At 35.5% G+C, this 288,358-nt stretch overlaps 3 protein-coding genes across 3 annotated transcripts; 1 reads left to right on the forward strand and 2 right to left on the reverse strand.

Annotated features, from left to right (window-relative positions):
• Positions 1–15,365: 15,365 nt before the first annotated feature.
• On the reverse strand, positions 15,366–36,961 carry LOC149776693 (uncharacterized). The gene is made up of 6 exons (XM_089941229.1): positions 36,279–36,961; positions 24,846–25,036; positions 23,779–23,973; positions 19,159–19,272; positions 18,239–18,377; positions 15,366–15,747 (listed from the first exon to the last, which is right to left on the reverse strand). Exons 1-6 carry the CDS (start codon positions 36,764–36,766, stop codon positions 15,564–15,566), a joined length of 1,311 nt encoding a protein of 436 aa, XP_089797355.1. The 5' UTR covers positions 36,767–36,961; the 3' UTR covers positions 15,366–15,563.
• Positions 36,962–51,930: 14,969 nt separating this feature from the next.
• On the forward strand, positions 51,931–183,475 carry LOC149776694 (ankyrin and armadillo repeat-containing protein-like). The gene is made up of 20 exons (XM_089941331.1): positions 51,931–52,531; positions 53,911–54,345; positions 73,222–73,326; positions 75,293–75,464; positions 79,168–79,351; positions 83,502–83,721; positions 84,641–84,700; positions 87,447–87,506; positions 111,495–111,696; positions 116,952–117,160; positions 123,647–123,751; positions 141,213–141,626; positions 145,507–145,600; positions 150,245–150,392; positions 154,522–154,675; positions 156,824–156,985; positions 162,486–162,754; positions 166,323–166,481; positions 168,056–168,530; positions 170,857–183,475. Exons 1-20 carry the CDS (start codon positions 51,931–51,933, stop codon positions 171,126–171,128), a joined length of 4,500 nt encoding a protein of 1,499 aa, XP_089797457.1. The 3' UTR covers positions 171,129–183,475.
• A 5,934-nt stretch (positions 183,476–189,409) lies between these two features.
• On the reverse strand, positions 189,410–244,768 carry LOC149776695 (solute carrier family 40 member 1-like). Its single transcript, XM_089941230.1, has 9 exons — positions 244,677–244,768; positions 229,517–229,632; positions 228,002–228,072; positions 224,762–224,921; positions 215,855–216,100; positions 213,310–213,528; positions 208,130–208,513; positions 206,073–206,549; positions 189,410–200,219 (listed from the first exon to the last, which is right to left on the reverse strand). Exons 2-9 carry the CDS (start codon positions 229,518–229,520, stop codon positions 199,897–199,899), a joined length of 1,884 nt encoding a protein of 627 aa, XP_089797356.1. The 5' UTR covers positions 229,521–229,632; positions 244,677–244,768; the 3' UTR covers positions 189,410–199,896.
• Between the last annotated feature and the right edge of the window lie 43,590 nt (positions 244,769–288,358).

The following is a 288,358-nucleotide window of genomic DNA, read 5'->3' on the forward strand; positions in this document are numbered from 1 at the left end:
GCTGACATCGAGCATGCTTACCATCATATCTAATTTGAATATTTTGTTATTGCTGAAGAATGTCAGAGATGGTCTCAACACTCAACAATTAAAAGGAAGAAATTGTCTTATCTTGAATTCTTGGAAGTTCTTTTTGTCCAGTAGAGCAACAGCCCATTCAAGAGATTATTGATGTAAATGACAACTGGAGTCCACTTAGCTGTTAGAACAGTGTAATATACAGTAGAATCTTCTTTCCTTGAACATGTGACTTCATTACCTGAGATCATTCAAACTTAGATTATTATTTAAGATCTATGAGAATGGCTTTAATTGCCATGTTTAACAAAATGTACACTGATGCCTTAACGAAGTACACCCCCCAACCTTTTTGTGGAAAAAAATTCCCTTAATGAGTATATTTCTCAATCTTGATATGCTTTTTCTTTAGGGGTGGTTAGTGATGCTTAAAGACCATGTTTTCATGGAAGATGCTGTTATCCATGTCGTTAACTATATAAGTTTTAAAAAAATTAATCGTATGCACTATTCAGGGCTACTGTATCAGGAGAGACCGTGCACCTCCACATTGGATAACTGCCAACAGAAACATAAGAAGTTAACTCTTCTCTAATGTACATACAAGTGATTGGGAAATTTGGTCACTGGTGGCCTTCCAAGCCTGTCTTCACTGCAGTTTACTATACATAGTGTATGTTAAACATCACTGACTGGGATTGCCAGATCTTTCATCTAATATACTTGGTCAAATTGAGGTGAGAAATATGGAGAATCTACTGTATGTTATTCATGGCTTCAGATAATGCTTTCACATGTAACAACAGCAATATATACCATTTGTCTACCATAGAACTAACTCTGTCTTGCGTGTTAAAAGAATAGCAAGCATTGTTTTCAGATTCTGAGTGCTTTCTTCTGGATTTTATAGAGACTCATTCCAAAACTGGAGCTTGGAGTTCATATAATTTATTACTTTTGTTACTTATATGTTTGTCCCGTATCTAAATACAGTTCCACCCATCATGTACTATACAAAATTTGTATAGTTCGGTATTAGAAGTTTAGGTTTAGAATTTCCATGTAGTGTCATTGATGAACTTCTTAACACAGGTTTTCCATGATAATTTTATTTTACCTTAGTTGAAAATATTTCACTCTCATGCTCCAGATTTGAAATGTTCCTATTCTGTTTTCAGCATTTCGAGTAGACATTTCTCTGAATCCAAATTTGTGTGAATAGTAGAAGTGAAGAAATTTATTTTTGTATAGGTTGAAAGCATATATTTCTGTACAAAATACTCGTGCTCTCAGTAATGGGTATATTTTTTTAAATAGGCAAACATCGACACCAGTAAATGTGCCAGTACTTGTAATCATATTAAGGCTGGCTCACCACTGTTATTTTCCATCTAAAAACTGTATAAAACTTGGCGATAATTAAGACAATACTTAAAATTAAATATTGAAAGCAAATGAATACAATGAACCCTGTCTATAAAGGACACTCAAGGGACTACCCATTATGGATATTTTCATATTTATAGAGATTAAAACTTTCATAAATATAAGAGAAAGGACCTTAAGTACTATCGGTTAGGAGTAAATATCCTTTACATGGAGGGTTCTGATAAAGCAGGTTTCATTGTAATTCTTTTTCTAAAACTCTTTTAAAAAGTATTGCACATAGTCCTTGCAAATGTGCTTTTGTAAGCAAATAATAAAAATGGTTCTCATTAACAGATACCCAAGTAAGATCACCAATCAGACTGGGGGAAAAGTGTTCTCAACTGTGGGGTGGTCTAATTTGAGAGGATCGTGTTTGCAATGTTACATAGTAAATTAGACTGACCAAACATGTTTGATATTTGGGGTTGCCTTATGTTGAGTGTTGTCACAATAGAAAGTTAACTGTTTATTTGCAAATGAGCTTCTATCTTTATATGATTACCATGTAACCCACTCACAGGTACACTTAACTGTATGAGGGAAGTTCACATTAAATAAACTCTCTTACTCTAATTAAATTTCATTGGCTTGCTCAAACTTTTTGCTGTCTGTTTTATAACCTTTGTATCTTGAACATGATCGTTTTGTTTTCAGTGTTCATGGAAAATTTTCTTGGGTAATTGGAAATAGAACCTGGGTCCATTAGTTTGGAAAAATTGGCTATGTTTGGCAAACATCTAGGTCAAGGGGGGCCAATCAGTTTGGCAAACAACCAGGCCAAAGGGAACAAAATGGTACTAGGACCCACTAATTGGAAGAAACTCAGCCAAATGGGAACAAAATGGAAACTGGGCCCGTCAGTTTGGGAACAAAATCTAGGCGAGTGGCAAACAAAATGGAAACTGGGCCCATCAGTTTGGCAACAAAATCTAGGACAAGCGGGAACAAAATGTTAAAGAATAAATTGCTATAATCGAGAACTCGGCAAGATTTTGAAACATTTCTTATTGTGCCCATTATCTGCCACCAGGAATCAGTATACTTGAGTCAGATATGCACTCCAGTAGCAGTACTGCTAATCATCACAATAAGAATTTCTCAAAGCCACACACACCCTTGCAGGCTCAAGGATGTAGAATAGGCCAAATACATCTCCTGTACGTTATAAGAGGCAACTAATGGAGACATTTTTGTCCCAAAAATTCAGCCCATGATAATGTTCCAGGTTCAGATTCTTAGGACTTTTTTTAAATGGGGTGGTTGGTACGGACTTTGTATTACCAATATTTCACTCTTTTTTTTTCCTTTCTTTTGATTTGCATGTCTTTTTTTCAAATCTAAACTTATTTGGTAATATATACCTAGGATTGTGCTGATGGGCTGTTAAATCATATATATATATATATATATATATATATATATATATATATATATATATATATATATATATATATATATATATATATATAAACACACATATACACACTTGAGAGACATAACATGGAGAAAACATTCCAAGAGAGGGAACAACTATATAATGAAATCTAACAGTTTAGGTTTTTAATGTGTAGGATTATGGTTGCAAATTCTTGAAATTTTCCTCATACAGTTGACTCGGCTGTCATTATGGTTGTGATTTTGTAGTGACTTGCTTTACTTTTTCTACATGCAGTTTATAATACAATATGGGGCATTGATTGATAAAAGTAACAGTCAGAATAATGTCTCATTGTGAAAAGTTGTGATTTGACCTTGCACTTTTTTATAAGCAAGAGGAGTATTAAATGTGGTTTGCAGTTAACGTGTCAACTTAGATCAGTTGCACAAATTTATGGCAAAAGAGCAGTTTGAAAATAGTATCTAGTTTACTTTTAATATGACTGCCGTTTATCTGCCTTGTAATAACAGCCTTTAACTTTTTAATGCAATTGTGCAACATATGATGGTGTATGTAAGTAATAGACAAAGATCTAATGTCTATGTGTTACATATGTATCTATATGAACCATGTTATCTTTAATCCTAGAAATACTGACCTTCAAATTTGATTGCAGAGAAAAATATATATGCAGTTAATTTTAGTAAATAGATTTAGGTATTTAAAACAAATAACTTGTTTCAAAGTACATTAATCAAGTTGTATCAACCTTGATCTAATCCCACCGTAAATTTTAGTATGGTTTTGTAAGCAATGATAGATGAATGTTTTTTACTCAAGTATAATTGGAAGTACAGCGGGATATTCCGTCCTTATGACATTTAACAACCCACTCTTCATTGTAGAACAGTCTTTGCCCATTTTACATTGGATCCTCTCCACTTTAAATTTTTTTATACTTGCATGAAAAATTAGATTTAAAAAGAGGATGGACTTGAGAGTCCTTTTTTTAGAGTCCTGCATACATCTACATTTTCTCCTTCCTTCTACAGAAGTGGTTTATTTTATTCTAAAATTGTAAATGTTTGTGTGCAAAGCAATCATATGCTATGTTGATACTTCAGGCAGAAAATGAATATTTGTTGACGTTTTCTTCATTTGAAATCTGTGGTGCTTATCCTAAAATTTAAAACCTTTTTTGTATGTATATGTCTTTCATGTAAACAAAATAACCTTGGATGTAAGATCAGTATAATTTTCTTAAAGAGTTTACATTTCCAAATTTAAAATTTCGTTTCACAGGACAGCAGTATATTTAACTATAAAGGAGTTGACTGAATAAAGTGTGCATGAAGACTGTTCTAATTTTTCACGATTAAAATTTTCGATAATCTCGTTTTCCTCTGTCTCGACATGATCAAATGTTCAAGACTTTTCTTTAATCAATTCCATGTTTGATGGGCACTCGCCATAATTGTTTTGAAATAATTATCTTTGTGTGTTGACTATTTTTTACATTCATGTTGACATTTTTCAGTATTTTTTATTATTCTTGTTAAGGCGTTTCCTATTTCTGGACCAGTCTTTGTGTATATGTTATTGTTCAAAGAAGGATATGAAATAATCATGAATATATTTCTAGTTTGTTTGTACTCTTCATACTTTTCCAAGTGGTTTGTCCAATATTTGGACTGGTATCATATCCAATATATTTTATACAGACCAGTCTCACTTATATTTCATAATGCACAGCCTGACATAAATAAAAGATATTTTATAGATGTGCATTTCTACACATGTGCATGACTTGATAACATTTTCAAATTTTGCAGATATTTTTTAAGGGAGATTTGGCCTTAGTTTAATCAGTTTTTTTTATTTCTAAACAGACACAAAATATTGCTGTAAACTGGTTCCAGTTTTTTTAATACAACTCATGTTAAACTTTGGTCCATTTTCATTTTGTGCTAAAATTTAATAATTTTAGAATTATCTTTACATGAAATTTGAGTGGCTGTTTTTAAAGACAGGTTATATTTGTTCTTAAAATTAAAAAATACAGGGAAGAATATTGCTAATGGCAAAGAGATACTATGATATACTTGTCAAGTAATTCAGATCTTCATTGGTAAATATTTAAAAAATGTAAAGATAGACTTCAGAATGGGGAAATGTGTTTCAACTTCATCCCTCCGTTACTAATATCATTTTTAAATTTACATTTTCACAAGTTTTTTTTAAATATTGACCTTATGTACTTTAGTCCACACTCATTCACACAAAAAAATGTTTTTATATGGAATAGTTTAAATCGTTTAATAAAATTGGCTCTTCAAGTGATTTTTGGACTGCAGTGGGGATTTTTGCTAATTAATCACTATCACATCTTTCATGGCATTTGTTCATGAGTTTCATACAGGTCTCCATTAATATTTGAATTACATTCCTTTATTTTAGGATCTCAATTTCATGTCACTTAAGATTTCAACATTAACTATAGATCTGAAGCAAAGAAAATGAAATGACTAGTCTCATGAGCTTTGTGTATGTCCTTTCTATTAAGATCTTATCATTGCCTTTATTTTATGTTCTTAGCTAATTCATTTCTTTTCATTAGCTGTAAAATTATTTTGCCTATAAAAAATTCTACATTTGTGTATCCAGTCATGCTGAACTACCCTGATTACTGAAAAAACTTATGTGCTCAAAATTTTCAATTGATTGTGTTATAACTAATGAGTGAACTTTTTCAAGACTAACTTAATACAGTGTAGGATAGTATGAATGGAGGAAATAAGACTAATTTGCCATTTATCAGTATTAAGTATCAACAATTGTACAGGTCTAATGGAGAGGCCCCGAGTGGCTGAGTGGTCTAAAGCGCTCGCCGTTACGGATCACTGCCATCTCACCTCTGTCTCTGTGGGTTCGAGTCTCAGCCTCGGCTAACATTGGTACATGAGAAAGCCTGCCAGTAGCTTCTCGTGGGTCGGTGGTTCTTCCCGGGGTTTTCGAAGGTTCTTCCTCCACCAATTATACTGGCCACCATGTATAGCCTATCTTGTGCTGAAAAATGGCGTTAAACCCTACAACAACAACAGGTCTAATGGAACTGGCTTAAAATACAGCAACAAAACTATGTTTGACTTGATTTTATTGACCTCTTACCTGGGCAGAGATTAATGTTTGACTTGATTTAATTAACCTCTTACCTTGGCAGAGATCATGCATATTCATCAGATAAGCAGTCCTATAAAATAAAAGTAATTTATTCTGACAGTTACCCAATATATAAGATTACCATATATACTTTGTGTAAGTAAAATCCAAACAACACAGAATCTGGTCTGGTAATGCACTGGCAGATCAGGATCTATGTTGTTTGTTCTACTTATTATTCCTAACTGATAGGCTCAGATCTACCAGCGCATTAAGTTACAACATATCTGGGTCTGTGCTGTCTGCTGGTGGATGCAACTTGTTTGCATGTATGTATGATAGTATTAATTTAGAGTATTTACTGAAAATTTTATAAAAAAATGGTTCCGAAATGTTGTAATTATGACTATTTGGATTTGTTTATTATATATAATGACATTCAACAGGCAATGGACATGAATGTATACGATGGTAGTAAGCTTTCATCGTGATTATGACCATGTAATACCTCGTATCTTTGTCAGGAATGCTGTTGGTTAGCAGTTCATTGATATGAGGTAATGGTAGAGTTTGACTAACAGATCATTATAAGTAGCTAAATTACAACATTTAAGTAAACATAGTGAATGAAACTTTAAAACATGATGACATCACAGTTCAGCTTCAAAATTTGAAATGTGTTAAACTCAATGCTTGTGTCTTTATTTTTTGCTGACATTTAAGGACTAGATAAACAAACTCCAAACCAGTTTTAAAATGAATGCAACAATAAGAATCAAACATTCCAAATGATCTAGGCATATACTTTTAAATGTCTTAAGACCTCTTATCCAAAATCCATGTAAGAATATTGTATTGGAAAGGGGTGGGGTGCAATTATCATTTGCCGTTTTTCTCCAAGATGAAATATATATATATATATATATATATATATATATATATATATATATATATATATATATATATATATATATATATGTCATTTTCAAAGTCAAACTGTCTGTAAAATACTACTGTTGTCAGTTTTCCATAGATCTGGGGCATCACTAGTTATCTTACCTCAAAAAAAGGTTCTGTATAGCTTGATGAATCCCCCACAAAACTTATATGAATGTTATTTTTTACTCAAACTTTATTTCATAAACATTAAGATTTCTTTACATCCTTGGATGTTTACAGTCTATATTTACCTTGTGACGTTGTAAGCATACAAATATAGGACTTTTAAACAAAAGGACAGTATGAGCATTGTCAAACCCAAGCCGTCCTGTTTCCTTGCAGATGGATGTCCCTTACATCAGTATTTGTGCTTATACATTTATGCCCTTTTCTTGTTCTTTTATTTTCCTTGAATAATTATGTGATATTTTTTCTTGAGTTTCTCTAGTAATCTGTTCATAGTAACATAATACAATTATCTTGTTTATTGAAATAGTGTGTATGTTTTCTTCTGCTTACTTTTCATAAATCAGTAGCACGACTCAGTAATGGGAATAAGATATTCATTGTATTAGGTGTTCAAGATTTGGGTTTAGTTTATCATGGATGGCACAAATATTTATTTATTTATTTATTTATTTATTTATTTATAGGTATGTACATCTTTGTCATTTTCAGTCCTGTATTTACACACATTCAGATAGAATATTTTTGAAAAGCCGTGGATTCTTTTCATACAGATTCATCTTTCTCTCTCTCTCTCTCTCTCTCTCTCTCTCTCTCTCTTTCTCTCTGTTAATGTTCATTTGGGTGGGTGGGGCAATAATTGCTGTTAAACATGCCATATATACCATGCAAAGGTTACATTTTCCATTATGTTGTAGTGTCAGTTTCATGACCAGGCAATTATCATTTTCAGTAACATCTTTTACTGTCGATGCCTGTTTATGGAAACATTTTATTTTCCTTTCTAAAAATTCTTTTCAGACATTTGATGTTATCGTTTGTTTTGAAGGATAGATATTACTGATATATAATGAGAGATAATCTACATTTTGTCCCGCTTGCAACGAACTTTAATTGATCATTATTATCAGTGAACAACATTCATTTGATCACTTTCTATCCACATTCATGTCACATCAAAGTTCATTGTTTTGAATTGTGAAAATCTGTACGAGGTTTTTAGTTTTACCATAGATACTCCCATTTAAGTTGAGTCCAACTGCAAGCAACATGGATCCTAATCTGCCATCTCATAATGTATCAGAAGATCAGGGTGTATGTTATTTGTTCTCCTGATTACTATTGACAGACTGCATAGACCCAGATCTACCAGCACAGTATGCAGTGGTATTTCTGGGTCATGTTGGTTGCAGTTTGATCGAACTTATACAAGTATGTATGGTAATTTAGATGTCTATTAAAGAAACCAAACTCTAGGATCTATGAAATGTACATTCAAACTTTAAATTTAATGGTTTTTACAGCATGATTATCTATTTTGTTGTTTGAATGCTTTTTCACATTGAAAGTTGTTAATGCTATTTTTCTACAAGTTTCCCACATCAGTTACATTGCAGTTATGGAGGCTTGAAAATGATGCTATATTTTGTTGATAACTTCTTTTTGTTAGACGTAACACAAGTTCAGTGTGTTGAAGATAAGTGTCTATTTAGATTAAATAGATCGAAATAATTTAAAAAATGTCTATGTTGTAAATTCTGTTCTGCAATGCACTGATTTCTTTTTATAATTGAAGACTACATTAATAGGTCATGTAGGAAACTTTTTGGATGCGCTGTTTGTGTGCAGTATAGGTATTGTTACTAATACCAGTGTTCTACTAATATATTTTCAAATTATGTTTGTGTTTTTAGATTCTTAGTGTCAGTGCTGTGAAGGAGAATCAGATGGGAACAAAAATATACTTGAAACAGAACACAGCCATAATTCTCATCAGTTGTGTCACAGATGACCTGTCAGAAAAAACCTTATTGCTTTGTTTACTTATGGTGTATATGCACTAGAATCTGTCTTGAAGAGCCTTCCTTTCTGCCAAAAAAAGCATGATCTGTCAAGACAGGTGGTCTCTCAAGACAGGTTGTTGCTAATAGGAATAGTATTTCAGGATGGGTTTCACTGTATTTCCTTAATGATTGAAACAAGACGGTATGTTTTACAAATTTAATTTGAATTAAATACAAAAATCCAAAATATGTTGCAGTTATTAAGAGTTGAATTTGTGTAATGTAATTTCCAATTCTTGGATAGTTGGTCAATCTGACCCCCCTTCTCCAGCCCAGTTATGTTTATGTTCACACCTAACTGCTGATAGTTGATTGACCAAGGGGTCATTTGCAATCAGCTGATTTGAATCTTTTGTGTGTCATAGATGATTAATAAAGGGTTCAGTTACCATTGACCAGGCTGGATTGGCCACCACTAGGCAAGGCATTCTACTCAAGACTGATTTGGCCTGATATAGCCTTTCAGGTGTCGTGCTAAACTCTAAACAACAATTGGGTATACTTGAATTTTGTTCACACCAGACTGGGTCAGTCACCATGTCTCCCTGGGCAAGGTATTTGACTGCAATCACTATGGTTTAATATTACCACAGCTCTTAACCAGAAGGGTTTATGTCTGAATCCTATTGATACCAGGTTGAGTCAGCCACCAAGATGTGTCCTCAGGGCAAGGCATTTGACTACAGTTGCTACTGTACAGTACAACTTTTCATGCATTGATATAACAATAAACACCAAGCAAACTTGCAATGCCTTGAGTTTCTAAGTGCAGATTTGTTTGATAGTGAAAATAATTCAGTGCAAATACATGCACAATCACAAAGCCAGCAAATATGTTTATTAATGAAGAGAAGATTTTGGTGAATTTGTGTGAAGTGGAACAGCATTCAGTAGTATGCTGATTAGTCACAAAGACTCGTTTAGTACAATATGCTGCCTGGTCACAAAGACTCATTTAGTACAATATGCTGCCTGGTCACAAAGACTTGTTTAGTACAGTATGCTGACTGGTTACAAGGACTCATTTAATACAGTCTACTGATTGGTAACAAAGACTGATTTAGTACAATCTTCTGACCAGTCACAAAAGCTGATTTAGTAAGTGTGCTGAATGGTCATAAAGACTGCAAAAAGCAGCATTTTAACAAGATGGTCTCTTAAAATGTCATCCATTTTAATTTCTGATCCAATTATTGCCCCAATTGCATTTTATGTTCAGAGGATACAAGTTTTGAATTTTTTTTTTTTTGTTTTTTTACAGACATTTTTAATTATTTTTATCAATAGTACAGTGGCCACACACTACAAGGCCTATTCTCACTTAAACTTAAGTTAACCTGAAAACAGCATAGACACTAATCTGCTATCCCATAATGTGCTGGCAGATCAGGTTCAATGTTGCTTGTCCTACTCATTAATTCTAGCAAACTGCAGAAACCCAGATCCCATGGCACATTGTGTGATGACGGATCTGGGTCTGTGCAGTCTGCAATTGGATTCAACTTATAAGCACATATATATGGCAAATGCTACTGATGGATTAAAGCTCCTGTTAATGTCTTTACAAATAGATCATTGTTTACTCAGCCTTAAAATGCACATGCCTTGGTGCAACCACAGATTTGACAAAAAGTGCTATTCCATAAATAAAACTGCAGTCACAGTACTTGGGGTGCAGACATTTAGATTTTGTCTTGTGCAAGCTAATGAGCAGAACGTAAAACTTAGTGTGTGGGGTGTGAACATGAATAGAGAAGATATTTCCTGCATTTTTACAGAAATATTAACTTTGTATAACTGTAAATATATCATATCTTCATTTGAATATTTGCACTGTTCATTTGAATTGCAACAGCAGTGCCATTTAAAGTTTCTCATACCAAAAGAAAATCTCACTGGCGCTGAAAGTTTTATTAGCTTTAAATTTTTCATGAGAGAGTTATGGTAATTCATTTGGTTGAGCATTGGACTTGTAATCCAGTGGTCACAGGTTTATATCTGCCCAGACCAGCTGGGTCAGCTGCTTCAGTGTGTTTTTAGGAAATGCATTTATCTCCCATTCTTTTGCATGATATAGCCAATATTGTGTTCAATGTGCCATTAAAAACCAAACAGCCATTTCATTTTTCACCAAATTTATGATGTGTCAGGTGCCATCAGCAAAACCTTAATGCTGATACTTGAGATATTCCCTTTCATCTTTGAAGATATTCACAGTATCATTTTTCATGTCATTACAACAGAAACGTGATAAGTCTCATTTATCTTAAAAGTTGTGTTTTTTTGTATACATTTCTTCTTTATTACATTCATCAGTTTTATCAATTTCTTTTAAATTCATTTTTGACATACTGCGAGAGATGCTTGTAGTACCTCCAGATCATCAGTAGTCATTGGTATTCCACTATCTTTACTTGTCATTTTAATAAAAACCCTATGTAGGGAATTAAGGTGACATACCACCCTTAAATCTGATTTTTACAACTGTAATTACTTTTTTATGGGTTTTTTCTTCTTGTTTTTGTTATTTCGTTTTATCTTTCATTCATCCTTGTGTGTATATTTACTTTAGTTAAATCTCTCCCCCCATCCAATACTTGGAAGAGATTTATTGCATATTTTAAAATGACTATTTTTGGTTTGTAATAGTTTGACAGGATGATCAAAACCTTTCTTAGAAATCTTTATAATCACTAAATTTATTGTAAGATTTACTTCACCAAAATAAATGAAAGAGATAAAATTAAGTGTGGAATTATGTTTTCCATCAGAGCTAAAGTTATGATGATGTAAATTTAGGTAGCAACTTGTTTAGCCTAGATGGTAGCCTTTGTGACAAAGCATCCTTAATTTAAATATTTATTTTCATTTTGTCCTGCATCATTAATAAAGGTCTTCAGTCTTCATTAGATTGTAAATATTAATTATTATAATTTCTACATTGCCTTTGTAATAGAATAAATTGTTATTTTATATGATAATTTGTCTTATTTTTTATTGTGACCCTTTAATTGTCAGTGAGTGCATGTCAGAGGTTAATTATTTTATGTAACAGGTCATATGTCAGTGTTAATAATTATGAACCAATAGATATCAATAGTAAAACAGCCACACACTACAAAATCAATTGATATCAATAGTATAGTGACCACCCACTACAAAGCCTATATATATATATATATATATATATATATATATATATATATATATATATATATATATATATATATATATCACCACACACTACAAAGCTTATAGATTTCAATAGTACAGCAGCCACACACTACAAAGCCTATCTATATATCAATAGTACAGTGGCCACACACTGCAAGGTCTATAGATATCAATAGTACAGTGGCCACACACTACAAGGCCTATATATATCAATAGTACAGTGGCCACACACTACAAGGCTTATAGATATCAACAGTACAGTAGCCACACTACAAAGCCTATAGATATCAATAGTACAGCAACCACACACTTCAAAGTCAATTGATATCAATAATACAGTGACCACCAACTACAAAGCCTATATATATATATATATATATATATATATATATATGGGAGGTCACAAGTTCGAAGCCGGGCCAAGTCATACCAAAGACTTCTGAAGATGGTACTAACAATTGCCTCACTTGGTGCTCAGCATTAAGAGGTTAGTTTTAGGACTGGTTGGCCTGGTGTTAGGATAAGTGACTGGATGGGACATCATGCTACATGTATGCGGCATGATGCCCAAGTGTCTGACATCGCTATAAACTGCCACAATGCAGACTTCATAGTGATATGACTGAAAATTTCTTAAAGCTGCATTAAAAATCCAAATCACACACACACTCATCTACACATGAAAATTGCTATGTGGATGCTGCTTAGGGAGGTTAACTTATCATACCAAAAGTAGGTTACACATGTGATGGACTTGTTTCCTTTAGCTATTAATTTATTACACCCTCACTATCTTTGACCATGTTTGACCTAAACTCCTGAAAACTGGTACATATATGTAGATACATCATAATGGTTACTCTATCAAACCAAAAGTCATTCACTGTGACCCTAGGTATCTTGGATCCTGTTTCAGGTACCATGTGAAACGTATTTGTGGATGCATCTCAAGGTGAGTAACTCCACTTCATAAAACCTAGGTTGCTGTGACCAAATTTTAACACTTGAGTAACGTTTATATCTTCAGCCATTCTTTTTAAACATCCTCTGTATCTTTATTTATATCTTTGCTAATTAAACCCGGTTTTAACACTACACTGGTACAAGTTCATATGTTGATGCATCTTAATCAGTACTATACAGAAGTAATATTTCCTTCAACATTGTGGCTGAGTAGTTTGCCAAAACTTGTAACCAATAGGTAGCAGGGTCCTGGCATATCTCAATGCAATGGATTTGACTCCCATAGCTGTCATGGCATAACTCAATGCAATGGATTTGACTCCCATAGCTGTCAGGGAATATCTCAGTGCAATGGATCTGACTCCCATAGCTGTCCTGGCATATCTCAATGCAATGGATTTGACTCCCATAGCTGTCATGGAATATCTCAGTGCAATGGATTTGACTCCCATAGCTGTCAGGGAATATCTCAGTGCAATGGATTTGACTCCCGTAGCTGTCAGGGAATATCTCAGTACAATGGATTTGACTCCCATAGCTGTCATGGAATATCTCAGTGCAATGGATTTGACTCCCATAGCTGTCATGGAATATCTCAGTGCCATGGATTTGACTCCCATAGCTGTCAGGGAATATCTCAGTGCCATGGATTTGACTCCCATAGCTGTCATGGAATATCTCAGTGCCATGGATTTGACTCCCATAGCTGTCATGGAATATCTATATGCTAGACACTTCCATAACTACATATTAGGCCATGGTTCTGATGAGACTTGCAATTTACAATTTTCTGTTTCAACATTTTTAAAATGTTTTTGTCCATTGTGTATATGTTCGTTTTCTACATTTTTCTTTTTATGGCAAAACTCCCAAAGTTATGAAACTTGTTCTATAATTCTATGAAATTTGGTACACATTCGATAAGTGTTGATGTGCCATTTGATATTCATAAGTCCTAAGTTATTTTACATTTTTCTTTTTTTCTTTTTTGGTTTATTCATCTATTCATTCATCATTGATTCTTTCATTTCTGGAGCGTATTTCTAAAACAATTCAAGATATCTCTTTGAAGCTAGGTACACATTATTGGCCCAGTTGGTCTTTTATTACAAACAATTCATTTATTTCAATATTGTTTTTCCATCCATTAAACTATCTATTCATAATTCAAACTTCCATTTCTGGAGAATATATCATAATGTGTAGCACTTCCCTGTATACTAATTAACTTACTATATATGTATATGCAACCTTAAACATATATTCTGTCCCCTAACCAAAGTTTGGTTTGGTGGAGAATACAGATGGCTCTGTGTTATTTCACTTAGTGCATCATTTATGAGCTCCAATTATAATGTACCATAGTTCCACTTAACAAAATGCCCTACTTCTTTATAAAAAAGCTTTGTATGTGGTGGTCACACATCATATATTTGTGATTGTATGTACAACAAACCCCATTATAACATCTCTTTTAAGTGGCTGCATATCATAAAATACCCTACTTCTCTGGTTTTGTGTTCAGCAAACCCCATTATAACACCTCAGTATAAGCATTTCAACATTCTAAAATACCATGTTTCTGCAGATCTGTGTTCAACAAACCCCATTTTACCGTACATCAGTATGATCTATTAACATTCTCAGGTAATGAGGTGGTTCCACATCATAAAATGCACTGCATCTGTGGTTTTATGTTCAGTTATAATATACCTTAGTATAAGCTGGTTTAACATCATACACTACCCTCATTTTCTGCATGCTCAGGCATTAGGTTGCCTCGCTCACAATTTGGTACACACAGCAGTAGCTCGGTGGATAGAGTATCGGACTGATAATCCAAGGGACGGGGACTCAGTACCTTCCGATTGCAGCCCAGGCCAGTTTTCTTTGGTGTGTTCAAGAAAAATGTACTTCGCTCGCGTTTCCTTGGTATGATACACAACCAAATAATGTACCAACCAACTTGTACAGCTTTCATGAACGGCATTATAATAACGGATTACCAAATTGTACAGTTTTCATGAACGGTATTGTAATAAAGGATTACCAACAACTTGTACAGCTTTTATGAATGGTAATGTAAAAAAGGATTGCCAACTTGTATAGCTTTCATGAACGGTATTGTAATGAAGGATTACCAACTTGTACAGCTTTCATGAACGGTAATGTAATAAAGGATTACCAACGTTTATAGCTATCGTATTATAATAAAAGAACACCGTCTCTGATTGGTAGAAACACCGCCTCCATGGTTACATAGATAAGAAAAATAGAGATATTATGTGTGTTTATTTGGGCATAATTATTTCACAGTACTTGGCTATAACTAGTTTTTCATCAGGACAGTTTTCATTTATCACGAATAAATGGTAAATAAAATATTATATGCGCTGTACAATCCTGTTACAAAAATGTGCAATACTAAATTCAGTTTCCTTTCATATACAAGCAATTTCACGGATAATTATATTTTAAACTAATGTCAACTTTTGTCTTTGGTACTCTATCAAATGGTCGTAATTCCATTCATCATACCATCTGCAGCTGCCATGATCATATTCATCGCATGACACCCGGGACTGTCCTGGTTCTCGGACAGGCAGCTCAGGCTCTAGGGGCCGCTTTCCCAGTGAGTAGAAACTCTTGTAGTAGTACCTGTCAAAAACACACGCAAAGAAAACAATATTGTCTATATTTCTAATGTTATTTATCTATTTATTTAGCAATCGAAAAATCAGTCTTCATTCAGTCTTACATCATACTCTTCTGTCTTACCATCTATCCATCAGCTTTATAATATCAAACAATAATGTTGCCAACCACAGTCATACAGAGATCATATCTACATTCTAATATTGTACCTAACAAATAAAAATAAATATTTAGAGAATACGTCCCTCATTTCTTGCAAAACACATGTCCTTCATTTTCATCCTGTTTGAAATTATTGCTATTACTATTATTATTATTATTATTATTATTATTATTATCATAGGCACTCTGTAAGGCAGAGTATATAATGTTATGGTGATATTCAGATATGTCCATTAACAAACTGGTTTCATTACAATAACATAGTCTGCTGTACGTATTTTCAACGAAATGTGCATGTGTGTCGCCCTTTAGGACACACGGTACTAATTACACGGAAGAACTGTGAACCAGTCTAGAAATGGGTGAACAAATAATAGAGTATATATGGTTTTGGTGGTCCATAATTGATAAATAATGAAAAGTAACATTTTAGTAAAAATATCTTTTGAGAGCTTATCCTGATTGTAATTTAAAAAAATATAGACAGAATTATATTGATGCAATTTTAGTATTTTTACAGGCTTGACTTAGGAGTACTCAATAATGAAAGTAGCACCTGATTCATTTGGTGCAGAAATAATAACGTGTTTCATGCACATGTAGATAAACAAAATGCCGCGGCTCATATGGTGTTCTCCACACATAAGCTTGCACCAAGGTTAGTTGTGCACGGTGAATTATAGGTCTCATCATCAGCACCCAGAAATTTTAAGTTATTGAATTTTAAATAAGATAGTGTTTCCATATGTTTACCATTGGAGTTGAATTAGTACCGTGAGCCCTTTAGGAGCTGTAGAACCGTACATTTATTTATTGGTGAAATGTTAAAAGACAAAGGTGACTGTGACCAGTGCCACAGTATCAATGGCAGCTACATTTGATGTTAGATCGAAACCATTTTTTTTTTCACGACCATTATAAACGGTCCTTTGGTGAAAACCCCATGTCGATATAGCCATGGGACGAAAGGTCATTGCATATGTTCTTCCGGTCTTTTACCAGCAGAGCTAAAAGTTTATATGATTAAGCAACCACATATGAATAATAATTTATTTTACAATGTCATAGTTTAATTCTCAATGTCGGAAGAACATGTCAGATGACAACACAATCGACGCATATACAATACACTTGACATTCATCTTGGCATTTGCAGGCACATAACCCAATTTTTCAGTGCTTCACTTGTTTAAAATTGCATTTTTTAAAATAGATCTTTTTTCCAGGGTAACAACATTATTTTATGTACTAGTCCTCAAATTGAAGTACTAGCGACATGTGAATATTGCAAATGAGATACTAGTCCTCAAACTGAAATACAAGTGACATGTGAATATTGCAAATGAGATACTAGTCCTCAAACTGAAATACAAGTGACATGTGAATATTGCAAATGAGATACTAGTCCTCAAAATGAAATACAAGTGACATGTGAATATTGCAAATGAGATACTAGTCCTCAAACTGAAATACAAGTGACATGTGAATATTGTACATGATGTATAATGAAATACTTGGGCTAAGCGAATCTTCTACACGAGGTACTATTTCTCAAATCGAAGTACTTGTAATATGTGATATGGGAATCTTGTACATGAGGTATTAGTCCTCAAAATGAAATACTAGTGATATGTGAATATTGTACATGATGTACTTAATCCTCATATCGAAATACTAGTGATATGTGAATAGTGTACATGAGGTACTACTCCTCAAACTGAAATACTAGTAATATGCGAATCTTGTACACGATGGACTATTTCTAAAACTGAAGTACTAGCACCTTCGTTAGCCAAGGTTCCGATGTATTAAAAATATGATCTTTTTCATGGATATCATAACCCCATACGATTGAAGTGTAACCGTGCAACTTTCAGTAATAAGTAACCATGAATACGTAAGCATGGTCATTCCCAAGTATATATATTTAGTGTTTTGAGCACACCGATGGATAATAAAAGTGTTGAAATCTTCACAAGTCCTTCGGGCCTGTAAAGGACTTGGGACAGGACTTATTATGGAAGATGGCCCGGTAGACTGACATGATGTTATATGTTATTTAAACATATTAATTATTAGTATAAAAAGTAATAGTATTGTTCTTCTTGTTAGCACCTGTGTTGTTGTTGTTGTTGTTTATGTGTGTGTGTGTGTGTGTGTGTGTGTGTGTGTGTAATCCAATTAAAATCGAGATACACATATAATCTGATAAATAATAAACACACAGTAATAAGTACATCTGACAGGTGCCGATTAGGTTCGTGCATTGAATGTTCGGTCCACTTAGTTTCAGTAAGGTACCAGATAAAGCATTGCATTGATATATTCGTACCATCTTTGAAGAATGTACTTATGGCCTGTCACCACCTTGCTGGCATTATGTATAGACATCGGCTCACATTTTCCATTTTCATTCATGTTATTCCACAGCAGTGCTCGTCCCTTTTTAGGTTTCACCCAGATTCCGAGTTCTAAAAATGTAGCACATGGTAAATTGAGTGTGTATGTGTATCTGTATGCAATTAAATGTAGCGCAAAATAGTAGATGATAGTGTAGACCTGGGACTAATAGACATGTATATGTTGGTCACAGTGTAAATACATATGAATAAATTATTTACCTGTTTGTAATCATTCCCATTATCCAATAGTGATATCATATTATTAAACTTTGATTACATTTAATGTCTTGCTACTTAGCTAAGGCTTTTCAAAGGTGGAGAGGAACAAAAATTGTTTTTGTTCTTTTTTGGAACACAAGCTGCATGCAAGAACGTTGAGCACTTACATTGTATCTCAGACATTTCCACGAAGAAAAATATTCCAACCGTTTTCAGGAAACGAAGCACAAAGATCATCAATATTTCAAATCGTAAGGTAGACTCTTGGCAAAAGACGTGGAAGCGTGAACAATTGCATCTCAGCCCAATTCCCTTATTTTCTTCTAAACGGAAACCTTAATAGGTGTGTGTGTTTATGTGTGTGTGCGAGATAAAGAGAGAGAGAGTGGATGAAGAAGCAATGTTAATACAATCGAGATCTTAAAATAGGTCGGAGATCTATAAAATTTAAATTAAAGAAGAATAAAAAAGACAAATTAATAGAAGCCATTCAGATGAAATGAAAAATTTAAAATGTTAAAAAAATAAGAAATTAATGGAGACAGCTATACCAATGAAATTTGAAAGAAAATATATAGTCAGAACATATGGTGACCGAAATATTCATGGTAGTCTGGAAACACTGAAGTACCAGGGAACTCTGTTTTTCCTCCTTCTTGTACGTCCTGAAGATAGACTAGAACTGTAGCCACTCTGTCCCTCTGATCCTGACCATCAATAATACAGTCTGTATGAGTCTTGTACCCTTGACAAGAAAACCAAAGTATAAAAGACATGTAGGCCTACTGCACTTCAAGAAACGTAGCGAATGATGTCGCACCCAATGCTAACGTTTAATTTTTATTTTAGTTTCTAATGCACTGTTGCTGTCCAAAAAGGGCATTATTTACAAGATCCAATAGGGCATTATTTTTAGGATCCAAAAAGTCATTATTTATAAGACCGAATAGACCGCGAACATTCATGTATGTCCGATTCTTCCGTCAATAAGGGGTCGTCCATATATGATGTCACGCAATTTTTGCCCTTTTTTTTACCCCCCTCGTCACACTTCGTCACAAAAACCAAGACCCCCTCTATGTGACGTCATCAATCTCTTACCCACCCCTTCCCCCCCATTTTCTGTAATACTGAAAACTAAATGTAATGTAAATCAATTAACTATATTGACAACACAACAATCTTTTATGTAGGATAGTGTTTAATTAATCAGGCTTTTGGAAGGATTGCTTGGCTAGTTAAAAGTTTATAAAATTATTTTTTTGATAATCATTTCGCGTTGTCTACAGTCAGCTGTGACCATATTTCGACTAAAGTTATTCCGGCAAATTCAGATTTTTTCTTCTCTAGCTCATGGTCAGTTATCCTACATCGTTCGTCTAAACGGCTGCCATAGTTGTCATGAATTAATATTAATCCACTCAATTACCTGCTCAGCGGCGCCATCTTATTCTTTACTCTGTTACAAGCACTTCGTCCCGGAGCATTTGTTGCAACGAAGACAGAGTCAAGATAATGTTTCAAGAAATGGTGGATGGCACATTAATGACATTTTGATACCGTGGGTTTTCATCCGGTCCACCATCAATAGTAAACACGAAATTCGGCTTGACCAATTTATCAATACCAGTCCTGGTTATGGTATCGAACTCTGCCAGACACAACAACTTTTCAGTGTCAAATCCATGGCTGAGTGTTGTTGATCCGGAGTGTTTTCCAGATCGGATAGCTATAAACGTTGGGCCAGGAAAGCCAACAGCGTCTCTGTTTCCAAGACCTTTGCAATGGATCTCAATGCCGGCATACACTGAGGGTACAAGCGTGTGCCAGGCAACGACTGCCCAGTCATTGTCAGGAAGGCTTATTTTATATTCAACGTGTATTAGCAGTGGACTCTGCTTATTGGCACCGACCATTTGCGACGAGACATTTATCGTCCTGGCTGATAAAACAAACATTATCCGGTCCAAGCATGGAAGACAGTTCTTCCAAATGTCTTATTGTAGCTGTGCAAAACTGGCCATCAATAAATTTAGTGTGATAATCATTTTGCTCTCTAATTGACTTTACTCGGACAGTGGTTACATGGCGCTTACCTTCTGATGACGAAATACGATTAGGAAGTATAGTCCACTTCGACCTATATTGAAGCTATCTTGTTTAAATGCTCTGTTATTTGATCTGAGATTTTGATACTTTTGTAGACTTTGAACTGTCTTTTTCGTGACAAGCTGAAGCATGCATTGCGATATCTAGTATAGTTTGCAAAAGCAATGGTTGTTCCTCTTCGCTATTTGGTTGACCACATCTGGCCCTGATATTGTTTTATACGCAGTTCAGGATTATCTTCCAATAAAGCATTCAGTTTTGATTTTCTTCAAGTACCTTGCTTTCTGGGATCTAATTTGATTATCAATCTTCCTCTTTAGTTTCTTTTCTAACTCAGTTTTGTTTGTTTGTTTATCTTTTAACTCTTAAGTTCTGCTCATTTGAAAGCAGTCTTTGTTTCTGCCGATTATACAAACCCACGAGGTCAGAATTTATGACATAAATTTTGTACTTCAAATGTAATTAAACAGTAGCATTTCTCGGAGTAGCCAAACGGCTCGTGGAAGGCAATGTTTCAGAAGTAATGATATTCAAGACATCAGTGGGTTGTTCATTGGACTCTAAATTATCCTGAGTAGAAACATTTTTTTTTATATAAAACTGATGGTGCTTGTTTTGTCCAAAAGTTAAGAAGTGATCCTTTTTTGTAACGGAGATCGCCTTGAGCTCTTGCAACATATTGTTTCAGCAAAATCTGTGTCAGTCTTGATACTATTCCACTTTATAATAAGTTCATCTTGGCGCAACCTTTTGGTTTTTGTAGGATATGCCAGCACATAAACGATAAATAAAGACTGATACAATTTATTTTAATCCATTGCTATGGTCTGCCAAAAAGTCATGAAAATTAAAACTAATGTAACACTGGACACCTTACCTTGTATGGTTTCAAACTAGTGCCGCAGGCTGGCTAAATCCTCAGATGTCTTCTTTCCCCTCATCCTATCTTTTTTAGACTGTTTTGTTTAATGTCATCAAGCTTCAAAGACTCTCTGTACTAGTAGGACCGTTTATAATCTAGTACTTCAGTGGTATCAACAAAACGTTTCAATAAAAAAGCTAACATTTGATATATTTATTCCCCTTAATGTGCTGCGTCCCAGCGCGACACATGGCACGACCTTTTCGCTACTCAACTAATTATAATTGTTGGTTTTTCTCATAAAAAGTATTAAAATATTAAACGTTCACTGAATACCGTCTTTCAACTTGCTAAACTCGTGTCTTTGATCTCGTCGGACTGTTGTCCGGATGGTAATAACTTGTTAGCCTCTTGTTTTACTTGTCTAAAATCAAAGTTTAATTACCAGTAGGCCTGCAGTTTATTTAGTCTACATTTTGTTTTTAAAGTGTGCATTATATAATATTAAAAAAGAATGAAATGATTATTGAAAAATCCAACAGTTTAAACCAGTTAAAGGCTATAATAATTACCGAATATTTCATCTAAGATAATAATATTAATATAACTCGTCCACAAGAGAGTTGTTATCTGTTGCGAATAAAAATAGACTGAGGATGCAAGTCACAAAATCTTTTTTGTTCTGACATTATTTTTAAAAGAAGCGTTCGACATTCATATTTATTGTGACGTCACTTTTCTTCAATTCCCCCCTCGTCACACTTCGTCACAAACTTTTTACCCCCTCCCCCCTCACTGCGTGACGTAATATGCGAACGACCCTAAGTTGATATACGGCTTCTAATAACTCTTTAACCTAAGTAATTTCTCTACTTTAACAAAGGTTTAAGTCGTAAAAGTTAACACAGACGTAGGTTAAATTCTGAAACCTGATATTTGATCATTCATAAATCGACCATCTTCGCTAGCTAAGGTTTCGATATGTTAGCCCTATCTACACTTTGCGGATCGAGCATACATGTATGTACTTCGGTTTTGTGAATTTTATTGGATGTAGCGGCAAGCTACTGCATCTAATCAAAATTAAGTTGTCCAGATTTGAACACTGTTCCTATATAATCAAGACCCGGGGAGCACACAACTTGAATGGACTCATAAATAAGCTATTTTCCACTGCCGTGTTTGTACAAATACCATTTACTCAAACACATATGTAATGGCTTCTCTCTGGTACGTAGTCATACTTTCGACGTTAAACTTACAAAGTATCCTTTAAGTAAATTTTCTCCACAATTATCGGCATAGTGACTAAAATCAGATCTCCGCTGTTATACATAAAATTCTGACAGCGACCGATTAGGGGTCATGTTCTGGTAACTTATGTTATTACCATAATCGCTAATTTTACCAACCAATCAGACGAAGTCTAATATTTTCGCGTTTAGAGACAGAGCACGGTGGATGAAGAACATGAATGTGTACCGAACGATTTTATTCACTTTCAGATTTTTTAAAGCTGCATTTCCATTTGTTAATTCAAAGGTCACCAGACCACGACCCTTAAGCGGTCGTCGTCAGATCTTCACGTAGGACAGCGGAGATCTGATTTTAATCAGAATTCCATTTTCGGCCGATGTACAATTCACCGCTGTTACACGCTATTGTTTGGTTGGCATTACATGCTAAGGAAGGCAACTCGTGAAATCCTATAGATGTCGCTAGGTCAAAGCACAAAACTATCTGTTCGATCCGCTAAGGTGTTGATACTGTTAATATATCGGAACCTTGGCTAGTGAAGATGTAGATCTACGAATTAAGGAACTTTATAAATGGCTTATTATTACTATTCGCAGTAGTTTCTATTGTTTGCCGAATAGTACCAGTAAAACGACCACAGACGAAGAAAGACTGACAGCTGACACTGTGCCTTCAAGTTCTTGTCTTCTACGGCCAAAATATAGTTACAAAGTAGTAAAATAGTGTATCGCGAGAGTTCATAGAACTCCGGTATGAAAAAGAAGCTGTTCGGTTATTCATTTTGTTTCTAATAAATGTAAACAATGTTCACATACACATATTAAGTATAATTAAAACTGCATGATCCAAGAGAAAGGTTTTGGCTTTAAATACTATAAGGTTTGTAAAATCTGACAAGATATTTACATTTTCTCTTTCTCCCCACTAGTATGAGCTGATTTTCAAATTTTCCGCCGTTTATGGCTGTTGGAGAGATTTAAGGTTTAGAATTTTTACCAAACTGAATACAGCAATAGTTCTCACCTACTCCTTGTTGATATGCAGTGATCTGAAATTTGCCGCCGTTGCTCTCGATTAGGCCCATGGCTTGCTGCACACGGTGGGCGAACACCGCAGAGAAACGGTTTTCCCCTGGATAAAATGCCGTGCTGTAACTCCAGTTCTGGTGGAACCATGCCTTCAACTGTCGGGAAAAGGACGCATTCACACAGGTTGTCCCTGTCATGAAAAATCAAGATCGTTTGATTATTAATGGGTTTCTTCAGATTTAGTTACAAGCGTATAATCTGTTGCCTAAAATGTCACATGCATTGATTTTTATAGAGGGATTAAGATTTTAGCGTACTTGTTCGTGTATCGTTTCATTCTCCAATTGTCCTGTCAGATTTCTGACTAGTTTTACGATCGCCACTCCGGTGCATATCAATCAATACCGTTTTTGTGCCTTTAGTGTACTGTCCCAGCCAATATCAAATACTCTGGTAGGAAAGGTTAGTGGCGACGCACGTGGTCACGTCGGGACAAAAATAACAGGAGACAGTCAATGACCGTGCGTGCTTGACAACAATCTCCGCCTTTTTTTTTATTAAACCAGAAGTCGAAAGCAGGAAATTATACGTGAACAAAGCAATTATCATCGCAGAGAATGGAAACTTGTCTTCTTTGATACCAAGACAAAAGACTTAACTACAGACGGGATTTTTTTTCATGATTATATCGTTAATGTTGATAGCTATGCCTAATACCGACCTTTCAATTTATATTGTTATTAATACTGTCGTTTATGTTATCGTTGATAGCTGTACATCATCCCGATCTTTCAATTTAGATGTTATTAATAATGTCGTTTATGTTATCGCAGATAAGCTATTAGTTCTAGCTGCTATGCTAAATTAACGTTCATTCTATTCATGTTGTAAAGGAAGAACAGAGCTGACAGTCGCAAAGCACAATGAGGAAATAATCTAATATTTTCTAGGCTCATATACTGAATGTAGGTGATTGCTTTTAGAACAGTAATGAACACCATACACAAAACTGATTATACATCAGCTTATATTAAAGGCTACAAAAGAAGCACATCATAGCACCTGTTGTAAAATCTCGGGGTGTGACCTTGATCTGTTGTTTTCCCACCTCCTTGAGATGTTTTCTGAGAGTGGATATGCTATCAAAGCAGAGTATTGGGTCAACGTTGGAGGCATCATGTACGTGTTTGTTGTGAGCGTTCATCAATCCATCGCACTCCGCCTCCGACAGAAACTCCTCAAACAAGAATATTCTGAGCAAAAGAAGAAGAAAAAAAAAATCAAAATTTTCTTTAAGCTTACTTTCATCAATGAGTATTTTGTTACGATCTCTAGGGCGTTAAACAACGTAACAGGAAAGAGCGATGAATTTCAATACTTCCATGTAACCCGAATACGTTCCAAACCTATTCCAATTGATAAAGGTGATGTACTGAAGTACCAACAATACCGGAGAATAACTATGTTACGAATTCGATCGTCTTAAAATGAATTCACAGTAATTCCAATAGAGCTATAAATCAAAATGGTCTTTAAAGTAATGTTACAGCACTGCAATTCCAATGAATGATTATATACATTAATTGAATCTATCCACTTATTATATCTCTTCCAAAATCAGTAGTAATATCAAGAATACATGTTTGCGCACAATAATGCGCATATATAGTAAACTAACACTCAGTAACTACAATGGAAGACAAAGCTTTTGAATGAATCATATGTTGTTTCAAAATACTCACTGCAGTTAACAAGGGTCACGTTTGTTTCTTTTTCTAGCTAATCAGGAACAAGGCCAGTCAGTACCAATGTCCATGTTGAATCAAGTGATGTTTGCCAGAATTGTTACAGTACATAGACTTTGGAATTTTATGAATTAAATCGTACTACGCACTATACACGACTCATCATTACAGCACACACCATTTCAACAATTGCGTCAATATCTGCCAAAAATACATTGAAAAATGTACGCTTATTTGTTTAAATGATTACCACAATGTCTGCCACAAAAACGTTAAAAAGTTTGCTTGCTTTTTGGGGAATGGGTGGGTTTGCGGTCTAGCTTCGCAGTGTGGCGGTGTACGCATACTTGCTTTGGTACATGCCCAAATATTTTGTATTGAATCTTTGTTGTAAGGTTTTTACTAATTAATTCCCTATTACCACCTGACAAAGTGTTGGGAGCTATGCATAATTGTGTAATTATTGAGAAGCCCTGGCTGTTCGTGTACACAGTCTATATTAATTGATATAAATACAAATAAATGTATTAGACAAACGCATCTTTCTCTCTCTCTCTCTCTCCACACACACACACACACACACACACACACACACACACACACAGATTCAGATACAAAAGAAGACTATAAACGAGTCTTAATACGCATAAAAATAGGGTATTATTGGAAACTAATACATAAAATGATACACTCAGTAGTAGATAATTGCATATCCAATGTTTTCTATAAACTGCTGAAGGTTTGAAAATGGTACGCATTTTACTATACCGTTTTGCTAAATATTATCCCATATCTTATGTAGTATTAAACATTACTTTAATAACTTGTAAATTTGTCTCATTTTGATGTACGTCATGATCAATAAATTTCTATATTTTAGAATCATAATGCAAAATAGTTAGATGACCAATTACAATTTTAAGAAATAGTTATGGAAATATTATTACTGGTATGTAATTCCAAATCCATGGAAAAATTATTATTGGTATGTAATTCCAAATCCATGGAAATATTATTATTGGTATCAAATTCCAAATCCATGCTAGAAAGGATTTCCAAAAGTCTTAAATAACTTGATAATTATTTAAAAACATGTTCAAAATTTTCGACTTCCGGTTCACATAAGTACGCTCATCATCGTCAATAAATATTGTCCTTTTTGGAAATTGATCTGTAACTAAAATTCGTTTTTGAATGCAAACTAAAAGACAAATAAATTGGTATCTTTGATGCACTTCTTAACTAAAAGTAGAACTTGTTTCTAGATTTGATCGCTTATCTAGCACCTTAATTGCCTCAAACAAGTCTCGTGCTTTCCATAATATTTATTGTATTCTTTTCCAAATCTTTATGTACATATTTTACATTCTTTCTGCTAATATCAATGTTTAAAAATGAATTTTCGTTCATAAGAGTGTTTTCTTTATCGATATAATTTTTAATCTTTGTTTTTCAGTGGCTAGATACATTTAAAATAATCGAGAAATATTAAATAAAACTCTTAGTTTCGGCCTTTGGACGCAGTGTTCCAGTGTTGTTAATAATGATCCTTGTCTCTCAAAGAGATAATATGATGCATGTTATCCCATTTGACCGCCATATTTTTTATAGGAATGGAAGTGATTAATATCAAAAAAAGTTAGAATATCCTGTAAAAAGTATTTTCTTTCTGACAATGGTTCCTTTTCTGCGTGGCTATATATATATATATATATATATATATATATATATATATATATATATATATATATATATATATATATATTAATGTTGTCTCACCTAATTTTAATACTTGGGTGTCTATTCTGCCCAAGTCTTTCTTTATTTGCAATAACGCGTTTAAACAAAGTGACCACCATGTACTAAGTACGTGAATGAACATGAACCACATCTAGATATAACCATATCTCTTTTTATATTTTCGGTTTTGCCACTTTAATAAAATTATCTCTTTTATTTTATCCAATGTCTATGCAAAACGGAGGATTATGCACTGCTGACATAAATGAATACAGTTTTGCAAATATTAATGATTTCACAAACTTTTTTTACAATGAGGGAAACATTTCACTTCATTGTTCGACCTAGAAGTTTATTTCTGAGCTGCTTTAAACTTCTTCAAACACCGTCAGCAGCCTCTATTCCTAGTAAGACTGCAGCGTTCTTGTTGACCCCGTCCCACACTCCCTAACGAGAATAACTTAAAGTTTGGGTTAAAAAGATGAAATCCACTCCTCCTTCGACAGAAGTCAAAATGATAGAAGGGAAACGTGACGTGAAAAAAAGAAAAGAAGACCAAAGCCATCACAATGCCACCACCACCACTACCATAGACTTCTACTCCTGTGGCACTTTGGACACGTAAAGCAGTTACCAAACAACCATTTCGGCCCATACAAAGTAGCGTCAGCGGCGAGTGGGTGACTTATTAACAAAAATAGAGGTGTTAGCAAGCATTTACTACAATCCAGCCCATCCTGCAGGTTACTGAGGAGTTCAGAAATTGTATCGTGCTGCCAAGATCCGTCTGAAAATTATCCGTTTACCTCAAGTTCAACGATGGTTACAAGAACAAGCCACTTACACTTTGCACAAACCCATTCGACGAAAATATTCTAGAAGTCGCACCTGAGTGGAAGGTATCGATCATCAATGACAAGCCGATTTAGCCGATGTCTCTCCTTTGTCCATCTACACTCGTGGCTAAAAATATTTGTTTTGTGTCATCAACGTCTTGTCCTAATTTGCCTGGACCGTACCATTGACTTCCAAATCAAGCACTGAGTTAGTGGGAGCTCTCAAACTGGCGTTGAAACGAAAGTGGTCGTCACCCTCTTCGATGGTAAACCGACAAATGCACCGAATTTCTGAACAGAGCCTTCCAAAAATGAATTAAAGAAACGAGACATTCATTTTTTCACCGCAAATAATCCCAAAACCAAAGCCAGCATTGTGGAACATTTTCAATGCACCTTGACAGTACGCATCTGGAAATATTTTTACGCATCAACACACTCTTAAGTACAACGGATTCTCACCCCACCTAGTCCAAGCATACAACCAATCTTACCAATGGAGCATCAGATATGCCCTCCAAGAAGTGACTCTCAACAATGATGTGACCTTTTTTGAGCGCCTGTTTGTTACGTTCCGACAGTGATTGTCTCCAAGAAAGGTAGAGTGTTGGCAGCAGGAGATTGGGATTGGGTGCGCATTGGCAAACCAAACGCACTTTCGACGAAGGTTACTTACCTAACTGGACCACGGAATTGTTTCCTATCACTGGATGAGTGCGTGGCCGTCATCCTACCGTCTATAAATTGGAAGACATGAACGGGGAAGTGTAAAAAGAAACGTTTTACTTGCCTGAGTTACCGTTCGTGGATAGTATATTTGTGGTTTGTATGCGTTCGCGTACGTTGCGTGGATAGTATATATTGTGTTTTGTTTCCTCTTCCCTTTGTGTGAATAGTATATTTGGGGTATGTTTTTTCTTCTTTCCTCTGGTGTGTGTGTGTGTGTGTGTGTGTGTGTGTGAGTTCGCGTACGTTGTGTGGGTAGTATATTTGGGTTTGGATTTTCTTCTTTCCATGCGTGGATAGTATATTTGTGGTTTGTATGCGTTCACGGATGGTGTATTGATAGTATATTTGGATTTTGCATGCTTTCCCGTACGTATGTGTGGATAGTAGAGTGTGTGTTTGTATGCGTTGGCTTACGTTTGTGCGGATAATAGAGTGTGTGTTTTGTATGCGATCGCGTACGTTTGTGTGGATAGTAGATATTGTGGTGGATGTTTGTCTCTCTCTTCCCTCTGTGTGAATATTATGCTTTGGATTTGTTTTTTCTTCTTCCCTCTTTCTTGTGTAAGTGTGTGAATTTGGGTTTGCATGCGTTCGCGTACGTTGTGTTGATATTATATATTTTTTCTTGTTCCCGTACGTGGATAGTATATTTGGTGTTTGTATGCGTTCACGTACGTTGTGTGGATAGTATATCTGGTGTGTGTTGTTTTCTCCTTCCCGTACGTGGATAGTATATTTGGGGTTTGTATGAAAATAGAAGAAACCCAAAGGCCCGTTTTACGGACTACTCATATCTCGAAAAGATTTGCTTTCTTGCCTAAATTATTTTAGTCGGTCGTATAGTTAGTTGTTTGTGTGAGGGATTGTTCATCAGTCTATGTCGATGTGTTATATATGTCTATGCATCTACTGTATTTGTCTATACCTAGGGTAGCGCGTATTCAGGTCAGCCACTTGTAACATTGTTGCCAGTGTTCCGCCCAATTGAGGTCAGCCCCTAGCTACATTGTTACCAATCTCCAGTACCGTGACGTCACCTCACCTGTTCCATTCCTTTCCCTTGTCGCTATACAGACCCAATATTCCCCATGTTACATTTCCCTTATCACTAGACGTGCCCAGTGTGTCCGTTAAAACCTTGTCGCCAGACGTGCCCGCGACCTTTTTGACTCGAATTTCCATTGTCGCTAGGATGACCCACTTAACTACTCATATTTTTTGTGCCACTCGACTTAGAGTAGTAGTATATTGAAACTTACTTTTTTGCTACCCGAATGCTGCGCCATCGAAGCATTGTGGTGTGTAAGATGTTACAAGAAACACCAACCGGAACAAGCCAGTATAAACAATGAAGGCAAACGTTTTGCTCTTCAATGATGTAGCAAAGAACGTCGAGGTTGCGCGTGACACTGATAATTTCTACAACTCTTTTATCAACAACGTGTCCGTGACGATGGAGGGCATTTCAAACCAGATAAATTTTTCATGGGAATTAAAAAGTGTTCATTTACTTTTTGGACTATAGTATTACATTGGAATTATTGTGAATTCATTCAAAAGACATTCTGAATTATATCACATTGACACATCAATACTCTTCAGTACACTATCGCCTTCAGTACTGTTGGTACATCAATACATTCAATATTGCAACTCATTGGAACATCCTAAACCTTGAACTTTTGATACAACCTTTAGATTAATTGAGATTTGATTCAAACACTCTAAGCTGCTCTTAAATTTTCACTTTTTAACTTAGAGAAAACTTGTTGGTTTCGCTTTTTCTGTTAATTAATTTCAGACCATATAGTTTTAACAGAGGGAGTCTATGAAGGACACGAAGTTGCTTTCGACTGAGTTTTTGGTTTTGTAGTGGGTAACGATATTTTCTGTACATGATATGCAATAAAAGGCGGACATTAGATTTGGTAAAGGAACAATCAAGGAAGAACCACCAACCCACATGAATCTACTCACAAAATTTCTCATTTGCCCATGTTGGTCAAGTCATGGCTCGAACTCACCCGGTAAACACAGTCTTCATTTCTGCATCTGTATCTGGAATCATTTACCGTTGTCTTCAGATATAATTTGAGAGAAATCGTTTATTTCAATTTCCATTGGAATTACATAGTGTTCATTGACATTTTGGACTAAAGCACTACTTTGGGATTATTGTTTTGTTCATGCAGAGACATTCTGGCTTATATCATTGTGATACATCAACTCTATCGGTACATTATCTCATTCAATGCTCTTGGTACATTAGAACATTTGGTATTAGAATTCTTTGGAACATTCTAAACTTTGAACTTGTGATAAAACATTTGAGTAATAATTGTGACTTAATTCACAATACTGTAAATTGCTCTTAAATGTTTAAGAAATAAAGCATATGTTAATATTTCTAAATTTGTTTGTTTCGCTTTTCTTCTGATACTTAGTTTACGATCATCCAATCACGACAGCGGGAACCTATTAAGGACACGAATTTGCAAGCGACTGAGTCTTGGGTTTGCAGTATTGAACGCCATTTTCAGCACATTATAGGCTATGCAACGACAGCGGGAACCTATTAAGGACACGAATTTGCAAGCGACTGAGTTTTGGGTTTGCAGTATTGAACGCCATTTTCAGCACATTTTAGGCTATGCATGGCGGCCATCATATTTGGTGGAGCAACCCCCCAGGAAGAACTACCGACCCACTAGAACCTACTCACAAACTTTCTCCCATGCCTTCGTTGGTCGAATTATGTCTCAAAACGCGGACAGAAGTGAGATGTGTGGGTGATCTGCAAAGGCGAACGCCTTACACCACAAGGTCACACGGAGGGCGGCGTCCAGCTGTTAAAATCATGTTGGCGCTTTTTACCCAAACCAGCTTGTACTTTGTCATCGATATGAAGACCACAGGTTCCTCGAGTCCGAAATACGCATCAGAAACTGCAGCGACGGTATATCGGTGCAAATTTAAAAGCTCCGACGGCAGGTGTGTTAAATATCTACTCATCCTCATCATGTACGCACAGCTCAACATAAACAATAGCCCATTCGTGACAGCCGTCTACTAGTCTGCCGTTCCGGCAATTGATCTTTGATAATTTACAGTCACACTGACAGTCGGTCGCAGTGATTTCAGCAATGGCGCGTTTGCATGCGAACTAATCGAATCGACATTTAATGAATACTTTGATTATCTTCCCAACCATATGCCAAACATTGCGTATGATATGCCGCGAGTCAGCGGAGAAACGGATGAGGCAGCGTTCTGGTCACTCTTAAGGACTATGATCTGGATAATATGTTTTGTTTACTCCCTAAATAGTTCTATGAAACCACCCGACTTTTTCTACTCGACGATTGCGTCGATCCGGCAAATGAGCGTCCCTTAATGTGCTCATCTATGCCAACATTATCATATGTGTCATAATAAAAAGTGCAACGCCGATGTCCGTGGATTTCGGGATAGCCCTTTTCGACTACAATGATTTATTTACGGATATGCTAAGAGAAAACAACATCTCTGAAATGAAAGGAGAAGAGGCTTGTTAGTTTCTCAGACAGGACACTTGGTAGGCAACGTCTGCGCCTACATCCACCAGATTCCTACCAGTTGTGTTCACGGTCCATCTCCGCGCATGCGCTAGCTTCCTAAAGCTGGTGTAATGTGATGGTTTCAGATGTTGTAGGCCACCAGCCAATTTATAATAACTGGAACCTAAACACAGTTTCTCTATTATCTACCTAAACCTAAACGCTTAAGTAAGTATAGCAGAACTTGATAAGAACCAGAACGGCTGATGTAAGTGAGATGGATGTTGGTAAGGTACTATATAGCTCATGAGCAACTCACAAAAGAAACCGAACAAGAAGAAAAAACGAGGAAAAAAAAAACCCCGGTCAAACCGTCAAAAGCGTAATGACGCCAACTCAAGCCGCGGTTCCCGTATCCGAAGAATCAATACTTTCACAACAGTGTGACCACCTGTCTGAGCTGGTGGTTTCTGAATCAGCAAAAACATACATAGGCCGACCTCTTACAATCGTTGACTTTATCTAACGAAGAAGAGGCAGCAAATATCTATCTCATTATCAAAACTGAGCTAGGGTCCAGGATGACTCATTCGCTGGGGCCATCTCAGCGTGGACTATACAGATCAGCTGTTTTAAGCTACCATGTGCCCACTGATAACCGGGAACGTATTACTAACAATTAAAATTAAATTATCCAATCATTCAGACCTCGTAAAAATTGCAGCTTGAATGACTGTATTTAAACATTTCAATTTTGAATAATAAAAATGACACAAAACTTACAAGCACACGTGACAATGGATATATCAGCACAACCGACAAAGTATGCTTAAGTAAAGCCTGATGTCATTGAAGAGCAATCTCAAGAAGTTACATAATTCATTAAGGTTATACACCCAAGTATTGTTTTTGATGAAAAAATACTTGTCGCTATGATGAAATAACTCCGGGGTGAAAAACCGTATATTGCCGACATGCATGCTCATTTAATAGCGACATGTACAATGCCGGCTCAAGAATAAAAGCAGGCCATCTTGTCTTTAGTTCTCTGGGGGCGGTCTAGTTTCAGTAGCTGACATTCTTTACACCTCGGAACGACCGCGAAAATCAACGCCTGGTGAACGGTAAAAACTCAATGTACCAGTAGGATCTTTTAGGCAAACACCTGACCCATTTCATATAAAAAGTAGTCCGTGTTTTACTCATGGTTGAAACAAAATAACACAAACTAGGTGATACTGGGGAGCATGTGTATGATGTCTACATCACCTTACGCCAAGGGCCCCGGAAATTTCATATACCATGGAACAGTATCCGGTCGAGTGTTCGATAATTGCGAAGAACTTATTACATTAAAACCGGCCGACCATGCTCAAGCTACATGTAAGTATTTTTATACAGGTATTCAAAATTCCTCTTTTTAAACAAAATGTTATGCATGAGAGAAAGAGGGGAGGGGGTAACTAGTACAACAGCACACCAAGTGTTATATTGTGTTCAGTAGCGTTTACTGAATTGTGTTGCTCAAAAGGTAACACTTCTGTGTCTAACGGACCTTGTATGAGCAGGATTCGAACGCAGACAATATATTCGACATGATAACGACTGTGTTGCAGCGACTAAAGATGCCCTTTTACAAGTGACGTAAAATAAAGAGTTTAAACATTTGCACAAAATCTGATAATAAAAATAAGGACTAAAACAAGATGATGAAGTAGAGAGATGAAGAAGAAAGATGATGACAAGAATATGAACAACGTGGAGAAAGAAGAGAATGAGAATACCGAAGAAGAACGAAGACGAAAAAGCAACTAGAAAAGAAGATGAAACTAAGTAGACTCAAGGACACTGTTCACCGCAGCTGTGGCAGGCGATGCAAAGACTCATGTCCCAAATAAAGCGGAGGATTTTACTGTTATGGTTCCGTTTGGGTTGTGGCGCTTTTGCATTTCTCAAAAATCTCAGCAGAGAGCCAATCATACTTATTATTAATGAATACGAATAATGATCCCTTACAGATAATCATCTATTCAAAGCTTATGTAATTTAACGTAGTTTGAACAACTGTATTGGAAGGGTACATTGATTTCAGTTAATCATGTAAAATTGAATATAATTTATAGACGTAAGAAGTTTCAGTCAGTTGGAGTTTGAAAAGACAAACAAAACATATCAATAGTTTGGTAATAGGCAAACCTAAATAAAATTTTGAAAGGATTCACAATTTAACAAATAGAAAAAAACATTCAACGGTTAAAGAATCCGTACTTAAATGTGAAACTGATGATTCTTTGGGGTTTTCAACCAATGCTACGCTGATCGATTGAGCTTTAGGAAAACCACGATTTTGTTGTTGCCATAATTAATTAATATATAATTTGCAGCTTTCATTTCACGTTGATTAAATAAATGTATAATCAAATTCTATGTATTTTCAGTGGTTGATGTTTTTGTAGAGGAGGTTCACGATGAAACTTATTAATATAAGATGGATATCACAAATCCTTACACGTTCCAGAACCAGGGATCAACCCCAGGAACACCGTGGTGAGAAACAAGCGCATCACTGTTTGAAAACGGAGACAAGCAGGAAATCTCCTCTTGCTAATTGGAGCAATGTCTAGAGTTTTGACGGACGCTTACATAATACAATTACTTAATTACATTTTGACTCTCCAAAGGTTCCGAAAAAAATAAAAACAACTATGTTTCAGTAAAATATATTAGTTTACTCTGTTTGGTGAGTTAGAATATTTGATAATTATCAACACCGTGTATTTGTTTTATTATTTTAAGTCTGTTACTATATCTACCAGGAGAACAAGACAAATGTAGATGTCACACCTGGGCTGTTTTAAAGATCTAGACTTTGAGGCAAAACAAAAATCGTTTCGTGAGATTTAAGCAAATAGTGTCAGATCATTCTGATTTTCCCTGGCGTCATCCATGTGCATCGATACAGCACGTAACTATAATTTAGATGCACCTTGAAGTTAATATGATTGCGATTGTGTGGAATATGTACACGGTTATGACTCACGTGATCCGTACCTAACTAAACATGAGCTATGAACGGATTGACTTGCAAGATAACCACCAAGGCAAAAACAAAAATCTTAGCATAAGATATATACAAGTATTATTATGTGAAGAAAAAGAAATGAATTCCAGTGAGCGACATCGTGAAATGGTCCAAAATTATATGATATTTTTTTTTCTTTCTAATACTGCGAGAGATATCACTAAACGACGTTAACTATAGAAATGGACTACTATTGTCTTTATTAACTTTAGAAATGGAATAATCTTGAATAACGGTAATCAGCAGATGGATTGGAATTTTTTTGGTGGAGTCTGGAACATTTTGACAACAGAACACAAACACACAAAATAATGCAATATATACGTACTAGGAGAAAAAGGTTTCCGTTTTAATGAATTCTTTACAAGCTAAGACCTCATAACAGAGTAGCCATGAATGGCATGGTGTGTGTGTGTGTGTGTGTGTGTGTGTGTGTGTTTATACAGAAAATCAAAACATGATATTATAATGTGCAGAGACAGATAAAGTGTCTGCACGTGAACACAACAGGACTGCCGATCCTGGCTGACTGATCCGATGGTAGGATTGAAAAGGTACCATTTTGACTGCGATTCATTAAGTCGGTTCAGCTACATCGTGTGTATTCGATCTAAATGTATTTCAAAATGATGTCTTGTTGCAATGCATTACAAAATTGTGTGTTATTGCAACGAATAGCAAAATTACGTGTTATTGCAATGTATTACAAAATGATGTGCTATTTCAGTGAATAAGCTTACAACGCATTGTATTTTATAAAAGGAAGCAATACTTATTATCAAGACTGTATGGGTGTGTGAAGTGTCGACAATTCAAAATGATCTTACTTTACGCTGCTGTTGTTTGGTTTTTGAGGAAGAAGTTCGACTGGTGGTATCCGCCGACCATCAACAAAAATTTTCTTCGGTGTAATTTTTGTCAAGAACGTTGCATTAAAATCCAAAAGTTCTTTTGAAATCTCCTTGTTTTTCTCGTCAGTAGTTTCATTGCCTCTCTTCGAAACCGCTATTTCGTCCTCGCTGAAATTTTGCTCTGCTTTTGGAATTTCCGATTGGACGCTTATCTGGTTATTTTCACTACTGTTATTTTTAAAAACATTTATAAAGTTCTGAATTTGGGGCATCAATAGACCCATTACTACCGCTCCTATCAAGAAAATTAACGCGTTCTTGGCAATGCTGCTTCCATTAAACACGTCTTTCGATGGAACAGGATTTGTTTGTCCGATGGTACTCGCAGTCATGACTCCGTTTTGATTTGTTTTACTGCGGTGGACCGTTGGCGGTATATGGCGCTTCTTTTTCTGTCCTCCCATCTTCTCGAACACAATGTCGAAATTCTCCTTTACCAAAGCTTCGGGTACTTTTCTTTTTGAATTGTGATATTGAATTCCAATCTATGAACTGTGTACTAAATGCTGCTTCACATCGCCATTTCATACCAGTTTGTTTCGAGTCAAGATGATTCGTAATCTATAGAGATAAATGACTGTTGTTTGTATCTAGGACACACACTTTAAAGATGCTGTACACAGTGTTTATCATATGTGTAGTCTTGTGATAGGGCTAGAAGTACTTAATTCTCGAGAATGGAGTCATAATGTAGGACTCATTTATAATGAAATTGCGCTCCCACCTCCCCCCCCCCCAAAGGAAAATGGCGTGCTGGTACAAACACCAAATCTTCTGGGCTTCCCATAAAAATGATGTGCAATATAACGAGAAATGACTTCAGGATAGTAGTAAATCTGATCTTTCATTATGATAATTTGTAGTATATCTATTTGAAGAGAGTGCACCATGTTGACTGTTATCACATCTCCAGGGCAACGGCTTCGTGACCTGCTGCCCTCAGACGTGTGCGCAGGGACATTCTTGAACTACATACTAACAAGTATCGACTAGACCTGACATACTTATTTTGTAAAGATTCGTTGACTACAAATTCTTGAAGCCGCACAAAGCCGTTCAATTTTAGTTCATGGTCTTCCTTCTAATTTAGACATGGACCCTGCTACACGAGATTAGTTATCATTAAACGATAGTGTGTATGATGATCCCATCATTGTTATACTTCGTCTTCATAACAGTCTGGAGGCTATTGCAAAGTATTCATCTAAATGGTGTTAGAAAATTAACGTGTGTGTGTGTATGTATGTATGTATGTGTATATATATATATATATATATATATATATATATATATATATATATATATATATATATATATATATATATATAATGGAATGTACTTCACAGCATCAGCTTCATTCAAGCTAGCCGTCCACTGCGCTATGGTTTTCTGGTCATTTAGTGGCAAAATTCAATCAGCTTGAATGTAGCATAAATAAATATGGTTTACATATCAACATAAAGTCCAAAATCTCGAAATAATGATGACGTATGTGCTGAAACCATGTGTAAGAATCTTCTTTGTGAGAAACCGCATGTTAAGTTATGTATATTTAATTTTATTATGTGTTGACTTTCCTTTATGACTGTTTATTATGTATATTTGTATGTTGTACTTGACCTTGTACAAAATCAAGCTGATAGTGTACCTGACCAGTCATATTTATTGGTATACAACATAATTCATAGCTAATATTTCTCAATGAGTATAGATTACATATTCAGACCATTATTAATGTAAATATGTTTACATGAAATTTAGTTAAAAGATAGGGTCTTGATTCTGTCCTCAGACTCTTCTGGAATGTAAATTCCATTAAGTGACAGCGTATTTTCAGAAAATGGTAATTGGGACCTACGTCAAGTAGTGTGGTATATAATCTTTTTTACCTACGAATTACTCCTTCACGCCTTAACATCTGAAGCAGAGTCATTCTTATCGTTGTGTTCCGTAGTTATATATATATATATATATATATATATATATATATATATATATATATATATATATATATATATATATATATATATATGCGTGTGTGTATTGGTTGATTAATACATTCCAATTAATAGTCACTGGAATTAAAAAGTGCTTAATAAAATTTATGGACTGAAATATTAATCTAGAATTATAGTGTTTTCAGGCAATGACATTTAAGGATTATAGCACAACGCCACACTCCATGCCATAGTCACATTAGCACATTTGAGACTAGTCATATCAACACATTCAATCATCATCATCATCATCATCATTGGCGACTCGGTCTCGAGAGACCATGCGAATAGCGCCCTTGGGGTGTTGTCTGTCTCTGTTGGCATCGTCTGCTGTGGCTGTGCAGGCCTATACGTGAGTGACAGTCCCTACTGCAGTTGGTGCAGACACACTGGGAAGTCTGCGTTACTGTGGTTGCTGTTGCGTTCTTCTTTCTCTTACGTTTCTCTGCCGCCAACTGGCCTCTCCTCGCATCAGCGACTGATATGCCATTGTTTACCATCAGTCTCCAGGTGCCTCGGTCCTCAGCCAGCTCTTCCCAGCCATCGGGTGAAATGTTGCATGCCTTCATGTCCCTCTTGCACACATCTTTGAAACGGAGTGAGGGGCGTCCGACTCTTCTCATGCCAGTGGCCAGCTGTCCATATAAGATGTCCTTTGGCAGCCTTCCATCCTCCATGCGTCGGACGTGACCCAGCCATCGAAGGCGGCGTTTAATTAGCAGGGAGTACATGCTGGGGGTACTTGCACGCTGCAGGATCTCGCTGTGTGGAACACGGTCTTGCCAGCTGATTTTCAGGATGCGTTTTAGGCACCGTATATGGAAGGAGTTGAGCCGGCGTTCTTGCCTCATGTAGGTACTCCACGTCTCACTTCCATATAGAAGGGTGCTGGGAACGCAGGCCTGGTAGACTCGGACCTTGGTGTGCTCTGTCAGCGCGTTGTTTTCCCAAACCCTCTTTGTTAATCGAGCCATGATGGTGTTTGCCTTTCCAAGCCTTCTGTCCAGCTCCATATCAATCGAGAGTGCGTTGCTGATGGTTGACCCTAGGTAGGTAAAGTTGTTGACTGCTTCCAGGGTGACACCGTTGATTTTGATTGAAGGGGCAATGGTGGTATCTTGCACGCTGACATTTGTTTTTTCCAAGCTGATTGTGAGACCAAACTGCGTGCAGGCAACAGCAAAACGGTCTCCCAGTCTTTGGAGGGCTTCCTCGGTGTGGGCCACAAGAGCTGCGTCATCTGCAAAAAGCATCTCCCTGATGAGCACAGCTCTAACTTTGGTCTTTGAGCGCAGTCGTGCCAGGTTGAACAGCCTCCCATCGGACCTGGTGTGTAGATATATGCCATCCGTGGACGTGTTGAAGGCGTAGGACAGGAGCAGGGAGAAGAAGATCCCAAAAAGTGTTGGTGCCAGCACGCAGCCCTGCTTCACACCACTGTTAATTGGGAAGGAAGTTGAGGATGATCCATCATACAGGACTGTTCCCTTCATATCTGCATGGAAAGAGATTATCATGCTGAGGAGTTTTGGGGGCCAACCGATCTTACTGAGAAGTTCAAAAAGGCCCTTCCTGCTGACCAAGTCAAAGGCCTTGGTGAGGTCGATGAACATCATGTAGAGTGGTTGACCTTGCTCTCTGCTCTTCTCTTGGAGTTGTCGTAGGGAGAAGATCATGTCTGTCCTCGACCTGCCTGCTCTGAAGCCGCACTGTGATTCCGGGTACACACGGTCTGCAAGCAACTGCAGCCTGTTGAGTATGATGCGGGCGTACACTTTACCAACAATACTCAAGAGCGAGATCCCTCTGTAATTATTACAGTCACTGCGGTCGCCCTTGTTTTTGTAAAGGGTCACAATTGTGGCATCACGCATGTCTTGGGGGACTACTCCTTCCTCCCAGCAGCGGCAAAGTAGCTCGTGCAGTGGTTTAATCAATGTTGGTTTTCCACGTTTGATAGCTTCGGGCGGGATGCTGTCACTACCTGGTGCTTTGTCGTTTGGAAGGCAGTCGATTGCTTTGCTGAGCTCCTCTAAGGTTGGCACTTTGTCGAGCTCTTCCATGGTGGGCAGATTCTTTATGCTGCTGAGGGCTGCATCAGTGACTGATGTTTCTCGGGAGTATAGTTCTGAGTAGTGCTCCACCCATCTGGCCATCTGTTGCCCACGGTCTGTGATCTTCTCTCCCGTCAGGGATTTCAGGGGAGCGACCCCTTTCACTGTAGGGCCTAGAGCCTTCTTGATGCCACTGTACATGCCTTGGATGTGTCCGGACTCGGCACTGCGCTGGATCCCTTCACACAGTTGTTGCCAGTACTCGTTCGCACACTGTCTAGCAATGCGTTGGGTGTTACTTCGGGCACTTCTGAGAGCAGCAAGCGTCCGTTCATTAGGGCATTTTTTTTAAGCTATGAAGGCTTTTCGTTTCTCCTCGATTTGTGGTTCCATCCTTGATAGGTGTGCATTGAACCAGTCCTGGCTGGGTCGTTCCTTCTTGCCAAACGTTGACATAGCCGTACTGTAGATGGCACCCTTCATGGCATTCCACTTGGCTGTAGCGTCATACTCAGGCAGGTCCTGGAGAGCCTTGTTCAGGGCAGACACATACTCCTCCACCTTGGCAGGGACTGACATCTGTGCAGTGTTTATGCGAGGACGTCCTTTTGGTTTTGAGCGGTGTAGCGCGTGTGGCTGTAGTCGCACTCTGCTGCTCACAAGGGCATGGTCGGAGTCACAGTCTGCACTGTGGTAGGTTCTGGTGGAGAGGACGCTGTTAAGGGCAGAGCGCCTGGTGATGACCAAGTCGAGTTGGTGCCAGTGATGAGATCTGGGGTGTTTCCATGACACTTTGTGTTGTGGCTTACACTTGAAGAAGGTGTTTGTGATGCACAGGCCATGGTAGGTGCATAGCTACAGCAGTCTCTGGCCGTTTTCGTTGGTCTTTCCAGTGCCATGATATCCGAGGCAGGTAGGCCATGACTCGTGGTCCGCACCTACTCTGGCATTAAAGTCGCCGAGGAGGAATAGTGGTTCATTTTTGGGGCATCCTTTGATCTGTTCGTCCAGCTGCCCATAGAACTGATCCTTCACGTCTTCTGATGACGTGAGGGTTGGGGCGTAGACACTGATGATGTTGACAGGACCTGAAGTAGTGGTGAGGCGGATGGACAAGAGACGCTCAGTGCCCCCTGTGGGAGGTTCAACCGAGGCCAGGAGATTGTTTTTGATGGCAAAGCCCACTCCGTGCTGACGGGGCTCCTCAGGTTCTCGACCCTTCCAGAAGAAGGTGTAGTTTTCCTCTCTGAGGGAGCCACTAGAGGCGAGCCTGGTTTCCTGGAGGGCAGCTATGCTGATATTTAGTCTGGTGAGTTCTCTATCGATGATGGCCGTCTTTCTGGTGTCGTCCACTTCTCTGAGGTCGTCGGAGATGCCTGTACACATGGTGCGCACATTCCAGCTTGCAAATCGAAGAGCTGGAGTCTTCTTTGTTGGTTTCTTGTTTCTTTTGTCTGGTGTGGAATTACCGTCTGCTTGTCATGCCGAACAACACACTGAGCTCCAGACACCCACTGGAGCAGACAGACGATGGCGGGTGAACACCTTATTGACCGGGGGCTGCCCGGCCTGAGGCGGGCGATAGTTGGCCAGTGGGACACGATGATACCTCCCACCGTCAAAGCTGACCCGTGGCGCCCCTTCCCTACGCCAATCGGGTGGGACTTATAACCCGTAAACTGTCAGCTTCCGTGTTGTTTCCTTACTCAGTAGCGAGACTGGAGTGTCCTCTCCAGGGCGCAAGCCTGGGCGTGGAGTATGGAGATCCTGGGCTGCCCAGACGTCAGGATCCCCCTCTCGTCCTTGCTGGTGGGGTCCAAAGGAATGCTGAGCATAACATTTGGCACCAGTTTGGATGCAGGAGCTGCCGGAAGGAGGTCGTAGTCGACCCCCAACCGCCTTAGGGGCTCCACTCCTGATTTTCTGTCTGGGTTTACTCCCGTAGCCTTTCCTTCTCCCTCAGATATCCACAAGGCACACAGCAGGCTCTGTTAAAACAGGGGGCACCGCGTGAAGGTGCTGCTGTGGACACAATAGTGTAGGAGAGGCCATATGCAAGTAACCTCCCGCCCCGCAGAGCGAGACAGTGGTCCTGCGGCGATCGCTACACCTGGGAAGGAGAGGCTATGAGAGACGCTTCACTTTCCTTTGGCAAGCGGGACGTCAGGCCCAGGCCACGCACCCCCCAACGTATTTGGAACGTATTTGGAATACCACAGAAATTCAATTTTGCATTTCATACATTTGGACTTGTGATAGAATTTTGGGGATTTAATTCACAATAATTTAAGTTCTTTTTAAACATTCACTTTGTATTCTAATGATGGATCTCTCTCTCTCTCTCTCTGTAGATTAGAAAGTGAATTTACGATTAGAAAGTGAATTTACGTTTCAATATGGCAAGTCAATGATGAAATATTGTTACAAATTGGAAGATGTAAATGAATAAATTTTTATTTGATTGGTAAATATTAATGTTTGACGAAGGTCAACAACAACAAAAACAAGAACAATAATAATGTTATCTTATTACTTATCAATATATGATGTAGCAAACATATAATCACTTTTCTTAGGCATGCACAAAATCATTAGAATCAGAAACAGATTTGTTGTGTCAAGTGTTTTCATGGCTGATATTTAAATACAAACGATTTAAACAATGGAACACTGAAGAGCTACATCTACATCAAAGAAAAAAATGGCATGGAAACGTATTTAACACTAGTAAATAGTCACGACTTCCGCAAAGATATTACATAAGTTACTTATGGAAACTGGTCTGTCGGTCGGAATATAAAAGACAAGAAAATATTGAACAAAAAATCTCGTGAATACTGTGCATTATGACATCTGCTCGTTGTTGTTGTTGTAGGGTTTAACGCCATTTTTCAGCACACGATAGGCTATACATGGCGGTCAGTATTAATGGTGGAGGAAGAACCCGGAAAACCCCCGGAAAGAACCACCGACCCACAAGAAGCTACTGGCACCGGCTAATTACGCAGACTGAGAAATATCTGCTATACTCCGACTCTCCATGGTAAACAAATACAACTTAAAGTCTAACAGATCTTTAAACTGAGATGTACATATAAATATCACTAGGTTTATTACAGTATATTCTGCATTTAGACAACAATGCGTATGCTGTAAGTATGAAAGTCAGAAAATAAATTAGAACTTTGAATAAGATTTACAAATACAAATTTTCCTGGTTATTTGCTTGTGAAAATTAACAAATTCTTTATATATTATATTAATACAATTATTTCCAGCAATGCAAATGAATGAATTACATTTGCATTGATTACTCTGACACTTTGTACATGTCAGACAGCCTTGCAATTTGTCCACAAAATATTTCTCAGCTGAGATGAGACTAATATGATTATGTTTTCATACATTATCATCTTATACAGATTGGTAGCATGACTGTCTATGTCGTACTTGTAAATTCTGTTGCTTCGTGTTTCTAAACTGATCAAACAATTTTCTTGTTCTTGTATCATTATAATTAAAAGGAAACCTGAAATGTTGCCACATACAATTAAATTGTACAGTATGATTTCCAGTAATCGTCATTCATCTCCTGAAGGTGGTTTGTCAAATAACGTATTTTCTTCGGTCCTCAGGCTATAATCAATACATTTCTATGGAATGTTATACCTTCATCAGTCGACCGCTATAAGGATATTTAGTGTATTTTAGATATCTGTAACAAATTATCATCCGACAGCCTGCTGCCCTTCCTTTCGTCATTATTGACAATAGTGTAATACCAATCGAAATGTAATCACTCTACGCTCAAACATCGCTTTGTTGTGCAAATCTCTACACCATGGGCGATTAAGTCTTTTAATCCAGGCTGACAAATTTATACAAAAACCCTTTTATCGAGAGCAAGTGACGCCGAATTTCTTACTTCCAATGCTATTTTACAAATTGGAAAGTGCCACATTCCACATTCAGCCTTCGGTTGTCCTGGTCTGTAGTTTCTAAATATCATGTCATTCACTGCCTGTATCATAAACAATACTAGAGAAAATGGAGATGTTTTGATTTTTTTCTTCTTCTTTTTTTTAATTATATGCAACTACCTGGATTATGTTTAGTCACCGTTTGTGTCATTATATGTGTGGCCATTTGTAAATTTGGACTTGATATGGATAGTGATTTTTGTCTTCTTCCCGTTCTATCTTCTGTACTTCCATGTGTGTTCATTTGTCTGTCATGCTCTCGATCTCTCGATGAACATCAGTCTTTCCTGTTTGCGTGTGTGTGTGTGTGTGTGTGTGTGTGATTTGGATTTTTAACGTAGCTTTAACAATTTTTCAGTCATATCGCTATGATGTCTGCTGTGTGACAGTGTATAGTGATGTCTAGCACTGGGGCATGATGCCGTCGACATGTAGCACGATGTCCCACCCAGCCACATTATCCTGATACCAGGCCGACCAGTCCTAACACTAACCTCTTGATGCTGAGCGCCAAGTGAGGCAGCTTGTTAGTACCATTATTGTAAGCCTTTGGTATGACTCGGCCGGGGATCGAACCCACGACATCTCTCATCAGAGGTGGACATGTGTGTGTGTGTGTGTGTAATGAATAATCGTATTTGTCCTCTTTAACACTGATATAGACAACGCAATGTCGACTTGTCCGTAAACATTTTCATTTCCATTGCATTATTCACGCTGTTCAAAGTATTGCAACCAGACTTCTTATGGAATTCATGCAATCTGCACAGAGATGCCCGTTGGTACCTAGAATTTTCCGCATTAAAGTTTTGTTTGGATTTTACCATGGAAGCATATTTTATATAAAATATGAGTGTTGATACACTCCAGAGTCGTCGTTACTTGTTAGAATATGTCTGTCTTCAATCATTACTTTGGATCAAGGTAAACACTATAAAAAGCAATTCAGTTTTAATTTGTCAATATACTAGAGTACATTCCATTTGATCTAGGAAATTCGTATTATAACACGAATTCATTATTGAATGATCATTTTGTACTCGTGGGTTTGTTTTGTCGGCTGTCAACTTTCTGAGTTGTCAAGTCACAGAGTATTGTAATTGGCGTGAATAAGTAAAACTGTTAGTCACATTATTTATAAAAAAAAAAATCGTGCAAAAGCCTGGGGTACACGTATGTTTATTTACAGTAGGCAATAGCGTTACGCTGGAATTGCTTGATCTCCTTTGTGTACTTCTATTGACGTTTTGAAAGAGATGTAAATATTGAATATACCTTTAATTGAAACGCACCTCATGGGGTACAGCCTATAAAGGAATTGACGGCTATCTCCGATCAAATTATTGCCATATATATTCGTTTGAGAGTACACACCACATTATCATGTACCGTAAAGCCAGCTATTATAGTTACTGATGGAGAAAGTAACGCATTTCTGGATACTCTCTACTAATCAAAGTGGAGAACAGTGTTAATCATTGATTTATGAATGACATGAATCCCAGTGCGTACCATAAACGTAGTTAGAGTAGGTATAGATGGTATACGTTATATTAATGTATATTTGAATAAGTCATTTGTGCTCTTATCAGTTTGATCACGAAAGACCTATGTTAGATCTCTAAAAGTAAAGATCGCATGTCTGACCCATGCGTTATATAAAAGGTATATATCACCGGTGTCCATACGCTTCGTTTCACCAAACTGAAGTGGAATATTTTGCAACGGGAACAAATTGGTCGTACAGGCAAGACCCAGTTCCCTTTTTTGTTACAACGGCGTACGCTCTCTGTACATAAAGAATTCTCACGTAAGTAGATAACACACACACACACACACACACACACACACACGTGTAGTTTCATACACTGTACACATCTTACATCTCATCTTTAAAAATGTTCGAATCGCATATAAACTTCTTACAGATAGTTGATATGTTAACAGTATCTCTATAAGCATACATAATACTTAAGAAAGAAAGAAACCAATTCTAGCGAAATAACGCAAAATATGATACAACCGTTTATGCGACCTCCATGAAAAGTACTTACAATATGAACCTTGAAAATATACTACACATATTAATTTCATACAAAATCATGTCTGTTTGCATATTGTTTTGAAATAAATTCGTGTTTCTAAAAATAAACAGTCTCTATATTAAGTTCGGCCAAGAAACATTTATTTTTTAGATCATTATCTTCTTACAATAGTAGAAGTAAATTTAACAAATTATATAACAACAAGAAAAACAACACATTGCTACTATTCCATGAGATTTTGTTAAGATTTTTTAAATAATAATAATAATAATAATAATAATAATAAGAACAACAACAACAACAACAGCAACAACAACAACAACAACAAGAGCTACAATTTAAAACATCTGTTTTTCAGGGAGAACGGATCTTGTATATGTTATGCCAATTTTAATTATAACATTGAAATCAACACTATTTCATTAATACGGCAATTAGCTATCTGTATAACTTTAGATGAAACAAAGATCTATATATCAGTGACTGGTGTGTGTGTGTGTGTGTGTGTGTGTGATTTGGATTTTTAACGTAGCTTTAACAATGTTTCAGTCATATCGCTACGATGTCTGCAGTGTAGCAGTTTATACTGATGTCTAGCACTGGGGCATCATGCCACAAACATGTAGCATGATGTCCCACCCGGTCACATTATTCTGACACCAGGACGACCAGTCATAACACCTGCCTCTCAGTGCTGAGCGCCAATCGAGGCAGCTGTTAGTACCATTTATGTAAATCTTTGGTATGACTCGGCTGGGGATCTAACCCACGATCTCCCGCATCCGAGACGTTTGCTCTAACCACTAGGCCACCGGAGCGGTCTCTCAGTGACTGGAATAAAATGGATAGACATTTTTTATTACTTGAGCAGGTAGTAGATATATATTAAACTGAGGATAGACTTATCCTAAATATTACATGAAATACGACACCAATTGTCATCGAATCGGATCGTGTTTACAGTGCTTTCTCTTAGTCATAATTTCAGAAACATCATTTTGTCAACGTCGTTGTGACAAAATATAGTACTGTTCCAAAAACTTTAAATCACACAATATTAGGCAGTACTTACATTAATAAACATTTTGGTTTGTCTGTTCAGTTGTGTAATTTGGCATACATAAATAACATAATAACACGTCAGTGCATGTATATTTGGTAGGAATTAAAACCAATATATATGGCAGTACATAGGCAGCATTTTGATAATTAAAGTTAGGTAAGCTCTATTGAATAAAACTGGTACCGTGCCCCTTTTTTGACTCCCTCCTCACAGTCTCTTGTTTGTTAATTTCTAATAGCACTTAAAAATTGATGGAGTCCATGTAGTTTAAATATTTTAGTTTGAAATGATCCCCATACACGTACAAGAAAACGGAAGTTTTACTACAGTCGGATTATATTCATATAGTAATGGTCACTGATTTTAAGGATGATTAGTAACCTCAGCTTTATAACGGCATGGTTCAAAAGTACTATACGACAGTCTTTGACTTGGTAATTTTTTTAAGAGTTAGAATTTTTAAATAATTAGATTGTCTGTTATAATGCAGATAACTTCAATATTTTCCCCCACAAACCGTTAGACTTGATGTGCATTTTTTTTTACCGTGTCACTGGAAATTGAACGTCCAACACGAATTCAAAGTTATCAAGCATGGACATTTGTACACGACTTCCTACTATCATACTACAAGAAGGGTGAGTAAACATATGGTGATTGTAAATACGGTGTGTTTCAATGTGTGATTCGGCTTCGTCCAACCCGGAACAATGCAGTTTTCTGCAACAACCCCTCTCCCCCAACAAGTTTAAAGAAAGAAACGAACAAAAGCAAAATAATTTTACAATCAGTATAGTATTCGCACACCTTCCCGTTTGTTTATACCCGATTTTAAAAATACAAAGTATCAAGGATGTAATAAAATGCACACAACTTAGCATTTAATTTATAAATTTATAATTTCTAAGTAGATGTTTGCCAGGGAGGTCCAAAACACAAGCATTTTGTTGGCATTTCGAACCAAGCCGGAGTTTTTTGAGTGAAACGGTGGCCATATTTGGATTGGCGAGTCTACGCGTTCAAGCAACAGATGTGATGTTCTTTGCCACCTTTGATAATCTGAGTAGCTATATCTGATTGAACATATGTTAAAAAGAGTTCCTCCTTTTTATCTGTTGAATTTAAAAATAAAATAGAAAAATTAAAACTTGACATTGCAAAATTTGGTCGCATGCGACACAGCTTTACTGAAACGAAATGTTCTAGAAACAAGAAACCGACAGTAAACAGTTTGTTTACATCGAGACATTCCGGTTCGTTTGAAAAGCCAGTTAGGTGACAGTGCTCTGGACCCCTTGGCGACGATCATTTTAGAAAGTATAAATTAATGAATGAAATGACTAAGGTTTGTGCATCTTTTAAAAATATCCTTAACGCTTTTGGTTTTTTAAAGTTGGTAGGAGGTTCAAACAAACGGACGGATGTGCGAATACTTATAGAAGGCGATAGTGTATGTCGACGTGGTCATGTTGGCGCATTTACTCATCTTAAATTAAATAGTTATTGTTGTTCAATACTAATATAGTTTAACCCAATTACGTTCAGTCCTGATTATTGAATTCTCTGCTCTTTGACTTTCATCGAGAAATTTCCTAACGAAATTTTTTGATCGCTTTGGACTTTTACAATGATGGCCAGGTCCTAAACTGGGCGAGGAAAAGATCACGTCTGGTCTAATCGTCACGACGTAGAGTATTACGATTATTTTTTTTTTTTTAACATGCGTTGCTGTCATTGTGACATCACAACGCGCGACATTCAGTCTGGGTTTTACTGGTTTTCGGTTGACCGGGGCCAAAATTATTCACGCACTTTAACATTGAGTTTTGCTGCGCGTATTTGTTGGGGCGTGCAAATAATGACCTTTATGGAATATAGATGTAGGGGGATCCAAATAAAGTGAATAACCACCATCTAAAGGTATGAATAATCAAATTCTAAACAACGACACCCGTTACTAAAATAGTCGGAACTGAACGAATACATGAATTAAAGCCACTATAGTATTCTCACACAATAACGTTTTGTTTGCAACCAATATCGATACTTATTTCATTAATTTATTTTATAGTTTCTAACGTGACCGTAGCCAAGGGGTCCCTAACACTGTCGACTTGTTGGCGTTTCAAAGCAAACTAAGTTCTCTATGAAAACAAGCAGACTGCTCGTGTCTTTTTCTGGGTTATTGAACAGCCCATTTCAATAAAATTATCTAACATTTGCAACGAGTAGTTTTAATATTACCAAAAGAAATCGAAAAAGAAAAAAAAAAAAAACATGGGGGGGGGGAAATCTTGTTTGCATGTGTTCATAGAGATGAAACTCCAAAATGTATGGAATTATTTAGATTATAAACGATGGCAAATACATGACATTTGTTGCTTGAAAAAACAGGCTCATCCTTGCAAATATGGCGACCGTGTTACTGAAGAAACTTCTGTTCGTTTCGAAACGTCAACAGGTTGATAGTGCTTGAGACCCCCTGGCGAGAATCAGGTTAGGAATTATACATCAATGAATGAAATTCCTTAGTTTTATGCATTACAAACACTATATTTGATGCCGTTTGTTTTTAAAATCGGTAGGGGGATAGTTTTTTGTTGCTGTTAATTTGATTACACATACCTTTATTTTTGGTCCTCCTACATCCATATTCTTTTGGAGGGTCGTTATTTACACGCCTCGATAAACATCTACGGCAAAATTCGATAGTTAAATACATAAATATATTTGGACGAGGTCAATCAAAAGTGTGATCCAATACTAACTTTAGTGAATATCTCGCGTCGTGATATCACAATGAAAACGACGCATATTGAAAATAAAATGCGTACTACCCTTTTGTGACGATTAGACCCGACATGCACTTTTTGAACCAAGTTTAGTACTTGTAAATAACCATAGCGATCAAAATTTAATCGTTTTGCAAGTTTCTTGATGACAGTTACAGTGCAAAGCATTAATCAGGATTTATTAGACGTTTTTGTTTAAACTTCATTAGTATTACGTTTTAAACAATAATTAATATTTATTAAAGATAGGTAAATGCACCTGATGGAACACATTGACAGTCACTTTAGTTCTTAACTGGAAGAACCCATCCGCCCCCAGAAATGTATTATATGAATGAATTTTTAAGATTTATTCCAAATTATTTGTTTAATCGCACTGTACTGTTCTGGTTGATGTCATCGCGTAGCAGACGATAGTTTCGTGTATTTTCAACCAATGAGAATCCAACGTTTCGTACCTGCGGAACAGAGCAGGTGCGCGCTTAAAGAAGGCAACAGACATCACTGTTGCGTTGTCAATGCCGAAAAAAAATGTTCATTCGGTACTCATAAGCTCCGTGGATAGAACATACAGTAATGTTTAACAGCGTAGAACTGAATGAGAACTATAAATCAACATTTCCTAATTTACCTGTTGGATTAGTAAGTTTTGGTTGGGTTGGATGCGGTTGATATGGACGCTAAGGGACACTTGCACATGCCACAAAATCATGATGCGATTTGTTCTTCTGTTTGTTTACATGTGCATTTTAAACTCAATGCACGAACGCACGCATTTTGTAATGTTCACTAAAGTTACTTAGCATATTATCACTCATTTTCAGCGTTTTGCATTCAGGTTGTTTTAGTGGATGGCACTATGCACGTCCGCTCTCCTTCTCTGCATGTGAAAATAGCGCATCTTTCAGAGGTTCAAGACCAAACTTTTGCATTATGTTTGATTCTTTGTAGTCAGAGTGCTTTCTTTCAGGTATAGTTTTCTTCGAGTGGTGGGAGTGGGGTATTTCTTTTAATATGTAAATCAATCATTGGTAAATATATCCCTCTCACAAGACCAAGCAGTATAATACATCTTATAAGAAAAAAGGGTGTGCTTGAAATTTCTCAGGTGGACACCAAATTTTGCCTTGATAAATATGAAGAATTATCTAATCAACCAGAAGAGGGTTAGAGTGGAATTTTCCACGCAGGATCTGACTGCTATTCACCTTTAGTTATTATCAGTTACCTTGTATTCACTTGTGCAAGTCTTTTCATTCTCTTAATTTTTTATATATCAAATTTTAGGCCAGGCACTTTATTCTACTTGTGTCTTTGCAGTATAATCTTCAATCTAATGTGTCATAAAAATAACTTATCCCCCACCATCACTTCTTTCATTCACTGGTATCATACAGTTTTGAACTTAAAAGAATTAGAATGAAACTGTATCTGCATGACTGTGTCGATTCGGTGGGGGTATAGTGTGGAAGGCTAAATATGCATACTAGTTATTTGGATATGCCAAAAGTTACCCAAGCATCATAGTTTTTTTTTCCCTTCACCTGTTTATATTTCATTTCAGGTTTCCATGATGATGAAATTCTCCACATTGACAAAAACAAAGAGCTAAAGGAAAGGTTTAAACTGATTCCATCATGTCTCACTCTGCCACAACACAGATGGGTGATGTGGCTGCAGTGGCAAACCCTGAAGAAGTGCAAATTGCAGCTCTTCAGAGAAATGCTATGAATTATTTTGAGCGATTTGAGCGTTATGAGAGTCAAGAACTTCTTGGTTATTGTTCAACTCATCATCTTCTCTCAGAAGAATTCAGATTTCCCATTGATGCTCCAATGGGTCTATATTCCAATGTTCTTTCCATGGATTCTTGTGTCATTTTGGTTCCAGAAGAGGATGATCCAGCAAACCAACCATTAGATTATCGAGAACTTCATCAAATTATTAGAGAATTAATGTATGGGATTTATATTTTAAATCAAACTCCCACAATAAGCTTGGAGGCAAATTTTGATCAGGGTACTGTGTGTCAGCTTCCCCCAGCTTACCAAGACACGAGGATTGGACAGATTCTTATAAATGTAGACTATATGATGAAAGCATTGTGGCATGGGAGCTACTTTCCAAAAGAGAAAAGGACAAAGTTCAGTGAGAAGTGGAGATCAAACTTTATGGTGAATCCTAGCTCTGGAAAGCCTGAAACCAAGAAATCTTTCTTGATAGAATTCATGAATTCTGGTAAGATCCTTATTTTATTTTTTTATAGCTGTTTATCTTATGCTGTCTTTCTTGTACTGATTGCAAAATGTATTGATATAATATCACTGTTACACTCCTAAAGCTGGACATGCTCAGAGTGTGTATTTAGTATTATAGGTTTAAAAAGCAAACAGGCCTTAGTACAATAAAGCAGCCTGCAAGGACTTGGCTTATGCATTTCAGTAGAAACCAAAAGAGGAGATTAGGTGTGTCATTGTCTCCATAATGTTGTCATATTAATCTTGACTTGTTGAGCATATTGGATGCTGTGGGATACAAGTAAAATGAGTGGATATGATTTAGCCTAGTCATTAACATTGATAAAGCAGGTCCATGTATAATAAGGAACATGGTACAGTTTAAGAACAAAGTAGCTGTTTTTACCTGTCATTTTAGAGGATTAATAAAGTTCCAAATATCAGTAGTGTTTATCCCACTGTCTCATATTCTTCATGATTTGTATTGGGGATCGATTGCTTGTGTAAATTTTGTGCCCTGCCCTAGAATTATGAAAAGTAGTGCATACATTAGCTAAATTGGGAATTTTCAGAAAAAAGATCAGAAGAAGACTGCATTTATACTAACATGCTAAGCACAGCCATACAACTCTTAGCATTGTCTTCAAGTTGGTTAAATTATTGTAATATAGTTAGTGAGCAATTTCACATAATTCAACATGGCAACATTTTATACTTTCCCATAATATGACCATGATGAATACAGATTTTACATTTGTTTAGTTCTTTCACTTTTTTTGCTTTGAAATACAGGAAGGGAACAAAGATTTGGTTGCTTTACTGTCTGAATCTTCAAACTGACTCTGGACTTTTAAGATTAGTGTGGATAAACTAATTTTGAACCTGTTTGGGAGAATAACCCCTTCCACCAACATGCAAAACATGCTTTCACAAAATAGGTGGTCTCTCATTTAAGAGGTGAGTTCATGACTTGAGTAAACTGTCTCAAGGTGGGTTTGACAGTGTACAGATTTGTGGGACTGGGGATGAAAATGCCTGTTTATGGATTGGGAATGGGGCCTAGAAAAATCATTGTTTATTGATTGCAGAATTGAGGATGGGGCCTTGGAAAATCTGTGTTTATGCAGGCTTTAACTGATTTTTATGACTGTTAGCTAATATTTGGTTATGAGTGAAATACATACATGCCTTGTTATGAAATATCTGTGCAGCAAGCACTTATAATTTGTCTACATATAACTATTAAATACTGCTGCTGGTACACTTGTTGCTACATATCAGTGTAGAAGATATGATGCCCTTATAATTGTAACTTGAAGCACATGATGCAAGGCCCTTTTGTAATGATCTATAGTGTTTGGAAATAATCTTTTTTGTCAGGCTGCCAGGATATCACCAAGGATCCAGAGTATGCAGATGTGTATGACAGTCTTCCAGTTGAAGCTCCTGGTGACAATGAGATGGCAGAAGAACGAAGGTTCTTTATGTCACACGTAGACAACATCTCCATGCAAATTGTATTTTTTCAGCGCAAAGTTCAGCACCACAAAGAACTCTTTTTAATGGACTGTGATTGGCTTGTATCGAGTGTTGTCAAATTATTAGATGATAAACTGAATCACACAGATTACGAGAGGATAAATTCTCGTCTCCAGATGCATGAAAAAATGATTAAAGAGAATCTTGAGAAGAAAGCAGAAATTCGCCGTCAGATGCAGCTGCTGAAGTTTATTAGTTACATGACACCATTTTTGATGGGGATGAGGAAGAGGATGAAGATTCCAGACATTAGCAGACTGCTTCCCAATCTTACAGGTAATCAAAGATCATTGTATTGAAAATGTCTCTATACCAGTCTAGTTGTAGATATGTTGTATAGAGACACCCATTGATATGCTGGTATCTTCTAAACATAATTGATCTTAGTTTACATAGTTTATGCTCTGCTAATAAATACTTTTGAAAGATGGACATATGTAAGGTGAAATAGTGTGCATCTGCAAAAAGCATCATGGAGTGATTGTTTGGATCCCTACTTTCTTAGGCTGTGACTGAAATTTTATTGTATATGGTATGGGGGAAATGAGGCACTGCCTTAAGCAGAGACATTACAGCTGTTTATCATGCCTAAATCAGAGACATTTACAGCCATTTTATCATGCATAAAGAAGAGACATTACAGCATTTTATCTTTATTATCGGCACAGCAGAAGTGATAGGTTGTTACAGCAATGACACTTTGTTGTATGCATTAGAAAGGCATACAATAACAGAGATGTTACAACTAAATACAGAAAACTGCTTGGCTATCATTGTACAACATTGCCAAATACAGTTTGTTAAAAGGCATTTAATAACTATATAACTGATATGAGTACCTCAGTGTTCAGTTGCAGATAGTCACTTAATAAGTGCTTGGTTATGGCAGTTGATCTAGATGTTAAGCACCTACATGATCAGTTTGAATTGTTGTAATATTAATGTATGTTACAGGTTTTGTTATGCTCACACCAAAGCAACTGCATGCAGTTGTCATTGTTATGAGGGGATTCATTGACTGACTCCAAGGCCAGAATCTGCAGACTAAAGCAAATACCTTAATATTTTTATTTGCCAAATGCATTGTTGTTATGAAAATGAATTACCAACTTAAAATATTGCCTTTGGTTATTTTGGTAGTTGCTATCACTAACATAGAAATTCAAGCTTTCAGTATTCTTTGTTCACTGGAAAAATGGGTGTAGCTTTGCATCTTGATACAAATGTAAGCTGTATTCTTTTTAATGTCAGAGGACTTTGGTCAAGCTGTTGTTAATGGCATTGCTTTTACTTATTTGTATTTTTGACCCCATATTGGCCAAGGTGTCACTGTCTAGTCAAACGTTCAGTGAGTCATTATTAATTAAACAATCCAATTTCTGTGTGAAATACTCAAATTTATCGGTATGAATTATTTTAAACTTTTATTCTGTTCTCAAGTGTCGTACCAAAGACTTATAAAAATGATACTAGCAGCTGCCTCTCTAGGCTCTCAGCATTAAGAGGTTAGTGTTGGGACTTTCAGGTCCGCTTGGTGTCAAGATAATGTGACCGGGTGGGAAAAGATGTTACATGTCCATTGCATCATGCGCTAGACATCACTGTTAACTGCCACACTGCAGACATTGTTAAAGCTATGTTCAAAATCTAAATCACACACACATACACACACACACATTTTTGTATTTGGTGGATATCGAGGACTTGCATATGGAACTGCATACCGAGGACATTTGTTCTGATGATGTTAGAATGAAAAGAAATACAGTTTGAGGCAGTAAATTAATAGCAAATGATGATGTGTCAAGGAGGGATCTGTATTATCAGCTGTGAAGAATATGAAATTTAGCAATGCAAGTGAGCATGCACATGTTTACACAAATATTCTGTATAATCCATGCAAACTAAGGACGCACACTATTTGGCAAAATCATGGAGACCATTGACATTGGTACAATATGACCAACGAGGACATGCTTGCATATTTAGTCCAGTCTCAACAATCAATACAACCACTCAGGTGACCTAGTGGTTAGAGCATCCACCTCGGATGAGAGAGGTTACAGGTTGGAACCAAGGCAGAGTCATAACAAAGACATAAAAATGGTACCAACAGCTGCCTCGCTAGGCACTCAGCATTAAGAGGTGAGTGTTAGGACTAGTCAGCCTGGTGTCAGAATAATGTGCTCGACATCACTATAAGCTGCCGTACTGCAGATATTGTAGTGATATGACTGAAAGATTTTTAAAGCTACGTTAAAATCAAATCCACATCACATACTAGTATTAAGAAACTCTAACCTCTATAAGGTTTTTGTCTACAACTGTTCTTTAGGGCAATTACATTATTATTTGAATGTATATCTTGTTGTTATTGACTGACTGATCAATTTATTGATTGACTGATTGTCCTGCAGTTAGACTTTAGTACAACATAACACACTTTGGACTAATCCATTGCTTTGGAGATCATACTGTAATAAATTTGGAGTATGTACATTTGGTTATAGCGTCCCATTTTAAGGAATTCTTAGATTTGTGTGATTGCTTGCTTGATTATTGGAACTTGATTCAATGGAAATATTCCTTAGTCCAAAATAATTCGCCAGTTAGTAGGAGCAAACATCATGGAGTGAAGTGTTAATGAGCTTCCGTGATGTCATGGTTGACTTTAAGTGAATTCAGGTCAAAGCCGCATGGGTGTCCCTGGAGTAATATAGTCCCTATTAAAACCTAATAGTGTACATTGGTGGTGTGACTGCAGTGGCAGTATTTACGGTAGGAGACAGGTAAATTACACAAAGGAATAAACAAGAAGGGACTTGGCAGATACCGTTTATGTTGCCATGGTGGCAAATATGATGCAATTGTACTGGTGAAATGTGCATTGAAACCATGAATTGACTGGCCTAAGGTGGCGCAGTAAAAATAGCTCCCTGTGTTAGGGGAGAGTTGTATAGTTTCTATAGCATGAACTGCTGACAGTATGGAAAGTTGATGAAGATAAACCATGCAGATGTGCGGTTGATAGATATTTGTCAAGTTTTGAGATCTGTGGTCTTGCATTGATTAGTGTAAAATTTATGTATAGAATGGACACTTTGGTCTTTCTAACATACAACTAAAGTTGTATGGAAGTCTTTGGAAATTTAGGGTAAACTTATGACTTCTAGCGGAATCGCACCAGGGTTTGACACCGCTTGGTCAAGCAAATACCCCTGGCTTGTAACAATACTGTTTGGCTGGATTTGAGCTTTTATGGCAGGAAACTCGCCTTATCAACAATGACTATTGGTACAACACTCTCTTGGTTCACTCTCCTAATCACTTAGTTTATACATTTGCTAGTTCAAGGTACCACGTAAAGGTGTTTTGTATCGCTGATTGGAAGTTTTAAACAGTTTTTTTTCTGCGTTGCCTTCTGTATAAAACATGCTGAAAAAGGACTAAATGATTAAGAATATTACAGCCTAATGCAGCTCTAAATAATGTTCTTTTTCGTTATAAACACAAGTTGGTCTGGTAGAACGTTTTGGCTATTGTTAAAAACCTCTTTAAATTTGGGAAAACAATATAGATTGACATCTTGTTTTTACATTTTGTGTGTTGTTTTAAAAAGACTTCATTTACAACATAACTATCAATACAAATATTAAGTCATGATATGTTAAGCAAAGTCATCAAATCACCAACTGAAGCAAGTATACACATTTATAAAAACACTGAATGCATTCAACAGTTTATGATTGCTAGCATGTATAGTTGCAGGTTTTAAGAGGGCAATAATGAAAAATATATTGCTGTAATTAAATGTTTTATTTTGGGACTGATCATCTTGATGATGAATGTTTCACCTCTATATGATACATTTATTTTTATATATATTTACTGAAGTTCGTGTGCATATAACTTCCAAATTCGATTAGTGATAATTAGATCTCACCTTAATATGATTTTTCACTTGATTCACATCTGTTCTCTCCTGTTTGAATACTGAGGAGGCAAATGATGAAATAGGGGTGGATATAGCTCATTTAATAATCGTAAAATAAATTTTGCATATCAAGGATGTCTTTTCTTAATCTTTATGTTTGTAAAATCTCGCCGCAAACAGGATGTTTTAACTTTACAGATGGGTCAGATAATTAGGCAATTTCAGAACAACTCTGCAGTGAATTCATGCACATTTCCAAAAGCATTTTGATGTACCTCTTTTGTTCATGTTGTAGATTTATTTGCATGTATTGGGCATGTATGGTATTAATGTATCATGAGTTTCCCAACACTGTTGTCTCACATGCATGAAATATTAATAAAAAATACAAGGGACTGTTATATGCACCAGCTTATCTTCTTTTAGTTTAGCTTAAAGTAGTTGGTATCTGATGCTTGGATCTAAAGGGAGATAATACATTTTTGCAACGTGTAATTTGATAGTGGAGATCTCTCTACAAGTTTTCCACTGGGCAATCGAGGACATGGTTTCGGGTGTATGTATCACCAGCTTTGGAAGAAAGATACACTCCAAAATCATGAATAAATACCAAGCATGTAAAGTGGGACCTTCCTACAGATCATGATTTTATGTTATTCTAAGCTAAAATAGTTGGGAGAAGCAAGATTTTCCCAAGTGAGGACTTCCTCATTTGGAGGTGTGTCCTGGTATGTTGGTGTGTAATCTCATGAATGTCCTCAGTTTACACCAAATACAAATGCATGCGTGCACGCACACACACACACACACACATGCACACACAAACACACACACACACAGACACACACATACACACACACACACACACACATTTTTTGAATTTAGGTGGTACCTGAAAGTACTATTACCCATGTTTATAATCTCATTCTTTAAATATTTTTTTTAATTTGTAAAAGACAACATTAGACTGTAGAATTATCATGAAAAAGGTCGAAAGGTTACACATGATCTTAATCTGAGCACTGGCTTTGTTTATTTTGGGGGGGAATTTTCAGAGTGTTCTTATTGCCGACTTCACACTTTTATTGTTTTTTTTGTTTTTGTTTTGACAACTCTACTTGCTGTTTCCTCAAGAAATGTCTGAGAGTGTATGGAATGGGTATATTGCATATAGTGAAATGTAGCTCAAGAAAAGTACTTAAAAAATGAGGCATTTTGTAAGTTATGCTATCAATTCATTTGTTTTCAATCAGTTGTTATGGTTGTATGTAAAATGACATTTTTATTCATACTCAGATTCATGGATTTGAGAAATGGACCTATTTTTTTCAAAAGAAGAAACCTTCTTTGTTGGGTCTTTAAATTTCTGATGTGAAATCAATATAAATTTATACCTTGTAAAAAATAATGAAATCAAGCTATTTGAATATTTATGATGTATTTAATTTGAAGGTTTTATGCAGATTTTTATAATATAAATATTAATTAGCTGTACAGAAATATTAATTTAACTCAAAGGGAAAATAATACAGCATAGAACTTTATATTCAGGACAAATGCCCCAGCATGCTGATGAAACACAATCATTGGACTTGTCCAAGACATTGTAAATAAGATGGAGAATTGACAATGTCTTTACTGTAATAATGTCAGATTTAGACATGAAATTTACCACTACAGGCCATTGTAAATACCATTTGTATACTGTAATAATGTCAGATTTAGACATGAAATTTACCACTACAGGCCATTGTAAATACCATTTGTATACTGTAATAATGTCAGATTTAGACATGAAATTTGCCACTACAGGCCATTGTAAATACCATTTGTATACTTTAATAATGTCACACTTAGATATGAAATATGCCACTTCAGGCCATTGTAATTACCATGTATATACAGTAATACCACATTTAGACATAAAGTATGCCACTACAGGCCATTGTAATTACCACATGTATACGGTAATAATGTCGCATTTATATATGAATTATGCCACTACAGGCCATTGTAATTACCACATGTATACTATAATAATGTTACATTTAGGTATGAAATATGCCATTACAGGCCATTGCAATTACCACATGTATACTGTAATAATGTCACATTTAGGTATGAAATATGCCACTACAGGCCATTGTAATTACCACATGTATGCTGTAATAATGTCACATTTAGGTATGAAATATGCCACTACAGGCCATTGTAATTAATTGACAAAGGGAAGGAGAATATGATGTATATGGTGGGAGGAGAGGAGGGAATTATAGTGAAATCTTGACGTTGCTTTTTTTATCATTTCTCAATATACAAATTGCTGTCTTGCATACCATGTAATACTGTGATAAAAACTAAACTCCTCCTGAATCCTTCAGTATTTGTGAAAAAGTTTGTCTGTATTGCTTGTACAAGATATAAAGTCTTAATCCACTATATAAATCAGTGGCACTCAAACTTGTTTGGGTCACTCCCCCCTTAGTTATCCTCAGCACCCCCCATAAAAAGTATTATGCAGCATTAGTGCCCCCCCATAATACCACCACCCACTTTGTGAATCACTGATATAAATCATACAGTAATGTCAACTCCCGTTCCACATATTGGTTGCTTTTATATACTTAATGTACATGTGCATATTTAGTGATTCTGTATTGGAGTATTACCTTATTATTGTGTGGAATTTATAACAGCTTTTAATAGAAAGGCTAATAATGTATTTATGGTAAATAAGTAAATTCATTTTTGGAAAACAGGGTCTATTCTAGTTCACACAATAGCATGATTTGCATTAATTTCTAAGAATCACATAGAAAAATGAACAGATTGACTGACATTTTTGTATTATTTTCCATTTCTGTCTTCTTCAACATATCTTGCCATTCAGAAAATTGCCCCTTTTTACAAATGGAGGGGGAATTTCTCCTTGGTTTTACATTTGTAGAATAGACCCTGGGATAATTAATACATTATTGTGTGCTATGTATTGTGTATTAATTGCGTTTAATTTTACATATCTTTTCTCACATATTATCCAGACAGAAAGAAAAAGAAGAGTAAGACGCTGATTTCCTTTGCAGTTTCACTAAATCCCTCAGTTTATTTGTGAAGATTGACCATATTGCTATAATTTTGTTTTTTATTTTCATTATTTTTGCTCCAATCTAACATTGTTTTAACTGAAATTGTTCCATATTGTAGTTGTGCATTTTATCTACCATTAAGATAATTGGCGTTTTTATTTTTAGTACTTTTCTTTTGTTTATGTTTGCTGATGATAGTGTTGGTCATCAGTCTGAATGATAAAGCCTAAATAAATTCTGTGATATGTTCATATGATTTCCTACTGTATATACTATCATTCAGTTGGGTTGAACTGCAGACTACACAATCCAGTATGTTATTCAACCTTTTGCTAAGATTGTATATACTACCGTCCAGTCAGACTGAACTGCAGACTACACAATCCAAGATGTTATTCAACCTTTTGCTAAGATTGAGACCAGCACCACTCAGCCGTCTAATATTATTTGTGTAGAACTATACTGAATGAAAAAATCATTTCTGTCTTCTGCAATTCAACCGTGGAACATATTACCAATTGAAATAATAAGTAACCCATCCATTTTAAATCTGAAAACTTTGCCTGAATTAGAACACACATAAAATTCCTTCATATTATTTTGTTGGTGGTCAGGTGGATCAAGTTCAGCATATGCGATTGATAACCAGATGCAGTAGCTTAAATGACGATTTATTCCTAAATCACGTTTTTCACAATTTAGTTACTTCACATGCAGACAAGTAGAAACAAGTGGACACTTTCTGTTAGAATGTCAAAGATATGCAACTCTAAGACTTTGTGTTCTCTTCATATTGCCGTAACAACTTAAGACATTATCACATTATTGTAATGACTTAGGATATTATTTTCTAGCAATACTATGTACTCTGATGAAATTAAGAACAAACACAAGCAGTGCAAATATCCATAAAATTGTCAAAAGATTTTTCAAATCAATACACCAGTTACAACCACACATATGTATTCCAGCCTTTCTTACCATTATATGACCTTTGAAATAATTACACTATAATTGATCATGTACATATTAATTTGTATTAATCATCTATCTACTATAAATAAGTAGACAATAATTAATTTCTAAAATTTCTCTGTAGTAGGAGAAACAGTTTTCTACAAGTATGCAGCTTTTTACTGAATCCCCAGATATTGTATTACGAATGATGTGTGATGATATTCTCTTGAATAAATAATTCAGAACAAACTAGTTAGGACTGCCATCACATAATACAGTTTGTTAGGACTGCCATCACATAATACAGTTTGTTAGGACTGCCATCACATAATACAGTTTGTTAGGACTGCCACTGCATAATACAGCTTGTTAGGACTGCCATCACATAATACAGTTTGTTAGGACTGCCACTGCATAATACAGCTTGTTAGGACTGCCATCACATAATACAGTTTGTTAGGACTGCCATCACATAATACAGTTTGTTAGGACTGCCATCACATAATACAGTTTGTTAGGACTGCCATCACATAATACAGTTTGTTAGGACTGCCATCACATAATACAGTTTGTTAGGACTGCCATCGCATAATACAGCTTGTTAGGACTGCCACTGCATAATACAGCTTGTCATGAGTGCCATCACATAATACAGATTGTTAAGACTGCTATCAGATAATACAGTTTGTTAGGACTGCCATTGCATAATAGTTTGTAAGGACTGCCATCACATAATAATTTGTAAGGACTGCCATTGTCTAATTCAGTTTATTAGGACTGTTCAACAGAATGCAGGTTGTTCAGAGTAATTGAAGATTTAACACAGACCCAGTCTGCCAATGCATTATGTGATGGCAAATCAGTTCAATGATTTTTGCAGTTGGACCTAACTTATACTTGAGTATATGCAGTATATACACTAGAACTCTTGAGTATATGCGGTATATACACTAGAACTCTTGAGTATATGCAGTATATTCACTAGAACTCTTGAGTATATGCAGTATATTCACTAGAACTCTTGAGTATATGCAGTATATACACTAGAACTCTTGAGTATATGCAGTATATACACTAGAACTCTTGAGTATATGCAGTATATACACTAGAACTCTTGAGTATATGCAGTATATACACTAGAACTCTTGAGTATATGCAGTATATACACTAGAACTCTTGAAATGCTGAGAGGCCAAATGTTTGCTTGAATTTTGGAAGTACTGAGTTTTCCATTATCACATACAAAATGTTTCACTCCAAGACTGTCATTCAATTTATGGTGAATACTTGAGTGATTATTTGTTATGTGTTTAGGCTCTCATAAACAGTAACAAGAACAGAGTAAAAACAACAAGCTTTGTAAAATTTAACAAATAATTTATTTCTCTAGAAAAGCAAGGTTAAAGCAAGAAAAAAACTTACAGTTTTAAGAATCAAATAAAAATATAATTAAAGAACTAATATTTAGAAGTCCTATTAATGAAATATTCTAATGAATTTGAGTTTTGAGTCCAGACAAAAATCCAAAATCAAAGGCAATGATGTATACTGTAGTCAATATAGTACTGAAGTGTCAATAGTTCTCTGTTGAACCACAGAAAATGATATTCCAGTTTTGAATTCCGAATAAAATTTCAATAAATGTCTTTGTCCAAGAAACATGCATGAGCACTTAATTATTCCCAGGGAAAAGAATTAATAATTCTGTAAAATAGAACTTCAACTCAAACTGGTCACAACAAAACAAACACCTTGACATATAAATGGTTTAAAGCCCAACACAATTATCTCTCAAAACATCACTATTAAATCTGGCTGCTTTGCAAAACAGATGCCCGGATAAAGGTCAACCCTCCATTAAAACCAGAATTAAGAAATAATTGCTATATGTTTAAAGTCATGTACTCCCAGTACAGCCTCAATTTTATTCCATAAATCCCACACTAAGAATGAATAAAAAAAATTAAAAATAGTTGTTTACTTCAACTGTCACTTATTCTAAATAAAGGTCAGGAACTAGGTCAGCATTTGATACAAAGTTCTAATGTTAGGTTTTCGAAAAACTGAACCATATTTCCAGAAAATTTCAAATCCAGTAGTAAATAAAATTACATTAAAATAGCATGAAATGGTATTTTAAAAAATTAAAACTATCAAACAAACAATTAAATTAAATCAAATATAAATCAAATATACATAACATAAAATATGATTTATACAGATGTATTTATGAAGAAAGGAATTATTTAAAAATCATTTAAAAATGTACTTTTCATGTTTGAATTTTCTGTTTGTTCAAGATAATCTAAATGATTTTTATTATTAGATAGGTTTTAATGACAGGGATTTCATGGATACTTTAGCATTTGCTTTATGAACTTGACTGACTTTGGAAAAGTACCTTCAATATCACCACTTAAGCATCATATGAGTTTATAGCAGTACCATGCTGACAAGAAACAGTTATTACCAGTAATCTGTTGAAGTTTGCAATATCAAACTGGAATTGTTTTGAAAATGTGTTTCCTTTTCCTCCAGTATGGTTGAAATGTGTTTTCATCTTCAGTAAGCTGGTTGCAAAAGCACTAGAGTTCAATTTTGTGTGTTTCACTCCATTGATGGCAACATACATGTAAATGCATAGCTCACATGGTCAGTAAAATCTGACTGCATCATGCAAGATTAAAACAAAGGCTTTGAACAGAGAGGTTGAGTATGTTGTATGATGGGAGACATGATAATGGAGAGAGTTTGAGTATGTATGATGGGAGACATGGTAATGCAGAGAGGTTGAGCCTGTTTGTATGATGGAAGACATACTTTTAACAGAGAGGGTGAGTATGTTTATTTGATGGGAGACATGGTAATGGAGAGAGTCGAGTATTTTTGTGTGATGGGCGACATGGTAATGTAGAGAGGTTGAGTATGTTTGCATAATGGGTGACATGATAATCTTGAGAAGCTGAGTAGGTTTGCAAGAAGGGAGACATGGTAATGTAGAGAGGTTGAGTATGTTAAGCTTGCATGATGTGAGATGTGGTAATGCAGAGAGGCTGAGTATGTTTGTATGATGGGAGACATGGTAATGCAGAGAGGCTGAGTATGTTTGCATGATGGGAGACATGGCAATGCAGAGAGGCTGAGTATGTTTGCATGATGGGTGACATGATAACCTTGAGAAGTTGAGTAGGTTTGCAAGAAGGGAGACATGGTAATGTAGAGAGGTTGAGTATGTTAAGCTTGCATGATGTGAGATGTGGTAATGCAGAGAGGCTGAGTATGTTTGCATGATGGGAGACATTGTAATGTAGAGAGGTGGAGTATGTCTATATGATGTGAGTTGTTGTTGTAGGGTTTAACGCCATTTTTCAGCACATGATAGGCTATACATGGCGGCCAGTATTAATGATGGAGGAAGAACCTGGGAAAACCCCGGAAAGAACCACTGACTCTTGAGAAGCTATTGGCAAGTTTTCTTGCATACCCACATTGGCCAAATCCGAGACTCGAACCTACGCAGACAGAGGTGAGATGGCAGTGATCCGTAATGGAGAGTGCTTTAGACCACTCGGCCACTTGGGGCCACATATGATGGAAGACATGGTAATGTAGAGAAGTTGAGTAAGTTTGTATGATGGAAGACATGGTAATGTAGAGAGATTAGTTTGTTTGTATGATGTGAGAGAAGTTGAGTATGTTTATATGATGTGAGACATGGTAATGCAGAGAGGTTGAGTAAGTTTGTATGATGTGAGACATGGTAATGCAGAGAGGTTGAGTAAGTTTGTATGATGTAAGACATGGTAATGCAGAGAGGTTGAGTAAGTTTGTATGATGTAAGACATGGTAATGCAGAGAGGTTGATTAAGTTTGTATGATGGGAGACATGGTAATGCAGAGAGGTTGAGTAAGGTTGTATGATGGGAGACATGGTAATGTAGAGAGGTTGAATAAGTTTGTATGATGGGAGACATGGTAATGTAGAGAGGTTGAGTAAGGTTGTATGATGGGAGACATGGTAATGTAGAGAGGTTGAGTAAGTTTGTATGATAGAAGACATGGTAATACAGAGAGGTTAGTTTGTTTGCATGATGAGAGACATGGTTATGCAGAGAGGTTGAGTATGATTATATGATATGAGACATGGTAATGCAGAGAGGTTGAATATGTTTGTATGATGGGAGACATTGTAATGTAGAGAGGTTGGGTATGTTTATGTGATGGGAGACATGGTAATGTAGAGAGGTTGAACATGTTTGCATGATGGGAGACATGGCAATGCATTTGAGTCAGCACTGGAGTTTTAATCCAAGGATTGGGTTTTAGTTACCCACACAGGTCAACCAACCAACCAACCAACCAGCCAACCAACCTTTATATGACATGTACAACTCACATGATGTCTTTTAAATCACTACATGTACATATCAGTAACATATAGGAGTACCAGTCACCCAGAATGAAAGTGTTTAAGAAGCAAAAATATGGTGGTTGCTTTTTAAAAATATAGACTTGGATTTTTTCCAGAAATAACATTTAATTTTAATTGAAATTATTTTCAGATTAAACAATTACAAGAATTTGCAAATCAGTTTTAGTTACATTTTTAATCATAAAAAGTATTTAAAAAAAAAAACGAGAAGTTAATGTGATTATAATTTATTGAATCAAAGTTTATAATGTCCTTACTACTATACAAATTAAAAAAATGTTATTGATCAAAATTACATGCTGTTATTTATTTAAGATATGCAAGAAATATGTATTGCTTCCTCTGAAATGCAGGTCACAGTCGCTCCCCACTACAGCCTTATCACAGCAGTAAGTTACCCTTTGACATCATGACCAGCATGGATACAAAGTATCTAGCAAGATAGAGCAACTAACTTATGTTTGATAATCCTAGAAAATGGCATGAAGATTTGCATGATAGATGAGAATAACAATACTCTTTATTGGACCTATTGTATGCACTCTTGAAGGAAAATGGAGGCCGTGGAAACACCTGCCCCCTCACTTCATAAAATCCTACTGACCACCATAGTGTTTGAGCTTGGTGAATCTGCAAAATCTACCTACCATCAACTATTAGACACGTGTTGCTTATTCAATAGGAGCCACGATAGTTCAGCTAATAATGCTTTGGACTGATGATTCAGGGGTCATGGACTCAATACTCGCCCTGGCCAGTCCTGGATGGCTGCATTGGTGTGACCTTGGGAAAGGCACTTTTCTTTCATTCCTGAACACAGTATAGCTAATAATGTGTTCAAGTGCCACTAATGCCAAGAAAAACAAAGTAGTTTTTAAAATAGATGAAGGGCAAGGGAAATCATCAATTATTGCCACTGTGTTGCATTGAAATTAGCATTTTGCAGAGCAGTACAGATGATTATTGTCTGCCTGGTAGCTTCAAATCAGAAGTTGTCAGAGCAGCCCATGATGGGGTGGGGTTTGTCAGTTCTTGCTTGTCCAGTGGTTTCATCTTCAAATCAATAGTTTTCAGAGTAGACTGTGGGCATTTGTCAGCTGTTGTCTGTACAGTGGCTTGAAATCAGCAGTTTTTAGAACAGACATGGGGAGGAGGTTCTCTTTTGTTGTTCATCTGGTGGCTTAAAATCAGCGGTTTTCAGAGTACTTGTAGGTTGCTCAATAGCCTGCCTGGTTTGAAATTATCAGTTTTTAGAGCAAACCAGGAGATTACATTAGTTGCTTGCTTGGTGGCTGTGAAATGAGCAGTTTTGTTTAGCAGACTGGTGGGTTTGTCAGTTATTGCCTGCCAGGTGTCTTGAAATTAGTAGTTTTCAGAACAGACCAGAGGAGATTTTCAGCTGTTGCCTGTACAGTGGCTTGAAATCAGCAGTTTATGGAGCAGACCAGGAGTGTGTGTCAGGTATTGCCTGCCAGGTGTCTTGAAATCAGTGGTTTTCAGAGCCAACCAGGATTTTGTTTCATTTGTTGCCTGAACAGTGGATTAACATTAACAGTTTTCAGAGTAGACCAGAGGGGATTTGTCAGCTGTTGCCTGTACAGCAGCTTGCGATCAGTGGTTTACAGAGCAGACCAGGAGTGTGTGTCAATTATTGCCTGCCAGGTGTCTTGAAATTAGGGGTTTACAGAGCAGACCAGGAGTGTGTGAAATTTTTTGCCTGCCAGGTGTCTTGAAATCAGTGGTATTCAGAACAGACCTGGAGTGTGTGTCAATTATTGCCTGCCAGGTGTCTTGAAATTAGTGGCTTTCAGAACAGACCAGGAGTGTGTGTCAATTATTGCCTGCCAGGTGTCTTGAAATTAATGGCTTTCAGAACAAACCAGGAGTGTGTGTCAATTATTGCCTGCCAGGTGTCTTGAAATTAGTGGCTTTCAGCACAGACCAGATATAATTTTTAAGTTTCAGAACCAGAGTTTGTGTCTGAATTTTAAACTTTCTGCCTTTTCATCTAAAGCAGACTAGTCTGCACTGCATTTAGATGAACCTTTAAAAAAAACCTGATAAGTTTGAGATTTGGAGTTAAAAGGAGCCATAATAAAAAAATCATGGATCCAATAAAGAATAAAAACAAGTCATATCTATTGCACATATGCAGGCAAAATAACAAATTCAAAATGATTTTAATACATCTAAGCAAACGGCAAAAAGAAAATCCATTGGAAATGTGTTTGGATGCAATGAGATGTAACCACCGAAACACATTTCCTAACCCCATATCAGATGAAAATAAAATGAATCTCCAGGGAAAATTAGAGTTTATGTTTTAGAATGCAAAATCAAACTTGAATTTTGTCAACTTAAGAAAGTCTTTTACATAAATTGAAACTTTGCCATCATGACCAAGCTTCCTCTTAATGCATTGAAGGTATCACTACACTATTTGAGTGAATCAGTTGTTATTACATCCTGTACATGAGTAAATCAGTTGTTATTACATCCTGCACATGAAGGTATCATTACACTAATTGAGCGAATCAGTTGTTATTACATCTGTACATGAGAAGCTCATTACATTTTCTACTGTTCTTTTTTATGAAAATTTGTCAACCAGTGAAGAATATTACTTGTATTAAACTGAAAGCAGTATCGAAAGTCTAAACAGAAAATAACACCTGCACTAGAGTCCAGTTATTTCATTTAAATTTTTCAGAAAAATGTTGCATAACCTATTTTGATATTTTGAATTTGTTGTGTCCAGTTTATTGCTTAACAATAAATGAGATAGTCTTGGTACATCTGAACTTATAACTAATGTACTGGATTTCTTTACAAATTTGGAATATAAAAGGAACTTAATGCAGTTATGCCTTGAATAGCATAAAAGGAAAAATTCATTGTGAACACATTTGTTCTAATTAAACATCTAGGATGCATTATAGATCATTGTTGTATACATGTAAATAAAATAAATAGATCAAATTTTAATTGGTGCATATTTTTTTGTAAGAATGCAGTGCTTGAAAATATAACGTTTGCCCTCGTCAGGGTAAAGCATAGACTTCCGACAAGTTCTCTTTTCTTGTAATTACACACTCATTTGGACCAAGATTGCATAACTTGGACATTATTTGAAACTTCATCTGAATGCAAAGAAAATTTGATTCTATAGTTCTTCCAATTTGATGTGACCTTTATATTTTTTGGTTCTGGCACCATAACTAGAGCCTGTCTTTGCAATAGTCATAAGTCTTACATTTATTGAAAATTTGATTTGTCTATTTGCAGTGACCTAGTGAGCTATATTACGGTATATTTTGGAACCTGGTCTGCTCACTTGTGAGAAGAATTTACTACATTTTTTGCTCAGAAGGCATCAGATTTTAAAATTCACCATTCCCAATGGTTTAAATATCTTCTGACAATATGAAATCAATATGGGAATGGGTTTGTGACACTCCTTTTCATTCCATAGTATTTATGCCAATGTTAAGTTGTGCCATTGTTAATATATGCTGATTTTAATGTATGCCAGTATTAAGGCAACTAACTTTCAGGTAGTTTTGTATTTATTTAAATGGCTTATGGACCTCAGAATGTCTCATATTTCACATTAGGTGTACATAAATTGTATACTTTCAATTTCTTGAATAAATAGAAGTCCCGTTTTAATGCCTGAGGGACATCTTACTTATAATACAACAACCTTGGTGGAAAGTTTTTAAATTTTAAAAGTTAAATATTTCAGAAACTACTAAAACTGAATATTACTGGTCTTCACAACTATAATATTGATTTCTTTGTAGAAACATGTTCAATCTAGCTTCGACATATCAAGAAAATGAGTCCTTGCGTTTGGATCTTGAAGTTTTCACATATGGTATGGCAAATGAGTCTTTGATTTTGGACCCTATAGTGTTCATACATGGTATGGCAAATGAGTCTTTGATTTTGGACCTTGCAGTTTTCACATATATTATGGCAAATGAGTCCTTGAGTTTGGACCCTGTAGTGTTCATATATGGTATGGCACACGAGTCCTTGAGTTTGGACCTTATAGTTTTTATATATGGTATGGCACACGAGTCCTTGAGTTTGGATTGTACAGTTTTCACATATGGTATGGTAAATGAGTCTTTGAGTTTGGACAATACAGTTTTCACATATGGTATGGCAAGTGAGTTCTTGAGTTTGGACCTTGCAGTTTTCACATATGGTAAGGCAGATGAGTCTTTCATTTTGGACCTTGCAGTTTTCACATATGGTATCTCATGACACTCCCATTAGACCACTGTCTTTTAAGGTAAATTGTGCTTTGGAGCAAACCACACTGGAACAAATATAACCAAATGTCACAGTTTTGTTTAAGTGTTGCTAAAGAGATTGATCATGCTGGGGGTTAGAGCTTCAGCCTTGGATGCAAGAGGTTGTGGTTTTGAACTTTGGCCAAGTTATAAAAAAATTTCTTGCAGCTGCCTTGCTTGCAGACATCATAGCGATATGACTAAAATCGTTAAAGCTATGTTTCAAATCTAAATCACACACACACACACACACACACACACACACACACACACTACAGATTTAGAAAAAGCAAATTTATCAAATAAATACAATGTTTGTCATCTCTTCAAGGTATCACTACACTAATAGCCAATCAACTTTTATTGCATCCTATTGTAATGCCTATGAATATCATTCATATTTTTCCCAGATTTTTCTGCAAGATTCTTTAACTGTTGAAGAGGGGCCCCGATTGGCTGAGTGGTCTAAAGCACTCTCCATTATGGATCACTGCCATCTCACCTGACTACGTTGGTTAGAGTCTCAGATTTGGCCAATGTGGGTATGTGAGAAAGCCTGCCAGTACCTTCTCATGGTTCGGTGGTTGTTTCCGGGGGTTTTCCCGGGTTCTTCCTCCACCATTAATACTGGCCACCATGTATAGCCTATCGTGTGCTGAAAAATGCGTTAAACCCTACATCAACAACAACAAAACTGTTGAAGAATGCTTTTTGTAGTTATAATATAATAGAACATTAAAGCTTAAAGCCTAAACAGAAAATGAAATGTTCATTGTGTTCAGCCATGTGTCGTTGCATAGGATGACAAAGCGAATGGTTATTATTTAGCTCATTCTGGAAAGGTCACTTGCACTTAAAATTCCAGTCATTTCTTTTACATGCAGTTTTTTCCTGAAAATGCTGCATAACCTATGCTGATTTTTTTATATATGTTGTGTCCACTTTAGAACATAAAATAAGTGATATAGTCTTGGTGCATCTGAACTTATAACCAGTGTACTGGATTGCATCATAAATGTAGAAATATGAAGGAAATATATAAGGAAGATAATTAATGTAGTGATGCATCAAAGAGCTTCAAAAGGCTGAGGTCATTTGAGGAAAAAGAGTCTACTATTTGAATTGCGTTTGGTACCTATATGCTAAAATAATGCCAAATTTAGGCATGATTGTATAGTTTATGTCTAGTAAAAAATGAATTCTTTGCATATTTTGGGCATTTATAATTTTTCTGATGCATTTCATTTAATGCTTTATTGAGTACAATGCATTTTTATCCCAGATGACCTTTGACCTATTGCATAACTTGTATGTCCGTTTGGAGAAAGTGCAGATATGTCTATTGGAATCTTTTTTCTGGATGAAGATATTTTTAGCACTTAATCAAGAGTTCTTTAGGATAATTTGGACCAATGTATTGGTGTTTTCCGTTTTATGGAAAAATGCTTTTTAAAAATTGAAAGCTATATTTCTGTTGTGCATATAACAGTTTTCTAGCCAAACTCTATACATACTTATGTCATTATATCCATATAATTGACCTTGGATGTCTATCTCCATATAATTGACCTTGGATGTCTATCTTTGTCCGTTATGATATAGATAGCCATCTTAATTTGACTACAAGAGAAAAGACCAGTATACATTTTTTATAGCTTTTGAGCATAATAAGCGTTAATTAATTTATTGAATACTTATCAGTGACATGAGAAAATTTTATTTCCCAGTTTTTTTGCAGCTTTCTGACAATGCAAGAGTGTTTGGTGTCTTGCCATGAAACTTGTTTGTGTTTTTATTAATGCATGTTTTCTTTATGTTTTAATACATGCATTGCAATAAACCTTGCTTCAGTGCATTTTCATGTGCATTTGTATTTGTGTTACCTTCTCGTTTGATATTTTTTGTTTGTGCATGTTAGTAATGTTCATTTTAAGTAGTTTTAGTACTTTCAGAAGTTCAGAGGCCAATAACTTTATACAAGGAGTTAATATGTACTTTTCATTTGAGCATGGAGCTTGCTGTGTGTGTGTGTATATATATATATATATATATATATATATATATATATATATATATATATATATATATATATATATATATATGGTACAGTTTTTGTTGACATGTAATTTCCTTTGTTTAGCTTTGTTTATTTAAAATCAAAATTAGATTCTTCATTCATTTATACCTTTGATGCATATCAGTATAAATTATATTTAGATCAAAGAATTTTTAAAGGATACTTTTTTCTATGCAATTAAATGTAGCTGTTGCCATGGTGCAAAGGTTTTTATCTCTCTTGCATCCAGAATGCATACATTTAATGAATTTGTATTTTAGACTGGACAAAATACATTCAATTTAATCAGATAAAACAAATGATACATAACAGCGAATGATTTCTAATTTTTTAAAATTTGTTTCAATAATTTTTGTTTAACTTAGCTGATGAATGCAGGACAGAACGAGAGTTGCCTCCCTTGTTTGTTGCACCAGACTTCAAGTGCAAGAACTTCAGCTTCAGGAATGAATATTTCAGTTTACATGGAGGTAATTGCTCTATTCATCTATTGTATGTACATTTAATGTATCTGATAATTAATTTACCTAATTCTGTTATAAAATTAAATTTCACTCTAAATTTCAGTTAGCACATATGTACTTTTGATGAAGGTTTGGGCCAAAGAAATATATGATGACACATTCTTGGCCCTTCCTTGATGAAACGCTGAGATGTAATTTGATGACATTAAGAATTATGTCGGGAAATATTTTTATATTAGGATGACAAAAGGATAAGTAACGACAAATGGATCATCATTTACCTTTTCTGTCACCGTTTTTTTTGTGGGTGAACAACATTTGAGGCAGATGTATTTTTCTTAAACTGTTTCTGAGGTTTTATCCAAGTCGGATTGAAAATGGTAAATGGTGTTCTGATTGATTATGATGATCATGATGATGATATCAAATGCTTGTGTTATTGCTGTCAGTGGTGGTCAATTCTTGTCTAACAGTACCTAATAAGACTGGAGGGTTAATACAGTGGACTGCTGGCAGAACAGTACCTAATAAGACTGGAGGGTTAATACAGTGGACTGCTGGCAGAACAGTACCTAATAAGACTGGAGGGTTAATACAGTGGACTGCTGGCAGAACAGTACCTAATAAGACTGGAAGGTTAATACAGTGGACTGCTGGCAGAACAGTACCTAATAAGACTGGAGGGTTAATACAGTGGACTGCTGGCAGAACAGTACCTAATAAGACTGGAGGGTTAATACAGTGGACTGCTGGCAGAACAGTACCTAATAAGACTGGAGGGTTAATACAGTGGACTGCTAGCAGAACAGTACCTAATAAGACTGGAGGGTTAATACAGTGGACTGCTGGCAGAACTGTGATGAATATTACTTTGATGAAATCCAAAATGTCAAGAATCAATGTAATCAAAGCAGTTCTTGTGCAGACAAAATAAAACAGAATTTTGTGTTTGTAAAATATATTCCCATACTTCATTTTTTAACCCTCATCCTTGAGTGTGAACCAGGTCTTAGGTAAGTCCTCGAGGCAAGGATGAACCTTTGGCCCAGTGTCAGTAGCATGTGTGCATTTACCTTATCTATTGTAAGTTCATACATAGAGAGGTCCCCTTGTTCCTTTTATCATCGCTAGTATTTATCTTATCATCTAGGGTAAATTTGTTCATACAGTGGTCACCATGTTCTTTTCATCATCCATAGTACATTTATCTTATCATCTAGGGTAAGTTTGTACATACAATGGTTCCCTTGTTCCTTTTATCATTGCTTTACATTTATCTTATCATCTATGGTAAATTTGTACATACAGTGGTTCCCTTGTTCCTTTTACCATCCATAGTACACTTATCTTAGCATCTAGGGTAAGTTTGTACAAACAGTGGTCCCCTTGTTCCTTTCATCATCCATAGTTCATTTATCATATCATCTATGGTAAGTTTGTACAAGCAGTGGTCCCCTTGTTCCTTTTATCATTCATAGTACATTTATGTTATCATCTATGGTAAGTTTGTAAAAGCAGTGGTCCCCTTGTCCCTATCATCATCCATAGTACATTTATCTTATAATCTAGAGTAAATTTGTATGCAGTGTTGCACTGTTCCTTTTGAAATCTACAGTAAGTTTGTACATGCAGTGGTCCCTGTATCTTTTATCATCTATAGTATAGTTGATCTTATCATCTTTAGTAAGTTTGTGTATGCAGTGGTTCCCTTGTTCCTGTTATCATCTACTGTACATTTATCTTATCTACAGTAAGTTTGTATACAGAGGCCTCCCTGTTCGTTTTGAAATCTATAGTAAGTTTGTATATACAATGGTCCCTGTACTTTTATCATCTATAGTACATTTATCTTATCATCTATTGTAAGTTTTTACACATGGTGGTTCCCCTTTTCCTATTATCAGTTATTTACATTTATTTTATCATCTACATTAAGTTTGTACACACAGTGATTCCCCTGTTTATTTTTCAGGAATACTGATTGATATCGAGACAGATGTGTTGGAAGAGGCACCCAGCGAGTACCAAGAGAAATATGAGGAGATTATAGCAGACTCGAAGGCATACCTCAACAAAATCCTGGATCCGGATGCTGCCATGATGGAGACCTACAGAATTCCTACCACCACCATTGGTGGAAAAAGGTGAAGTACATGTACAGGCCAGACTGTTGACATGAACACCTGTGTTTGACAGTCTTGTCATAAATGACAGGAAATAATACCTTCCATCAAATTCCTTTCATCATTGTGTTATATCAATGTGATTTAATTATGTAACAAGAAAAGATAAAACCTAACAATTATTTAAGTTTCTCAGATATAATTTTCCCCCCGAAAATATCAAATCAAACAAAGCGGAAGAATTTATAAATAATTTACAGTGTATGAATTCATAGAATGTTATCCTAAATTGTACTTTCAAATTCAGATCAATCTGGAAACTATCGAAAGTATCCCAAATAAATGTTTTAATGTGTCTTTATGCTAACATGCTTGTACCAATGAAAAATCACAGTTCTAAACCAGTAAGTTTTTACTTCAGAGCAATCCTGTCAAGAAGAATATCACTAAAGTGCTTGAAAGTTTTACATAAACAGATTAAATTATTTAAATGTTCAAGTGCTTGAATAATCTCACATAATCCTCACTGTTCTGTCTGTTTTTGACTAAATGTTTTCCACTCTACAAGTCCAACAAACATATTATAAATAAATCATGATTTCCTCTTATGTCTTACAAAACTGGCCTACGAACTGAAGAATCCTAATATGGTTCCTTAATTTTCTTATGTAGTCTCTGTGTGTGCACGAAATCAACAAATTCAGGGTCACTAAAAAGATTCTTGAACATTTAAGTCCTTAAATTATGACATGTTCCGACTTTCTCAACAACTAGAGCGTGCATGATCTCTACAGGATGAATGTACTCCTGTTATCATGCTATTTTGACACGATCTACATTAAAATAATGCATGGTGAACTTTGACCAAAATTGCTGTCGACTTGACCTTGGCAATTGACCTTTATTTAAGAATTGATATGAGCATCAAAGTTTCCTATACCAAATGTTGTCATATTCGTCAAATGTTGGAAAGAACTTGGGGAACCCTTCGTACTAAATGGCATGACTTTGTGTTGGTAAAGTCCATCTGGAGTCACAAATACCGAAATTTCCTTGTACTGGAATTTGCTAGAATCTTTTCAAAACATCAGACTTGTTGAAATAGTTGGCATTTTCAATCCTGTCAATGTAGTCATTGATCTTAGGATTTGGAAATCAATCTGTGTTAGTGATACTGTTTATTTTTCTGTAATCACTACACATACAGAAAGTCTTATCTGTTTTTGGCACTAGAATACAAGGTGAAATCTAGTCACTTTGTTCTTAGTTCAATGATATCATTCTCCAGCAGATGTTGTCTTCAGATAATCTCTTTTGATTGGACTCATATCAAAGCACTGACCCTATTTCAGATCTCCCCTTTAGCATTTGAGCCCAAGAAAGCCCAGGGAAGGAGTTTGTAGGCCTTTCCCCCATCATAAGGACTAGGGTGGATGGCCTCTTCCATTGGATCCCTTAAGTGCCAGGCCAGACCTCTTTTCAGAGGCTTGGTCTGGCATAATGGTAAATAGATGGGTCTTTTCTGTTCCATTAATGTTAGATCCACTATGTTCTTCAACAAGTTGAGTCTGGTGTGAATAACGGAAAAGTGCACTCCATTTCTCAGAAGGGTGCAGTAGAGAGGTCTTTCACCCGCAAGGTCACCAGGTATCCAAATCCCACTTTTTCAGTGATGGGTAAATCTACAATGGAGAGCCAGAGTCCCACAGAGTAGATATGGTGTGGGTCCATAGTGATCAGACTATATCTTCTTACCAACTTAGAGGGGGCCCCAAGTGGTCTAAAGCGTTGTCCGTTATGGATCACTGCCATCTCACCTCTGTCTGTGTGGGTCGAGTCTTAGATTCGACCAATGTTGGTATGAGAGAAAGCTTGCCAGTAGCTTCTCATGGGTCGGTGGTTCTTTCCAGGGTTTTCCCGAGTTCTTCCTCCACCATTAATACTGGCCGCCATGTCTAGCCTATCGTGTGCTGAAAAATGGCGTTAAACCCCACAACAACAACAACGACCAAATTAGAGAAATAGGAGCTTACTCCCTCAGGATATTTCACCTATGTGGAGATGAATTTCCTCAAATACAGGACAGACAGAGCAGGCTATATCCTGATACAATTGGAGGTGCTGATAGCAATGAACATTTTGTTTTCTCTTCATTTTCTCTCTCTCTGCTGGGGACCCTGTATTCCACAACAGACTTGCTCCCTCTCAAGTTTCTTCTTTCGCAAACTGGAAACCTCACAAGCACCCTCTGAATTATCGTTTTTCTAGGTAGGTGTGGATTCACGCTGCATGCCCTGAAATCCACTTCTATATACACACATCAGATTCAGAGTGGGACATCATCCATAGCTGAAATTCTTCAGGGTTCATGCCTGAGAAGAATCTGTCCTTCTCATCAACAATCTCGAAATGAGGGCAATGTTCTTCCATTGGCGTGTCAATTAAGTAAGATCTGGCTGCATGATTTCTCATTCAGTGACACATCAGTGATAGCATATCTCAGTAGGCAAGGAGATACACAAGCCCATTCTTTCTGCTGGGAAGTTTGGAACCTCCTTGCTGGTTGCCTTGGAAGCGATTACCCTCCAAACTAGCTACATTCCTCATAATGAGACCTCTTTGGAGGATAGTATGTCATGGGAAGAGAAGATACTAGTAGTCCTCACAGAATGGTAATGACATCATTCCACTGCTGATTCCCTGTTCCAAGCTTGGGGGACTCCATTGTTGGACTTGTTTGAAGGCAAAACAAAGAGCTCCCCATTCTCCCCATTCTTGTTTCCCCAGTCCCCATCCAGAGGACTTGGACAGTGGTTGCTTTCAACCTGAAGTGGGATTGTTCTGTTAGTCTGGCTGGTGGACCGTTCCAGGACATGACCCCAGAGTACAGAACTTCTGTTGTGTTACTGGGGCTCACTTCCTCACAACAATCTGCAAATTCTGCACCTTTTCACTTTCCTCATCTCAAATGATCTTTCTGCCTGGACCAGTGTTTGAACAAGTTGACAAGTTCATCATTCAGTCCAGGAGTCAATCTTTTTCTAAAGTCTATGATGCCAAGTGGATAATTGTTGGGGATTAGTGCAGTGGGAAACAGGTCAAGCCTAGCTATCCTTCTGTGAGTGCAGTATCATCCTTCTAGTAATTAACAAGGAAGAACTCCACTGCTTAATTGATTGAGACAGCCACAGTTTTGCTCCAGTGATTGTGGTCCAAAGATCATATTGTCCAGCTGGTGGACCATTCCAGGACATGACCCCAAAGCAGGGTATTTTCTACCAGGAAAAGTGACAGCTATGCAATAGCAACAGGTAATTATTACATCATTAAAATTAGTTCCCACCCACCCAAATACATTTTACAAACTTTCCATATAGTAGTAACATTTTATCTCCCTGATTACCATGGTAGGCTCCTTGATTTAAACTCTCAATGGCAGAAAAGTGAGAAAGAGTTGAAATCTCCTTTATGTATATACATGTGTATGTTCTTTATTGTATTTCATTATTTTATATACTGTAGATCTGGGTCTATGCAGTTTGTTTGGACTGATCAGTAGAACAAATAGCATAGACCCTGATTTGCTGGAACCTTTTGCAATGGCAGATCAGGATCTGTGTTGTTTGCGATTTGTCCTGAATTATAAGTCATTATATACAGCATATATTTCTGGAAGAAATAAAATGTATGAATTTACAGTGTCAACTTTAAATTGTTTTTTCAGTTACTACATGGTGATGCTGGAGTTTGAGAGGTTTTACCCACAGGTTCCTCAGAAACCACTGTGGGTTAGGGTGTACAAGAGCGAGATCCAAAAGCTGAGGCCCAAGAAGCTTCCTATCAATGATCAACACCTTCAGGAGCAGTTCAAGAAATACTATGGTCACAAAAAGGCCCTGAAATATCGGGTATGCTGGGACAGTTTAGCCCATACTCATGAGAGTGGATTTCATTCCATTATCCCATAATGCTGTAAATTTGGTAGTAATGTGCTAACTTTTAGACAACATTTTAAGTTGTACTATATCTCACACATTTTGTTCCCATACAATTTGCACTTTTATTTAGAACTTGGGAAATGTTTAAATTCTATGGAAATTATTCCTCTAAATTATTTAGTTACAGATAGAACATTTGTTCATTGACAGAGTATGATAGAGCATGTGGGCAGCCATTAGGTTTGTCACAATGCTGAAGACTCGCTTTCTGTATCTGATTTAAGATGCGTTGCTGATGTATGTGTCAGCAAAAAGGATTGGGCACTCTAGGGGAACCCTGCTATAATGGTGCTTCTTTATAATGCAAATTCAGATATAACCTGGTCACATCATTTATAGGTGACCATATAACCTGGTCACTTTGTAACTCCTGATTGGGATCTAATAAGATCAATGTGGACCTTGCTTAGAGATGACCATGTAACCTGGTTACATCATAGCTCCAGACTAGGAGCTAATCTTATCAATGTGAGACATATTTATAGATGATCCAAGAACTAGGATAAATTCAATCAGTGATGTTCATGTAGTCCATATCATTATGAGGGATAAGAAGCTGTGTACATGCATGTCTTATTTTCATTGTGGTAAGATATTCTGGTACTTTGAGGTTTGTCACATTTTTTAAGTATAAAGTGACAACAGTGGCAGATTGTTACACTGACTGAGGTGAATCTGAAGAAGAAAAACATTTGTTCAAAAGGGCTGATGAATACAAATAGAAATGTACAGAATGAGACTGAGTTAAATAGCAAGAATGGTAACACGGTAGAATGTGCCTCAAATGCTGAGTCTTTGTGACAGACTAGAATGTGCCTCAGATATCATCTTGAAACCAGACCAGAATGTGCCTCAAATGCTGAGTCTTTGTTCCAGACTAGAATGTGTCTCAAATATCAAGTCTTGAAACCAGTCCAGAATGTGCCTCAAATGCTGAGTCTTTGTGTCAGACTAGATTGTGCCTCAAATATTAAGTCTTGAACCAGACAAGATTGTACTTCAGTTGCTAAATCTTTGTACCAGACTAGATTGTGCCTCAAATATTAAATCTTGAAACCAGACCATAATGTGCCTCAAATGCTGAATCTTTGTACCAGACTAGATTGTGCTTCAAATGTTGAATCTTGATACCAGATTACTTGATTAAGGTAATCCAGTTAACATACTACACTGTTTGAAATGCTTTGGTCATTTCATTATGACATCATTTGTGTTTATTTTAAAAAAGTTTTAATAACTGCAGTAACATTTCTATGAAAGAGAATCGTAAATTCAACAAATATTCCTTGGAAATATATGACCTGCATTAAATTGGCCACACAGGGTTTCTGTTATGGAGATAGTAGTGATTTGTCATTGCTGAAAAGTTCATGCATCAATATACCCTTTTCTATTTGTGTTTGATAAGAGTCCTTCTTCAACTTTTGCAAATTTTATACATTTTTAAGTACTTATCTAATTATTTTTGAATGGACAAGTAATGGTACTGAACCTTTTCCCCTTATTTTTATGTAATGGCCCTTACTTGGGGGTAAGTTTTTCCCCATATTTTTATGTAATGGCAATTATGTAGGGATAAGTTTTTCCCCTTATTTTTATGTAATGGCCCTTACTTGGGGATAAGTTTTTCCCCATATTTTTATGTAATGGCCCTTATGTGGGGATAACTTTTTCCCCATATTTTTATGTAATGACTCTTCGGGGATAACTTTTCCCTGATATTTTGTATGCAACAACCCTTACTTGGGGATAACTTTTTCCCCATTTTGTTTAATGTAATGAAACTTATTTGGGAATAACTATTCAGGTAAGAGTAGTACAAGAAAATGTACATTAACTTATGTATTTTGTATTCACTCTGGATTGTTTGAATCATTAACTTTGTACAAACAGTGACTTTAAAAAAATGATAAGCGTATTATATCAGTATTTGTACCAGTTATGCATTGGACCACATCACTAAATTGTAACATATTTCCTTCTACTGTTTATCAGTATCATGGCACTTTTCAGAAATGCATGATACTAATTGAGAACTAATATTACTAAATGGCATTCAGTGCTGCATTGTGCATTTCCTGCAAATTTTTGTATGTGTCCCCAAAATATTGACTGTGTGCACCCACAGGATGCATTTTATTGTTGGGGAAGAATTGACTAGTCTACCTATTATTTAAGTGTACATCTGTCCGTATCTTTGCTGGTGCTAGCAATGGCTAGAGTCACAAAAGGCAGTAACAGCTCTCTGATGAATTTTCATTTTAAAACGTCAGTTTATGAAAGTAAACACCAATCAACTTCATATCAGTAGATGAAAGTAAACACCAGTAAACTTCATAGCAGTATATGAAATTAAGCACCAATGAAACTTCATAGTAGTATATGAAAGTAAACACCAATCAACTTCATAGCAGTAGATGAAAGTAAACACCAGTAAACTTCATAGCAGTATATGAAATTAGGCACCAATGAAACTTCATAGTAGTATATGAAAGTAAACAACAGTTAATTTTTTAGCAGTATATGAAAGTAAATACCAATCAGCTTTGCAGCAGTAGATGAAATTAAACATCAGTAAGCCTTGTAGCAGTATATGAAAGTAAATGCCAATCAACTTCATAGTAGTTTATGAAAGTAAACACCAATAAACTTTGTAGCAGTGTATGAATGTAAACACCAATAAACTTTGTAGCAGTGTATGAAAGTAAAAACCAGTCAACTTTGTAGCAGTAGATGAAAGTAAACATTAGTAAACTTCATAGCAGTATATGAAAGTAAACACCAATGAACTTGTAGCAGTATATGAAAGTAAACACCAGTCGACTCTTAGTATATGAAAGTAAACACGAGTCAACTTTGTAGCAGTATATGAAAGTAAATGCCAATCAACTTCATAGTAGTATATGAAAGTAAACACCAGTGAACTTTTTGCAGTGTATGAATGTAAACACCAATCAACATTGTAGCAGTATATGAATGTAAACACCAGTCAACTTTGTAGCAGTATATGAATGTAAACACCAATAAACTTTGTAGCAGTGTATGATTGTAAACACCAATAAACATTGTTGCAGTGTATGAAAGTAAAATCCAGTCAACTTTGTAGCAGTAGATGAAAGTAAACACTAGTAAACTTCATAGCAGTATATGAAAGTAAACACCAATGAACGTGTAGCAGTATATGAAAGTAAACACAAGTCAACTTTGTAGCAGTATATGAATGTACACCAATCAACTTTGTAGCAGTATATGAAAGTAAACACCAGTCATCTTCATAGTAGTATATGAATGTAAACACCATTCAACCTTTTAGCAGTATGTGAAAGTAAACACCAGTCAACTTTGTAGCAGTAGATGAAAGTGAATACTAGTAAACTTCATAGCAGTATATGAAAGTAAACACCAATAAACTTCATAGTAGTATATGAAAGTAAACATCAATCAACTTTGTAGCAGCATATGAATATAAACACCAATCAACTGCATACCAGTATATGAAAGTAAACACCAGTCACCTTCATAGCAGTATATGAAAGTAAGCACCAATGAACGTGTAGCAGTATATGAAAGTAAACACAAGTCAACTTTGTAGCAGTATATGAATGTACACCAATCAACTTTGTAGCAGTATATGAAAGTAAACACCAGTCAACTTCATAGCAGTATATGAAAGTAAACACCATTCAACCTTTTAGCAGTATGTGAAAGTAAACACCAGTCAACTTTGTAGCAGTAGATGAAAGTGAATACTAGTAAACTTCATAGCAGTATATGAAAGTAAACACCAATAAACTTCATAGTAGTATATGAAAGTAAACATCAATCAACTTTGTAGCAGCATATGAATATAAACACCAATCAACTGCATACCAGTATATGAAAGTAAACACCAATAAACTTCATAGTAGTATATGAAAGTAAACATCAATCAACTTTGTAGCAGCATATGAATATAAACACCAATCAACTGCATACCAGTTTATGAAAGTAAACACCAGTCACCTTCATAGCAGTATATGAAAGTAAACACCAGTCAACTTCATGCACTCATTCATTTCAGACTCCAGCTAATGCACTGATACCAGCAGCACATCGAGGTTTGGTGGCAATTTTCCAAACCCTGTGCCGTAAGATGCAGGCAAATCGTCTTGGAAAACAGGATGAACATGGTATGTCTCTGCTTCATTATGCAGCCATGAATAACAGGCCACAGATTATCACCTTTCTCTTGATGCAGTCAATGGATGTCAATGTCCGCAGGAACAATATTGCAGCCACAGGTAAATAGGGTCGAAATTTTAATATCTTGGGTAAAACTTTACCATATCCAAAACTCCTTCCTTTTACTTCACACTCACACAAATAATGCTTAAGGAGTAAATGTTTTTACTGATTGATGCATCGGAGAATATTTAATACAGTAATCTAAATACTTATAAAGTGCAGCTCCACATGTAGCAAAGGCAGGTTGATGATGATGATGATGATGATGATGATGATGATGATGAAACAAAGGTTTTCTCTTCATGCCTTTTAGTTAAGATCCCAAGGTTCCCCTGAATGTTAGACTAGAATATTGTAAGGGAGGTAAGCTTTGCAAGTTAATGTTTTTGGAGCAAGAGTTACATCCTTATATAAAGGCAAATGTTTATTGAGCTCCATATTATTGTACTTTGTGTTAGAAAAAATTAATTTTAGTTCAATTTATATTCGGCTTGGCCTATTGTTTGTTCTAGTTATAATTATACTCTGTTGTTTTTATGTTGTCATATATATTAGATTGATTTGTACTCTGTTGTAGTTACGCTGTCTTATCTATTAAGTTGATTTTATTATGTAGTAATTATATTGTATTATCTATTAAGTTGATTTTATTATGTAGTAATTATATTGTATTATCTATTATGTTGAGAATTAAGTAGTATATGGTCATTTAGGTTTTTAGATTTAGATTTAGTTCTACTTAGAAGAAAAATAATCGAGTTAAAACACAGCACAACGCTTCTATGATTCTTTAATTTTTGTTTAATTTATTCAGAAGATGAATACATTGCCTGTGATTGAAGACAGAATGATTATCATTGTCCAGCTAGATATGTATTTTCCATAAGTTTTCCATCATAATCACAATTTTCCCATTACTTAACCTTTTTATTTGTATGATTATTCCATCATGGGTATTTATTTCCATTCCAACAGAGGAAGATGGGGGTGCAGCTGGAGGTGGAGAAGCAATGAAAAACTTTCTTTTAGAATTATGTAAATCATTTTAAATTTTCAGCCACATCTTATCTCCACTTGTCCATGCTTCTTGTTTGAAGGGAGTGTGGGATCACCTCTAGCTTTAGTTTTTCTGAGAGCTGGCCTTTTACTCTATCTCACTTAGCTTCCAGACCTTTCCTACAGGATTTCATTTCTATGGATAGAGGCCAAAAGTCTTGTCCAAAATGTGACGAATCCTTTATGCTGTGATTTTAAATTTGCCTGAAAATTTACAAAAGCAGTACTCCATTTGTATTGCATATAAAATGTATCCAGTCATCGAAGAAGTTTAGGTCCATTGCACGCCATAGTCAGTTGGGAATAATGGGAACATTTGGTTTTTCCTTTTTACATAGTATATCAGACAGTTTAAAGAAGCTGCTACTTTTTTCTGTGTATATCTTTAATTGAGTGGATGATAAAGCAAAATGGAAATGGTAACCATTTTGACCTGCTCTAGGGGCTAATTATAGAGATTTGTAGAGAAAAACAAATTATTATACATGCCTTCAAATGAGAAAATGATGATCAGCATCAAATTGTAATATAGCACAGTTAGTTTGGTTTGAAGGCATGGAAAACTATATAATAACAATATGACATGAATAATGAATTAGTATTGTAATTAGTACAGCACAGTACATAAGATGCAATGAAAGCTGTAGGATGCATATTTTAGCCAAGACTTTCGGCCCTGGACTGTAGATTTCTTTTGATCAATTGCATGCATATATATATATATATATATATATATATATATATATATATATATATATATATATATATATATATATATATATATATATATATATATATATTAACTACTAATACTACACATATGTCTTATCATTTATATCCATTTAACAATAGTATTTAGTATTATTCTGTTTTTTTTTGTTTCTTTGTTGTTTTGTATTTTAAGGAGAGTTGTTTTTCAACAAATTTACAGAAGTCACTTGCATAAAATTGTACATTGTGTATGTATTTTCTTTCCTGTCATTGTAAACCAAGATGTGGGTTTTTGCTGTATCTAAAATATAAATTTGTTTTGGTTATCAGCTTGTAAAGGACTTGATCATTGTTTTTAATTGTGGTGCATTCTTACTACAACTTTCAAGTTAAAATTAGCACCAATCATAAGGAATAGATTTATCATGCTTCAGGTGTCATATCCAAAAAGGGTACTTGCCTGGACCTGTCCATTAGTGTGTTTTTCTGTCCTGTACTGTAATCACTGATGGCACACTTGTTTGGACCTGTCCATTCGTGTCCTTTTCTGTTATGTACTGTAATCACTGATGGGGCACTTGCTTGGACCTGTCCATTGGTGACCTTTTCTGTCATGTACTGTAATCACTGATGGCACACTTGTTTGGACCTATCCATTGGTGTCCTTTTCTGTTATGTACTGTAATCACTGATGGGGCACTTGCTTGGATCTGTCCACTAGTGTCCTTTTCTGTCATGTACAGTAATCATTGTCCTGATCCTGATGATTACACAAAAAGTATACAGGACATACATGAGTAAGCCTTTTACATACCAAGATTGAAAATACATTGGTACACACATGTAAAAATGCGCCCATATTCAATTATGTGATAGTAGGAAAAAAATCACAAACTCAGAAATGTATTGAGAATCTTGAGTTTGAATAGTTAAGACAGTGGTACAACCATGGAACAGGAACAAAAACTGGGTCACCATGCTGTTTTCAATTTGTTATTGAGATCAACTGTAACAATTTGAAATTTCCTACCCGACTGGTTTGTTAGCATTTAATTGGTGGCAAGGATGACACCATGAACCTAATCTGGGTTGCTGCCCAAAAATATTTAAAACCTATGATTTAAAAAGAGTGAAACTATTCTTAAATTGGTTTACATTGTAAAATCACACGTGCATGCTCTTCAAAATTAACATTTGAATGGCAACAATCCATTGATTTGTCATCAGACTGTGTTTCAGTATGGCATAAAAGACCACACATTTATATGTAATGAAAGCACAGATGACCAATTGAAAATAGTTAACATGTAAGTTGATTGAAGCCATGCTTCATAAGTGACAGACAGTTGAGGATGTGTGATTAGCAGGCAGTTTTACCTAACAGTTTTTTTTTCATTCTTTTCTGAAGCCTTCCATTTTTGGAAATGTGGGCAGTACTGATAAACTGACTGAGAAACAGATGTAGGTCCCATACACGTAATACAAAATCTGATGGTGGAAGTGCAGTTTCCAAAAATGGTGGCACCAACATGTCAGTACTGTAACACCAAGAACAACCCAGTAAAAGAAAAAAAGTAAAATTTCTTCAAACAACACACTGAATTTAGAAGTTTAATTTGGATTCAGTTAGCTGTCATTTCATTATATTAACCTTGCAAAAATGTATGTATGGTGTATCTAAATTATGCACCCAATATATATGCCACAGACTGCATAAACTGGAATTATGCCACAGATTGCATAAACTGGAATTATGCCACAGATTGCATAAACTGGAATTATGCCACAGATTGCATAAACTGGAATATGCAGGATGACTAACAAGCCATTCCATTTGTGGATGGTTGTCTGTTGTATTGAGGTAGGCTTCATGCAGACATTTTAAGACAGAAGTTTCAGTATTTTTCTTGCCATTGACAAATTTGGAAGGTTGATTGAAAGTGGAATAACTTTTTATATAGCATGTCTTTTTTTATTGCTACTTTCCATGTTAAAAATATGTTTTTATGGTTAGATTCAAGTGAACATGAAACCCAGAGTGAATCTGGTGAAACCACACCTAGAACGGGAGAAGGTATTTTACAAAATTTAGAAATAACAGCCACTATGTTTCATAACAACCATGTTTCATGCTAAATGCAGATGGGCTATGTAAAGTGAGATTGCTGCACCCATCCCTTTTTACAGCGGTATAAAATTTAATATCAGTTGTTTATCTCTCATACATGTTTTCAGTGAAAATAACACTGCCTTTGAAAATGTAAGTGTACATGTGAATTTTGTAGATTTAAAGTATCAAAAAATGTCAGGACATTTATGACAGATAATGTTGCTTAAAGGAGATTATATTGTCTCTTGATTGCTACAGTCTGTCAACTCTGTCCCCATTTTTTGACAGTGTCATTTAAATTATGTACTCAAATATTCGTGACGGGTTATCATCACAAATCAAAATTAATAAAATTTTATAAGGATAGTTATGTTAAAAACAAATTATAATGAAAATATGAAAGTTCCAGTGAGCAGCTTTTGTGATCTGTCACCAGAAGTCACATATGCCATGTGTTCAGATGTGGCCACCAGTACAAGTTTGACTGTGATCTGTCATCAGAAGTCACACCAGCCTGGTGACCATATGTGGCCACCAGTACAAGTTTGACTGTGATCTGTCATCAGAAGTCACACCAGCCTGGTGACCATATGTGGCCACCAGTACAAGTTTGACTGTGATCTGTCATCAGAAGTCACACCAGCCTGGTGACCATATGTGGCCACCAGTACAAGTTTGACTGTGATCTGTCATCAGAAGTCACACCAGCCTGGTGACCATATGTGGCCTCCAGTACAGGTTTGACTGTGATCTGTCATAAGTACATGTAGTTACATTATACTTATATCCAGATATGGCCTCCAGTAGAGGTTTGACTGGTCTGTCAGAAGTAGTAACATGAATACTTATATCCAAATGTGGCCTCCAGTACAGGTTTGAATCATCTGTCAGAAGAGGTCACATATAGCCTCGTGACCATATTTGGCCTTCAGTACAATTCTGTGATCCATCAGAAGAAGTCAAATTAGACTTAAATCCAAATGTGGCCTTCAATACAAGTTAACTGATCTGTCAGAAGAGGTCACATCAGCCTTATATCTGTATGTAGCCTGCAGTACAAGTTTGATTGTGTTCTGTCAGAAGAGGTCACATTAGCCTTATATCCATATGGCCTCAAGTACAAGTTTGAATTTGATCTGTCAGTAGAGATCACACTAGCCTTATATCCATATGGCCTCAAGTACAAGTTTGACTAGTTCTGTCAGACATAGTTACATTATAGTTATATCCATATGTGGCCTCCAATACAAGTCTGACTGATCTGTCAGAAGGAGTCACATCAGCGTTACATCCATGTGTAACCTCCAGTACAAGTTTGACAGATCTATCAGAAGAGGTCACATCAGCCTTGTATCCATATGTGGCCTCCAATACAAGTTTGAGAAGTCAGATTAGCCTCATGGCCTTTAGTACAAAATCGACTGATCTGTCAGAAGTAGTCACATATCCATATGTGGTCTCCAATACATTAGTCTCATGACCAGATGTGGCCTCCAATACAAGTTTGATATCTGTCATCCAAAGTCACATTAGTCTCATGACCAGATGTGGCCTCCAATACAAGTTTGATATCTGTCATATGAAGTCACATTAGTCTCATGACCAGATGTGGCCTCCAATACAAGTTTGATATCTGTCATCCAAAGTCACATTAGTCTCATGACCAGATGTGGCCTCTAATACAAGTTGAGTGGAAGATGAGACAAGAATGTACATAACTACATGTGATTCCAACTTAGCTCAAATTTCCACAGGTATTCAGAAGACAGTTTTGTTGACTCCTTTTCTGTAAGCGGATTGTTTGTAAGAAACTAGTATGTTGTTAGATTGATTTTGTTAGTTTTCAGTACACACACACAAACAAAGACACACACACACACTTTGCTTAAAAGTGACTAATTTATTTGACAGCATACTGGCTTGATGCATAGTCAAAACTGTTACAGAGTAACAAAAGTTGCTAAAATGTAGCTGGTAATTACAAGACAAAATATGTTTCTGTTTTTTTTATAGGTTTTAGGTTTTGATTAAAATTGAATTGAATTTAATTAACATGCTGGATATATCACATTTTCAGAGAAGATCATATCTTCATTAGAAATAGAATTACATAGCCCATGATGCTTTTGGGAATCCATCCATATTTTCACTGCATGCCTCTTGATCAACTGGCATGCCACCTTGCCTAAGTTAACAGCATGGAATTGTAAACGGCATCTACAAATTTGTATTTTTAGTTTTTAATCAGATCATTAAAATCCCATTGTAAGTACACTATGTTGTATTATGATTACTTATACTTGTCTGTTTTTAAACAACATCTGTAATGACATGGCTTTTTGTGACAAGAATAATGCATGCTTGATAAAGTTTGCATTGGTTTTCATATATATATAGAGTGTGACAGCCTTAGGTCTGAATTAATTTTAGTGTAATGCATGGTGTCTGTCCATATAACTGTATCATGAAAATATTGCAGTATATAATCAGTTGTATGATTTAGTGATGCATGATATATAGTGTATTGATGCATGACATATAACATATCGTTGCATGAAGCTGTCTGAGGTGTGTTTTATGATCAATCTTGATTTTGATTGCTTTCTAAAGTCTTAAGTTTCTGACCATTTTAAATGTGCAATGTATTATGGAATTGAATAAATACAGGATGAGTCAGTAAGACATAAATATTATCAACAATCGAGGAATTACCGGGTAGCCGTTGATAACTGCTGGGTATTTATTTAAAAGTCTTTAAAATTCCCTGTCTGGAAGAATTTGGATTTTTCAGCAGAAATTTTATTCTTAAATTTGCACTGGGATGAAAGACAAATAGATTTACAGTTGAAATCATGTTTTGAAACAAGTCCTGGAAACCAGTCTTTCTTTCATGCCAATTTAACACCAAAAACTTAAATTAAAATCAGCTCAGTCATGCCCGCTTGAGAAAATAAATAGCTTCATTCTAAATAGTAAGTGATAAATGGAGGACTAAATAGATTATTAAGGTTGGTCAAATTTGTATTGGGGCTTAGCCCTACATTCATCATGCATAAGATGATTAATCAACAAATGCTATCTGAATTTCTGTTTTGACCATATTTAGTAGAAAGCATCCTGGCACAAGGATTTTAGTTTTCCATTACAAATGATGCCAGCCTGCCATCAAATATGGTCAGCATTCTGTTAAATGGAGTAACCTTTAAATGACGTTTTTTTCTTTCTCTGAAAAACTCCTAAAGAGAATTTGAACAAATCTAAAGCAGGGTATCATAAAATAAAGGGCTTTCAAATTTGTGGAATTGATGTTGATGTGCTGTCAAATATAACCACCATTACTCAAAAATCACTCAGCAGAAATTGACCAAATTTGACATTAGACATCCAGGTATACAAGGGATTCAAGTTTATACAAATGACATTAGGCATCCAGGTAATAAGGGCTTTCAAGTTAAACAAATGACATTAGGCATCCAGGTAAAAAAAAGCTTTCAAGTTTATACAAATGACATTAGGCATCCAGGTAAAAAGAGCTTTAAAGTTTATACAAATAACATTAGGCATCCAGGTAAAAAGGGCTTTCAGGTTTGTACTAATGACATTAGGCATCCAGATAAAAAGGGCTTTCAGGTTTGTACAAATGACAATAGGCATCCAGGTAAAAAGGGCTTTCAAGTTTGTCCAAATGTTTGATGCTGTCAGACAAGGCCAATGTTACAACATTGTAAAAAAATTTAATCAGTTTCTTTGGAATCACTCAATAGAATTTAACTTTAAGTTCAACAGAAAGCATAAAGGCAAAGAGGGCTTCATATCTGTACAAATGATGCAGATTATATATTGCCACCGTTAGTAATAAAAACAGAAACACTTTAATTGACTTGTCAAAACCTGAAGTGCAGAATTGGATTAAATTAGACACCATCCTGGCATGAAGGACTTTTAAATTTGTACATGTGATACTGATTGGCCATTAATTATGGTTACTGTTACTACAAATACAAACAAAACTTGTTTGAGTTATCTTGATTACCATTCTGTTTGGGTGTCATTATGAGAAATGGGAATAAAAAAACATTTTAAATGACTTTTAATAATAAACTGTTCAACAGAATTTGACCATATTTGACAGAAAGTGTCCTAGCACCATGACCTTTCAGTCTTGTGTAGATGATGTTGATGTGCCATCCAGTATGGATGAGGAGACAAAATAAAGACAAACCTTGAAGCAAATTTTTCTGAATATATGCATAGAGCATCATATAAAAAAATCCTACATGAAGCTTCCTATTTAGCCAGATTTCTTGGCAATGCTCTAGCATTTGGCCATTAGGCAGTTTCCAGCCAGTTGAGTGATCTAAGGCCCACTTGGGCATCTTGTCATATTATCTCGTTGTGTATTTTTGCTTTGGTGCTAAAATGTGCTGGTTACTGTAGGGGCAGATACTTAGTTCAGCACAGTTGAGTATGTAGCACATGATAGCACATGTGGAAATTCCATTGCAGTTGGTTTAGTAATGTTTAACAATTGTCTGCAATGCATTTTGGGTATTACTGGTATTAGGCTTATTACAACTCTGGTTTTAAACTAAGTAACAAGAAAGAGTGAAAACAAGCAAGTTTAGTAAAATTCAACAAATAATTTATTTCCCTTGAATACAAAGTGAAAATTTAGAAGGAACTTACAGAATTGTGAATTAAATCCCAAATGGTACTAAAAGTTTGTAACAAGTCCAGAAATATAGAGTATTCCACATGAATTCCAGTGGTGTTCTAAAATGAACTACAACCATGAATGTGCTGATGTACCTGTAGCTTTGAATAGTGTTGAAGTGCTAACTGTCTTGATGTATCATGGTATTATTCAAAATATCTCTAAATCAATTTACGATAATCCCAAAATAGTGACTTAGTTTGAAAAAGTGTTAATGAGCACTTTTTAATTACAAATTTAAAACTGAACACAAACAAAATACTGATTCCACTTCAAATGTTAAGATAGGAATGAACAGTTCTTATGTAAACAACTTTATTATAAAAGCCTAAGACACAACACAAGGACCAGGATGAGGGTCAAAACGTCATTTCTAGAACATTCTAAATTGTAAACATGGTCAGGTCTGTCACTAAAACTTTAGTAAAGAACATGTCAAATACTGGGTAGACCAGGAATTCCCAAGGTTAAAATCAATGTCTTAAACTCAAATCCAAGTAAACATGTTTACCATGAAATAATAGTTCAAATATATTGTACAGGCATAAGCAAAAATTAACTATGTCATATGTTGTTTGGAAAAAAAAAGACATTAGCCAGGTAGGCCAAAATCCAACCTTTAATTATGGACAAAGGTCAATCACACAATACAATTAAAGATACAAAACATATTATTATTTTAAATATTTTTCAGTGATACAAGGTGTTGGCTAATAAAAGTACAACATGGTATCTGTTTTACACACAATAAAACTATGATACTGTCTCACATAGTGATGTTCATAGGAGTCATACAACTGTGATGCTGTCTCACATAGTGATGTTCATAGGATTCATATAACTGTGATGCTGTCTGACATAATGATGTTTATAGGAGTTATAAATATATGATGCTGTCTCACATAATGATGTTCATAGGAGTCATACAACTATGATGCTGTCTCACATAATGATGTTGATGGGAGTGATACAACTATGATACTATCTCACATAGTGATGTTCATAGGAGTCATACAACTATGATGCTGTCTCACATAATGATGTTCAGGAAAGTCACACAGCTGGGCTGCCTTATGCATCAGAATGCTTTATATTGAGGTATTTTACACATAATATTACTGTTGAAGAGTAAAGTTGGATCCATGATCATATCTGCTTTATAAAATGGAGTGTTATACTGAAGTATCTTATAAAATGTAGTGTTATATTGAAGTATCTTATAAAATGTAGTGTTATACTGAAGTGCCATATAAAATGGAGTGTTATACTAAAGTGCCTTATTGTGGTGGAGTACTGTAGATAACGGTGAAGTCTGCAGACCTTGATTTGCTGGTATATTATACGATGTCAGACCATGGACAATGTTGTTTGCAGTTTAATATACATTACATGAGTTTTAATATGGTACAGTACTCCTTCAGTATAACTCTATTCATGGGAACCAAAAAGTTACCTACATTATATGTGAGGGAACATTATATTAAGGGATGTTCTAAAAAATACTGTCATATCATGCATAACAACACAAAATATGATATGAAATGATGGGAAGCCACATCATAAATAGCCTGAAATGAGAAATAACTGAAATGAATTAGCTAGTAGTATTAAAAAAATACAACAAAAAACAAAAAGCAAAAATCTATTGAATCATTGGTATGGGAGCCATTTCCATACAGGAGTTATACAAGGGACAGTGGTTTACTGAGAGCTTTGTAGTAATGGACCACTGTTAAGTTTAAAAAATAAAACATACTTAAACATGGATGTTTAAATTTTGAAAATGAAATATATTTAAATACAGATGTTCCAGTTTTGAAAATTAAACATGCTTAAACATATGTTCAAGTTTTGGAAATTTTATACATAATTAAACACATATGAAAATTGGGCAAGCTAAGTTGTTTTGAGTAAATTTACCTAGACAGGTTATTCTATTAAATTTACTACTCCAAAGCTGTTTTTCACTCTATGTCAGAATAAAATATTGTTTGCTTCAAGGATTAAATTGCAATAAATTGGGTTGAACATCCCAGGACCAGATAAGCGTGGAAGCCCTTTTAGTGATAAGTCAAACACTTGTCATCTTTAAAAGTTTATTTTGGGATGATTTACAATGGGGATGGGCAATCAAGTAGACATAATACATGCACTACATAAGGGTTGGTATGCAAAGTAAAGATATCTACTGTTTATCAGAATTCTTCTTATACACAGAACAGACCTTCATTTTCAATAGCTCTCATGCTATCAGTATTTTGAAGTTTGAAAACAGGCACTTATAATTTTATAATACTGTACTTTGTGTACACAGAATTGGAAGTCGTAAACAACAATGACATTTCCGTAAGAAAAAATTGCACTTAAGTATTTTGTGCAAATCTTTGTAAAATTCTGTAATGGTTAAAGTTATTGTGAATTAACTAGGTGTAATTGGATACCAGTTTTCATGGAATTGTGTTGTTGCTACAAAATTTAAATTTAAACACCCATTGGATAATTATCTTTCTTTGGAAACAATATAACCCATTCCCCCTCCCCCCCCCCAAGTACTGCCAGAAATGTGATTTTCACAAAATCATGAAAATAGATGAATTTACAGTATGTCCATTTTTCAAAATGATAATATTATGCTGGATGTGCTGTAGGCTAAATTTCTTGTACATTTGTTTTCTTTTTAGCTCACCAAGCCATAATGCCAGATGAGTTAATGGTGTATTCCATTGTCATGTACTGTACATTGTCTATGTACAGTTGTCTTCTTTTTAGCTCACCAAGCCATAATGCTAGATGAGCTAATCATGTAGTCCATTGTCATGTACTGTACATTGTCTATGTAAAGTTGTCTTCTTTTTAGCTCACCAAGCCATAATGCCCTATGAGGTAATGGTGCATTCCATTGTCATGTATTGTACATTGCCTGTGTACAGTTGTCTTCTTTTTAGCTCACCAAGCCATAATGCCAGATAAGTTAATGTGTATTCCATTGTCATGTACTGTGTACATTGTCTATGTACAGTTGTCTTCTTTTTAGCTCACCAAGCCATAATGCCAGATGAGCTAATCATGTAGTCCATTGTCATGTACTGTACATTGTCACTGTACAGTTATTTACAGCCTATTAGGAACTGCTTGATGAATTTGCACATGATTTTACAGGGAGCCTTTTGACATCTAGGCATTTTAAATTTATTCAGTGTATGCTAATAAATCATCTAACATGACTGCCATTACTATAAATAGAAAAGCTTTTAAACAGCTTCTCAAAAATCATCCAGTAGAATGTGACCTAATTTGACGGAAAGCATCTTAACATAAAAGTTTTTTCAAATGTGTCCAGATCATGTTGATCAACAATCAAAAATGACTGCATTTCTAAAAACAGAAAAATGTTTCAATGACTGTTTCATTAAATTCAATAAACTGCTCCACAAAAAAAAATTAACCAAATTTGACAGAAAGTAGTTTGGGGTAGATGGCTTTCTATTTCATACAAAATGATGTTGATCCACAATCAAATAAGCCTATCAGTATTAAATTAAAAAAACTGTGAATAATATCATCTCAAACACTGTTAAACAGAATTGAATTCAGTTAGACAGAAGGGATCCTGGTAGGAAAAGCTTTAATTTTGTACAAATGATGCCAATCTACCACCTGCTAAGGCTACTGTTAAATTTTTTTAGGAAAACCTTTAAATGACTTTTACAAAAACTCAAAACTGCTTAATTAACAGAATTTAACCAAATTTGACAGAATAGCAAACTAACTTCGTTGCCCTGGACATGTTATATCTTGGCATGGAGGATTTTTTATATTGGATACTGATGTGTCATCAAAAATATATATAAAGGTACAACAACTTGAAATATTTATTTTCATAATCAACAGCACTGGAAGAAATTTCAACAGAAAGCATGTAACTAACCCAGATATCTGTGTCAACTGTTCTTGTAATGGACTATACTGGCGCTCACCAGTTTCATATTTTGCATAGTATTACAATTTTAAAGGGTGTCCTCACTGGTTATACTGGCTATTTAAAAAGGACCCTGTATATCTTTGGTATAATTAAAATAACCTTTAATTCCATTTATTTTGGTATATGGGTGATGGGTGTAATATGGGTTATAGTATACAGCTTGGCCTTAATTAAAATGCGCACTTTTCCAAAAACTGCTAGCTCTGTTTGGTCATTTTCACTTCCTGGACTTCAGAGATAAATTGTAAAAAAGGAGCCGATAACTTTTTTGCATTTTATATATTTGGTAATTCATTCATTGCACTTTCAGAAGCTGTTTTTGTCTAGTCTGACAAAATTCATTTTCCCTGTTTTAATAACTGCTAAAGACTTTAGGCTAATTCAGGCTGATTTCTTTAGCACAAGGGATCAGTCATTTTAGTTAGCTGTGTGCTTAGATCATTTACAATCTTTTCAAGTACATTGTCCAATGAAATTTCAGCTACAGTACATGAAAGTAGCATAGAGGTAGGCCAACATTATATCCATTGTGCATGTTGCAAATGTAAACAACTTTACCTTACACCCACCACTTTCTCAGAAGTTCATAATATCTGTAGAGTGCCCCCTATTGGGCAAATGTCAACATATGGACTATTAGGCAAATGTCAACAATGGACTATTAGGCAAATGTAAACAATAGACTATTAAGCAAATGTCAACAATGAACTATTAGGCAAATGTCAACAATGAACTATTAGGCAAATGTCAACAATGAACTATTAGGCAAGTGTCAACAATGGACTATTAGGCAGATGTAAACAATAGACTATTAGGCAAATGTCAACAATGGACTATTAGGCAAATGTTAACAATGGACTATTAGGCAAATGTAAACAATAGACTATTAAGCAAATGTCCACAAAGGACTATTAGGCAGGGATGTCATTTCAACTCTTTTTTTTGGGGGGGGGGAATTAATTGGGGGGGGGGGAACTTGATGGGCTTCTTAATTTTCATATATAGGCTACAGCAATTTTACAGCACATGCAGATTCAGGAGGGGGGCAAATGTCCCCCTCTGCCTCCCCCCCCCAGTGACATCTCTGCTATTAGGCAAATGTCAACAATGGACCCTTAGGCAAATGTCAACAGTGGACTGTTAGGCAGATGTCAACAAGGTGAGCTACCTCAGTCTGACTTGGTCTGTGTAGGAATGTGATAGCTGTACCCTGGGACTAGCAATGCTAAGTATTTCATTTGATCAGTTGAGTTTGAAATATATTTCGAAAATAGCAGCTGCATATTATAACACCATGTAAATTGATCTAGCCATGTTGTTCTATTGGCTTTCTATGTTCATGGTTTCATTAATCTGTCATTATGGTAAATCACAATTGGGTTGAACATTCCTGGACTGGATAAACATGGATGTCTTTTTACTGACAAGTCAAACACTTTTCTTCTTTAAAAGTTTGTTTGAGATGATTTACAATAGGCAGTGAAATTGATATCAGTGTGGACACTAATGAAATAGACATGCTAGGAGAGGTGTGCAAAATCAATATGAAGCAGTACAGCTGATATTTATAAGAAATCAACTAGCTTACCGAGAGCTCCCACCATTGATTTTAGTGACTGTAATGTATGTCTTGATTTTAAAAAAGAACTGGATTTAATGGAAAATGAAAGTTTTACGTTTTGACAGTTAGGGTCTGGCTCAGTGAAGTTGACACAGCTCTACAGTAATTTTGTTGGCCCATATTTTGGTCTATCTATCTGGTGCTCTGTCCAATGACAATTTGGTTTGCACAAGATTTTTTTTGTGTACTGGGAATAGTTGCATTTTAACTCAGATTTGGTATGGCAGCTTCAGATTGATGGGACTTCAAAAGAGTTTGAGTTCCAGGCATCTGTCATGACATTTGCTTGAGTTATACCCCATGATTATCGGTCCTCTTGTCCTTGATTTCTACAGCATAGCTTTATCTGGGAGTGTTTAATTTCAAGCAAGTTTGGTATGTGTATTGATTTTCAGCAGACACTGAATTAGTTCAATTTCCAGCATTCCACTGTTCATCCAGACTTGTCATCTATCTTTATGCTGATCTGATCATGATAGATTTGGATTTCATCCAGACTTATCATGCACCTTTATACTGATGTGACCACGATAGATTTGGATTTCATCCAGACTTATCATGCACCTTTATACTCATCTGATCATGATAGATTTGGATTTCATCCAGACTTATCATGTACCTTTATATTGATGTGACCATGATAGATTTGGATTTCATCCAGACTTATCATGCACCTTTATACTCATCTGATCATGATAGATTTGGATTTCTTCCAGACTTATCATGTACCTTTATACTGATGTGACCATGATAGATTTGGATTTCATCCAGACTTATCATGTACCTTTATACTGATCTGACCATGATAGATTTGGATTTCATCCAGACTTATCATGCACCTTTATACTCATCTGATCATGATAGATTTGGATTTCATCCAGACTTATCATGCACCTTTATACTGATGTGACCATGATAGATTTGGATTTCATCCAGACCTATCATGTACCTTTATACTGATCTGACCACGATACATTTGGATTTCATCCAGATTTATCATGTAATAATAATAATAATAATAATGCTTTATTTATGGAGGGTGACTCATTAGTCAAGGACTATTCTCCCTAGAGGCCCTCTTAAGGAGAGTATAACAATGCACATTATATGAAGATAGCAATAATGTACCTTTATATTGATCTGACCATGATAGATTTGGATTTCGTCCAGACTTATCATGCACTTTTATGCTCATCTGATCATGATAGGTTTGGATTTCTTCCAGACTTATGCACCTTTATACTGATGTGACCATGATAGATTTGGATTTCTTCCAGACTTATCATGTACCTTTATACTGATCTAACCATGATAGATTTGGATTTCATCCAGACTTATCATGTACCTTTATACTGATCTAACCATGATAGATTTGGATTTCATCCAGACTTATCATGTACCTTTATACTGATCTGATCATGATAGATTTGGATTTCATCCAGACTTGTCGTGTACCGTTATACTGATCTGATTGTGATAGATTTCATTTTCATACAGGCTTGTCATGTACCTTTATACTGATCTGACCATGATAGATTTGGATTTCACCCATACTTCAATGAGATTGAACTTACTATGAGGATAGTCAATCTGCCACAGGGTCTTTAGCATTTTTAGAGAGGCTGAAGGAAGGCTGTTTAATATGTAAGGTTAAATTCCATTTGCTGACCATACATTTTATTAAACTTCTGCATTGCAATGCATCATGGGAAAATACTAAGAGTGAACATATGTTGCATTCCTAATTTATGTAAGGAAATAGGAACTATTCATCAGAAATGAACTAGTGACAACTTGTAGTTACTAACAAGGCTGTCTCTGTGTCCCGTGAAATGTTTTATGAATAGTATTTGGAAGTTTAAATAATTGCTTTTATATATTCACTAGGTAATCATCTATATACAATACAATCATAGTAGAATAGAAATAGTTGATTTCTTTACTACTTTGAAATTTCCTACTTGTTTCTGTCACACAATGGTAAGATAGAGAGTTATCTGCTCCTGGCTATTTGACACTCTGTGTGCGTGTGTGTAATTTGGATTTTTAACGTAGCTTTAACAATTTTTCAGTCCTATCGCTATGATGTCTGTAGTGTGACAGTTTATAGTGGTGTCTAGCACTGGGGCATCATGCCGCAGACATGTAGCATGATGTCCCACCCAGTCACATTATTCTGACACCGGGCTGACCAGTCCTAACACTAACCCCTTAATTGTGAGCGCCAAGCGAGGCAGCTGTTAGTACCATTTTTGCAAGTCTTTGGTATGACTCGACCGGGGATCGAACCCATGACCTCTCGCATCCGAGGTGGATGTTCTAACCACTAGGACACTGGAGCGGTGACACTGTGTGGGGACATAGGAATAATAATAATAATAATAATAATAATAATAATAATAATAATAATAATAATATTTTTATTATTATTATTATTATTATTATTATTATTATCAATAATAATAATCACTTTATTTAAAGAGAGTAACACAGCTGGAGAACTAATCTACCCTGAGGCCCTCATACATAGGAATTTATTTATTTTAACTGCATCTATGAAGGCATTTAATATATTGGGTTTGAAAGAAGGAAATAGAACAGGCATTTCTAATCTCAACTGGAATACTATTCCAGAGCAAAGTTCCAGAGTATTGGAAACTTTTTTTGTATAATTCCTTATTTGGTTTGGGAATTTTATACTGCTTGATAGACATAAATTGCAGGTGGGGAGTACTGCCAGGTAGCCTATACTGGAATAGTGATTGTAAATATTCAGGAGCACTATTATTGGATATCCTGTACATTAATTTGGCTTTTCTCAACCAGATTCAGTCTTTAATAGGTAATATTTTAACTTAGCAGCTAAATTTTCCCTGCTTTCTTTCTGGATTGATATTAGTCTAAATGCTTTTTTTTTGAAGATGTGCTAGCTTTGCTTTGCTTTTATCATTTGAATTACACCATACTGTTTTACCGTAGTCTAAATAGGGTTGTATGTAGTTGTTATAAAATAGTTTTCTGTGCCTTTCAGGGAGAAAATATCTCATCCTACTGAGAAGCTACAAACTTGAATTAACTTTTTTACTGGTATGTTTGATATGTTCAGTCCATGATAGGTCATTATCTACCAAAACACCATGTAGTCTATCATGACAAACCATTTGCAAATTTTTATCCTTCCATGTCAGACAATGTTCATCACTATCAAAATTTGACCTTTTTTGCTGTGTTGAGATAAGTAATATTTTAGTTTTGCCAGTATTTACCACCATGCCATTGCATGTTCACCAGTTGTCCAGCTGGTTCAGGGCATCCTGTGAAGAAATTTCCAGTTCATGCTCTGTGTTTTGGATGTCTGACAGTATTGTGTCATCTGCATAGAGATCTGTTAATGAAATTGAGTCCCTTAGTAAAAGTGGTTGGTTATTAATAAATAATATAAATAGTAATGGACCTAGAATTGCACCTTGTGGCACTCCATATCTAACTGTTCCAGGTTCAGACAGAACATTATTTATAAAAACATGTTGTGTTATCTCACTTAAGTATGAAGTAAACCTTCTAATTGTGGTTTCATTGCATTAGTAAATTTTCAGTTTCTACAAAAGGATTTTATGATCCACCATGTCAAAAACTTTCCTGAAATCTACAAATACAGATCCCATTATTCTACCTTGATCAAGTGCTTGAAGCTATTTATCAGTTAGAGAGATCAAGGCAGTCTCACATGAATGTTTCTGTCTAAAGCCTGATTGAGTTGGTGTAGCAGCAAGTAATTGATTAAATATGACATGAATGAGTCATGGACATATTTTTCAGTCAATTTGGAAAAGTTTGGTAGTATTGAGATTGGCCAGTAGTTATTAGCATCAGCCTTAGAACCAGATTTTTGAATACTGGTAGGCATTCCTTTTGCAGTTTTCTGTAGTTTGGGACACATGAGGTTGCAATACTGAAATTGATTATGAATGTTATGCTATTTGAAATAGCTGAGGCAGACATTGTAGTGAGTCGTGGACCAAATTTGATCAAGTCCTGTAGCTTTCATGGTCACAAGTTCACTGAGACATATTTTTTATACAGGTGGGATAAAGAAATATACCTCTTTAGGGATTCTGATGCTGCAGAACCTTTTTAGTTCATTAAATTTGTTTTCTACCACTGATTCTTTTAACTTTGTGGTAATGTTGGTGACAAAATCATTGAAAACATTTGCAATGTCAGTGTCATCAGTGACTAAGGTCTCATTTACCAGAAGTGAGTGAATTTTATTTGTCTGATCTTTGTCTGTAAGCCTAGATAAGGTAGGAATATTTGTTTGTGGATAAAAAAAAAGAGTGTATGGGTTTTAATAAAAGGTAGGCTGTTATTAGAATAACTACAGTACATTGTTTGATCTTCAAGTAATTGAAGTTTTACAGTATTTGCAAAGAGGGATCTGTTTGCTAGAAATGAGTTTGTTATATGCTATGAAAATAGCACCTTTATATTTTATTATAAAGTAAGCTGATTGTAGTAATGTTGCTGACCATTGGCTAGCTCATGTTTCATTGTAATGTACATTACAGCAATGTTATCACTTTCTTGAAGTATTTAACCATGATGAATAATTGGTGTCAAAATCCCATATTAATATGGGGTTTACTTTCCTAGGGAGTGACTCTTTAGACTGATAAACACTATTCCTTTTCAGTAAAAACTTGTTTGGGGATCATTTACAATGGACATGAATAATTAATTAATTACTACCAGCTCTCAGGTAGATGTGATTAATGTCAGTAGGTACAGTTTTATAAGAATTCTACATGGATAGAATAGCTAGATAGATAGGTAGATAAATCAGCCCCTCACCCGTGATGATGTTGATTTTCAGGTTAGGGGCTGATATCACCTATTCATTGAAAGCTGCACACATCTGTCTACATTTTATACACTTACCTTATTTCTCATGGCTTTGGAGCTACCATCAACTGAAGCGTTCTTTTGGTGACATGTACATTATATTTCCAGGGCAAATCCTATGTTTGCTGACTTGTAAATCCACATGGAATTGCACAGCCAGCTGTCCTCTGGCCATTTTGAATTTTGCACGCAATATGGTTGTTACCAATTACCTGTATGTGTCTAAAGTGTATGCAGGATTATTTTGGAATGATTTGCATGCAGCAAAATTGCACGTTTTACTGAACAGGTGACATCGTACCCACATATTGTCCTTTGATATCAAAACAGATTTGGAGAGATTGATTTATTGGACAAGTATGCTTGCAGCTCTGTTGTTCTTTGTGACATTTTATGATTTCAAAGCTGGAGAGAAACTGGATTTAGCAGAAAATGAAAACAAATTACACTTTAATAGACAATTATTGGTTTGGCACAAATTTTTGTTGATTCAAAGTGCAAATTTAAAAGAAGTGAAAGACCAGTAAGTGATAACTACACTAGAAACTTTTGTACTTATTCAGTTCTGTGCAGATTTTCAAAGATATGTTTGTGAGTTTTCCTGTTTCACAGATTAAAAACATGCAGAAGAAGAAGAAGAATCGCTTTCTTAGAAGTCTACCATATGTATTGACCAATATCTGAGCACTACTTGTGCTGTAATATATTGGTTTTTCTGGTCCAAAGTTACATCTTAATATATATCACAAAAACATCGTTCTTTGCCCAGAGGTTTTAATGACATTAAATTGAGTTGAACATTGTACAGACATGTTATTTACTTTCCTGCAGAATGAGTTGTTTGACTGATAAACACTTTTTATTTGCAAGTTTGTTATATGATGATTTACAACTGTACCACCAGGATAGTGAAATGGACATCAAAGCAGGCACTTAAGTGAAATAGACATGAATACAGGACATAGTTAGGAAGCAATAAGCAAAACAGATGTGTTTTATGGTAGCTACTGTTTAATGAGATATTTCTTTGTGCCAGGTCTGCTTTTCAGTGATTTTGAAATGAGAAACTGGATTTAACATGGTGATAATTAATGAAAATAAGTGGAGGACAGAAACAATAGTGATTATTGGGCTACAAAGTTTTATGCTCATGTAGTGTTGTTAAGATCTCTAGATTATGGTTATTGTGTGAATCATTTTCAGTAGATGCCTGAGAACTTAATGATCTTACCGATACATGAATGATAAAACATTACTATTATTTACTTGAGAACTGGTTGTAGTAATGTGAAATGTAAGTAAATGACCATAATTGGATATGTTTTTGGAGAGTCAGCAAATATCAGGACAGACTGGTGGAAATTGATTATCTCTGAACTAAAATATATATGAATGAGACAAGTGTCCTAACATTGTGCAAGATGAGTCAAGATGATGGTAAGTTTTATAATCTATATCATATAAAATAAATGACACAAAGAATTTACAACACAGAAAACACATTTTCTTTGCTTTAGGTGCATGAAGGGATAAATACATTTTTCAGTGAGTTTTAAGAAATTTATATGAAACAAGGATAAACATAGTGGTCAAGATATTTGTTAAAAATTATATTTCAAAATTTTGTTTGAACCAGCTACACAGTTGTTGATTGGTATGAATTGAATTACATTTAAATGTAATAAAGTTAGTGCACCTTGTTTTATATAATTCCCAGTGTGTCATATGAAAACAAGAAAGAAATTACGAAACATCAGACTGATTGCATAATTTTACAAATAAATATCTTTGCTAAAATCATTATACCCTACAAGTACTCTGATATTTTACTACTGTATATACTCACTTTAAAGATGGACCTGATTTGCCATCACGTAATGTGCAGGCATATCAAGATCTTCATTGTTTATTTTAGTGATTACTCACAACAAACTGCAAAGGAGATGTAGATCTGCCAGTACATTATACTAGGGCAGATTTGGGTCTATGCAGTTTACGGTTGGACATGACCTATGCAAGTATACACAGTATTACCTGTCATGTGTAAAAGGGGGAACACTCAAGTTCAATGAAGGTTTGACCATTTTTTTTGATGAAGGTTTGATCATTTTTTTTTAAATATTCACTGAAGTATGAACCAAAAGTAAATGCTGTGTATCCTTGGATCATACCTAGGTTTGCACAATGTAATTTTCAGTTCGTACTTAAGTGAACATAAACAATTAACCAACCAGTCCTTATTATTAAATTTTACATCTAGTTCTTTTAATATGTTTTATAAAAATCATTCTAACGTTTAGTAACCATGCTTTAATACTTGTAAAGTAACAATTCTATCTGTTATTTGCATCAAGCCAATCAAAAAACAGCAACCAGTTTCCTGACAACATGGCACAGACTGACCCATTGTCATTAAATCTATATTTGAGAAACCATCATTATACACGTACTACATAGTTCAAGTACTGTATTACATAGTCTGAGTATTGTACTATGTAGTCCAGGTACTATATTACATAGTCTGAGTATTGTACTATGTAGTCCAGGTACTGTGTTACATAGTCTGAGTATTGTACTACATAGTCCAGGTACTGTATTACATAGTCTGAGTATTGTACTATGTAGTCCAGGTACTGTGTTACATAGTCTGAGTATTGTACTATGTAGTCCAGGTACTGTGTTACATAGTCTGAGTATTGTACTATGTAGTCCAGGTACTGTATTACATAGTCTGAGTATTGTACTATGTAGTCCAGGTACTGTGTTACATAGTCTGAGTATTGTACTACGTAGTCCAGGTACTGTGTTACATAGTCTGAGTATTGTACTATGTAGTCCAGGTACTGTGTTACATAGTCTGAGTATTGTACTACATAGTCCAGGTACTGTATTACATAGTCTGAGTATTGTACTATGTAGTCCAGGTACTGTGTTACATAGTCTGAGTATTGTACTACATAGTCCAGGTACTGTGTTACATAGTCTGAGTATTGTACTACATAGTCCAGGTACTGTGTTACATAGTCTGAGTATTGTACTACATAGTCCAAGTACTGTATTACATTGAGTATTGTACTATGTAGTCCAAGTACTGTATTACATAGTCTGAGTATTGTACTATGTAGTCCAAGTACTGTATTACATAGTCTGAGTATTTTACTATATAGTCCAAGTACTGTATTACATAATGTGAGTATTGTACTATGTAGTCCAAGTACTGTATTACATAGTCTGAGTATTGTACTATGTAGTCCAAGTACTGTATTACATAGTCTGAGTATTGTACTATGTAGTCCAAGTACTATATTACATAGTCTGAGTGTTGTACTACATAATCTGAGTATTGTACTATGTTGTCCAAGTACTGTGTTACATAGTCTGAGTATTTTACTACATAGTCCAAGTACTGTATTACATAGTCCAAGTATTGTACTACATAGTCTGAGTATTGTACTACGTAGTTCAAGTACTGTGTTACATAGTCTGAGTATTGTACTACATAGTCCAAGTACTGTGTTACATAGTCCATGTACTGTATTACATAGTCTAAGCATTATACTACATAGTCCAAATACTGTATTACATAGTCCAAGTACTGTGTTATATAGTCTGAGTATTGTACTACATAGTCCAAGTACTGTATTACATAGTCCAAGTATTGTACTATGTAGTCCAAGTAATGTATTATATAGTTCAAGTATTGTACTACATAGTCCAAGTACTGTATTATATAGTCTAAGCATTGTACTACATAGTCCAAGTACCCAAAGTGAAATACTTGCTGGAAAAATTGGCATATGATTAAACTGCAGCAATTTGATTTATTACCATTACCCTAATTTGCTGATGTTGAAGTTTGGAGGTGGTGCAGACTGTCCTAGCTACTGTATAACATCCACTATTAAAGGAAAAACAATGTTATTCCTTAGCTTTTGAAACATTATCTATAGTTTACTGGAAATGACAATTATATCTAAAAAAATTCTGAGACAGTGTCACCACTGTATATGGACCTCATCAATGCACAAAGTGATCAAAACACAAAAAATTAAATCCATTTCGGTTGATAAGAGCTGATAGCCCAAAAAATATTTTTGTGCTTAAGAGATGGGGATGGAGAGAGCTGTTTGTGATAATGATAAATGAAGAATCGTTTCTTAAACAAAAAAATAAAGCAGTTATGTTGTTTCAAAAAATATCCTCAAGAGACGATATATTAAAGGGCTGATACAACGTAGATCTGTGTCTTTTTGAGAGAGAGAGAGAGAGAGACGCGTAATGAGCTCCTCAGTCCTACCAAGATAATCAGTACATCTTAGTCTTATATGAAACACTGTTACAAAATACCTGTCACATGGAATGAACATTTGCAGTGCCAGGGATTGTGACTTTCACTCACTTTTTCTCTCTCTCTGCTGATTATCTGCATTTTTTTCGATGCAACTTTCAGCATAATATTTTTCCTTTCATTTTTGTTTTCATTTACAGCAGTATTTTATGTATATGATCCCATTGCCCTCACTGTTGATGTAAACCAACATTATGTCAGTGCAGCTTGCAGATATTTTCCACATTAAATGTCATTGCAAATGTGGGAAAAAGTAGTGCCAGTGGGCAGGATTAAATTATCTTTTTTTTCAGTTCATACAGGTAGAAACTCCAAAATTTCAAAAGTGCCTGGCCAGTACAGTTGCTCCAAATTGTAATGATGAGAGAAAAATTGAATTATTTTATATTTAGCATGTTGTGTGCTTGATCCCTTTCTTGAGGTATGGTGCAGGTATGGGATCACTGAACCTGAACCTATCTACACTGAGAAATGTCATTTTATACCAATATATTTCAGCCTCCACATTCTTGGTCTTTTCTTTGCCGCTAATTTGCATATTCTTAATCTTTTATATGACATTATATGTATACTAGCACCTGAATATAAAGTTTTTTTAAAATTTTTGTATGTGTGTGATTTGGATTTTTAAAAATTTTTCAGTCATATCGCTACGATGTCTGCAATGTGGTAGTTTATAGTGATGTCTAACACTGGGGCATCATGCCGTAAGACATGTAGCATGATGTTTCACCCAGTCACATTATCCTGACAACAGGTTGACCAGTCCTAACACTAACCTCTTAATGCTGAGTGCCAAGCAAGGCAGCTGTTAATACCATTTTTATAAGTCTTTTGTATGACTCAGGGAATTGAACCCATGACCTCCTACAGGCAGATGCTCCAACCACTATGCCACCAGAGCGGTCTGTTGGAATTTTTCTCAGTACGTTTAGTTAATGCTAAATAAATACAGCAGTCCTCACATTTTTGTAACATGTTTAATCCCTATGCTTATAGTTGATGCTTAAGATTAAATTATTTTAAAAAATGTCAAATGCTTTTTAAAGATTACTCGATTATTCAAGTTTTAATTTATCGTATAATTCTATTAAGAGGTTTTAGTAAAACTTGCTTCATTTAGTAATATCACAAACATTTTGAAGCCAAAGATAATTTATATTATGGGTGCTGTAATATCTTTTAATTTTCATGCACTAAATTTTAACGTATTATCGATCCATAATAATTAGAAATAATGTTTCCTCTAATTTTTGGTACAGATAAACTTTGCCTTAATTTAAGCTTGAAAATTTGATTAGTAACAAAACATCATTTCTTTGCCTATAATTATTTGTACACTTCAAAAACATAATTCATAAACATTTGTTTGAAAACTTAAGAACATGCAGTAAGTTTCATGATGTCAAAATTGAAGACATTTTGATTGGTCAGTTTTAATGTCTGACCTAAATTTCACCCATGCTGGATTCTATACATTCAGTCATAACTTTTGTTCTATTGGTAAAATTCAGGCCTGATTAAATATCTAATTAAAGGAATTTATTATTAATAATGAACTTATGATAGTATCCAGGTGTATTGAAAAAAGTGATTACTTAATTCATACTAACATCTAATTTCCTGCTGCACTGCTTTCATATTGTCTTCATTGTTTGGTTTGATTTTTGTATTATTCACTTTTTATTGGTATTCATTCATATTAAATATTTAAATTTGTGTACCTAATATAACATGAATATTCATCATTTCTTTTATTTCAATTGTGAATATATTCCACCAGCTTTTTGTAAGAAAAGTAAGTAAAGCACTGTCAATTTTGTCTCGGTCATTTATTATGTACACTATAACAATGACTGCAGTATTTATCAAGTTCACTTAAAGCTGCATTCAACTCCAGATCTTATGAACATGACAGTCATATTGTCTGTTGCATGTAATTACAAAAAAACATTTTTTTAACCACCAAAATGAACCAAGATCATCAATTATAGTTGTTTTAGTGTGTGGGAACTCATTGTATAGCAAACATAAAATAGCATTCATTACAATCATTGATGTGGAGATTTCTTAAAACAGAGCTCACTTTCCCAAGGCTATAAATATGGACTGTGCTATAGTTATTGATTTTGATTGAATTTATTATGCTTTTTTTGAGGTAGAACAGGTTTGTGTTGTGTACTAATTAACTGATGGCAACACTGAGACAGCGATTCCAGGTGATCTACAGCTTCTTTGCAAGCCCTTTTTGAATGAGTATGGATTGGCTCCATCACTCCCATTGAATGCCTGCAACCAAGTTTAATCAAATCTCCACCCACACCGCTTGGATGACTTTGTTCAAACTTCGTAGGCTTGATATGTGATTGGTGTAGATAAACCTAAGTGGTTGTGAATAATAGCAATAAAGTTTTATCATTTTCCTGTGGATTTTTTTTGTGTAGCATATTTCTGTTAAGGGAATATTTTGAAAAATGGAATTTAAAATGTAATATTGTCATTACTACTAAATGGTATGGAAGAGTTAGCTGTCATTACTACTAAATGGTATGGAAGAGTTAGCTGTCATTACTACTAAATGGTATGGAACAGTTAGCTGTCATTACTACTAAATGGTATGGAAGAGTTAGTCGTCATTAATACTAAATGGTATGGAACAGTTAGCTGTCATTACTACCAAATGGTATGGAAGAGTTAGTTGTCATTAATACTAAATGGTATGGAACAGTTAGCTGTCATTACTACTAAATGGTATGGAAGAGTTAGTTGTCATTAATACTAAATGGTACTACTAAATGGTATGGAAGAGTTAGTTGTCATTAATACTAAATGGTATGGAACAGTTAGCTGACCCTTTGTAGGTTGTGTAATGTGGCTGATATAGATATGGAACTTTAATGAAAATTTAACATTGGTTGTTGTAGATATGCATGCATAGGTGTCACTGATATGCATAGGTGTCACTGATATGCATAGGTGTCATTAATGTGAATGTCATTAATATGCATAGCATAAATATACATAGGTGTCATTGATATACATAGGTGTCATGATATGCATAGGTGTCATTAATATGAATGTCATTAATTTGCATAGCATAAATATACATAGGTGTCATTGATATGCATAGGTGTCATGATATGTATAGGTGTCATTAATGTGAATGTCATTAATATGTATAGCATAAATATACATAGGTGTCATTGATATGCATAGGTGTCATGATATGCATAGGTGTCATTAATATGAATGTCATTAATTTGCATAGCATAAATATACATAGATGTAATTAATAGGGATAGGGGCCATCAATAAGCATGTCATTAATATGCATAGGTGTCATTAATATGCATAATGTCATTGATATGCATAAATGTCATTAATATGCATAGGTGTTATTAATATGCATAGGTGTCTTTAATATGCATAGGTGTCATTAATATGCATAATGTCATTGATATGCATAAATGTCATTAATATGCATAGGTGTTATTAATATGCATAGGTGTCATTAATATGCATAATGTCATTGATATGCATAAATGTCATTAATATGCATAGGTGTTATTAATATGTCTTGTGTCATTGATATACATAGGTGTCATTAATATGCAGGATAACACTAGCCATGTCATTTCATGTGCCTAATGGTGTGACTCTCACCATCCTTTCCTGGATTTCGCCTGTGATTCCTGTTCATTTTTTGCTAAGTGTTTTTCATCTTCATTTTTGAGAACCACAAAAATCATGTCGTACATTTATCAGAGTTTAGTATCTTTTTTTGGTGGGGGGGAATGTGGCATTAAAGTTTTCAAAATATGGAGTTAAAATCAAGTTTTTCTGCAAATTATCAATCATAAAATTTCCCACCTCACTGATTATTTCAGACAAAACAACCTCCGACTGAAAATTGCTCCTTATACATATTCTTTTTTGTTTTAGTTGTCAGGCAGTTCACAGTTATAAGTAAATGCAATATTATTAATGTTAATAATTAAATAATAAATACACAATTTAATTCATGACATTATGTTGCTTGTTTATCTGGTCTGGATTTGACTACTGTACTGTGTTGTAGATGTTTACAGAATTGTTAGGAACCTTGTTTAATTAATTATAACGATATAAAATACTATTTCATTTGTTGCTCAGAACATTTTAAGTCAAGTTGTTGTTCAAGTTTGTTTAATTATTTTATTTCTGTTTAACTTTAACTTTTACTATAATCCACTGTTTTGTTTAAAAATTATGTGACTATTTTTTAAACTCAGAGTAATTTTGTTCTCCAATTAATACAGATAAACATGAACAAGTTTGATTGTTGAAAATGTTAGCTTGCCTTTATTTGTAGAATTTGTACCTATGCTTCTTTTGTTACAATTCAGGTCCTACAGCCCTTCATGTGGCAGCCCGATCCGGTGCACTTGATGCCGTGGCTTGTCTCATTGCCAACTTTGCCAACGTGAATGCTTTTGACTCTCAAGGCTGGGCACCTATCCACCATGCGGCATTTTATGACCATGAGCCAGTAATCAAGTTGATGATTCGGAAAAATGCTGGAGTCAAGGAACTTACCACTAAAAATGAGTATGAACTTTTGTAGAAAACAAATTCATAATGCCATGTTGATGCACGTGTGTTTAAAGATGGAGCTTAAAAGTTAATGTCAAATGTTAATCTTTGAATAGAATTTTTGTCAGAAATTTTCTTGTGGGAATGGGGAAGGAGAGATCAAGTGCATTTAGGTTCAAGCTCAAAATTATACTCCCTAGTATTTAATTTGCATTCTAAATTTTGAAGTTAACTTGTTGGGATAATTTTGTAATCATTATACACCATATCAATAGAGGGGCATATATTGCTTTCTAGATTAGCACTTGAATTTCCCCAACTCATTAAATTTTGCTCTGAATAACATATCAGATTATCTCATGTACAAGAAAATGACTGCGCAATAGAAATTTACATTTTGATCTGGCTCCTTGTCAACTCTTTCATTACTCATTACTGACTAATATTTTCTCTTGTTTCTCATGAATCTTTCTTTTAATCATCTTTGTTAGGAAGTTTTGTCCCTAAGATCATGTATACAACCTGCACAATGTATTATACTCAGATATGTCAGTGACACATCATGTACCGTATTTGCCGGCCTATAAGTCGATGTGGAGTTTAAGTCAAATTTACTAATTTTGAATATTTTCCATCCTTTGTCCATATAAAAGTTGATGTGGAATATCAGATGAGGCTAGATCAATACCTTGGTTTGTCTTTTTCACGAGTCACTTCTTTTTACATGAATGTTTATTTAAATGTGTTACTGTATGCTATTGCAGTTTGCCAGCAATTTGGTAATTGCATCACTGGTGCCTTTTGCACAGTTTTGTTTTGAAGAGAGAGATGTTGCCAAGAGAGAGAGAGAGAGAGAGATGTGATCATGAGTTGCAGTGGAATACCTGTGACTTTGTCATGTTTATTCATTATCTACCTTGTCAGTTATAATACACATATATATAATCAAATTAAGACAACATATATTACTAGTGCATGCTATTTTAGTGCAATTACATCTTATGCATGTGAACTTCATACTAATAATCATGTAAATATTTTTAATTCCTTTTCAATGTCTGGTCCAGTATTTTTTTGTATACTATCTCTGCCACAAAATGGAAAATTTTTGTACACAATTTTCTTTGTACTTTGGAAAAAAATATTTATTTTTTACATATGCAAAATTACATATGATAAATCTGTTTGAATGACATATTCCATAAATAATTCAATTAGTGGTATAAGATGAAGCCCAGACTTCCAGGTAAAAACGTAATGACTTATAGACCAGCATATTGGTGTACAGTCTATACATTGTTGTACTAACATATTTCAGTGACTACAATGTTATGCTGTTGTTGTTGTTGTTGCTGTTGTAGGGTTTAACGCCATTTTTCAGCACACGATAGGCTATACATGGCGGCCAGTATTAATGGTGGAGGAAGAACCCAGGAAAACCCCGGAAAGAACCACTGACCCACGAGAAGCTACTGGCAAGCTTTCTCACATACCCACATTGGCTGAATCTGAGACTCGAACCCACACAGACAGAGGTGAGATGGCAGTGATCCATAACGGAGAACGCTTTAGACCACTCGGCCACTCGGGGCCCCCACAATGTTATGCTAACAGATGTCAGTGACTACAATATTGTATAAATAGATGTCAGTGACTACAGTGTTATGCTAACAGATGTCAGTGACTACAATGTTGTATTAACAGATGCCAGTAACTACAATGTTATATTAACAGATGTCAGTGACTACAATGTTATATGAACAGATGCCAGTGACTATAATGTTATATTAACAGATGTCATTAACTATAATGTTATACTAACAGATATCAGCGACTACAATGTTATATTAACAGATGTCAGTAACTACAATGTTATATTAACAGATGCCAGTGACTACAGTGTTATGCTAACAGATGTCAGTGACTACAATGTTATATTAACAGATGTCAGTGGTTATAGTAATATATTAACAGATGCTAGTGACACATAATGTATACAACTTTTACAATTTGCTATACAGTTCATATAGTAGCAGGTGTCAGTGACTTCAAGGGAAAATGCCTTCACAATCTGGTTATTTTTAAGTTGCAAAATGTGTTATTTTTTTTATTAAATAAATTAGCCTCTGAAAATTTGGATCCCCATTGGAGATTTTGCCAATAACTAGTACCAACATAGGCATTGGCCATGTTCCTCCATCCTGTCATACTCTGTCCACTGCATATTTCATTTCCACTTAATAAATTTAGAATTACTGCATGGATTAAAAGCAAATTTACCATAGTCTTTACATTAGGAAGATCTGGGTCAAATGTGATTTTCACACCCACCCACTCTAGAAAGAACAGTGTTTTCCCCTGTTTAATTACAACTTTACCCTTCACCGTTGTCAGATTGGTGGTGATCTGTTTTCTTATTGACACATATTTTAGTAGAGAATACAATTTATTTTCTTCATCAGAAAAAGGCCAGATTAGAAAGCATATAATTGTTTTTAAATTCCTTTCTTGAACTTCCAGGATAATTTAAACTGGTTTTTAAGACCCAGCAAAATATTTATATATAATTGTAAACTGTCCAATGCATAAAGGTCCCTTTATATTGAGATATATATTTCTAATTTTAAATAAGGAGTGAATTTATAAAATAACATCTGAAACTGTTTTACTTGGTTCATTGTCGGTTCAAAGTATTGAGTTTTAAGGTGTTTTTGAAAAAGTGTTCCAGTCTGAGTTCATGGATAGGGTTTCTGACTCAATCTTTTGGCTGCTGAACAACTATGAATTTAAATTTCTTATAAACAAGAGACCTTTTTGTACCTGTTTTTCTAAATTATATCTCCCCTGAATATTACAGTGCAAATATACAGTATGTATTAATTTTATGCATGTGTTGTTTGTCATCTGTTCTCCTTTGCACCTTTTGTCATAAATTTGAGTTGTGTTTTTAGATGACAGGGTTGCAAAGGTTGAGCGAAATGCATGTTTTTGCATTTTTAGGTGACCTGGCCATAAGGCCAAGTGAAATACAAGTTGTTGTGTTTTTAGCTGACCTGGTCATAAGGTGAAATCAGTTTATGGTATGGCATTGTATCCATTGTGCATTGTCTGTTATGTATTTTGCATCATGCATCTGTCCATCAACAATTCTTGTTACAACTCAGGAGTCCACATTTCTGATCCAATTTCAATAAGACTTGGAATATGGGCTTATATCATCAAAATCCCTGACAAGTTCGTTGACGAGCATCATCCATGCATATTGATGAGGTGATCTTGCATCTGATTGGTTAACCTTGTTATGACTCTGTTGGCCATATTTCGGATCTGATTTTGATCAAACTCAGAAAATATGCCTTTATTATTAAGGACTCAGATGAGTTTGATAAGATCAGGTCTTGCATATTAATAAGGTGATCTTGCATCTGATTGGCTAGAGGCCATATATGTTTTCTAATTTTGATCAAACTTATAATAATTGATTTCATCATTAAGGTCTTGGATAAATTTGACAATAAGCAAGAGCCATACGTATTAATTAGGTGATCTTATTGATTGACTGCACTAGTTGTCTTCATTGACATCTTATTTCTGGTCTGATTTTAAATAAAATTTAAATGTATTTTTATTTCATTAAGATCTTGGACAAGTTCGATAATGAGCAAAATATCCGATTCTAATTTGGTGATGTTGCATCTGATTGGCTGAACTTTACCTCACTGGAAGCCATATTTCTGATCTGAATTGATCAAACTTTAAATACAGGCTAGTATCGTCAAGATCTTGGATGGGATCGATATACTATGGGATCAACACATTACATGAAGTGAGGTTTTCCTCTACAATTGACAGAAATTCTGACCAGACTTGTAGTCATATTTCCATATATATAATTGAACAGGGAAGTCAGCTTAGGGCAAATTGGGAGATTTTCAAAATATTTGGTCGGGAGTTTTCATTTCAAAAGAGGGAGGATTTTCAATGGGAATGGCAAATGTTTCATTGCACTCACTCAGGACTTGCGTTAAGGATTCTTATCTCAGTGAGAATTCAAGGCCTGGGTCATTATGTGAGTAGTTTTCTTCTGTTTGCACAAGAACTTTTGTTTGATTTCCAAGCAAGAGTTTGACTATAGTAGGAATCACACAGGACATGTGCACATTCAACACTGACTGTTTCAATCATGGGTGACAGTTTTTAGAATTTGATGCTACATACCTTTAAATGGCAAGTATTCACTTCATTTGGATTTGTATACATCCATATTCCTATGGAAACTCATTATTTAGACCCGCCAAGAAGTGCATATAGCAAATTCAGCGTTGAAGTACATAGATATTTTTGGGAGGGTCACATATATGTATTTCTGTTCAGTTTTAATTAAACTTGGAGTACCGGTATATGCTTATGTTATCAAAATCTTGGATAATTTCAGTGATACACTTTAATGAGGTGATCTTGCATCTGATTGGCTGAGCTTAGTACCACTCTTAAAGGCATAATTCCAGATTGGATCAGATTTGAAATATGGCCAGCATATATTGTCAAGATCTTGGAAATTATTGAAAGTGAAAAGGATGTATGGTAGGCTCATACAGCACAATATTTTTGGTATTTACAACCAAAGGCATGTGTGCTTGGATACACTGACATATTGACTTAGATATATTGACATGTACTTAGATACATTGACACGTGTGCTTGGATGCATTGACATGTGTGCATGCATGCATTGAGACATGCTTTTAATTTCACAGGTAGTTATGATGTACTTGCAATTGACAAGCATTTATCACATAAAATGAATACAAAAATTTAACAAAAAACAAGGCCATATATATGTAATGTTTCATGTATTTATTTCTGTGTGTTCTGTTGGGCTAATAAACACAGCCAGTTTGAACCAAGTCACCATAGGCCTGTGACTTGGTGAAATCCTGGTGAGTTCTAAGTTGGAAATTTTGGACTGAGTTGGAATATCATTTGACTTAAGTTGGATGATGCTATACAATAGAGTTTAGGCCCAACAGTTATAAAACTTCACTTAGCTCCAGATCTTTAGAAAATATTTCAACCAATCAGAAGCATGCATTGGTGCATTGTGAGTAAGATTTCTACATCTGGAGTAACATTTAACACTCGAAATATAGAATAAAGATTTATGAAGGAGAACCCTGATTCCTGGGATGGGATTTTTCATTGTATGTCAATGCATTTGGTTTAAAATATTGATCTGAGATCTGATTTACCTCTTTTTTATACCTCCAAAGATTGAAATCCACCCCATTACTGCTGGCTGCCAGTTCAGGTGGTCTTGCAGCATTGAAGTGCCTGATTGAGTTGGATGCTGACATCACAAAGACAGATAATGAAGGAAATGGAATGGTGCAGCTAGCAGGTCTCCGGTTCCATACTAATGTTCTAGAGTACCTTATAGAGTGGGACAATCCCAAAGTACCAGTCTGGAAAGCTCTAGTCAGTGAGTAATAATAAGTGATATTAATAATTTCCTGTATTTATTGATTTCTCCATGATTTTATTTCAGGGATGGGTGGTGGAATCCCCTGTGTTATTTTGGTAAGGGGTGATGTTCAGGCGAAGCGGCCATTTATATATGAGAGTAAGATCTGCTGGTGCATTTCGTGATGGTAGATCTGTGTCTTTTTAGTTTGAAGTTTGGTTGACTTACAGCAAATATATCTAGTACATGAAATCATTAAAGCAACAAGTAAACAGGTAATTACAATATTACGCAATATTGCACACTTAATTCTAACATTATACAGTATTATGCAATATTGCACACTAAATTCTATCAGTATACAGTATTATGCAATATTGCACACTAAATTCTAACATTGTGCAGTATTAATTATGCAATATTGCACACTAAATTCTGACAATATAAAGTATTATGCAGTATTGCACACTAAATTCTAACATTATACAGTATTAATTAAAAAGGTTACTGCATTTGTATGGGAAAATATGTACTCGTTTTGTCAGATGGATATGCTGCACTCCCAAGATAGTGCAGTATTTCCATCGGAAAAACTTGTTCATATTTTCTCATACAATACAGTAACCTATAAATATTGCACACAAAATTCTAATTTAAATGATATACAATTTTATGCAGTAATGCACATTAAGTTGTAATGATATGCAGTATCATGCAATAATGCAGATTAAATTGTAATGATATACAGTATTATGCAATAATGCACACTAAATTTGAACAATATAGAGTATTTATAGGTTACTGCATTTGTATGGGAAAATATGACCAAGTTTTTCTGAGTAATACTGCACGACCATGGGAGTGAAGTATTATTAAAACAAAAATGAGTTCATATTTTCCCCCCAAAAATGCAGTAAACTTTATTCATTTTGTTTTTCCACCAAAAGGTAAATAAGAAAAAGAATTCACTACAAAAAACAAAGTAAATTAATTTTTTCTGTATTCCAAAATAAATAAACAACTGTAAATTAATAAATACACACTAGCAATATTAATGCACACATAGCACCACCTAGTGACCTTTGAACTTTGTTGTGTTTTCGACATTAGTTTTATAAATATTTTGTTTTGGTTAAACTTGAAATTTGGAGTTATATTTTTAATGGATGTGCATTACAACAACTTTCTAATTGGTCTGGAATGGATGGGTTTTGTTTTTCTGTTGATCCAACTCAATTTTGCTTTTCTGCTTATGATGGACTGGATTTGTTAGCTGAGTCAATTCGGTATCATGTACATGTGACTTGAGCGGTGGACTGGCATTGAATGAACCATACATTTGTTCCATCAATGATTGTTTGGAATCATAATGTGCAAAAAATATTAATTCTTTTAATTGAAATTATCAAAAAGATGCTATGGAATATCACATTCATTTTATTTTGAGTGCAATAGGGAGAGTGTGATTTCTGTTTTAATGTAGTCAAAAATTTACAATACAGTTTTGTGGTATGTGTCAAGTTTTGGAACCCATGTCATGGGCCATGTAATTTGGATATGCAGAACTAGGAAAGTACATTTTGATAAAATTTAAGATGCAAATATGTAAGTATATTTTAATGCTCTTCTTATTACAAGCTAAAGAAGACACATGTATACGTTTGTGCACTGTCACTTGCATGCACCCTGATGGAAGGACTCCAGCTAAGTACATGACCTGCATGGCTTCTAATGCTTGACTACACACAAAACATTGTATTCAAAAACTTAAAGAAGAAGATTTGCAAAGCAGCTACTGTGTGACAGCTAGTGGAAATAAGACTTCTTTGTCATTTTGGCTTATTGGCTCTGAGGCTCTTAGTTTTCTGCCAAAACCTTTAGTTGCATTTTTTCCCTTAAATTTAGTGTTTTGACTGACTTGTTGTTATTGTTGCTGTTGTTGTGGGGTTTAACGCCATTTTTCAGCACACGATAGGCTATACATGGCGGCCAGTATTAATGGTGGAGGAAGAACCTGGGAAAACCTCGGAAAGAACCACCGACCCACGAGAAGCTACTGGCAAGCTTTCTCACATACCCACATTAGCCGAATCTGAGACTTGAACCCACGCAGACAGAGGTGAGATGGCAGTGATCCATAACGGAGAACGCTTTAGACCACTCTGCCACTTGGGGCCCCTTGGACTGACTTGTAAAATGGTATGTATCAGATGGATATGCAGTAATCCTTGGCCTCAATATGCTTTTCTATGCTTTAGTTATAAACCCTAGCGAGGACTGGTCTTAGTCTGAACCATTCTGTATGTGGAAAAGTTACACATATTTCTTCTAGATAGCTCTTTGAATGACCAGAATGATATTTTCGATACTGTGTCTGTCATGTTTATTGTGGACATTATGAATATCACATTGTTTGAAAATTTCATTTGTGACACAGTGAACTCATTCACTTCGTTAACTTTATTATATCTGCTTTCAAATGGACCAAAACAGCTCGTTTAGTTCATCCACAAACAAATCAAATAAACCAGAAAAGCTAAAGCATCTACTATATGAGCATACATTATTTGCTTACAAAGTAGTTCCTAATGCAAGATACTTTTTTTAGACACATGAGCCGTGCAATATGAAGCTGTGCAGTATGGAAAAATACTGCATGATTCTAACAATGTAAAGTTAACAGAGAAAAAAAATGAGCATATAATAACATGCAATAATATACACTCAACTAACAGTAAGAGTTATTATGGTGTAATGATACCTGTCACATTATAAGCTGTTGTAGTGTAATGATACCTGATATTTAGAGATTTGGCTGAAATACAAAAAGAATTTGCACTTAGATGTAGGTAATGAACTCCCTTATTATAAAGCTGACCATGGGAGCAATTGAGTATAGCAAGATTGACTTGTAATGAAGTACGTGATTCAGTACTCCCTTATTATAAAGCTGACCTTGGGAGCAATTGAGTATAGCAAAATTGACATAAAATGAAGTACATGATTCAGTACTCCCTCATTATAAAGCTATCCATGGGAGTCATTGAGTATAGTGAGATTGCTTTATAATGAAGTACATGATTCATTGCTCAGTCATTATAATGCTATCCAGGGGAGTCATGGAGTACAATGAGATTGCTTTATAATGAAGTACATGATTCATTACTCAGTCATTATGATGCTATCCATAGGAATCATGGAGTACAATGAGATTGCTTTATAATGAAGTACATGATTCATTACTCAGTCATTATAATGCTATCCATGGGAGTCATGGAGTACAATGAGATTGCTTTATAATGAAGTACATGATTCAGTACTCCTTCATTATAAAGCTATCCATGGGAGCCATTGAGTACAATGAGATTGCTTTATAATGAAGTACATGATTCATTACTCAGTCATTATAATGCTATCAATGGGAGCCATTGAATACAATGAGACTGCTTTATAATGAAGAATATGAAACATGCAATTTTACCACCACTTAATGAAATAGAATTCATACTTGCCTTATAACAGAAAGCATGTTTTAATGAAGAGACTTACAGTGAGTCCTGTATCACCCTTCTGCTGAAGATGGAGTCCTTGTTATCAGCAAGTGCTCAGTCACCTTCCTTCTGAAGATGGTGTCATTGTTATCTGTGGGTGTGGAGTCACATTTTTGCTGTAGACAGTATTGGTCATTATTAGTGATAGTTGTATCACCAGTCTACTGCAGATGTCAGTTTTGTCAGTGAGTGTAGTATCACTTTCCAGCAAAAGATGGAGTTCATCATTATCAGTGATAGTTGTATCACCAGTCTACGGGGCCCCGAGTGGCCGAGTGGTCTAAAGCGCTCTTCGTTACGGATCACTGCCATCTCACCTCTGTCTGTGGCGGTTCGAGTCTAAGATTCAGCCAATGTGGGTATGTGAGAAAGCTTGCCAGTAGCTTCTCGAGGGTCGGTGGTTCTTTTTCCGGGGTTTTTCCGGGTTCTTCCTCCACCATTAATACTGGCTGCCATGTATAGCCTATCATGTGCTGAAAAATGGCGTTAAACCCCACAACAACAACAACAACAACAACAATCACCAGTCTACAGCAGATGTAATTTTTGTCAGTGAGTGTAGTATCACTTTCCAGGAAAAGATGGTGTCATCATTATCAGTGATAGTTGTATCACCAGTCTACAGCAGATGTACTTTTTGTCAGTGAGTGTAGTATCACTTTCCAGGAAACGATGGTGTCATCATTATCAGTGATAGTTGTATCACCAGTCTACAGCAGATGTAATTTTTGTCAGTGAGTGTAGTATCACTTTCCGGGAAAAGATGGTGTCATCATTATCAGTGAGTGCATTTTCATTGATTGCTGTATCACCTTCCTGGTGAAGATGGTGTTATTGTTATGAGTGAGCACTGTAACACCAACCTATTGAAACAGTGTCATTGCTGTAAAAAATGTTGAGCTTTTATTTTGATCTTTGTTTTAAAGTCATGTAATGATATCCATTATTTCATGTCAGACATATTCCTTTGAATATTTTTAAATAATATTCGTGGAATTTTTTGCCAGTATTCATACCACAAAATTCCTTTTAATCTACACTGTAGTTTATTAATTACTTTGTTTTAATCTACACTGTAGTTTATTATAATTACTTTGTTTTAATCTACACTGTAGTTTATTAATTACTTTGTTTTAATCTACACTGTAGTTTATTAATTACTTCATTTTAATCTACACTGTAGTTTTTTAATTACTTCGTTTTAATCTACACTGTAGTTTCTTAATTACTTCGTTTTAATCTACACTGTATTTTATTAATTACTTCATTTTAATCTACACTGTAGTTTATTAATTACTTCATTTTAATCTACACTGTAGTTTTTTAATTACTTTGTTTTAATCTACACTGTAGTTCATTAATTACTTTCTACAGTTTAAGATCAGCCCAAAACACTTGGTGCAATTTTATGGAAGAAAATTTGATATCACGCTAATTTAACTGCAGTATTACCAGCTCTCACACCATTTAACTGCAGTATTACTAGCTCTGCTGACATATTAGGTGTTGTATCTGTGTATCTATTTCTGCCACATCATCATATATTATGGTCAGGTGTACTTAGGCACTTTCAGGGGTGACAGGTACCTACCCATTTTTGAATATCATTGGAAGGATCTTTTACAGGGTGTCAGTGTCTTTGCACAAGGGACCACCAAGTGGATGTCACATTTTTTAGCATCATATTTGACAATGATCCTGATTGAGTTATTCACAAATACTGATATTGCCACCAGAAGGATTTAAATTTGGGACCTCTGATACCAGAGGCTAGTGTGGTTATCTCTAGGTCAGTGCTGCCTCCATAATTAAAAAAAGAATTGAATGCCTATAAAAGTCTTTGCTGACATGGCTTTAATTGTTTTTATTATTATATAATTTGTCAGGCTTGAATGTTTTATTATTATATAATTTGTCAGGCTTGAATGTTTTATTATTATATAAATTTTCAGGCTTGAATGATAGTATTATTATATAGTTTGTAAGGCTTCATGATAATAGGATAGATCCCAAGGAATTTTTAGTCATTAGCTTCTGTTATTAATGTTTTTCTGCATTTGTTCTGAGGCCCTCCTTGACTTTGCCCCCACCATCTATATAAGCATAATACCTGTTCAAATAACTGGCATAAGGGAATAGTTAACAATTCTCATAATTTTTTTTATTGCAGATATATTGAATGATGTAGACCCACAGAATACTAGTTTTGCATATTAATTACCTTAGTAAATGAAAACTTAAAATACCTTGATGTACAGTTATTCAGTAGGTTTACCACATAAATAAAAAGATGGTGAAATGCATTCCTTCAGTCTTTTTGAAGTCTGTTTTTTTTTCCTTCACCACAAGAATACCTTATTTACCGTTTGTTTTCACACACTGCATGTTTTCAAGCCATGATTAATATGCTGTTTGATTAAAGAGGTAGGCCTTTAATGTAGGTGCTGTTTGAACAAAGCGGTTGTCTTTTAGTGTCTGTGCTATTTAACTTAAGAGGTAGTCCCTAAACGTAGGTGCTGTTTTGACTTAAAAGGTAGCCCTTAACATAGGCACATTTCATTGTTTTGACTTTAGTTTTTTATTTGTTTGCATGTATTTGAAATTTGTGTGAGGTTGGGTATGGCAAACAAAAGTGTCTTTTGCTGTTTCAAAACAAGCAGTAAATACTTTAATTGTGTTACAAGTGTTGTGAAAATCTAATGTAAAATAGTAGCATGTAATAGTACCATATAATTGTACTGTGTAATTGTACCATGTAAATAGTACCATGTAATTGTACAATGTAATTGTACCAAATATGTGTACCATATAATTGTACCATGTAATAGTACCATGTAATTGTACCATGTAATAGTACCATGTAATTGTACCTTGTAATAGTACTGTGTAGTTATACCATGTAATATGCCTGATCAAAATTAAGTACAGCAAACTACCAAATTTTTTCTTGCAGACATGTTGAATGATGCAGACATGAAGAAGAAGGATAGTTCTGTGAAATGCCTTGAGGTCCTGTCTACATCCAAGCCAGATCACTGGAGATCTATTCTTGAGGCAGGTTGGTATTAAGAGAGACTTATTATCTTATTAAAAAGCATGTATAACTTTTGTCTTTCTTTTAATCTCTCTTGATCATCAGACAATGAAAATAAAACTTGTCACTTATTTTTATGAGTATCAATATTTGTGGTTTCTTGAAAAATCACATTTTTATTAATGCTTTTATTCATGGATTAGGAAAATGGCAGAGGGTCAGTAATTGTTTCCATAGAAGAGTCAGTGTTCATTGGGTCTTTCAGTTGATACCCTTTGTTGTTGTTGTTGTTGTGGGGTTTAACACCATTTTTCGGCAAACGATAGGCTATACATGGCGGCTGGTATTAATGGTGGAGGAAGAACCCGGGAAAACAAGCGGAAAGAACCACCAACTCACAAGAAGCTACTGGCAATTGATACTCTTTATACTCATTTATATAGTGAGTTTAACTGCTAACAAAATAGACACAGATCTGCCCTTGCATAATGTACTTTAAGATTAGAGTGTGTGTTGTTTGTTCTCCAGACTGCAAACTGCATAGACCCAGATCTGTTGCTTCTTTATGTGAAATCAGATATGGGTCTGTGCAGTTCATAATTGGACTCTTCTTATAAGCAAATAAAGTATTGTCATTCATCGGAAAAGCAGAAATAATTGAAAATTGATACCCCACAGTAAATAAAGAATTCACTATACTATCATCTGTCAGCGGTATCTCACATTGTATATAGTGAAATCACTATCAGCATCAACTGTCAGCAGTACCTGACTCAGTTTATAGTGAATTTACTGTACTAGTGTCATCTGTCAGTAGTACCAAACTGTGTATAGTGAATTTACTTCATCATTGTTATCTCTGTCAATACTGGGCACAGTGTATAGTGAATTATCTGTACTACTGTCAGCAGTACTTCATGCTATGAGTAGTGAATTCTGTTAGTGTTGTCTCTGTCAGTACTGTACACTGTATAGTGAATTTTACTAGTGTCATCTGTCAGTACTGCACACTGTATAGTGAATTTTACTAGTGTCATCTGTCAGTACTGCACACTGTATAGTAAATTCCCTGTACTAGTTTAATCTTTGTCATCAATACCTCACACTGTGTAATTTGTTATTATGTTTGTTTTAAATAAGATTATTTTATAATACTTTCATTGATGGAGGCAATGCACAAGATAATTAACCACTGTGTTATTAAAGGCAGCAAGTCACTATAAAGACTTCATCATATGTGTATTTATTTTGGTGTAAAATCTTCTGAAGCAAGCAGATTTACTGAATTGACATTGCTCACAATCTCAATTTTAAAATGTCCATATTTTGGATAAATTTAAAACCATTTAATTCCTGACATAAGTGCCAAATTGGTGTTGGTAGGCTAAATGTGCAACTATATTGGCCATTGTAACAGATGTATGTGAGAAAGCTTGCCAGTAGCTTCTCGTGGGTCAGTGGTTCTTTCTCGGGTTTTTCTGGGTTCGTTCTCCATCATTAATACTGGCCGCCATGTATAGCCTATTTTATGCTGAAAAATGGCGTTAAACCCTACAATAACAACATTGTAACAGGTACTTAGTGATAACTAGAGCGAACCATAGAAGTGCTGACTCCAAGATATTTCATCATACACATGAATTTGTTCATTTTAAAGCAAGCTAGGTCTGTCTTAACAAATACCTCTTGTACGCCAGTTATTTTTGTGTGGCATATTATTCCTTTGCCCTAGCAATGTATACATGTATTATATTTATGTATTAACCAGAGTAATCAACCAGGAACAGGAGGATATTCACACATGACATGTATATTCAAACAGAAGTTATACAAACTTGTCCATCATCTACCATTAAAAAATTGGCTTGGAAATTTTGGCCCCCCCCCCCCAAATCTTGGGATCAAAAGCTCAAAGGTCAAGGTTACTGACTGAAAATTGTGGTTTTTACATTGTAAATGGCTTGCAGTTGAGGTTAGAAAGAAGCCTCTAGATTGAAAGGTTAAAGCTCAAGGTCATGTTGAGAGAAATAAAATGATTTGGCACAATAATATAAATATTCCATTATCTGTGGTTCCAAATTTTCTTTACATCATTTGTTATAGAACTGTTTGACCTACTGTCATATTTTAGATTAATCCATTATAAAGCTAAGACCATTCATTCTGCAAGATGGTCATTCAACTTTTTGACCTTGCAGTTAAGGTCACACATTTTGTGAAAATGCTTTAATCGTGAGCTTAACATGTAAGCCCTGGCCTTCTTAAAGCAGATTAGCCCTTGAACCTTTTAAGTGATGTTATTATTGCACCATGCATACGTCATGACAGGTTTAAATTTAGCCTGCAAACATATGTGCCATCAATACACTAGGCATACATTATAATAGGTTTAGATTTAGATTTAGCCATCAGACTTTAGTGCCATCAATACACTAGGCATACATTATAATAGGTCTAGATTGAGATTTAGCCATCAGACTTTAGTGCCATCAAGACACCAGGCATACATTATAATAGGTTTAGATTTAGATTTTGCCATCAGACTTTAGTGCCATCAAGACACCAGGCATACATATAATAGGTTTAGATTTAGCCATCAGACTTTAGTGCCATCAAGACACCAGGCATACATTATAATAGGTTTAGATTTAGATTTAGTCACCAGACTTTAGTGTCATCAAGACACCTGGCATACATTATAATAAGTTTAGATTTAGATTTAGCCACCAGACTTTAGTGCCACCAAGACACCAGGCATACATTATAATAGGTTTAGATTTAGATTTATCCATCAGACTTTAGTGCCATGAATACACTAGGCATACATTATAATAGGTTTAGATTTAGATTTATCCATCAGACTTTAGTGCCATCAATACACTAGGCTTACATTATAATAGGTTTAGATTTAGATTTAGCCATCAGACTTTAGTGCCATCAAGACACCAGGCATATATTATAATAGGTTTAGATTTAGATTTAGTCACCAGACTTTAGTGTCATCAAGACACCTGGCATACATTATAATAGGTTTAGATTTAGATTTAGCCATCAGACTTTAGTGCCATCAAGACACCAGGCATACATATAATAGGTTTAGATTTAGCCATCAGACTTTAGTGCCATCAAGACACCAGGCATACATTATAATAGGTTTAGATTTAGATTTAGTCACCAGACTTTAGTGTCATCAAGACACCTGGCATACATTATAATAAGTTTAGATTTAGATTTAGCCACCAGACTTTAGTGCCACCAAGACACCAGGCATACATTATAATAGGTTTAGATTTAGATTTATCCATCAGACTTTAGTGCCATGAATACACTAGGCATACATTATAATAGGTTTAGATTTAGATTTATCCATCAGACTTTAGTGCCATCAATACACTAGGCTTACATTATAATAGGTTTAGATTTAGATTTATCCATCAGACTTTAGTGCCATGAATACACTAGGCATACATTATAATAGGTTTAGATTTAGATTTATCCATCAGACTTTAGTGCCATCAATACACTAGGCTTACATTATAATAGGTTTAGATTTAGATTTAGCCATCAGACTTTAGTGCCATCAAGATACCAGGCATATATTATAATAGGTTTAGATTTAGATTTAGCCACCAGACTTTAGTGCCATGAATACACTAGGCATACATTATAATAGGTTTAGATTTAGATTTAGCCATCAGATTTTAGTGCATCAATACACTAGGCATACATTATAATACGTTTAGATTTAGATTTAGCCACCAGACTTTAGTGCCATCAAGACACCAGGCTTACATTATAATAGGTTTAAATTTAGATTTATCCATCAGACTTTAGTGCCATCAGTACACCAGTTTATTGAGAAAATCTTTGCAGTCATTTCCCTCCCAAAATAATGTGGAATTAGAGCTGGCTATTTTTAAACAAGTTTTTATCAATAAGAAGTGTGTGTACTTATTAAGGCATGTGTGATTATGTCAAATATGGCATTGTGTATATGTATGTACACACATTTTTTTCACATGCAGATATATTGCTGGAGCAGTATGCATGTAGGAACACAGTGTGATTTTTTTATGTGACTGTTTTTGTCATTGAATGCAATTGTTTTTGCCTTTGAATGTGACTGTTTCCATTTTTGACTTTGACTGTTTTTGTCTTTTTATAACTTAACATATGTCTGATATCTATGGTGTAGGTGGCTATTTTATAACTGGTAAGTGGGTTAGTAGTGGAGTTAACTTAGTTCTTAGTTTTTCTATTCTCTTTCTATGCTAGGAGCAAATTTACATTTGTTTTAAAAGGTGCAAGTTAATTTAGCCAGGGATACCCCCACCATAGAGGGGTATATACTACTATCTGTGTCTCTCCATTCTATTCTGTCCGGTAGTGAATTTTGTTTCCACTCAGTAACTTTTGAAGGACCTATTAAATTGAATTGTTTCCACTCAGTAATTATTTCCACTCTTTAACTTCTGAAGGACTTAATAGATTGAATTGTTTCCATCCAATAACTTTTGAAGGACATAATAGATTTTAATTGATTTGACTCGACAACTTTTGAAGGACTTAAGAAATTGAATTATTTCCACTCAGTAATTTTTGAAGGACTTAAAAGGTTAAATTGTTTCCACTCAGTAATTTTTGAATTACTGAATAAATTGAATTGTTTCCATTCAAAAACTTTTGAGGGACTTAATAGATTTAATTGGTTTGAATCAATAATTTTTAAAGGACTTAATAGATTGAATTGTTTTCACTCAATAATTTTTTAAGGATTTAATAGATTGAATTGTTTTCACTCAATAACTTTTGAAGGACTTAATAGATTTAATTGGTTTGACTGAGTAATTTTTAAAGGACTAATAGATTGAAATCAAATTTAGTATGAGACATGATATTAAGAATATTTTTGTCGAGTTAGATTTTCATTATGTTCCAATGATATTTGATATGGCCCCAGTATGACTTAGAACTTTAATCTTTGATGCATTGTGTTGGCAGGGACATTATCATCATAAGGACACATTTATAGTTTCCATAGCGCTATAGATCTACCAAGATGATCCCATGGTTCAGTCTTTCAGTGGAATAGTAATGGTTTTATGTACCGGTACTCAGAAATTTTTCATATGCATGCTTAATGCATAGCAGGTATGGACAGTTGATACCAAATATGTGCAATTCATGGACATGTTATCCAGTTCATATAAAGAATGCACAATTAATGGACATGTTATACAGTTCATATAAAGAATGCACAATTAATGGACATGTTATACAGTTCATATGAAGTCTGTACAATGTATGCACTTTGGTTTTAACTTTCCTGAGCTTGTTGTGGCCAAGATAAATCATCTAATGAAAGGTCAGTTCAGCAGGTCATTATGGTTCAGCTGTAGCATATATGTAAAAGTGATAAAGTTGTAGAAATATTTTATTATTATTATTATTATTATTATTATTATTATTATTATTATTATTATAATCTGACTAAATAAGTACATTTACTTAGGACATTATGTAAAATGTATCTTTAATAGGTGCTATAGAAGCCAAGCAAGTTTTGAATTTCATAACAGCTACATTAGGCTAAATAGAAAAATGCATGGTTCTGGTTTAGGTAACAAAATAGGGTAAATTAGCGGATACTAACATTTTTATTTTCTTTGAATTTTTTTAAAGCCAGTTACTACAAAATATATGCATGGTAAAGCATGGTGACCGTGACAAGTTTACTGTTGTTTTTCATGATTGCAGGCAGAAATAATTACTTTAACTGTGACAGAAAATTAAATTTATTCATATTTTATTTTGCTTATTCAAATTTGAATAACATAAATGCATACATGTTTTAAATTTTTCCCCACTTGTTTGGTCTTTATTTCTACTGAAATTTATTTGTTTTTGTTCAGCCTCTCTTTGCAGATCCTTAGCTGATCAGCATCACTTATAGTTTTGCTGTACAATCTAGTACATTTAGTGTTTGTACAGTAGGTACTGCAGTAGTCTAGTACATTCACTGTCTGTACAATAGGTAATGCAATAAAATCTAGTACATTTAGTGTTTGTACAGTAGGTACTGCAGTATAATCTAGTACATTTAGTGTTTGTACAGTTGGTACTGCAGTATAATCTAGTACATTTAGTGTTTGTACAGTAGGTACTGCAGTATAATCTAGTACATTGAGTGTTTGTACAGTAGGTACTGCAGTATAATCTAGTACGTTGAGTGTTTGTACAGTAGGTACTGCAGTATAATCTAGTACATTTAGTGTTTTTACAGTAGGTACTGCAGTATAATCTAGTACGTTGAGTGTTTGTACAGTAAGTACTGCAGTATAATCTAGTACGTTGAGTGTTTGTACAGTAAGTACTGCAGTATAATCTAGTACGTTTAGTGTTTGTACAGTAGGTACTGCAGTATAATCTAGTACATTTAGTGATTGTACAGTTGGTACTGCAGTATAATCTAGGACATTTAGTGTTTGTAAAGTTGATTCTGCAGTACAGTCTAGTACATTTAGTGTTTGTTCAGTAGATACTGCAGTATAATCTAGTACATTTGGTGTTTGTACAGTAGGTACTGCAGTACAGTCTAGTACATTGAGTGTTTGTACAGTAGGTACTGCAGTATAATCTAGTACATTTAGTGTTTGTACAGCTGGTACTGCAGTATAATCTAGTACATTTAGTGTTTGTATAGTAGGTACTACAGTATAATCTAGTCATTTAGTGTTTGTACAGTTGATAATGCAGTACAGTCTAGTACATTTAGTGTTTGTACAGTTGGTACTGCAGTATAATCTAGTACATTGAGTGTTTGTACAGTAGGTACTGCAGTATAATCTAGTACATTGAGTGTTTGTACAGTAAGTACTGCAGTATAATCTAGTACATTTAGTGTTTGTACAGTAGGTACTGCAGTATAATCTAGTACGTTTAGTGTTTGTACAGTAGGTACTGCAGTATAATCTAGTACATTTAGTGATTGTACAGTTGGTACTGCAGTATAGTCTAGTACATTTAGTGTTTGTACAGTTGATACTACAGTACAGGCTAGTACATTTAGTGTTTGTTCAGTAGATACTGCAGTATATTCTAGTACATTTGGTGTTTGTACAGTAGGTACTGCAGTACAGTCTAGTACGTTTAGTGTTTTTACAGTTGATACTGCAGTACAGTCTAGTACGTTTAATGTTTGTACAGTTGATACTGCAGTACAGTCTAGTACATTTAGTGTTTGTACAGTTGGCACTGCAGTATAATCTAGTACATTTAGTGTTTGTACAGTAGGTACTGCAGTATAATCTAGTACGTTTAGTGTTTGTACAGTTGATACTGCAGTACAGTCTAGTACATTTAGTGTTTGTACAGTTGGTACTGCAGTATAATCTAGTACATTCAGTGTTTGTACAGTAGGTATAATCTAGTACATTTAGTTTTTGTACAGTAAGTACTGCAGTATAATCTAGTACATTTGGTGTTTTGTACAGTAGGTACTCCAGTACAATCTAGTACATTTAACATCTGTACAGTATATACTTTGTGAAAATGCACCATGACCTCTATAAAGAGTGCTGAAACTCTGAGCATCACTGTCAATGCTCATTGAAAACACTGTCAATGCTCATTGAAAATTGTGTTTTAACTTAAACATCCATAGCAATATAGGATTGTCATTTAATGGTGTTTAATAAATTTAAAAATCAGTTTACCAAATGATATCATGCAAACTATATGAGTAAAGTTTTCTCATGAAATAAAATTGCAGTGAGCTGTTCTATGACATTTGGGATCAGGGAACAGGAGGAATCTTTTTATATAAACACACAGATCATGCTTATATTTTCTCCAGTTTCCTAACATAAATATGCCTCCATACAAAAGAGTTTCAAACATTTCCCAATTCCTCCAGGTGACATTTCCTGTTTCTGCCACCGGTTCTCTGGTTTCCCAGATGTCTAGGTGAAGTTCAGATGTTAGATCAGGGGGCTTGCAGACAGCTAGTACTACATGCATATACTTGATGATAAGCTGACTCCAAATGCAAACTGCACAGACCCAGATCAGCCATTGCATAAAGCATTGACATATCTTAATCTGTGTTGTTTTATTGTTTTCTCTTAACAAACTTCATAGACCCAAATAAACTATCAAATTATATGACAGCAGATCTATGTCAGTGCAGTTGGACTAGACTTTTAAGTGTGTATACTTTATACACTCATTTATGAGATGAGTCCAACTGCAAACTGCACAGACCGAGGTCTGCTGTTGTGTAATGCACTGGAAGATCTGGGTCTATGTAGTCAGTTAGGAGTAATCAGTAGAAAAAACAGCATGGATCTGATCAGCAGGTGTATTATGCTATGGCAATCAGGATCTCTTTGTAGTTTGATTCGACTTATCAGCAAGCATATACAGTGTATGGTACACAAGTTCCAATGGTCAATAGCAGTAAAGTAAATCTGAAGTTATGTTGTTGCTGAATAATTTCTCAGTACATTAGAAGAATAAATTGAAGTCCCCAAAATGAGTGGTAATGTCTGAGAGCAGAGTGGTTCTAGTTGATAAACATGACTCTGTATTTGATATCATGCCTGTCTTTTTTTGTTGTCTATGCATGTGTGCTTTTCTTCAAATGCTTTTGGGTATATTGATGTAATATGATTAATAAAATGACCCCTACATTAAGGCTGGCCAATTCAATTCAGTTCATTTCATTTATCAAACATCAATAACAGTGTAAAAATAATGAGTACCATCTATACTCACTTATAAGTTGACCACTTTGGTGGCCTAGTGGTTAGAGTGTCCAGCTCGGATGCAAGAGGTCATGGGTTAGATCCCTGGCCGAGTGATAACAAAGACTTATAAAAATGGTACTAACAGCTGCCTCACTTGGCGCTCAGCATTAAGAGGTTATTGTTATGATATGTCAGCCTGGTGTCAGGATAATATGACTGGGTGGGACATCATGCTAGATATCTGCAGCATGATGCCCCAGTGCTAGACATCACTATAAACTGTCACATTGCAGACATTGTAGCAATATGACTGAAAACTTGTTAAAGCTACATTAAAAATCCAAATCACACCTACCCACACCCACTTATAAGTCAAGTCAAACTGCAAACAACAAAGATCCTGATCTGCCATAGCATGATGTGTCTGCAGATCAGGGTCTATGTTGTTTGTTCTACTGATTACTCCTAACACAATGCACAGACCTAGATCTGCTGACACATAATGCAATGGCAGATCCAGGTCTGTGCAGTTTGCAGTTGTCTTATAAGAGAGTATACATGGTAATGAGTGAACCAAACAATAGTGATTTAGAAATATTGGTTGGTAAGTATACAGAATACATTTATGTAGCTGTTTGATTTTGCACTATTCAAAAAAACTTAATGCATATCATTTAGCCACAATATTTGCAATTTTTGTGTCAAAGTCCTTGAGATTATTATTGATATCATTATAAGATTGGGTATCAGAACCTTTTGACAAAGTACATATTAATTATCATACATGTGTCTATGTATGCCAAATTTATGTGTGATCTGAAGCTAAGATTAAATATGTCTGCACTGGATGTCATATGTCTGCACTGGATGTCATATGTCAGCACTGGATGTCATATGTCTGCACACTGGATGTCATATGTCTGCACTGGATGTCATATTGATTGTGCATATTTACTGCACTATGTTGTCTATTCCAGTTAAAGTATTCTTTTTCTGGATAGCAAATAAAGAAAACTAAGATTTTCAGTGTTTGTTCATGTCTGCAAGAATGAATGTACTGCACAGTCCAGATATTAAGAATGCATTACCATGGGACAAATAGTGGCACTGTATTATTTCTTAAATATTAGACATACATGAGTAACCAGAACCACACATTTTTTTGATTTGGCTTCATTAAAGTAGAATTTATTCTTAAATGTATTGTTAAATTATGTTTGATTGCATCATATTTTAAATCTGAACAAGAGGAGACCTGTATTAGTTAGAGACCTGCATTAGCTGGGCCCAAATAATAAAAACAATGACTGTATTCTTATATTCAATGGTTAAATAATATCACTTTAGTAATATTTATCATTGTAATATATTTTGTTTTGGGTTCTCCTCAAGTTAATGTTCTAAATTAAAATTACACACATGTTGTTGTTCCCACAGTTTAAATTTTTGGTTTTCAGTTTGCATCAAATATATCCCACGGCTCCATTTTCTTTCATTGATTTTACATTTGAAGAAGAGTGATAACTCACGATTGTTGTGCTTGTCTTTTAGCAGTCTCCACTTTTATGATTGTTTTAGCTAACTGGCCATAAGGCCAAGTGAGCTTATGATAATATGGCCCTGCATGAATGATATGGATGTATCCATCAGCAATTGCTGGTTATCATGTTTCTAATCTAGTTTTGATCAAACTTGGAATATGGGTATATTTCATCAAGATCTCAGATAAATTCTATAATCAGTGAGATCCACATATAATAATAAGGTGATTTTGCATCTGGTTGGCTGTGTTTGTCAGCACTCCAGAGATCGTATTTCTGATCTGATTTTAGTTAAGCTTGGTATATGGGCTTATATCCTCAAGATCACCAACAAGTTTTATAATGAGTGAGATCCACACATTTTAATGAGGTGATCTTGCATCTGGTTCACTGAGTTTGTCATCACTCCAGAGACCATATTTCTGATCTGATTTTAGTTGAGTCTGGCCAATATCCTCAAGATCTCAGACAAGTTTAATAATGAGTGAGATCAATGCATAGTAATGAGGTGATCTCACATCACTTGACAAATCTATTCACTAACCTGGAAAATGTATTTTTCATCTGATTTTGATGAAACTTAAAATATAGGCTTTTTTTTTTATCAAGACCTTGCATAGTTTTGATAATGAGTGAAATCCGTATATATTAATGGGTGTAGTCTTGCATCTAATTGACTGTACTTGTTAGCACATCTAGAGTCTGTATTTCTCATCCAGTTTCAACTGGTTAATAGGCTTAAATCTTCAAGATGTCACAAGATTGCAATCATTGCAAGATCCATGCATATTGATGAGGTAATCCTGAATTGGATTGGATGATTTATCATCAGCTTTTTTATGATTGGATTTTCATTGGTATTGATAACTAGGCCTATGTATTCAAGATATATAATGGGTTTCATGAGGAGCAAGATCTTTGCATATTTATGAGGTGACCTTCCATTTGATTCACTGAGGGTATTTTACCACCCTAGAGACTGTTTATTTTTAAAAAATTTTGGTCAGTCTTGGTAAATAGCCTTATTTTATCAAGCTGCTGGTTGGGCATGATTACATCAAGAAGAAGCTTACATCAAGCAAGATCAGTGTATATTATTGAAATCATCTTACATCTGATTGGCTGAGCTTGTCTCCATTAGCAATCCTATTTCTGATCAAACTTGATGAATGGTCTTATATCATCAGTATCTTGGATGAGTTTGATTAAGAGCAATAACAGCAAACATTTATGAGGGAATCTTTGACCCTATCGACTGAGCTTGAGAGTAAGCTGGAATCTTTGACCCTATTGACTGAGCTTGAGAGTATGCTGGAATCTTTGACCATAATGACTGAGCTTGAGAGTAAGCTGGAATCTTTGACCCTATTGACTGAGCTTGAGAGTAAGCTGGAATCTTTGACCCTATCGACTGAGCTTGAGAGTATGCTGGAATCTTTGACCCTATTGACTGAGCTTGAGAGTATGCTGGAATCTTTGACCCTATTGACTGAGCTTGAGAGTATGCTGGAATCTTTGACCCTATTGACTGAGCTGAGAGTATGCTGGAATCTTTGACCCCATTGACTGAGCTTGAGAGTATGTTGGAGACCAGAATCAGTCAGATTTAGCTCAGTCTTGCTAAACAGGTTTAGTTCATCATTGTGTTAAACAGGTTATGTAGCTTTGAAAAGAATAAACACAAAACTACAGTACAGCAGGTAAAATCAACATGATACAAATGAAAGGAGACAGTTTAAATATGTTGTGTTTTTACAGCATTATATAAGCATGTTTAGTGAAATGTTCAAGTGTTACATAAGCCAGTTGAGCAGTATCAGGTCCCCTTTGGCATCTTGTTTTTATATTCCTTGATGAAGTGCTGGTTGCATTTTAGCTGTTTCATATTTCTCTTTCCATTACTCGATGTCTTGTACTTGGTATTGATTTGACACTCTGTAATTAAACATTTTAACGACAACACCTCACAGAAAAAACACTGACTTTTGGGAATAAAATGGCAAAGCATACAATACCAAGCTACACGGATTGTACAATGGATTGTTTTTGCAGTGTCAGACTTTTGCACTTCCAATCTTACAGCTAAGTCATTTTGACAGTTTTAATTTAATGTAACTGTGACTCCAATGGATATTATTATTCCTTGGGTTGAAATGCAAAGTATTGAACCTTTATGAAATTAACTGTACTTTCTGAATATTAGGCACATAAGTATAAGACAGGCCATTTATAAGGCTGGTATGGTCATGGATGTCATTTCATTATTTAATTATTATATTCTATATAAAATGCTACAGTAGATTAATAATATTCTACATAAAATGCTACAGTATAATAATAATATTCTGCACAAAATGCTACAGTATAATATTATTATTATATATAAAATGCCACTGCAAAATAATAATGTTCTATTTAAAATGCTACAGTATAATAATAATATTCTATATAAAGTGTTACAGTATAATAAAAATAATATTATATGCTCATTTTTTTCCCCAATAACTTTACATTGTCAGAATCATTCAATATTAGCCGATACTGAACTCGCGTGACAATACACATATAGCATTCACGCACATAAAGGAACTACTTTCTATTGTAAACAAACAATGGACGCAGATGCCAGCACTTTTGATTTTGTACACAAATCATGTACACTCGCGTAAGAGGCTCTTTATGTTGTGGTTGTTTAAATTCGTTTCTGAATGAATTAAAACAGATGTTTCGTGGACTGCCACATACCAGCTGCTTTGGCACATTCCGTGTTGATACAATGTTATGGATTTAGGCTAGCTACATTTTATAACAGACGCAAGATAATGTCCTTACAAATAACATACAACTGACAAGTCATATACTCTCTTCTTTAGCTGGTGATAATAATGGGAAAATAAAATACACTAAATCCGAATTACATGAGCCATGTCATAGGTTTTCAATCTGGATTACACATTTCGAAATTGTGCTGTAATTTCGACAGTAAGTGCAATTGCATTCTCCTTACTGCACTCAAAATGAAATAAGCATTAAATTCCATAGCGTCTTTTTGATAATTGCAGTTGAAAGACTTCATATTTTTCCCACATTATGATTTCAAACATTCAATGACAGAAACAGAAACACATTTGCAGACGTCAACATGCTTCTCCCTCGCTTATTAAATCTCATGTATTTCATGTGGAATTGTCACATACAAATCCAGTCAATAATCATGAAATTTCCTAGAATTGAGAAAAAATACCAAAATCTATTAATTCCATATCAAATGGAAAAGTTGTTGCAATGCAAATTCATTCACAATATGACTCCAAATTTCAGTTTTAACTAGACACGCCATTTTCTTTGGAAAGTTATGTCGAGCTCGTGACTAAGTTCAAATTTATCTGGGCGGTGTTATGTGCTCAGTAATAATGTTGATTTGTGTAATGATGAATATGTGCTTTTGTATTTAGTTTGGAATGCGGCATACATTCATTTATGTTGTTTCTTGTAGCTTATTGTTTTTATATAATTAAACCTTAGGTAGAATAAAAAAAATGAGCATATAATAAAAAGGTTACTGCCTTTGTATGGGAAAATATGAACTCGTTTTGTTGGAAGGATATACTGCACTCCCAAGGTCGTGCAGTATTCCATCCCAAAACTTGTTCATATTTTCCCATACAAATGCAGTAACCTATAAATACTACACGATTCTGACAATGTAAAGTTAACGGGGAAAAAAATGAGCATATAATAATATTATATATAAAATGCTACAGTATAATGATAATATTCTACATAAAATGCAACAGTATAATATTATCAACAAAATGCCATGCTATAATGTTCTATATAAAAAATCACAGTATAATAATAATATTCTATATAAAATGCTGCAGTATAATAACAATATTCTATATAAAATGCTACAGTATAATAACAATATTATATATAAAATGCTACAGTATAATAATAATATTCTATATAAAATGCTACAGTATAATAACAATATTATATATAAAATGCTACAGTATAATAATAATATTCTATATAAAATGCTACAGTATAATAACAATATTCTATATAAAATGCTACAGTATAATAACAATATTCTATATAAAATGCTACAGTATGATAATAATATTCTATATAAAATGCTACAGTATAATAATAATATTCTATATAAAATGCTACAGTATAATAAAAATATTCTATATAAAATGCTACAGTATAATAACAATATTCTATATAAAATGCTACAGTATAATAATAATATTCTACATAAAATACAACAGAATAATATTATCAACAAAATGCCATGTTATAATGTTCTATATAAAATATCACAGTATAATAATAATAGTATATACATATAAAATGCCACTGCATCATCATAATAATAATATTCTACATAAAATGCTACAGTATTATATATATATATATATATATATATATATATATATATATATATATATATATATATATATATATATATATATATATAATGCCACTGCATAATAATATTCTATATAAAATGCTACAGTATAATAATAATATTCTACATAAAATGCTACAGTATTATATTATCAACAAAATGCCACAGTATAATAATATATATATATAAAATTTCACAGTATAAGAATATTATTATACATGAAATGGCCTAGTTTTATATAAGGTTGTCCACTTTTATGTCTTTCAGGATAGTGTTATAGTTGGGAAGTAGTGTATTACACGTTTTTGTCTAAAGACGAGGTGATCATTCAGGTGGTGAAAGTTTGAACCATGTGAAAATAATCCAGTATACAATGCATTTGTAAATGATCATTTGAATCCAGTATACAGTGAATTTGTAAATGATCATTTGAATCCATTATACAGTGAATTTGTAAATGATCATTTGAATCTTTTATACAATGCTTTTGTAAATGATCATTTGAATCCAGTATATAATGTAAATGATTATTTGAATCCAGTATACAATGTAAATGATCATTTGAATCCAGCATACAATGCTTTTGTAAATGATCATTTGAATCCAGTATACAATGAATTTGTAAATGATCATTTGAATCCAGTATCAATGTAAATGATCATTTGAATCCAGTATACAGTGTAAATGATCATTTGAATCCAGCATACAATGCTTTTGTAAATGATCATTTGAATCCAGTATCAATGTAAATGATCATTTGAATCCAGTATACAATGTAAATGATCATTTGAATCCAGTATACAATGTAAATGATCATTTGAATCCAGTATACAATGTAAATGATCATTTGAATCCAGTATACAATGTAAATGATCATTTGAATCCAGTATACAATATAAATGATCATTTGAATCCAGTATACAATGTAAATGATCATTTGAATCCAGTATACAATGTAAATGATCATTTGAATCTAATATACACTGTAAATGATCATTTGAATCTAATATACACTGTAAATGATCATTTGAATCCAATATACACTGTAAATGATCATTTGAATCTAATATACACTGTAAATGACCATTTGAATCTAATATACAATGTAAATGATCATTTGAATCCAGTATACAATGCATTTGTAAATGATCATTTGAATCCAATATACACTGTAAATGATTATTTGAATCCAGTATACAATGCATTTGTAAATGATCATTTGAATCCAATATACAATGTAAATGATCATTTGAATCTAATATACACTGTAAATGATCATTTGAATCTAATATACACTGTAAATGATCATTTGAATCTAATATACAATGTAAATGATCATTTGAATCCAGTATACAATGCATTTGTAAATGATCATTTGAATCCAATATACACTGTAAATGATCATTTGAATCCAGTATACAATGCATTTGTAAATGATCATTTGAATCCAATATACAATGTAAATGATCATTTGAATCCAATATACACTGTAAATGATCATTTGAATCTAATATACCATGCATTTGTAAATGATCATTTGAATCCAATATACAGTGCATTTGTAAAATATAATTGGAATCCAGTATACAGTATATTTTGAAATGATCATTGAAATCTAGTATACAATATAAAATGATCATTTGAATCCATTATGCAATATAAATGATCTTTTGAATCCAGTATACAATATCAATGATGATTTGAATCAAGTATATAGTGTATTTTGAATTATAGGAGCTTTTTGTCTTTGCCCTCTTATTAAGGAAGCTGTTGCTGTTGCCAGGCAGCCTGAATTGAAGCAAGGCACAAAATAAATTTTTTATAATATCTCATTTGCATTCATTTTTGCTGGAAAATCAACAGAGTGGTTTAGAAAACATTAAATTCGTGAGTAAATACACTTGTATGTGATTGTTTTAAAAATTGTTGATTGGGTAAGTAAAAGTCATTATGTCATTGTACTAATGACATAGACCTGACATTTTGATTTTTAATATCTGAATAAGATACAGATATCCCATCAAAAGATAAGTCCTTTCAGACCTATCATTATTCTAATTAGATGCAATTAAATATATGAAGATGTTTGGGCAGATTAGATCTGGGATTTGCTTTGTTTTTAAAAAAATAGACATTTTGTTTATATTTTCAGCATTCAGTCATCAGTGATGCATGATATGTTTTAAAGTATGCAAATTGAGGTGGGGTGTCTGAAATATTAATATACATGGTGCTATGCAGTATACACATAAGAAATGGGGCATTTGAAGTATTAATGTACAGTGGTGTTATGCAGTATACACATAAGAAATGGGGTGTCTGAAATATTAATGTACAGTGGTGTTATGCAGTATACACATAAGGAATGGGGTGTCTGAAATATTAATATACAGTGGTGATAAAAAACAGAATACATCAGTAATCACCTTATCTATCTTTTGGACATGAAGAAAACAAACTTTACTGTCTTTCAGTTGAATAAATTGTAACATATCTGGCCTCTTGTTTCCATAACAACTTTGGTCTATGAACAAGTCTCCTAAGTTGTCAGCTGAAGAAAACCCTGGAACAAATTCTTTCTTAGAAGAAAGTAAGTCTTTGATATTCTTTAAATATCAATCTCATTTTTCATAATCTGGATTCATGTAGTAAATCTGAACACGTACATTTTTTATTCCATTTATCCTGCTAAAAAATATATCATTTATTCATAACGCATGATTTTGTTGGGATGATCATCAAAATAAATCAGTTCATTTCAAGCTCTTTGATTCCAGATGGAGTGCCAGCCCTAGTAAGCCTTCTGAAGATTGAGAACGATGAGTTACAATCAGTTGCTGCATCAGTCCTGTGTAATATCTCAGAACAGGAGGAGGTTCGGAAGGCTCTTACAAAAGCTGATGCAGGACCGATTTTGATCAAACTTCTTGGCTCTCATGTGGATGATATTCAGTCAAGAGCAGCAATCATTCTTTCAGACCTAGCTTGCGTTGGGGGAAATCAGGACATGGTTGCAAACCAGGGTGGAATTCCACCCCTGATCAATTTATTGGACTCTGAACTGGAGGATGTTCTGGTCAATGCTGTAAATGCAATACGAGTACTGTGTTCCAACAACCCAAACAATCAGACAGCTGTCAACAGATGTGGTGGGATTGAGCCGTTGGTTGAATTTCTTACAGTAGACTCTCGTAAGTTGAAGATAACATAAAATTCTTGATAGTGTCATATGTACTTGATTTTAGTTCAACTCTAACCTGTACAGACCAAGATCTGTTGTCACATGTGCTGGCAGATTGAGGTCTATACAGTTTTGTGATGACTATGTAGAACAAGCAGCATAGACCTTGATCTGTCAGTGCATTATACAATTGCATATATAGGTCCATGTTGATTGTATTTGCTCTTATCTGTCACTGCATTATGCAATGGCATATATAGGTCCTTGTTGTTTGTATTTGACCTTATCTGTCAGTGCATTATGCATTTGCATGTCTGGGTCAGTTTTGTTTGCATTTTGACCTGATCTGTCAGTGCATTATGCAATGGCAAATCTGGATCTATGTTGTTTGCATTTGACCTGATCTGTTAGTGCATTATACAATAGCAAATCTGGGTCCATGTTTGCATTTGGCCTGATCTGTCAGTGAGTTATTATATTGCAGATCTGGGTCCATGTTATTTGCATTTGACCTGATCTGTCAGTGCATTATGCTATTGCAGATCTGAGTCCATATTTGCATTTGACCTGATCTGTCAGTGCATTATGCTATTGCAGATTTGAGTCCATGTTTGCATTTGACCTGATCTGTCAGTGAGTTATGCTATTGCAGATCTGGGTCCTTGTTTGCATTTGACCTGATCTGTCAGTGCATTATTCTATTGCAGATTTGAGTCCATGTTTGCATTTGACCTGATCTGTTAGTGAGTTGTGCTATTGCAGATCTGGGTCCATCTTTGCATTTGACCTGATCTGTCAGTGAGTTGTGCTATTGCAGATCTGGGTCCATGTTTGCATTTGACCTGATCTGTCAGTGAGTTATGTTTTTGCAGATTTAAGTCCATGTTTGCACTTGACCTGATCTGTCAGTGAGTTATGCTATTGCAGATCTGGGTCCATGTTTGCATTTGACCTGATCTGTCAGTGAATTGTGCTATTGCAGATCTGGGTCCATGTTTGCATTTGACCTGATCTGTCAGTGAGTTGTGCTATTGCAGATTTAAGTCCATGTTTGCATTTGACCTGATCTGTCAGTGAGTTGTGCTGTTGCATATCTGGGTCCATGTTTGCATTTGACTTGATCTGTCAGTGAGTTGTGCTATTGCAGATTTAAGTCCATGTTTGCATTTGACCTGATCTGTCAGTGAGTTGTGCTATTGCAGATCTGGGTCCATGTTTGCATTTGACCTGACTTTCACTTTGTACCTTACCATGGCTTTTTCACAACACTGTAATAAGATTTGACCAAACATGAGTGAAATCATTCTAGCATGAAGGACTTTCACTTTGTACCTTACCATGGCTTTTTCACAACAGTGTAATAAGATTTGACCAAACATGAGTGAAATCACCATAGCATGAAGGACTTTCACTTTGTACTGAAGATGCTGATCCACCATCCAATATGGCCACTATTACTAAAAATAGAAACAAATGTAAATTATTTCATACAAAAGATGCTTAAAAATGTTAACCAAAAATTTGACAGAAAGCATCCTGGCATGAAGACCTTTCAGTATTATATATCTGATGCTAATCCACAATCAAATATCATCTCATTTCTTCCAATTAAGTGTTTGGCCTATATACAAGCATAGTCTCACTGTGGTGAACTATGTAACTATGTGAAGGAAGGCTCTTTGTACAAGTTAAAAACGGGATAAAATAACACACAATCAAATATGGCCAACGTTACTAAAACTAGAAGAAAAAGTAAACAAGTTCTACTCCAAGACTACTGAACAGAACAGAACAAAACTTGACAGAAAGCATCCTGCCATGAAGGCCTACAGATGACAGAAAGCATCCTGCCATGAAGGCCTACAGATGACAGAAAGCATCCTGACATGAAGGCCTACAGATGACAGAAAGCATCCTGACATGAAGGCATACAGATGACAGAAAGCATCCTGACATGAAGGCCTACAGATGACAGAAAACATCCTGACATGAAGGCCTACAGATGACAGAAAGCATCCTGACATGAAGGCCTACAGATGACAGAAGCATCCTGACATGAAGGCCTACAGATGATTTTAATCTGCCATCACATATGGCCACCAAAGCTAAAAACAGTGGAATAGAATTCAATGGAAGAGCATTCTGGCACAAAGACTTTTCAAATTTGAACAATAGATGCCAATCTGCCATCAAATATGGACACCAAAGCTAAACATTATGGAACAAAATTCAAGGGAAAAGCATTTTGGCATGAAGTTCTTTCAAATTTGAACATTAGATCCCAGTCTGCATTCAGATATGTTCACCATTATTGAAAACCAAAAATGACTTGGTTTGGATGCCTTCCAATTTATACAAATGATACAGTTCTACCATCAGACATTGACACAATTTTATTTATAAAAACTGCTGAAAGAGATTTTGACAAATTGTGATGCTAAGCATCCTGGAATAGGGGTCTTTTGATATTGGGGAAATTATGCTATTGTGTCGTCAAATATGGATACTGGAATAGAGAGGGGTCTTTCAATAATGGGGAAATTATGCTATTGTGTCGTCAAATATGGATACTGGAATAGAGAGGGGTCTTTCAATAATGGGGAAATTATGCTGTTGTGCCATCAAATATGGATACTGGAATAGAGAGGGGCCTTTCAATAATGGGGAAATTATGCTGTTGTGCCATCAAATATGGATACTAGAATAGAGAGGGGCCTTTCAATAATGGGGAAATTATGCTGTTGTGCCATCAAATATGGATACTGGAATAAGGAGGGGCCTTTTGATATTGGGGAAATTATGCTATTGTGCCATCAAATATGGATACTGAAATAGAGAGGGGCCTTTCAATAATGGGGAAATTATGCTGTTGTGCCATCAAATACGGATACTGGAATAGAGAGGGGCCTTTTGATATTGGGGAAATTATGCTGTTGTGTCATCAAATATGGATAAAGATACAAAAACTAGAGAAATCTTCAAACAGTTGTTTTCATAATTTATATTGCCTACACAGATCAACTCCCCTTGTTATGCTATGTAAGTGTATATGCTTTATTGGTGGACTATAAACTATTTATAAGTTATGAATTTGTGCTAAGTTCCCAGGGACTGGAATAGATCCAGGGGACAATGCTAGGTATATAAATGTCTTTTTATGCCAAGAAAGTGATTCTGTATGTATAGTCTAGGAAAGAAGAAAAATTGCACCAACATTTATAAACAGTGAAGCAACCATGTGCCCCAGGGTTTATCTTTTCCCCACTACAGTTCAATACATTTGTGAGTTTTCATTGGCAAGGCAACATATGTCAACTACCCAGGTAAGTAATATCAAGCTTGCATAGGCTTCTGGTTGTACTCTTTCATAGATTGTGTTGAATGTATTTCCTTTGTTTATTTTGGTTAACTATATAACTAAAGCGCCAATCATTAAAACGTGATATATAAGCATCACCCAAATCACTTGCTCAGTTCAGACATGGAGGCTGTTTTTTTTTAGCTGTTTGTAATTTTTATCTAAATGCATGAAAGTATTTTTGGATGTCCCTGAGTCTGCTTGGGAGAACAAGTAGAGTTGATCTCAGAATAAAAGTTTCATCAGCACATGACACATGCCATGATTTGTGTTCTTGTACACTTCATCTTCAGAGATGGTGTGAGTTGTCAACACAAGAACAAATTTCAGGGCAGTGCTTCAGCAAGGTTCTTGCCACTGGGATAAGAGGAAGCACAATAATATTTTTCTCTTGTCTCAGCCAAGGACACCCAGTAGTTACATTTGCCTGTGACCATAAAAGACAACCAAAATCTAAAACATTTTGGGACCACAGAACTTAGAGTTTTTGAATTTCTGTGTTCTTGAATATCACTCTTTTTTCCTATTACAGAGATCCTTCAGGCTGCCACTTCAGCTTCCATAGCTGCAATCTCTGCTGGCCACAAGGAAAATCAGGATGCTATCGTGGCAGAAGGAGCTGTCAAGTATGAGATTTTAACGCTTAATATAAAGACCTGTTTTTCTCTTTCATGCCCCGCCCACCATCATCACCATATCTGTGGAAATGGCATGTAGTGTTATTCTTCTTGGTCATTCCTGTTATGTGACATCATGTTGCATTCCATCTGTTGCAGATATTGTTTTTATTCAATACATTTTGAAGGATTTTATTTATTGAAGCCAAATTTAATAATGCATTACAGAATTAAGTCCTTGATCAAGTTCAGTTTTCACCATTTTCTGAAAAGATTTAATAGAGTTATGGTCTATGGTTGGACAAAGAATTTTGTCCTTCAAATGCATTTTATGGGTGGGGGCACAAGATTTTTTATTGTCACATTATTCTGTGTATGTACATATTTAAGAAAGAAACTTTAAGTTGGACCTGCCACATTTAATTAATGATACAGTTGATTGCTTCACTGGTCAACTTATTTTTTTTACCAAACACTGAACAGTTAGATTGAAAACTGTGGCAGCCAAGTTTGAATCATTAGATCCTCCATAAACAACATAAATGCTGGTGCCATATATTTAAATTTATAATGTTTTTCAAAGCTTGTAGGTTGAAAATACATAAATTGTTTTTCCATTTGCCCACCGGATGAATAAAAATACATAAACTGTTTTTCCACTTGTCCACTGAATGAATAAAAATACATCAATTGTTTTTCCATTTGCCCACTGGATGAATAAAAATGCATAAATTGTTTTTCCACTTGCCCACTGGATGAATAAAAATGCATCAATTGTTTTTCCACTTGCCCACTGAATGAATAGAAATACATAAATTGTTTTTCCACTTGCCCACTGAATGAATAAAAATACATAAATTGTTTTTCCACTTGCCCACTGGATGAATAAAAATACATAAATTGTTTTTTCCCTTGCCCACTCCATGAATTAAAATACATAAATTGTTTTTCCACTTGCCTACTGGATGAATAAAATGCATCAGTTGTTTTTCCACTTGCCCACTTGATGAATAAAAATTCAGAAATTGTTTTTCCACTTACCCATTGGATGAATAAAAATACATAAATTGTTTTTCCACTTGCCCACTGAATGAAAAAAAATACATAAATTGTTTTTCCACTTGCCCACTGGATGAATAAAAATACATAAATTGTTTTTCCATTTGCCCACTCGATGATTAAAAATGCACAAATTGTTTTTCCATTTGCCCACTGGATGGATACAAATACATCAGTTGTTATTCCACTTGCCCACTGGATGAATACAAATACATAAATTGTTTTTCCACTTGCCCGCTGGAGGAATGAAAATACATAAATTGTTTTTCTGTTTGTTCACTGGATGAATAAAAATACATTTTACTTGCCTATCAACAAAACCAACTTGCCAGCAACAAAATCTCTGTATATTTTTTCCATTTATTGAAATTACCAATATCCTCATACTGCCCAAATTTCAAAATATTCTTTAGATTTGGCCATTCCTTTGTATTAGGTACACTTTTCAGTTTGGAGGTCTCAACTACATGTGATTTCATTCTCAGATGGTAAATAAAACAGTGCAGTTATTTTTAGCTGTAAATATTACTTCATTGAATGAATTAATGATTACTAACCAATGATTTTGGTCTGTTCATTGTGGTGGTTATTGTTGTCATTGTTGTAATTATTCTTATTCTTATTTCAGTATTGTTGTTATTGTTATTATTATTATTTTATTACAGTATTATTATTATTATTATTGCTCATTTCTGCAGTTTTGTTGGTGCTTCTTAAACACAACATGACATTTGGAACATGTTGGAAACAAGTTTGCTTGTGTTTCTAAAACAGAACAAGGCATTTGGAACAATTTTGTTGGTGTTTTTAAAACAGAACATGGCACTTGAAACATGCTTGGAACTTGTTTGTGTTCTTAAAACAGAATATGACACTGGCATATATGCCAACCATTATGCTTTTGGTATAATCATTATGCTTTTGGCATAATCATTATGCTTTTGGTATAATCATTATGCTTTTGGCATAATCATTATGCTTTTTTAACTGAATTATGTCCCATGCTCACCTGTATAGGGATTACATTTGTCCAGTACATCACAGAATAAAATAAAATAAAGCAATACAAAGTTTCTTTTTATATTATCATCTTTAGTTCCACTGATCATAAAAATTTAAGAATATTCTAAAAAGAAAGACTGCTGTGTAATAATAACATAAGAGATAATTTGTCCATCTTAGATTTACATGTACTTTCCTAAATTTCTATTTATAGCAACTGCATATGAGCCATTTCCAAAAAAAGACAGGTTTCTTTAATTTGGAACATTGCCCGGCATATTCATTTCATTGTTAATCAAGTTAATTAGTAGACCAGTCTGTACTTTTACAGAAAATGGCACCAGATATTATGCAAAATGGGCTTTTATGGTTTGACTTGGGGATGAAAATTCTTAGAAGAGATGGGTCTTTTCAAATTTTAGAACATGACAAATCAACAGAGATTGACCTATTTGCAAAGAAGAGTATGAGAGTGACTTTACGATCATCTGGCAAAAGTTAGACATGTAAACTAGTTAATATGAGTGTTGAGTATACATTTATATCACTTTTTAGTCTGTGTTGTGTTTTTATTGTTTAACATCAACATTGATTTTGCCCATTTTTGCCAAATATTTTGACCAGCTGCAGGTTAGTAGTAAAAATAAATGTACATTTTTCAATTAATGTACTGTAAGTATGGCATGTAATATATAACTACAATGTTGTAGCATTCCAGAAGTAGGGGTGCTCATATTGGTATCCATAATATATAGATTACACTTTTTGTGCACTCTTTATGCTTTCTCGCCACTTATATTAGCAAAAACTATGCTTACACCTCTCACAGATTGGTATGTATGCATTGGGAACAGGGTTTTTTGTGTTTATAAACATATTAAGGCATTCGGAAGGTTTCTAAAACAGGACAAGACATTTAGAACATGTTTGTTTGTGTTTCTAAAACAGAGGCAGATGTTTGGAACATGTCTGTGTTTCTAAAACAGAACAGGGCATTTGGAATATGTTCGTGTTTTTAAAACAGGACAAGACATTTGGTATACATTTGTTCTTTTGTTAGTATCATCAAAGTTTTGGGTACACCCAATTCTCTACAACTTGGTCTTGGGTTGTCAACACATGCTTGATGATTATAGCACTGGCTGACAGTAAAACATCTTATTACAATTGTAAGAGCATTAACAGTGACATACCGTATATACTCACCTCTAAGTCAACTCACACTGCAAACAAAGAAAGATCCTGATCTGCCATAGCATAATGCACCTGCAGATCAGGGCCTATGATGCTTATTCAACTGATTGCTCCTAATAAACTGCACAGACCCAGATCTGCCATTGCATAATGTGCTAGCATATCTGGAACTGATGTACATTGTAATGCGTGAACCAAATAATAGTGACTAAGAAATATTTGTTGTTAAATATACAGACTATAACTACCTAGCTGTTTGATTTTGCACTTTTTGTTGGTTTATTATGGGTTGACAGGTTCGAGTCTGTGCAGTTTGCAGTTGGACTCAACTTATAATCAAGTTTATATGGTATGTCATCGAGAAAGAAAGCATATATATTTTTTATTCAGCTAAGATTCTTGCCCAGGTGTGTGTGTTCATGGCAAAGAGTACATGTCCAGCAGATTTTTCAACTTGTCATGAACAGATGATTTTTCTAGAACTATGAACAAATTGATCATCAGCATATCGCTGCAGAATGAAATTGTTTGCTGATAGATTTTGAAGTAGGCAAATAAAGTGAGGCCAAGATCCATCCTTTTACCTTGGACAGGAAATGGCAATTTCATGCAAACAAGCAATGCCTAATGCCATCACAATACATGCATTATAAAACTATAGCAATTTACTGCAAACAAGCAATGCCTAATGCCATCACAATACACACATTACAAAACTACAGCAATTTACTGCAAACAAGAAATGCCTAATGCCATCACAGTATATATTACAACAATGGCAATTTACAGTCTGCATCAAAAACAAAAATTACAGTGAATCTTTATTCAGCATCAAAAACAAAAATTACGGTGAAAAGTAATTCAGAATCAAAAACAGAATTTAAAGTGAATTCTTTTTCAGCATCAGAAACATAAATTGCACTAAATCCCTTTAATAACCTGTAGTTGGTTATGAGACTTTAAGACAGGTCAGCAGTCAGTAGTCGTCATGCCAGACTCAAAATTGAAAGGATGTGGGTTAAAATCCTATCATTTGATCTGCCCTGGTCAGCTACTTTGGTGTGTCCTTGGGTGAGGCACTATACTCCAATTGCCTCCGATCTAATTAATTTACTTGTGCTGTTGTGCCATAAAGCAACAATCCCAAAAGAACAACAGCCAGTATCTCAGTATTTTGATTGCATAATTCATCACTTGTTGCCATTCAGTGTGCACATTAGAATTGTTTAATGGTTTGCCAAAACTAGATATGTAGGCTGAGTATTAACTCAAACTCTAGTTTAGCTAGACATTTTGTTAAGTCTTCTCAGGAAATTGGACAAAATGCATTATGGCATTTTTGCATCTAATGTGGTGTTAACATGTATGACATTCAGTTTGTTTTCATTATCCTTCCAGACCCTTGGTGGATCTATTGAAAGGCCGCAATGAGACAGCCCAGGTCAAAGCAGCCAATGCTATTGAAGCTCTTGCCACCAACAACCAGAACAGTCAAAATTGCTTTATAAAGGAAGATGCCCCTAAAGCGCTGATACGTCTTCTTAAGGTAAGATGCCCCTAAAGCGCTGATATGTCTTCTTAAGGTAAAATGCCCCTAAAGCACTGATACGTCTTCTTAAGGTAAGATGCCCCTAAAGCACTGATACGTCTTCTTAAGGTAAGACGCCCCTAAAGCACTGATACGTCTTCTTAAGGTAAGATGCCCCTAAAGCACTGATACAGTAAGATGCCCCTAAAGCACTGATACGTCTTCTTAAGGTAAGATGCCCCTAAAGCACTGATATGTCTTCTTAAGGTAAGATGCCCCTAAAGCACTGATATCTCTTCTTAAGGTAAGATGCCCCTAAAGCACTGATATCTCTTCTTAAGGTAAGATGACCCTAAAGCACTGATACATCTTCTTAAGGTAAGATGACCCTAAAGCACTGATACGTCTTCTTACGGTAAGATGCCCCTAAAGCACTGATGCATCTTCTTAAGATAAGTTGCCCCTAAGGCACTGATATGGTAAGATGCCCCTAAAGCACTGATACAGTAAGATGCCCCTAAAGCACTGATACATCTTCTTAAGGTAAGATGCCCCTAAGGCACTGATATGTCTTCTGAAGGTAAGATGCCCCTAAAGCTCTGATACGTCTTCTTAAGGTAAGATGCCCCTAAGGCACTGATATGTCTTCTGAAGGTAAGATGCCCCTAAAGCTCTGATACATCTTCAACAACAACAACAACAACAACAATAATAATAATAATAATAATGTTCTTTATTGTATCCCCTATAAAAGTAGTAATATACAGGCATAGTAATAATGTTCTATATTGTATCAATTATAAATGTTGTAATACACAGTCATAATAATAATAATGTTCTATATTGTACCCCCATGCTCATAACTGTCGTAATACACAGCCATATTAATGATAATAATGTCCTATATTATATCACCTATAGCTGTAGTATTACAAAGTCATATTAATAATAATGTCCTATATTGTACTTAGGTATAATTTGTTGGAAACATAATAAAAGTGGTGAATGTCTTCACAAATATCATCGAGGAACCAGCATGAAGTCAATTGAACTGATATTTCTCATGTTTCTTTATATTCATTTATTTTTTGTAGTCTTCATCTTTTGTACTGAAATGAAGACAGTTAAATAAACTCCCATGTTCTTCTCTCTGTTTGAAATTTAGGTAACATGTTATGTTTTATACAAAAAAGAATGACAGCTTACTTTCATTTGTAACCATCAAACACTGGAGTTGATGAGTCTTGCTTATCCAGTTTACAAAACGGTGGTTATACCTGGTAGATAAAAACATGATGTATGCTACAGAAATAAAAAAAGAATACAATGCAGTGCATCAGTATTTAGGAACACAAATACGTTTAGAGTTCTAGATTTCAGCATGTCTTCACCATTACTTTAACATGTCACTTGGCATAAAAATGACTGTAGCAAGTAACATTTCAACCAAAAGGAACTTTATTCAGTAAAATATAATGTTTACAATAAATTTTTTGATAAAATTTTTAAATTATTATTTTTTATATTGAAATACTTATTTGTGGAAGCCGTTATTCCTGTTCAATGCTGATAGGGGTTGACATCTTTTCTTAAAGTTTAAAGGATGTTTGGTGGTAAATGAGTGAGTATATATTTTTGTGAAAAATTTATAATTTTGATTGATTATGTTATCATATAATCCAGTATATGCAAAACTGAATAGCCTTTTGTGAGCTGGTTTGATATGGCTATCATAAGGCAGAGAGTGTTATATAGACTGTCTGTCCATTCATCTGTTCCACCTGTTACCAGTTTTGTTTCTGCCCAGTAAATTGAGTTGTCCCTCATCTACAGTTATCAGTCTTTGTGGATAACTTGCATCTGGCGTACTGATTTTGGGATCAGAAGCTCAAAGTAAAGGCCAAGGTGACTGAAATAAGAAAAAATGGTTTCATTATAATATAATTTTACCCTGCAACAGTATTTATTCCATTCTTCAATTTTTAAACATTAATTATTAAATGACAACAAGCAGGTTTATTATAGTTATGTATATTTAATTTGGATCATTTGTTTGTTAGTTTTAAAAAAAAGTTTTTATCTATTTCATTATATGCTGAAGATAATCATATTTTGGACTTCAACCTTGTCCAAAATTAAGGGGCCCCGAGTGGCCGAGTGGTCTAAAGCGCTCTCCATTATGGATCACTGCCATCTCACTTCTGTGTAGGTTCAAGTCTAGGATTCGGCCAATGTGAGTATGTGAAAAAGCTTGCCAGTAGCTTCTCGTGGGTCGGTGGTTCTTCCCGGGGGTTTTCTGGATTCTTCCTCCACCATTAATACTGGCCGCCATGCATAGCCTATCATGTGCTGAAAAATGGCGTTAAACCCCACAACAACAACAACAACCAAAATTAAGTTCATTTTCTACCTGATCTGAATCATTTTCTTTTAATCTGTACACAACTAATATATAGCTAATATTTTCTCTATGAGCATGGGATTAATATTAAGATAATTATTAATTAAAGTAAGCATTTTTTTCTTGGTCTTAGTCGATGACATTGTGTTTTCCATTTTCTTTATTATAATTTTAGTAACAGATCTTATAGTTTGTAACTAAGATCTTGTAAACATCTGGAACCTTTTAGAATGAACCTTTCCATTAGATAATAGGTTTTTGTTAGAAAACAATAATTGTGATGTGAGGTTAAGTAGAGGACTATTTAATCTTGTTTTTTAATATTATTCATTTATGCTTTAAGATCTTAACAGAATTATTTGCATTAATGTTGTGTCCAGTAGTTCATTTGGGCTGAAATTTTATTTATTCAAATTATTTATTCACTGGAACTACAAAATGCTCATAAAAATATGAGACTTGAAGTTGTAGTGAAATTTTAAATAACAATATATTCTTGGATTGTATTATTGTAATCCAACAAAAGACAGTTGGCACATCACCACTATATGGGCCACCACAGGCACATCAACACTTATAGCATTGAATTTATTTTGCATCACCACTAAATTTATGCAGAGCATTAAGAGTTGTGTTAGTAATTCTAGGAGTACATGGGATTTAATTCTCAATAACATGTGTTCCTTATATTTACATTTTCACTCTGCATTCTAGGAAAATAAGTTACTTCTTGAATTTTACAAAGCTTGTTGCTTCTCACTCTTTTCTGTTATCTGAAGACCATATGCCGGTAGTTTTAATAACACTGAAACTATATATCACTTGATTGCCAGGCACTTCCAGTAAAGTACAGTGCTAAAGTTTTATCAGGTCCTCAAATAAGTGTTGGAATATGATGATAAGAAAGATTAGTTGTTGTTTATAATTTTTTATTTTAATTAGGGATTAGGCTACACATAGTTTTTTTTTAAAAAGGTCTGAGATGAGTAGATATACCTGTACCAAATATGGATGAAAATCACATGGTGAGAAGGGCTGATTTAATGTCTGTAGTACACATCCTAGGACACTTATTCAGTTATTATAAGGTTTTGATAAAGTCCATGAGATCAACTTTCACACCTCATTTGTTTTGTGCTTTATGCCTATATAGTGTTTAAACCATTGGGAAAACATAATGACCAAGCAATTGTATGGGATAGTATTAGACACATCATGTCCAGTGTCTGATATTTTATATGATATGTTCTGCAACCTGTTATCTGAGCAAAATGGCTGGTCATGTCAAGAAAATTTGACCCACTTGGGACCACAGGTTAAACATGAATGATGAAAATCGAGATTTGCTGAATGCATGTTTGAACACTTCAAATTCTGTGTACTGCCCATGGTAAAATTATGATTTAGTCTCCGTGTGTTTGAACACTTCAAATTGTATGTACTGCCCATGGTAAAATTATGATTTAGTCTCCGTGTGTATGAACACTTCAAATTGTATGTACTGCCCATGGTAAAATTATGATTTAGTCTCCGTGTGTATGAACACTTCAAATTGTATGTACTGCCCATGGTAAAATTATGATTTAATCTCCGTGTGTATGAACACTTCAAATTGTATGTACTGCCCATGGTAAAATTATTATTTAGTCTACATGTGTTTGAATACTTAAAATTCTATGTACTGCCCATGGTTGAATTATGATTTGGTATCTTCCATGTTTACTTACTGACACATTCTTGTTTCAGAATATAAAAGAGGAGGTTCGAGAACAGGTGGCCTGTGCACTGTGGTCCTTGGCAGGGATTACTAAAACACAGCAAAAGAAGATTGCCGAGACAACTGGTATCCCACATATAATCCAAATGTTATTGGATCACACAGAAAAACTACTGTATGTTGGTAAGTCTCCTATATTGCTGGCTGAAATTATTTGCATGACCTTACACTGACAATATCATCAAGTCTTTTTAAATTCAAATAGTCTCATTACTGTCATTAAATCTGGAAGAAGATATTTGCCATAATGAAAGATGCTTATTTGATAGGCTTGGTACTGACAATTTATAAAGTGATGCTGAATTAACAACTTGCTGTCTGCTATGATAGTGTATCATAAACATTTTTAAATTTACTTTTCTTTCAAACATAGAGGAGGATATAACATGTACCAAAACTATAGTTTTTAGGACATTGTTTATGAACAACAATACATCCCATTTTTTGTGTAAATTCAGTATTTTGAGTTGTGCATGCATAACACAAGGACATTCTCATTTGCATTTAAAAAAATTCTGAAAGATTAATTTTTGGCATTGACCTTTTACTTTGACTATTATTTGTAAAGAAAATATATGATACTTGAATAGCCTGAAAGCCTTGTTTCAGGTTTTCATTAAATGTATACTAGGAGCTTTGTTTCAGGTTTTCATCAAATGTATACTAGGAGCCTTGTTTCAGGTTTTCATCAAATGTATACTAGGAGCCTTGTTTCAGGTTTTCATTTAATGTATACTAGGAGCCTTGTTTCAGGTTTTCATTTAATGTATACTAGGAGCCTTGTTTCAGGTTTTCATTAAATGTATACTGTGAGAAGATAGTTTGAGAACCTTCAGATAGCCATTGCTTGTATAATGACAGGTATGATAAATCTTGTTTCACTACACAGTTTTACTGGTTGTGTAATGGCAGGTATGATAAATCTTGCTTCACTACACACTTTTACATGTTGTGTAATGGCAGGTCTGATACATCTTGCTCCACTACACAATTTTACAGGTTGTGTAATGGCAGGTATGATAAATCTTGCTTCACTACACACTTTTACAGGTTGTGTAATGGCAGGTCTGATACGTCTTGCTCCACTACACAAATTTTACAGGTTGTGTAATGGCAGGTATGATAAATCTTGCTCCACTACACACATTTACAGGTTGTGTAATGGCAGGTCTGATACATCTTGCTCCACTACACAATTGTACAGGTTGTGTAATGGCAGGTATGATAAATCTTGCTCACTACACAATTTTACAGGCTGTGTCATGGCAGGTCTGATATGTCTTGCTCCACTACACAATTTTACAGGTTGTGTAATGGCAGGTCTGATAAGTCTTCTCCACTACACAATTTTACAGGTTGTTTGATGGCAGGTATGATAAATCTTGATCCACTGCACAATTTTACATGTTGTATGATGGCAGGTCTGATAAGTCTTCTCCACTACACAGTTTTACAGGTTGTGTAATGGCAGGTCTGATAAGTCTTACTACACTACACAATTTTACAGGTTTTTTGATGGCAGGTCTGATTAGTCTTTCTCCACTACACAATTTTACAGGTTGTTTGATGGCAGGTATGATACATCTTGCTCCACTACACAATTTTTCATGTTGTATGATGGCAGGTGTGACAAGTTTTGCTTCACTACACAGTTTTACAGGTTGTGTAATGGCAGGTCTGATAAGTCTTACTACACTACACAATTTTACAGGTTTTTTGATGGCAGGTATGATAAGTCTTGCTCCACTACACAATGTGACAGGTTGTGTAATGGCAGGTCTGATTAGTCTTTCACCACTACACAATTTTACAGGTTTTTTGATGGCAGGTATGATACATCTTGCTCCACTACACAATTTTTCATGTTGTATGATGGCAGGTGTGACAAGTCTTGCTTCACTACACAATTTTACAGGTTGTATGATGGCAAATCTGATAAATCTTGCTCAACTACACAATTTTACAGGTTGTGTAATGGCAGGTCGGATAAGTCTTGCTCCACTACACAGTTTTACAGGTTGTGTAATGGCAGGTCTGATAAGTCTTACTCCACTACACAATTTTACAGGTTGTGTAATGGCAGGTCTGATAAATCTTGCTCAACTACACAATTTTACAAGTTGTGTAATGGCAAATCTGATAAATCTTGCTCAACTACACAATTTTACAGGTTGTTTAATGGCAGGTCTGATAAGTCTTGCTCCATTATGCAATTTACAGGTTGTATAATGAAAGGTCTGATAAATTTTGCTCTACCACACAATTTTACAGGTTGTATGATGGCAATAGCTCTGGGAAAGGAGGATTTCGAAAATCAGAACAAACTAGCCAAGGCTGATATATTCTCACAGTTGGTCAGACTTCTGCGGTCCAATAAGGTGTCCAGTACTGTCTTGCTCATGGTCATTAAAGTCCTTGGAATTTTGTGTGTTGGTGAGTAACTTCATAATATAAAAGTTATACAGTTTTGAACTTTATACACTTTGCCAAAAATATGACAGCCCAGAAAAGCCAAATCAGTATAAAATTTGCTTGGGAGATTTTACTTCATATGATATGATATTAAATGACTCATTGTTTTGAATATAAAAAGACAAATACATCAATAATGAAGTGAACTTCCACATATATATTTAATTATGACAAGGTAGCAATTAAGTAAATAAGTACATATTACTTAGGAGCATGATAAAATGACCATTACGTACACAGTAATATCTGTACTTTCTATCTGGGATGCAAAGAAGTTGACTAATCTTGGTTCCCAGTTTCTATTGGCATTAAAAAAAAAACTAGCAATGCTACCTTATTTATGGAAAACACGCTATACATCTCCACTTTCCTCAGTAAAAGCATTACCATCATTTCCACATTGATAATGACTGGATACTTTAAGGACATAATTTCCATTAAATATTTACTGGACATTTTAAGGACATCATTTCCATTAAATATTGACTGGACACTTAAAGACATCATTTCCATTAAATATTGACTGGACATTTTAAAGACATCATTCCATTAAATATTGACTGTACACTTTAAAGACATCATTTCCATTAAATATTGACTGGACACTTTAAAGACATCATTTCCATTAAATATTGACTGGACACTTTAAAGACATCATTTCCATTAAATATTGACTGGACACTTAAAGACATCATTTCCATTAAATATTGACTGTACACTTTAAAGACATCATTCCATTAAATATTGACTGGACACTTTAAAGACATAATTCCATTAAATATTGACTGTACACTTTAAAGACATCATTTCCATTAAATATTGACTGGACACTTTAAAGACATCATTTCGATTAAATATTGACTGGACACTTTAAAGACATCATTTCCATTAAATATTGACTGGACACTTTAAAGACATAATTTCCATTAAATATTGACTGGACACTTTAAAGACATCATTCCATTAAATATTGACTGTACACTTTAAGGACATCATTTCCATTAAATATTGACTGTACACTTTAAAGACATCATTCCATTAAATATTGACTGGACACTTTAAAGACATCATTTCCATTAAATATTGACTGGACACTTTAAAGACATACTTTCCATTAAATATTGACTGGACACTTTAAGGACATCATTTCCATTAAATATTGACTGGACACTTTAAAGACATAACTTCCATTAAATATTGACTGGACACTTTAAGGACATCATTTCCATTAAATATTGACTGGACACTTTAAAGACATCATTTCCATTAAATATTGACTGGACACTTTAAAGACATCATTTCCATTAAATATTGACTGGACACTTTAAGGACATCATTTCCATTAAATATTGACTGGACACTTTAAAGACATAACTTCCATTAAATATTGACTGGACACTTTAAGGACATCATTTCCATTAAATATTGACTGGACACTTTAAAGACATCATTTCCATTAAATATTGACTGGACACTTTAAGGACATCATTTCCATTAAATATTGACTGGACACTTTGAAGACATCATTTCGATTAAATATTGACTGGACACTTTAAGGACATCATTCCATTAAATATTGACTGGACACTTTGAAGACATCATTTCGATTAAATATTGACTGGACACTTTAAGGACATCATTTCCATTAAATATTGACTGGACACTTTAAAGACATCATTTCCATTAAATATTGACTGGACACTTTAAGGACATCATTTCCATTAAATATTGACTGGACACTTTAAAGACATCATTCCATTAAATATTGACTGTACACTTTAAAGACATCATTCCATTAAATATTGACTGGACACTTTAAAGACATCATTTCCATTAAATATTGACTGGACACTTTAAAGACATACTTTCCATTAAATATTGACTGGACACTTTAAGGACATCATTTCCATTAAATATTGACTGGACACTTTAAAGACATAACTTCCATTAAATATTGACTGGACACTTTAAGGACATCATTTCCATTAAATATTGACTGGACACTTTAAAGACATCATTTCCATTAAATATTGACTGGACACTTTAAGGACATCATTTCCATTAAATATTGACTGGACACTTTGAAGACATCATTTCGATTAAATATTGACTGGACACTTTAAGGACATCATTTCCATTAAATATTGACTGGACACTTTAAAGACATAACTTCCATTAAATATTGACTGGACACTTTAAAGACATCATTTCCATTAAATATTGACTGGACACTTTAATGACATCATTTCCATTAAATATTGACTGGACACTTTAAAGACATCATTTCCATTAAATATTGACTGTACACTTTAAAGAAATAATTTCTAATAAGTATTGACTGGACACTTTAAAAACATCATTTCCATTAAATATTGACTGGACACTTTAAAAACATCATTTCCATTAAATATTGACTGGACACTTTAAAGACATAACTTCCATTAAATATTGACTGGACACTTTAAAGACATCATTTCCATTAAATATTGACTGGACACTTTAAAGACATCATTTCCATTAAATATTGACTGGACACTTTAAAGACATCATTTCCATTAAATATTGACTGGACACTTTAAAGACATACTTTCCATTAAATATTGACTGGACACTTTAAAAACAATTTCTAATAAGTATTGACTGCACATTTTAAAGACGTCATTTCCATTATCTGATTTTGTGTCCGGATTTTAGACTTTTTGGTCTCAGATCTAAGGCAAACTGGCATGAACTGCAAACAGACAGATGAGCCTTTGCAAAAAGTAGGATAAGATGGGCATTTGGAATAAAGAGTGGTCTCCATGCAAAAATAATGGCTCCGTTTAGCAAAAAAAAAAAAAAAAGAACTTTTACATTAATTATATTATAAATCTATGTACCTTATCATATGGGACAAAGGTCAAGTCACATTTTTCCTTGAAGCAAAAGAATCATCAGGCACTCTTCTTACTGCAATCCCATGACCAGCACACTTCATAAGCTCCAAAGGAATGACCACTATTAATATGCTGTTCATGCTATGTTGTTTATACAGACAAGTAGCAAACTAACCAATCAGAAAGTTACTTACCACTTGTCATTTAATAGAACAACTCAGCATCTGGGTATCTTCATTGCTCAGAGTGAGTAAAACTTGAACAGGTAATCCTGGTTCAAGGTTGCCTAATTGGCTAAATATGTGTAAAATGAGAGTAAAACAATAATTTCAACTGATGACTTTATTTCACTCATCAATGAACATTAATTACATAAAATAATAAAATACAAACTTCTGTCTAATTAAAACAGGAATATATAAAATTCTAAACAAATATGATCCTGCTACATTAATATAACATGATTTATTACCTCAGCCAAGCATGTTGCTATGAGATCATTAATAGGTCATGATTTATTACCTCAGCCAAACATGTTGCTATGAGATCATTAATAGGTAATGATTTATTACCTCAGCCAAACATGTTGCTATGAGATCATTAATATGTCATGATTTATTACCTCAGCCAAACATGTTGCTATGAGATCATTAATAGGTCATGATTTATTACCTCAGCCAAACATGTTGCTGTGAGATCATTAATAGGTCATGATTTATTACCTCAGCCAAACATGTTGGTATGAGATCATTAGTATGTCACGATCTATTACCTCAGCCAAGCATGTTGCTATGAGATCATTAGTATGTCATGTTTTATTACCTCAGCCAAACATGTTGCTCTGAGATCATTAATAGGTCATGATTTATTACCTCAGCCAAACATGTTGCTCTAAGATCATTAATAGGTCATGATTTATTACCTCAGCCAAACATGTTGCTATGAGATCATTAATATGTCATGATTTATTTCCTCAGCCAAGCATATTGCTATGAGATCATTAGTATGTCATGATTTATTACCTCAGCCAAACATGTTGCTATGAGATCATTAATATGTCATGATTTATTTCCTCAGCCAAGCATATTGCTATGAGATCATTAGTATGTCATGATTTATTACCTCAGCCAAACATGTTGCTATGAGATCATTAATGTCATGACTTATTACCTCAGCCTATCAAAGATTCTATGAACTCTTGGAGAGGTTGAATGAAAAATGATGTGGTTATAACTTATGTCTAGTAATGAAAAGTGTTTATACAGTTTTAATAATAACAATACTGTCTTCAGAAAGAAAATGAAAAGGTCAAAGAAAAAAGTATGAAAGCTTGGTAAATCCGCAAATCATTGCTGTAAGTAGGCTTTGTAAACTTTCTGGTGCTGAAAACTGATGTGATTTTAGTAACAGTGTCACATTGAAAAAATTAACTCACCAACACAACTTTGAATTGTTCTTAATAAGAGGACTCTCTGATTTTCAAACGGCAAATCAATTTGTGAGCACATTAGCTGTTATTTTATGCTCAATTGAGGGGCCCTGAGTGGCCGAGTGGTCTAAAGCGCTCTCCGTCATGGATCACTGCCATCTCACCTCTGTCTGCGTGGGTTCGAGTCTCGGGCTCGGCCAATGTGGATATGTGAGAAAGCTTGCCGGTAGCTTCTCGTGGGTCGGTGGTTCTTTCTGGGGTTTTTCCTGGTTCTTCCTCCACCATTAATACTGGCTGCCATGTATAGCCTATCTTGTGCTGCAAAATGGCGTTAAACCCCATAACAACAACAACAACAACAACGCTCAATTGATGACAGATACTTTCTGCTGTACTTGGGAATGATCTTTACTTAGGGGTATATATTTAGCTGAACATATTACAAGAAAAAGCATGCCATCCTTTAAACTTTGAATGAATTTCATTACTAGCATGCAGAGCTGTGCTAAAAGATTTTTTAGAAAAGTCAAATTCTCCAACATTGCACAAAAAATTAACCATAAAAAGTACCCAAATATTTGCCAAACTGAGTTTGTAAATGAAATTTTTGGCAGATACTGCCATTAAGTGACATACTATGTATATCATGTAATTAGAAAAAGAATCAAACAGCTGAACAACATCAGTTATTTGTGAAAAGTGATGACTGTTCATGTAAAGTTGAATTGTAATTATTTTCTCTTGCTGTATTGTGTTTCATTTTTGATAATTTGATAATTTCCTTAGTTTGTTCACCAATAATTCATGAAAATCAGAAACATTTTATGGGGTACTTTTTCATAAAGACAACTCCTTATTTGTATCAAACATTTGCAGTTTTTTCAAACATGAGAATAGCAGAAACTTGTTATTCAGACCTTTACCTATAATTATTCATACCTTTCAACTAATAAAAGTTTTACAGGAGTTACAGATAAGGCAGTGATATGCAAATGAAATCCTTCTTTTGAAATTATCTTTGTGTTGATCAAATTTTTTGACAGTGAAATACTCTTAAGATAAACCAGCAGTACATATCATGGAAGTCACATGTGCCCCATTTAGAGATAAACTTGTCCCCACGTCTGTTTCATGGAAAAATCTGTTATTCTTTCAGGTGTGGCATATCGCAATAACAAAGTCACTCAGCGAAAGATTGCAGAGGAAGGGGCAATACCACATCTGGTTCGGCTGCTGAACAACCCCCTGTCAGAGGAAATTCAGGTGGAGGTGGCAATGTCACTAGGATGTATCATCCTTTGCAATCCTGAGAATCAAGAGAAACTGACCAATAGTCACCTTGAGAACCAGGACAAGGCACAGAACCCAGAAGACTACTTATTTAAATTTGCAGTGTTACTGGAACTGCTTAAATCCAAAAATATGGTAATCAGTTGTTTTTAGCCATGCACAACCAAATTTATGGCTGCCAATGCAGTCCACATTAATAATCATCAGTCATCTTGTGATCACCTTTTCTATCTGTCTGTAGATTCACCTTCTTGTAACAACCAGCTTCAAAGTTGCTTGCTTATAATTTGATGCAATTTGGTAGTTGAATTGTATTAGTTTAAATACATGTACTTTTGTCATTTCAGGTCAAATTTTTAAAGAGTTTTTGCCCTTTTTTCCATCAATTTCAAATCGCTTGAGCTGTTTATTGGACAAGCCTTCATTTTAAGAACAAAAATAAGACTGAATTTTTTTAAAACTATCTAAATCATCTTGCAGATTCCTTTCAACCTTTAAAGTCTTAAAAAAAATTATATATGAAAACCCATTAATATACCAAACCTTACAGAACGATAATCTGTTTATAAAATATGGAGAGAGTATTCTGTGGTGCTGATTGCCTAGTCACATTGATATTTAAGGGTAATGAAAGGACAGATTACATTATACAATATATTTGGCAAAATTGTGAAATGAAGACTACATAACAAGGTTTAGAACATCAAATCTTTCTTTGGAGTGTGGCATACCTACTTTTGTGAGTTGTATTGACTTTCACTCATTGAGACAGTTTTTATATGTCAAATCAATGAATAAGGTTTTCGATGACGTACCAATACCAACAGAAAAAGGTTTATATTTTTAACATTTGTCTTTTATTTTAAATACCTTTTACTGATTTTTAACACCTCTACCATTTATTTTCTTCTCATGTATGACTACGTGTTTATATTTATTTTCTTATGTTACGAGTCTAGGCTCTTAAAAAACGTAACAGAAAAGAGTGAAGACAACAAGCTTTGTAAAATTTAAGAAATAATTTATTTCCCGAGAAAAACAAAGCAAAAATGAGAAAAATATCTTATGGTTTTACGAATCAAATCCAAAATTAATCCAAGAATTAAGAAATAGAAGTCCTATTATTAAAAAGTCCTAAATGAAACTGAGTTTGAATCCTGATGAAATCCAAAATGGAAGACGATGATGTCTGTTGCAACTTGTGAAGTGCTGCTGTGTCGACAGTCTCTTGTTGAATCACAGAAAATATTATTCTAGTGTTTGAATTCTGTATAAACTTTGGTAAATGTCTTTGACCAAGAATTAATTTAGAGCACTAGTATTTCCAGGTAAAACAATTACTTGAAATCCAAATAATTTAAAGAAAATAAAATAGGCTAATTAGCCAAAAAAGTGGTCACAACATAAAACAACTTGACTTCTCAAGTGTTAAGGGATGACTGACTTTTCTTTCTCAAGACATCAGTAGTAAGTCTTCACTGCAAAACAGATGCCAGATGAGGGTCACATTGTCATCTTTCTAGAACAAAATAGAAGCTTTTTACATGCCTAACATCATGTAATCCCAACTCAAATCAATGGTTCTTACTCTGGGAAAGAATAAAAAATTTAAAAAGAGTTGTTTACTAGAACTGCCACTGTTTCTTAATCAAGGTCAGGAACTAGGTCAGCATCAGATACAATGTCTCAATAAAGTTGTTTACGTCAAAAATATAAACATCAGTCAGAACTGAACTCTATTCTGGACAATATCAAATCCAGTAAATAAAGTTACATTACAATAGCATGTAATGGAATAAGAAGTTTTAAAAAAACTAACAAACAAATAATTAAATTTAATATACATGACACTTATTATGTACGATTACATGTTTATATCTATTTGACAAGGCTTATTAAGGGTTTACTACATTTTTTAATCATTATATTTTTGGAATTAGCTTTTGTGTGTGTGTGTGTGTGTGTGTGATTTGGATTTTTAACATAGCTTTAAAAAAATTCAGTCATATCGCTACAATGTTTGCAGTGTGGCAGTTTATAGTGATGTCTAGCACTGGGGCATCATGCTGCAGACATGTAACATGATATCCCACCCAGTCACATTATCCTGACACAACGGAACGATTCATCATATTCTGATTCAGTTTGGTGTGTACTTAAACTCAGACCTAAATGTTTATTTGGTACTGAGTTATGGCCCTTGACAGATGAGAGCATATCTTCACATGCATTGTTGCTTGCAAAAACAAAACAATCCATCCAACCATTAGGGTTCCCAGGTAGCCATGTGGTGTAAGGAGCTCACCTTTACAGATCACTCAAAACTAACCTTTCTCCATGTCATTTTTAGTCTTTGGCTCAGTTAATGTGGGTATGTGAGAGAGCTTGCCAGCAGCTTCCAATGGGTTGGTGGTTCTGCCCACTGTCTTTATGGGTTCTCCTCTGCCATAATATCTTGTCTGCCATGTATAGCCTATGGTATACTGAATAAAAAACAAAACAAAGCATGCCACTATTGCATTCAGTCACATCAAGCAAATATTTCATTCCTGCTCAGTAACTAACCCTTGATGGAATTCATGGATTGAAATCAAATTTGGTATGAGGATTTATGTTTGGAGATTCAAGTCAAGTTTGATTTCTGTCATTTTATGACAGATTTTATGGATTTGTTTACCCTGTTTGACTAAGTTCTTTTTTGTTGATTTACATTATGTTGGCAGGGACATCTATATTGTATTGTCTTATTGCTGTTTGACTTAGTTATTATATTATTTTGGCAGTACCATCTTATCACATGGTCGCATTGTCCATTTTGACTTAGTTCTTTCTCATTCGATTACATTATGTGGCAGGGCTATCTTATCATATAGACTTATTGCCCTATTTGACTTAGTTCTTTCTCATTCAATTACATTATGTGGCAGGGCTATCTTATCATATAGACTTATTGCCCTATTTGACTTAGTTCTTTCCCATTCAATTACATTATGTGGCAGGGCTATCTTATCATATAGACTTATTGCCCTATTTGACTTAAGTCTTTCCCATTCAATTACATTATGTGGCAGGGCTATCTTATCATATAGACTTATTGCCCTATTTGACTTAGTTCTTTCCCATTCACTTACATTATGTGGCAGGGATATCCTATCATATAGACTTATTGCCCTATTTGACTTAGTTCTTTCCCATTCAATTACATTGTGTGGCAGGGCTATCTGATCATATAGACTTATTGCCCTATTTGACTTTATAGTTCTTTCCCATTCACTTACATTATGTGGCAGGGCTATCTTATCATATAGACTTATTGCCCTATTTGACTTAGTTCTTTCCCATTCAATTACATTATGTGGCAGGGCTATCTTATCATATAGACTTATTGCCCTATTTGACTTAGTTCTTTCCCATTCACTTACATTATGTGGCAGGGATATCTTATCATATAGACTTATTGCCCTATTTGACTTTATAGTTCTTTCCCATTCAATTACATTATGTGGCAGGACTCTCTTATCATATAGATTTATTGCCTTATTGCCCTATTTGACTTAGTTCTTTCCCATTCAGTTACATTATGTGGTAGGGCTATCTTATCATATAGACTTATTGCCCTATTTGACTTAGCTCTTTTGTGGTTAATTTATATTATGTTTGTCATTTGTATCATATGGACTAATTTCTAGTTATTTTTTAATAGGAAATCCGACTACGAGCTGGGATGGCCCTGAGTATATTTGCCTTTAACAACACTCATCAGCAGTATGCAATCAGAGAAGCAGGAGGGATAAAATATTCTGTCTTTGAGCCATTCATCAACTCCAATGATGAGTACTATGTTTGTTGTGCAGCATTTCAGGTACCAGAATTGACTTTGTATATTTGTGTTTAGATTTTAATTATTATGTGTCAGTTACACAGGGAGTGGGAATAAATTGTTTAATGCACCTTTGACAGCTCAGATGTTGTTATGGACTGTGGTCCTTTTGGTTGAGAGAACTGAAAAACAGCAAGGGATCTAGCAGCCTTTCAATGGTGACAACTGATGTTGGACAGAAACAGGATCAAATCTGGGACCACAGAGGTGCAAACTGAGCACATTACCATCATGTTATTACATGGTCCTATTTGCCTTCTATGTAATTATGTTATTATAAATTATGTAAATATATGTCTTTTTTATATATCCTTGAGGAACTAAAATAGAAATTACAGTGCTAAGACTGAGTAGTGGATGCTCAGCTCATCGAAAAATATATTCTAATCAGTGTTTCAGGATCAGTGTTTCATCAGCAGTGTATTTGCACAGCATGTTCTATTGATTTACCTTTAGTATACAAGATACCAACCAATCATAGGCAAGCGGGTTGAAAATGTTGTTCTTGCCTACACATTGTTTGAATTGAAAACAAAATGAAGCCTACACATTGTTTGAATTGAAAACAAAATGAAGCTTACACATTGTTTGAATTGAAAACAAAATAAAGCCTACACATTGTTTGAATTGAAAACAAAACAAAGCCTACACATTGTTTGAATTGAAAACAAAACAAAGCTTACATGTTGTTTGAACTGAAAACAAAATGAAGCCTACACATTGTTTGAATTGAAAACAAAATGAAGCCAACACATTGTTTGAATTAAAAACAAAACAAAGCCTACACATTGTTTGAATTGAAAACAAAACAAAGCCTACATGTTGTTTGAACTGAAAACAAAATGAAGCCTAAACGTTTTTTCAAGTGAAAACAAAATGAAGCCTACATGTTGTTTGAATTGAAAACAAAACAAAGCCTACACATTGTTTGAATTGAAAACAAAACAAAGCCTACACATTATTTGAATTGAAAACAAAATGAAGCCTACACATTGTTTGATTTTAAAACAAAATGAAGCCTACATATTGTTTGAATTGAAAACAAAATGAACCCTACATGTTGTTTGAATTGAAAACAAAATGAAGCCTACATGTTGTTTGAACTAAAAACAAAATGAAGCCTACACATTGTTTGAATTGAAAACAAAATGAAGCCTACGCATTGTTTGAATTGAAAACAAAATGAAGCCTACATGTTGTTTGAATTGAAAACAAAATGAAGCCTACACGTTGTTTGAATTGAAAACAAAATAAAGCCTACACATTGTTTGAATTGAAAACAAAATGAAGCCTACACATTGTTTGAAATGAGAGAAACAAGGATGCAGAGGAACTCTGCAACTCCAAGTCAGAATAGTTCTACTACATTACTGAACAGAAGATGGAGTTTGTGCTATGAAATACACCTGATATTAATTACTGTCTTCTCCACCTCTTATTCATGTACAATTATTTTCAGACATATCTCTTTTATTTGTTTGTACTGAAGTTTTAGAGACCTCTCCCAGCTCAATTTTTACATGCTAACTTATATTACTTTTTAACCTGTTTTGCAGATTGTTGTTCTTGCACGAGTGATAGTTGACCGAGACCAGGTGGCCTTGACTGCTAATGGTGTGACATTACTTGTAGAAAGACTAAGTGTCGATGATGACAATGTAGTTGTGCTTGCAGCAAGTCTACTGTCCAGTCTTGCCCATACAAGAGCTGGAATTCCAGATGCCATGGTAACAACAGGGGCCATCAAAGTTCTAATTAAACAACTCTATTCAGAGAATGACCTTGTACGAAATTCTGTTGCTGTTGCCCTTGGGTATTTGACATTTAACCGCACGGCAGCAAGAGTTTTATTTGCTGATTGTAGGAATACGCCAGGCTTGTATGAAAAACTCATGGATAACATTGGTCATGATGCCAAAATCAGTAATGAATTCCTGGAAGACTTTAAGAGAGCAAAATTGGTTGGTTTGCCATCACAGTGCCTAGAGATTAATGGAGGACCACCAATAATCCCACCTAGCAGGAAAGATGGTAAAATTCATTCTACTTTTTTGTGTTATTGTATCTGAAATGAATTTTTTTCTTTTAACCATAGAACAGGTTTAGACCACCTATATCAAGTCCTCTTAACAGTCCAGGTGGTGGAATAAAGGGTATTTACAGAATTTCTACAGTTATAAACCGTAATCATGAAAATGCCAGTCAGGGAAAACTGACAACTTAATCACATTGAAGTTAGAATTTCATTTCTATAGTCTGTTATCTTGAGTGGCTTTTATGCAGAATGTGGAGCTCTTATATAAGAGATGTAATGAAAACTGCAGAGTTCTTTACTTGTGGTGATAGATAACAAGGATCACAACATTTATTATGTAGCAGGTGCACAGACATCAAAATGCATCAGTGACTTAACAATATACCACATCATGGCTGCCACAGTTTGTTTGGGTTCTTATTCCTTGTTTTTGATAACATTTCAATGCACACTAAGAGCATAAAAATAGAATCCAGTCATGGTTCCTGTGTACTAGTGCAGAGTTGATAACCTAAGGTTTAGGTGTCCTAGGGATCAAGTGTTATATAGGAGTGATCCGTTATGAAAGAATTGGAGGAGTGTTTCTTATGCATGTCCAAAACTTTAGAAATTATCCATCACAGCACAGTTGTGAAGCATATTTATCACTGTGTTATACAGGTTCCACTGTGCCTTAGTTAGTAGCATCCATTAAATTGATGTTTACTTAAGAATTCAGAATGTTCAAATAAAACATTTAATTAGACATTTCATGAATGAATTAAGCAAACTCTATCGTTTCATAAAAATGAACTTTCAATGAAAACAATTTAATATATTGTACATGTATTTGACAAAGTTACATCACATCCAGTAAGACATTGTTACTTGGCAACCGAGGAATTTTGATACGTCAGAGTGGAGAAATGATCAAATTTTAGACAGTCAATAGAGCTGGCAGTTAGGAAGATTTACCATATGAATGGCATGCACCTTGTATCTTTATAAACATTGCGTGCTTTTCCTTAGAGATTGGATTGGACTCATCATTGTAATGTAATTCACTTTTTATACCCACTGTAGTATTTACACTCTATTCAAAGTCACCTATAAGCATATCATTTCATTATCCCCCAGTAATAATCATGGAGAAATATGTACAAGGCCATTATGCGGTGTGGACTATATAGGTCAAAGGGAAGGGGCGGGGACAAGTTCATGGAGATTTCTGTATTTATTTCCTGGTGGTAGACATCAAAGATAAACTCACCTGGGGTGTCTTTAATGTCCAGTGCAGACTTTCAACAGCTCTCGTTATGTAATGTTACCCATGTTTGTCCATCCTGCTTTGTTCTGTGCATCACAATGTTTTATTCCTCTCAGTAACTTTTCAAGAACTTTGTGCATTGAAATGAAATTTGTTATGAAGCTTTACATTTAAAAGAATTGTCACCATTTCCAGTTTAATTTTGTGGAATTTTGAATCAGATTCAGTATGATGCTTTAAATTACGAAGCTCTTCTCTAGGTCAGGTTTGATTTTGATTAATTTTTGGTGATATTATCTGGAGTTATGGTCTTTGTTTGACTTGGATTCTTGCCCTTAAAGCTCTGCTCAGTAACCTTCAAAAGATTTTATGGATTGAAATCACAATTGGTATTAATATTTTACTGACCTTGGTCAAATTTGATTTTCAGGTCTTCTGCTAAACGTTATTGAATTATGGCTCTGTTTGACTTTGGATTTTGCCCTACATTTGCACCATACTGGCAGGGTCATCCAAATCACATGGACACATTTCTCATTACTGATCTCACACATTGATTTTTGAGAGTCATAAGAAATATATTTTATCTTAACTGCTGCTTCCTCATATTATACAGGTATAAAAATGGATCCCATTCTTCCTCATATTATACAGGTATGAAAAATGGATTCCATTCTTTGTCTAAATTTAGCACTGTAATTGGCATATTATACAGGTATAAAAATGGAACCCATTCTTCCTCATATTATACAGGTACATGTTTAAAAATGGATCCCATTCTTTGTCTAAATTTAGCACTGTAATTGTCATATTATACAGGTATAAAAATGGATCCCATTCTTTGTCTAAATTTAGCACTATAATTGTTATTTAATTTATATTTCTGGCAATAACGCAACATCACTCAAAATATGACCAGTTCCAATTAACTGTCTCATAATGAGTACAGTACTATGTTAGTACATGGGCTCATCTACAAGCATACTTTTCTTTGAATACACTTTTGTTCAATTTTAGACATATCAATAGTGTGATTACATAATACAAGCAAATAATTTAAGAAATTTCTAATGAAGGTCGTCCAAGAACTGGAGTATCAGCCAAAGATAGCAGTGGTAGATCAATTCGAGCAGTGTCTGCTCCACTTCGAGGTAAAAAGTCCCCAGCACCTAGCATAATTATCAGCAAATCTGATGAGAATAGCCGTCCATCCACTGCATTGACCCATCCATCAACAAGTGTCACTCGTCCTATGTCAGATACCTCAAATAAGACATCTAGAAAGGGGACAACTTCGCCAGATTCTGCTTTCAAGAACAAACTATCAGCATGGAAGGAGGAAAAGTAATCAGTCCACTGAATTGACTTCACTCTCATTTGACAAATGTCACTCATCCTTTTTCTAACACTCCAGTAAAGACCTCTTGGAAAGGAACATTACTGTAGATTCTGCCTTGAATTGTACATTGAGATGAAAAGTGAAACAGAGCAAAGAATGATTGATTATCCAAAAGCTATAATAAATTAGTTGTTGTTTTTCATGTATTTATTTGTACATGTAAATGAATATTTTTGTTCAGAGAAGGAAAATTAATGTATGAAAGCTTATTTACTATTTTGAGAAAGAGTTCATGGACCCAGAAATAAGGGACCTGATACTGAGGATGTCTATGTGATTGTGAAATTTAGATTTATATGCAAGAGATGTAAAGTACTAGTACAGTAAAACACTAGTACAGTAAAGCACTAGTACAGTAAAACACTACTACAGTAAAACACTAGTACATTCTTTTGTTTGAATTTGCTTACTTAATTACATATTCGAATATGGATATCAGTGTTTCATTACACATTTTTATTCGCACACCTTGTGATTAAAATAAAATATGCCCCGATGTGAAAGAGAGAGTGATATTTTATGCCATTTTGTTTAAAATGCCTTATGGCCACCATTTAGCCAAAGCTTTTGTCAATGAGAGAAAATAGTAATACAACGGTAAATAAAAAATTACACCAAATTTTATGCAAATCTGCATCAGTTTTAAAGACATATGACTTAAATTTAAATATTCATAATATTTATATCCATATAAGCTCCATTTAGATTAAAACCCAAAAATAATCATTTAGAATGCCATGTTATTTTTTTGAGCAAGTAAAATAATGTCTCCATTCCCACCAAAAAAGATTACATTTTATAAGTCATTGTAATGAATATGTAACTTGGAAATTTACAACTTTACTCAATTAATTAACACCCCAACTAGAGTAACTGATAAAAGTGCTATCATTGATCATGTCTTTACTATTAAACCTGAAAACATAAGTAAAATTAATGTGCCAGTTTACACACTGAGTGACCACTACCCAGTCTGTATAACTAAACATGTTCCGAAATCATCTAAAGATGGTCAGAACATTGAAATACAATACAGGGACTTTAAACAGTTTGATGAGGAAATGTTCTTAAATGATTTAGTTTGCAAACCCTTCCAATCAGTCTGCAATATAGCTGATATCAACACTGCCTTAGACAAATGGTAGTGGATGTTCAATGCAGCCTTAAACAAGCATGCCCTAATTAAAACAAAATGGGTTAAACAACAAATTACACCCAAGTGGATTACTCCTGAGATTAATGAGGCTAGATACCTAAGAGATAATTTCCACAAGAAAAAAAAACATGAAAAGCTATAGAAAGTGGAGGAATTAACCTAAGCACCTGATAAATAAGGCAAAAGAGAACTGCTATAAATAGACTATTAATGAAAGTAAAAGTACCAAAAAATTTTGGAACCATCTAAAAGAGCTGAACCCACCCAAAAACAGTTGTCTTCCCCTAGACTTAAGTAAAATGATGATACAGCAACATCTGTACAAGGCATTGTGGAAATTTTCAGCAGTTTCTTCATAAACATCTCCAGTAATATTATTCAGAACCTGACAAACAACCCAATTGAACTTGATGCTTTTCTATCATTTATAAGAGCTAAAATTCCTTATGATAATTATTTTTCAATAGCTAATATTAGTGAAGCTGATGTTTTTGATATGATGATTAAGGTGAATATTGATAAATCCTCTGAACTGGATGGTATTGGTCCACGAATTCTTAAAATTGCTGCACCAGTAATAACAAAGTCACTAACGCATATCATAAACTTAGGTATAATGAGTGTTAATTTTCCAGAAACACTGAAATGTGCAAAGGTGACATGTATCTTTAAGAAAGGAGAAAAGGAGGATCCAGGGAATTACAGACCAATATCAATTCTACCTGTATTGTCAAAATTATTTGAAAAGCATGTAGCCATTCAGGTCTATAAATTTTCTTAAACATACTCCCTATTTCATAAAAGCACAATCAGGATTTAGAAAGTACCACTCATGCCAAACAGAACTTACCAAATTAATTGATCTTTGGCTGAGGGAAATGGATAATGGTCTGGGATTGTTTTCCTTGACTTCAAGAAAGTCTTTGATCTTGTTGATCATGAAATTCTGCTGCAAAAGTTGAACTGTTACAGGTTTGACAATCCATCTTTAAACTGGTTTAGATCATACCTAAACCAAAAGTCTCAACAAGTAAGCATTGGCAATATTAGCTCTCAACTTGCACTATTCATTCAGGGGTCCGTCAAGGTTAAGTTTTAGGTCCTCTTTTCTTCCTTAGCTATATCAGTGATATACCATTAAATAATGAATCCACAAGTACAGATTTGTTTGCAGATGATGCAACCTTGTATACATCTAGTTCTAGTACTGAAGTTTTCCAAACAAGATTAAATTCAGACCTTATTAGATTCCAAAACTGGGCACAACAAAATAGGATGGTAATTAATGAAGGTAAAACAAAAGGTATGATATTGGGAACATCACAAAAGCTACACAAGTCAGGGAACCCAGAAGATCTCTTGCAATAAATAATCATCTGTTAGAAAATGTCAAACATGAACAGTTTGTAGGTGTTTTAATAGATAATAATTATGGAATGACTATATTGATAAGCTTAGTAAAACACTGTCATCCAAAATTGCCCTACTCAGCATATTCAAAAAATATTTACCTATGGAAACTTGCAATCTATACTACAAGTCATATATTCTTCCAACAATGGATTATTGTTCAGATGTATGGGGAAACTGTGCTAAATCTGAGATTGACAGGATTTATAAACTCCAGAAACAAGCAGCACGCATAATTTTAGATGCATTTATTGATCATCCCTCAAAAGCATTATTTACAGAACTCAGATGGTTCACAATATATGACAGAATACATTTTCACAAGGCAGTTCTTTTATATAAATGTCTACATGGAACTGCACCAGAGTATCTTCAGGACTTATGCAGGATTTTTTCAACACAATACCAGTTGAAATCAATATCACATGGAAACCTTCTAGCACCAAATCCAAGAACAGAGCAATTTAAAAAGAGCTTCCAATACTCTGGTACATTTCCATGGAACAAGCTTCCACTACATGTAAAATCTGCTGAAAATATTAGAGTATTTAAGAAGAGATATCATGAGCATGTTTGTGTTTCTAATAGATAATGGAATTTAGTATTTTAATACTAAACATGTTAAAATAAACAGTAATTATTGCCATCTTCATATAATGTGCATTGTTATACTCTTCTTAAGAGGGCCTCAAGGGAGAATAGTCCTTGACTAATGAGTCACCCTTATAAACAAAGCATTATTATTATTATTATTATTATGTACACTTTCTATATTTAGGCCACATATGTTCTTATCTTTGCTTTTCACTTTAAATTCAGAGATCTTACACTAAAGTCTGTGAGTAAATTGGCATCACTAGTTAGGAAAATTACACGTTTAAACACCTGTTATTGCTCTTTACCATACATATCAGCAAAATAAATCATTATTTTACAGAAAGATCGAAAAAATATACCAAACAGCACATGTCAGATAAACTAATTCAAAACAAATATGTTAATTATTAAATAGCATTAATTTGCATATGGGTTGGGCCTAAGGCATAAAGATGGGATGTAATGCGGAGAAGCTGAATTCTTGGTAAAAATATGGTAATTAATGATATTGAGACCAAAGATGTAAACTGTTATCAAGATGAATTCATTCAAGCTTTAGATATTTATACTCATATCACCAGTCAGTTGGAACACATATTAAGCTAGTTCATTATGTACTGACTGGGGACTGGGATATTTCTTTTACCTCAATACATATATATTACTTGGGTTTTTCAAATTAATATAATGGATATTTGTTTTTCTATAAACGAGATAAAGAATATTTTCTAAAGTTATATGAGAGCCTGATGTTTTTTTCTAAAAGAAAATACCAGGTATCCCCAATTAAATTTTTGGTCCCAATTGTTACACTCATTTTCTGTAACACAAAGCTCATGTGTTCAGAATGGTCATGTCACTGTTAGAAAAGGGCACTAACTCATAATAAGGGAGACTATTTCAAGATGATTTATAATAAGATTTTGCAAATCAAAGACATGAAGCACCGTAAATATATTTATCAACACTTCTTCTAAATTTAGATCTTTATGAAGGACATTGGTATGTATTATTTTAATAAGACTGGAAAGATCAGTACCTGATGATTTAGATACACAAATGGCCAAAGTACTATAGTAATTTCAGTTTAATGTACATCTAATTGAATAAAGTACCTTTTATAGACACTTTGATACATGCTTGTATTGGAGAGAAACTCTTAAAGTAAATGTTCATAAATTGTCAGTCAAAATATAATTGATGCATCAGAGAACAGATTTTGTGTATAGGGACACTTTATTTTACAGTATTTATATCTATACATTCCCAATGACACTAATCTTTTCAGTTTAGATTTCATTTCAATGAAAAATTAAATATTTTTAGTTTACAATGTACAACAATATTAGTAAAGACAAATAATTATAACTTTTTTGACTTTGTACAGAAATTTAAACAGTACAAAAGTTACATGAAGTGTGATATATTTCACTGGTAAGAAAAGACATTATTACTGTAGGATTTTAAACAAAAATCATTTTTATCATTTCTATCCCCGTTTTAGTGAAATATTTTATCTTCTTGAGAAATTTGAAAGGGTAAATTAGCTACTAAACTACTGAATAACTGTTAAGTGTTACAATGTTTGGTTAAATTAGCTACCAAACTACTGAATAACTGCTATGTGTTACAATGTGTGGTTAAATTATCTACTAAACTACTGAATAACTGAAGTGTTACGATGTATGGTTGATGAAACAGTGATGCATACAACTGATAGATTTACTAATGAAGATGTAACTTCTTACGTTTCCATGATTTTCACATTTACTTGCTAATCATTGCAGTGTTGTTAATGAAGAGTTGCATTTAAGAAACCTGAATAATTTAATGGCCCTTGATGAATGACTGGCTTGATGCAGTTGTCTTTATCTGTAAATAAGAGGAAATAAAGTTTACATCCATTATTAGGAATCTCATTAAACAACTATTTATAGGCAATTTTTTTCAAGTTACTTCTCGGTCACATAAGTAATTGGTTGTAGTTCTTGTTATATTCAAGTGCTGTTTTGTTTTTGTGTATAGGTTACTGAGATTTTTTACGTACTTTGCTTTCATGGTTTCTTTCTATAGGAGTTTCAATGATGCTGCTCTGATTGAAATATTTTTCATACTTATTGGTTTATTTGTAAACAATATGTAAAGCTTATATTACAGTTTCTTGCTATGAAATATTTTGAACTTAATCTGTGATTTTCCATAAAATGTGATACAGTGTTTGAAATGTTGACAATAGGGAGTGTACATGGATTTTGACATGAAATGTATACTACTGTGAGTGGGTGTACATGGATTTTGATATGAAATTTATAATAGGAATGGATATACATGGATTTTGATATGAAATGTATAACAAGAGTGGGCATACATGGATTTTGACATGAAATGTATACTACTGTGAGTGGGTGTACATGGATTTTGATATGAAATTTATAATAGGAATGGATATACATGGATTTTGATATGAAATGTATAACAAGAGTGGGCATACATGGATTTTGATATGAAATGTATAGCAAGAGTGGGTGTACATGCATTTTGATATGAAATGTATAATGGGCATGGCTGTTCATGGATTTTGATCTGAAATGTACAATACAAGTGGGTGTACATGGATTTTGATCGGAAATGTACAATAAAAGTGAGTGTATATGGAAATTGATATGAAATGCATAATAATAGTGGGTGTATATTCATTTTGATCTGAAATTTGTAACAAGAGTAGGTGTACATTGATTTTGACAGGAAATGTATAATACACGTTTGTATACATGGATTTTTATATGAAATGTATAATAAGAGTGGGTGTATGTGGATTTTTACATGAAATGTATAATAAGAGTGGGTGTATGTGGATTTTGATATGAAATGTATAATAAGAGTGGGTATACAAGGATTTTGATATGAAATGTATAATAAGAGTGGGTGTATGTGGATTTTTACATGAAATGTATAATAAGAGTGGGTGTATGTGGATTTTGATATGAAATGTATAATAAGAGTGGGTATACAAGGATTTTGATATGAAATGTATAATAAGAGTGGGTGTATGTGGATTTTGATATGAAATGTATAATAAGAGTGGGTATACAAGGATTTTGATATGAAATGTATAATAAGAGTGGGTGTACATGAATTTTGATATGAAATATATAATAGGCATGGATATACATTGATTTTTATATGAAATGTATAACAAGAGTGGGTGTACATTGATTTTGATATGAAATGTATAATAGGAGTGGGTGTATATGAATTTTGATATGAAATGTATAATAAGTGTGGGTGTAAATGGATGTTAACATGTGGTATTATTCATTAATTTAAAACAAGAAAATTGTTTACTTGATGATGTGACCATTTAAATGAAAACTTACTATGCATCTCTGACTAGACTTTATAAATATCTACTTCTACAACAACCATTGTTTGGGGATGTTCTGAGTCCTACGTTTTCATTATAGTTTGCAATTTGGAGTGTTTCCTTTAGTTACCTCAGGTACAGTTTTTGCCAGAGGTAATCTGTTAATTGCTTCAAATAGCCACACGAAAATATGAGTAACTAATAGTGAACAATGGTGTATGTCTTAGGAACAAACAATACAGAAACATGAGACCTTAGATAACCTTACTAAACTTTGGATTTACATCAAAGACACATGGCCACAATCATTTGTTGTTGTTGTTGTTGTTGTAGGGTTTGACGCCATTTTTCAGCACAAGATAGGCTATACATGGCGGCCAGTATAATTGGTGGAGGAAGAACCCTGGAAAACCCCGGGAAGAACCACCGACCCACGATAAGCTACTGGCAGGCTTTCTCACGTACCAACGTTAGCCGAGGCTGAGACTCGAACTCACGCAGACAGAGGTGAGATGGCAGTGATCCGTAACGGTGAGCGCTTTAGAGCCACAATCATTTAACAGAAGAATATATAATGTATGCTATATTAATACAACATAAGTAGATAGAATGGTCATGGCAACTCACTATTGCTAATTACTATTTATTCAATTGCCTTATTGCTTTTTTTTAATACCCCCCACTAAATGTATGGAGACGGGCATTTTGCCTATGTCCGTTTCTTCTCATCAGGTAATGTCACATCCATCCATTGCAAATTTCTGCTTAATAACTTTTGTAAGACTTCATGGATTTGACATGAGGCTATATAATAGGCAGATTTTGACCAAAGTGTAGAACAATTCAACAGTAATGGCCTTGTTTAACTTGACCCATCACTTTACCATATTTCATGTTATATACTTTTTTCAAAGTATGAAATTATTGTGTACAATATTTCATCATCATTTTGGGGAAGAGCTCATGTATGAAAAAATAATAGACTTAGCACTGAGAAATTCTACAAAATACATGGTCGTTAGTATTTAACAAAACTTGTTTATGCAGTTCTTATTAACTGTCATTATAGTGAGTTTGTTTTGCAATTTTTGTAGTAAAATTTTAGGTAAGAAAGAGTTGGTCTCATGGAGTGGCCTCAGAGTTTTAGAAATCTGTAGTGCTATATGCTTATGTCAGACAAAAGTGAGGCTCGTAAGAAATTTGTCAGGGTAAGTCACTTTTCTTAAGTCACTTGTGCTTGACAGGTGGGTGAAAAAATATTTATACAGCCTTGCCATAACTTTTCATGACTTAATGTATCAATGGCAGCCAAAACTCACCATGAGAAAGTCAACAGCAAGCACCTGCTGCTGTTCTTACATCTTATCGGTAGGCATCCATTAGCTAAACTCCAAATGTAAATGTAGATGCCAAATGCACATATAGATATATCTCATGCTTTTTACATACTGCAAGGTTACAGTAGAAGTGCTATATTCAATGTCCTAACATTCTGAGATGATTAAATTTATATGTGATGACTTTATTTGCAATATAATTTTCATGAATGGATAATTGATTAAATGCATACAAAGAGTACTTGCATATAAGTCACACCCAGCTGCACACTGCATAGACTCTGATCTGCCATTGGATTTAGGTCTATGTAGTTTGTTAGGGCTAATAAGTAGAACAAATGACATACACCTTGCATAATGTGTTGACAGATCAGGGTCTATGTTGTTTGCACTTGGATCTGACTGGTACATGAGTTTATATGATGCTATGGTAATTTCTCAGTATAATATTGTTCAGGGAGTATACCATGATATAGGTGAAGTTGCTTTATAATGAGATTTATTACATTGAAAAGTTTATTTCAACTATTATATTTGGATCCATGACCATACATGTTTTGTCAGAAACAGTCTTATACTGAGGTGCTTTATAGGGAGGGATCATTGTACACTGCTTTATAGTCTTTATGTGAACAAAAGAATTTAAGTTTTCTTTCTGACTCCATCACATTTAGAGTAAATGATTCTTTTTGCTACTGCCATTTTCTTTAGTCAGAATACAGTGTTACACCTGTCTGTCAATTTATCTGTACGACAAGATTTTTCTTTCCCTTTAATAAATTTTAAGGACTTAATGGTTTGAAACCAAATTTGGAATAAGGTTTCATGGTAATAAGTTATGTATGAATGAACAGGTAGTAGATAACATAAACCAACTGTCATCTTAAGGACACTTATTTGGTAAAATTCAACGATGCAGCTGTCATTGAATTGATATACTGTATTGCTCACTGATATTTGAACTCCTTAATAAAAGATTTTTAAGTAACTGTAAAGGTGTTGTAAGATCATTTGTATTTTAGTTCATGTCAGTGATGTACAGGAGTCTAGTGTCTACATCTACACATATGAATAGATTCAGTCTCAACCGTTCTTTCTTCCTTGGTCCTTGGCATCAGCTTAGATTTGATTTTGAAGCACCTATCCTCTTGGGGAGGGGGATGAGGTGACTAGCTTATACATACATGTTTATCAGTCATACATTTTTTAAATTAAGCATTTGTGTTTTCGACAAGGTTTCTATCACTCTGTATACATACTGTTATATCTGAAATTATGAAACTTTTTTAAAGGATCCATCTTCAGTGGTACCACAGCATCATAACAAAAGTATGTCACTGACCCAATTGTCATGCTTCTCTAGCTTGGGACCATCTTTGTTTTTAAGTTTCTTTCTCAAGTTCTTTTCTTGCTAAAATAATCAAACTGAATGAGTCTTTGCATGTCTGTTAGTACCACATCCATGCAAGAAAAGAAGGTCACTATGACCTTCATTCTGCATTTTACTGGCTTAGGTTAAACATTTGCAGTAGGTTTTTGCACCCTGTTTATTATACTACTATATACTGATTCACAAAAATTTGGTGAGTGTGATGTGTCTTGATGAGTAATATGCTATATCAGAAGTAGGTCACTGTGACTATATTTCACACTTCACAGTCTTTGATCCAAATGCAAACACTGCTCATGCTATAATCATCAAACTAGGTGATAATATACCTGTATATAGCAAGAAAAGGTAACTGATGTATATTTTACATTTTACTGGCTTACATTAATGTTTCTTTCATTTAACAATGTGGATATGTGAGAAAGCTTGCTGGTAGCTTCTCATGGGTCGGTGGTTCTTTCCGGGGATTTCCCGGGTTCTTCCTCCACGATTAATACTGCCCACCATGTATAGCCTATCTTGTGCTGAAAAATGGCATTAAATCCTATAACAACAAATCTTTCATTTAACATATGGCCACAGTTTTTGTTAACCTCCTGTATAGAAAGTTGTACCTACAATCATCAAACTTTGTCAGTGTATGCATCTTGATGACAATGGTAGGTCACTGTGACCCATATTTTTTGTTTCACTAACTTTGGTTAGATTTTATGCTTTTAACTCTTCATGGTGGAATTGTGTAAGTAGAAGATTTTAAACATCTGTCTTAGTATCACACTCATACATAAATGGTAACTACGATCGATGGTAAATGTGGCTGATATTTCACATTTTAATGTATTAGGTAAATGTTTGTGTTTATCTCATGACCCAATAGTTTGTTTTGCAAGCCATGTGGATACTGTCCTAGCTAGAAAATTGATGAGGGGATATATGTTTTTTCAAAATCAATATTACATCCTTATTGCAAAAAGAGGACTCTATGAACTATCTTGCATACAAAAGTGTTGAAATTTTGTTTTTAAAATTCATTTATTGGGTACAGTTTATTTTCCAATAATGAACCTTAATAGTTAGATGCATCTCTGCCAGTATTACAACCTTACAACCAAAGAAGGTCACTGTGATCTACGTCTTATCCTTAACTAACAGTGTTATAAATTTGTGTTTAGCTCATGACAACATACATTCTTCCATGCTGTAGACATCCCCTCCAACTCAGAAAGTCCTTTCAAACCTGTGCAGTGGGAACTAGAAATAGATATGTTTATTCACTGATACACTTTTCCATATCAATGACTTTACTTTGTATCTTACACTAAATTACACTGAACAGGTTAACTGTTTATTGTACATGTGAATGAGTATAGGAATTAGATCTGTGGACTTGTATGCTGCAAGCTTTTCATGTGAGGCCTCAGCTGTAGTGGCTAGTCAAGGTAATTATTGTGGCATGAGCTTTGTTTCTACTGCTGGCTGTCACCCAAGGCTTGTGACTCTCACATAGTAAAATATGGCTTCTATAGAGTGGACAATGATAATGGCCACTTTAGAAAAAGACATATATCACATCACATGCTTAGATCCGGGGATCCACCAGAGGTACAATCTGGCCAGTCTTTATTTAATATTAACTATATCTCTGGTGAAGAGACAATGATGTCATGTCAATGAAAGACCTGCACATGTTGTCTGCTGCAGCAGACATTATGAGAATGGGTATCAAAGAAATTTGCCAATGTTCCTTCCTTGGAAAATTGGCAATGAAATTTTGTTGCCACATGTCAGTTCAACTCAGGCATTTATTGTCCGATGCGTTTCCTTTGTGGGATTGAAAATGAATGTTCTCAAACTCCTGCTCAACCTTTAACCCATAAAGCTAGCTAAATGTTTTAAAATTGCCAGATAGCTTGAAAATGCAACTGGCATGTCTTAAAATAACCCTTTCAAAATCACCAGCCAAACTGGTAAGTTCTAAAGAATGACATTATAGTGTTTCCATTTAATTTCTGTATACAGTATTGTTAACCTCCATAAAGGAATATGTCTACACTAATTATGACCCAGTACCAATAGTTAAGGACTGATTATTTAAGGTTCAGATGAAAGCATTGTTTTCTATCTATTTTAATCTCAAGAGAAAACATTTCGAAGATATGACAGATTTACATTTTTTAAACATGAGTACTTTTTTTAAAGCTATTTAAGGGTCACATTTTTTTTCTTCTCCAAAAACATATATAACCCTCAGAAAAGTAAATGGTTGGTCCCTTACATTACTGATTTAACAACATTATTATTATGATGATGATGATGGTTATGACATTGGTCAAAATGATAGTTGCAAAATAAGAATGTAATTATGTCATGCTGATTAATCTGTCGACTCGTCCTTCGATAATTTCACAACTCACGGTCATGTTTAGTGTCCGCTATATTGATTGTTGGCTTGTTACTCTGGGGAGACCCGGAATTAACATGATGACATTTACTAAAGCGACCATAGCTTGTCAATCAGAATTTAAGAACAATGATTTTAAAAAATACAAGCAAAATTATTGTCAGGTTTTTATTACCTCATTATATTATCTCTACTTTGGTATAAATAGAAAAGAATGTTCTATTTTTAATTATTTCTTGTATGTCTCATGTGCTGTCATAGTCTATTTATATATGTGTGTATGTAAATGGTTGAATGGCATATCACCACAATGTATCCTAATTATTGCTAATTAAATGTTAAAGTTTTAAGTTTAATATAATTCATAGTTAAAATGTGAAGATACAAAATTGAAAAGAAAGTTGAAGATAAATTTAGACTGAATTTCTTTAGTGCGAGATTATTAATGTTTATAGTGGCTCCTGCAAACCACTAAAAGCTGTGCAGAGGATGAGCTATGTAATTGTTGATTATACTCTGGTTTTCTTCTATAATATGCATATTTGCCTGCTGTCTCTTTTAGTGTTAAACTGTCACTGTTTTGCTGATTCATCATATCCAACAAACCATTCACTCACAGAAAATAAAAACTGTACTTATAAGGTTCTCTGTGACCACAACAATTTAATAAATAGTACACTGATTTTCAACGCATGTCCCAAAATCCATAAACTTACAAATCAACAATTCCATTAAAAAGAATTCATTTTTTTCTTCTAAAAAGAATGAGGAAAGTTTCTTTTCCACCAAAACATTTTACTTCAAGCATAGCATTATCATGTAATACTACATTGTTATTATTCATCTTGAAACACCACATACACTTTAATATCAGTGTTATTATTCATCTTGAAACACCACATACACTTTAATATCGGTGTTATTATTCATCTTGAGACACCACATACACTTTAATATCATTGTTATTATTCATCTTGAAACACCACATACACTTTAATATCAGTTATTATTCATCTTGAAACACCACATACACTTTAATATCAGTGTTATTATTCATATTGAAGCACCACATACACTTTAATATCATTGTTATTATTCATCTTGAAACACCACATACACTTTAATATCGGTGTTATTATTTATCTTGAAACACCACATACACTTTAATATCAGTGTTATTATTCATCTTGAAACACCACATACACTTTAATATCAGTGTTATTATTTATCTTGAAACACCACATACACTTTAATATCAGTGTTATTATTCATCTTGAAACACCATATACACTTTAATATCAGTGTTATTATTCATCTTGAAACACCACATACACTTTAATATCAGTGTTATTATTTATATTTAAACACCACATACACTTTGATATCATTGTTATTATTTATCTTAAAACACCACATACACTTTAATATCAGTGTTATTATTTATATTTAAACACCACATACACTTTAATATCAGTGTTATTATTCATCTTGAAACACCACATACACTTTAACATCAGTGTTATTATTCATATTCAAACACCACATACACTTTAACATCGGTGTTATTATTCATATTGAAACACCACATACACTTTAATATCAGTGTTACTATTCATATTGAAACACCACATACACTTTAATATCAGTGTTACTATTCATCTTGAAACACCACATACACTTTAACATCGGTGTTATTATTCATATTCAAACACCACATACACTTTAATATCAGTGTTACTATTCATCTTGAAACACCACATACACGTTTATATCAGTGTTATTATTCATATTGAAGCACTATAAACAATTTAATATCTGTTGTTAATCATATTGAAGCATCACATATACTTTAATATCAGTGTTATTATTCATATTGAAGCACCACATACACTTTAATATCAGTGTTATTATTCATATTGAAGCACCACATACACTTTAATATCAGTGTTACTATTCATATTGAAGCACCACATACTTTAATATCAGTGTTATTATTCATATTGAAGCACCACATACACTTTAATATCAGTGTTATTATTCATCTTGAGACACCACATACACTTTAATATCGGTGTTATTATTCATCTTGAGACACCACATACACTTTAATATCAGTGTTACTATTCATCTTGAAACACCACATACACGTTTATATCAGTGTTATTATTCATATTGAAGCACTATAAACAGTTTAATATCTGTTGTTAATCATATTCAAGCATCACATATACTTTAATATCAGTGTTATTATTCATATTGAAGCACCACATACACTTTAATATCAGTGTTACTATTCATATTGAAGCACCACATACACTTTAATATCAGTGTTATTATTCATATTGAAGCACCACATACACTTTAATATCAGTGTTATTATTCATATTGAAACACCACATACACTTTAATATCAGTGTTATTATTCATATTGAAACAACACATACACTTTAATATCAGTGTTGTTATTCATATTGAAGCATTACATACACTTTAATATCAATGTTATTATTCATATTGAAACAACACATACACTTTAATATCAGTGTTGTTATTCATATTGAAGCATTACATACACTTTAATATCAGTGTTGTTATTCATATTGAAGCATTACATTTACTTTAATATCAATGTTTTTATTATTAATATTGAAGTACCTCTTGTAAATATCAGTTTGATAGTATTCACATTGAAACACTACATACACTCTAATATCACAGTATTGTTATTTTTCATATTGAAGTACCACCAATACCAAAATATCACAGTGTTGATATTACATTGAAACACCACAGACACTTCAATATAACAATGTAGATATTTATATAGAAACACCATATACAATTTGATATCCAAGCATCAGTCCCCCCTCTCCCCTTCTCAGATGACTATACAACAGAAAGGAAGAAACATACAGTTTGGAACTTGCTCAGCTGCAGGAGCTGCCAGTGGGTTATATAGCGAAACTGCCTTATAATGAAGTACATGATACATTAGTCTCATTATAATGCTGTCTACGGAAGCCATGGAATGTACCATCTCATAGTGAAACTGCCTTATAATCGAGTGTGGAGTTTTCTAAATACCTCTCTTGGAAATGCCACATAGACAACATAGTGGGGAAAAAATCAACTGCACCCATGGTTTCATGCACACAACCTAAGAATCAGCAATGAGGAAGTAAAAAGCTCAGCATATTTCTTGCTTGCAACACATGCCCTTGCTTACTGCTCGACCATGTGTAATCCATATAACTAGACCTGATAAACAAGATAGAGATGGCTCAGAGGAGGGCTGCTAGATATACTACAATGATACAACATAACTAGCATCATCAATGCCATGCTGGATCATTCACAATGGGAATAACTGGAATCCAGGAGAACCAAGGCCCAGCTGACCATGTTATTTATGATCATAGTCATACTTGAGGACAAGTATCTGAACCTAGCATCTATACAAACCAGGGATATGACACCAAGAAATTCTGAAAGATGTCTACAGCAACAAACTCCTTCAAGTACAGCATCTTTCTGGGAACCATAGGGACATAGAACAAATTAGTGGCAACATTTGCTGAAGCTCCTGACTTGGTAACCCACAAGAAGGAGCTTTTCACCATCACTTTCTAATGCTACGAGTTAGACCCAGTGATTCTATGAGCTGTGCCAGTTGAGTTCCATCATCAATTCCTAATGCTGTGAGTTAGACCTAGTGATTCTCTAGGCTGTACCAGTTGAGTTCCACTATCAATTTCTAATGCTAAGCGTTAGACCTAGTAATTTTCTGGGCTGTGCCAGATGAGATATATTTATTTCTATGCAGCCATGATAGTTAGGTTGGTCCAAGAATGAAGGCAAAAAAACACAGAATGACACTCTTTCACTTATTTCTACTTTTCCTGTTATTACTCTTTTATCTGTGCTTTTGCTGCATTATATTTTATTGTCTTTAACCAATCACCCCTCACTGTTTAATGGTCAAGTGTGACTGCATCAACATAGAAAGATAGGTTTCAATGTTCTGCACTGAAAACAAATCTCAGAACTACTTGGTTCCATGGTTGTGTACAAATGGATAGTGAAACTTATTTGCATGCAAAGGGTACGTTTAGGTTTAGACCACACTAGTTTGATCCATGTACAAAGTGTCAAAAACAGAACTTGACTGCCTTTCAGTTTTGCCCTATAAATATAATGGATGGATGAAAGGAGTAAATCTGTTTGTTTTTAGGATAAAATAAATCTTCAGAGAATAACATGTAATAAAATCCCTGAAACATAATCTAGGTCAAAGATGTATTTGGATATTTTAAGATACTGTGACCTCAATCTGGGACAGTGTGCTAAACTTTATGATAAAGGCATAATGGCAGTTCTTCCTAAAGTTAGTTACTCTTACAATTGACTCCATTTGACTGCAGATATATTAACCGATAAGCCAATGACCAAATATAATTCCCCCAGCATCATGATTTGGTACTGTCTGTCCATCTATCAATGGTCAGATATAAATCCTGGGCATCATTCTTTGGGCACTGTCTCTCCATCCATCTGCTAATAACCAAATAAAAATCCTGGGCATAATGATTTGGTACTGTCTGTTCATCTGTTTGCTGATGGCCAAATATAAATCCTGGGCATGTAATTTGGTACTTTCTGTCCATCTATGTCAAAAGTCAAATTGTGGGTATCACACTTTTGTACAATCTGTCCATCCATCTGTTCTTGATTTGGGACTGACTGCCCTTCCATCTGTCAATGGCCAAATATAAATCCCTGAGCATCATGATTTCATACTGTCTGTCCATCCATTTCTCATGGGCATGTAATTTGGTACTTTCTGTCCATCTATGTCAAAAGTCAAATTGTGGGTTTCACACTTTTGTACAATCTGTCCATCCATCTGTTCTTGATTTGGGACTGACTGCCCTTCCATCTGTCAATGGCCAAATATAAATCCCTGAGCATCATGATTTCATACTGTCTGTCCATCCATTTCTCAATGGCTAAATATAAAATCATGAGCATGATGATTTGTTAATGTGTCCATCCATCTGTTAATGGTCAAACATAAACCTGGACACAATTTGATAATTTAGGTTTATCCATCTGTTGATGGCTAAATATAAAATCATGGGCATGATGATTTTAAACTGTCTGTCTATCCATCTCTTAATGGTGAAAAAAACCCTGGGCATGATGATTTGAAACTCTGTCTATCCATCTGTTAATGGTGAGAAAAAAAAACCTGGGCATGATGATTTGAAACTGTCTGTCTATTCAGATGACAATGGTCAAAAAACCCTTGGCATGATGATTTGGTACTGTGTGCCCATCCATCTGTCAATGGTCCAATACAAATGTGGGCATCATGTTTTGGCACTGTCTGTTCATCTATCCTTCCCATGAAACTTTTGGCAAGACTGCACAGAACCCACTCAATGCAAATTATATTTGGCCAGCTTACTTGTGTGTATATGCCAATGACCATATTAGATTTTTTTTTAGGTCATTCCAGAAGAATTCTGTTTTGTTCTTGATTTAAAACAAATTATGAAAGTTTTGGTATTAGGGGATTTTCAACAAAAACCTTGTTAGCACAATTAAAAAACCCCACTTGAGGTAGACAAATGAAATTTGTCATGCATGCCGCAATACGTGTAAATGATCTGAATAGATTTTCATACCATTATAGCAATGTGAATACATTATTTTACTTTCTAGACTCAGATTATTTTGCTTAGCACTTAAACAAAATAAATTAGTAAAATTAAAAAATTTAAATAATTTTAGCTATCAATATGCATAACAAAAAAAATCTGATACAAATATAAAGACTTTTTCTTGGCAGAAATACAACTGCTACTCTGTAGACACCTTTCTTTTCATTGGATGGGTATAGGCAAACATAAAATACAGGTGTTACAATCAATTGCTATTCTGTAGACACCTTTCTTTTCATTGGATGGGTATATGCAGACATAAAACACAGGTGTTACTATCAATTGCTACTCTGTAGACAGCTTTCTTTTCATTGGATGGGTATAGGCAAACATAAAATACAGGTATTACAATCAATTGCTACTGTAGACAGCTTTCTTTTCATTGGATGGGTATATGCAGACATAAAACACAGGTGTTACAATCAATTGCTACACTGTAGACAGCTTTCTTTTCATTGGATGGGTATATGCAGACATAAAACACAGGTGTTACCATCAATTGCTACTCTGTAGACAGCTTTCTTTTCATTGGATGGGTATAGGCAAACATAAAATACAGGTGTTACAATCAATTGCTACTGTAGACAGCTTTCTTTTCATTGGATGGGTATATGCAGACATAAAACACAGGTATTACAATCAATTGCTACACTGTAGACAGCTTTCTTTTCATTGGATGGGTATATGCAGACATAAAATACAGGTGTTACTATCAATTGCTACTCTGTAGACAGCTTTCTTTTCATTGGATGGGTATATGCAGACATAAAATACAGGTGTTACAATCAATTGCTACACTGTAGACAGCTTTCTTTTCATTGGATGGGTATAGGTAAACATAAAATACAGGTATTGCAATCAATATTCTTTAATCACAAATATATATTTTCCTTGCACTCGAAATACATTCAATTTGCTAAAATAGAATCAGAACAGAGCTGAATTAGAGTGATGAATTACTATATCAAAACATGTATAAACTATAACAAATCACTGATAACAATACATTTTATCAGCAAATTTAAAACAGTATGATATTCATCAAAAACAAGATATTCATGAAACACAATCCTTGAACTTCAAACTTGAATTGCTGCTCAGTTTTCAAACAGAATCCAGCATCTCGGCATCAGTTGTCACAACTGTAACAAGCCTTATTTTATACAACAGACTGTTGTTGCAGGCCACAACAATAACAAATCTTACTATATATATTAGGATTTTGTTGCTAGCCAGAACTGTAACAAGCATTACTGTATATATTAGGCTTTTGTTGCAGGTCACAACTGTAACAAGCATTACTGTATACATTAGGCTTTTAATGCTAGCCAGAACTGTAACAAGCATTATTGCATATATTAGGCTTTTGTTGCTAGCCAGAATTGTAACAAGCATTACTGTATATATATTAGGCTTTTGTTGCAGGCCACAACTGTAACAAGCATTACTGTATATATTAGGCTTTTAATGCTAGCCAGAACTGTAACAAGCATTACTGTATATATTAGGCTTTTGTTGCAGGCCACAACTGTAACAAGCATTACTGTATATATTAGGCTTTTAATGCTAGCCAGAACTGTAACAAGCATTACTGTATATATTAGGCTTTTGTTGCAGGCCACAACTGTAACAAGCATTACTGTATACATTAGGCTTTTGTTGCTAGCCACAACTGTAACAAGCATTACTGTATATATTAGACTTTTGTTGCAGGCCACAACTGTAACAAGCATTACTGTATATATTAGGCTTTTAATGCTAGCCAGAACTGTAACAAGCATTACTGTATATATTAGGCTTTTAATGCTAGCCAGAACTGTAACAAGCATTACTGTATATATTAGGCTTTTGTTGCAGGCCACAACTGTAACAAGCATTACTGTATATATTAGACTTTTGTTGCAGGCCACAACTGTAACAAGCATTACTGTATATATTAGGCTTTTGTTGCTAGCCACAATTAACAAGAAATACTGTATATATTAGGCTTTTGTTGCAGGCCACAACTGTAACAAGAAATACTGTATACAATAGGCTTTTAATGCTACTGAAAATTGCTCAACTGCAATCTGACAAATAAATCACTCAGGCTGCTCAAAGTTGAATTAAGTGTGACCTCAAAACCAAGTCTTTGGCAAACAGTAAAAGCCACTGGTGGTATATCAAGACAAAGTGGGTTGCCTGTCTGAATCTATGAATCCCATCTGAAATATGTAGTGTATCATACCCCATGCATATCCATGTATAGACTAACATATCCAATAATAATCCTATTTGAAATCCATACTATCATGCCCCATGCATATCCATGTATAGAATAACATATCCAATAATAATCCTATATGAAATCCATGATATACCATGTCTCATGCATATCCATATACAGACTAACATATCCAACAATAATCCTATTTGAAATCCATAGTATATCATATCACAAGCATATCTATGTATAGATTAACATATCCAACAATAATCCTATATGAAATCCATAATATATCATGCCCCATGCATATCCATATATAGACAAACATTTCCAACAATAATCGTATTTCAAATCCATAGTGTATTGTGCCTCGTGTATATCCATTTGTAGGCTAAAATAGCCAATATATGTATCCTGCTTAATTGAAGATCTAGTGTGCCACACACTCTTAATTATGTTTGAACCTGCAAAAGGAAATCCATCTTTAAATTATGCCTGTGCTCCCAATAGGGAAGGAATCTAAAAAAAATAATTTGCTTTAATTAAATACACTTACAGATGTGGAAAATATGAAGGTATTCATGAGTACTATTATTATGCTTAAAGGATAAAGAGAAATAACATTTCACCATAGAGATAATGAACCACATAACAAGTACATGGAATACAGTTGGTATCGTATAATAATACTTTCACTGGATGACATCTTGTAAATGAAGTACATACTGTACTATAGTAACTATATAAAATATCTATTTAAAAAAAATGCTCTTTTTAAGTAAAATAAAAGTGTTTATTTATATGCTCATTTTTTAAATCTCAATTATATTTATATTGACTTTTTATTGTCAGAATCATGCAGTATTTTTCCATATTGCACAGCTTCATACTGCATGACATGTCTATAAATAGTAATGTGTATTGGGAACTACTTTGTAATCAAAAAATATATGCTCATGTAGAAGATACTTTAGTTTTTGGTTTATCTGATTTGTTCACAGAGAAACAAACAAACTGTTTCACCCATTTGAAAGCAGAGATGATAAAGTTAACAATGTGGACAAGTTCACTGAGTTACAAAAAGAAACTTACAAACAAGCAAACAAATGAACAAAATATTCACAATGTCCACAACAAATGTGAGTGATACAGTATTGAAAATACCATTCCGATCATGTAAACAGATATTTGGGAGAAATATTCATAACTTTTCACTACACAGAATGATTCAAACTATGACAAATGCTCTCTAGGGTGTACAAAAATAGCATAGAAAAGTATAATGAGGCCAAGAGCTATCACATATCTATCAGAGATATACCATTTTACAAGTTAGTCCAAACACTATATTTAAGAAAAAAAAGCAAAGTGATACATCAATACAATGTCACACATTAATGCCATTAGATAATCAATGCAAAGTGATACATTAATGTCATGTGATACACTAATGCAGTGAAACATCCATGCCATGTGATAAATCAATGCAATGTGATACACCAATGCCATGTTATACATAAATGTCATATCAATGCAGTGATACATCAATGCAATGTTGTACATCAATGCCATGTGATACATCAGTGCAAAGTGATACATCAATGCAGTGTGACACATCAACACAAAGTGAAAGATCAATTCCATGTGATACATCAAGGCCATGTAATACATCAATGCAATGTTGTACATCAATGCAATGTGACACATCAACACAAAGTGATAGATCAATTCCATGTGATACATCAAGGCCATGTAATAAATCAATGCAATGTTGTACATCAATGCAATGTTACATATCAACACAAAGTGATAGATCAATTCCATGTGATACATCAAGGCCATATAATACATCAATGCAATGTTGTACATCAATGCAATGTTACATATCAACACAAAGTGATAGATCAATTCCATGTGATACATCAAGGCCATGCAATAAATCAATGCAATGTATGAAGATTAAAAGTATCTTTGATAAAATAAATTGTTTTGAACTGATTCTCCATATTTACTATTGATATTTGTATAAAAGTAGCAAAATTATCAATGCATCAATTCATCAGTGAATAATTTTATTTAATTCTATAGTTAAATAATACAAGGATAATTAGTTCATAATTAATTTTAACTAAATAAAAACCTCCATGTAATACCCTCATAAACATAAAAAACCAGTTTCAAAACATAAAAGCTCTTTATTCTTTATCACTAACAAGGCATAACATCAATAGCACAAGGCATAAAAATCAATAGCGCAAGGCATATCATCAATAGCACAAGGCATATCATCAATAGCACAAGGCATAAAAATCAATAGCGCAAGGCATATCATCAATAGCACAAGGCATATCATCAATAAATCATGCATGTGCTATTTGTACCTGTTAATTCTTAAAGCTATGCTGAACATGAAACATGTTGCTAAAAAAAATAAGACTTAATTAGTGCCAATATTAATCAAAAGTGATTACATACATTTTGGTATATCATCGGTAAAAATGAAATTTAAAATTCTATACGCCTCAAGTCCTACTTCTTTGAAATCTCTTTAGTGGAATGTAATAATGAAAGACAATATTCCAAATATCCTTTATACTGGATTTATAACTGGATTAATTATATCATCCAATATTAAAAGTGAATTAATACTTTTGATTTCTTTACTAAATATTGTAAATGACTAAACTTTCATAAGCTATATAAAATCAGCTTAGTACAGTGATGTGAATGCAAAACTTGCAAGAGTGCTGCAAGTAGACTGGGTGTTGGGATTGCTTAGGCCCCACTAATCCAGGTCCAGGACCATGGCCCCATTAGGTGGTCCGGAGGACAAAGTCCCTAATGCTGAAATCAAATTTTGAGATTTTTAAACCTAAATAAAACGCCTTTTCTTCGTAGTTTTCAAAACAATATCTTCAGAGGCACATTACATCCAATGACAAAAAAAATTTCAGACATGAATGAACCTTTAATTCTAACTTTAATGTCTTAAATACATAAAGTATGCTATATAATTAATTTATGCAAGGTAAAGGAAGATATTAGCTATGTTTTCTGCAATACAATCCAATATTCACCACTGCAACAAAAGAAAACTCCAAAATACAGATTCTGTTCTAAAGCATATTTTACAGCATGTCACAATGTAGTAAAACTACTGTATGTCTTTTTGCTTCATGTTTTCCAAGATCAATTGTAACTATGCAGTAACACTACTATTTGTTTTCCCAATTAAGCTGTGATTTGATTAGCAAAGCTGTCTAACAGATATGACAGATTTCAAGTGAATTACAAATCAAATACAAAGTCCCTCAAATTACCATTTTGTGACTTTCGTTATGTCACCTCTAACACCTTGGATACACAGGAATAAACTGCCAAGAAATTTTTGATTCTGCAACATATCCATAGGTTTCCAATATAAAACATACCACACTACACTCTAAAAAGAAAAAGTCATGGATGCAAAATTCAAATTTGATAATCAAAACAAAGTCATTACTACACTGTCATTTTGTCTGTTTGTCAAACAGTCTCCAATTTAAGACTGATCTTGCTTCTCTGGTCATTTCTATCACCAACGATTTCGGAATTGGGCATTTGATTTATCCACATCACTGGTTTTCTTATCCACTACACTCATCCTCACCAATGCCACAGAGGCTTGTAACATACTTCATACAGCCATAAGGTACTGTATGTAACTGAAAAATGTACAGAGCACAGCACCTGTGAAATGTGTTACAAAGTCCTGTGACTGTCACTATTTTCAAAACCAAATAAAACCAAAAGCATAACACATGCTGAATGTCTTCCAATGAAAACCAATGACACTGAATTTTTTATGCCAAACTGACCAGTTGGATATCACATTACACTAAAAGAACTAGACTTATTGACTCGTATACACTTCAATTTATTGGTATATACCAACATTCTGCATTCTGGAGTTTGTGCCCCAGTCGCAAATGGACTATACATAAGCACTGATGAAAACCTTTTAAGGGGGGGGGGGGTGAGAATAAATGCAGAGCTGCAGAAATTGAAAATTCCAAGTGAAAATTTTCCATAAAAAGATGGAATTCTTATAGCACTAATATGAAGAACAAGAAAAGCTTCAATGGCAACACACATTCATGGCATACTTGTAATTACATTAAGAAAAATGTAATTTTACTAAGATTTAATAAATATGATACATAACCTTTATCTTTTAGTCATGGTAATTCCAAGAAACAACATGACATGTAAATAAGTACAATCTAACTGTTGGTAAATTTTCCAAAAGTATTAACAATTATCACAAAACATTTTCAAAAATGAGTAACACAACTTTCAAACATGAAGTTAATGGCATAAAAGTAAACATGAAACCACTACAAAATTCTCATAATAATAGACAATTTCTTTATCCCTAACAACTAAATGTAATAAAACTGTATAAAGAATTTATACTAAAGTTCAACTTTATTATTCAAGTATTATTCAAGAGACCTGTTTTCAAAGGTTCTGTAAAATACCAACATGTTCTTTAATGTCTTCATCTGAAATTACACTAATGTGAAATGTTACTGTCCCCCTTTTTCTGTCATCTTTGTTCTCCTTCACTCTAACTTCAGCGATTTCAGCCTAATATCAAATGCCCCTTGAATTTCAATGTCAACATTGTTTGCATGTCAAGAACAGTGTTGGCTAAATAAGCTCCATGTGATTACCTTGTTTTAAAACAATGAAGACCAAAATACATGTAAATTATATTTCTGTCTATAAAAATAAAAATGCTATATTGTGATATTCTTCATCAAAGAAAACAAATATTTTTTAATAATCAACATTTAAAATGAAGGAAAATGACTAGAAAAATATGACAAGATAAAAATTAATTACCACATTGCTTTTGTACACATTTAATATGCTATAAAAAAAACCTAATATCCAACAGTATTTTAAGACCATAACTTCAAATGTGGTGTAATACATATCATTATTTTAACATTATTTTAGTGTAGTACATGTACAATGATACCTTCGTTAAAGGACACCTCGATGTAAAGTTCAATTGTCCTTTGTAAAAGGACACTTCAATGTAAAGTTCAGTTGTCCTATAAGTCAACTTTCTGAAGAGTAATGAAATCTGAAGGCTAATAGAACATGACTCATTAAACATAGTCTCCACAGGACAAATGGTGAACTCAGCACAGCTGTTATGTATTTATGTAACTTTTGCTCTCATTTCTGATTGGATGCATACAAAAATGTTTCAATTTTTTATTATCATACTGTTTATTCAAACAGCTTTTACTGAGATATAAAAGTATAGTAAGAGCAAAAGTTGTCAAATGTAAATTTAATTTTAAAGGAAATATTTTAATCATTATTTTCAGAGTTCAATAAAATATTATTTTCAAAGTTCAATAAAATGAGAAGAAAAAATGTGTTAACATCAAACAAATAATTTTTTGTAAATAATGATTATAAGCAAGATATGTATTCCTTTTATAAAGTGCCAATGGGATTTAAACCTAGCTGGAATAAATTTATTATTTCTTCACTTAAATGAAAAATGGTGAAAAAGCAATAATGATCTCAGAGGTATGTGATACGGTCTGTCTACCATGAAAAGGATATGTATATGTACAGGACAGAATTATCTCCTCTACAAACATATTTTACTGTATGTGTACTATGAATGGTGAACCATTCAACTCTATAGTTTGACACAAATAAAATATTTTTATTTAAAACATACAACACTCTCTTAGTAGAATGACATTCATTATAAAATGGTACTATATACTATTAGCAATGAGCACACCACATAAATCCACAAACACTACAATTTACTCAGTAAGGCCTTAAACATCAGCTATCAGCAATGAGTTCACCACATAGGTCCCCATTCTACAATTTACTCAGCAAGACCTCAAAACTCAGCTATTAGCTGTGAGTATATAGCATAGGTCCCCATTCTACAATTTACTCAGCAAGATCTTAAACATCAGCTATTAGCTGTGAGTAAACCACATAGGTCCCCATTGTACAATTTACTCAGCAAGACATCAAAACTCAGCTATTAGCTGTGAGTATATAAAAAAAAGGTCTCTATTCTACAATTTACTCTGCAAGAACTTAGACATCAGCTATTAGCTGTGAGTATATAGCATAGATCCCCATTCTACAATTTACTCAGCAAGATCTTAAACATCAGCTATTAGCTGTGAGTATATAGCATAGGTCCCCATTCTACAATTTGCTCAGCAAGATCTTAGACATGAGTTATTAGCTGTGAGTATATAGCATAGGTCCCCATTCTACAATTTACTCAGCAAGCTCTTAAACATCAGCTGTTAGCTGTGAGTATATAGCATTCAACAATTTACTCAGCAAGATCTTAAACATCAGCTATTAGCTGTGAGTAAACCACATAGGTCCCCACTCTACAATTACTCAGCAAGGCCTTAAACATAAGAGCTATGCTTGGAGAAAAACAAAGTTATGAGAATGGGCAATCAGGGAACATAACTTCTCTAATTGATGAAACTGAATACTGGAAAGTCGGTTGTCCAAGTCTGCACAGCATTTTCGCGGTTCATACTTTGTTGAATTTTAAAAAATAAATTGTCAATCCTTATAATTAAATTCAACAGCATAAATAGTTAAATAAACTCATAGTTTAATAACATTCTTTATTTAATCATATTCTGAATTTCATTCATAAGGTGCAATAATACACCACAGTGAGAGTGTATGCCCCGGATGCAGGAGGTTGTGGGTTTGATCCCCGGCCGAGTCATACCAAAGACTTATAAAAATGGTACTAATAGCTGCCTCGATTGGCGCTTAGCATTAAGATGTTAGTGTTAGGACTGGTAAGCCTGGTGTCAGGATAATGTGACTGGGTGGGACATCATGCTACATGTCTGCGGCATGATGTCCCAGTGCTAGACATCACTATAAACTGCCACAATGCAGACATCGTAGCAATATGACTGAAAAATTGTTAAAGCTACATTTAAAAAAAATCCAAACAGCACAGTGAAGATTCATGATATATATCTACAGCCAATTAGATCAAATATTTTTTTAAAGCCACGCACACTTTTCCATTAAAGATGGGGCCACCACTTCAGTTAAAAAAATCAAAATTCATACTTGCACAGTAGAAATCATCATCCACAAAGGCTGTTTGGTTGTGTTCAGGCAAACATGATTCGTTCTTCATTTTCATCAATGTTTATGACCACAGAACCATACAATCACCATGCAAAAAATCCATTTCACACTGTACTGTCACATCTTCACATCAAGATATGTAAGCAGGCAATGTTTATTTATTCATTTAAAGTGTATTTCATCTGTAGCATTAGCAAAGATATCTCATTTATTTGAAAAAAGGTCATGGTTTGTTATTAAAATCAGACATAAGACGACTATACAAGCTTATATACATTATCTAATGTCAAATGCTGGAAATGAAACTGATTCAAGGTTTCATCATTATAAAAAAACATGCAAAATATGGCTGAAATCCAGCAGTCCTTTGTAATTTACTGCTGCAGAAACAATGTAATAAAGAATAGACAATCATGGGCCATAACTCCTGTACATTACCCTTGGAATGCTAGATATCAAACAATTTCAAGGTTTAATAAATATAAGGTAAATGCTACATTTATTTGGAATCCAATAATCTGCAATAAAATTATGCTGTAGAAAACAAAGGGGAATAGGAATTTATAGGTGATAACACCACAAATGGTTTGGTGGAACAATGGAAACAACCTGTAAAAGGTTTTATCACCATAATGACAAATTTGGTTGAAAAACTCAACAATCTTTGGTACAGTAATGCTGTGGAAACAAAAGTGTGAGGATGGAAATAAATGAGGCATAACTCTGTAAATTTTATCATGGCCAACTGGAAATCTGGTTACAAAGCAACAAATTTTGTTTAAATTATACTGCAGAAATCATAACCAGGAAAACAAGCAATCAGTCACTGAAACTCTTGTAAATGATGTTAGGGAATGCTGAAATAATCCACTGCTCCACACATTGCTTAAAAGAAATTCAACAAAACTTAAAGCAGCTTTTGAAATCAATTTCAGGTCAATGTGCAAACAGGAGACATAACTTTTGTAAATGAAATGGAATTTTGGAAATCAAATTTTATGTTTCATCAATACAAAACCACATGCTAAATTTAGTTGATGGACAGACAGACAGATGGAGGGACAATGTGATTACTCTAAACTCTGCTGATTTAGTAATTTAGGACCTGAATAAACAGCAAGGCTTGATATATTCCCAATAAACAAACACTGCCTAGAATGTATTCATGTTCAAATCTTTTCAACCGTAGTAAACCCTAAAAACAGAATAATGCATGTAAAGTGATGTCATGCCAGCCTTTCTCTAACAATAGTGGGATAAAAATTAAAAATACTGTGAAGTCTAAACAACAGCTGAAAACACCAAAAACATTTTTAAAATTCAGCAAAACATAAGTACTGAAATATATCCATAAACTGACTTCAAAATCACACAACACATAATTATGATGAACTACTGTAATTTTCCATGTTTTTTCTTCATTTTTTTAGTGAATGAATAATTATAGGTGAAAATATTAATTTTAATTTTTGTGTGTGCTGTAATTTACAAATTTTAATTATGCACAAAATAAATTTATGATTTCCAAAGACCAGTGTAGGAAAAATTACAGAACAAATGGTAAACATCACAATCATGATTTTTCTCTGTAAAAAGGCTCAAAATATGTCTGTTAAGAGCTGCTGTTATAATACCACAACTAGGTCACTTCAATTTATAATACATCTAGGTCACTTCAATTTAGAATACCACATCTAGGTCACTTCAGTTTATAATATCAAAACTAGATCACTTCAATATATAATACCACATCTAGGTCACTTCAATTTATAATACCACAACTAGGTCACTTCACTTCAATTTATAAGACCACAACTAGGTCAGTTTAAATTATAATACCACATCTAGGTCACTTAAATTTATAACAGCAAAACTAGATCACTTCAATTTATAATACCACATCTGGGTAACTGCAACTTATAATACCACAACTAGGTCAGTTCTATTTATAATACCACATCTAGGACACTTCAATTTCAACATCATATGTATTTGCTAAATTATTATTTTCAGCATCACACATTTTGTGAAAAGGAAGTAAATGCCCTCGTCTCTTTCTTGAAAATGTAGCATACAAGCACCAGCCTGTGCAGATGAAAAGAAATGACAAAATAATGAGAAATCCGAATAACTCGGGCTGCGGGACTCCAATGACAAGTGCATACTTGAGCATATCCATCAGCTTGTTTAGTGAGCCCTGCACGCCGTTCACTATTCCTCGCTCCGTCTCTTTTACATTTTCAAGAAATAGTTGCGATATTGTCAAGTCTGCCATCCACAAACCTGAAATGATATATGAAATTTATTGATCACTGCTACAAATTTAACATTATCACCATACACTTGTAACTTTTACAATTAAAGTTACAATTTCACTACAGGTATTGCATACTTCTAAAAGAGTGACAGGTGTGAGGTGAACTTATCTGCATTTGCAACATGGACAATGGAGAAAATGTTGGCACACTTCAATGCTACTTTTATTTACTGTGGTTAAAATTTATTTACATGCTGTGCTTGTGAAAACTGTACACGATCTAAGCACACAGCTAACCAAAGTGGCTGTTCCCATGTGCTAAAAAAAATCTGCCTGAATTTGTCTGAAATACTCTATCTTTAGCAGTTATTACAACAGGGAAAACAGATTTTGCCACATTAATCAATACAAGCTTTGAAATGCACAATGAATGAATTATAAAATATATAATAAAAATAAAAGAATGTTATCAGCTAATTTTTTTACAATTTACCCCTCAAGTCCCAGAAGTGAAAATGACATAATGGAGCAAGCAATTTTCTGATAGGTGAACATCTAAAGTATGGCCAAGCTGTATAATCTATGACCAAAATTACACTCACGAATCATACACCAATATCAAAGGAATTAAAAATTATTTTCATGATACCAAAAATTTACAAGGCCCTTAGTAAATAGCCAAGATAACAAGTTAGGAAAACCTGGGACATTCTTTATCTTTAAAAATCTAACCCTATGCAAAATACGAAACCCTACAGAACCACCTAAACGATTGCAACATTAGTTATTTTGTCTTGGTAGTCTTGTTACCAAAAGGTATGTTTAAATGTGTGTGTGTGTGTGATTTGGATTTTTAATGTAGCTTTAACAATTTTTCAGCCATACTGCAACAATATCTGCAGTGTGGCAGTTTATGTGATGTCTAGCATTGGGGCATCTTGCCGCAGACATATATCATGATGTCCCACCCAGACACATTATCCTGACACCAGGCCAAACAGTCCTAACACTAACGTCTTAATGCTGAGAGCCTAGTGAGGCAGCTGTTAGTAACATATTTATAAGTATTTGGTTTGACTCTGCCGGGGTTCAAACTCCTGCATCTGAGGTGGACATTCTAACCATTAGGCCACTGTAACGGTCACATGTTTAAATCAAGAATCTACTAATTCAAGATCATAAACAATTACTACTACATCACTCAGTTGTACAGGCTCTAAACTGACGCAATAGTACATTTAATACACAAAGTACACTGCAATTTTACAAATAAAATGCATTCAATTCTTTTTATTATTAAATCAATAATTCATTACTGCCATAATTAAAATGCATGATCAAATAAGAATGATAATAATAATAAGAAGAAGAAGATGAAGAAGAGGACTGTAACAATATTAGTTAACACAAAGATAATATAGGACTGTAACAATATTAGTTAACACAAAGATAATATATATGGACAAGATTATAATAAACAAACACGGAAATTACAAAACAAAAGCATACTGAAAATATTTCAGGGCAAGGAAACATTGTTAAGTCATATGTCCATTGAGGCATTCTAAATAGGTGTATTTTTAGAGCATTGTTGAATGAGATCACTATGAGATCATAGTCTAAGTTCAAAAGGCTAATAAAATAAATTTTCGTATTTGCACTAAGACATGGAAATCTCACTTAAGGGGTTATATTATTTGTCTCACTGTCTCATGGGGAAACAAATAATGTAACCAAGCAACAAGGATTTCCCAATCTCAGTACAAACACCAACATAGATTATTTTTCTCACCCAATTTTTGCCAATGAAATTAAAATAACCCTATACTTCTGCAATATAGTTAGCAGATTCAACAATTACAGTAGTCATCAGGAACTTTTGCTGCCTCACATTTTTATGTAGGTCATCTGTTCTTGTATTGTTTTATGAAAATCTAAATAAGGATTTAAGTAGGATCGCTCTTAGAAAAGAAGAAAAAAAAAACAAACAAGAAAGTTATAATTGTGCATTGTTTCTAAATACCATGCAAAGATACAAGTATGTTAATGAGGGCTATGTGGTGACCAGTTGACCCTAAAAAACTAAGTTCTGCACATGAGAAAATGAAACATAAACACGTTCAATATTATGACTGTATTACAACATTTAATTGATTGATGCTGTCTGAAGAAGAAAAACAATATGTAATTAATATTTTTTAAAAAGGAGTTCTAATTTGGAAAAGTTCTATTGTAACCATGGATATGATACTGGTATACAGCTCTTGTGAAGTTTGTATTGATTGTAGCACAATTTATTTGTGTTCAACTATTCATTGAGAATTCTGTGTCACTATCACTTTTTCATTGAAAGAGGTGAAACTGTATGTACCATGCTGGTGGTGTAATTGATACTGATTGTAAAATTAACACCACGTAATAAAGACCTCTCAAACACAATACCTAGTTGATAACAATGTGACGTGATTTCAACTTCATAATTTTCTTGGAAATTTTTATTAACTGTCCTGGAAATATTGCAAGTGTTGCTATTACTAGCACAACAACACACTACAGGGAAATCTTCCTGTAGAAAAACGTGTGGACTGATGAATAAACAACTCCGATATCTACTGTGTAATTGCAGGAGTTTTCATTTGTAATTGATTACGTTTGGTTCATCTGGGGTGATCAGGATTGTATTAAAAGGTTTGAGGGAAGCAGGTTTGACAATATATTTCTGGTTGCTGGTTTGTCGCTAGTTATGTGTATAGCCTGTGTCTGGAAGTGTTTACTCTTAGTTTCTGACATAACTTAGGCAAGTTTGTTTCCAGTTTTGTTTTTTAACGTAAACAGCTTTCTTGCTCCAACTGGTGCCCGTAAAAGTCCATTTCTCATTTGGCCCATGTGCATATGCATGTATTGTATGTGTGATTTGGATATTTAATGTATCTTTAACAATTTTTCAGTCATATTGCTATGATGTCTTCAGTGTGACAGTTCATAGTGATGTCTAGCACTGGTGCATGTGTTCATGACATGTGTGTAGGTATACAGCCATGCATGTGTTCATGATATGTGTGTAGGTATACAGCCATGCATGTGTTCATAACATTATGTGTAGGTATACAGCCATGTACATGTTCATGACATGTGTTTTGCATGTGTTCATGACATGTAAAGGTATACAGCCATGCATGTGTTCATGATTTTTGTGTTGCACTTGTTCATGTGTGAAGGTATACAGCCATGCATGTGTTCATGACATGCTGTGTGTAAGTATACAACCTTTCACATGTTCATGACATGCTGTAAGTATACAGCCATCCATGCGTTCATGACATGTTGTGTGCATTGAGATAATACTGTTGAGAAAGTTCTTGTGTGGTGATCGGAAAGTCTTCAGTTTCATCATCATTCATCTGCCGCTTGTCATTCATGACTTATCAAAAATGCACCTCTATGCCTTGGATGGTAAGGTCAATTTCAGTTGGGTAACTATATTTGTACATTTGGGTGTCATCGGCATATAATTTGTGAGAAACCAGATAAAAATCTATAACACTTTAAAGAGAGGGTGATGTTGTTGTTATTGTAGGGTTTAATGCCATTTTTCAACAAAAGATAGGCTATACATGGTGGCCAGTATAAATGGTGGAGGAAGAACCCGGGAAAAGCCTGGAAAGAACCATCAACCCATGAGAAGCTACTGGCAAGCTTTCTTACATACCCACATTGGTCAAACTCGAGACTCAAACCCACGCAGACAGAAGTGAGATGGCAATTATCCCTAACAGTGAGGGCTTTAAAACACTCTGCCACTCGAGGCCCCAAAGGGGGGTGCGTGTATAGAAAGAAGAGAATGGGTCCAGGAACCAAACCATATGGAATGCATAGTAAACACCTAATAACCTTTTTCCAAAAGTTAGTCTCAAAACATGTGACAGCATGATGATCTTCAAAAAGTCTTTCTCTCAGCAAATTCTTGAGAACTGGGCTTAGCAAAATTTCAAATGACAAAATCTGAGCTGAACATGCCAAGATCTGAATCTGACACATAGCCTTTATGATAGCAGATTTGTGACTTGGCAAATTGACAATACATGTCATGAACAATGGCAGATTTGTGAATCGGCAAATTGAGAATGCATGGCCTGTATGACGGCAGATTTGTGACTTGGCAAATTGACAATGCATGGCTTGTATGATGGCAGATTTGTGACTTGGCAAATTGACAATGCATGGCCTGTACGATGGCAGATTTGTGACTTGGCAAATTGACAATACATGACCTGTATGACAGATTTGTGACTTGACAAATTGACATGAAGCAGGTGACTCACCCATGTGCTTGTACATGTGCAAGCTTTTTGACAAAATTCAATAGCACTTGAACAGACACATTTAGCATAAAACTATAGTCAAACGACTACTTTTTTTAAAACAAAAATCTATACAACTTGGCTATTTTCACACACAAAAATTAAATAAAACTTTTAATACTTTCAAAATATTTCTAATTTTTCATGCTGTTCAGGGTCTGTAATGTTTTTCACCAATGCAAATTTTTACTGTTTTCTTTAAATTCAGGATTTTAAAAAATCAAATTAATGTTTTTATACAGTCACGTGTTACTATTTAATTTAATATCCTTGGTTACTGTGTTTGTATCTAACAAATAGCTGCTACGCAACTTCCACCCTTTTGTCAAAACAGACAACAAATTTAATTCCTGAATACCAAGATGTTAATGTTTAGTAAAATTACTATACTGTAAAACCCATCTGGACAAAGACAATAAATTCTATTCCCAGATCCCCATCTAAGCACATAGAATAAATTCGATTTCCATTGACCCATCTAGACAAAGATGACAAATTCATTTTCCATACACCCAACAAATTCAATCCCCACAGACCCATCTGGACACAGAAAACAAATTCAATTCCCATAAACTCTTTTAAACAAAGACAACACATTCAATTTCTGTAGACCTGTCTGGACACTAACAACAAATTTAATATCCATACACCATGATGTTAATTTTGAGCCAAATTAAGATATTTCATTGTAATACAGACAAATCATGCTTACATCTTTTGAATGATCTTTCCAAGAGAAATGTTTGAAAATGATATGCTGTAAGGCTACTTTCTGAAAACATTTCTTTGAAGGTGCCTAAAATTAAAATGAAACCTGGTGAGATCACCCCATTTACCTCCAGTATTACATGTACACTGACAATGAGATGCAATAGCAAATCTGCAAAAATGAAAATGGTCTTAGGATCAAGCAAAATATTGCATACAATGTAGATAAGCTTCTATTGAAAAATTATGTTAATTTATTTTCTGCAAATTAGTGACTTTCATTCCTTAAATCCATTATTTAATATTCCACCAACTCACTATTAGAAATTCCATGACTTTTCAAGGCCCATGAAATCCATTTTTTAAATTCCAAAACTTTTCCAGAATTCCAAGACCTACAGGAACCTGCATGGAGGATGAGGCATATTTATGGTGTCAGTCTGACAAGCTTCTCTTTTGTTTTCAAAGTGATCTCAAAACTCTTATCAGACTCTGAAAATGTACTGTTACCTCCAATATTTCTTTAGGATTTTGAAACACTGCTGACACTGGTATATTTATTACTTCAGACCTACCAAAGCATATACAGTTAAATATTTTGCAAGGGTTCCAGAGAATTCTGTAGTCTGTCTGCACTGGATTTATGTTGGGTTATTTAATTATTAATTTTAATAACCATGACCAAAATGTAAATTTTTTTAATTGAAAAGAAAATTGAATGTTGATAATCCCTATGCTTTTACCTGAAAAGTGACACTTGTGTTTCACTATTTCCTGAAGCAGGTGAAAGAAAACCGCATGGGAACTTACCACATCTAGCTGCTATAATTCCTCCAAGTAAAAGAGAAATTGAAATATAACTCCTTGGTTCTGCTGGGCAGAGTAAACTGTACTGGACCTCTGTCTCATTATTGCTTATCACTCCCATATCTCCTGCAGGAAGACTGGAACCAGCTTGATTTAATAGGTAGACTGGACTACTAGTAACATTCAATGTGACTGAGTTGGTGACATTACTACTTGGCACAGTTTGATTGCATGCATATACATCTTTTGGTGGTCTCTGGAAGTAAAATGGGTCAAAAGGACTGCCTGGAGCAAACACCGAAGCCACACAGAAGCAGAGAGAAAATATCTGAGCACCTAGGCCAAACAAGCCCGTTCTTTCAAGCCCAATTTTTCGACGAACCCGTGGGAAAATGAATGTTCCTGTGATACCAAAAAGTGCACCTGACGCCATCAAAATACTGATTATCGACTCATTAATTCCCTGTGAATAGGAATATCCTGCAATGAAATGAATTTGATGATTAAATGTTGAAATATTTAGTCCATGTTTTACATGGACATTACAAAATACTGACTACATGTACCATAGATAGGTTTAATTCCATCAGACTAAATTCCCTTTGAAATAAGTGTCAGCCATCTTCTGAGTCTAGCTTCTTCAACACTATTAATGATAACGATGAAAATTTTTTATATACTGATTACAAAACCAGAAATATAATTTGTCTTGCATGTATTATTGACTGTTCTTATATAGAACTGGTACTCTTACATACTGACAATATTTGTGCTATTTTTAAAAGACACATATGTAACAAGAATGATTAAGTTTACAAATAAATCCATTTTCCCATACCTTTGTTATCAGCAAATAATTCCAATGATTGTGGTTGAATACAGTCCTCTTTATAATGCCATGGAGCCTGACAATTTACTTGTATAATTTAAACATATATGTCACTCCCTCCTTATAGTACTCTTCATTATAACACGGGTATCGTCAGGAACCCCATTTCATTAAGTGATATCGTATAAGTACAACCTCAAACAACATAGACCCTGAATGGATATTGCATAATACACCAGTAGATAAGGGATGTATGCTGCTTATTCTACTGATCACTCCCAAACTGCAGAGCCTGATCTGCTAGTTCATTATGCAACAGCACATCTGGGTCCATGCAGCTTGCAGCTGGACTGAATTTATAAGCATGGACAGCATTATGAAGGAGTACTGAATCATATACTTCATTATAAAGGCCGTCTCATTGCAAGGTACTATACTCAATGCTCCCATGGATAGTTTTATAATGATGGAGTACTGAATCATGTACTTCATTACAAGACTGTCTCATTGCAAGGTACTATACTCAATGCTCCTATGGAAAGTTTTATAATCATGTAGTAATGAATCATGTACTTCAATACAAGGCTGTTTCAGTGCATGGCAGTATACTCAATACTCCCATGAACAGTTTTATTATGATGGAGTACTGAATCATGCACTTCATTACAAGGTGCTCCCATGGACAAATTTATAATGATGGAGTACTGAATCATGCACTTCATTACAAGGTGCTCCCATGGACAAATTTATAATGATGGAGTACTGAATCATGCACTTCATTACAAGGTGCTCCCATGGACAAATTTATAATGATGGAGTACTGAATCATGCACTTCAGTACAAGGCTGTCTCATTGCAAGGCAGTATACTCAATGCTCCCATGGAAAGTTTTATCATGATAAAAGTACTGAATCATGTACTTCAATACAAGGCAGTCTCACTGTAAAGCAGTATACTCTATGGCTTCCAACGACAGTTTTATAATCTATGGCTCTCGTGGACAGCATTATGATAAAGTACTGAATCATTTTCTTCAGTATTAGACTGACTCACTGTAAGGCAGAATAGCATTCCAAACTGTAACACAGCTTTGCATGTAACATACTTCTGTACAAGGTGGCCTCACTTATGAAATGAAACTTTTGTCACCTCCATGAAATGCATTACAATGTGTCAGCTTAAATCTTTTCAATCAGCTAGTTAATTTAATTTAAAGGTGGAGCATGCTTACCAACAGTGATATTATCAAAGCCCAGCACTGTCATGTAAAGGCAGGCCAGAGCTAGACCTGCTAATGCCACATTGTACTTCATGTAAGTTCTCCATCCTCGATACAATGTGATGAAGCTGGAAAACATTTTGCGACAAAATCTTGAACACCCTTGTGGCTCCTTGGATGGTTTCTTCTCGTTTGGAGCATCCTTAGATATCTGACTTTTGCTTTCTTCTTCACTTTTGGGTTTCTCAACTGTCATAAGAGATGTTTCCTCAACATTTTCGGACTTGTCGCCTTGATCATCACCATCAGTTTCTTGAGGGGATTTCTCAGCTTCTGCTTGTATTTCCTCTGCTCCTGGTTTGATTTCCTCTGCTTCTGCTTTGATTTCCTCTGCTTCTGCAATTTACAGGTGCCAGTTAATATTAAAATTAATTTATCATTTCTTATACAATAAATCATTAGTTAAAAAATGTAAGAAATTTAATGCTTTTATATTTTTCTTTCTTTTTAATCTGCTCCCAAGTAAAAGTCATTGTCTAATGAGTAAACTGGATTCCCATTAATTAAGCATATTTGCCCCACTGCAGCCCATAAAGTTTATGTTCAAGATATTTTTTTAAAAATCTAAAATTTTAGCAAAATTAATTTACAAGGCACAAAAATCAAAACACATGGGCACACACAAACACATCTATGCAGATCAGACAAGCAGTTTCTAAGTGTGTGCTAAGAAGGTTTTCAGTTAAAAAGTTGTAGCTGACAATACAGGTCTACAGTAAAGCAACTCTATCTATATGCATTTCTCACTTGTCAACACTGCCATGAATGGGGCCCCAAGTGGTCTAAGGCATTTGACTTTACAAATCAACAACATTGTCTGCATTGGTTCAAGTCTCAGGCTTGGTCAGCATGGTATGTGAAAAAGTTTGCAAGTAGCTTCCTTTGGGATGGCGGTTCTTCCTGGCATTGTTCTGGGTTCTTCCTCCATATTTAGACTGGCATCAAACCAAAAACAACAATCACCACAAAACTTCCTTGGACATTTACATGCATAAATATCCACAACCCCATGCTCAACATCCTGGGAATTATCCAAAGTTTAAATATCTGTAGACTGCTGCATGGCATATTCCCAAGTATGAAGTCTCTATCTTAAACAGTGTACTAAGCACAACTCATTTAATACACACTGCATCCCATCATGCACATCTGACACTGATAACATAATTCCCATATTTTCTTTGATAAGTGTGACAATACAGATTTATTTAAAATTAAAATAAACATTTGCTTCAATGGCATTAAAGTCTGATATGTCCAATGCACACTTCTGCATGACGTAAGAGGCAACTAATGAAGGCAAGAGTAACGAAGACTCAGTGGCAAGCGTGCCAGATTTATGAGCAAATGGATCTTTATTCAAATCCTACCACTGGATCAAACTGGTTCTGCTAAGGTTCAGTCAAGGTACTTTAGTCAGATCCTACCCCTGGATCAAACTGGTTCAGCTAAGGTTCAGTCAAGGTACTTTAGTCAAATTGCTTTGGCACTAAGCTGATGCCTGTTTAAATTTTAATGTTAATGAAGCAACTCATTTTTCCATTGTTTTTAAAAAAAATGTCTATAACCAAATTTTTCAATGCACAGATGTCAGGATTTCACGCTGCCGACTCCTGTATTCCAGCACAGGCAATAACAAACTCCTGAAAAACAGCTATCAACAATGGATTTTGCAAAATAATTTTCTCTCCACTGGGAAAAAGTGCAAGCAGTAAAAGAGTTCAATTCCAGCAATGAAAACATTTACAAGGTTGTTTTCTGTGCTTCTTATGGGTGAAATACTGTGTGCATGACAACATGTGTTATTATTTATCACATTTACAAGGTTAGTCCCATAGGCTATCAAGGGAGAAATACTGTATACATTCCACCATCATGTGTTATTTTATTTTTATTTGGGTGACCCATAGCTATAATAATAATAATAATAATAATAATAATAATAATAATAATGACCTTATTTAGAGAGGGTAACACAATTAGCTAAAAACTAATCTACCTTGAGGCCCTCATACAAAGGAATTTATTTTAGCTGCATTTCTGAAGCCACTGGATATATTGGGTTTGGAAGAAGGAAATAGAGTAGGCATTTCTAGTCTCAACTGGAATACTATTCCAGAGCAGAGTTCCAGAGTATTGGAAACTTTTTTTTAAATAACTCCTTATTTGGTTTGGGAATTTTATACTGTTTGGTAGACATGGATCACAGGTGGGGAGTATTACCAGGTAGCCTATACTGGAATAGTGATTGTAAATATTCAGGAACACTATTATGTGATATCCTGTACATTAATTTGGCTTTTCTCAAACAGATTCGGTCTTTAATAGGTAATATTGTAAACTAATCAGCTAAATTTTCCTTGCTTTCTATTCTGGATTGATATTAGCCCAAATGATCTTTTTGAAGATGTGCCAGCTTTGCTATGTTTTTATCATTTGAATTACCCCATACTGTATTACAGCAGTCTAAATAGGGTTGTATGTAACTATTATAAAATAGTTTTCTGTGCATTTCAGGGAGAAAATGTCTTATCCTACTGAGAAGCTATAAACTTAAATTTACTTTTTTACTGATATGTTTGATATGTTCAGTCCATGATAAGTTATTATCTACCAGAACACCAAGCAGTCTATCATGACAGACCATTTGCAAACTTTTATCCTTCCATGTCAGACAAAGTTCATCACTATCAAATTTTTTACTTCTTTGCCATGTTGACATAAGTAATATTTTAGTTTTACAAGTATTTACCACCATACCATTGTATGTGCACCAGTTTTCCAGTTTGTTTAGGGCATTCTGTAAAGAAATTTTGAGTTCATGCTTTGTATTTTGGATGTCTGACAATGTTGTGTCATCTGCATAGAGATCTGTAGATGATATTGAGTCTCTTAGTAAAAGTGGTAGGTCATTAATAAATAAAATGAATAGTAATGGACCTAGAATTGAGCCTTGTGGTACTCCATATCTAACTGTTTCAGGTTCAGACAGAACATTATTTATGTAAACAAGTGTTCTCTCACTTAATTAAGAAGTAAACCATCTAATTGTTCTTTCATCACACTGGTAGATTTTTAGTTTGTTCAAATGAATTTCATGATCCACCATGTCAAAAGCTTTCCTGAAATCTACAAATACAGATCCTATTATTCTACCTTGGTCAAGTGCTTGAAGCCATTTATCAGTTAGGGAGATCAAGGCAGTCTCACAGGAATGTTTCTATCTAAAGCCTGATTGATTAGGGTGTAACAGCAAGTGTTTGGTTAAATATGACATGAATGAGTCATGGACATGTTTTTGACAAGTTTAGTAGTATTGAGATTGGCCGGTAGTTATCAGTATCATCGTTAGAACCAGATTTGTGAATAGAAGTTACTTTAAAGTTTGCAGTTTTCCATATTTTGGGGACAGATGAAGTTGCAATACTTAAATTAATTATGAATGTTATGCTATTTACAATAGCAGAGGCAGAAGATTTAATGAGTCATGGAACAATCTGATCAAGTCCTGTAGCTTTCTTGGTATCAAGTTCACTCAGACATTTTTTAAGTTTTTTGATACTGGTGGGATAGAGAAACATACCCCCTTAGAGATTTTGCTGCTGCAGAACTTTTATAGTTCATTAAAGTTGTTTTCTATCACTGATTCTTTTAACTTTGTGGTAATGTTGGTGAAAAAATCATTGAAAACATTTGCAATGTCAGTGTCATCCGTGATTAAGGTGTCATTTACCAGAAGTGAGTGAATTTTATTTGTCTGTTTTTTGTGCGTTCCTCCTGTGAGTTCATTGAAGACTTTCCAAATGGAGTTTGTGTTGCTCTTTTTGTTTTCAAGCAATGATTGATAATAAGTTTTTTTAAGCTTTTTTAATCATACTTGTTATTTTATTTCTCCATACTTTATATTGTGCATGGTTTCCCATAGCCTTGAATTGGCCTCATGTTTTCATAGCATCTAGGATTTCAGTAGTAAGCCAATTAGGTTGAATTATTTCAGTCTTTACTCGATGTACTTTCAGTGGTGCATGTTTAGATACTACATCCATAAATAAGTCAGTCCACACTCTCATGGCTTCATCTATGTCATCCAAATTTTGGATCATATTCCATGGAACTTTATATAGGTTATTGAGAAATTGGTCTTCATTAAAAAAAAATTGAACAATCTATAAGTGATCGTTTTGTGTGTATTATTCTTATTTTTCTTGCATTTAACCTTTCTTGTCAAAAAAGTAGGATAGTGGTCACTAAGACCAACATTCGGTACATTAACACAAGCCACACTGTCTGGTAGGTTGGTATAAATGTGATCAATAAGAGTGCTCGATTTTTCTATTGAGAAACCAGTAGGTCTGTGAGCTGACCCAACTTTGTTCCAAAGTTAAAGGATTTTATATCTGTATGGATTCGCCCTGATCTGTATTTGTGTGTATATTTAAAAACAAATTTTTTATTTTTGACTAGGGTTCTTATTTCTTTTTTTATAGGGATGTACTTGCTCAGATTCCTGTTTTGAGGTTACCATTTGTTCTGTTCCCAGGTCTAAAACTTTATTTACAGGGTAGGCACCTGGGGCATATCAGGGGAAATATACTGTATGCAAGCCACCATCATGTGTCATTATTTAGCATATTTGCAAGATTGATTTCAACATGGATAATAACAAAAAATTGATTTCAATATGGATGATAACAAAAGATTAATAAAAATGAAAATGGACAAGTGGCATCGGAATATCTTATAATTATTTCTGCCGGAATATCTTATAATTATTTCTGCCTATCTGATAACCTCATTTTCTTAAACAAGATATTTAATATTTCACCACACAGAAAGTGGTACCATAGCTCAAAAAAATAATCGACCGATTGTGACCATTAATGATCTGGAATGAACAACATAAAACCTTACCTGCCATGGATGTTCACAAATTTGGACTAAGTGACATATATTAGACCTGAAGCAAAGTTGTGCTTTTACCAGTTTTCCTATGAAGCTTTTGCTTGGTACTATATAGTCAGGATTGTGCTGATGTGTTCTTAAACCATATACATACATAAATACAGTTGTGCCCATTATAGATGAGTAAATAAGATAAGCAATTGGCAGCAATACCAAATTAAAAGTCTTACCCTTTTCTGCCTTCTTTCTGTACTTTTTCGATTTTAGGGCTGGCACTAATTTATATACTTTCCACAGCAGGAAATACTCAATGAAGACCGAGAAGACATTCCAGCCTGCTATAAACAGTGCACCAATCCCAAGCGAGCCAAAGGTCATGATCTGACCTGTTGCAATCGGAGCAAGGATCAATGTTGTCTGGTCAATCATTCTTAATGTGGCAGACATATCTTGGACGAAAAAGAAAGACAATTAAGATACTCTTCATGTTCAAATACCTACAACACTTAGAAACAATTACTGATGGAAAATGAGACTCCAATAAAAAAAAGTCTCAGTATATCAATAAACAGACTTGTTCAGTGAATGCATAAAACAATCTGCAAGGAGCCTGCAAGAAACCAAATAATGCCCCATACCATCTAACACTACACTACTTAATCCATGATTTGACAAACAATTTGCATCAGACAGTCATACGTTTGAAAGGAAAATTTCTATGATGATTTGTCACCATTCCCTTGCAGTATCACTGACAGGAAACAAAGACTAGGGCAAATAGTTAACATTACTGTTCACCTATGATAGAAACAAACAGACAACTCTCAACCACCTGAAAGATTCACTAATATTTCTCTGTAAAAAGTTTTAGGCTGGGAGGGCTGGATTTGCAAGGTAGCAATAGTTGTACTAAGGTATTATGATTAGGTAAGTATTATTGAAAAAACCTATTTTACTAGAAATAACTGATTTCCCAAGACCTACAATACTCATCTTTATTCTAGTATATCTATCCACCACACCTGTCTGTCCCTATCCTCATTTGAAGAAACAAACTTTGAACAGAATATAAATATAAAGCATGGAATACAGGTCATAGAGACCTATTTTTGCAATAAGGGTGTAGTGCTTATCAAGAGGAATCCCATCAACCTAGTTAATTTATTATTGTACTGGTGTGGTACTAATAGAGATGTATATGGTCATCTAGTTTATCCTGAACAAAAAACAAAAGTTAACTTACGTCAGTGATTGCTGAAAGATTTAATTCTGGGGTTATTGTGCCAAAATTAAATGGGTGGCTCTGACAATCAGGTGCAATAACTCTGATACATAATTATGTACAAAGCATATTCTTATGTACAGTTTGAATTACATCAGTATTGACTTATTCCAATGTCTTGTACAAATTCAGCAACTTAATTTTAAAATATTATGCATTTTAAATTCCAATTTACTGATATTGTTTTTGACACTGCTTATCAAATTCAAAGAGGTATTAAAGAAATTCAAGTCATTTTTTTAATTTAAATTTCAAGCACTTTTCAAAAACAAAACCCACTTTTTTGACATTCAAGGACTTTTCATGACAACTCTCTGAATTCATGAACTTGTCACAGTTATTTGAACCCTGAAAAAGGAAGTTATTTCACAGATTTTCTTCTGCCTTTAATTATTATAACAACATTATTGGTACTGTGTGCATTTCAAAATAGATATAAAAAAATGTAGTACAAACCTCTGAACTATGCATGTCCATGACAATTTCTATGTTTTTTTTAAAGAGTATGATATGATAAAATAAATTGTTATAAGACACTGGTGTGTATTATAATGAGTTGTGTCCCTTTGCATATGTGGCACTGTTATCACATCAGGATGCTTTCAGACAACTTAGGAGTTTTTGTAACTAAGCTATTTTAAAGATCTTTATCTTGTTAGTAACAGTGGTCATACCTTATGCCAAATCAGCATCAATAGTAAAAACAAAAACTTTCTATGCCATGATGCTTTTGCTTTTAGAGACTGCAACCATTCTGGCTGGCTAATTAGAATCATTTTGGCTGGCTAATCAGAATCATTTTGGCTATCTGATTAGAATGATTTTGGCTGGCTAATTAGAATCATTCTGACTGGCTAATAGAATCATTTTGGCTGGCTGATTAGAATCATCTTGGCTGGCTAATTAGAATCATTTTGGCTGGCTAACTAGCACCATCTGCACCAGTGTGAAAGTCTGTTTTGGTCAAATTCTGTTCAGTGGTTTTTGAGAGAAAGTAGTTTAAAGGTTTTTCTACTGTTCACCAACAGATGACATAATGAATGCCAAATACACATCATTTAAAAAAAAAAATCAACAACCTTTATGCTAAGAAGCTTTCTGACAAAGTTAGTTTAACTGGTTCTGGAATTTATTTTGGAATTCTAAAAAATAGTAATGTTGATTGACAAGCAATGGAGGCATGACAGGTGGACAATGGACAGTTGACTGCACAATGGATACATGACAGGTGGAGAATGGACAGATTACTGCACAATGGATACATGACAGGTGGGCAGTGGACAGATGACTGCACCATGGTTGCAAGGCCATGACATGAGCTCCTATGCCCTTTAAACCAGGTCAGCTGAAGATAATTGGGGGGGGGGGGCACTCCCTAAAATGAATGTAATGTGCAACAAGTGAACTAAAAAAACAAGCAACTGTCGCATTTTTTTTAGCAAAGAATATGGCATGAAAGAACTGATGTTTAGGAAGAGTATGAACTAACATACCTGCTAGACGATTCTTATCTCGACCACAAATTTCTACGATCCAGTCTTTCTGTACAGCAATTTTGGATGCAACACTGGCCAGGTTGGCTGAAATGGCAATCAGGATTATGCCAGCATAACAAAGCCACAATAAGCTTTCATTTGGCCATTGGACCTGAATCACTGGTTTGAACCAGATTATGACATACACAACCAGCGCACACAGGATCACACTCATGTTCTGAATTATCAAAGCTGTTCTGGCGGCTGAAATAGAGACATATCAGAATTATGTATGCAGCAGTCAATGTCTGTGATACATATATTCAATTACCTATAATCTGCTGAAAAGAAGTGTAAGTAAAGTTATCCCCCTTGTATTGTGTTCCCAACTCCATTCAAGAGAGGTCACCAAATGACCACATGATCTTGCAACATCAAGCTGAATGTCACACTTGCATATACATCTTGCTGAACAATGCAATACCTTGCCTAAAGACAAATTTGTCAACTGAACTCATAAAAAGTCAGCGACGTTTGCAAAACAATTCCAGAACATTTGTCAAAATCACTAACAAGAGGACCAAGAGGGCATGAGATCACTCACATGGCTGACATTTGCCTAATAGCTAAATGCAAGAGCAGGTGGCACAGACATGGTTTTGTGGGATGCTTTCTGTTGAAAATTTCTTCAAATAATGTTGATTGTGTATATTAAGGATGGTTAGAAGGTTATTCAAGTTCCTGTATCTTCTTCCATATCTGACAGCACATCAGCATCATCTGTCCAATGCTGGAATGCCCCTATGCCAGGATGCTTTATGTCCAAGTTGGTCCAATTCAGTTCAGCAGATTTGTTATTACAAGTTGTGGATTGGCATCATTTTCAATAATTCTAAACGCCTTCATGCCAGGAAGCTTTCTGGAAGGATTGGTCCAAATTTGTTAAGCAGGTTTCAAAAGAATTCATTTAAATGTTTCACTATTTTCAGGAATAGTGGTCAAATTGTTTTGCATTCTGGCATTTATAAATCTAAAAGTCCCCTATGTTAGGATGCTTTCAGACAAATTTAGGAGTTTTTGTTAAGAAGCAATTTTAATGCTTTTTATATAGTAAAATTGGCAATATCTGATGTTGGGTCAGCATCAGTTGTAAAAAATTAATGAAAGCTTTCTATGCCAGGGAGCTTTAAGTTAAATTCTGTTTAGTGGCTTTTGAGAAGTTGTTGCATTTTTTTAAAATATTGAGCAACAGCGGCCATATCTGATTGCAGATTGGCATCTTATTGTACAATCATAACAAGAGGCATTCAATTCAGTCTTGTCTAATTCTGTTTAACAAGTTTGGAAAATAAGTTATTTAAAGGTTTTTCTTTTCTAAGAAATGGCAGTTCATTTGCTTTGGAACCACTTTGGTGGCCTAGTGGTTAGAATGTCTGCCTCAGATGTGGGAGGTTGTGGGTTCAAACCACGGCTGAGTCATACTAAAAACTTTTATAAAGATGGTACTATCAGCTGTCTCACGTGGCATGAAAAGGTTAGCATTAGGACTAGCTGGCCTAGTGTTATGACAATGTGACTGGGTGGGACATCAAGTTATGTGTCTGTAGAATAATGCCCCAGTACTATACATTACTATAAACTGTCACACTTAAGACATGGTAGCGATATGACTGAAAAATTGTTAAAGCCACATTTAAAATCTAACACACACACACAATCACACACACTTGTTCAGAGTTCTCATGTCAAGACACCTTCAACTGTTTCAACTCTGTTCAGCAGTTATAGAAGTCAACAAAAAAGAAAACTTTTAAGCAGCAATCTCTCAAACAGACTGGTGCTCTAATGTCCTTAAAGAATTGCAAGGAATTAAAGATGATTTCTTCTTTTTAACTGTTGAATGTTGAAACCACCTCTGATACTCTTAACCATTAGGATTTTTCAAATTAACTGCTATGGCAGCCATAGTGACTAAGATCAGCAACATTTTTATGGACAAACACTGCCAAATTAGAAGATTTGGGCGTGAGAACACCAGGATGATATGACCATCCATTTAGAAGAATTAGTGACAAGATTTTGAATATGTTCACTGTGGCAGCCGTATTTGATGCCAGATCAGAACCATTTCATTCAGAACCAACTAGATATCACTATCAGTATTCTGGTGAATGCCGCAATATTGAGATGATGTTCCATTTCAAAGATCTACAAAATTTTCAAAGATGACTGCCATGATGGCTATTCTAGAAGGTATATACATGTAATACCTATTTATACTATATACAGTTCTACATTTTCTTCAGATCAAAGAAAAGAAAAAAGTAGACTCATAAGAAGCTCATAAAAAAATCCCATATTGATATGACCATTAAATAGTAGCAGTAAAGATATTTTTCGAGACTGGTTGTCCAAGCGTTCTGGACCAACCAGACCTAAGAAGTCTTCTCATGTAAAGCCCATGCTGATATGACTTTCCATTCAACTTAAGTAGCCAACATCCTGACCATGGAGGCCTGTCTCATGTCAAATAAGCACCATTTTCATTTATGAGCAACTAGAGGAAATGAATATGACTTTCTGTTCAGACAAAGTAGCAATAACAAGATTCAAATAATGGCTGATGTGGTTGGCCATATTGATTAATGTTTCAGTCTGAGAATATTATTGAGCACTTTGTAAATCCAGTGATGAATAAAGAAAGCAACCCAAAAACTAAACACAACAATAAGACTGATTCTGTAAAGGCAAAAATGTGTAATTTTTCAAGTAAATAATATTACACAAAAATCTAAGACACAACAATAGAACTAGTATGTAGGTCAGTCTTCACAATAAAATATTCAAAGTTGTCAACATGTTTAGAAATTTCCAAGAGAAAAATGTTTTGTCCTAGACTCAGATTGAAATAAATATGTTTACCATCAATAATGATCTAAATATTTAATCCATACTTTAATTGAAATATTAGCTATGTATTACGCTGTTTACAAAATAAATGTTTCTGGTCAGGTACAGTACAAAATACAGATGGACATATCATATATTCATTAAGAAAAGCCAACAAACACTACAAATGAAATAAACATAACGCCGTACATTCAGGAAGAGTAGCAACAGCAAGAATTTAAAGATGGCCACTGTGACAGCTATATTGGAGGTCAGATTAGCACCAGTTAGATTTGGGACAAACCAGACATTACTAGATTTGAGACAAACCAGACATTACTAGATTTGGGGCAAACCAGACATTACAATAAGTCTTTACATGCAAATCTCATGATGATAGGAGTTTACACTTAGGAAGAGTAGCAAAACCAGGATTAAAAAGCTGGCTGGTGTGGCAGTCATACTGCATGTCAGATCAGCAACATTTCCATTTTCGGACAAATAGATCTTAACAGAAGCTTATCAGTAAAAACCCTATTCACAAGGAGCTGGCAATAACGAGATTTTCAAGATGGCTGCTCTGACTGTTATAGTGTATGTATGATCAGCACCAATGGCATTCAGGAATGGCTAGACCATAGATAGGGACAGGATCCAATGAGCCATTGGATCCTATGAAAACCTCTTGACCACTGTAAAAAAAGCATAAACTGAAGTGATACGGTCATGTCTCAAGATCATCTGGACTGGCAAAAACAATCTTGCAAGGCACAGTGCGAGGGTGCAGACAGAAAAAGAGATGGGAAGACAACATTAAGGAGTGGACAGGCATGGGATTTGGAGATTCCCAAAGCGCAGTAAAGAGCTGAGAAAGACGGAGAGAATTGGTTGTAGAGTCAACTGTGGTGCCCCAATGACCTCTTGGGTTAAGGGTTTGATGATGAGACCATAGAATGAATGTGTGTGTCACGTTTCATGGCAATCCTCCAAACAGGCAAAATAGTGATAACAAACTTGTGCTTTTGGACACAGCCAATGGACAACAGGTTGGTATAGCTAAAAACTCATGCCAGGATGTTTTTCGTAAAATTTGATAAAATTCTATTCAACAGTTTTGGAGAAGAAACTATTTGAATCTCTTTTTGCAATGGTGGCCATATTTTATGGCATATCAGCGTTTGTACAAATTTGAAAGGAGTTAATGCCTAGAGTTTTTTTTGTCAATTATCATCATGTTTTGTCTCAAATAAATGTCATTAAAGGGTCTTCATCCTTAGAAATGGTTGAAATTCTTAGCAGATCGCCATGAATTGTATAAACATAAAAGCCTTCTATGCTAAGATTTCTGTTGACAAATGTGGTAAAACTCTTGAGCAGTTTTCGAGAAGAAAGCATTGTCTAATTTTAGTAATGGTGGCCATATTTGATAGTGGAAATAATGTATTTATACAAACATGAGAGGTGTTAATGACTGGATGTCAAGTATAGTCCGCTGCTACTGTGCAGTTCTGAAGAAAAAGTAGAAGATTTTTCTATTTTAATGACAGATGCCTCTTATTAATGGATGCCATGTCTGAAGGTGCCTTCATATCAGCTTTACAAATCTGACAGATCTTCCTGCCAGGATAATTTCTGACAAATTTGATCAAAATTGTGTACAAATCTGCAAGGTCTTTCTGCCAAAATGTTTTCTGACAAATTTGATCAAAATTGTGTACAAATCTGACCTGTCTTCCTGCCAGGATGCTCTCTGAAAAATTTGATAAAATTGTGTACAAATCTAAAAGGTCTTCCTGCCAGGACATTTTTGGACAAATTTGATAAAATTCTGTACAAATCTGACAGGTCTTCCTGCCAGGATGTTTTCTGACAAATTTGATAAAATTCTATTAAGCAGTTTTTAGCAATCCTTTAAAAGGTTTTTATGATTTAGAATGGTTTTCCAGAAGTGCAAATAGTTACTGTTGATGGACAGTCAAAGGATGATACAGCATGGATGCATGGCCAAGCATGCTTATTACGGAAATTACTTTTTTCTCCATTTTTAGTAGGGCTTTATTTGAAAAACTTCTACTGGCACTAATCTTGGCAACTAAATTCTTAGTAACAAACTCTTTGTAAAAGTGAGCCTCTTGCAGGATTGAAAGTTGTTGTTGTAGGGTTTAACGCCATTTTTCAGCACACTGGGCTATACACGGCGGCCAGTATTAATGGTGGAGGAAGAATCCGGGAAATCCCCGGCAAGAACCATCGACCCTCGAGAAGCTACTGGCAAGCTTTCTCACGTATCCACATTGGCCAATCAGAGACTCAAACCCATGCAGACAGAGCTGAGATGGCAGTGATCCGTAACAGAAAGCACTTTTGACCACTCGGGGCCCCCAGGATTGAAAGAAAGCTTTCAATCTATTCTCTACCTGGTGAAATATCATTCTCAATATGCCAGTTGAAATGACATTTTTTGGGTCTTTCATTCATTAAGGCATCATATCAGTGAGTTACTGATCAGCTACATGATGCTTTGGTGAGGTAGTTCTGTGAGTTGTTACATCAGCAAGTTGTCCATTCTGTAATTCATTTCATGCACCCATCATTTGCTTTTAATTCTGTGTTTGCAACCTGTTAATACACTTGAATGGTCTTAAGTATTTATCAAAATATACAGCATACAGACAGGGTAGAAAGTTCAATTAATACAGCATAACACAGGGTCAATTGAATGAAAATAACATGAGCAGGGTTAGTAGCATATTTCTTTTAAAAAAATCCAAGTTTTGTCAAGGTTCAAAATCATGTTTTTCAAGGTGCATTATTACATTAATTTTAAAGGATTCATAAATTAAACTGTGTGTTAACACAAGATACTACTTACTATTGCTTCATAGATGAACATTTCTTGTAATTTAAATAAAAAAGATGAAGTCAAGAGTATTATCACTGATGTCATTCCCATTAATACTAAACATCCTACATCCGGGCATTAGAATAATGTACAGTTACTGATGTCATTCCCATTAATACTAAACATCCTACATCTGGGCATTAGAATAATGTACAGTCACTGATGTCATTCCCATTAATACTAAACATCCTACATCTGGGCATTAGAATAATGTACAGTCACTGATGTCATTCCCATTAATACTAAACATCCTACATCTGGGCATTAGAATAATGTACAGTTACTGATATCATTCCCATTAATACTAAACATCCTACATCTGGGCATTAGAATAATGTACAGTCACTGATGTCATTCCCATTAATACTAAACATCCTACATCTGGGCATTAGAATAATGTACAGTCACTGATGTCATTCCCATTAATACTAAACATCCTACATCTGGGCATTAGAATAATGTACAGTTACTGATATCATTCCCATTAATACTAAACATCCTACATCTGGGCATTAGAATAATGTACAGTCACTGATGTCATTCCCATTAATACTAAACATCCTACATCTGGGCATTAGAATAATGTACAGTCACTGATGTCATTCCCATTAATACTAAACATCCTACATCTGGGCATTAGAATAATGTACAGTTACTGATATCATTCCCATTAATACTAAACATCCTACATTTGGGCATTAGAATAATGTACAGTCACTGATGTCATTCCCATTAATACTAAACATCCTACATCTGGGCATTAGAATAATGTACAGTCATTGATGTTATTCCCATTAATACTAAACATCCTACATCTGGGCATTAGAATAATGTACAGTCATTGATGTTATTCCCATTAATACTAAACATCCTACATCTGGGCATTAGAATAATGTACAGTTACTGATGTCATTCCCATTAATACTAAACATCCTACATTTGGGCATTAGAATAATGTACAGTTACTGATGTCATTCCCATTAATACTAAACATCCTACATCTGGGCATTAGAATAATGTACAGTCACTGATGTCATTCCCATTAATACTAAACATCCTACATCTGGGCATTAGAATAATGTACAGTCACTGATGTCATTCCCATTAATACTAAACATCCTACATCTGGGCATTAGAATAATGTACAGTCACTGATGTCATTCCCATTAAAAATAAACATCCTACATCTGGGCAGTAGAATAATGTACAGTCACTGATGTCATTCCCATTAATACTAGACATCCTACATCTGGGCATTAGAATAATGTACAGTTACTGATGTCATTCCCATTAATACTAAACATCCTACATCTGGGCATTAGAATAATGTACAGTCACTGATGTCATTCCCATTAATACTAAACATCCTACATCTGGGCATTAGAATAATGTACAGTCACTGATGTCATTCCCATTAATACTAAATATCCTACATCTGGGCATTAGAATAATGTACAGTCACTGATGTCATTCCCATTAATACTAAACATCCTACATCTGGGCATTAGAATAATGTACAGTTACTGATGTCATTCCCATTAATACTAAACATCCTACATCTGGGCATTAGAATAATGTACAGTCACTGATGTCATTCCCATTAATACTAAACATCCTACATCTGGGCATTAGAATAATTTACAGTCACTGAACAATGTTCATTTCACTCTAATAACACTACACTATTTACAAAGTCCAACATATTTTAGAGTGAAATTTTCAGATCTTGTAGCTTGTCATTAAACTGTGTTTCAAGAACTCCAAGTTCAATAAGTTTGTCCTTAACACTTTTCCTCAGACTATTTGATGTCATGATAATTTAAATTTTATTATGGGTCTCTGCTTTCAATGCATAGTAATCATCAGCAGCTGCCATTGTCTCAATGTCTTTTTCAGTGCCTGCCTTTCTTCTCAAACTCTGCTATTTATTCATCCAGTGCTTTCTTTTTTGTCCTCTTCTCTCTTGCTCAAGGTTTTTCCTCTGTTATCCAAGTACATGTACCTACTGTAAGCATTGCTGGCATTTATAAGCATTTTTGGTGTTATACCAATATGGCGAATTCCAGCATTTCTTACACTGTCAGTACTCACTGTCCTTGCAACCAGTCCTGTCTTTCATATTTACATCTTCACACTCTTTAATGATAGAAAAAAACTTTCAATGGTAGCTTGTCATGGAAAGACTTTACAGGACCCCCATTCAATAATTCCAACTATGAAAATGAGATCCGAATAATAATATACTTTTTAAAGTGAAACCTTGCTTAAACCCGTCTGAAACTCACCTATGAATATTAAAATCATGGGGAAAAAATCTAAATTAATGTGGGCTCCTGTGCTGAGGCCTCATTATTTATACCCGAACCCACCCCCATAAAACAAAAAAAAGGAATAAAAATATTTATATTTTTATATTATCACTTATTTAAAAACAGCATATCAATATTTAAACTATTTCATTTTAGATATATTAATATTTCTCTCAGCTTAGCTGTATTCTATATTTTTAGATTTATTTTGCTCATTGCGATTATTGCCTGTCCTATTTCGACTCAATCCAAAACAAAAAAGAGCTGGATCAAACAAATTTCATAATTAAGACTACATACAGTTTGTTTTTTAAAACTTGGAAGCTCTGGGTTTGTAAAAAACCATTTCATGCTTAAGGCTCCTTCTATTTTGCTGTATCAGCCACAGTTACATAATTTATGAGCTAGTTTTTGTTTCTCTCAGCTGCATGTGACCGTAAATCACTCTCTCCCACTGCATGCAAATCAACAGCCATCTGGCATAATTTACATTTTGCAAAGCTGTCTGCAAAAGATCTCATAATCCAAACTTTATAGTTTTCCTTGTCTAGCCACTGAATTTGGAATTGACAGCCAGCCATTTCAAAGTTTACAAATTATTCAAATTTAAACTGCGGCTACATCCAGCACACTTTGGATGACACAAAAAATACATGAGAGATATTGTAATATTTTTATCAAAAAACATGAACACCATGACATGTCAGATATAACAGAATCTCAATGACTCCAAATTCTCACCCACATAGTCCACTTTATATGTATAATTTTTGTACCCAAGCAAATAAAAAAACAGAAAGACTTTTTAATGGATATTTTTCTAACCTCTGAGCCTGGGTGTTTTGTCAATCCAGTCTCCAAGAAGAGCTCCAGCAAACAAAATGGCAATTCCAGTTGCAAATCCATAAATAGCTGTCAGCCTTAGAGATTCTGGAGCTATCTCCACCATAAACAAGCCAACACCAAATGCCCACATTCGATCACCCTGGAAATATGGAATAAATGAATTAGACTAAATGTTCAAACTTGATTACTTACCAATCAAAGAACAAATATAACTGTAATTTCTCTGACACAAAAATTAAATAGAAATGTATTTTGTCAACATTACAATTATGGAAATTTTCTTAATAAAGACACAGCTTGAAACAATGATGATCTGTAATTTGCAAGAACTGAAATCAATTTAAAAATGTCATTTTCCAGTGTTGCAGCTGAATTGTTCACCCATTTAAATCATCATGTAATACCCATGACTGCATCTTCTTCCATACTAGGTCTAATGCTCCATTACTATCTACTGCTCCCATACTAGGTCTAATGCTCCATTACTATCTATTGCTCCCATACTAGGTCTAATGCTCGATTACTATATAATGCTCCCATACTAGGTCTAATGCTCCATTACTATCTACTGCTCCCATACTAGGTCTAATGCTCCATTACTATCTATTGCTCCCATACTAGGTCTAATGCTCGATTACTATCTACTGCTCCCATACTAGGTCTAATGCTCCATTACTATCTATCGCTCCCATACTAGGTCTAATGCTCAATTACTATATAATGCTCCCATACTAGGTCTAATGCTCTATTACTATCTATTGCTCCCATACTAGGTCTAATGCTCCATTACTATCTACTGCTCCCATATTACCAGTAGGTCTAATGCTCCATTACTATCTATTGCTCCCATACTAGGTCTAATGCTCCATTACTATATAATGCTCCCATACTAGGTCTAATACTCCATTACTATCTAATGCTCCCATACTAGGTCTAATGCTCCAATTACTATCTAATGCTCCCATACCAGGTCTAATGCTCCATTACTAATTACTATTTAATGCTCCCATAGTAGGTCTAATGATCCAATTACTATCTAATACTCCCATACTAGGTAAAATGCTCCATTACTATCTAATGCTCCCATAGTAGGTCTAATGATCCAATTACTATCTAATGCTCCCATGCTAGGTCTAATGCTTGATTACTATATAATGCTCCCATACTAGGTCTAATGCTCCATTACTAGGTACAAAGCTCCATTACTATCTAATGCTCCCATACTAGGTCTAATGCTCCATTACTATATAATGCTCCCATACTAGGTCTAATTCTCTAGTACTATATAATGCTCCCATACTAGGTCTAATGCTCCCATACTAGGTATAAAGCTCATTACTATCTAATGCTCCCATACTAGGTCTAATGCTCCATTACTATATAATGCTCCCATACTAGGTCTAATTCTCCATTACTATCTAATGCTCCCATGCTAGGTCTAATGCTTGATTACTATATAATGCTCCCATACTAGGTCTAATTCTTCAGTACTATCTAATGCTCCCATACTAGGTCTAATGCTCCATTACTATATAATGCTCCCATACTAGGTCTAATTCTCCAGTACTATCTAATGCTCCCATACTAGGTCTAATGCTCCCATACTAGGTATAAAGCTCATTACTATCTAATGCTCCCATACTAGGTCTAATGCTGCATTACTATATAATGCTCCCATACTAGGTCTAATTCTCCATTACTATCTAATGCTTCCATGCTAGGTCTAATGCTTGATTACTATATAATGCTCCCATACTAGGTCTAATTCTTCAGTACTATCTAATGCTCCCATACTAGGTCTAATGCTCCCATACCAGGTCTAATGCTCCCATACTAGGTATAAAGCTCATTACTATATAATGCTCCCATACTAGGTCTAATGCTCCATTACTATATAATGCTCCCATACTAGGTCTAATTCTCCATTACCATCTAATGCTCCCATGCTAGGTCTAATGCTTGATTACCATATAATGCTCCCATACTAGGTCTAATGCTCCATTACTATCTAATGCTCCCATACTAGGTCTTATAGGTCTAACATCAAGGTCTTTGGGCTTATTTTTCACAACAGCCACCATTTAGTAACACAAGTTCTGAATGATAGTGTATTCTTTCTTTCTGAGTCTCAATAATCATGGCTTTGCCAAAAATGACATGTCAGTACTTAAATCCATGGACTAGAAAATGGGTCCATACTTAAATCCATGGACTAGAAAATGGGTCCTACTTTTGTTACTTAAATCCATGGACTAGAGAATAGGTCCTATTGTTACTTAAATCCATGGACTAGAAAATGGGTCCTATTGTTACTTAAATCCAAGGACATGAGAATGGGTCCTACTGATGTTACTTAAATACATGGACTAGAAAATGGGTGATATCACTGTTACTTAAATCCATGGACTAGAAAATGGGTCCATACTTAAATCCATGGACTAGAAAATGGGTCCTACTTTTGTTACTTAAATCCATGGACTAGAGAATAGGTCCTATTGTTACTTAAATCCATGGACTAGAAAATGGGTCCTATTGTTACTTAAATCCAAGGACATGAGAATGGGTCCTACTGATGTTACTTAAATACATGGACTAGAAAATGGGTGATATCACTGTTACTTAAATCCATGGACTAGAAAATGGGTCCTATCACTGTTACTAAAATCCATGGACTAGAAAATGGGTTCTATTCTTGTTACTTAAATCATAAGATGGAACAAGGAGCCCTATTATTTCTACAGCTGAATCACTGTTTGTTGGCTTTTTAAATTTGTGGTCTGCAGCAATCCTGAAATCCAAGAAAATTAGTACCCCATGAAATCTTTAATACCCAACAAAACATAATAGTGAATTCATTGTAGTAGTCCCCACTGCTGAGAGGTTCTGATGTACCCTAGTATAAATAAGGTGATGTACAATGCAGCTATCACTGATGGACCTGGAAAAAAACTTTTTTTTTAATAGTTCAATAAAAAGTGCATCCTTCCATGTCCTGGTGAAAAATGTGTGCTTTATACACAGCTAAATGCAGCTGAGCATTATTGTGAATATATATATAAAGTGAGGATACACAAAAAACATACTGCATTATAGTGAGAGATTACTGTATATACCATAATAGTGAAGGAGTACTGTACAAGTATATAACATTAAAGTGAGAAAATACTGTATAAATGAACAGAATCATAGAGAGGGGAGAACTGTATAATATATACTCACCCATGCTGACAGTGTGTGGCTGATGTAAACAAAAGCCTTGATCTTGGTCGACAAAACTTCAACTTTGCTCTCTGAATTGAAAATCAATACGTATGTATTTATGTATGCATGCATGCATGCATGCATGCATGTATGTATGTATGTATGTATGTAATAAGTTTCTAAAGCATCTCAGTACAAAAGCATGCCAGCAAATTTAAAAAATCATAAACTCTTCCAAAGATGTAAAATCAAGCACAAGAAGATAAAATATAAAACACAAATGTTCAAATTTTGTTTAAATGTACATAAAACAACAGTCCCTTTTTTAGACTGATACTCTACTGTGCAAGCAGAATTTCCAGGAATTTTCAAGATAAAACCATTTCTTCCTCGTCACTGCTGAGCACTGAAATCATCGATGATATTCTTCAGCAATAACAAGATTTTTAAAAATTACTACCGTGGTGGACATACTGGGTGCCAGATAGACACCATTTTCATTTAGGACAAAACAGACGTCACAAGTGTTTTTTGGTACAAAACTTCATGTCAGAATTATTACCACATTAGTATTGAAAACAAGAATTTCATAACAGAGTTATCAGAGCCATATTAAATATATGACTGGTACCGTTTTCATTCATGACCAACTAGGTATCATAAGAAATTTACTGGTGAAAACTCCATGTTGATAAAGGCATCTGACTGGGATTAGAAATAACAATATTTTCAAGATGGCCACCAACTAGACAATGAGATGAATGTGTGTATAAAGTTTCATATCAATCCTCCAAGTAGTTTACATGGAAAAGCTAGAACAAGACTGTGCTAACAGACAGTGGTGATTAAATGACGATGACATCACAAAAGCTCTTCTGTCTGTTCTATAACCAGTATAACTAAAAATGATTTTCTCTCAAGCCAAGAAAATTTCAACATTCTGTTGTCAATATAATTCAAATTTCATACAATATCATAAAAATAATCTTCTTTAAATAGAAAAAAACTGATGAATTTTTTCCTATCCTGACAAAACCAATTATGTACACTCCAGTCAGTAATGTAACAGCCAACCAGTCCATTGTTTGTCATATATTTGCATAAAAGTACTGAAAAAGTTTTCATAAATGTTAAATAAAGGTCATATGTTAGATATTGGTATCAAATGTGGGAAAAGGGTCATATTTTATTCACTCATATTAAATGTGTGAAAAGGTCATATGTTAGATATTGGTATCAAATGCGAGAAAGGATACTATTTTATATATTGATATCAAATTTGTGAAAGGGTCAAATTTTATATATTGATATCAAATACTTTTTATGCTACCATTAGGACGTCATACTTACAGTGTGAAAGAACATGTCAAATGGAGTACCTGAGCAATGACATTATACAGGCAACATCAATTAAGGTGTAATTGGGCTAAGAAGGTGAAGATAGATTGGTACAACTGTCAGAAATGCTGTACAGTTTATTGGCTGGGGGGAGAACAAAACACACTAGACACAAACACACATACATATACCTACCCATCAGCTTTATTTACTAGTCAGTGTACTGGATAGTAATGTTCAATTCTGTAGATGCTAACAGCTAATGATGTCCCTCCTACTTGTAGTAGAACAATGGAACACTGACCATATTTCTGAAAAATCAATGTATTGCCATTGACAGTAGTAGAAAATCAATGACACTGACCATGGGTCTATGCAATTTGTAGGAATAATTAGATGGACAAACACAGACTTTGATCTGCTGGAACATTATGTAATAACAGATCTGGGTCAATGCTGTGTGCACTTGTGCTTGACTTGTATGTGAGTACATATGACATAAATTATGACAGGGAAACATGAAGCATTATTATTGCAGCATATAGAGTATAGAGTATGACAGGGAAACATGAAGCATTATTATTGCAGCATATAGAGTATAGAGTATGCCAGGGAAACATGAAGCATTATTATAGAAGCATATACAGTATGACAGGGAAACAAAGCATTATTATAGAAGGAAACAAAGCATTATGACAGAAGCATATACAGTATGACGGAAACATGAAGCATTATTATAGAAGTATTTACAGTATGACAGGGAAACATCAAGCATTATCACAGAAGTATATACAGTATGACAGGGAAACATCAAGCATTATCACAGAAGTATTTACAGTATGACAGGGAAACATCAAGCATTATCACAGAAGTATATACAGTATGACAGAAACATAAAGAATTATTATAGAAGCATGACAGGGAAACATAAAGAATTATTATAGAAGCATATAAATTTCGACAGGGAAACAGGAATCATTAATAGAGAAGCATATAAAGTATCAGAGAATTTTTAAGTTTGTTTTGATGCATGTCACCATTGTTATGGTGATTAGATGCTGATTGTTAAAAATACAATTCATGAGATTTATCGTCTCTAATGATTAACTACCAGGTTGATTTCATTCAAAGCGTGATTATGTTAAGAAAATGTAGCACCCACAGGTGGAGTTTATATGTTTATGTACTAATTAATGAAGATTTGATACATACTGGTTGGCAAGCAATTAAATGGACAAATATAAGTGTTCTCAAATCATTTTCAAAAGTCTAATTCTATACTATTTTGATGCTCGTCTCTGATTTGAAGATTACTATATGACAATTATCAAATGAATTTTAAAAAAATAGGTGTACACAAATCCTTGAGTAACCAGTATATTCTTGCTTTAATTCTCTTTCTCAGTCTCTCTCTCACCCCCCCTCTCTAAAAAAAAGTAGCCGTTTTCAAAATCTTTTCTATCATTTTATATGTCCGTATATATGTACATGTCAGCTTAACTGTTCTAACAAAATCAGCATTTCTAAGCTATAAAACTACGTATATTATTTACGTATATAATTTTAGACAAAATTATCAGCATATGATTGTAAGGTACCAAAAGAGATACAAAGGAAACAAAGGTTTCAATAAATATAATCTGATTTCCTTAAAATACACCACATCTTATCATTCTTTTACTACTCATATTGGAATACTGTATTACGTTTGGGGCAAGCTCAAATTTTCCAAGGACCAAGTTAAATTTTCCAGTCAGCTTGCACCAGGCAAGCCGACACATTTTTTTTAAAACCCCTGCCATAGGGGTGACTTTAACCTGGAAAATGTTACATTAATGGCCATCAAACACTTTACATTGCAACTTGACTGACTATCACAAACTATGAAACTTTCATTGCTAAAGACAAAGTTTTAAAATAGATATTCATTGTCATCTTACAGTTTTTTCACCTTTGTGACACCAACATGGGTGGACAGCCACTAATGAAAAGTTGATTCTTCTGATGATGAATGATGAAAAAGTGTGCCCATCATGGGCACACAGGGTCAATATTTGGACACAAAATATTGTGGGAAATCCACAATCAGTCTGCAACAATGGGGTCTCACTTTATGTACACCCATAATCAAACTGTCCATGTGTTTTTCAATCTATATGCTAACAATCTAATTTCTACATAACTTTGAGAGAAATAATTGGACTGAAATCAAATCTGATACATATTATTTATACTTATCAGACTGATACATATTATTATACATATCATATCTGATACATATTATTATACTTATTATATTGTTGTTGTTGTAGGGTTTAACACCATTTTTCAGCACAAGATAGGCTACACATGGTGGCCAGTATAAATTGGTGGAGGAAGAACCCTGGAAAACCCCGGGAAGAACCAACGACCCACGAGAAGCTATGGCAGGCTTTCTCACGTACCAATGTTAGCGGAGGATGAGAATCGAACTCACGCAGAGAGAGGTGAGAGGGCAGTGATCCGTAACAGTGAGCGCTTTAGACCACTTGGGGCCCCATACTTATTATATCTGATACATATTATACTTATTGTATCTGATACATATTTTACTTACTATATCTGATACATATTGTTGTACTTATTATATCTGATACATATTATACTTATCTTAAACATATTATACTTATTATATCTGAAACATATTATACTTATTATATCTGATACATATTATACTAATTATATCTGATACATATTATACTAATTATATCTGATACATATTATACTTATTATATCTGATACATATTATACTTATTATATCTGATACATATTATTATACCTATTATTTCTTATACATATTATTATACTTATTATATATGATACATATTATACTTATTATATCTGATACATATTACACTTATATCTGATACGTATTAAACTTATTATATCTGACACATATTGTTATACTTATCATATCTGATACATATTGTTATACTTATTATATCTGATACATATTATATTTATTATATCTGATACATATTTTACTTATTATATCTGATACATATTGTTGTACTTATTATATCTGATACATATTATACTTATTATATCTGATACATATTATACTTATTATATCTGATACATATTACACTTATTATATCTGATATATATTACACTAATTATATCTGATACATATTATACTTATTATATCTGATACATATTATACTTATTATATCTGATATATATTACACTAATTATATCTGATACATATTACACTAATTATATCTGATACATATTATACTAATTATATCTGATACATATTATACTTATTATATCTGATACATATTATACTTATTATATCTGATACATATTACACTTATTATATCTGATACATATTACACTAATTATATCTGATACATATTACACTTATTATATCTGATACATATTATACTTATTATATCTGATACATATTACACTTATTATATCTGATACATATTATACTTATTATATCTGATACATATTACACTAATTATATCTGATACATATTATACTAATTATATCTGATACATATTATACTTATTATATCTGATACATATTACACTTATTATATCTGATACATATTATACTTATTATATCTGATACATATTACACTTATTATATCTGATACATATTATACTTATTATATCTGATACATATTACACTAATTATATCTAATACATATTATACTTATTATATCTGATACATATTATACTTATTATATCTGATACATATTACACTTATTAAATCTGATACATATTATACTTATTATATCTGATACACATTATACTAATTATATCTGATACATATTACACTTATCATATCTGATACATATTATACTTATTATATCTGATACATATTATACTTATTATATCTGATACATATTATACTAATTATATCTGACACATATTATACTTATTATATCTGATACATATTATACTTATTATATCTGATACATATTATACTTATTATATCTGACACATATTATACTTATTATATCTGATACATATTATACTTATTATATATGATACATATTATACTTATTATATCTGATACATATTATACTTATTATATCTGATACATATTACACTTATTATATCTGATACATATTATACTTATTATATCTGATACATATTATACTAATTATATCTGACACATATTATACTTATTATATCTGATACATATTATACTTATTATATCTGATACATATTATACTTATTATATCTGATACATATTATATCTGATACATATTGTTGTACCTATATCTGATACATATTATTTCTGACACATATTATACTTATATCTGAAACATATTATACTAATTATATCTGATACATATTATACTTATTATATCTGATACATATTATACTTATTATATCTGATACATATTAGTATACTTCTTATATCTGACACATATTTTACTTATTATATCTGATACATATTATACTTATTATATCTGATACATATTTTACTTATTATATCTGATACAAATTGTTGTACTTATTATATCTGATACATGTTATTATACTTATATCTGATACATATTATACCTATTATATCTAATACATATTATACTTATTATATCTGATACATATTATTATACCTATTATTTCTTATACATATTATTATACTTATTATATATAATACATATTATATTTATTATATCTGGTACATATTATTATACCTATTATATCTGATACATATTGTTGTACTTATTATATCTGATACATATTATACTTATTATATCTGATACATATTATACTTATATCATATTGTTGTACTTAATATATCTGAATCATTGATGAGATCTCTGTCAAGATTAATTTTCTTCATGTCATCAATTACTAAAGTTAAGGTTTGGAGTCCTGATTGACTATCTTCATAATCTGCAGCATACAATTTTACAAGGAGTGTTGGATTTAAACCAAGTCTGGCATGCAGTTTTATATTACAAATACAACATACAAGTCTCGTTTCCAACATTCCACATTATTATTTAGATAAGTTGTGGCTCCTCCTCCAGAAATGTTGGTTTCTGGGCATTACTTGACCCATTATTGGATTTAAACAGCCACAAAATTCAAAACACTTTAAATTAATTCAAAGAATTTTTTTTAATACTAAATAAAAAAGATGGGTCAAACATTAAAAGTTGATTTCATTATGCACGCAAACAATTCTAGGAAACCAATTTTCACTTAATTAAGAGATTTAGGCTTAACTGTGCTATGGGTAACTGTTTTCATCTCTAATAGCTAAGCACAAATTTCATAAATTTAGAGGCTCTCCTACCCTGTAACTGACCGTTCCAGTGGCCTAGTGGTTAGAGGGTATGTCTCGGATGCAGGAGGTCGTGGGATTGATCCCTGGCCAAGTCATACCAAAGACTTACAAAAATGGTATTAACAGCTGCCTCGCTTGGTGCTCAGTATTAAGAGGTTAGTGTTAGGACTGGTCGGATGTATGTCAGGATAATGTGACTGGGTGGGACATCATGCTACATGTCTGTGGCATGATGCCTCAGTGCTAGATATCACTATAAACTACCACACTGCAGACATTGTAGCAATATGACTGAAAAAATGTTAAAGCTACGTTTAAAAATTTAAAAAATCCAAATCCAAATCAAACCCTATAACCATGTAAACACTTTACAAACCTCACTATTACATATTCCTCCATATAGTGAACACCCACATAGGACAACAGAGCACTCACACAGAGAAGATTTTGTTACAAAGATGCCTTATTACAACAAACGATTTGTATGGACTGTAAAAACATTATTGACAGAAACTACTGAATACATCGAGTGGGCAAAATAAGATAAATTCACATAAGAATGTAACATAGGCCTTGGTTCAATTCACTAAAATTGGAGGTGGACAGGAAATTAGTGTGTATATAAAGCAATTATCAAAAATTACTTAGTGATTTAATATATAGAATAAAATTTAGGTCCCCTGAACCCAAACCCATAGAAATTGTGGGTCATACATCATTTTTAAACATTAATTTCATGCATTAGAGCTAACATGAAGTGAGTGTAGTGGGTTGATTTCTGTATGATTCTAATTACGGTACATGACTAATTCTACTTCAGTTTACCCTAAGGCAGAGCTTCACAAATCTGCCTTCCATACATCTGGGACAAGGTCAAATTCAATTTGGACAAACTCAAGGTTTGCAAGGTGCTTGACCATGTCAAGGTTTGCAAGGTGCTTGACCGTGGTAAGTAAAAAGAATGAGTGAGATAGAGAGAGAGGTCATATTCAGTTCGAAATGCTTCTTGCTCTGCAAGTTTTATTTGAACATCAGCACTTTTGTTCAGAATTTACATGTGGATACTTGCTTTTGTTAAATAAATACTCGCAATTTCATTCAAATACTGATTCTTTATGTAACATTACAATGAGAGTTTATCACTTCTGCCTTGTCGTAAGTGTCAAGGTCTGTCTCACTGTCTCGTGTATACAAGTGGAGTATTTTGATTTTTTAACCTGCATTTTTAATCAAGATATTTCCAAGTATATTGGATTCAACAACCATTAAATCGAAACTTAGCAACTTAATGCAAGGAATGTTACAAATGCTGCTCCATAATCATCCAGCTGGTCACAAAAACGGGCCACCTTTCTGACATGTACAGATTGACATCTCTCCAGTCAGCTTGTCTATATTTTTTCATCCATGTCGCTGATTTATGGGTAATTATGTGATAAGTTTTAATCACATAACTCTTTTGTTACAGGTGTGTTTAGACATTAAAGGCACTAGTCTTAAAATGACAAATGGTGTACTAAAATATCTACCCTTATGAGCAGTGTTTATCATTATTTCAAGTCCAACTGTAAACTATATAGAGAACCAGATCTGCCATCATTAATTGTTTGTCATGGGTAATTATCTGAATAAACACGATGGACCATGAGCTGTATCCGCAGCATATGATGGCAGATTAGGGTCTGTGTTGTCTGCAGATTAGGGTCTATGTTGTCTGCAGATTAGGGTCTATGTTGTCTGCAGATTAGGGTCTGTGTTGTCTGCAGATTAGGGTCTATGTTGTCTGCAGATTAGGGTCTATGTTGTCTGCAGATTAGGGTCTATGTTGTCTGCAGATTAGGGTCTGTGTTGTCTGCAGATTAGGGTCTATGTTGTCTGCAGATTAGGGTCTGTGTTGTCTGCAGATTAGGGTCTATGTTGTCTGCAGATTAGGGTCTATGTTGTCTGCAGATTAGGGACTGTGTTGTCTGCAGATTAGGGTCTGTTTTGTCTGCAGATTAGGGTCTATGTTGTCTGCAGATTAGGGTCTATGTTGTCTGCAGATTAGGGTCTGTGTTGTCTGCAGATTAGGGTCTATGTTGTCTGCAGATTAGGGTCTGTGTTGTCTGCAGATTAGGGTCTGTGTTGTCTGCAGATTAGGGTCTATGTTGTCTGCAGATTAGGGTCTGTGTTGTCTGCAGATTAGGGTCTATGTTGTCTGCAGATTAGGGTCTATGTTGTCTGCAGATTAGGGTCTATGTTGTCTGCAGATTAGGGACTGTGTTGTCTGCAGATTAGGGTCTGTTTTGTCTGCAGATTAGGGTCTATGTTGTCTGCAGATTAGGGTCTGTTTTGTCTGCAGATTAGGGTCTATGTTGTCTGCAGATTAGGGTCTGTGTTGTCTGCAGATTAGGGTCTATGTTGTCTGCAGATCAGGGTCTATGTTGTCTGCAGATTAGGGTCTATGTTGTCTGCAGATTAGGGTCTGTGTTGTCTGCAGATTAGGGTCTATGTTGTCTGCAGATTATGGTCTATGTTGTCTGCAGATTAGGGTCTATGTTGTCTGCAGATTAGGGACTGTGTTGTCTGCAGATTAGGGTCTATGTTGTCTGCAGATTAGGGTCTGTGTTGTCAGCAGATTAGGGTCTATGTTGTCTGCAGATTAGGGTCTATGTTGTCTGCAGATTAGGGACTGTGTTGTCTGCAGATTAGGGTCTGTGATAAGTGATATTATGTACATTTAATTTCTATTGTTTGTTTGCTAGGGTTTTTTTTTTTTTAAAATTATTTTATTATATGACATGAAAATTTATATGAATGACCTTGTCCAAATTCAAGCTTATATTCTGCTTGACCTAAATTAGGAGTATGGGTTAACTACATGTATTATGATTATTTATTTTGGCAGAGTAAAGGACATTGTATTTACCAAATTTTATACTGCAATTACATCTAAGATTTTATTTTGTAAACATCAGGAACCTTCTAGAAGGGTATCTTCCATTAGGAAATAGTTTCTTTTTAATAGAAAATGCTAACTGTGACCCTTAGTCAAGTTGAGGACTACATAATCTTTATTTTATAGAAATTATTTATTGATGCTTTAAGATCTAAACATAATAAATTGTATTATTGTTGTGTCCAGTAATTATTTTATGAACAAATATTTATTCACTGAAAATACAAAGAACTCTTGAAAAATAACATCCTTGGAAACAGAAACTTGAATTTATAGCGAAATTTCAGATAAGGATATATTCTTGGATTGTATTACTGTGACACAACAAAAGAATGTTGGCACATCCCCACAACACGGGCCACAACAGGTATAGCAACACTTCTAGCTCTGGATTTAATTTGGATCTCCACTAAAGTTTATTCAGAACTTTGATCATTAAAACTTGTGTCTGTAATTCTTTTATTCTTAAAACCATAACTTCTTAGTTTTACATTTTACATATTTTTACATTGTTTTTCTTCTCTCCTGGGAAATAAATTGTATGTTAAATTTTATAAAGCTTGTTGTTTTCAATTTTTCTTTGTTACTATTTATTAGAACCTAAACATGTTACATAAGAAAATATAAATCTTTGAATCTGTCTTTGCTTTCAGAGCTATGGAAGTTATTCTCCAGTTATCTGTTTAAACTATTCCTTCTTTCCTCGTCTGCACAGCCATCTACATGTACTATTATATATAGTTCTTTAATCATAACTTTAATTACAAAAATAATACAAAACAATCACGTTGATACAAGGACGGTTTCATATAATACCATAGTTTTGGCAATGCACCTGGCTCTGTGTACATGCAATCCAGACTTGCAACAAGAGTACAGCACAACCTCAAGTATAAAGTGGTTATATTGTCCCACTCAAAAATAAAGTGGTTACATTGTCCCACTCAAGTATAACGTGGTTATATTATCCCACTCAAGTATAAAGTGGTTATATTATCCCACTCAAGTATAAAGTGGTTATATTATCCCACTCAAGTATAAAGTGGTTATATTATCCCACTCAAGTATAAAGTGTCATATTGTCCCACTCAAGTATAAAGTGGTTATATTATCCCACTCAAGTATAAAGTGGTTATATTATCCCACTCAAGTATAAAGTGGTTATATTGTTCCACTCTAGTATAAAGTGTTTATATTGTCCCACTCCAGTATTTACAGGTTACTGCATTTGTATTGGAAAACATGAACGAGTTTTCGGATGGAATACTGCACGAACTTGTGAGTGCAGTATATCCCTCCGACAAAATGAGTAATGCTCATTGTTTTATTCTACCTAAGGTTTAATTATATAAACAAAATACACTACAAGAAACAACGTAAATGAATGAATGCCGTATTCCAAACTAAATACACAAGCGCAGATTTGACATTACAAAATGACATCATTATTAATGTGCACATAGCTCCGCCCAGATAAATTTGAACTTAGTCGCGCGGTCGACATAACTTTCGAAAGAAAATGGCGTGTCTAGTTGAAATTTAAATTTGCAGTCATATTGTGGATGAATGCGCATTGCAACAACTTTTCCATTTGATCTGGAGTGAATATATTTTGGTATTTTGTTTCAATTCGACCAAAGTTTGTGATTTTGGACTGGATTTATATGTGCAAATTATACATGAAATACATCAGATTGAAGTGGCGCAGGAGAAGCATGTTTACGTCTGCAAATGTGTTTCTGTTTCTGTCAATGAATGTTTGAAATCATAACGTGGGAAAAATAATAAGTCTCTCAACTGCAATTTTCAAAAAGACACTATGCAATTTAATGTGTATTTCATTTTGAGTGCAGTAAGGAGGATGCAATTGCACTTATCATCGAAATTACAGCACACTTTTGAAATGTGTAATCCAGATTGAAAACCTATGACATGGCTCATGTAATTCGGATTTGCAGAATTAAGAAAAAACATTTTGAGGAAATTCAGGATGTAAAACTGTAAGTATATTTTATTTTGACATTCTTATCACCATCTAAAGAAGAGAGAAAATTACTTGTCACTTGTATGTTATTTGTAAGGACATAATCAATCGTCCATCTTTTATATAATGTAGCTAGCCTAAATCCGTAACATTATATCAACGCGGAATGTGCCAAAACAGCTGGGTTTTTTTGCAGTCCATGAAACATGTTTTAGTTCATTCAGAAACAAATTTAAATAACCACAACGTAACGCGAGTGTATATGATTTGTTTACAAATCAAAAGTGCTGGTGTCTGCGTCATTGTTTGTTTACAACAGAAAGTAGTTCCTTTATTCACGTGAATGCTATATGTGTATTGTCGCGCGCGTTCAGTATCGGGTAATAATGAATGATTCTGACAATGTAAAGTTAACGGGGAAAAAAATGAGCATATAACAAAAAGGGGTTACATTGTCCCACTCCAGTATAAAGTGTTATAGTGTCCCACTTAAGTATAAAGTGGTTATATTATCCCACACAAGTATAAAGTGGTTATATTATCCCACACAAGTATAAAGTGGTTATATTATCCCACACAAGTATACAGCGGTTATATTGTCTCACTCAAGTAAAAAGAGGTTATATTGTCCCACTTAAGTATAAAGTGGTTTACTGTCCCACTCCCTGGTTCGATGCAGTGTCAAAAACTCAATGTTTTTACAAGAAAGTATCTTTCAATGACATCAACAGGGGCCCCGAGTGGTCTAAAGCGCTCTCCGTTATGGATCACTGCCATCTCACCTGTCTGCGTGGGTTCAAATAGAGGATTCAGCAAATGTGGATATGTGAGAAAGCATGCCAGTAGCTTCTCGAGGGTCGGTGGTTCTTCCCGGGTTCTTCCTCCACCATTAATACTGGCCGCCATGCATAGCCTATCGTGTGCTGAAAAAAGGTGTTCAACCCCACAACAACAACAACATCAACATGTTTAAACCAGTCAACACTGAATCATATGCACACAAAACTTTGATGAGAATAATCATAATCAGGGAATTAAAACAAAGATAAATATCTTAAAAGCTAAGCACACACAAAAGATCTTAAAAAAAAAAATAAATATTGGTTCATTTTAAGTTGACTAAATATTGTATTCACCATTGCAGTCATTTTGTGTCAACATACATTTTTTTTCTAACCTCTGTGATGACTGCGAGTGGTGCTGTTATCAACCACTATGAAACTGATGGCAAACATGAGAAATATCATACCGTAATTACTGGATATGATGGGACACCATAAATTAATTTCTGAAGTGTAGTTCTTTTTTTCACTTACTGTTATTTTATCTACATAATGTTTGTAAATTTGTATGATTATAGATTGCAATAGTTATTGAGTAAAAAACATTAAATAGCTAATTTCGTCCATTTTGAGTTTGTACTACCGGTATATGATATCGTTAATGTGGCTATCTGACCTTGCAAGATGTGGATCAAATCTTATTGAAAAATTTGATGCAATTTAAGATCTTGTCATTTTTTTCAATATGGAAAAACATGGTTACATGATTTCTGATTGGCTAGTTGTTGAAGGACCTGACTTTGCTGACAATTTAAGAATGATCTTGATATGAATATCTGACTCCAAACCTGGTTCTGAAATTGTGTCTTAGTTTCTTTTAAATAAGGTAGTGAACGGCAAAATTAATTATTCCTATCTTAACATCAAGCTGAGTCATTTACTTGTGCTGAAATTATTATTTGAGAGGATTTATTTATTTCAACAATTCATTGGAATTACAAGGTGCTCATGAACTTTAGGACTAGTAACTATTTGGAATTACAAGAATTCATTTAAAGACATTTTGCATTATATCACTGTGACACATCAAGACTGTTGGCACATTAAACTATTCCAGACTACTGGTACATCAGCACAACAGAATGGACTTCATTTGAAACACCACTGGCACTCATTTGGTAAGCTCAATACTTTGGACAATTTAGGATTTCATTCAACATACTCTTAAGTTATTTTTCATTTTGCATTCTAGGAAAATAAATTATTTGGTGAATTTTACAAAACTAGTTGGTTTTCACTCTTTTTTTGTTACTTAGTTTAAGACCATACAGTCATAACTGTATCTTCTGGAATATATTTTTGTTACTGAGTTGCAAGTATTGTGACACCTTTTCAAACATAAATTTATAAAGGGATTAACTGTAGGTTTAAAAATGAAATCATCTGACACCTGCATGTCCAAAAATGCATTCAAACTTAAATTTTATTAGACATAATAAAATAAAAAACTGGTCACACCTTACTTTATATAAATCTAGATGCAATACTCTAAAAGGTCTGCAGTATGTACAAAATAAATTCAAATATTTTATGTTGCCATGCCACTAACCACAGCAAAGCTCTTAGCATGTAATAGTACCATAGCACTAGCTTTGTTTCCCCATGCCAGTGATCAAGCTGCAAATTTGATACTTGCTCTGTGCCAAGTAGTCCCTTATTCAGTCAATAGTTTATTTTAACTTGATCTGTGATCATACTGCACAAAACTGAAACCTATTCAGCTATGACGTCAGATTCTGAGTTAACAGATTTCACAGTGTAATTTACAGAGCCCCTACCTTTCCAATGTCTCATTTTTTAAAATTCCTGTGAATACCCATAAAAAGAAACCAAAGTCTGCTTTCTTAGGTCAGCCTACTTTGGATATAATAAAATCTGTATACTTCAAAGAATCCAAAGTTGGCTTCCCTTGGCTTGATTTGTAAATAAAATGACTGTTGTATTTGATAACTCAACATAAAACAGTGCTTTATTTCTCTCTACCAGGTGTGTTTAGTCACTACCCAAGCTTCTATTGTTTGCCACCTTGATATCATAATAATCATCAACAAGCAATATGTCAATGTTTTTACTCAGTATAAGCAACATACAGTGTGGATGTGATGCTACATCACAGGACCATACAATTACTGATAGTGGATGTTTCTTTTTTCACATAAATTGCTTATGAATTTTTTTTTTGACAATTAGAATGGTACAAGGTACAAGGCTAGTTTCTTTTAGTGTGCTACCAAATGAGCATTCTATTTACATACTTCACTTTAGATGGAGGAGCTTGGAGCGGCATATTAAACACAACTGGTTTCATGTCTCTGTCTTGGGACATATAATCTAGGTAATAAAAACCATAAGGAATGGAGTTAAAAAAAATATCTTTCATTTTACCTTGTCCCAAGAAATACTGTAGATACCACAGTCATGAATAAATATCTTAACCCATGAACAGTTATGACTTTTTGTACAGGTATGATGATTGAGAGCATAGATTTACTTTTAATACAAATTACAGTTTACAAATTATTATGCAATTTCTTATTAAGGGATCTCACACTGATACTATAAGGATGAAGTGAGGGAATAAATTATTGTTATTTTGTGTGCATGCATTGATAAAAAAAACCTAACATTTCAAAGCATCACTACGAAAGGTGAACATTAATAAAAGGGTAAAGTCAATGTCAATGTGTCTTAAAAGCTAGGACTCGAGGATACATTGTGACAGAATTACATCAATCAGTTCAGCTGCAGGTACTTGATTCTAGGGACAAGGGAAAACTAATAGCAACAACCCCTTAACTGCCAGTTTATTCCGAGTAAGGGAGGGTGTTACATGTTTCCTAGTTTCTAACTGCCAATAATTTAAGTCCTGTGACAACCAATGCATGGATATCTTACATCGTGTCAGTAATAACCAAATGAACAAAACAAACTAAAATTTTGAACAGAAATGAAGTGAAACCAGACATATATCACATGGATCTAGCTCGTTAACAATTAAATTTGGAGTATCGATCAATGGAAAGAGGCAACAAGTGTGTAGACCTGTAACAATATCTGACCACCTCCCCTAGTTCTACAATGTAAGATGTATCACATGTTACATATGTTTTGGTTAACTGAATCCATTTGCTACTCTCTGATTTTGATTTATCAGGATAAAGACAGCAAAGTAAGTATAATCAATTAGAATTAAATTTGTGGAAAAGTGTTAATATGAGCTGCCAAGTATGTGAAATATAGCTATGCTCATGCATGGTGGGGATAACTCTTAAGATGCTTTTGGAAATTAATATCAACCCTGGAGATCAAAAGAAGGCTTTTTTTGCATCATACCCCATGATCATATAACATCGTGCTTGGAATTATTGGGTATTTACTCCAAGCTGTGCATCTGGTCTCATCAGAATTTTATAGCATGTTTCAAGGTGAGCAATAGAACTTTGAACTCTTCAAATTACATGTTGTCCTCTTAATCAGCCAAATATGCACTCAGCTCATATATGTGTAACAAGAGCAACTGTTGAGAAAATAAATCAATAATCGGAAGGAAATAATTATAGATAGTGACGAAAATACTCAGATTACCCCCATGACCCATTCTGACATAGGACCCTGTCTATCATACTATGACAAAATTACCTCAGATTACCCCCATGACCCATTCTGACAAAGGACCCTGTCTATCATACTATATAAGGGTCCTATGTCAGAACGGGTCATGGTGGTAATTTGAGTATTTTTGTCACTATGTATTATTTGTGTTTACCTTCAGATTATTGGGATTGTTTGTTTTTTTCCTTCAACATCACGCTCACGGCAAGCACACGTGGCTGCAAAAGGCCGTTATTTAGGTAGTACGACATAGCGCCAAAACAAAATAAATATGTGATACGTCTTACGCTGTAGGACTGCCCCTCCCCCAGCCCTTTATCAATTGATCAATACTCATAATTTTATTTGTAACGAGCTATGTAGCAGTGTAATGATGCAAGTACGACTGGAACGTTGTTACCTTGTATCAGCATGATATTTATTGCCGACTTGGTCGTACCGCAAAGACGGAGTCGGGAGGTCGGAACCTCATCGGTTTCGGCTAAAGTCTACTTGTACCGCTGTTTTTCATGTCAAAGCTCAATCTGGCAATATACTGAACGCGATTATGGTTGGTGACCTCGAAAATAGATAACATACGTAATATTGATTGTTTTCTCGTCCACCCCACCCCACCCCTTTCTTCTAATGACACGATTAATGTCGATATGCTACGTTTGTCTAAAGTGGATTTTTGCTACTTACTAGAAGATGTTATCTTAACCAGTCAACTGTTATCCGCCTTAACACAAGTTCTGGAAGGGGACAAATTCAGCCCAGGACTGGTTCACACGAAGGATACCGGCTGACTGGTATCTGAGTGGTCAATCTCGTGCAGCGGTAGGCCTACTTCAGCTATTCCCAGTCAAAGATCGGAAAATTGTGACATACAAGTATGTGCGTCAAACGCGGACTTTGTAGCCACAACTAAGGGTTGTGTAGGTGACAAAAAAATTTAAGATTCTTTCCTTGAACTATTCCACTGTCTAGGTCAGAAATTTCTTACAGAGGAACTGGGGAAGGCGGGGGCGCTTCTTTCCATACAGACACTTTTTGCCTTGAAGGAGCCTTTATAAAGACTCTAGATGATTTCACAATGAAAATTTACGTGGATTTTTATTCTTCAGTTTTCAAATTCTAATATAACAAGTAGAACGTATACATGAAACGAAGTAAATGAAAGCTTACATTGTGGACAATTGTCTATTTTTAAGTACATAAATTAATCAAGATAACAAGATTTTAAAATGGCAAATGCATATTACAAAGTGTACAAAATCATTAAATAATAACATGCTAGGATAATCAGTTAGGGAATCCTACTACAAATTTACATCGATTAAAACATAAACAAATGAAAACGTACCTTAACCGCAAATCACAATGTTCCCAAACGTACTCGTCTTGAAAAAAAATATGGCTAAGTCAAAACATTACCGTACGAACACCAAAGTGTGCTAGATTTCTGCGAGTTATTTTAAAAAACATTATAAAATTCTGAAACACTTACCGTGCACTTTATTTATGTGTGCGCGTTCGCACGAGCGTGTGTTTCAATGTAATGAATGAAACAAGAGTCACACTGAGGGACTGACACTCTACTGGGCGAAACGAAATTAAGACCATTTCTTCTTAACTGTCAAATGTTGAAGCCATCTTTCATTCTTCACTGATAAAATTTTCAAATTAGCTGCAGTGTTACACATATTAGATGACAGATTGGCTCCATTTTCATTTAGGATAAAGCAGACATTCTTCCTTATAAATATTTTGGTTAAAACCTCATGTCGTAATGATCATATATTCAGCGGGAGCAGTGATAACAAAATTTTAAGACGGTCGTCGAAGCACCCATATTGGACGTGTGACTGGCCATTTTCATTTAGGACCAACTAGGTATCATAAGAAGTATGTTGGTGAAGACCCCATGATTTTCATGATTTTCAAGATGGCGTGGTTGTCATACATGGCATCAGACGGGCGCTATTTTCATTTAAGGACCACTGGACAACATAGGAAGCATTCTGGTGGAAACCCAATGTCAGTATAACTTCCTGTTGAAGTAGAGTTTTGATGCGAATATTTCTTTTAACTGGCTGCCAGGCAGCCATTTTTGAAGTCAAATCATCACCATTGTCACGTTTGCCTGCCCGCGATTACGTAAGTCAGGAACAAAGGAATGGGTTAGCGCCATGAGTATGTCGACCCTGCACTGTCGTTGCGATTCGCGTTTGTACAAGAGCGGCTCCGTTAGGTGTTAAAACTCACATGTAGACGTTGGAAGCTTTGTGCTAGAACAAAGGACCCTTGTTGCTGTTGTAAATCTCCCCGCGTTGACAGATGGCCTGAGGCTCGTCTGTTAATCTCTACCGACTGGGGTAGAATTGATATCCAATCAGAGCTGAGGAAGGGTGGGGCCATCAATTCGAACCAGAATTTAACAGTCATTTGGGCTGGGAACGAATTAGTCATTGTGAAGCATCGTGCTGACAATTTGTAGCAATAACTCCGGGAGCCACTCGTGATTTGGCGGGAAAACACTTGGTACATTCAAGAACAGAAAGCTTCGTAATGGTCAGTGAGTTATTTGCTCGATTGTTGCAGAATGTTACGGCATTGTAATTGTAATTATGTGCAGTGTGTATATTTACTTACTAGAATCGTTAGTACGTAGAATTACCTTTGTATTGTTTAATTTACATGCGAAATTGAGAAATGAGCTATGATTATGTCGATTGCTCGCTCGTCAGAATTAATATTATAATTCGCTATTTAGTTACTTCGTGGTAAACTAGTGTATTTATTTACGTGATATTCTAGATTTTGCAATTGTTGAATTAAATTGTAACTTTGGAAATGGTTGCAGTGTGTAAATTTGAATAATATGGATATTTGAATATTTGTGTACACTTGTGGGAGTGTAATGTACAGAAATGCGTCGAATTGTTGTGATATTGTTGAGAATAATGAGATTAAGAATATATATATATATATATATATATATATATATATATATATATATATATATATATTGATGTGACGCAATTTAGTGATTTCTGTATGATAAGTAGGATACCGCTCTTATTGCAACGTTGTTTCTATAAGAACATGTGGGTTTTTCAATGTGCACGAATGCGTGACCAAAGATGTAGATAGCCTTGATCTGATGATTGATTATTGATGTAGTGTGAGGCGAGATGGCTAACACAAATGCTAACGTCCTTGTGTTTTTCGCAGGAAGCTTTTGGGGACAGAACTACCGGGCAGTCAAGTCCCGAGTCAGAGAGACAGGATAGAAGTAGGCGAGAACGAGCCTAGTTGCTGGAGAAAGAGAGAGAGAGAAGGAGGAGAAAAGGAGACAAAAGGGGACGAGGATAGGAAGAATCGCAATACGGAAAACGCCGGAAGGAGGAAACGAATTAGCAGAGTAAACACAGATGAGTAGAAACCCAGTACAGGGGAAAGCCATCTCACACTATAATCACGTGATGAAATAGGTTGTTACATGGTCGAGAGGAAGAAGATTGGTTGAGAAATTAATATCGTTAGTAGTGAAGTGGGATACATTACGTACAATGGAAATTAGCATTACAGAGACCCCTGGGTCAGATTACGTACAATGGAAATTTAACATGGCGAAAAATCGTGGGTCAGATTACGTACAAGGGGAATTAACATGGGAATAAATCGTGGGTCACTTTACGTACAAGGGGAATTTAACATGGGAATAAATCGTGGGTGGGATTTTTTTTTTTTAAAATTTAAATTTAAATTTAAATTTAAAAAAGGGGTAGGCAATTGAAAAGTCATTCTCTTTTCGAGAAATATGCGTGGCCCTGAAAAGGGCCTTTGTTTTTCTTCTTCTGCTTCTAATTTCTTCTTTTTCTCCACCAACTTCTTATTTTCTCACCTACACTCTGTTCTCTTCTTTTTTTTCTCCTCCTCCTCCTCTTCTTTCTTCTCTTCCTCCTCTTCTTCTTTCTTCCTCTTCTCATTTTCTTCTTCTTTTTCAATTTTTTCATTCCATTTTCGTATTCTTGTCCTTTCCTCTTCATCCTCCTTCTCCTCCTTTATTTCCTTCATCACACCACTTATCATATCCTTTGCTTTTCTTAAATTGTTAATTTCCATTTTTACTCTATGCGGACTATAAGAATAGTGGTCTTCATTGAGTCGTACTAGCATTTGTTCTATCATTCCCAAATTGTCAAGGACGTCTTGCAATGTTTGAAATTTATCGAGGTGGTTCGAAGCCATCTTCTCTGTAGAATGGTTTGAACGACGAATACTGTGGGTTCTTATACTTAAAGCGCGTACGTGAAGGAAAACATCCCCCTAAAACATAAAATTGATCTTACCTAGATCATGACCAAGCAACGCGCGGACGTGAAGGAAAACATCCCCTACTTTTTCATTTCATATAATAAAACCCAAACTATACTCTCCTCATACGCTAAGAAACCCATAATCTACTATTCACACAAACATACCTGAGCTCTTACAAACACTAACACACAAACACATACCCTCACATTTTTTAAAAAAGAGTGTTTATATTCACACTACTCTACCTACACACATTGGCAAATTGATGGTTATTTCTTTTCTAGAGTATTGGGGTAGCCCTGAAAAGGGCTGTTTGTTTTTAACTTCAGAGGCCCCTGGTTAATGGTGGCACCTTCCGGGTCTGGCACCACAGACACAACGTCTACTCCAATCATTAGTCCAATTCACATGACTCGTTTGAAGAGCAGACGGGGGGGGGGTGTGGGGTGAGTGGCTTCACTATCCCACTCCACCGTTTGCGGAATAGTGAACACTTCTTCTTCCCTCTGTCTTCTTTGTCTTCGTTGTGATTGTGGTTCAGCTACAGGCTGGCGAGATGTCCTTGCCTTAGGTGTCACCTTGCACACAGGGTTCATCATAGGGTGACACCTGATCTCTCTCTTTCTTTCATTCTCTTCTTTCATTTTTCTCTCCTCCTCCTCCTGTTCTATTCTCACTTCTTCCACAAGGGCCTCCGCAGTCAGCTCGTTCAGTAGGTATCTGGCATACTCCAGATGCATCTGAAGTTCCATCAATTTAGTCAGTCTGCTGCTCATTTTTTTTACTGTTGATCAATCAACAAGGGTAGCTAGACTGCCCAGCGAGTTTCAATAATTTAGTGAAAGCGCGGACGTGAAGGAAAACATCCCCCTAAAAACATAAAATTGATCTTACCTAGATCATAACCAAAAAAAAAACAACGCGCGGACCTAAAAGAAACACTCACTCACTTTTTTATGCTACCCATTCCAATTCTAAAAATTTTTTTTTCATTAACCACTTCAATGGACTATCCACATACGCAAAGCAATCTAACCCCAAATCTACACCTCAAACACCAAAAAACATTATTTTAATCTACTATCCTCACCAACTTACTTGAGCACTTACAAACACACAATCCTATACACAAACACATACCCTCACATTTTTAAAAAAGAGTTAGTGTTTATTTTCACACTACTCTACCTACACATTGGCAAATTGATGGTTATTTCTTTTCTAGAGTATTGGGTAGCCCTGAAAAGGGCTGTTTTTTTGTTTGCTATGGCAATCTTTTTTAGTTTCTAAGAATGCGATGTCCTCTGAGGATAGACTTTCTGGCGATAGGTCTGCTTCTTCGGAAAGAGAAGAAGAACTCTTTGGTGTCGATACGACAATCGACAAAGCCTCTGTCAGGTTCAGGTTGCTGCTGCTGTTGTTGTTGTTGCTGCTGTTGCTGCTGCTGTCTCTGAAGTCTGTACTTCTCTGTCCATTCTTCTTTCTCCCTGTTCACTTCTTCTCTGAAGAGCTCTTCTATCAGGTCTTCAGTAACTTTTAGCATTCTCACATTCTCTATTTCTTCTGGCTTCGGTATCAGACTGTGTCTGACCCTATGCAAATTCACGTAGACTTCGTTGAGCTTAGCTAGTTTGGAGCACATCTTCGTAGGAGGATGAGTCGACAATGGATGGTTAGACTGGAAACAACCCCAGTTCTTAAAGTCAAAGCGCGGACGTGAAGGAAAACATCCCCCACGGTTTTCGAGTCGCAACGTTCAATGAGTGTCATGAGAGGGATAGTAAGAAATTAAAGAGCATCAATCCAACATTCTTATAGCTAAACAAAAGACAAAGGCATTTTTTTTCAAAACACAACATTTTTTATTCAAAAATCACTTAACACTAAACAACAACTCTAACATTTTTAACAATAATCCAACAATATAACATCAAATAATTCTTTCAAATCACAAACATTTTTTTCAATTTACAGTCTACTTTAAACAGGGCTGACAACGTTGTGAATGAAATGGTGATTTCCACTGTTGGAAGTCATTAGGCCATTGATGGACACTACGTTTCCTAGCTTGAGACAAAAGATAAGCATAATGGTCACAAAACCATCGATCTACTTTCACATCGTTTCTTGAAGAAGAACGAGAATCAAAATGAGTCACTAAATGTTCTAAGGAATAGCCCAGGCTGCGATGATGCAGAAAATACACACAATATTGTCCACACACCAAGGAATCTGTGCCTTGTAATTTCACATTATTGAATCGGGTGGTTTGAGCATTTCTTCTCATAAAGTCGATGATATCGTCTTCCAAAGGGGGCAATCCGTACGAATCGAAATATTCCACACATCCTTCTTGAGGAAAGTAGACGGCTACCCAGTGGGTTCCTGGGAGATGACTGTCGTCCGTGTTGATCACGTAAGCTTGATGGTCTTGAGGTTTGCGATGAGGGAGTTCATCTTTAGCACAGACGACATGATTCCAAGAAGCCGTATACGAACTGTGGTTCAAAAGGTAATAAAGTTCCCAGGTATCCATTTGTGTGTGGGTTTTTTTCTTCTTCACAGGTAATAATAAGTCGTCAATTCGATTCTGACTTTTTGCTTGAAAATGTCTGACAAATAACCGTTTCTTCGTTTAGTCTCCTCACTTTGATTCAGGAGAGCTTCGATACGATGGATCTCTTGAGTGGTTAATGGTGGACAAGAATGTTCACGCAAGTCTTTATACCACTGGTGCAACACGTCTTCGTCCGAGATGAGACTCCAAGCTTCGTCCAGATACTCGTCCAATTTTTCTTCTTGACTTAACATCAGGCATTTATCGTGTTGAATTTGACTGGGATGATCGTTTTGACATCCATAGCAATTTTTCTTGATCAATTCCGTCATTTTTTCGACCAAGTGTTTGGCAAAACAGCAGACTAAATGGGCTTCTTGTTCTGGCCATCTCGACTTCATCATGATCACTTCTTCTTCCACAGTCTCCTCACATTTCATGTCCAAAGTTTCTCCACTAGGTAAAGAGGGATAACAGTCTTCCATGGCTTCTAATAGTCTAGAATGACTTCTCTGAAACTGTTGATTTCTATCGTATTATCGAATTCTGCATACAGGAGGACGTTCACCGTCTCTGTTAGAGCACTCGAAAACTGAATTTCCACACGAATCTGGCCAGATTTTATAGGGTGGAAATGTCCCTCGTCGCTGCCTTGGTCAGGAGTGAAATCGAAAGCCCACAAAGCATAGCCTCCTACATAATCCTCGTACGTAATGCCGTGACTGGTATTGGTTCCTAACTGTCCGGTGGCTTCGTACAGGGACAAGTACGATCTCAAATAATTCTTCGCGGCACCAAAGTTAGGCTCGAAAGGTCGGGTACACAAGGTCTTGCCGTCGCGACTGACTTCGATCTTGGACACATTGTAATGTTGAAACTGAAAAGGATTTTGATCGTGGACTCCATTGAAGGCTGAATTCCTGACGATACCAACAATCAAACGTTTGGGTAACTGTCCTTGGAACAGATGATCTTCGATCATGGATCGCTGTCCAGTGGGAATGGTGAACGTTTTCACTTCTACGCGTCGTATCGGATACTTGGCAGTCGTTCTGCTTAACGTCTGACTGACTTCGTTTCCCACTTTAGGTAACACTTCCACACGACGCACGTAAAGTCGAGCTTCTTGAATGATAGTTTTGTATTCGTTGGCATGGGCCATCAAATGGAAAGCAGCACTGCTACGATTCAGTCTCAGGCGGATATCCACCCCGTTCAGCAAATACTTTTCTTGTAACCACATGTCCAAATGCAAACGATCCATCAGTTCTAAACTTCGCCCTTGCAGAATTTTCAGTCGTCGAGCTATATATCCCACATTGTGAGGATTGTCATCTTCTGCTGCATTAGCTAGGTCGTTAAACGTGTCTATACCTGCCGTGTCAGGTTTCCATACTACGCAAGCATCCAGATGAGTATTTTTGGCTTCTTTTCCATACGTCAAGAGATTTTCCAGGTAGGCGCGATAAGGGTAAGTATCCATGTTGCTGCTGACCAGTTTGTTATTCAAGTACAAGTCCACTTCGCTGAACAAGGAATGCATGAAATTGTTGACAGGAGCTACTCTAGCAACGTCTGCAGGATTAGTGTTGTCCACCGCTTTGACCACTTTCACTTTCAAGTACAGGTAACTGCTATTCAGATCGATGTAATCTTCGGGCTGTCCTTTGATTTCAAACTCGATGGGAGCGGAATCCGTCAAAGAGGAGACGGGATGAAATTCCACCCACTGGGATTCTTGCATCGTCATCATGGTGGGGGGCATGGCAAACAGATCCAGTTCCGACTTGGAACAAGCGCAAGACTCTCGGTGCATCATTTTTTTGTCTCTTTCTCAATAATCGAAAACGTCTAAGTCTCGAACGGTTCTTCTTTTCTTGGCCTTTCTAGCTTGAAGTCTGGTGAAAGGGTGTTTTCTTCGTCGTCTCTTTCTGCCTTGTCCTTGCTGAATGCCTGACTCGGTAGCGTGCAGGGCATTTATAGGTGTGTCTCGTCGACCTAAAATGTCTTTGCCCGTTTTCAGCAAGACATTTTTGCCTGCCTTCATGAAGGCTTCTTTCGGGTTTTGTTTGTCGATGATGACATTTTGGAGAAATTCTTTGCCTTGCGTCAGTGCCGCATCTTTCAAGGCGTGCAATCCGCGTGTCACCATCGGTTTGAACACCGGGGCCACCGAACGAAAGGCCGATTTTAACATATCTCCTAAACCGTGTCCTCGCTGTCGTGCAACCCCTCGGTACACTGGATACATGACTTACGAGTCGTGAGAGAACCGTTTTCGAAAATGGAGTTTCACCGTGACTTTTCCTTTGGTGAATGGAATATTTTGTCCCAAATCTCCTTTTATAGTAATGTTGACCGTGCCCAAATACGACTTGCTGACCGGCAAATAGTGAGGATGGACAAATTCGCGGTGGACGTGGTAAGTGTTTCCACCTTCCTCGTCAGCGTTCGCGGCAGAATCCACTTTGAAAGGAATGACACGCAGTAACGGCACAGAGGTGTGTCCCACTACGTTGTACTCCACCACATCGAATACACGAACATCAAATTCAGTCCTTGGTTCAGTTCTACCGGGAAACGAAAATACTTGGCAAAAGAATCGTTGTCAGAAATGACTGGTAATTCGGGTTTTTGTTCTACTTTCTTCCTCAGCTCCATGTCACCGCCTTACATGTCAAACAATTCAGGACAAAATAAAATGGACACGATTTTACTCGGCTCAAATTTCATCAAGAAGCGACGAGCTGCTTTGTGGTACTCCAGGGTGACCTTTTTTTGGGTAGTTTCCAAAGCTCTCAGAAACACGCCATTAAACCTGGAGGCTATGGTGCTGACCAAATGTTGACCACTAAAATAATAGCCTGGGGGAATCAACAACTGGTAGGTCCACGTTTTAGTTTTGTCATCATAGGTTTTATTGTTATATATAACTTTCTTATCCAACTCCTGTTGCAATTGCTCGTCATGAACTTCCACCTAAAAAAAATTTGATTGGGAAGGACATTGAGGACTTGGGTCGGGTGAATCATTTCTACTAAAGCCACTTCCCAATGGGCTTCGTGATCTAAGGGGATGGCCTGAGGTAATTTGGCCGTGTAACAGCACAACGTGTTGTGGGGAAACACCTCCATGGAACTGTCACTGGGTAAGGTTAAGTAAAATTGGTTTTCGTGACTCATAATTCCAGAGTTCTGTGGCTGTCCGAGGGGTTACTGGACGTCAGAGGCGTGTCTCCGCCCAAAATGGGGTTCTGGTTGTGGTTGTTGTTGGAGTGGTGACTGACACTGGCACTGGACACAAGGTTCCCGTTCGAAGAGAATTTCAGGGAGGGATTGGGAAGCAGGTAACCGATGCAACTGCTCAATAAAATGGTCCACAATTGTTTGTCTCCTTGTTGCAAACTCAAATTGGCAATGGCTGCCCCGATGACACAATACACCACGAAGATTTGGCAGAAAAAGACGATTTGCGTTTTAGGCACACTTTCTCCACACCACACCCACAAGGGTTGTTTTTGTAAATCTTGCACAGAAGAACTAGGTGAAGGAGGAGTGGTCGACGTAGCTGCGTCTGCTGTGTGAAAGGGCATGATGGTCACTTCTTTTTATAGTCGATGACTTGCGAAGCGACGATCCAAGAATCAAAACGGGGTGGATATCCTTTCCAACGTACTTTGACTTCTTTGACACGTCGTTTGCCCACTTTACGGGTTCTGCGTTCGAGAATGGTTTCGATGTCGTACACGTCGTCTTCTTTTTTGGTGACACGTTGTAACTCGGGCAAATAAAACGTTCCTTTGAGCACTTCTCCGTTCATGTCTTCCAATTTATAGACGGTAGGACGACGGCCATGCACTCGTCCAGTGACGCGAAACAATTCGGTCGTCCAGTTAGGTAAGTAACCTTTGTCGAAAGTGCGTTTGGTTTTGCCAATGCGCACCCAATCTCCTACGGTCAACTCTCCACTTTTTTTGGGGACAGCCCTCGTCGGGGACGTACCAAACAGGCGCTCAAACACCAACACATCGTTGTCGGGAGTCACTTCTTGCGGGGCACGTCCGATGCTTCGATGGTAAGATTGGTTGTAGGCTTGCACCAGGTGCGGTAAGATGTCGATGTACTTCAGAGTGTGGTGATGCGTAAAATATTTCCACATGCGTTCTTTCAATGTGCGTTGATAACGTTCCACGGTGCTGGCTTTGGTTTCGGGATTCTCGGTGGTAAAAAAATGAATGTCACGTTTCTTTAATTCTTTTTGGAAAGCTTGGTTCAGAAATTCGGTACCTTTGTCCGTTTGCCATCGAAGAAGGTGACGACCGCTTTGTTTCAACACCTGTTGCAGAGCTCGCACTAACTCGCTGCTGGATTTGGAAGTCAAGGGTACGACCCAGGCAAATTTGGAAAAGACGTCGATGACACAAAACAAATACTTTTGCGATTTTTCTGTTTCGGACAAATCTTGGCGATCCATCAAGGACTGCAATTCGTGTTGTAACTGGGACATCTCACTCAAATTGGGATTGGGAGGTAAATGCGGGGTGCGTTGTTCTTGCCACCGATGGTATTCCATCCATCGTTTGTAAGGCACTGAAGCTAGTTTTCGTCCTTCCATGGGGTTGTCAGGGGTCGATTCTGAGATCTTGGGACTTCCGAGGGCCTTTTTATCTTGCTCCCACCAGTCCTCCCAACATGGTTCCCAAGACTCCTTTCAGTATGGGGTCTAACAAGAGAGGCAAAATGCCTCCACGTTGGACCAACATCTTCTTCTTTTGACGAATGGGAATTTTCTTTTGAACCATTTGGCGAAGAACGTGACGATGTTTGCTTAAGCATTGTTTCTGGTGTTTGGACAAAGGGATCGTGCCTTTCAAGACGTTCAAACAACATTCACACACGGTATTGATGACCTCTTTGGAGGCCGATTGAATGAGTTTTTTTCGTAGAGGTGGAGAAGCTTTGGACAGGATAGATAACATGTCCCCATGTTTGACTAAACGTGGTGGTAGTCCTTTCCTTTTCTTTCCTTGGGGTTTTCTGGAGGGTGACATCTTTGAGTCTTCAGGAGTACCAAAAAACACTGATACCCCCGACTTGGTCACAGGCCTTTTTTATACTGGAACGCGTCGCCACTGATTGTCTTTACGTCGTATCAGTTTGAGGACAGGCATGACACGTCGTGCAGGGGTACGCAACGGACTAAATCGAGCCAGTTCTTGCTTGGACAAATCCAGTAAACTTTGTAACATGCCCGATCTTTCTTGGACTTTGATTTTGGGAGAAGGTACTTTGTGAGCAGCAGCCACTGCCACTAAATTGGAGGGTCCTGCCACTGGGGAAGTTCTTTTTGAGGTCATCACCGGAGAAGTTCTTGGTGTAATCAACGTCTCCAAGTACTCTTCAGTTCTTGGTGTCATCAACGGAGAAGTGGATGAACGTGAGGATGCCGGAGACGCAGTCACTGCCGTGGCAGATCGTGGTTTGCAAGTGTAAGGTTGCGTCCTGGCCGAAGTGCCTCTCTTGCGACTAGTTTTCTTCTGTGGGCTTTTCTTTTTCTGGGGACTTTTTCTCTGTTTCTTTTTCTGGGGGCTTCTTTTCTTTTTCCGGGGTGGTGGTGTCTGATCAGAGGAGGGTCCCGCCACTGGAGAAGTTCTCCTTGGGGACCTGGTCTTTTTCTTTTTCTTCTTGGGGCTTCGTTGGACTTTTTTCTTGGGTATAACTTTGGGGGCATTAGGATCCCATCTTAAGAGAGAGCGAATGATGACCCCTCCTAGAGTACCGCTCCCTCCAGGTTTCAAAATGATTTGTTTTTTGGCTTGAGTGTCGATGCGGGGATCGGCCAGTTGGACCAAAGCGACTTTGTTTCGATCGAAAAAGCGTTTGGTTTGATGAGGAATCTGAATGATTCCTTGGAGTATTTGACGTGCCGTCACCGTTAACCATCGTAAGACTTCTTTGAGACTAGCTTCTAAGACACGAGCTCGTGTTTGTGGATTTTTTTTCTCGACTGATGCCATACAAGGCACGAATCAATTTGACGGGAAGATGCGACTGAAGAGACGTCATGTTCACACTGTGTGAGACAGACGAAAAAGGTCTGAGGTTTTTATAGATTTTTTTATGTGGAATGAAATTAAGTCGAGGACGGAGACGTGTACAGGACAGGCCCTCCGTCTTGGCACCAGTGGTGAAACAAGTGGGTACGAAATCGCAAATCCTCGGGGGTCGTAGGTTTCAAATCGACGAGTAAATAGGCGTGTGGAGTTTGAGTGGCATCGTCGTACGCCTGAGTCAGCCAAGGCGTTCCCAACTGTTTGGCTAAGACTTGCACTTGCTATTTATCTCGAGGGCTTTTAAACAAGACCACGTAATGCGCATTGAGACTGATGGTGCGATGGGCTTTACTTTGTTGAAACAAATTTTGGGTGATGTAAACGACACTGGCATTACGGTGATGCCCTTTGCGCGTGAAACACAGTTTAATTTCTTCTTCGTCTTCTCCTAACATGTCGTCGAAAATGACCAAATGGGTTTGACGGGAGTCAGAGACGATGCCTTCGTCTTCTTTAGGAATGCCTTCCACAAACACGATGGAATCGCCTTGACTTTCTCGCAAGAGGCTGTACGCCGATTGCCACTCTTTGTAACACCACACGATCCGTTGAGGTGGCCGATCGATCAAATGATGTTTATGTTCGATCAAACGTTTGACGAATTCGGTTTTGCCTGAACCGCTAGGTCCAGCAATGAGCATGTTAAAGGGATGGCGAAGATACAAAGCCTCCCAACTGGCACGATCTAAGTGTTCGTCGATGACTTTGACAGTAGAGGAAGAGGGAGCAGAGACAGCAGAGGTAGCCATAGCGTGAGAAATGTCACTTGTGACACGAAAACAAACAAGACAAGAGTTTATATACTTTTTTCAGAACACGTTTATTGATTGTTTTTTTTCAAAAATGAATACGAAAGACAAAAATACATAAAAGCCAAAGGCTTAAGTACAAGAATAAAAGGCACATGATAACCATTAACGTGGAATAAACACAAGTGTCTGTACAACAACATGTTTTGGGTAATGTTCTAACCAGTTCTATAGTAGGGGGTAAGGTCACACAAGTGTCCTCCCGAAAGGGTCTTTCAGGCCTGTCCTGGGTGACGGGTTCTTCTGGCACCGTCACTAACACGGGTTGAAAAGTAACTTTTTTCCTTGAACAACTCTCGTGCATACTGGGCCACTTCTTGGGTCCAAGCCTCAAAACCCCATTCTTTCCAGGCACGGACATCTGTCCAATGGGGATGTAAGTCACAAGCTACACACACATCGTCATACACGTCTTGGGTAGCTAAAAGTTGACGAATCTGTTTTTCCTGTTGAGGTCGAGAAGTATCCAGATGAAAACGCAAGGCTTTGAGCAAAAGGAGTTTTTCGTGACCATTTAAGGCCATTGAGGTGGTAAGTACTGATCGTAAAGAGTCCACAAAGAATCGGCTGGTAAACGAAATCCCAGAAAACAAGTCACTAAGACACACACCACTTGTCGACCCAAATTGAATGGATACAGTTCTTGTAATAATCGATGGTAATGATCCACGGTTTGAATATGGTCATTGAGTTCCTTCCACGGAATCTGTTCAATGATATGTGACATAATCCGTGGCATGGCAACTTGATTTTATAGTGTCTTTGTTTCGGAAGCAATAAAGGTAATTTCTAACTAAACATGTTCGTTCTCCAGTAGGGAATTTAAATGTTACATACTGTAACTGAAACGTCAGAGTTTGTCTAGATGTTTCGTCTTTTTCTAAGCAGATTCCATGTAACAAATGTTGGTAATCCTTTAACTCGTCTTCCTCAATACGTTGCAGTAAGTGAATCTCGAAGTAACCAAAATTACGAACTTCTAGTTCATCATCATTCACAAACTGAAAGTGTTCAACAAGGTCTGACCACTGAAAAAATTTCTGACGAATCAGTCCTCTTATACCATTCAGGTACCAGTGGTTAAAGATCTGGTGACGTAACGGATGCAATTGTTCTTTACGTTTGACTTGTATTTTGACCAGCTCTCGGTAAATCCTTTCTCTCAACTCCTCAGGCAAGCCCAAAATGTTCTCTTGTAAAGTATCCATAAGTATATACACTGTTTTTGGAATCGTTGGGTGGTGGCCAATAGCCACGTTTAACTTTGCGCCTAATGTAATATCCACTCATAATCAGTCTTCTTGTACTTTGGAACAGAGCATAATTTAAAAACGCTTGAATAACTTTGCGTTTGCGTTTCACTTGTATTTTGATCAGTTCTCGGTAAATGCGTTCTCTCAACTCCACAGGCAAAGCACGAATGTTCTCTTGTAAAGTATACATGAATAGGTCATACTAAATCCTCTTTGGTCTGACACAAGAAATGTACTGTTTGCACAGACATGGTTTCAATTCATTGTCGAATCTAAATCGTTCAGTTACTAATTTACACGTTACAATTCGTTCAGAAGTTTCCTCTTTCACCAAGTTGACATTGCGTACAAGATGTTGGTAATTCGTTAACTCTTCCTCTGGAATTCGATGCAGTACATTTACAATGTAGTAGATAGAATCGTCCATACCAAACCATTCCTTTTTAAAACCAGGGGGTCGTTGATCAATGTCTGTCCAATGGAACACTTTCAACTCAATCAGTCCTTGTATAGCCTGAAGGTACCAGTGGTTCAAACAACGGTGACGTAACGGATGCAATTGTTCTTTACGTTTCACTTGTATTTTGACCAGCTCTCGGTAAATGCGTTCTCTCAACTCCACAGGCAAAGCACGAATGTTCTCTTGCAAAGTATCCATGAACAGATTATGGTAAGTTACTTCAATGTCTCGGTCCCACTAAGGGTAAGTAATGACAATTCGGTGACCATCGAGCATGTTCTACGTAGGCCGAATCTTGCGGTTTCCAGTGGTGAAGTGACACACCGCAACTGAAGCACTTGACTTTGTCTCCTTCGCCCAAGTAGAAAAATCCGGCTCTGGCTAATACTTCGGGGGCCGGTCCTCCCAGATACTTAGGCCATTTTCCTTTGAACGATTGAAGACGATTTTCAAAGTCGCAGTATTCCGACAAACGCACAGGGAACGAATATTCGTCTTTCACAGGTTCGTTTCGATGAGGGTTGAGTGACATGGGCAGGAGTTTGCTCAGGGCTGGATGACATCCGTAGGGGGGTAGACGTGAAGGTGAACATTCCCCTTTAAAACGAAACCCAGTAAAATGTCCAAGAGGACGAGCGGCATCAATTTCGCATCCCTCAGGTTTGACACGCAGAGCATCACTTTCCATGATAGGGGTCGCAAGAACAAAGTTCCCATGATGCTTTACGGCATCGCTAAGGTCACAACGTACAGCATCGTACCCATCGCAAGATTCACAATCGCATTCCGCTTCAGAAGCCTCACACTTGAATTGTGCCTTTCTAAACAACATGCTTTGTGTTTCTCTGAAAGTATTCATCTTGTTCGCTTGGTCTTGGTAGTCACAATGAACTATAGGTCTTGCCTAGGGTTCCTTTTTATATACAGACCAATACCGACGTGTCCATACGGTAAGGTGAAATGATTGGGAAGTCGAACTCGCTTCTGGCACACGATTTGATAGACTTTTTCCAAGGGCCGACTGACGATGTGGTGAGTGGGTAAACGTACAATCTTGTTCGGTTGATAGGTGGTCACTTTAAAGTTTCCATCCTCTCCCGATTGCAAGGCTTCTTTCAATACCCCAAAGTTAACCACTCGACTGGTACGATAATTCAGAGTCAGTCCTTTCACTTTGCACGTCGTGTGCACTTCTCCTTGTTTGTCCCGGTATTCGTAGCCGTAATTTTTGGGACCGCCACTGACGAAACATAGAATCTTGTCGTCGGGATGCTCGTCTGTCCAGGCTCCTAAACGGTCTCCTTCGATGTCAGGGTGCTGTTGACTCGGGTGATGGATGTAAATGCAACTGTCCGTGTCAAAGTACAGGACGCTTTCTCCTAACAGTTCTAAAGCTTCGTACAATTTTAAGCGAGCATGAGCTGTCACGTAAGCCGCAATGATGACATTTCCAAAAGGGTCGTCTTGTACAAAGTCCAGATCTTCTTCGTAATTGACCAAGATCAAATTCTCTCGAACGACGTCCACGTGTTTCATGTATTTGGTTTTGTCGTGAATCATCTGGAAGTAGCGGGAAGGTTCTGTCAAATATTCCGTTTTGGGTAAACACGGTCGTTGTGCCATTTTACCCCACAAGCAATTTAACATCACTTTGGCAAACGATCGCCTGCCTTCGTTTTTCTCGATGTGGTCTAAAGTGATGCCTTCTTGTTCATAGTATTTCTCTTTGAATTGTATTTGGTCTTCGGGAGTGTGACACCAGGAAGGATAGCCGCTGGCTTCTTGCTTCAGTTTCAAAAAGGCATCCATGTAGTCGGCGAAAATGCCTTTCTGACTGGGGTCACCCTTGTGGTATTGTTGTGTCTTGGGAAAGTGGCAAATTTCGTACACTTCTAACAGTTGGTATCCCATGTCCAGAGCTTTGAACAATTCTACGCTGACCCAGGTTCCCGTCAAGGCACGTTCTTCCTGGGTGTGATGACAAGGCTGGTCTTGGTTGCACGTTTCGGCACAAGTACGGCACAAAGGAAACATCAGTTTGCCTTGACAATGGTGAGGTAAGACGGGATGGTATAGGTTCGTGGGAGGCAGAACTTTACATTTGATCAAGCCTTCGTATTGTCGAATGTTTTTCAGGTCGATGTGTTCCGTTCACAATTGCGGGTGCCCTACAGGAAAGCGACAATATTTGCACACGTAGGGATACAGCGAACACACGTCCAAGTATTTGATTTCTTCTCCTTTCTCTTCGTCGGCTTGGTACAGCAAACAGGTGGCATTGGTCCTTCCTCCGTACAAACTATCCCTCGGGTTCAGCGGGTCCATGAACTGGTAACTTTCCACGAGGCGTTTAAACTCGGGATCGGTTTTCATACGGTGATCGTACTCGTGTTCCCACATTTCCACCAGTTGGTATCCTTGCTGTTCTAACTTTAGGCGTCGCTGACAAGTGTCCTGGTACAAGTCTTCCATGGTTCGTTGCAAAAACTGATTTTTAGTGCCACGGTCAGGGTAACAGAGGGGACATCCGTGAAATAAGCAACCGTTAAACTCGTACACGATCTTGGGGTTTTCTAAGTCCCAGCCATCGACCGAATACGTTCCGATGGTCTTTTCACCCCCTCCGTTGCGAGCATGCTGAATCCACTTGTCTTCTTTGTCGCACAAGTAATGTAACCAACGTAGGGCTTTGACCGAGTATTGACGTTTGACAAAGTGGGTCGTTTGAGGGCTGATGACAGCCACGGTGTTTTCAGGCATGAATCGTTGTCGATACACTAAGGAACACGCTTTGGCAATGGTGCAAGCTTCTTTCAAAGGATCGACCCCTCCGTGTTCCATGAACAGTTCTCGAAATTTTCCACAGCAACGCCGTAAAATGTCCACGTCGGAACGACAATACTTTAACATTTCTTCCTGAAAGTCGAAAGGGTCCGAGGCGTGAGCCTGGTACCAAGCGTAGAAAGCTTCTCGTTGTTCGGTACGCATGTTGTCGGGGTCGTAATAGTGAGCCTCAGGTAAATGGGGTAGAACGGCGTGTTGATTGGCTTCCGTATTGAAAAAGTGAGGAAAGTACCCTTTAGCCATTTCTGTCATTCCAAACGTTTTAGGCATTCGACTCAAAGGCATGGCCAAATAGCTCATCGAATCTTTAAACTGCACTTGTCCCACTTGCATGAAAATGATTTTGGCTCCGTTCAAAGTGACTTTAGGACGTTCGGTGCCTTGTTCCTTATAGTATCTCAAAAGAAACTGTCCATCGTATCCGGAGAAATTGTGAGCCATCACCGTGGCATGACGATGACAATCTCCGTAACGTTCGATGTCCTCTTCGCTCCACGTCTTGTCGATGGGGTCTAAGACCCATTGTGCAAAATCGGCTAACGTGTTCGGTCCCCGAAAGATTTTTTCACGCCCTCCAGGAATATTGCTGCAGTGAGGGCAATGACTGAAGATAGGTTCTTGAATGCACTTCTCGCACGCTCGATGAGCCACGCAGAGATTAGGAATGTGAATACCGGTCTCTTGCATGCATTCGAAATCGAAAAAGATGAAATTGCCTTTCTTCTTGTGACCGTCCTCTTTCTCTGGTGGGGGTTGGTACTTTTGCACGTAGCATTGGTGTTCGAAGTCCGCGATGTGGTGACAAATGTGACATTTTTTCTTTCCTCGACATACGTGTGTCTTGGCATTATTGGTAAGTATGCCTTGTCCACAGGTAGGGCACAATCTCAGGAGTTGACAAGCACATTTCTTCTGTGAACCTTGTGTTTTCAAATGTTGTTGGTAACAGGTAGGGCTGACAAACGTGCGCAGACAAGTTGAACAAGGCACTGGTTCTTCGCTCAGACAGGGTGGAGAGGCCAAACATCCTGGGCATTTCATTCCACAATGCTTGTGTTGCTCTCGATTGTTATAACCATAATCACATTTCTCACAGTAATAACCGTATCCCAGGAATCCGGTGATGGCGGTAATGGTATCGAAATGGTCATCGTGATAATAAACATGAATGTATTTTCCGTCCTTAAAATCTTGGCCTCGAAACAACAGAGGTCCGCGCATTTCTTGAGGGTGCACTTTCAAGGTGTATCGTGGAGCTAGGACATCTTGCAATTTTTGCATCTCAGGAATGCCACAGGGTGTGTCTTTGGACAGGCTAGCTTGTTGCAACAGGAGTTCTGCTTCGTTTCGTTGTTTGGCTCGATAGGAACGTTGAATAGTGTTCCAGGTTCTTTTCCATTCTACCGTGTCGTTCTTGTTGGCATAGGTTCGTCCCACCACGATGGCACGGGCTAAACACATCTGGTCATGAGGGTTGTTAATTCGGACGAGACTCTTTTTGGTGTTGCGAAGGTCGTCCACCAATAACATCTTTTTGCGTCCAGTCCCTTGAGGAGGAGAAACGTGGGTTATGTCCAGTGTGGCTTTACCATCGGTGATGTCAAACTGATCATTAGATTGTTGTACGTGTTGAATCTTGTCCATGACTTTGGAAGCGGTCAATTCTGCAGGGGTGCTAAACTCGATCCAAACAGGGGATTTCAAACCGTCGTGTTGTATGGAGAGTCTCAAGCGATCGTCTTCTTTGGGTTGACATTGTCGCTTGAGTGAAGTGAGCAAAGAATCCCACACCCCAGTGATGAACGCTTCTGCTTTCTCTAACGGCACTTCAGCCTTGAAATCTTTAAACTTCACCGTGTATTTGTAAGCCGTGGTTCTAAATTTTCTAGAGGAGCGCTTTTCCGTCTCTCGAATGGAATAGTATTTTTCAGGGTTGACTAAGGGCAGGAACTTGGTTTAGAGGTTTCAAATTCTGGTTCACTCATGTCCTCTTCAAAATCACTGGCATGAATTTGTGCCAAGATTTCAGCCCTGGTACGAGGCGATAGATCACGTTTCTGCCTCTTACTTTCTTCTTCTTCTTTCTTCTCGAATGAATGGGATCGTTTCATCTTGAGTGAAAAACGTCAAATGACTCAAGTTTAAATACCATAGACTAATTTATAGTCATGGCAGACCAGCGTATATAAAAGGGTGTGTGTCTTGTCCTTTCACTATCCATTTCACTCTCAAGCCGAGCACAACGATGGAAGAGACTAACCAAATCGAACGTTTCGTCAGAGCTTTGCGAGGGGTCATTAGAAAATTCTCTTCAGACCAGCCGACGGACTACTCTCCTTCCTTTCGAGATAAAAGTCAAGATACTTGCTATATCTGTCAGAAGAAAGGGCATTGGTCTTCAGAGTGTCCAGACCGTCAAAAAAGAAAAAAAAAACAGGGACTAAAAAAGACAAAAGTCAAGATACCTGTTATTATTGTAAAGAAAAAGGACATTGGTCTCCAGATTGCCCAAAAAAGAAACAAGAGGAGTCAGAAGAAAAGAAGGATTCTTCAGAAGAAGAGAGGGATTCTTCGGAAGAAGAGAGGGATTCTTCAGAGGAAGAAGAGGAAGAAAGAAGACAATTCTATTTACAAGAGGCAAAGAAACAGGAGAAGAAAAGAAGAAGGGAAGAAAATGAGGAAAAGACGGTGAAGAAATTTAAAAAACAGAGAGACTAAACAAGGAGAAAGAAGAAGTCAATGAACTTTTTTAAAGTGTTCTGTTGTGAATTGTGAATTGGATTGTAACAATGGATAAAAGAATAAATTAATGATATAAGGTAAGTGTCTTTGAGTTTTGATTTTAAAATAAGAAGCTACACTCACGCACTCATACAAAGACACGTACTATAGGAGTAAAATGTTTTTTGTTTTTTGTTTTTTTTGAGTTATTGGCAAATTGAAATTGTATTTCTTTTCGAGAAATGTGGGTGGCCCTGAAAAGGGCCTTTTTATTTTGGTGTAAGGGGTGAGTTTAGGCAATCAACTTTAACTGCCTTAAGCCTTTGCCACGGCCAAGGCCTACTTCTGGACTGCGTAATGTTGATGATGATGATGATTGGGTTGAAATCACTAAGGGTGGTACGGTAGGCTTAGTCACAGGGTTAACGTGTTTAGCTCGGGAAGGTCGTATTCTCTTCGGTCGTAATAAAGAAGTCTGATACATTTGTTTCAGACTTCTTAACTCCGCTAAAATGTCGAACAGTACCGTGACCGTTTGATTTTCACCCTCTTGTTTCTTTGCTGCAACTTCTTCTTGCTGTTGCTGCTGTTGTTTTTTTCTTACCTCTTCTTCTTGCTGCTGTTGCTGTAGGAGAAAAGCTTGTTCCGCTTCCTTTTGTCGTTGTATAAATTTCTCCAATTCTTCTTTCTGTCTCTGTCTAAAATTCTCCACTTGCGGTAATGAAGAAGGTAACGAAGGTTCCGGAACAAATTCTTGCGAGGAGAGAAAATCCACAAAATCCCAATTCACCTCTTCTGAAAGTAAGTCCGGGTTCCCTTGGGCAGTCTCCCCTGTTGGTGCACCCCAGGGGATCGTTTTCTGAATTTCCGTCATGTTGAATCACTGTCGCATAGATTGACTGCACACAAGCGCTAGCGAATCTATATAGACCAACTGACGTCACAGACTACTCTCTTCTGATTGGATGCGGGCTGACTGAATTTTGTAACGCGTGTTCGGATTGGTGAATGAACTCAATCCGTTTCAATCCTTCCTCTACCTATAAATAAGCGCAGTTCACTGCATTGATTCACCTGTTCTCGTCGCTTCAAGATGTGGACGACAGTCGAATCATCCACCCTTGTGTCTTCCATGATGTTCAGGACGGACATGCTCATGTATGTCCGATCCAAGTATGTCCGATCCATGTATGTCCGATCCAAACACCAGTCTGTGGTTACGTAGGATCTACGTAGAAAGACAAGGATGCCTCAAAAGAGTGCTGATATACGGGCCAACAGTGAGACGCAGCCTAAGGACAAGAAGAAGACCAATGCGGTGCCCTTTATGTTAATGGATACATTAACATAAACCCAAAGGCCCTTTTCAGGGCCACGCATATTTCTCGAAAAGAGAATGACTTTTCAATTGCCTACCCCTTTTTTAAATTTAAATTTAAATTTAAATTTAAAAAAAAAAATCCCACCCACGATTTATTCCCATGTTAAATTCCCCTTGTACGTAAAGTGACCCACGATTTATTCCCATGTTAAATTCCCCTTGTACGTAAAGTGACCCACGATTTATTCCCATGTTAATTCCCCTTGTACGTAATCTGACCCACGATTTTTCGCCATGTTAAATTTCCATTGTACGTAATCTGACCCAGGGGTCTCTGTAATGCTAATTTCCATTGTACGTAATGTATCCCACTTCACTACTATCGTTTAATTTGTATTAAATTGTTATTCTTTGAATTTCACCTTTGTGTTCTTAATAATTTAATTGTCGGTATTGCTGACTGGAGCTTTACCTCTCTCTATCACTAATTTCACTTCCTCCAAAAACGAGCAAGGGTGGGAATTCCACAGTAATTCAAATAAATATTGGGAGCATCCCACCCCAACGCATAACAGTGGGTCACATAGAACTTCACAACCATCTTTAATACGGATTACTAGGTATGAAAAGAGTTCTTTCAGTGAAACCCACATTTTAATATTACCATCCATGTAATGATAACGTATTTTCAAGATAGACTGCATTGCAACCGTACTGAAAGTCAGATCAGCACCATTTTGTAAGGGGACAACTAGACATCATAAGAAGTCTTGTTGTAAAACACCTATGTTGACAATGGCCATCCATGTTGGAGGAATAGTAATAACAGGAGTTTCATGATGTCTACTGCTGCGGTCATATTGGATGTCGGAACAGAACCATTTTCATTTGGTACCAACTAGACCATGTCTACTGCTGCGGTCATATTGGATGTCGGAACAGAACCATTTTCATTTGGTACCAACTAGACCATGTATATATATATATATATATATATATATATATATATATATATATATATATATATATATGTAAACGTGCAAGGCAATCTTCAAAGTAGTTTAGGAGAAGTAGCCATAACAGACGCGTGCTAACGGACAGGAGGACAACGACCGACAACAACAGACCATCTCATAAACTCTTCTGGTCTATGGTCAATAGAACTAAAAATAGTAAACACTGCATTTTGTTTAAGCCGGATGTATGTTTTAGAGAACACTTCAGGTCTAGTTCCAAGAAATAGCATCCACTTTTCCATTTGTAGTCAATGAGGCACAATCATGTGTAATTGGAGTGTGAGACACAGATAAGGATCGATAGCCTCAAAGCCAGTAAGACTTAGGGTCAGTTACAATATAGTCCAATAAGTTGCTGAATGCTTGTGTTGCACACCATTGATATATATTCCCCACTTTAATTAGTTCTAATTGTCATAAACCAGAAGAGCTTATCAGACGGTTTGTTGTCTGTTGTCCATCCGTTGGTTAGCAAATGGTTGCTATCGCTACTCCTCATAAACATATCAGAGAATTGCCATTAAATTTTACACACACACACACACACACACACACACACACACACACACACTTATCTCATGTTCTAATTGGTTCTGATTGAAAACGATGCCGCTGGGACATTCACTTTGACGACGACAAGAAATATGAAGTTGCTGCAGAAAAATTCGTGAGGATATTTCAGCACAAAACAGAAATGTTATTTTTGAAAGAGCTAAATTTGACTAGCGACAAGAGGTAGGTGAATTCACCGATGTACTTGTAAGTCTTCTTCCGTCATTACACTGTCAAACATAATAATTCAACTTTAGAGTTTTTTAAGATGATTTGATTCGAGATAAACTGTTTTTGGACTGCGAGATATACGCCTGACAGAAACATTACAGCCTGATGGCGTACTTAGCTTAGAAAAGGCAATCAGGTTATACAGAAACAATGAGGCCATTTAGAAACAACAACTCCTAATCCAGAGAGATTTCTTCTTATCATTATTAAATAAAATAATATAGATGTTAGTATCGAACAAATAACGATTAACTCTTGCATTATTCATAATTTGATATCATTATCAACAAACTGATAGAACAAATAGAGCATAATTTACATTGGATTATTATCACATATACCAACAATCAAGAGAAATGCCAGTAATAGAGAATATTTCAAAACGTCCATTAAGGAGACAAAAAAAAAGGCAAGATTTTCACTTGGATACGGGGAATTTAGGTTTCAGAAATTGAACAGGAGAAAAGGCTGCACGTGCCTTAACTTATGCCATTGCGTATAGCGAGAGTAGTTACCTTAGATGCTGTAAAATCATTGACCGACGTAGGAGAGGGAATGTTTCTAGTACTGCACCAAACGGAAAAGCCCTTACTTAAAGTTGGCGCAATTAATTTTTCCTGAGGAAAGATACACGTGATAGAGTCATCAGAAAACATACAATGTAAAGAGGCAAAGTGTGCTGAAGTACACATAAAGGGAAACCCGTTATCAATCCTAATAGATGTATCCATGGAGAGATTCGAACCAAAGTTCGGAATTAAATCATATACCTCCAAGATAATAACATATAAAGAATCAACAAATGTGTTAATGGTAGGATGTATTTCAAACGTCAAAAAAGAGCAGGCAAAACTAATACCAATCTTCTTCTACGCGATTTCACAGTTCACGATGAAGGGTCATTGATTGATTATTCCATCAATGATACAGTCTGAAATTTGTCATAAACTACGTCACAAAGGAAATGAAATGTGCCAAGAATTGGCCATGTCCTCAGTTTGTCGCTGGGACTCACAGTAGCTTGAAGCAAAGGCATAAGGTTTGGACTAGGGATCACATTAGCTTGAAGTAAAGGTATAAGATTGTGGCTGGGACTCACAGTAGCTTCAGAGAGGCCATGACAAAAGCTTGGTGCTGATTTTCTTGAGTTGAATGGTCAGCAATATTTGCTTACTGTAGATTATTTTTCAACGTTTTTTGAGCTACGAAGGATCTCTGCTACACGCTCTTGAGCAGTAATCAGTCATCTGCAAAAAATAAAATAAAACAATGAAGCAAAGAATCGGACAACACAACACAGAATACTGACGAATCTACAATACTTAGACATGAAAAGCAATCTGTGAAAAATGGAAACAATTCTTCAGAAATACCTAAGACAGTGTTAATCATGGTTATATTGCAAGAGTAAATCGATTTATTATCCCACCCAAAAAGTTAAACTCGTAAATTATATGAAAAAAGATAACCTCGTAATATAAAACTTAAACGTGTTATTCGATTTTTTAAAGGACTGATAGAACTGTACATATCAAGAATACCACGAAAAATATATTTCTAACTATCAATCTACGTCTGTCTGTCGCTCTCTCTCTCTCTCTCTCTCTCTCTCTCTCTCTCTCTATATATATATATATATATATAGTACATTCACATTTCTTCATGTCACAGATTTATTGCTCACTGAGGGAGTCATTTAATATCAGCTTGTGTGATTGGAGTTAGAGACGCAGACAAAGGTCGACAGCCTTAAGGCCATTAAAACCAAGGGTCCGTCTAATTAGAGTCCAATTAGTTGCAGAATCCTTGTGACCTACATCATTTATTATACAAACTCGAAACTTTATGTTGAGTTGTTGCTGGGCCTTCATTTAGTTAAAAGGTTATTAGTCTGTACATACTTAAGGTAGTGTACAGAATATCTTTGTTTCTATACACTCACAAATCACTCCCACCCACCCAATTATTCAATTAGTTTGGTTAAATTAACAATACCTGTATTGCATGTCACTTTAGGTATCGATGGTATTTCCATTTGAAACATGATATAAAGTTTCTGGGTGGCTACAACAATTTGACATTAGAACGCCATCTTCGTTTAGACCGTTTTTCAGATGGTAATTCAGTCTGTAAAAATGTAGCATCTTGGTTAAGTTTGGTGCGGAATGTGAGCTAGCGATATTGAAAAAGTATGGCACTCGGGGGCATAAGGATAATTTAACAGGGAAATGGCAGTCTAGTTACCCCCCAGTCATCTATAATGCATCACCCATTGATATGCTATCCAGCACCCCGTTATCTTCTATTCATCACTTAGTTATGTACTATCCAATAGCCTGTTATCTACTATCCAACATACAATATATCATGACCAGTACTCCACACATACAGTCCAACATGTCGTGTATAATGAACAATACTTAGCCATCTGCCATCCAACACCTAGCACTATACTATCCAACACCCTGCATTTATTGTTCATCACGCCGTGTATGGGGACAAGCTCAACACCTATTATTCAGTTAAAAGGGTATGATTTAAACGAAGGAAAAAAATGAATGAAATCACACACTGTCACAAATAGGAGGGTAGGAGTACTAATACAAGTACTATACTTACACAGATACAAACATACTGTCACATGCCAAGGAGTAAATCCCTGATAAACAAAAGCAACTTCCATATCTTCCCTGTAACCCAATGATTTTCTTATAAACAAATTAAAACTTTTATCCCCATAACTTCTTAGCTCCGTTCGGAGGGACCAGCATCCGCCGATTTGATGGTAAGATGTAAAAAGTAGGCGTATAAAATAGAAAGCCCTTATAAATCAAACTAACTTTTCTATCTCCATTATACCTTCCCTGTGATTTCCCTTGTAAATAAAGTAAAACCCATACCCTTCTAAAATGCTCCTCCTCTTCAGTCCAGGGTGGTATATGAAAAATGGGTATTAAATGAGAATTTAAAGCTTTAATGAATAAAAATACTATACATACACCAACACCACCATATACTCCTCAAAACCCCAGTGTAATTGTTTACCCCATGTTTCAGCACATGATAGACTGTATATGGCAACCAGTATAGCTGCTGGACAAAGATCTCAGGAAGAACTACAGACCAACGGAAAGCGACTGGCAAGTTTCCTTAGATGCCCATGTTACCTGAGCCGAGACTCGAACCAACGCGGATAGATGTGAGTTGTGGGTGGCAATATTTAATCTCAACTCAAGCACACCATACACGTTTCTACAATGTAAAAATGCTGGAGAGATAATACATATAGCATAACATTGCTCATACAGAGACTTTATATTGGGCGTGCCAGCAGCTCATTCTGTGTATACTTTATAGCACGACTACTTCAGCTGCTATAGTGAGTATTTATTCATAGAAGGATGACTTTGACCCTTTCTTTCAAAACTTTTTCATAGTACTACCTCCTTCACCATATTCTCCAGTATGAACCTTTCATGAAGATTTAAAGAAGGATATATTTGATCAACTAGAAGAAGAGGAAAAGAGAAAGTAACAAGAGGAGAAGAGAAAAACATTGAATAGTGAAAAAAGGAAGGGCATGAAAACAAATCTGTTGTCATACTACACGACATTTTGGCAGAATTAAAACAATATAAATATTATTTTAAACCTCTTTGGAGAAACTAAAGAGAAATAGACTTACGCCTTCATCTAAACCCTCTACTATATATAGGGCAGCGGTTACAGCTAGCACAACAATCAATACTACCACACGAGGCACAAAAGTTGGAAATGGAAATGTGTTAGTTGCAAATGATGTTGACAAGTTTATAATATTTTTTCATAACCAAACGGTCTTTATCAGGGTTATTTGATTCTCTTAGACTTAAAACAACTGAGAAAAACGTATAAAACTTCTTTCGGAGAAACATAAGATAAATAGACCTACACCTACACCCTACACAGATGTCAGCATCAGCGGCAACTACTACCGCAGCTACTACCACAGCAAGAGTAGAAATCGGCGGTGGAAATGGTAAGGCAGTTGCAGCTGATGTTGTCAGATTAATATATTTTTCAAAACCCAGCGGTCCTTTTCATACCACCTGTTATCTTAGAAGCAGAGATACTATTCAATCATTGTCAAAATATGTGTTTTACGTTTCTGTGTGTTTATGTCTTCCACAAACAAACCCAAACTTAAATCACTTACCCCCTCATGTATGATCATATATCATTATCATTGTGAATATAGTAGGCATCAGCACTCCAACCCTTGTTTGTGTCAGATATGCATTTTTACAGATAGAAAATTATTTTCTTAACAAATACAAAACATCATAAATGAGTCATAACTTTGATGTAGTTTAGTTTTTTGCCCTTTAAAGAATGGCACTCTCTACTTTTATATAAATGTACACAAACCTTACGCTGAACTTCTTTTGTTTTTGATACGGTACCCTTATTTAATATAAAAATGTTTCATGGCTTACGTATTATTTTAGTACAGACGTTCACCATTTAGTACAGTCGTTCACCGAGGAATATGAATTTCACAAAGGAAAAATATAATCTACCCTACCTAGAGTTCTATGAAAACGTATGTGATGTCATGCCAGTCCACCAAATGACGTGGTGAAGGTAAATGTGGGCTTTGGACAGTAAATTACTGAATGGTGGTCACTCTAATGGCAAGTTGATGGCTAAGCGTGGGCTTCAGATAATAAATAACCGTATGATGTATTTTAAATAAATGGATATAAGTTGCTCCAAACAAAGGGTTTGATAGAACAAAACTGAGTGCTGATTAGTAGATCACTGGTTGATAGTGATTCCAAAGGAGTATTGATGATACACTGTGGGTGATGGATAGTAAATAATTGGGTGATGGAGAGTAGATAAATGGTTGATGGTGATTCCAAAGGGCGTGTTGATGGTACAGCGTGGGTGCTGGATAGTAAATAATTGAGTGATTGATAACATATGACTGGTTGATGGTGATTCCAAAGGCCTTTTTGATGGTACATTGTGGGTGCTGGATAGTGAATAACTGGGTGATGGATAGTTGATAACTGGATAAAGTAACTGGGTGATGACTGGGCAATGGTCACTTGAAATAGAGTTTTGCTGGTATTTTGTGACGTTAGCCAGTGGATAACTGGATTTTGGATATTAATTAAGAGTGATGGTCACTTCAAATGACGCAGTAGTTAATAACTAGTTTTAACGTTGAATTTCCATTTAGAAGGTATAGAGGCCCGAAATCGGATTAAAATCAGATATACAAAGTCCCAACTGGAGATCTGATGGACATCAATAATAGACAATGTTCTGTTGACTTTTTAGTTCGCCAATCAAATCACAACTTTCCAAGTTTTTAAAGTGACACACATCATTCGGAATATATCATTGTTAGCATTAACTCTCTTTAACATAAATTAGTGATGCTTTATCTGATATGTTGCTAAAAAGAAGTGGACTGGGAAGTCTGAAGGTCACCAAAACATTAACTGTTATTTGTGTCTGTCAGGTTTCCATGAAAGACTTAAGGGGATTAGATTTTAATCAGAGTGAACTACTCAAAATCTCAAAATTAAACTCTCATATTTTAATTAAGCAGTGATCGAGAATTCTCATACGTTACCTACAAGATGGAATTAGAGTTATTGTATATCAATTTCCGTAAACCAGACCTTTTGCTTATTGATTGTTATTTTTATTTCTTTGCGCTTGCAACCGTTAAAAACTTTCGACACTTGCCATTATATATAAAACACACTTTCGAATTCATAGTTATGCTAATAAGAAACATTTCTTTGAATATGATACGTATACACACACACACACACACACACACACACACACACACACACACACACACTTGCTTGTGGGTAACATAATCATATAATGACAATGGAAGTTCAACGTTTATGAGGTTTGCTAATTTACTGTTTACCAAAAGAACTACTGTAACATTAGACTTTTAACCAATGATATCTGAATGTCGTGAAAAAAGCTAATTAGTTTGAAAGAGTTTAAATGGCCAAAGGACATTCCTGTAAATAGACAGTTTATATTCAGAGTATACCTCCTGTGATGCTCATTTACATGCAATCAAGAAATGCGATCGAAACGGCATAGACTTTTAAATCATCAATATCTGAATGTTTTAAGGATAATCTGAAACTGCTAAAATGATCAAACATTAATCAATTTTGAAGACATTATATAAGACTGCTAAGCCATGACTACCTTCATCATCATCATCATCATTGGCGACTCAGTCTCGAGAGACCATGCGAATAGCGCCCTTGGGGTGTTGTCTGTCTCCGTAGGCATATTCTGCTGTGGCTGTGTAGGCCTATACGTGAGTGACAGTCCCTATTGCAGTTGGTGCAGACATACTGGAAAGTATGAGTTACTGTGGTTGCTGCCGCATTCTTCTTTCTCTCACGTTTCTCCGCCGCCAACTGGCCTCTCCTCGCATCAGTATCTGATATGCCATTGTTTACCGTCAGTCTCCAGGTGCCTCGGTCCTCGGCCAGCTCTTCCCAGCCATCGGGTGAAATGTTGCATGCATTCATGTCCCTCTTGCATAAATCCTTGAAACGTAGCGAGGGGCGGCCGGCTCTTCTCATGCCAGTGGCCAGCTGTCCATATAGGATGTCCTTTGGTAGTCTTCCATCCTCCATGCGTCGGACGTGTCCCAGCCATTGAAGGCGGCGTTTGCTCAGCAGGGAGTACATGCTTGGGGTACTTGCACGCTGCAGGATCTCGCTGTGTGGAACACGGTCTTGCCAGCTAATTTTCAGGATGCGTTTTAGGCACCGTATATGGAAGGAGTTGAGCCGGCGTTCTTGCCTCATGTAGGTACTCCAGGTCTCACTTCCATATAGAAGGGTGCTAGGAACGCAGGCCTGGTAGACTTGGACCTTAGTGTTCTCTGTCAGCGCGTTGTTTTCTCGCACCCTCTTCGTTAGTCGTGCCATGATGGTGTTTCCCTTTCCAAGTCTTCTGTCCAGCTCCATATCAAGCGAGAGATGGTTGACCCCAGGTAGGTAAAGTTGTTGACTGCTTCCAGGGTGACACCGTTGATTTTGATGGAAGGGGCAATGGTGGTATCTTGCACGCTAACATTTGTTTTTTCCAAGCTGATGGTGAGACCAAACTGCATGCAGGCATCAGCAAAACGGTCTCCCAGTCTCTGGAGGGCTTCATCGGTGTGGGTCACAAGAGCTGCGTCATCTGCAAAAAGCATCTCCCTGATGATCACAGCTCTCACTTTGGTCTTTGAGGGCAGTCGTGCTAGGTTGAACAGCCTCCCGTCGGACCTGGTGTGTAGATATATGCCATCCGTGGACGAGTCGAAGGCGTAGGACAGGAGCGGGGAGAAGAAGATCCCAAAATGTGTTGGTGTCAGCACGCAGCCCTGCTTCACGCCGCTGTTAATTGGGAAGGAGGTTGAGGAGGATCCATCATACAGGACTGTTCCCTTCATATCTGCATGGAAATAGATTATCATGCTGAGGAGTTTTGGGGGAGGGCAATCGATCTTACTGAGAAGTTCAAAAAGACCCTTCCTGCTGACCAAGTCAAAGGTCTTGGTGAGGTCGATGAACATCATGTAGAGTGGTTGACCTTGCTCTCTGCTCTTCTCTTGGAGTTGTCGTAGGGAGAAGATCATGTCTGTCGTCGACCTGCCTGCTCTGAAGCCGCACTGGGATTCCGGATACACACGGTACGCCAGCAACTGCAGCCTGTTGAGTATGATGCGAGCGTACACTTTACCAACGATGCTCAGGAGCGAGATCCCTCTGTAGTTATTAGTCACTGCGATCGCCCTTGTTTTTGTAAAGGGTCACAATTGTGGCATCGCGCATGTCTTGGGGGACTGTTCCTTCCTCCCAGCAGAGGCAAAGTAGCTCATGCAGTGATTTAAGCAATGTTGGTTTCCCACGTTTGATATCTTCGGGCGGGATTCTGTCACTACCTGGTGCTTTGTCGTTTGGGAGGGAGTCGATTGCTTTGCTGAGCTCCTCTAAGGTTGGCACTTTGGTGGGCAGATTCTTTATGCTGCTGAGGGCTGCATCGGTGACTGACGTTTCTCCAGAGTTTAGCTCTGAGTAGTGCTCAACCCATCTGGCCATCTGTTGCCCACGGTCTGTGATCTTCTCTCCCATCAGTGATTTCAGGGGAGCGACCCCTTTCACTGTAGGGCCTAGAGCCTTATTGATACCACTGTACATACCTTTGATGTTTCCGGACTCGGCACTGCGCTGGATCCCTTCACATAGTTGTTGCCAGTACTCGTTCGCACACTGTCTAGTTGGGTGTTACTTCGGGCACTTCTGAGAGCAGCAAGCGTTCGTTCATTATTGCATTTTTTGTAAGCTATGAAGGCTTTTCGTTTCTCCTCGATTTTTGGTTCCATTCTTGATAGGTGTGCGTTGAACCAGTCCTGGCTGGGTCGTTCCTTCTTGCCAAACGTGGACATAGCTGTACTGTAGATGGCACCCTTCATGGCGTTCCACCTTGCTGTAGCGTCGTGCTCAGGCAGGTCCTGGAGAGCCTTATCCAGGGCGGAAACATACTCCTCTACCTTGGCGTCGACTGGCATCTGCGCAGTGTTTATGCGAGGGCGTCCTTTTGGTTTTGAGCGGTGTAGCGTGTGTGGCTGTAGTCGCACTTTGCTGCTCACGAGGGCATGGTCGGAGTCGTAGTATGCACTGTGGTAGGTTCTGGTGGAGAGGACGCTGTTAAGGGCAAAGCGCCTGGTGATGACCAAGTCGAGTTGGTTCCAGAAATCAGACCTGGGGTGTTTCCATGAGACTTTGTGTTGTGGCTTACACTTGAATAAGGTGTTTCTGACGCACAGGCCATGGTAGGTGCATAGCTCCAGCAGTCTCTGACCGTTTTCGTTGGTCTTTCCAGTGCCATGATATCCGAGGCAGGTAGGCCATGACTCGTGGTCCGCACCTACTCTGGCATCAAAGTCGTCGAGGAGGAATAGTGGTTTGTGTTTGGGGCTTCCTTTGATCTGTTCGTCCAGCTGCCCATAGAACTGATCCTTTGTCTTCTGACAACGTGATGGTGGGGGCGTAGACACTGATGATGTTGACAGGACCTGCAGCAGTGGTGAGGCGGATGGACAAGAAACGCTCAGTGCCCCCTGTGGGAGGTTCAACCGAGGCCAGGAGAGTGTTTTTGATGGCGAAGCCCACTCCGTGCTGGCGGGGCTCTTCAGGATTTCGACCCTTCCAGAAGAAGGTACAGTTTTCCTCTTTGAGGGAGCCACTAGAGGCGAGCCTGATTTCCTGGAGGGTAGCTATGCTGATATTTAGTCTGGTGAGTTCTCTATCGATGATGGCCGTCTTTCTGGTGTCGTCCACTTCTCTGAGGTCGTCGGAGATGCCTGTACACATGGTGCGCACATTCCAGCTTGCAAATCGAAGATCTGGAGTCTTCTTTATTGGTTTCTTGTTTCTTTTGTCTGGTGTGGAATTACCGTCTGCTTGTCATGCTGAGCAACACACTGAGCTCCAGACACCAACTGGATGGCGGGTCAACACCTTATTGACCGGGGGATTCCCGGCTTTAGGCGGGCGATTGTCGGCCAGTGGGACACGATGATCCCTCCCACCGTCAAAGTTGACCCGTGGCGCCCCTTTCCTACGCCAATCGGGTGGGACTTATAACCCGTAAACTGTCAGCTCCCGTGTTGTTTCCTCACTCAGTAGCGAGACTGGAGTGTCCTTTCCAGGGTTTAAGCCCGGGCATGGAGTATGGAGATTCTGGGCTGCCCAGACGTCAGGATCCCCCTCTCGTCCTTGCTGGTGGGGACCAAAGGAATGCTGAGCATGACATTTGGCACCAATCTGGATGCAGGAGCTGCCGGAAGGAAGTCGTAGTCAACACACACACACACACACACACACACACACACACACACACATATATATATATATATATATATATATATATATATATATATATATATATATATATATATATATATATATATATATATATATATATATATATATATATATATACATAATGGTGTATGGGTGGTGGTTATGATGTCTGGTGGTTGATCGACGTCAGGTTTATCGCCGGGTTAACATGAATATTAAATTATGAAATTGATGGATGGAATAAATATAGGTCTGAGGAGAGGTATAGAATAGAGCGATATAATTAATTAGATCAACAAAATAAAATTCTACAACACATTTGAAGGATACACTTCGAATAGAAAATAATTACCAAATGGTATAAAGAATGCGATTAGCCTCTCCGTTTACACAGATATGACCAATTTCAACATAAAACTGAGTTTGCGTTGCTAACTCAATCGTCCAGCGTGATTGCATAACTTGATCTGGTCGCTGGCCACCATACATAATCAACGTAGCTTGTCGGTTGGAGATGACTCGTACAGCAACACTGTTTCCTCTGGTCTGCTCTCTTCGTTAATCCGCCAGGGCTCCTTCTGTTAACTGTGGAATCTTTCTATCAAAAGCTCTGATTTTCTTGTGTTCTGACGTGGAAGCTAGTTTCTTTGTACTTTCAAGATTCTGGCGTTTCACATTTAGCAGAGTCGTCTATTTACTTTTTAGTTCCGTTCCTCTCAAAGACTTCCAAACCCATCATTTGAACTAATTTTACTAGAAAAATAATTTATACTTTCCTCGGAGTCACGATTTTGTTGCCTTCCGCAGTGAACGTTGACAAAATTTAACGTATAATACCTTTATAAAACATGAAACTTAGCATGGAAACATACCTAAAGCCGTTACTCATCTAATCGGATTTTATGTTTATTTAAACGCCATAATTAACATATGCCCGTCCAGAGTTTGTAAAAAGTCACCTTCTTCCCACTTCCTTAATAAATGAATCTCTACAAAGTTTCAACTAATGACAACTACTACAGCAAATTCAAACGCTGTTTCCACAACATTTGAACCCTTGGCATTTTTTAAATTTATAAATAAGCAAAGTTTCGCCCTTTGGCTAGACACAGTTAACGACCGGAACTCATTAGGTATCAATCATGTCCCCAACAGACCGATTAAAGTACAGCATCCTTACACCCGCCATGGTTTCAATTCCGTGTCAAATCACATGCATTAGCTTAAAATGGCTATATGTCACAATGTCATTTGCAAAGTTTACTCAGTGATGTATTTCAATGACATCTACATCTACATTTTCTCATGCTGTTACTATATATATATATATATATATATATATATATATATATATATATATATATGGATAGATAGATAAAAGGACAAAGATGAATTCCATGAGGTGTACCAATACCAAGAAGGCATCATACTCCAATATACAAAGATAAATTCAAAGAATGGTACTGATCCCTACAATGTATCACATTCCCAACCCCCAACCACCAGAGCTGAATTAAAAAACAGTACTTATCCCTAAAATGCATTACACTCCAAAAGAAAAATTAATTCAAAGAACGGTACCGGTCCATTGAAGGCATCACGCTACAAAATGCAAATATAAATTCAGAGAACAGTACCAATTCCTATAATGCACCACATTAGAACATGTTGAACTGAACGAAGGAAAGCAATCGTTCAATAAGGTCATGCTGAATTTGTTTGGAGAACTGGTTCAACGCCTAATATTCACAAAGATCGAATACTTGGCAGATCCTATTCGCTTTTTCAAATAATCGACCAAAAGGAAACCTCATTAGTTACGTGAAAATTACGCTTGAAGATATGATCTTGGGGACTTACGAAGAAGTCTACGAGTTTGCACCACTATACAATTTTGGCAATGGCATTGCTGCTTACGTTGCAGCCAACGCCCGTTTAAATTTGTACTCCAGCATGGAACCATTAGGAGATCGAGTGGTTTATTTTGACTCCGATGTACATTTTAATCAAAATAAAGATCATTATGAATACAATTACGCGCATAAACCGTGCGATGAACCCAACGGTTCCAAGGTCAACAAAGACTGGTTCGATGGTGCAACCTGCGACCAATGTGATGCTGTACACAGGAACATCACTGATACAGCGCGACTTTACCGTTCGGCTATAGACAAATAGGCCTTTCGTGTGCTCATATATGGATTATATCTACGCTTAGAAACCAATCTGGATACCACAAGCGCACTGAGAGGCATAATTCAAAGTTGGCTAGACATTTCCTGTGGCCTTGCATAGCTATTGTTATTTTCTCAGTCGATTCCAGACTTTCAAAGGCCAATGTATCAGCACACGGAAAGACCTTCGTCCCGAACCTTTAGCCACATCAGGATTTTTCTACTTAGGAGAAGGAGATCAAATACAGCGTTTCGGTTGTAAAGCGAAACATCAGGAATGGGAATATGAAGATATAACTTACTCTGTACATTACAGATGGTCTCCCTGGTTGTCCCGACCTTACATTGGTGGCTCTAGAACATGGTTGTCATTGCTATTTTAGAAAACGAGAGGATTCGTAGTACATCCTAAGTTGCAACAACATCTTGCACAGAGTCTTTGCTGAAACAGAATAGGAAAAATGAACATGAGAGAAACAAAAACGTTTTCTAATGTTAATATATTGTAGCATGATTTTTTTAAACTGCGTGCTTTAAATGTATATTTCTTGTACCATGACAGAAAACATGAACTCTTTTTTCTTAAAAAAGGTGAATATCTGTTTGCACCAAAAGAGAATGAAAACATGAAGTGCATTGTTTGAAATGTGAATATGTTGTACCATAAAGGAAAACATGAACATAAGTTTTGGAAATAAAAATATTCTTTGAACAAATAAAAATATAAAACTTTAGTTTTTCTGTGCAAAATATATTGTGTCCATTTTGGAATCTCTGAATTCCAAACACAACTAGAGAGTTATGGCTGTATCATTAGTTCTCAAAATGATTCGTCAAAGTTGGGAGGCACTGTATTTACCATCCTTTAACATGTCGATTGCTGTATCTAATGGTTCAAAAAGAAGCAAACTTGTCAAAAGTGTAATGATATACAAATCATAATTGTCTGATCGTCCTCCATAACGTGTTTTTTGGTGTAACAAAAAGTGGCAGTTGTTATACACGTTTCTCCAAGAACATCGAGAAGAATCCATTTCATGTCCAGAAGCAATGTATCGCAGACAATGGGGTTGTGTCTGACTCTAGTCAAATACATTTTGTCATCTTTGATAACACGGTTAGAGAAGACAAAGAAGAAATTAAACGGTTTACATTGGTGGGGCATCACCGAAATTGTAGTAGTATTTATATTACTCAAAATTTATATAAACAACATAATGCGTATCACACCATCAGTCTCAGTGCTTATTATGTGTTGTCTAAAAATCCAAAAATTAAATATCAAGTTCAAGTGGTTGTCTGACGGATTCTAAGACAGACGTCTGTTTTACCTGATTTGTGCCCAGGCAGTAGCATTGATCGATGTCTGGTTGCCCCTCACTCGCCGTGATGCGAAGAGATTAGCGGGGTAGTCTGGGGCGCCGATTAGCAGAACATCAGTTTGGTCGTGCTGCACACGCTAGAAGCAGAAATGAGTTTGCAAAGTCTTGTTATAAGGGTGTGTTATGTAATTTCTGAAAGCTTGGCATTCAAGGGGAAAAAATTTACAAACACACAGTTTTGGTCACCCATGGTAACCGCTGCTCGTCCCTCCCCCGCCCCATTAAAACGCTACTGCAGAGATGAGCTGATCAATGGTCTCCTCCTACTGCTCGTCGGACACGTCAATCATTGAGATCTGAAAGAAATACTACATGGAGAAGAGCATCATCAGTTGATATCGAACGGCATCAACAGAATGGTGATTTTAACTAGCATTTACTTTAATCTTACCAATTCCGCTAGAGAAGATTTCAATAATTTTAGTATGCAGACCGTGCAGCCAAATTCAAATGAAGAAAGAAAAAAATACGTCTGCAAGATGTACAAAGTTTCCATTCTCTCCCAAGTCTTGTTCTTTAATCCTTACAGGTGCTCTAAATGCATTCTTATGGACACTCTCATGCAAGAGACTGATTGAATTAAGGGTTAAGTCACTTGTGCGACTAAAATGCAAGAGATAGGCACATGAACATATATTATTTTGGTATCACTGCAATCAACTTCCGGCAATAGATAACATTGTTGACATCATTAGACTAATCCCTTTTCAAACTTTGGTCTCGAGTGCGGTAGCTATATACCAGTCGGGAATTAGGCCATGATAACGTTCACAACTTTGAGATCTATCCTAATGGATAATACCTACAGGCTTTCGGATCGCATGTATTGTTTCTGCGATACAAAAGTATGTCAGTGTTAAATGTCTCCGAAGTAATTAACAGAAAATTCATAGATTTTATTCTTCGGAAATGTCTTCCCCAAAACAAACCGCAATCTATTAGAACCACTTACCATGTGAATGTTGGCCTCTCCCATATCTGTAGAATGTTGGTTCCACCAGAGGCCGTCCATCTAGTACGTACGCACGGAGGGGGAGGGGGTAACCCAAATGCATACACTTGCGTACGGGGGTGGTGGGGTCTACTAATAATGTACGCAGTTGCGTCACTCGGGTTGGTGTCACCCAGTGAGCAGCAGAGGGGGCGAACAGACCGACCATAGGAGGGTCCAAAACCCAAAATAAGGCTTCTAACTCAAAAAATATTTCGAGCTGAACATTTGCTTGAAATAAATGATTATCTAAACAAATTGAGGTCTCCAGTTAATTAGACCATTGCTTTCCTGATCTGAAAACTCGTGAAATGAACCAACTTGAGGTCATCGCCCCCTCTGCTGCTATTAATCTATCCAAATATTTTATCAAGTCCAATACGATATCTTGTTCTAGGATCGTGCAAATTTATTGTTATAAACCCGTGCGGAGTAGTTTGCGCTCGTGAAAAGAAGTTTCCGAATTTAATTACATCCATGTCACCGCTGCACCAGGTTTGATGAATATTTCGCAACGTGTGTGTGTCTACGCCATTAAACACAACTAAAATATTACAGTTATCTCTGATCACTTTTGGTATTTGTGTGTATCGTTGAGTAACATAAATAACATCGGTATTTTTATGTCTACCACGGGTAAAAATCCTAGCTGGATTTGACTGTTTATCTAGCATCACATCATCATACACAACTAAATTATTAATAAATCCGTTTAAAACATCAACGGACGGTGCTTCATCAATATCTGTTATAAACTCAATACATCATTATTTTCGTCCAGTAATCGCGCGTTTTCGTTAAAATCTTTAAGTACTTCATAACATCGTTGATCATCAGCGGATGGTGCTACCAAATACAACTTATCCCATTTCAACCATCTCATTATCAGATTAAGTAATAATTGCGTCTTACCCGATCCAGATGGTCCTATGATAATCATTCTGATGGAATTCGGTAGTGCAGGATGGTGTTTAACTGGCTCTCGCTGCCGAGTTGCTGAGAAATCAATTATATCATATATATTATAACATGAATTTATATTGTTTACGCTGTAAAGTTAAAACTCCAACCACTGATTTAGCTACAGTTATAACAAAAAATAAAAAATAGCGTATGGTGGAAAATGTTCTGTATGCGGTAAAAAGAAATTTTCGTTTTTACCTAATAGGCGCGGTGGTGATATTGCTAATTTGATGTCAAAGTTTCCAGGTGCTCCATGGGCTAAATACAGCGGAGAAAAACATCTACCAGGATATAATTATTGCGGTCCTGGTACTCGACTCGATATCAAGCTTGATAATCAGGATCAACCAAAACCAGGCGAGGAACCAATAAACGCTATTGATAAAGCTTGTCATGTTCATGATGTAGCTTATAAGAGTAAAAATCTACAACATAGGCATATTGCAGATGTGAAATTAATTCATGCGTTAAATTCCATAAAAAATAAAAATATCAAAGAAAAATTAGCTAATTGGTTAGTAAGATCCGCGATGAAGGGTAAATTAGCATTAGGGGCTGGTAATATATAGATGGAATCGATTTAATATTCACCAATTGGATACTGGAAGGGTAAAGCAGCAATTAGTAAACTAGCTGATGCAGCAGCGGTTAAACATTCTACTGCTAAAACGTGGTTGTCCAGGCAGGCAATATGGCAAATTTATCTACCACGTCCTAAGCAAATTCGATTTGCACATTTCAGCGTCAGTGTTCCTAATGAAGTTCATCAAGCTGATATTCTGTTTTTACCACATGATACTGTACGTAGAAAAACGTACAAATACGCGCTAACTGTTGTTGATGTTGCAAGTAGATATAAAGAAGCAGAACCGTTAACGACTAAAACAGCTGCTGAAGTAGCCGACGCATTTAAACGAATTTATCAACGAGGTGGTCTGCGATGGCCACAGCTGCTACAGGTTGATCCTGGCAAGGAATTTCTTGGTCCAGTATCATCGTTGATGAAACAACATAATACTAAAATACGACGAGGGCATACTGCAATTCATCGTGATCAGGCAATTGTTGAGCGATTTAATCGAACACTTGCCGAGCGGTTATTTGGATATCAATACGCGAAGGAATTGATTCAGGATAAAAGATCTCGTGAGTGGGTGGCAAGATTATCAAATGTGATAGCAGCGTTAAATAATGAAGTAACTCGAACGACCAACATGAAACCTATTAATGCAATTGCAAGCGCGCACATACCTACACAACGACTTGATCTTTCAGCGCAGCCAGTATTAGGTAATATCACTGTAAGGTATTTATATGAGCCCGGCGAACTCGAAGGTGGTAAAAAAAGAGCGACTGATCCTGTTTGGAGTGTTACCACACATAAGATATCCACCGTAACTAGATCCTCAGGTAGACCCGCAATCTATAGACTAGATTCGGCTGCTCCTCAACGCGGATTTGTACGTGAACAATTACAAGTAATCGCCACGGATACACAATTACCACCAAAATCACTTAACTAGCACCACGACGTCGATTACACTCAAGACAGGTCAACATGATATTTTCTCGTGTATGACCAAGATTGTTATTTTTTCTATCTATGGTAAATTTTCTTGGATCATTTTTCAGATACCGCCATAACATTATACAATTACAACTTGCACAATGATTATTCTGTTGTTGTTTCAGCCCATTAATAAAATCAACATCAAGATCAAAATTGCGTTTATTTTTTTTTATCACACTGTTTATAACCAGATAATTTTTTTCTTATTATATCACCGTCAACATCATCATCACTAATCACTGACGAGTCCATGACGATCCATCTCAATTGAGATATTTTTCTAACTCGAGACACTGCAAGATAAACCAAGTTCGACCATTCGATGTGATCATCAACGATCCAAACAACTGTATCAGTAATAGTTAATCCCTGAGATGAATGAATCGTCATCGCGTATCCGAGCGTCCACGGGGATTTATCAGCACGTAGAGCATCTTCAACAACATCAAAGTCGACTGCAACAATATCATTCAATACAAGATTCTGTTTCCTCTTTGACTCTCCTGGTATATCAACGTCGATATTTTGCCGTCGCGTATCTGCTGGTCGATAACATAGTGAAACTGACAACGTTGGAAACTTTTCTCGTTGTAACTGAAACAACTCCCGCTGTAGTGTATCACGAACTATCTTTCTACTTGCAACTATCAAATCGTTTGGTCGCCACGTTTGCAGAAAGTCTTTCATGGGTGTTTCTGAAATTATCTCGCGCATTACTTCACACTGTATTTTATTCGGTTGTAGTCTGATTAATTTTTTAAATTCCTTCAACGCTGCATCAAGTGCTCTATGATCATCAATTATTTCTTCAGCGTGATCAACGAAATTTTTCAGCCAATCATGTGGAGATGGTCCAGCTACAGGTGGTGGTTGACCGTGATCGCCGCACATTATCACAGCAGTATTTCTTGTTAACAACCAATCAAGAAATGTTTTTAATGTTTCTAGCGGTACAGTGCATATTTCATCCCATATTATAATCCTTGGAATGTATTTCTCGCCCATCCTTAAAGATGTCCATGCATCAACCTTCCATCGAAAAAAGCTGTGATAAGTACAGGAATTAACACCGCGTTGTTTCATCTCTCGCGCGAGTCTATGTGTGGGTGTTAGCACGATCATATCTGAATTCTGAAATAGTTCGATAGCTCGAGTGGTTTTACCACTGCCGCCAGGTCCGTTTAGATAAACCGTTTTGTGTCTAGTTATTGGATCGTATACCGATGGTAACAACGAAGTTGTCAACTTTTGATATTTTTTACAGTAAATATCTTTAACCGCAACATCAGCGGATTCGGAATAATCGAGCATATATTCCTTTTTTATTCTCCACGAACCCCACGATGCATAAGTGCCTATGTTTAATTTTTCTAACAGTATTGAATGTTTTTTTACTTATATAAAACGAATCAGTAGCAACTCTGACGGCATGCGTAGAAACCTTATTTATCATCGATAATAGATTTATTGAAACATACGCGAGCATCGATGATCTTAAATGAGTATACTGAGGTGACTCACCGTCCATGTAGCTCACAATGGTACCTAGTTTATTTCCATTTGACAAGAAAACTGTTTCTCGACTTATAAACGTGTTCTTGTTCGTTGTATCAGCGATTATAAAATCTAACTGAGCGTCGTCCATGATCAATCCTGCACAATGTCGTCTGTGATCATATGCTGCTCCTTGGGTAAATTTGCCAATTATTTTTCTACCAAGATCCTTCGAATCGGTTTCATTCGAATGTGGTAACCAAACTTCGGTTTGTTTTCGATATGATATAATTGCTTCGCTGATCGTCAGCGATATTAACACCGTGCAATCAAGCATATACCGTAATAGTACTATTGGTGTCCACATTTTTTCTGAAAAATGTTTTCCAAACCAAACATAACAAATTGCATGGAGTCCTTTAGACATTTCGAATGACTCGATACGAGCAAATCCAGTCAGGTCAAAATCCGGTAATGGTCCATTTATCGATACTCGCGTCATTTCGTGCGTCGGATGACCGAATCGCTCAAAATACACAGAACAATCTCCGTATCCAAGAAAACTTCCCGGATAACACGCAACCATATCAACTGAAATAACATCTCTGTGATCGTATTTAGTATTCCATAGTCCGCCGTGTCCATATTCGACACAACTGGATACTATGTCATTGAGAAAATCAAACCGAGTTGGTTTCCACGAATTTTTCTTTCTAGCAAAATGAGCCGCAACTGACGGAACAGTAAAACAGTTGCTCAATAATTCGTCAGTGTCATCAGTATATTGCAGTGCAAGATTTTTCATTTTCTCGTGAAGAGGATTTGTTCGATAAATAACACCATTTGGTCTCACAAACTGATCAAATTGATTTTTTTCTTCCACGCAAGACTGATATAACCATACTGACACAGGATCGTTTTTACTTATTTCGTTAATAAAATCAAACATGTCTCTGGGATAACATTTAACAGTTCGATCTCGTGGAAATATTGTTACTGCGTTAGTCCACGCGTGTGCGTTATGATCAATAATTTCGATCGAAGCTCCTTTTGATCTATATTTTGATTCATACAAAATTTCTCCTGTTATCGTCGCTACGGTTATTGGAAATTTTAATTTTTTTCCTAACTCAGCGACATCTTTAATAGACGCACCAGTATCTTTAACCATTTCTCCCCACGTGTTTATCATTTTACGTCTTTTATCCGTTAGACCGTTTCCACGAGTCGAAACGGTAAAACGTTCTGTTACTCGTTCAGCCACACAATTTATTTTTGAAAATTTCATCGGCGCTAGTTTATCAACGCTAGGTTTTTCATTTATCACATAGATTCCATAAATAACCGCGGTCGCAGGATATGCTCGTTCATAATACGGTTTGTCAATGCCAGTCAATAGACCTGGTTTGGAATCTTTACTTAGTACGACAGTTTTTTTATTACCGTGGACAGGATCATATTTGTCACGGATAATCCAATCATTTGTTTCTGTCAACACGACGAATTTTATTCTGAAAAGATACTTGCGATTATCAAGATAGTTAATGATAATTGCTGCTCGTTTGTCGTTCATAATAGCGTTAATGATATTTTTGTCGCGTATAATCTTGAACGTTGACCAGACATGAGATGCACCATCTGTGTGAAATTCTTTCTTGGCGTCGTGAATTTTATTAATCAAACTTTTATTTTTCGGATCAACCAGATCTCGTACT

This window comes from Sinohyriopsis cumingii, chromosome 18 (assembly GCF_028554795.1).
Source record: "Sinohyriopsis cumingii isolate HCF-2022 chromosome 18, ASM2855479v2, whole genome shotgun sequence".
NCBI lineage: Eukaryota > Metazoa > Mollusca > Bivalvia > Unionida > Unionidae > Sinohyriopsis > Sinohyriopsis cumingii.

Coding starts and splice junctions, on each gene's coding strand:
- LOC149776693 (XM_089941229.1), bottom strand. CDS start 36,766: ATGGGAGGACAGAAAAAGAAGCGCCATATACCGCCAACGGTCCACCGC. Junction 25,037..36,278: donor CCAAACAACAGCAGCGTAAA/GTAAGATCATTT, acceptor TCTTTTGCTCAG/AATATTCTTGTTTGAGGAGT. Junction 18,378..19,158: donor AGGAAAAACAGAGTTCCCTG/GTACTTCAGTGT, acceptor CTACATTTTTAG/AACTCGGAATCTGGGTGAAA.
- LOC149776694 (XM_089941331.1), top strand. CDS start 51,931: ATGTCTCACTCTGCCACAACACAGATGGGTGATGTGGCTGCAGTGGCA. Junction 145,601..150,244: donor GTGGCAGAAGGAGCTGTCAA/GTATGAGATTTT, acceptor TTATCCTTCCAG/ACCCTTGGTGGATCTATTGA. Junction 150,393..154,521: donor CGCTGATACGTCTTCTTAAG/GTAAGATGCCCC, acceptor TTCTTGTTTCAG/AATATAAAAGAGGAGGTTCG.
- LOC149776695 (XM_089941230.1), bottom strand. Junction 206,550..208,129: donor CTTTGATAATATCACTGTTG/GTAAGCATGCTC, acceptor ATTTCATTGCAG/GATATTCCTATTCACAGGGA. Junction 200,220..206,072: donor AATTATAGCAGCTAGATGTG/GTAAGTTCCCAT, acceptor ATATCATTTCAG/GTTTGTGGATGGCAGACTTG.